Genomic DNA, 288,358 nt, shown 5'->3' on the forward strand with positions numbered 1-288,358 from the left:
AGGAAGAAAGAAAGAAAGAAAGAAAGAAAGGAAGGAAGGAAGGAAGGAAGAAAGAAAGGAAGGAAAGAAGGAAGGAAGGAAGGAAGGAAGGAAGAAAGAAAGAAAGAAAGAAAGAAAGAAAGAAAGAAAGAAAGAAAGAAAGAAAGAAAGAAAGAAAGGAAGGAAGGAAGGAAGGAAGAAAGAAAGAAAGAAAGAAAGGAAGGAAGGAAGAAAGAGAAAGAAAAGGGAGAGAGAGAAGACGGGGCGGGGGTGGAGGGGAGAGCTGGGGGTGGGGATAGAGAGAGAATCTCCCAACTGCTGGCTCTGTTCCCACATGGCCACAATGGCTGGGCTGGGCCAAGCCAATGCCGGGAGCCTGGGACTCTATCAGGGTCTTCCGTAGGGTGGCACGGGCCAATGTCGCCTGCTTGCCCAGGTGCACTAGCAGAGAACTGAAGCAGGGACATGATAGCTGGGACTCCTCTGCACTCAATACAGGATGCCTCACAAATGGAAGTTTAACCGGCTGAGCCACAGCAGCGGCCCCCAGTATTGGAGATTCACAGCAAAATCTTCCCTCTTGAAGTTGCAGAGTCCTGAAGTGCTTGCAGGTAGATAAATGACCCGGCGGCCCTCCCAGGTGCCTGGGATTTTCTTCCAGGTACAGCAGAACTCAGGTAATTGTGGTTGTCTGCACCTGACCCGAGCAAGAACACTGGGAAGTGATTCCAAGGAAAATGACCTCTGCCATTCTTTGATGTTCGCCAGCTGGTCTGTCCACTTGTTCCCGGAGAGCTCGGTTTCTTGTGGAGTGGGCAGCAGGCCAGAGTTTCAGCCTCTGCAAACAGGTCTGCAGCCCGAAATCCTAAATGGACGTGACTCTCCAGGCAAGGGTGGACAAAGGGCAGACTGGCGAGACACATGGGGAAAGAAGACAGACTATTGGAGGTGAGAGAACGGCTCCCTCTCGGAGGCCTGCTTCCTTTCCGTGTGTAAGCAGCAAGGAGTAATTCTCTTTTTCAGATGTGTTTGCCTCTTGTCCTGTTCAGACCCTTGCACGAATTAGCCCTTCCTCTTTTTCTGTGTTTGAGTCTGAGCTCTTCTCATCGAATCCACCATATCTTAGGTGTGCACTTTTCTCCTGGGGAACAGTGCAGGGTTGGGCCCAGGGCCCAGGCCTCATCACTGACCTGGCATGGGCCCTTCACACACCCTCCAGCAGAGAAGTCCCAGCCAGGTCTAATACAGGTGACTTGGAGGGGTTAGCTCAGAGCCAGCACAGGCCACGTAGAGTCAGGAGTCTGTTCTTCCAGAAGGAGAGACGAGGGTAACCCAGAGACTTGCCCAACGTCACACAGCTCAGCCAAGCAAGTCAGTGGTCTGGAACCTTGCCCACCTAGCCTTTTAGCCAGCCTTCCCTGCCTCCGGCCCCCACACTTACTGGAAAGGTGTTCACTGTCCTACGGCGATGGACTTGGGGTGCGGAGCCTATAATAACACGCGGGGACTCCCATGCTGGTGAGAGCTGAAGTTTATTAGTGGCATCAGGCTTTTGCAGACTCCGGCTCACACAGGATAAGGGAGGAGGTATTGAGGAGCTTAGGTAGTTACATAAACCTTTCTACAGCATCAATTGTTTCAACAGCCTTGTTTGAAACTATCTTCTTGTTTTCTATGTCCAATCAATTGTCAGAGAGGAGAGACAGAAAAATCCTCCCTCCAAGGATTCACTCCCCAAGTGACTACAACTGCAGTCAGAGCTGAGCCAGTCCAAAGCCAGGAGCCAGGAGCCTCTTCTGGGTCTTCCATACGGGTGCGGCGTTCCAAGGCCTTGGGCCAACCTCGACTGAGTTCCCAGGCCACAAGCAGGGAGCTGGATGGCAAGTGGGGCCGCTGGGATTAAAACCTGTGCCCGCATGGGATCTTCGTGCATTCAAGGTGAGGACTCCAACCACTAGGCTACCGTGCTAGACCCACCCCACTCTTTCTTTAAAAATAATAAAATCAGAGTGTTCTAAGGGAAAGGTGTTTCCGCAGTGGGTGCACAAGAGGGCCCTGTTCTCCGTGTCACCCGTCTTGTGTCAACCTTGCTTTTAGGGCACTCTATAAACCATACCGATAGTTGAGGATCCAAGGTTGGCCCACTTGGTAAATGGGGGAGGAATTTGCATTGTGCAATTAAAAAAAAAAAGATGAAACTTTATGCATTCAGATGAACAAGCCCCTATCTGTACCACACACCACACCAGGTCAGGTGAGGGCCGGGGTCTGCGTGCGTCCCGGCCTCCTTGGGAGACGCCGTTCTCATCTCTTCCTGGGACTCACTTCTCGGTCTCCTTTCTCTGCTTCCCACGATTGCAAACCCTCGCCATGCGCAAACCACGGTTGAACCGCGCGAGCTCAAGTCCCGCACAGCCAAAGGCCGCAAGGAGCCCTGCGGGGCTCCGGGACGCTCGGCGGCCGGGATTTCGCGTGGCCGCCCAGCTTCTGGCTCCTGCGTCCCCTCCCGCCCCGGGCCTGCCCAGCCAATCGGAGCACCGCGGAGCGCGGGCTGGTGCGCCCCGGGCCCGGGCCCCACCCCTCTTTGTTGCGGCGGCCAATGGACGCCTGCAGAGCCTCGGCCGCTGCCCGGGTGACTCGGTTATATGTCACAGGGTAGCGCTCGAGAATGGGACATGGAATGAGGCGACGGCCGCCCCGGGCCCAGCAGCAGCAGCAGCAGCAGCAGCAGCAGCCCCCGCCGCCCGGGGAGGCCCCGCGGCGATGAGCCCGGCTGACCGCAGGTGGGTCCCGGAGCTGTCCGCTTCCCGCCCGCAGCCCGTGCCCGCAAGCTCCCGGCGCTGGAACTCAGGCACAGCAGGCGCTTTGCAGCCCTTTCCGCGGGAGCGCGGGAGGAGTGTGTGTGCGGGGGGGCGGGACCGGCCTTCCCAGCGCGGGGACCCGAAGGGCTGCCGGGAAGACTCGGGTCGCTTGCAGCCCGGGCTGCCGCAGCGCCCACGCGCCGGCCGGTGCGGGGCTCGGCCACGCCTGGGCAGCTCCGGGCATGTCGGGGAGGGCGCGGGACACGGTCCCCTCCCACCCCCGAGTCTAGGTGCGTCTGCAGCTTCGTGCCCGGTTTTGAGCAGCCTTTCTTAGGGAGTCGCACGGCGGGAAGCTCGGGCTCGGTTCCTGTGGGGTTTGCCGCGCGTGCCGGGCGCGGCGAGGGAGACAGGGCGCCGCGTTGCTTGCTCCCGGAGGTCTACTTAGATCGTGCCATCTGCTAATTTGTACCCACCGATTTCAGGCACTGCCGGTGAACCGGGAGCCCCGCCGCTTCGGCCCCTTCGCGTCCTGCGGCAGCGAGAGGCATGGACAAGGCCGCCCCCGCGGGGCGCTGATCCCCGCCGCGCGCCCGCACACGCCCCTTGCCGCCACGCGCCACCACGCGCCACCCCCAGCCTCGGTCCCGCCATGACCGGCTCCGCCACCGACTCTCACCGCTGCCCTCACCCCAAAGGCGCCAAAGGCACCCGGTCCCGGAGCAGCCACGCGCGGCCGGTGAGCCTCGCCACGAGCGGGGGCTCGGAGGAGGAGGACAAAGACGGCGGGGTGCTGTTTCACGTGAACAAGAGCGGCTTCCCCATCGACAGCCACACCTGGGAGCGCATGTGGATGCACGTGGCCAAGGTGCACCCCAAGGGTGGCGAGATGGTGGGCGCCATCCGGAACGCTGCCTTCTTGGCAAAGGTGAGTGGTTTCCCAGAGGGAGGTGTGTGTGTGTGTGTGTGTGTGTGTTAGCACGCGGGCACCGCACTCTCCCAAACGAGCAAATAGAGGCCATCTCCATTTTACTCCTCTGCCGCAGCTCCCCTTCCCTGCCGCCCACCAGCCCCTTTCCTAGTGGACAAGTTTGCCTTGGAAGCCTTGGGAATGGGTGGGGAAGTGGTCAGCGACAGGCCTTCCTGGCGGGGGCGTGTGTGTGCTGTGGGCTTGTGCCAAGGTTCCTTTGAAGCTCCAGCCAAACTCTTATTTACTCATGCCCTCAACCCACCCCCGTCCTGCGAGCCGCAGGGTCGCTGGGGTCTTGCCAAGGATGCACAGATCCCCAGGGTCCCCCTCTGCGTGTCCTCTTTGGATCTGGTGCTCCTCTGCCTCCCTCTACCTCCCAGGCGAGTGATTTATTAAACTGTGAATGAATTTGCAATCAGCCCGTCAGACTTCTCAGTGTGAATCATTTTTACACTTTCTGCCAATTTTTTTTTTTCCACGACAGTGACTTTCACCTCTAAAACTTGCAAAACCGCATGCGGTCTCACTTCCCAGCTTCTCTGGGCTCCAAGGGATGGGGGTCAGGGAAATTTGAGGAAGTTTTATTGGCTATGGCTTAAAGGGACTTTCCAGCACCGATGATGAATTAGTCCTACTGGATGGAGAAGGGGGTGGGGAACTCTGTTTACCTTGGAGAGAAGCCAGTCAAGTCAACCCACTGGGCTTGGTGGCCCAGGATGTCGCTATGTGCCGAGGCAGATGTCCTGGTGAAAGGCATTTCCTTGGTACGGTTCCCACTGCTAGCAGGGAAGACACACTGCCGAGCCTTGGCCACAGCTGGCTGGATGGTTGCTCCCCTGAGCCCCCGGGGACACTGGCGGGGGACTGAGAAGATTCCTGGGCAGGGCTGGCTATGCTAGACGTGAGAGCTGGAAGGTCATCTGGTGCTGTTGCCAGGCCGGGGACAGTTGAGCATATCAGGCCAGGAGCCCGGGTGTGTGCCCTTGGAGAGGTGACAGGTCTAGGCTTCCTGCTACAGTCAGCTTGCTCCTCGGTCACAGGGTTCTTGTTGGGGACCAGGTAGGCTCTGGGCCCTCTCTTAGCGCCGGCCGCCATCACCATGAGCACAGTGCTGTTTTGCGTTTGCAGCTCTAGTTTCAGAATTTCTTCCTTACTGAAGAGCTGGAAAGAGAGGTTGACCCAGGGGTCCGAGACCAGATCTTTCTGTCTCTTGCTGTCTTTCAAGTCACACCCGCAGCACTGACACTGCCTCTGCGGGGTATGTGGGGACCCCTTTCTCCGCACGGAAATCACGGTGATTCAGGACAGCAGAGCGCCCCCCGCCCCTGTCGTCTAAAGACCTCCAGGAACTGGGGGGCTTGTTGCCTCACTGGGAAGCTGACATGTCAGGCCTGGCTGTGCTGGGTTGTGTGGACACAGTCCTCCCTAATCCCTGTGGTCCCGTGTCCCCACTGGTTCTTGTGCTGCCCTTTGCAGAGTCCATGGTCTGTGTTACTCACTGTCCCCTTGGCTGTTGTGAGACAGCTCTTAGGGTGAAAGAGACTTGGAAGAAAAAAAACAAAAACAAAAGTAAATGAGAGGCCTAAATTCTAAGTTGTTCTCCATCTACCTTGTGGCCTGGGTGTCTCGCTTAAGTTTCGTCACCAGTTAATTGGGAGTGGACCAGAGTTTGTGTCAGGTTCTTTGAAAAGGCAGATTTATGGAGAGAAGGAGACACAGAGAAAGCTCTTCCATCTGCTGATTCACTCCCCAAGTGGCTACAATGGCCAGGGCTGAGTTGATCTGAAGTCAGGAGCCAGGAGCCTCTTCCAAGTCTCCTAAATGGGTGCAGGGTCCTAAGGCTTTGGGCCATCCTCGACTGCTTTCCCAGGCCACAAGCAGGGAGCTGGATGGGAAGTGGAGCAGCAGGGACAGGAAGTGGCAGCCATATTCCCAGCCCATGCAGAGCAAGGATTTAACCACTAGGCCATTATGCAGGGTCCAAATGCTGCATTCTTTAAAAAAAAAAAGTCAAATTTTTTTCTTTAAACACAGCCGCCACATCAGATTTTATTTTTTCTGGGATTCACAGGTTAAGTGACAGCTGTTCCTAAGCCTGGATCCCCCCACCAGTTCAAATGTGGGCATTTGGCTTTGTGAACCTAAACATAGAAGTTAACATCTTTCTGTCTCTTAGGTTGCATATTAATAGTCAATTCTCCCTCCCAGTAAGCTTGCAGACCCCACCCTCCCTGCTCTGACATCTCCCAGTCCTCGTCCTGCCAGGGTTAGTCCTGCTTGGCATGCTCTTTCCTGGGGCCAAGTCCCTTCAGCCAAACCAGGAGTTTGCTGAGGAATCGGCGTGGAAAAGAGGTGGTGGGTGGATGGCGGCCATGGCAGAGGGAGTAGGGCGGTTTCAGGGAGATTAGCTCCTGGTGGCACCTGTGGCCTAAGCTGCGGAGGAAGCAGGCAGCGGAGGGAGACGGGGCTTAGGAGGAGGACCAAGTCATTGTTTCCTTGGAGGATAGGACATTGCGTTGGTTCCCTGGTCATTTCTGCCCTGGGGGTCTCCCCCTTTGGGCTTCCCCTGCTCTGTGTTTTTCCTCCTAATTTGGTCACTGTGGCCCCTTGACTAGCTGCAAGAGGTTTTTAGGCATTGTTGAGGAAGAATTGGAGGATCCTGGAGAGGGAGTAACCAGCCTAGAGGAAGCCAACCAGGCTTCCTGTGCCCTCCTTGGTTGGAGCTGACCTCTTGTTGGAGCAGAAGACCTGGGCAGGTCTTCAGCAGGAAACTTCCATTGGCTTCTTACAGATCTCATGTTTGTGTGGTGTGTGTGTTGTGTGTGTGTGTGTGTGTGTGTGTGCCTGCCTCCATTTCTCCTGTCATTGCAGACTTGGAAAGATGAAGGTACTTTATTTATTTATTTATTTATTTATTTTATTGTTGTTTACCTTGTATTATGTGGTACAGTTTTATGATGAAGGTACTTTAAAAGGTTCTTGGAAAATGTTTGCTGCCAAATCTGTTTGGAATCCAAACATAGTTTCTTAATAACATGTAACTTATGAACTTTGGAAAGTTCCTCTCCTATGCACGGATTGCCAATTTTTTTTATTTGCACCAAAATGAGCATATCTTTTAATTCCACTTTTCCATGAACTTGCTGGTGGTGCCTTGTGTTTCCTTTAGAGGAATGAGCTTTGTGTGAGTTAGGGAGGACCAGCGCTGGCGACCTGAGCCTTGGCTGTGGTCAGTGCCCCGTTCCTGGCCCCTGCTGGCTCCCAACCGGAAGCACTCTCTTCCTGTCCTCGATCAGTCTTCTGGACACACTGTTCAATCCAAGGTTGACCCCAGGACCTCTGCACTAGGCCAGATGCCTGGCTGGCCTTGATCTGGGAGCTGGGGCCCATCCTGAGCCATAGCTACCATGTCTGTTCCAGGTGGCCAGAGCAGAGTTTGTTCTGTGTAATATGTCTTTCCGAGTGGGAATGTCCAGACACTTAACTTTCTCCTTGTTCCTGTTCAAGCACGTCGCCTAGGCCTTTTCCTGTCCTCTCCCTGACCCTGGTCTCTTGTGTGGCCTTCCTACCACGTCCCAGGTGGCAGTGGGACTTGTACACACTGTACCCTTCCTCCCTGCTTTCCCCTGCTGGCTTCGGACTGGCAGGTGACGTTGGGCAGCAATGGAGTGGGAGACTGTGGGCAAGAGTCCTGTTTGTGGTTTGTTTCATGGAACCATCGTCCTGCCACTCCACGCCTCCTCCTTGTTCAGCCGCTCAGGACCTCCACAGCCCCCGCGGGAGTTGTAGGCCCAGTGGTTGTGTGAAGAGGTTGGTCCTGGTCTGTCTCCTCAACTTTGTTTCTTTGTCAGCTGTGTTGCTGTGTGCTGAGCTGAATGTGGGGGGAGGGGCTGGAGGTGAGCGCCTCCAGGGGGAGGGCCAGGGAGTCAGCATGGGAGGTTCAGATAGGCCTTTCTGAAATCCAGTAGGAAAATAGCACGAGGAGAGATGCTCAGGATCCCAGCTGGGTTGAAGAGTGAGGGGGTGCCCTGTGCTGTTTCTGTCGGTGCCTTGGGGCATCCAGGTAGCGCAGGGTACCTACCTGCTTCTCAGAACATCTCTGCTAATTGGACAGTCGGCAGTGACATGGTGTGGTAGCTGTCATCAGCATTTCTTGAACTATTAGTGAGCCTGAGTTTCACCCTCCCTGCAAATATTTGTCTGTGTTTTCATTTCTTTTGTGAATTGTCTTTGCATGGCCTTTTTAGTTTGGGTAAAATCTACATGATATGCGGCTTAGCTCTTGACCCATGCGTAAGTGTACAGTCCTATGGCACGAAGCCCTCCCACATTATTTTGCCATGGTATTCGCCACCCTTCCTGTCTTCCCCAACTGGAACTTCCCACCAGCCCTAGCAAGTCCTCTCATCCTTGCTTCATTTCCATTGCATATAGGACTCCACATCACGTTTGTTTTCATTCATTCAGCCACTGTAGATAATTGGGTTGTTTCCAACCTCTCGCACCATTTTTCCTCCTTGGAGGCATAGAGAGTTTTCTAATCACCCCGTGTGAACTCTTCAGGCATAATGGAGGTTAAGTCATCATTGAGTGTGTCCCCTGGAGCTATCATCCTTTAAGGTGCAAAGGTATTTTCATGACTGGAAGCTCCTGAGTGGAGTGTCCAGGAACCTGGGCCACTAGTGAGTCTGTTTGCCAGTTCCAGAAAAGGGTAGTCAATTCAGGCTCTGCCAGTATAGACCCCCGAGATCCTATTGCTGATGAGTAGTAACAGTGTGTACCTAACGACCGCCCTGGGCCGAGCCCCTCGTGCCTTCTCTACACAGCAGCTAGGTCTCAGCCTGGAAGTGTCAAAGGAGGGGGCTAGCAGGAGGAAACAGCAAGTCGGGGCGACAGCAAGGGTTTCATCCTGATATCTTAATGATGCTCCAGCAGCCTGTCTGTCTGATAGGCCATGTCTGGGGTAGAAGGGGTGGTGGACCTTGGCCACCTGAGGAAGCTGCCCCTGCCTGAGCCCCAGCCAGCCCTCCCAGACATCCAGGCAGGCGAGGTGTAGCCGGTGACATCATTCCCACTGCCGTTTTGGCTCCTCACCGCCTCCCCCTCCCCAGCCTGCTCTACTCGGGGCTGGGACTTGGGGAATGTCTGCATTTGTGCTCTCAGTTCCTGCCTGCTAGCCCTGAGCTCAGCTGGCAGGGGGGCTGAGTAAGTGAGCAGCTGTTGCTGAAAGCCCCAGGGCGCCGCTGGGCTGCTCTCCCCAGGCCCAGCTGCTGACTCGCACTCCCAGTGTGCAGCACTGTGGGCTCAGTGGGGTTGGGGGCAGTTAAAGTAAAGCTGTTGTCAGCCCCATAGCAGACTCCAAGCAAGTTGCTGGCTAGCTTACCAACTTCTCTGGGAAAGAGGCACCAGTGAGCCTCTCTGAGTGGTCATTTTTTTTCAATGTCCTTTTTTAAAAAAAATTTTAAGTTTTATTTATTTTTTATTTGAAAAGCAGAGTTACAGAGACAGGGGAGATGCATCTTCCATCTGCTGGGCACTCCACAAATGGCAATGATGGCCAGGACTGGACCAGGCTGAAGCCAGGAGCCTGGCACTCCACCTGTGTCTCCTACATATGGGTGTCAGGGACCCAAACACTTGGGCCATCCCCCAGTGATTTTCTAGGTGCGTTAGGAAGCTGGATTGGAGGTGGATGAGCCAGGACTCAAACAGGTGCTCATATGGGTTACCGATTGTTGCAGGTGACAGCTTACCCTCTGTGCACAAAATGGGCTCTGGAAAAAAAAAGTCTTAATAACTGCTGTGACCCTCTTTTCCTCTGCTCCTCTGCATCCTCTCCCATTTGCATTTGCCCGAGCAAGGAAATAGGAAATATTTGCCTGTTCTCCCCCTCTCCCCTTGCTCCTCATGGAAATGTCCGGCACATACTCAGCCTGCACTGCAGGCACGGGTCAGCCAGGGAATGCTATTGCCATAGGTAAGGATGAGCTTGACACTTCTGGTGTTTGTTAGGATGCAGACGCCCAGAGCCACCTCATCTTTCGACTGTGTATGGGAGAGAACAAATGCTCAAATTGGAATGTTCTGCTTCCCAAAATGACTCTCCCAGAAAGGAATGTGAATTGTTGGAGTGAAAGTGTGAGAAGCAGAATGTAGCAGGCTGAGCAGTTGTGCCTGTGTGTATATACACAGTCACATTCGCACACACACACACACACCCACACACAGTGCTTTGACTGTGATGGGGGAAGTGTGACAAGATCTCTGCACTGACAGACCAGTTGCTGACAAGTGGGACATCTCTAGGCTGAGAGACCAGAAGCACTGGGAGGAAGGAGATGGCCAGGGGTGCTGGCCATCGGGGTCACTTAGGAGTGGGAGCAGGGGGCAAATCCACTGTTCTCAGCTCCCTGTGGAGCCTGGGGAGGGAGAGGAGCATCCTCAGGTGGCCTGGCTAGGCTGCCCAGGGCCGTCCCCTGGGCACTCCCCGGCAGCTTCACCTTCCATCAGCTACACACCAAGTCCCCAGGGCCTCCCTGACCCTGTTTTCCCTGAGGATGGACCCGCCCTGTCCCTCAGCCCTGTGTGCTTCTCCCTGAATGCCCTGTGCCTGCAGCAGCAGCCTCCTCTCCCCGTCCCCGGATGGACGGCTTCAAGAAGAGGCTGACTGACAGTTCTGGTGGAGGAGAAGGGGGCGCTGCTGGAGGAGGCACCGTGTGCACAGGTGGCCATGCCAAGCAGCAGCTCGCTGGGGCTTGCAGCCCATGTCTGCTTCTCATGGCCCCGGAGCCCCTCTCTAATAACATGATCCTTGTGTTTCTCCACAGCCTTCCATACCCCAAGTCCCAAACTACAGGGTGTCGATGACCATCCCAGACTGGCTCCAGGCGATCCAGAATTACATGAAGACGCTACAGTATCCTTCCAGCCAGGGGCTGAGCCCAGCCAGCCGGGGGCAAGCATGATGATTACAAGCCTGGAGGCATATCTACCCCAGCTGATTAGCAAAAGCTCTGTAAGGTTGGTGAGGTCAGGCATGGAGTCTGCACAGAACAGGTGTGAGTACAGGAACCAGAGCATTCTGCCCCCAAGCAAGGTATGGGCAAGGGTGGCAAGGGTCAGGGGACAGTGAGGGCCACCTTGAGCCACTGTGGCTTCTCCTACCCATTCCTTTCCTTACCTTCCCGGGACCCCTCTTCCTTCCCTCTTCTGTTTATCCACCTTGTTCCCCTCGGTCATCTTTGTTCCCTCCTGCTCTCATCTGCTGCTCTCTCCCACCTTATTCCCACCTGTACTTCCATTCTTTTTCTTTCCTCTTCTACCTACTTGCCTTTCTCTTGAACTACTGGTCTACCAGAGATCTACTTGGTGCTGTCTTTGGTGTCCCAGGCCACCCAAGCTGATGACTTGGTTTGTTCTTGCATGAGTTGATGGCTCCAGGTGATTTAGTTGAGCTTGAGCTGAGGAGCCCTGTGGGTCCAGGCTGAGTTCAGCCTGGCCAGGCTTGAGGTCATTTCTACCCATGTCTTCAGGTTTCTTGCAGTCTGATCAGCTCGAGCAGCCCCTGTGGGCATCATGGCAGAGACCAAGGACCAGGAGTGAGTGGTCCGCTGGCCCCTTCTGGTGTATTTTCAGGAATGGGAATGAGGAGAGGAGCTGCTGGTCACAGAGTGGAGATCAGGATCCTGCAGTCCTCCGTTATTCCTTTGTAAAGGACTCAGTCTCCCAAAGGCCCAAGGCCCCAGGCTTGCTTTCTGTCTGTTTGTACCCAGCCTAGAGGCCCCAGGGATTTCTGGGAACACTGCACACCTCCTGTGTGTCCCAGGAGCCTGCCTTTCTCTGTGCATTGGGGAAGGACCTTGCCAGGGAACTGTGTCTGCCCTTGAAGACTGAGTACCAGCTCCCCACAGGGCTGAGTCTCACCAGGCGGGAATGACACCCAGCTAGTCCGTCCCCAGACAGAGTTAGCACCACTGACCTCTCGGCGCCTGCTGTTTGGAGTTTCAGCTCCCCAATTTGGCGTTTTCCTGGGGCAGTCGGGGTGACAGAGGAGGAAGTGAGGTGCCTGGCTCCCGGGGAGAGGCTGACAGCCCCAGCATGGCCACCTGATGCTGATCTCCAACCTGGAGACCCTACATGGGGAGTTCTGTGTGGTGCATGGTACTAACTGACTATTTTCTGAATGTGACTGGGTCCTCACGGATGGTTCTGGAAGGTGACAGAAAATGGCTCTCCACATCTGTCTAGGACAGGGCCTTCATGAGGTTCATCTGGCCGGAGAGGGAAGAGAGTGGGGCCCTGGCAGGGAGGGTGGCTGTGAGTAGAGTGACATGTGGTGTTGGCTCAGCTGCTGTAAGCTTGCAGCACATACTCAGCCATGAAAGAGCTGCATTCAAAGTTTCTTTTCTCCCACTTTGAAAAGTCCCTGCTTCCTCACACCCCATCCCTCCCCAAGAAATCAGGATGTGTCATTTATTTCCTCTGCTATAGTTTCCGGTCACTTTCCCTTTACATACCGCACAGATACAATCACACAGGGACCCAGTTCTTTGAAATTAGGAAAATGAGACCGCTGAGTGGGTAAGTGTCACTTGTCTATGGGCCAGATGCCTCTCTCCTACCCCTGAGTGGCCAATTCCCTCTTCCAGTCTCCATCCCTGGGTCCTGGTCTGTAAGGAGTCAGGGAGGGGGATACCCCAGAGGCAGTTGGAGGTGGGACTGAGTCATAGGCCAATCTAATGGCTGAGTCCAGTGCTGAAGACCAAGCCTCAGGATGGGGGAGCCTTGGGAAGTTGGCACTAGGAGGCCGACATTGTTTGTTCTGCTGCAACACTGCCTGTGCTGGTGCGTGGGAGGCATGATGGGGTGGGGTACTGGCAGTCCCTGGAATGAAGAATGATGAATTTAGGATTTTAGCACTGCCAAGTGCCATTGTACTTTGGTGCCCTCCTGTGAGATGAGTTCCTCCTTTCCCTTTATATTCCTGCATGATGCCTGGTTGGGAACCTGCATGCTGATGGATTGACAGATGCAACGACTCACCACCTAATTCAAGTCCTCTGCTATGCTCTATCCTATAGGCTAATGGAAACAGCAAAAGAGATGACCCGAGAGTCCTTGCCTATCAAATGCCTGGAGGCTGTCATCCTGGGCATGTATCCTTTAAATTGCACATGCTAGTGTCTCCTGTGTTGATGGTGGCCTCACTGTGGGCTCTTCGTGTCGGTATCATTCTACATTCGTAGAGATGATGTATAATCGAAGGGAAACCTCAAACCACCCTGCTGCCTTCACTTTCCCCATGTGGAGTGGAACCAAACCAATGTTGGGCTCCTTGAATCCGCATTTGTCCAACCTGTTAGCTATGGCTTCTATCAGGGCCAACCCAATCCGGTGACCTTGCAGATTCATGTCACCAGGAGAGTTCTAACTTGGAGGGACAAGAAAGCAAACATGGCATTTTTGTGATAATCTGACATGACAACAGGAAAGGCACTTGGATAAAATCAGGGCCAAGAGAGCCAGGATCCAAACCCATCTCCAGGCAAAATTCCAAGAGCGGATTGTGGAGATTAAGCAATAGTGATGTGTCCTGACTGGCCAGAACACGGCTGACCCAAGGTTCTGGGCTGTCCTCCCTTTTCTGTTCTATTTTCTGTCAGACTCCTTGGCCTGGCAGGAATAAGATCTAGTAAACTGTGAGAAGTTTGTTAGTGGTAATGGCACCTAAACATGGTCAGGTGGAGTTAAAAAGAAACTCCTAAATCTTCTAAGGTAGATGGCTGGAAGGGCTGGCGGCAAAGGAAACCTGGAAGGCTGTGGGCTTAGAGGTGGTCCTGGGGAAGAGCTGTTAGACTCCCGAGTGCTGTGCTGAGGCGTGACCTTCTTCCAGAACGCAATGGAAAATCTAGCTCTGAAGCAGAGGAGTGGCCTGGTCCCCTGTGCTCTCTCAAGAGATCTCTCTGCAAGACAGACTGAAGGAGGCGACTGGAAAAGACTGGGATTGGATCTGCAAAGCCCACTGGGAGCAGCAGCACTGAAGGAGGAAGAAAGGGGCTTGGCTGTATCTGTCCCATCTATTAATTTACCATTATCATCTCTTTCTGTCACCTATTATCCATCATCTATCTTACCCATCTGCCTTCTTTTGCAGAAGGATTTACTCTTACTGGCTTATGTACAACTATCTTCTCTATATCTATGTATTCATCTAACTGTCCAGCTATGGAGGTGGAAGAGAAGGAAAGGACTGCATATCATGTTGGCTTCCATCATAACACACATTGTAAGAGAAAGACTAGGAGAGTGGAGTCAGATTTATGAGTAGATGAACTCATAGATGGACAAATTGGAATTGAGGAGCCTGAAAAACATTGGCATGAGGTTCTCACCAAGAGGCACTACACTGTGAATACAAACTTGGAGCTTGTGTAGGGGGTTGCAGTTGATTAAGCAGTAACAGGAGGGTGGTGCCGTGGTATAGTAGAACAAGCCTTGACCTATAGCAGTAGCATCCCGTATGGGTGCCATTTCATGTCCAGGCTGCTTCGTTTCTGACCCAGCTCTCCTGCTTATGGCCTGGGAAAACAGTAGAGTAGAGGGTTACCCAAAGCTTTGGGTCCCTGCAGCCATGTGGGAAACCAGGAAGAAGCTCCTGGCTCCTAGCTTTAGACCAGTTCAGCTGTGGTCATTGTGGCTGTTTGGGGAGTAAACCAATGGATGGAAGAGTTTTTTCTCTTTCTATGTTTCTCCTCTCTATGCAACTCTTTCAAGTAAAATGTATTTTTTTTTTAAAAAGGCTTATTTATTTTTATTAGAAAAGCAGATATACAGAGAGGAGGAGAGACAGAGAGGAAGATCTTCTGTCCTATGGTTCACTGCCCAAGTGGCTGCAATGGCTGGAGCTGAGCCAATCTGAAGCCAGGAGCCAGGAGCTGTTCTGGGTCTCTCTCACGGGTGCAGGGTTCCAAAGCTTTGGGCTGTCCTTGGCTGCTTTCCCCGGCCACAAGCAGGGAGCTGGATGGGAAACAGGGCTGCCTGGATTAGAACTGGCATCCATATGGGATCCTGGCACGTTCAAGGTGAGAACCTTAACCCCTACACTATTGCACCAGGCCCTAAAATATCTCTTTTTAAAATGGCAGAAATAAGAGGAGAAAAAGATCAAAGATGTGAAATCCCAGTATTTTTGGATGAACTTAGATGTAAAAGACTATGAAGGAGCCTTTGGGAGGAAAGTGAGAGAGGAGGCAGGAAAGCCAGAAGATAAAGGAAACAGAAGAGGAAGCGGGGCAGGTGGTGGCCCAGTGGTTAGGATGTTGCTCAGGATGCCACATCCCAGACTGGAGTACGTAGAGTCTAGCCCCTGCTCTGCTTCCAAAGCTGCTTCCTGCTGACGCACACTTTGGGAGGTAGTGGATCATGGTTATTCAAGTGCTTGTGGTCCTGCTGCCCACAGAGGAGACCCAGATGGAGTGCTGGGCTCTTGACTTTGGCCTGGGAGGAGTGAGCCAGCATTTGGAGAATTTCTGTCTCTCTTTATGTTTCTGTGCTTCTCAAATGAAAACAGATTTTGTTTTTCCAAGAAGGACACATGTTCGTCATGAGGAGTGGTCTGCTGTGTCTCCTTTTACTCCTGAGAAGGATGTTTCTGTGTGTCTGCAGCTGAGGGAGCGCACTCAGGCCTGTTCTGAAAAATGGAAACTTGAGCCTGCCTGAGAGCTCCCTCCCCTTGCCCCCAGCCCCCGGGACACCTGCTTCCCGCACAGGAGGTGAAACATGCCTGGGGGTGGGGTGTCAAGGTAGCAGATGGCTCATGGCTCCTTCTCTTTGGTCTTAGAAGTCAGCCACAGCTGTTCAGTGGAGCCTTTTGCAAGTTTAATGGGGGTGAACAGTTGGTCATGAGCTGCCGGTGGAGGTCAGCGAACTCGAGGTTGGGCTGGTGATCTCACATCGGCTCTCTTGGCTGAGGGATGTCTGAATGCCACTAGATATAGGTCATCTTGCTTTAATCGACCGTCCTTGTCCCTGCATGATTTTATACATCCGGACATGCCGCCACTGGAATTAAACCTAAAGCCTTCTGACTTTGAAACAGCCAATCAGAGATAGCGTGCTCTCGAGTTTGCTTTGTTCCTACCTGGATGGTATTTTCAGCCAAGTTGGGGAATGTGGAGAGGTTTGCACACACTGCTGAACTCAGGGAAATTTGATTCTTGGATACAGACTAGAAGCACTGGCCTAACTTCTGAAAGTTACAGCAGCATCTTTGTCTTGTTTTTGCTCTGTGTCAGCACCCTTGAGTCCTGCTTCCCACATGGGAATGGGGAAGGTCATCGTTTGCGTCTCTCATGAATCCTTCAGCAGGTCCTAGGAAGCAGGAATGTCTGTCTGCCCAGCATCCACAGCGGTCAGTGTGGCTCCCTGGAAGCCTGGGTGCATGGCCCTGTCCTTCCTGGTGTTCTCTCTACACTGTAGCCCAGGGCAGAGGCCTCTTTAGTGAACAGACACACCTCTTGCTTTAAGAGAGACGGGTCGTAGAGCTCCCGTCTGCTGGTTTCCTGCCTTCACAACAGCCAGACTGGGTCAGACCAAAGCCAACATCTGGGAACACAGCCTGGGGTTTCCACATGGGAGGCAGGAAGTTGGAATCAGGTCCTGGAGCTTGGATCTGGACCAGGTACTCCAGTGTGGGAAGCAGGCATCTTTTAATTTGTATTTTGGCTGCCAAGCTAAGTACCTGCTGCAAGCCACTTCTTTTTACCCTGCTTAAACCCATGTGCCCATTTCTATCTGCTTGCTGGATAGATTGATTAGCTTTTGTTTCCAAATTCTCTATTGAATTAAGGGTACCATTCTGGGTGCCCTTACTGACCGGTGGCCCCTGCTCACAGCTCATAGTGCTAAAGTACTGTGAATTAGGAAGTTAGCAGGTTCATTACAAGCGTCAGTTTCAGTGTGTTCCAGGAGGCTGGGGTGCTGCTCCCCCACTCTTCCTGGGGAGACTCAGACTGTCTCCCTTGTTCCTTCATCCATCCCCAGCTGTTCCACATCTCAAGGCCATACTGATGGCTGTGATGGTATAGCAAATCCTGAAGATCTGAACAGTTATCCTGGCAGTTCCTCTGTTCCTCACCTCCACCACTGCTCCTGGATGGCTCCACTTGTCCCCAAGGACTAATTCCAGGGTTGCCGCACCCAGGCCTGCCCTTGTTCACCCAGAAATTTCTGGACTTGCCTCTCCTACAGCACACATCACATGGTGCTGTGGTTTTGTGTCTTTTTGTGGCAAAATATTTATAAGCTACAGTTTGTCTTTTTAACCTTCTTTCAGGGTGTAAGTCAGTAATATGGTCTGTTCCTAGTGCCATGCTTGGGACTGCCACCTTCTCCAGTGGAAAGTACTCACTTACATGGGCCCAGCCTCTCTCCACCACTGTTCTGTGCTCTGGCTCTGAATTTGCTGACTCCACGTGCCTCGGCAGAACTGGAATCCTACAGCGTCTGGCTTATTTCACTTGTCATGCCTCAAGTATCATCTTTGTTGTGGTTTATTGTAGGATTTCTTTTTTTCTTTTTATTGAAAAAGATTTACTGTATTTATTTGAAAGGTAGAGTGATAAAGAGACGAAGAAATTTTCTGTCACCTGGTTCACTCCTGAAATGACCTCAGTGGCTGAGGTTGGATCGGGCCAGGGGTCTGGGTGCTGAAGGCAGCTTTCTGTGGGGGGGTTACCCAAGGCTTCTGGCATGACTATGCAGGGTCAGTGAGAGCAGCAGAAGAGGTCCAAACGTGACCCCTCCTGAGGCCTTTCTTCCCCTCGCCATCTGGATGATTTGGCCAACCGGTCTTCCCTGTGTCCCCTGCCTGGCTTCTGGTTTTCACTTCTCACCTGGATGGGCCTTTGGTTCCTGGTGTGTCCGCACACGTGCCAGTCTGAGCACTTCATGCCAATAGCATTAGAGGAAAAAAACTTGTTAGTTTTGTGTCCCTTGCAGAAAACCAAACATGAAAACAAAATCCCTTATTAATGGTTTGCTTCATATTTATGAAGAAGACAGCAAGTTTTGGGTTGTGCATCAAATAATCAATAGTCAAGGATAGCAAATGAATCCTGTGCAAAAGGATTCATCTGGAAAGTTCAGACATGGGTCTGCTTAGAAGCAGCAAGATGGACTTACCCCTTCCCTTCCCATGAGATTTTGCTTCCTGGGCCCTAACACTGAGGATTTTCCAGACCTCCTTTCTCTTCCTTGACTTGGATCGTCTGAGATACTTAACCAATGGGCAGCCTTCCATTGAGCGATTCCCCATCAGCTTTAAAACCTGCTTCTCAGGAAACTGCTTTCACCATGTCGTGCTGGGGATTTACTGCAATGGCCGGTACGGCTCGCTGGGCATGAGCCGAAGGGCAGAGCTGATGGACAAGCCACTGACCTTTCGGACTCTGAGTGACCTCATCTTTGACTTTGAAGACTCCTATAAGAAATACCTGCACACGGTCAAGAAGGTCAAGATCGGGCTGTATGTCCCCCATGAGCCCCACAGCTTCCAGCCCATTGAGTGGAAGCAGCTGGTCCTCAATGTGTCCAAGATGTTGAGGGCTGACATAAGGAAGGAGCTGGAAAAATTTGCCAGAGACATGAGAATGAAGGTAGGTGCTGGGTGGACAATTGGGTGGTGTGAGAAGACACTTTTTTCTCATTTCCCATTCTCACTCTGCCCCTTATCTGGAGCCCATATTTGTAGGATGGACAAAAGCCATTCTGTTAAAATGAAAAATAGACACCATCTATTATTGGATATTGACAAAGTCTGTTTCTGCACATACCACTTGCAAAACCACAGCTCAAACTGTCTTGGATCTGATGGTGAAAGCAATGTCTTGGCCTGCAGTTCCCCTTATGAGAACAGACCTGTCATGTTAGCCATTTTATATCGATGCTCTAGTTGGTCTTATGCTGTCTTTACACAGTGATCACTCATTTCAATTTGCCTGGAACTGAAGAGTTTTCCAGGACATGAGATTTTCGTACCAAAACTGGGGAAGTCCCAGGAAGAATTGGTCACACTGCTTCGTGTAACCCATTTCAGAATCATATTCTGTGACTGGTTGGCCTGTAAATTGCAAAGCCCTTTAGCCTAAAAATCTAATGTGGTGTCACCATAGCAAAGAAGGCCTGACATAGACTTGGCCTTGCTTAAGCTGTCCTTAGAAGGTTGTCCCTCTGCCTGCTTTACCTGCAAGGTGACCAGAGGCCCACGGGGAGGGCCATTGTTCTGAGCTCAGGCTGGGTTATGTTTAGCACCGGGACCTTGCTGTCTGCCCTCCTTGTGTCTGGTGAGAACAAGCTGGTTTCTGAGGCAGCACAGATGAGGCTTAGCCTGCATGGAGAGAAACTTGCTGAGCTGCCATACTTGGTCCCAGGAGGCAAGGCACTGGGGCTGCTGCATTCTCTTTGCCTTGGAAAAGGGGGCCTCATGTGATGTGCCAGACTGCCCTCTGGGGTGTGACGTCCTTGCCTCCTGTCCACGCTGAATAAGGGGAACACATGGAGGTGTCTGATGTCTGCTCCCCACTCCAAGTTCCTGAGCAGGCCGGGCTGGGGTGCTGTGCAGCAGGAGAACTGAGGGTCCTGCTGGGACTGCTGTGGCTAACTCCTCGTGTTTCCTGCAGATCTTGAAACCTGCAAGTGCCCACTCTCCAACACAAGTGAGAAGCCGGGGGAAATCCTTGTCACCCCGAAGGAGACAAGCCAGCCCCCCGAGGAGGCTCGGCAGGCGAGACAAGTCGTGAGTAGCGTTTGCTTGTCCCCTGTGGGGTGTGTCTGGCCCTTGGGGTCCAGACTGTGTGCTAGGATTGGCCTTTGGGTCAAACAGTGGGCCCAGAAGGACTACCCTTCACTTGGGCTCAGCCGAGGGAGCGGCTGCACGGTGTTTGTTGGCCCCACAGCTCTTTCTCTGCTCCCCACCGGTTGTGCATACAAATAGAGGCATGGGCCCGCATGGCTTGCGAGGAAGAACGCCGGGCTTAGAGTTAGGCAGCCTGGGTCTGCTCCCAGTTCAGCAATGTGGCAGCTGTGGGAGCTTAGGTATGTCTTCAAACCTTCAAACCTTTCTGTGCATGAGTGTTCTCCACCCATATGCAGCATTTTGAAGATTTATGAATTTCCTGGCGTCCTGAGGGCCTGTGCACCAGGCACAGTGAGCGATGGCCTCCAGCTTTGCCCTGTTCCTTGTCTGACTCTGCCTACCCTTGTTTAGCCTCAAAGCTTGCAGATACCACAACAACTTCCTGGGTCAAAATCACCCGCCTAAAATGACAGCATGGAGCTGCCCGGGATGCCCCATGTGGCCAGGGACTACCCATGCACTGAATCTTAATTATTCCAGGAACAGGTTGCAGCAGTTGATCCCATGGACCTCCTGCCTCGTGGGGACCGTCTCAGCCCTGCTGCACATCAGCTGCAGAGCTGGGGGAGTCCTGTGCGCTTAGGGAACCTTAGCTTCCTCAGCCCTAAGTTGGCATAAACCAGTCTCCTGCCCCTCTGGCAAGGGTCTGGCAAAGGTCTGGCAAGGCTGTGGCAAGGACAGAATGAGCCAGTGCCATGACAGTGATCTTGCCGTGGGGGCGTCCTTACACAGGCGCTTCAGTCTTCTCGCTACAACCCAAGCAAGGCTTTCCTTTTCACGTGGAGGAAGCCGGATGTGGAAAGGATTTGTCTAGCTGCTGAGTGAGGGAGCAGGTGCTGGATCCGAGGTCCCTTGCCTTTGGGGAAGTGGTGAGGCACGGGAGTGAGGTCAACTTTTAGAAGGACAGAATAGGTTGGGGTCTCTTCAGCGCTGCCAAGGCTCCCTTACTTGCTGCCATCTCGTCTTCCACGGGCCAGTCCCAGGGCTCAACGTTTGCAGGGAGGAAGCAAGGAGTGAAAGGCTGGGTATTCCTGCAGCGCCCAGATGGAGGGCAGGGTGTTTTAGCTAGGTTGATCTTCAAGGAGCAAGATGGCTTCAGTCCTGTCTAATGTGGCTTCCTGACTCAGGGCTGCCCACCCCTTATCCATCCTGCCATCTGCCTGTGACCTTGGGTCCTGACCCTAGCCCTATCTCCCTCTTTGATTCAGTCTCTTTGAATAAGGTGGCAGTTGTCTCAGAAGACTATGGACAGGAAAAAACTGCCCAGAGCAGGGAGCCGACCCAAGACAAGACTTTATACATAAAGCATAGAGAAGGGCCTGCTGTCTGATTTAACACCCTTTACCTAAGGAACCTGGAATTCATCCCTTGGGAGCTTCTAATTTTTAAAATCTTTTTTAAAAGATTTATTTATTTATTTATTTGAAAGGCAGTTACCAAGAGGAAGAGAGAGAAAAAAAAGATCTTCCTTCCACTCCCCAAGTGGCCACAGTGGCCAGAACTGAACCAGTCCCAAGCCAAGAGTCGAGTTTCTTCTGGGTCTGCCATGTGGGTGCAAGGGGAGCCTTGAGCTATGCTCTGTTACCGTCCCGAGAGTATTAGCAGGGAGGGAGCTTCTGATCTTTAGCCACTGCTGAGCAGAATGTCAGGGCCTCTTCTTCCCCCTGGACCGGAGACTCAGGGCAGAAACCCCAGGAGTCCACGTACAGTGCAATCACTGGACCGAGGGTGGCTGCGCTTGGCTCTGAAGATGATCCCTCTCAAACTCATACTTGGGCCCACAGGGACTTCGCTGTCAGGAGCCTGTGAAGTCTTTAACCAGAAAAGACTCCCAGGATGGCACTGGTTTCAGGAAGTGGTTTTGGAGGCAGGAGGCAGGGGGAAGTTCAAGCACAGGTGGGGGTGAAGTGAAGAGTGTGGGAAATGCTCCCTGACTGACCCAAAGCAATCCCAGCCCCAGTGACAGGTGTCTGAGGACAGTGGTACTCGGTTCCATCACATCAGGAGCTTCCCAAAAGAGGTGAGCAGAGCCTGCGTCCAGCTCCTGTGATCCCTCCCCCAACTTCCCACAGCCCCTTTTCCTGATCCCGAAAATCCCCCTGCTTAACCTGCCAAGGGCTCCAAGTCCTGCATTGGGTTTTTCACAGCAGGTGGCCTTGGGCATGTGGCCCTTCGGGGAGCTCCAGCAGTGGGAACTTAGCTGCCCCCAGTTTCAGGGGAGCAGGTCTGGCAAAGGCCTGGGAGCAGAAGCCCTCACCCCTTCTCTTCTCTTTTCCCAGCCTTTTTGGAGGTTGGGGGCGGGGAGGAGGCGGTGGCCTTAGAGGATACAGAGCTTGCCTGAAAAGGGGAAAATGGACGCGGATGGAGCCTTTCTTCCCAAATCCTTGTCAAACTTGACCTCCAAGCAGCAGGGCTGGGGAAGAGATTGTAGGGCTCCCTGTGGGAAAGGGAGGTGTGGAAGAGAAGGGCTGTCAGAGGCAGGGTGGCTCCAAGAGGACCCAGACACCTGTCCCTTTTCCTCCCTCCCTATTCCTGCCCTCTCTAGATGCCAGCTGCCACCGTTGTTGTGTGCTGGAGCCCAGCACGCCCTGGTCCCCAGAGATCTATCTGGAGACCAGCAGCTGCCCAGCTTCTCCCCATGTTTTTGGCCAAGCAAGCTTCTGTCCAGGTAATCTGGCTTTTGGCAAAGGGATGAGAAGGTGGTGGGAACTCTGCAGACTCTAGAGTTCCTGGGTCGATGGTCAGCTGAGTTCCTCTCTGTCCTGTCACTTCAGCATCACGTAAATATCAGGTCATTGTCAAATGGGCTGGGTACTGCCAGGAGGCTGGGAGAGGCCAAGAGGGGACAGAGCGGCCACCCCAGGCAGGAGGCCACCAGCTGTGGGGTCCCCCCACCACTATCTCTGCATGAACCATTTTTGTGGCTTTATGTCCTGCTGCAGCCCCGAGTTCCTCTCCTTTTTGGCACTTGCCTCAGTCATCCCTTTAGAGAGCTGTGGGAAGGCCACATGGCTGTGAGTGCAAGAGACCTGCTGAGACCATGATGTCAGAAGGCCACAGGGACTGCCCCCCTCGCATGAGCACCCTCTTTCCACTCCCCATGGAGTAATGCAGGTGCCTTATATAAGTGGAGCAGGCAAGCTTGTTTCCATGGTTCATAAGCAGAAGGGGCTGGAAGCTGAGTTCCTTGTGTCTGGAGTCCTCGGGGCCCTTCCTTCCCGATTCTGGGGCTCCACCCCTTGAAGGTCTTCACAGCACTTCTGAGGCTCTGGGACCCCCTTGTCCAAGAAAGAACCACCTTGGGCACCAGCACTGTACCCTGCAGGGGCACATGTGAGGTCTCCACATCTCTGACAAATGGCGACTCCTGGCTAGTTGCCTCGGGACTGGGCCTGGGAGCGCAGGAGGCAGCAGGCGGTGGTTTTCTGGCTTGCTCATTCGTGTTGGCCAGTGGAGTGACCGTATGGAACCTTCTTTTACACTGCAGCCAGAGGACCCTGGATTGTTCATGATTCTCCTTCCTTTTTGTCTTCCTCTTTGTTTTCCTTTCTTGGTCGTCCATCCCTGTGGTGGTTAATGACTACTGATGGCTTTGTTCATCTTAAGGAAATGCTCAGGGTCCCAGAACTGAATAAGTGCTGTCTTAAGATAAGGTCCCCTTCTCAGGCCCGGCATGTGGCCTAGCAGCTAAGATCCTCACCTTGAACGCGCGCCAGGATCCCACATGGACACTGGTTCTAATCCCAGTTGAGGACGGTCTAAAGCCTTGGGACCCTGCACCGACATGGGAGACCCAGAAGAACTTCCTGGCTCCTGGCTTTGGATTGGCTCAGCTCCGGCTGTTGCGGCCACCTGGGCAGTGAACCATCAAGGGGAAGATCTTCCTCTCTTTCTCTCCTCTTCTTTGTATAGCTGCTTTTCCAATAAAAATAAATTTTTTTTTTTTTAAAAGAAAAGGTCCCCTTCTCATGAGGTGAGGACCACAGCTGGCCCCTGAGTTCCTGCTCTGTGCTGCCAGTGGGGCTGCCTCTTCCCGGGCATGTGGCTGAGTCAGGCCGAAGCTGATAAGTGAAGTCAGAGGTGATGGGATCCCATAGTCTGATCACTTGGCAGGTGTTTTGAAAAGGGCCCCAGGACCCCCTTTTCTTTAAGGTTCCCAATGAGAATGTACCCCCAAGGCAGAAAGAAGAAAATGTCCCCAGCATGGAAGGGAGGAATCAGGAACAAGAAAACTGGGAGGGCTATGGGGGGAAGGCAGCAAAACCTCTGTGAGGGTAGGAAGGGGCAGTGTCTGCCCTCATGGCCACCCCAATTAGTTCCCTATGCCCAGATCCCTGGGGACCCTGAAGAAACCAAGATGAAATGGCAGGCATCTGCAACAGCATGGGCGTCCCAGGGTGAGCTGGGGTCAGGGGGTTGTCTGGGTGGAGTGATGAGTTCGGAGCCTGGACACAGTGTCCTGGGAGCTCCAGCAGTGATCTGTGGTCACCCAGCACCTCCCACATGAGGAGGGCCTAAGAGCTGGGCCTGGGGGCTGGAGGCTCTTCTAGCCCCATCTGTGTGGCAGGGACCTCTGCTTAAGAGAGCATCTTGGGTTTTCTGTCCATCAGCTGCCAGCCGTGGCACCTGCTCTCCTGGGAAGTCAGGAATGTGAGGGCAAGGAGCCGGGTGACCTTGAATGAGGGTAGCAGGTGCCGATGAAATGGTGCCCGTTGCCACTTGTTTCTCTAGCTGAGGCTGCGCTTTGCCTCTGTGACCTACACTGCCCTAATTCCTGCCAGGCTTTCTGTCTGGCTAGCCAGTGCTGTGCCCACATCAGACTTCATCTGGTGTAAGCTGTTCCATACAATGGGCAGTGAGGACTAGGGAACCAATGTTACTGTGCATCCCTTCCTATCGCCTTAAAGCTTCACTGGGGCAGGGTCCCTGCCAGCCAAGTTTCTTCCCATGCACCAAGGTGGCCTCAGGGTGTGTAGGAAGGACCCGACGTGCACACGCCAGAGTTTAGGCAGCAATGGCAGGTACCAGGAAAATTATGAGAAGAAACGTGGCAATGTTTTGAGAATTAGCAAGTAAGAAATATATGGATTTACTCCCCACTCATACCTCCTATCAGCCTGCCTTCCCAGCCTGCCCCTGTCACAACCTTTTCCCACTCCAAATGGCGTTAAGGGTGGACTTAACCTGGGCCGCCAAGCTGTCACCTGGGTCGCGAAGAGACCGGGGTTTCCCAAATGCGTGCAGAGACAAGAACCTCCTCCCCTCTTCCTCCCCCTCCCCCTCTTCCTCCTCCTCCTCCTCCCTTGGCAGAGTGAGTCACAGGAACCTTTGCGCCCTCCCCCTCTGCCCTCCACAGGAAAACCCTTTCATTTCTTTGGGATGGGGCAGGGTTTGGAGAAGTGCATTGTTCAGCCTGAAATGCTGACACTGGGTCTGATGAGAGCTTCTGGACAAGTGCTGGCTGAATCATCCTGGAGCTTGTGTTTCTTAAAAATAGGCCCCCTGGCAGTGTCCTAATTATAGCTGGGAGCACTTGGAAGAGGCCTCTGTGCACACAGGAGCTCTCGCCCGGCGCTGGCCCTGAGACAGCTGGCAGGGGCTTGCCGGGCCCCATAGGCAGGTGGAAGCTGTGGTAACCCACGGCTGCCATCCCTCTGCCAGGCCAGCTTCCTTTGTTTTCTGCCAATGTTAGCCGTTTTCTTCCCCCTGGGCTTTGGGCACCCAGAAGAGGTCCTGGGTGGTGGTGTGGGGAGGGGAGGCAGACAGAGATGATAACTTAGTTCTTTGCCCTTGGCAGCATTTGAACTGCTTGCCATGGGAGACCCATATTCAGTTTAATGAGGAGCTTTCAGGGTTAAAGGAAGTCCTGTCCTATATCAAAATATAAGCATATTAGATGTATGTTAATCTCCTAAATATTGTCATGGTAACTTGAATTTCAAGCTTAGACACTTTGTTAAAATATTCTGTGATCAAAGTAACTTAGGACACCCTATCAGCCAATTGGGGCATCAGGCTTGTCCCAGTTTTATGAGAGCTCCACGCTCACTGGTGGGGATTCGGAAGGGAGTTTGCTTGGCTCCTGCTCTCAGATTACTCAGTCTGTAAGGCAGGTGCAAGGGATATAGTTCGGCAGGATTCTTCATCAAATGACCTAGAGGAAATGCCACGGGAGGCAGAGTGAGCTGTAGAGTGTAAGGATTTGGGAGCTAGGATTTTTGAACCAGTGATGAAGACGACGGGTGGGCACTCCGTCAGCACAGTATAACCCACGTGCAGAGGAGGCAGGTGTGGCCATGATGTCCTTCCTGGTTGGCTGCCTGGGAGGAGGAAGGAGCAACTGTGTGCTAGCTAAGGACGCGGACGCCAGAACTGCAGGATGGACTCTGGCACCGCCACGCTGATCATGTGACTGCTCTAAGTTCCCTAACACTCAGTGCCTGCACTTTCTCTTCTGTGGAATGGACACTATGAACCCCACAAAGTCTTATGATAAGGATTCATGAAGTCATGTAAACTTAGACTAATTGGCCCCCATACATCACGAATGCCTGACCACTAAAGCTGTTTCTCCCAGTGACTTCTTAGCCCTGCAATCCTTGGCGGGGGGGACTGCGAGTCCACAGTCCAGGCAGAGTAGGTGGCTTTGGTCCTCTTCCCTGAGCCCCTGCAGCCTTTCCTGGAGGCACGGACAGGCCTGAGGAGTTCCATCCGCCACCTTGTCAACTGTGTTGAGCCTGTGTGCTGCTGGCACCACCTCTGTTCACAGGGGAGCAGTGTGTGTCCAGAGGAGGAGACGTGTGACTTGGCACCAGGCTGGGCCAGGGCCTCTGAGGTTAGCGGGGTGTGGGGAAGACTGACTTGGACATGAGGGACTTATGGCTTCTCCTAAGTGGAATTAGGAACCTGTGCTTCCTCCTGCACACACCATCCTTCCTTGGGCTGCCTCAGTAGGAGTCCTGAGTGAGACAGTGGAGGGACACGGGGACCGTTAGCATCAGGCTTGGCTGTAAGGCTGCAACTGGGGTTTACACAGGATCCATGACTAAAGCCTGATGGGAGGGAACTGGCCTCCCCCTGCTCTGCTGTCTGTAGTGGTCCCCTGGAGGGCCAACGCCTGGACATCACATCTGTGTTCCCACCAGCCAGGAGAGAAAAAGATGGCATGCCTTACCCTGGTTCATCTTTGGAAGAGGGTTCCTGGCATCTGACTGTCTCTGCCATCTCCTGTGGCCACCGTGGCTAGGGGAGGATGGAAGTATAGTTTAGAATATCTGGAGAGGGAGTGTAGGTGCCAAGGGGCAATGGACAGGCAGACTCTACCACACAGACCATGCAAACACAGCAACTAAAAAATAATCTAAGGTGGTTTCTTTTTGGAACAGGGATACAGGCTTGCTAAGTAAAGGAAGGAGCAGTGTAGAGATATTTCTAATTCTCTAGGAAATTGAGAATGTATCCAAGGAAGTAGGTCTCAGGTTAGCTGCTTGGAAAGGGGATCCCATCTTAAGCAAGGAGATGAAGCAGGCTCAGCGGCAATGCAAGACATAAAGAGTCCTTAAAACATGACTTGAATGTGGGGATCCTAGCTTGCTCTCTGCACATGAGCCGGCTGAGGGCTAGGGCAGGGAGCCAAGTTGAAGCATGAATCCTTGAGCAGAAGTTGCCTTTGGCTGTTAAGCCTACGAATGGTCCTATATAGGGTGGCTGCTGGGAGCCACTGCTCAGTGCCTGCGTCACAGGGAATGGCTTATCCCTGGCAGTAGGCGGGGAGATAGCAGGGGTTGTAGACTGCAGGCCACTGTCACTGTGAAGGCCAGAAGCCTGATGCTTAGGTACAACCAGCAGGACAGAGCTGGCAGTTGTAATGACACAGTGTCAGGGGTGTGTTCCCGGGCTCTGTGAGAATAGACACGAAGGAGTAGAGAGGACTGGCTTGGCAGATAGAGCAGGGCACAAGGTCAAGCTGGGGAATAAGGCCCAGGTGACAGAGGCAGACAGGGTCAACAGTTACCTGAGCAGGGCTGAGCAAGGGCCACGAGTCGGAGCAGGTTTCTTGACTATCTGGGTCAAGTTTCCAAAAAGCAGATCATAAACCCGTGATGGCTCTTCCTTCCCATCTAGGACAGAGAGAAGAGGGGAGGAGGGTGCATGAGACAAGTTGTAGAGCTGGCAGGCAGGAGTGGCACTCACAGAGCTGAGCTGCCAGCACTGAATGAGTCTGACCACTTTTATGCCAGGGGCAAACTATTTGCTGTTAGATAATCTTCCATGATAACAATGAAGAAACTTCTTGGCAATTGTCACTTTAAAAAATCCACACACTTAGGAGTTAATATCTAATCTATAATCTATAATATCTTTGACTTTGGTTTTTGAACGTCCTAAATCCTTTCAGGGTTCTCAAAACCGGTTGTCCAATGTCTGGTGTGACCTAATTCAGGCTTAAAGCTGAAAAAGGCCATCCAACACTCCAAAGGCTTGCTTAAGTTCTACCCTAGGAACCTGGCAAAGTGTTCCTTGAAAGCGAGGCGCAGAGCTGGGAGCTGGGGCTGGCAGGCTCTGGGGTGCTGGGGCGGGGGGAGGGGTCAGGAAAAGGATTTGGTTTCCTTTCTCCCACACACCCCCTCCTCACGTCCCCCTTGTCTTTTTCCCCCTAGGCCCGCACTGCCTGAGAAGAAGGTGGCCGACCTCAGCCCTCTGAATGAGGTGGGTTATCAGATCCGCATTTAGCCCAGCCCTGCCGGCCAGTCTGAGCGTCCCGTGGTGCTTCCCTTGCACTCTGCCCAGCGTCTTCAGCTGGGACTGCAACTGTTCATGAAGAATTCACACATTTTCTTTGTAAGGACTGACCTGGAAATCAAACCTGAGTGAGTGGCAACAGTTAACTGTGTGTGAACAGTTCACCAAGAGGCAACTGTGAAAAGACTGCAGTCCTCAACCTGGCTGCTGTTGGAACCGTCCGCCCTCACTCAAGACCTCAAGGATGACAACCATGACTGTAGTCTTCTATTTTTCCATTTCCCTACTTTGTGTAATTTGCTTTGGATGTGACGCCATGCCAGTAGTCTGACATTAGTCTGCCAAGTCTTCTCTCCCATTTTTGGTACAAGTAAGGTCACTCAAATCAGTATTACTGTCTTTTTCAGCAATAACAGAAGTAAAGCTAGGTGGGTTTTTTTTTTTTTTAAAGCAGTTGCTATTACCTCAGTATTTTAACATTGAATATGCAAACCTAATGGTGTTTTTTTTTTAATTATTATTATCTTTGTATTGCTTCCCCAGTACTTCCTATGGGGATCTCCACGAGTTAGGGTTTGTTTGTTTTTTTTTCCTGGTGCACACATATGATGAGACTTAACGGTTATTATATGCAAGTGTTTTACTAAAAAGCACTGAAATTCTTCTGGCAATACGGGAGTCCATTTTCAGGATCTTACAGTTACTTCCTCCTTCATGTTTCTTAAAGTGTTCTCCGACAGTTTTTGAACTTCCCGACCAAAACAAGAGGCACGTTCAGAAGCTCGTCCGTGTTCTGTCACTAACATTTAAACTTTGCAGATGTCACCAAAAAGCCCAAGAGGCCACACACTTGCTCCACATTCAGCATTATCATGATCGCCTCTGACAGTCACCACTCAGAAAGGCGGAGAGGGCGGGTCTGAGAGCCATACAACCTCCCTGCTACCTTCCACCTGACTTTCCAACGCTGAGTCAAGGTTTTGATTCTGATTGCTAATGCTGCGTTCTTGGGTCTTACATTAAGGCCAAACATGACACTGCGTGGTTTTCTTTTCCAGGACCTTGTTTTAAGTGCTATTGCACGACATTTAGGAAGTATTATAAAACTGAATTAGAGAATCAAAGCATTTTTGTTTGAATAGAAGTCTTTGGTACAAAGCCCGTGAAGCAGGCTGGATAGAATCTGACTTCTGCCTGTAGCCCACACAGGTTGGCTCGCTCAGTGTGTGCAGGCTGTTGTGTTGTAAAAGCCTGGAGAACAGCATCTGTGTTCGCTTATTATCTTAGCCATCATGTCAGCTTAGGAGATCCAAATGCATCTGAAAGTGAAGTCTGTCACTGAGTGTTACACAGCAGCCTCGGGGCTTCTCCTCTGGCTTCCTCTGAAGGTGGTGATGGGATGGGAGAGAAAAAAAAATCTAGTCACAAAAATTCCTCCTCAGTAAAATTCCAGGGGTGACAATGAAAAGTTCACTCTGCCCTCAGTACTAATGAAAAGTAGTTTTCTTGTAAAGGCAGTCTAATGTTCTTTAGGGAAGAAAACTGAGTGAGTATGTGTCAAGGAAAATACTGCATTATCCCCGTCAACCTTCATACGGCAAACCTGGTTACAGCCTCTTGTACTTAGAGGCTTATGGTCAAATGTTTGATTCTCATTCTGAAATAACACTGACTTAGTAATATATCTTTGTGTAACCATCTGAAACTTGATGACATCCAATTAAGTACACTACCTGAAACACGCGCCCCATTCTACAAGTAAGAGTTTGACATAGGATTTGCTAAGTATTAAAGTCTATTCCACTTAAAATCCACAATGCCAAATAGCTGCATGGTGTCTGGTATGCAATAAAAATGGAAAAAAAGTAGAAACAGCTCTGTGCTGATGCCTAAACCCTAAAACTGCCAACTGGCTCAATGATGGAATTAGTAACTTAATTTTCTTCCCTGCTCAGTTCTTCAATTGTGGATGAATTTTCCTAAAGTAATGGTTAGTCACAGAAACATAAAAATTCATTTCAAATGGAATTTGTTTTTTTGTTATTCTAGTTTTACTATCCATAGAATATATTTTCTAAAAGATGGAAAAGGCTCAAATTCTAAAAATTACCTCTATCCCAAATGTCAGACCTTCCCCAAATTGATTTTAAAGCTGGTATATTCAAAATATATTAAAAAAAGGAAACCAAGAAATGACTGGAAATCTAGTTTTAAAAGTTATCATGTAACAGAAATTTCACGTTTATGCCATTATGGTTATATATGCAAAGTTTAAATGGATGGCAGAGATCTTGATTTCAGACTATATGTTGTGCTGTTTTGAGTACACTTCATTTCAGAAAGTGACATTTTGTATTTTCTATACACTCAGAAATCATGAGCATTTCACTTTTTCTAAGTCAATTATTTCATAAGGGTTTTATTAATAGATATTGGTAAATAGAACTTTGGAGATCTTAATTCAGAATTCTTACTATACCCAAGGCTTTTGTAATCTATAGTTTTATGTACAACCTTGTACAGTTTTTTTGACATACAATTCAGAATCTTGTTTATTCTCTTGGACTTTGTTCTGGCCAATACATTTTTTTTTTAAATCTTTAAGAAAAAATTATGTGATTGTTTTAGTGGGTATTTTTCTAAGTAAAAGAAAACTTGTATAATGGTATTTTAGAGAATGCCAGCTAAATGCATGTTTCAAGTTCATGTTTTTCTCATCACTTGTATGTTTATACACAGCATGGGTCTTTAATAAAATCATCCTGGAAACTGAAGCCTTGCTTTCCTTCTAAAAATCTAAGATGGTGTTCTTTTCCCGCCTATCCTCTTATTACATATGTGCTCGCAGAACTAATTTCTCACACTTTCATTCTTCTTCTTTCACAACTTTCAGACTCTTAAATACTGATCTATTTTGGCATACCTCAGTGTACTTTTTGGCGTCAGTGTATATCCTGAAGATGGAAGAGGAGGAAGAGTTGAGAGGAGCAACAGGTCAGCATTCCCTGCTGAATCACCCATTACAGAACTTTCAGGCACAGATATCCAAAGACATGGTTTATTACATAATTTACAAGTACAAAATGCAAAGGACTTGGTATGTATGAGAGCTGAATGGGATGTGGGACAGACTGGGTCAGTCTGCTGTACATACTGGCAAGCATGGGAACCAGGGCAGGGAGCAGGACTGGTGGGGGTTATTGTGGGTTGCTCCAACTAGGCTACAACTCCCCCTGGCTTGGATGGGGACCGAGTAAGCAGTGGGCAGGATTAGGCTGGACTGCAACACCCATTGGTTTGTGAGGAAGACAGGGCTGGAGACAAATGACCTAGCAATTACAACAAATAGTGTGTGTGTAGGCTGATTTGGGTGATGGACAGTACCAAACTCTGTATTGGCAGTGCACACACAAGAATCAGGTCTGGGATCACCTCAGATGAAGTTTCTTTGGAAATCCCCCCAACTGAACTGCTGGACTCAGAATTCCAACCATGGAGGAAATTGCAGGTTCAATGATCTGATCATGGAATGCATGTGTAAGAGCTGGGTCTCCTCAGTGGCTTAGAAGGAGCAGTGGACAGCATATCCAGGTGCACATGGAGGATATGGCAGTACACTGGAGCTGGCAGAGGATACCTGGTACCACAACAGAGGATGGAGGGCATAACAAATAGCAGATAAGAATTGGCAGTGAATACCTGGGCAAATGGAGACCCTAAGGTCGACTATGTCAGCCAATGGAGTCTGGAGAGATTTCATTGTGATTGGAAATACAGAACTGCTGAACTATCAAAACCACTTGAGCAGGACGCTTGGAGCTTGCCCCACATTGGGGACCCTGGGATGGTTGGGAGGCTGGGTGTGGCTTTTCCCCTTGTCTCTCCCCTCTGCCCAGATACAGAAAAAGAAGAAAATGTGAAAATAACAGTCTCACCCACTTTCCTCTAGCCTTTGACCCTTCGCACTCTAACCAAATATATAAAAATTATCAAAAATAAAGTCTGTACAATTAAAAAAAGATAAGTGGATGATTATTTTTAGTGGAGTTCTGAAAACGTTATGAGAAAGTCATCACGACCCTTTGCTTTCTAGCGCACAAAATAGCATTTTATTTGATAAGTTAAAATCGAAAGCTAGTTCATAGATTAACTACATTTATACTATGTTAATCAGGATATAAAAAATTTTCAGCAATGTTCAAGTACAATGACCTATATTCATAATGTTACTTGTGAAATTCACATGTCACAGTCACTTTCCTTCCCTAATATTAAAAAGGGATAATTATATTCTAAGATGTTGACCACTATATCTGCTAATTGGGATGTAGCACAATCTACAAATTACTGCTAAAAATCAGAATAAACTAAAAAAAATTTTAAAAAGAAAATCCTAGAAACACTGAAAAGTACTTGCTGCCTACAATTCTGCCAGGCAAGTCCTAATAACTCAAATGCTTTCTTTGAGAATTTCATCGTTTATTTTTTAAAAACAATAGTAAATGCTTGAATATAAAATTCTTAAAATCGGGCCCGGTGGCGTGGTCTAGCACCTAAAGTCCTTGCCTTGAATGCGCCGGGATCCCATATGGGCACTGGTTCTAATCCCAGCTGCTCCACTTCCTATCCAGCTCCCTGCTTGTGAAAGCAGGGAAAGCCGTCGAGGATGGCCCAAAGCTTTGGGATCCTACACCCGTGTGGAAGACCTGGAGGATGTTCCTGGCTCCTGGCTTCGGATAGGTGCAGCACCAGCCACTGTGGTCACTTGGAGAGTGAATCATCAGACGGAAGATCTTTCTCTCTGTCTTTCCTCCTCTCTGTATATCTGACTTTCCAATAAATAAATAAATCTTTAAAAAAAAATTCTTAAAGTCCAAAACTATCACTGTTTTCCAATTTGAGCTGAAGCATTCTATTAACAAAATCCATTATAGAAACACTGATAATTCAGTACAAAATGACTGCTTAGTAGAAAAAAAAATGTAATTCTATGATCCTACTGGTGAAAAAAGATTTCTACTTTGTATGTTTTAAATCTTGGGCCCAGCGTGGTGGCCTAGCATCTAAAGTCCTCGCCTTGAATGCACTGGGATCCTATAGGTTCTAATCCTAGCAGCTCCACTTTCCATCCAGCTCCCTGCCTGTGGCCTGGGAAAGCAGTCGAGGACGGCCCAAAGCCTTGGGACCCTGCACCCGTGTGAGACCTGGAGGAGGTTCCTGGCTCCTGGCTTTCGATAGCAGCAGGCCAGCTGTTGCAGTCACTTGTGGAGTGAATCACTGGACGGAAGATCTTCCTCTCTGTCTCTCCTCCTCTCTGTATATTTTACTTTGTGATAAAAATAAATGTATTTTTAAAAAAAAAATCTTGATTCAAAACCTTATATGGAACCAACTCTAGGATTTATTCGACCTGCTCATAACTACTTGACCAAGAGTTAAGAACACACCTCATGCCTCGGGCATCACAGTGAAATAAGACTATCCACTTTTGAAAGAAAACTACTAAGGCCAACAGTTAAAATGACTATTTCAAAAACAACACTCTCCAAGTTGCTATCTCCTACTAGTTTTACAGGCTTTCTCACTTTTCTGGTGGCTAATAAAAATAGCCTTAGAGCTGCTACTATGTCCCAAAGACAAATTTCTTAACAAAATAATGGGTTTAGTAAAATCTCCTACAACCCAGGGGTCTCTTCTTGAAGCAGAATACAAAAGGGGGAAAAAAAAAAACCACTAAAGAAAAATCTAGTGAAATATGCTTAACCCCTAAAATCTCTGTCTTTCTTTGGCCCACCTGTTTGTTATAGAGAAGGGTGGGCTTACATAAGTACCCTCTTATCAGATGTGTTGAGTGCTAACTCCCAAATATACCGCAACAAAATATACACATGTCACACGGCTCCTGGTGGAAGGAAATCACACATTGTGTACAACTTAAAAAGCACCATCAATTAGTCCTTTCAGTGAGTTCTCAGATGGACTATCACAACTCAATAGGCACAGGGCCCTCCCAACAAAAGCAGGCCTTTGCAAGAACTCAGACATTAGCTACACGGGTAGCCAAACACATGAAAGTTCTTTACCAAGAGGGCTAAAGAAGATGCACTGCATTTAAAAATCACTGTCAACTTTACTGGATATGAAATAAAAAATATTCACATCTTTTTTTTTTTTTTACAATAAAGAACATATCTCAACTTTCAGGAAAATATTTTTCATTAAAAAATTGTTTTTTGTAAACTCATTTCTCCCTATGTGTTTCAAAGCATTTAGTATAACTTCTTTAAAAACACCACAGCACAAAAATGAACATGCAATCACTGAAGAAAAACTTTACATTTTTGGACAAAGACTAGGAACTGGAAGCGTGTGGTCAGAGAGTCCGAGCTGAAGCCTGAACTTGGCCACCAGAGGCAGGTGATCGGAAGAGTTGTTCTCATTGGGAAGTCCGTTCACAGTCCACAAGTCTCGTTCTGTAAGAAGTGACAGTCTGGCAAGAAGTTTCAAGCCACCAACCAGAGTCACTTCAGTGCCTACGTGAAAGAAGCAAGCACACACATACTCAGCAACAACGGCCAACGAGTTCCTGTACTCCATACAGGTCTGTCTTTCTAAACAACCATGACCCAGGGCCTGACGCATTGGCTCAATCGACTGATCCTCCCCTTTTGAGTACCAGTTCATGGGTGCCAGTTCATGGGTACCAGTTCATGTCCCCGCTGCTCCACTTCCAATTCGGCTCCCTGCTCGTGGCCTGGGAAAGCAGTCGAGGATGGCCCAAAGCCTTGAGACCCTGCACCCGCATGGGAGACCCAGAGGAAGCTCCTGGCTCCTAGGCTTGGATTGGCTCAGCTCCAACTTTGGGGAATGAACCAGCAAATGGAAGGTCTTTCTGTCTCTGCTTTTTGTAAGCCTGCCTTTCCAATAAAACTGAAATTTAAAAAATAAAAGAAACCACTATGACACAGAACTAGAGAGCCTTCTGGAAGACCAAGGAGAAACAGATTTTAGAATATAATTTACTGATTTAATTGTTCTATGAACCAAACATAACTCAAACACCTCGTAGTTTCTGATAGCTTTTCTATTATTTTTTAAAAATGTATTTTATTTTTATTAGAAAGGCAGATTTATAGAGAGAAGGAGAGACAGAAAGATCTTCTACCTACTGGTTCATTCCCCAAGTGGTCGCAACAGTCAAAGCTAAGCTGATCAGGAATCAGGAGCCCCTTCCAGATGTCTCACTGAAACTTTGCTGGGCCTAGCTTTTCTATTTCAACTTCTGCAAATAAGCTTTAGGAGAAAATACCAATGTAGTAAGAAGGTTGATGGTAATTTGAGACTGACATCTATGTAAGAAATTCAACCATTAAATACTTTGTACTCATATAAGACAACACAAGCTTAACACAGTATCAGAGATTACAAGATGACTGGAGAATAAATCCACATAATTTTGTCTTACAGAAATCACATTAAAAGATGGCCAACTATGAGATGCTGATCTGCGACCCTCTCCTGACACCTAGTGGATATGTGCTGGTATGACTCCTACTAGATTACAAAGGAAGCAAGAAAGCTTATGCAGCTGATTGATCCAAGCAATAACCTTTTAATAAGGTTATTCTCCAGAAATCAAGTGTGTGTGGCGGGGAAGGACAGCTGGGTCAAGGGAAAAAGTGAATTAGGACACAGTTGCACAAATAAAATGGAAGAAAGAAAACAAGAGGGGATTGAGGTAGACACAAAAAAACTGCTCACATTTTAAACTTTCTAAATTTCTCATGACTATTTTTGGATTTCTAGTTATTGTACTATTTAGTTATTTTATTCTATTATTATTTTATTTTTTAAGAAAATTTATTTTTATTGGAAAGGCAGTTATACAGAGAGGAGAGACAGAGAGGAAGATCTTCCGTCTAGTGATTCACTCCCAAAGCAGCCGCAATGGCTAATGCTGAGCCAATCTGAAGCCAGGAGCCTCTTTAGGGTCTCCTACGCGGGTGCAGGGTCCCAGGACTTTGGGCCGTCCTCTACTGCTTTCCCAGGCCACAAGCAGGGAGCTGGGTGGGAAGTGGGGCCGCCGGGAGTAGAACTGGCGCCCATATGGGATCTAGGCGTATTCAAGGTGAGGACTTAACCCACTATGCTATCGTGCCAGGCCCAATTCTATTACTATTTATTTTTAAATATCTGAGTTACAGAGAGATCTAACATTCACTAGTTAACTCACCAGATGGCTGCCATGACCAGGGCTGGGTCACATAGAAGCCAGGAGCCAGGAGCTTCATTTGGTCTCCCAATTTGGTGGCAGGGGCCCAAACTCTTGGGCCATCTTCCACTGCCTTTTCCAGGTAAGCAGGGAGCCACACTGGAAGAAGAGCAGTGAGCCAAGTGCCACGTGGGATGCTGCCATTATAGGCGGTGGCCTTAACTGCTACACCACAATAGCTCTATCCAGTTATTTTAAACTGTATTTTCTTTTCCACTTTAAATCCTGTGATTAATGTATAATCTTGTTTTCACTGACTCACACAGGGCAAAGTGTCTTAGCACCTTTCCTTTCTGCAAACACTTGTCTTTCTCATACAGATCATATTCCAAGGTCAATGTGACAACACACTGATGCTGGTAACATGAGCATGGTCCTACAAGGAAGACAGCAGCCCTGAGGAAAGGTTCAACCTAAAATCATTAACAATCTATTCTAGTTCTATCAGAGGAAAAATAGTCAATTCACTGCAAGATAAAAGGGGAGTGAACTGGAATGGGGAGCTAGAACTGGGGATATAATTCTTAAGAGAGTCTTCATATTTCCTCCTCAACATATGCTGGCAATTAAGTAATCTATTCAAATAAATTATCAATCTGTCTAAAATTGATTTCTCATTCTCTATCTAGCTCATCTAGCTAACGCTCTCATCTCCAGCCTTACAGTGTAAGGTACTGGCTCTCCGCAGAAGCTAAGATGACCAGCACTCTTTACCTTGGTGTTCAGTGACAGCTTCCTTTTCTGAGGAATAGAAAATATAATCCACAGTTCTGGCACTTCGGGAATGACAGGTGGTCACTTCTGGAATTCCAGTGTCAGGAAAGTAGTGTGAGTAAACAGATGACAAGCTGAAATGGTGTTGTAAGCTTGAAGATAACCTACATGAAACAAGAAAGATGTTCAGCATCCGTTGAGTTGCTCATGAGCTCTATCATTCCTCCTAAGTTAACACACTGGGGGGGGGGGGGCACTGTGGCCCTGGAGCAGCAGTTCCAGTCTTGGTTGCTCTGCTTTGGATCCAGCCTCTTGTGAAGGCAGGAGACCGTGGCCAAGTGCTTGAGAACCTGCGGCCATGTGGAGACCCGCAGGGAGTTGCTGGCTGCTGACTGGCCTGGCCTGCACCCGGCTGTTGAAGCCATCTGGGGGTCGGGGGGGGGGGGGGGTGAAGCAGCAGATGGAGGATTTCTCTCTGTCTGTCTCATTGTGTGTGAAAGTCTGTCCCCTACTTCTCTGTTGCTATCTTTTAAAGATTTAAGTAAATACATCTTAGGAAATAAAGACTGACAGCAACAGATAAAAATGAGATGGTTCTAATTTGATTCCTAAAATTAAATGCCAAGACAAAAACCTATGAAAGAGGCACACTATACAGCAATCAGACACTTGAAGAATTTCCCAAAGAGACAAGACTTTTGCCTCTGCATCAACATACACCAAGCTTTCAACTGCAGCCCCTGATATCAATGTGTCTTTATGGCATCTTCACCCTTTTATCTCCAATGACTTTTTCTTATAGCTCAATAAAATAAATAAAATGTGTTATCTCTTCTGCTGATATCATGTTTTTAGATCAGTTTTCCTAAAGATTATTTTGGGATAAGGAAGGCTAGGGATCCTCTTGAAATGTTTCTCAAGATATTTTCCAAGATGTTTATCTGTGATCTGATCTTTACTTCTATATGTAAAGGCAACACACATATCCTTGAGCTGTGGCGTCCATAAACAAGGCACTTTCCTTCCAAGATATTTCCTGAACCCTCAGACATTGCACCATTCATGCTCTGTCTCAGCCAATCCTTACAACCCAGAGCGATAGGTGAGACTAGTCTAAGTCTAATGCGCATCAGGAAGGGTGCTCAGGAATGGAAGTCAAGTCTACTGAACAGCTGGTAAAGTGCAGCAGCTTGCAATTATCAAAGTGATCTTTAGAAAACAGGAATTACTTATTCAAAAATCCACTTGCTGGACTCACTTTTCAGTTGTCAGCAGAGCTTCTGTTTGTTCTTGCTGTGTCTTGGTCAGGTCACTGTCTGTAAAGAGAGAGAACTAATCATCACTCAGAGCACAATGCCCTGTTCCCGGTGCTGTGGTAGTTTTCTGATGCTAGAAACGACATTTGAGACACACCTAATTCAGACAGATGCTATCGTTATGTTCCATCCTGGAGTTCCTGTTTGGATGGTCTCCAGAATTAGGAAGAATAAAACATAAAGAATTCCAAAGCACCATGCAACTCATGCACACATCAATTTGGGAAATTTGACTTTAAGAAGATAAATTTGGAGCTCTAAAAGAAAAGGAATGTACAAATCACCCTGTGTGTTTATTTATATAAATATGCATCCCCAAGGTGTCAACCTTTGGGAAATGTTTTGTCTCCCAAGGGACACTGTCACCCAGCAGACTGCCACCACGTGTTGTGAACACTCACCTGTCTTTTCTACTTTTGGTACCTGCTGCACCTCATACACACAGTTCTGTGAGATACCTAGGTTTGGGGGCCAAATTGGGATAGATAAAATTCTTTGTCCCCGTGAAGACTGTTCCTGGCCAGATACCTAAACAAAATTTCAACAGGTATCTTAAGTGAATAGATTTTAAGTGGCGTATGTATTGAAAAATCTACAACTCAAAGGTAATCCAAGAATGGTACATATTACTCTTTACTCATTAAGGAATTATTTGTGTTTACAAAACTTGCTCAAATGTAATCCAAACAGCACTTATAATTTACATGACAAGAACCTTTTCCTACACATGTTCTCCTCCAATTTATACATCGATAGCAATAACACTGCCTCTCTTTTCCTGTACCTGCAATGCAGTCCCTATCACATAAAACACTGAATGATCAAATCTTAGGTTAGTCAAATATACCAAAGAGCCAAAGACCGAAAGCCAAGCCCAGGAAAGTACAACAGAAATGGCTACAAGAACCATCGAAACCACTTCAGCAAAACCCTCAGAGCATGCTCCACATCAGGGACCCTGGGATGGCATCGGCTGTTCCCCCCTCCCCAGGTACTGAGACAGCTGGGAGGCTGGGTGCAGCTTGTCCCCTTACTGTCCGCCCCCTTCACAGATACAGGAGGAAAAGGACAATTTGGAAAGAATGGTCTCACCCACTTTCCTCTAATCTTCGGCCCTTCCCACCCTAATCAACTATGTGAACATCATAAAAAAAGAAAATTTTAAAGATTTATAAAAAGAAACAAAAACCAAAACCACATACAACACAAAGAATCAAAAAAAAAAAAAAAGAAAAGAAAAAGGCAACAGGGGTAAACTGTACCAAGATAAAAAGGTCAGACACTTATCATTTTTCAGAAGAAACTTCTAACATAGTTGCACCACTGGTATTGCCCACATCCAGCATTCCACCTCACCACCTTCTGAACAATCCCTTATCTGTGAAGTGCTCATGTCTGCATGTCTGGCAACGCTCTCATTTTTCTCTTTCCCCATTTTTTTCCTTTTTGCTATCTCCTAACTTCTCTAAGCACAATATTGGCACAGGTAGAGAAAAGCTCACCCAAGGTCTCCCAAGAGCTGCCAACAGTCACCCTCCGGTTACGACGAACAGAGCACTCAGCCCTGTCTCCTTGTAACAACGAGGCAGGCACTTACCTTGCCGGTGGCAAGTCCTTCATAATCCAACTTTCCTTCCCTTATGAAACTATAGAGTGGGGAACCAGGAACAGAGTTAAAGTCGCCACACATAACAATGGGATAGCAGCTGCCATCTTTCTGATGGGCCACGCTGAAGATCTCGGCAAGCAGCATGGCCAACTGGGTCAGCTTAATGTCTCCTCGCCTTGGATTGTACAACAGATGTGTGTTAGCTATACAGATGGCAGGGGAGGCACCACATGGAATTTTGGGCTGCAAGAGTAAAACTAATCCGACATTGTGTCTGTCCAGCAGAGGAATACCAGGGCGGTAGAATTCCACTGGGTTCACAGATAAGAGCGAAAATTTGGAATGTTTGAAGCAAATGGCACAACCATCAGGTTTTTTTCCTGTCCTCATCTTATATTCACAGTGATAACCTGTAAGAAAGAGATTAATTTAAATGAGAAGTTTTCTTTTAAAATATAAGTACTTGTCAAAAACACAACTCAACCTAATATTTCTTAAAAATGCTTTTTCTTTTATTTTTTTCAAATTATTTTTAATGGGAAGAAAAAGAAACAGTAGTTCACTCCCTAAATGCTGAGAACAGCCAGGGTTGGGCCAGGCTGAAGGCATGAGCTGGGCACTAGTCTCCCACATGGATGGCAAGGACTCAAGCACCTGCCCCAGGAGCATGAGCAGGAAGCTGGACTGGAACTCAAGGACAGGACTTGAGCTCAGGCACATGGCCCCACTCAACATACTGCGTCTCGCCTAACACTTTGGAATGATGCTTACCAAAGTGCACTTTTTTGTAAAATGTTAGTAATTTTTAATGTTAGTTAAGTGTTAGCATCAAAAGGGTTGGGCACTTGGGCACTGAGGCTTCACTGGCAGATTTTAGTTCTTAATACACTGTTGTGTGGGGTCAGTGCATTGGCTCAACTGGCTAATCTTCCATCTCCAAGATCCACATCCCATATGGGCACCGGTTCTGATCTTGACAGCCCCACTTTCCATCCAGCTCCCTGTTTGTGGCCTGGGAAAGCAGTTGAGGATGGCCCAAAGCCTTGGGACCCTGCACCCATGTGGGAGACCCGGAAGAAGCTTTTGAGTTTGGATCAGCCAGCTCAGGCTGCTATGGCCATTTGGGGAAGGAACCAGCAGATGGAAGATCTTTCTGTCGCTCCTTCTTTCTGTAAACCTGCCTTTTCTATACAAATTTTAAAAACAATTTTAAAAGACTATTTTTAAAATAACCCGAGATATTTAACACACACACACACACACACACACACACACACACACACACACACACACGTGTGCTACTGTGCATGATCACTCTCCCAGGGCCAGCCGGGTGACAGTGAGTCCGGCTCGAACACCTCTGTTCCAGTTTTCTGATTCTTTTTCTACAACTTCTCATACCATTCCAGCCATCCTAGCCTTCCCAGTCACGCCCTCAGGACTGTTCCTACTGCCTGGAATGCTCTGGCTGTGGCTCACTACTTTACCTCCTGTACATTTTTTTGCTCAAACATCACCCCATCTCCTGGCATCTTCCCATCCCACTTGTTTTTTGCTTTTCCACAGAAAACTATCCTTATAATGCTACTTGTTGACTTCTGTTTTGCCAATGCTATCTCTTCACTTACTAGAATATTGCATGGCATACAGAAGGCACTCAAAAAACATTTGCTGAATGAAAACACAAAGTATGCAAATTTCTCAATTTACAAAACCACAAGTGATTTGCTTCCAGAAGTATTTCTTCCTTTACAAGTTTTTAGCTTCTCTACACTGGGCACTGGAAGGTTCTGGCATTGTCATGAACTGGACACACTGGTTCCTCATCTCACCCAGCCCAGAATCTGAAAGGCCTACTGGGCTGCAGAGCAACTGCTGCCAAGGGAGCCATTAAGAATCTCTAACTCACATTTCCAGTTAAGATTATACACCAATACAAAAGTTTCCAATTGAGGTATTTCAATGTTACCCGGTAACAGACCAGGTTTGCACAGATTTTTTAGTCTAAATACACCACAGACTGTGTTGGCAAGTTCGGCTTTAATAACACACCAATGCGCAAAAGCAAACTCAGCTAATAGAACAGCTGCATTGTACCCAGTGATTCCAAACTTGGCCTGATCTCTGTTCCATAATGATCTTCTTGAACTTCTTGCAAACAAAGCACCTTGGAAGGAGGAAAAAAAAAATCTGAATTAAAACACAGAAATGCAAATGAATTTTCTAATGATTTCATTTTGTCAACAAGGGCTTTAAAGTTGAAACAATCCTTTTCTCTTATTATTAATGGCAAAACTGATGTTTCCAATTTGAACTCAGGACTCACACGGAGCTCTCTTTCTATCCAAAACCCACTTACCAAAGGAAACCATTTTTTTTAATAAGATTTATTTATTTTTATTGGAAAGTCAGATACACATAGAGGAGGAGAGAGAGGAGGATCTTCCATCTGATTCATTCCCCAAACGGCCCCAATGGTCAGATTTGAACTGACCCGAAGCCAGGAGCAAGGAGCCTCTGCCAGGTCTCCCATGCAGGTGCAGGGTCCCAAAGCTATGGGCCATCCTCGACTGCTTTCCCAGGCCACAAGCAGGAAGCTGGATGAGAAGCAGGGCTTCTGGGATAAGAACCAGTACCCATATGGGATCCAAGCACGTGCAAGGTTAACACTTCAGCCACCGGGCTACCACGCCAGGTCCGATGATTATTTTTACTAAGCATTGCTAACCCATGGCTGTCTAAGACCATGCCAATAATTTTTCATTATCCTTACACATCTTCCCTTCTCACCACATAAACCACACAGGTAAAACCATTCTGTTTACAAATGAAATGTTTACCATGGCTTTTTCTGTGCAAAGACATTTGATTAAAATTTTGCACTTACATCTGCATCAAAGTGTTTAATTTCTTTCAGAATATTGGGAAACCTGAAGCTCCAATGTAATACTGGCCGCCGGCAGTGTCTATAAAGGTGTGAATTCTCTTCCAGTAAATCTTGTGAAAGTATATTATAGGACATCACTGAAAAGTCAAACTGGTTCTCACTGTCTTCGCACTGGGAGTCAACCTCTTTGCCTCCTGGGATCTTCACGTTTTCTTTATTGTAGTTACATACATATTCCCAATTCCGTGTTATCATCCCTGTTGAAATATATTGGGTAAAACACAAAGAATTAATCATAGACAGTAAACAGTTTCCTATATATAAGTATCTCCTCATCTTTGAAAAAATTTCCTAGGACAACAAATAAAAAACATGATGGCCTGGGAAATGGCAATAGCACTGAATAACTTCAAGTTGTTAACAAATTATTTTTTAAAGGCAGTAGGAAGATATATTGCTCGATCAAAGGGCATACGAAACAGGTTTAAAGGGACCTAGGCTAGCTGCTTTGGAGAATGTGCTAGAAAAGAGATGAGGATACAGAACTGTGTCTCTATGGATAAAAATTGCTCTGTCACAAACATGTTTAGTGAGTTTATAACTGTAATAATACATTGTACATCACAGTTGGCTTTTCAACAAGATGATTTTACAATGGGTTGCATTCCGCATTAGTAAAATAGTAAGTATGATCAAACAAATTCCAGAAATAATCCTTAGTTCAGAATTCTGGCTTACTGTATCCAGGAACAATGTAAAAGGGCACCACGTGGAAATGATATTTTATGTCTAAAACACTCAAGTGAACAACACAACCAACATGAACTAAAGTGATCTTTTTTACGAACATCAAAGCTGAAATTTTTAAATATGACAACTTCAGGATGTTGGTAATTGGTGGTGGTTGGCTAGCAAACCTAGTGGACAACCAAGAATGTGTCACAGTTATGTTCTGAGAAGACATACCCCACAAGTGACAAAAAGTAAAAAGCACACAGCCTTTCAATTACAGGCAGTCCTCAACTTAGAAATGACCACCAGTTGTGGAGCTGTGGGGTGTGTGTGGGTGTATGCACACACGTGTACTCACTTTTCATTTTGCCCCTCTGCCACTAAACAGGATATTGTCATAGCCATAGAAGGCATACAGAAAAATTCAGAACTTAAGAATCTATGAGCTCCAAGGAGGAAATCAAGAACTAGGAGGAGCAGGGGCATTTGGATTCCAAGCACAGTAAGATTTTATGAAAAGCCTCTGCCCCGGAGAGCTCCCTCCTCCCAGTAGGCAGGTTTTCACTTTACTGGGTTTCGCTGCCTAAAATTCCACAAATTAAACAATTGAGTTGAGGAGCTGGTGTTGCGGCACAGCCAGCTAAGATACCACCTTTGATGCCAGCAGCTCATATTTGTGCTGATTCATGTCCGGGCTGCTCCACTTTCAATCCAGCTCCCTAGTAATGCACACAGGAAGGCAACAGAAGATGGCCCAAGTCCTTAGCCTCCTGCACCCAGGAAGGAGACTCACATGGAATTCTTGGTGCCTGGCCTGGTCCAGCCCTAATCATTGCAGTCATTTGGGAAGTGAGTCAGTGGATAGATCTTTTCTTTTCTTCTTCTTTTTTTTTTTTGAAAGTCAGATAATACAGAGAGAAGGAGAGACAGAGAGGAAGATCCTTCATCTGCTGATTCACTCCTCAAGTGGTTGCAACAGCCAGAGCTGAGCCTATCTGACGTCAGGAGCTTCTGGGTCTCCCATGTGGGTACAGGATCCCAAGACTTTGGGCTATCTTCAACTACTTTGCCACGCCACAAGTAGAGAGCTGGATGGGAAGCAGGGCTGTAGGGAAACAAACCAGTGCCCATATGGGATCCTGGTGCGTGCAAGGTGAGGACTTAAGCCACTAGGCAACAGCACTGGGCCCTAGAAGATCACTTTGACTCTCCTTTTCCTCCCTCATTTTCTAACTCTGCCTTTCAAATCAATAAATAAGTGTTAAAATAAAAAAAAATGTTTTGATATGCTTAAAACAGAGTAAAAATGAGGCTAAAAGAAAATAAATGCATCACTGTTTTTTAAGCAAGTTATTTCTGAGTGGTAAGATTATGGAAAAGCCTTGCAAATCTTCTGCAATAAGAATATATTCACAACAAAATCTTGTACTGTGGGCCCAGCGCAATAGCATAGTGGTTGAAGTCCTTGCCTTGCATGTGCCGGGATCCCATATGGGCACTGGTTCTTATCCCAGAGGCCCTGCTTCCCATCCAGCTCCCTGCTTATGGCTTTGGAAAGCAGTCGAGGACGGCCCAAAGCTTTGGGACCCTGCACCCACATGGGAGACCTGGAAGAGCTCCTGCCTCCTGGCTTCGTACTGGCTCAGCTCCAGGTGTTGCAGCCACTTGGGGAGTGAAGCATAGGATGGAAGATTTTCCTCTCTGTCTCTCCTCCTCTATGTGTATCTGACTTTCCAATAAAAATAAATGAATCTTAAAACAAACAAACAAAAAAAAACTTGCACTATAGAAAAGTGCTAATGATGTAGCAATTTCAAAATATATCTGGTAAATTAGGTTCCTTAGCATCTAAGCAGTTTATACCTGTAGTACTGAGGGAACAGAAATTTTGGTCAGGATGGAAAAGGACAAATTTTATGATTGGTAACCAGAGACTCAGGAAATTGTGAAGGTACTAAATGAGTAAAGGAAAAAAGGTGAAAGGAAACAAAATCAAACTAGTCTTTAACTATGATAGAATTTTGCCTATGCTTGTCTGTGTCCAGCAAGGGGAGAAAACGACTCGCTTCACTGAACATGAGGGATCTGACCCTTGAAGACTCGAAACCAGGGCTCCTTACGTTAAGTAGTTCCACAGAACTCCTAAGATTTACAACAATTTCTAAGGGAAAATAACCTATGTGTTTAGAACACTACTCATTCATAAGTTGGGGACTGTCCATGATGGTTTTAGCCACAAATCAGTCTCCATGTGAATGAAGAATGAAAAAGGCTCAGTCATGCAAATAAAACGTAAGCTATTATAAAAAATAGAGCAGCAACCCAGTGTCGCTGTCACATAACAACATAAAGGACAATGATCCAAAAGCTTATTCATATTTCCTAATCAAATATGTGTACATAATAATAACATATACATACATTAAGGATTTTATCGCCCACGTAATAAGAGAACTTGAGAACCAGCTCTTACACAATTGCACTTTTTAAATAAGTAGGATCACTGGATTATCTGATCAATACAATGGCTTTCAAACTTTTGTAGCTTGTAGAACCCTGTGGCATTACTTTTCATGTCACAGAACACCGATCTTGGGCATGTTGGTATGGCAGCTTGGATGGTTAGGTAAACACACATTTTGTCCTGATCACATTCGCTTTTAATGAACTTCCAGAAAGGCATTCAAATGCTAGGATTCCACAGAAGACAAATTTGAAAACCACTGTTAGAGTGGATAGGCTCTGGCCTTCAAATACTTCACAACACAAATTCACTCCAAAAGCTTATATACCTTCCATGTCAGGAGGACCAAGGTGATCAGCAGCAGAGAAGACAGATGAATCAAAGACAGTAAGCACAGGCCTGAGTGGGTCTGAGGGGGCCTAATTAAAATGTCACAGTTCTGACTCACATAAATCCTTCAAACACCACTTTTAAAGTGATAGGCAAGTGGGCAATGCTGTTCTCTTGATTGAAAAGAATTAGTGAAAGATCAGAAGTCACAAACATGGCTTAACGAAGAACATTTTCCTTATTCACAACACCTAGGAAGAAGGGACATATAGAGAGTCAGGTTGTGAGCAAGGTTTTTCAGTCTGTTAAATGCAATGCCCCATCCATTAGAGGGAAAACGCCATCACAATTTTCTGAGTACCTACTAGGAAGCCAACAGTGTGTTAGGCACTTTAACATATCTCACTCTGTACTCAACAGACTTTCAAAGTAGACATTTTGCACATGGTATCCAGGACATAAGAAGGTTAAGCAACCTATGTTCACAGAATCAGTGATGAGACAGAAAGGAGCCGGAGCGCTCCCAGGCTCTTGCCAGTCACCATGTCAAAGCTCCATCTAAGAGATTATCAAGGGGAGTGTGCTGGCCTGATGAACAACAAATACATGAACGGGAAGCAGTATGACGTCACCCTTCAGCCCTAGATCGCCAGACCAGGGACTGTCCGCAGGAACCTTCCCAATATACCTTTCATTCATTCACACACACTCACATTTCTTGTTTATCAACTCATGCTGTGGTTAGCTACTATCAAAAGATTCTCCCTTATGTGAATTTAAGATCTCTACTCATTATATGTTTGCTTTTTGTAGCTAGGCTTTCTCTAACTGAGTAGCAAGAGGATCCTCTTTGGACATTAAGAGCTATCCCTGGGACCCAGCGGAAGCCTATGTACTACTTCTTAACAGAGGCAGAAGAAACCCGAAGAATTCTGACGAACTCGTCTAGAACTGATGTACAGGTGAGAATCCCTCTGAACGGTTTTCTTTGACAAACATGGCTGTCAGTCTCTTACACAGAAACATTCCCATGTCTTATTCTCAAAAATCTTCACAGTAATCTTCCTCACTGAAATCTACATGTCATTAAGAAGACAATTCCAAATTCTACTCATTTATGTTTTAGGGGGGCTGGAAGTGGGAGCAGGGGTAGAGGCACAGAAGGAGTCTAGTGAATTGTTTGAAAAAAAAAAGTAACTGACACTTAAAAAAAATGTTTCTTGAAGCTGAAGATGATGTGGTTCCCTTTCTAAAAGATAATATAAGGGGACTTCAAAAAATTCATGAAAAATGTTTATTATGAAAAACTATACGTGGATTTCAAAAACTGGCACCAAAGTAAATTTTTCAATAATGTTTTTATGATTGCTTTTATTTGAAAGATAGAAAAAGAGACCCTTCTTATCCACTGCCTGCAGTTGTCAGCACCGAGCCAGGCCAAAGCCTGGAGTCTGGAATTCAAATCAGATCTCCCATAGCAGCAATAAGAATCCAAGAATCTGAGTCATCATCTATCTCCTGCCTTCTCTGGGTACAAATCAGCAGAAAGCTGGAATGGAGAGCAAAGCTCAGGATCAAATTTAGGAACCAGGACATATGACATGGGCTTTCCAAGCAGCAGCCCAAATGCTATGCCAGAGTGTCCCAACTCAGATTTTCACTGTTTTCCCTAAGCAAGTTTGTGCAGTGTCCTCAGAAATTCCAACAGGCTCTCAAAATTTTACCCGTAGACCCAGATTTGAGAAATACAGATATAATAATAATTTAAAAAACTTTACTCTGTAATAAGATGTCTTTCTGATTTGTTTCTATTTAGGAGACCTTTTATCAAATGCAAAAACATTAGCCCTAAAATGAAAACGCATTTAGTTCTTTTCAGGTCTGTGGACTTGCAGCAACAGTCACCTGCTTCTAGAATTCCGAGCATCTTGGTCTCCAAAACACCGCAGTTGGAATTTATTCTTAAATAAGGCTTACTAATCCGTGCTTTCGCTCTTCTCCAAATTATTTTACCCATAGTTACTTCAACTTTTACAGCCAGAAATCCACACTTAGTTGAAATCGAAATAAAGATTCCATTAAATTTTTTTTTTTACTGCCATAGAACTACTGTCTAAAAAAGAAAACAAACACCTCTAAAACCGGCAAGAGGGACCAAGGATTAGCTAGACGAAAGCTCCGACCGTCACGCACGTCTATCTCCACCTTTACCTTGGTGTCTTCTCCGCTTGGATGAAGGCTCATCTCCCTCAGAGCCCATGACGTAACTAGAGAGATGAGTCAGAGATGTGTGGCTGAGGCGGTCGGGTCTCCAGCTACAGTACTGAAACTGAGTCCGGGACTCGGACAAATAGCGTGGCCGCCAATGCAGGGAGAAATGCCTACTGCTGAAGTAGGGGTACGGGGCACGAGAATAATGTCCAGGCCACCTCATACAGCTAGAAATATGTCTGTTCCAGCAAGATCTTTGTAGATCCTCCCACGGTGTAGTCCAATCTCTGCCCAGACTCCTCGGGTGATGGGGAAACACAGAGTATCTAAAAGAAATAAATACACTCCTTGAGGTATCACTTTTTGTTGAACGAACCATTTGTTGAATGAATCATAGTACAGCAAATCTATTTCCTCAAGGGATGACAATGTTTAATATTTAAAATCTGACCTCTAAATCTAGAAGATGAAGAGGGAAAAGCACCTGTGATTTGATTTTGCATCAGTATCTCAATATTCTCTCCCTAAAGAACCCTGAATGACATTCTAAATCACACAGAATATTGCCAGGGCACCCAAAACCTTCACAAACTTTGCCGTTCAACCTAGATATATCAGTCACCAACCTAGTCTTTACAGCTTTCTAGCACTCAAAAAAGCTCATTTGGGGGCCCAGCGCAGTAGCCTAGTGGCTAAAGTCCTCACCTTTAATGCACCTGTATCGCATATGGGCGCTGGTTCTAATCCCGGCAGCCTCACTTCCCATCCAGCTCCCTGCTTGTGGCCTGGGAAAGCAGTAGAGGATGGCCCAAAGAGTTGGGATCAGCACCCGTGTGGGAGACCCAGAAAGAAGCTCCAGGTTCCTGGCTTTGGACAGGCTCAGCTCTGGCCATCTGCAGTAACTTGGGAAGTGAATCATCAGATGGAAGATCTTCCTTCCCTGTCTCTCCTCCTCTGTGTACATCTAACTTTGCAATAAAACGATTTTTTAAAAAGCTCAATGGGAAAAATAAAGCATAATACTTGGGAGGAAAAATGTTTTTGAGCAGGTTTTTTTAAATATATACCAAGGATAGATTTTCCCAAATACAGAGCTGAAAAAACAAAAGCCTTTTCCAACTTCACAACACTTTCTCTTGTTAATCAGAATCAGTGGGTGGATAATTTCTCTCTCTCTCTTATTTTGGACTACGCTTCTCCTTGGGGAGACATAGAAGACGGACTATCCACTGGGACTTGCCCGACACTCAAACCCAAGCATCACCTAGCATCCCGAAGTCCTCCAACCTTGTGTGAGGATTACTTCCGGCATGCATGTTGTCCCTTTGCTCTCAGAACTTGGTGGCTTAAATACCCCCTTCTTACTGGAGTACTTCGGCAGCAAAATGTTAGGATTCAGACACGGCCTTCTAACATTTCTTGCAGAGTTCAGTGCAGGTACAATTCTAAGACAGTGTCAACAAGTCCTCTTACATTTCAGCTGCATTCACTGTTGCTTGGCTTTTATGGCACTTTTTGAAAATCAATTTCATTTTAAAAGCATTTAGACATTTTCGTTGTTCAAAATCAACCTGATCATCTTAAAGGCACGACACGGCACTCTATCCTGCTTTCAGACAACTCTAGTAACCCACTAGGCTTGAAGCACTTACTTGGTCCATGCCTTTTCTCTTCTAATCAGCTACTCTGAAATAAAACCTTGGTACTACAATTACAACATTTCTCTCTGGATTTGCAGTTATTTACCCGGACGCCTGGTTCCCTGAAGATGCTGAAAGCCTTAAGGGCCAGCCAGCCTTCGAGTACTTTTAAACTCTGGCTTCTTGGACAAGCGCCTAGCACAGTGCCTGCCCCGTAGCGGGTACTCAGAGACACAGCGGTGCTAAGCTGCCCTCCGGGCCCAGCCTAGGGGGGTAACACCAGCACACAAGCCTTATGTAATCATTTCTTCGGACGCGTGCCACGACGGTCGGTTTCACAGGGCACACAAACATCTCCGCTTGAAATATCAAAGTATTTATGTTGAAGTGGATTAGGAGAAAGATACACAGCAACAGACCCTAAATCCCGCCGGCACTGCCCGAGACCACGCTAATGCAGGCAGCACCTACCGTGGGTTTTTTTTTTTTTTCTTTTTTTGAAGTTAAACAATTTAAAGACCACTACCCAGGAAGCAATATAGGCAGAATCAAAGCTCGGCACAAGCGAATACAGTTTGGAAGACATTCACACAACAGCGAAGCAACCCCGCGAGGGCTGCGACCGCCCGCACCCGCAGCTCCCGGAGCCGGGCAGCGAGGTGCCGACGGGCGGCCGATCCTGGCCCGGGCTTGGGGTTGGGGTTGGGGTTAGGGTTGGGGCAGGCAGGCCGGGGATGCCGGGTCGAGCCGGGCCCGAAAAGCACAGGGCCAGCCGGCAGCCGAAGCGCTCCGGGTCTGGTCCCTGGAGCTCGTGGGCCGAGCGTCCCCGCCGGCTGCGCCCCGGGTTTACCTATCCCTCAGGGTCTCTGCAGGCTCGTCCCGGACGCACCATGGCCCAGACCCTCTTCCTCCTCCTTCCTCCCACCCCCACGCCCGCCCCGCCCCGGGCTAACCTGGGCAGCCCGCCCCCAGGCCCGCCCGCCCCTTCCTCCTCCCTCCCGCCGCCCAACGCTAACTGACCGGCCTCTCCCCGCCATACAGCGGCCGTAGCCCCTCCTCACACAGCGCCACGCTTCCATCTTTTTCTGCCAGAGTCGGATTCCCAAGCCGCAAGCTCCACCTCAGCCTCTACCACAGAACGCGCGGCCTAAAGCGCCACGGCGGCCCCATCACTCCGAGTCCCGGCGCCCGGCCGGGCTGCTAGGCATGCTGGGAGCTGCAGTCCCGCCACGGGCGACGGCTCCATTTTGCACTGACTGGAGTCCCTTAGTTCTTAACCCCGAGTAGCTCAAGGAGCATGCGCAGAGCGCGTGAAGCATGAATAGCCATTTTCGAATAGGGCAGAACGCTCTCTTAAAGAAACAGAAAAACGAAGAGCTGTACATCTTTCAGGGCTCTGGGTGGGTGTGTAGCGAAAGTTATGAAGAAAAAAGTGTGTTTTTTTTGAATATTGTATTTATTTATTTGAAAGGCGGAATCCCAGATAGGAGAGGAGAGGCGAAGAGAGGGAGACCTTCCATCCGCTGGTTCACTCCGCAGATGGTGGCCACCCCTGGGGTTAGGCCTCATGGAAGCCAGGAACCAGAAGCTTCTTCCACGTATCTCACGTGAGTGACAGGTGCCCAACAAGCACTTATACCGTATTCTGATGCTTTCCCAGGTCATTACTAAGGAGTCAGGAAGTGGAGCAGTTGGGACACAAACCGTTGCCCACATGGGATATTGGAGTTGCAAGACAGTGCTTTTTACCCACCAACTCACAATCCTTGCCCCAGAAAAAATATATATATTACTTTAGCCTATTTTTTAAAATAATGCACTTGGGGAGATTTGAAAGATTGAATACCAGGCTGAGGAAGTACCCTTCGGTGGAATTGCAGATTTTGGCCGTTTATCTTGTGGTCACACCAGCATATAATTTGTTTTAAGATTTGTGTGTCTATATCTGTCAATTGTAGTCTAGGACTCGAGATTCTCAGACAATAATGCTTAGGAGGAGAATGAAATGGATAGGGAAGTGGGGGAAGGTACTAGGAGGCATTATCATTGCTTTTATAAGCTCATTGGCAGAGCAGTGTGTAAGTTAATAGGAAGTGTTTTTGGTTCTGTGTGTGTTAATAACAAAATCCGATGCATTAGATGCAGTCTTTATGCTTTTCCTTATTAAACGTTATTTTTTTTTTTTTTGAAAGAGCTACAGAGAGAGGAGAGACAGAGAGAGAGATCTTCCATCTGTGGTTCATCCCTCTGTTAAACCCTGGGGGGGATCTAATGGTTACCGACCCCGAGAGTCGCCGCCCGAGAGCTCAAGAACCAGGTCAGAGGCTGCAAGAAGCAAGAGGATTTTATTGACGGCCCCTACTCCAACAGGGAGAGAAGCCCTGAATTCTGGAGGTACAGATATTTTATAGGCACACACTACAAGCTTAACATACTTTTGTGGCAGGCCTTAAGTTTTATGGCCCATTCTATTGTCTACCCAGACCCCTTTCCCGCAGCCCGGGCCTGTAACAGTTTTATGGCCCTGTTCTGACACCGACCCAGGATTACCTGGGCCCATTTCTCAGGATAAGGAATTCGCTTGTCAGGAAACAGAAACCGAAACCCAGACCGCCTTCCTATAGCCCGGGCCTGGTACTGCCTTCTTCTTGTCTCTTATCTCATTTTGCCAAGCACATATAGAAGCCATGAAAGCATTAACCCTTTGCTTTCTCTCTTTCACCCCAAATGGCCATAACTGGCAGGGCTGGGCCAGGCTGAAGCCAGGAGCTGGAATCTTCTGGATCTTCCATGTGGTGCAGGGACCCAAGCACCTGGGCCATCTTCTGCTACTTTCCCAGGCACAATAGCAGGGAACCGAGTTGGTAGTGGAGAAGCATGCTATATGGTATGCTTCTGTCACAGGCAGAGGCTTAACTTGAATTGTCACAATGCTGGCTCCAGTATTTATGTTTTATAAAGTTGGTGGAAAAACTGAAATTAGTGAATCCTGAACCATTTCTTCTATGGGAAATACAGAGTTTAGATTCCTGTGAATTTCTCATCTTGTTCTCATCAGCCAAGCAATATATAATCTTGTTGTATGTATGCTTGTATTTAAAGATACCTTATTTAGTATATTTATATCGTTTAAAGATTTATTTATTTTTATTAGAAAGGCAGATTTAGAGACAAAGAAAAAGAGCTTCCATCTGCTGGTTCACTGCCCTAATGGCTGTGTGGTCGGAGCTGAGCCAATTCAAAGCCAGGAGCCTGGAGATTCTTCCAGGTCTCCCATGTGGGTGCAGGCTTTGGGCCATTCCTCTCTGCTTTCTCAGGCCACAAGCAGCGAACTGGGTGTGAAATGGAGCTGCCAGGACGTGAACTAGTGTCTGTATGGGATCTTGGTACTTGCAAGGTGAAGATTTAGCCACTGAGCCATTGTGCCAGGTCCAGTATATATTGTTGATTTATTAATATTGAATTTATGCAATTCATGCCTGATCAAAGCTTTTCCAAGATACACACATGATTTCTCTAAGTTATATCACAGCCTTCTGGCACTCAAGAATGCCAGACAGCACCATGCTAAGGGGACCATTTTGAACAACAAAATCAGTAAAAAGCACACAAATGTGAACGGCATGGCAGTAAGCAAGCAGACTGTGAGAAGGACATGTTTTTAAATTATAAGAGCTGAAACAAGAAGGCTGAGTGTGGCTTATTCAGCCTGATTGAGGAATAAGCCTTATTGCATACCAGGCAACTAAAACGCAGTTCTTATGGCACAGCAATTTGGACTTGTTACTGGTTGTGTGATTAAACAAATGGCAGAGTAGGGGAAGCCTTTACTACTGAAGGGCTGGGCACTTATCCAGGGGACCATGATTGAAGATGTACTTGACCCCACAGATAAGCCACCAGATCTTCAAACTCATCCACATTAAGCTTGGTAAAGCTACACTTCTTTGGGATGTGGATCTTCTGGTGACCAGGGAATTTGAATTTGGCCCTGTGTAGAGCCTTAACCCCATGTTCCTTGTTCTGCAGTTTGGAGAGTGTGGACAGGATGACTTGGCCATTATGAACCCTGATCACTGTGCCTATATTCTGCATATCTGTCTGGAACCTGTTAGCACCAGCTCAAGATAGCATATTGTTGATCCAGGTGATATGGAGGCAGTGAAACTGACCTCAAATATCAACAGCATCTTTGCGACAGTTTTTTACTGTGTATTGGTGGCATAAAAACCGATGGCATCCAGAACTTCCAAGGAGACCTGATCCTGTTCATCTGACACCGAATGACCACACAGTGGGAACTCATCCACTTTTGCCTCCTGGCCCGGATTTAATCTGGGACTCTTAGTGGCAGGAGCATCTCAGCACAAGTGAGACTTTGGTTATGGTCTGTTTGCAGTAACTCTGAATGACACCAAGATTCTTGGTTGGTGCCTTGAGTGAAAAGCGCAGGTAAGTCAAAATTTTGTTGCTCTGTGCATGTCAACAATAACTGAAAAACATTCTTCAAATTTTACTCAGTTTTATAGTTCCTTATGTTTGTTGAGTGGTTTTTCTGTATGTCTTGCCTCCATAATGACGTTGTAAGTAATTTGTAAGGAAGGTCCATGACTCATTATTTTCAACATTTACTAGTCCTAGTGCTATGCTAAGCACATAATGAATAGTAAGCAAAATATTTTTGAATGATTAACACTGGGCTGAAATGGAAGACCTTTGACTGTTCAGAATTTTTTTTCCTCCAAATTTTACAGAGAGGGAGAGACAGAAAGAGATCTTCCATTTGCTTGTTCACTCCCTAAATGGTTGCAATGGCCAGACTGAGCTGATCTGAAGCTGGGAGCCAGGAGCCTCTTCCAGGTCAGTTATGTGAGTGACTTTTCCAGGGGATATACAGAAAGCTGGATTGGAAGTGGAGCAACTGTAACATGAACAAGCTCCCATAGGGATGCCAGCATCACTGGGTGAAGGGTTAGCCTGTTAAGCCACCGAGCCAGTCCCTCCAAATCTATGCTTTTTTTTTTCTTTTAGAAGATTCATTTACTTTTATTGGGAAGGCAGATCAGATTTACCGAGAGAAGGAGAGACAGACAGAAAGAGCTTCTACCTATTGGTTCACTCCCCAAATGGCCACAGTGGCCAGAGCTGAGCCAGTTCGAAGCCAGGAGTCAGGAACTTCTTCTAGGTCTCCCAAATGGGTGCAGGGTCCCAAGGCTTTGGGCCGTCCTCGACTGCTTTTCCTGGTCACAAACTGAGAGCTAGATGGGAAGTGGAGCAGCTGGGAGATGAACTGGTACTCATATGGGATCCTAGTGGTTGAAAGGTAAAAATTTTAGCCATTGAGCCATTGCACTGGGCCCTCAAGATTGTTCTTTAAGAATTATGAGGACATTGAAACTCATTGTTAACACAATTGTAAGAGAGAAAAAAATGTCCAGTTTTCCTTTTTAATATTTTAAAATTCATTGACTTTTTTTTAAATTTGAAAAGTAGAGAGGCAGAGGCTAGAACAGATGGATACCCAGATATCTTTCATATGCTGCTTTACCTCTCAAATAGAACTGAATAGGAGTGACACCGTGCATCAGATCCCAGAGGCTAAGGGCTGACTCCAACAAGAATGATCCCAATTCTAGGGCCAGATGCATGTGTACTGTGACCTGTACTTCTGACCAGCTAGCTCTAAGTTGGAGCGGTTCACAGAACACTAGTATTATCCACTTGTTACAGTGGATGTTACAGAGGATACAGAGGAACAAGCAAATGGAAGAGATGGATAGTGTAAAGAGTATGAGAGCAGGTGCTTTGATGGCCTCTCCTGCCTGACACCTTGTGAGATTCTCTATGTGTTCAGCAATCTGGCCACCTTCTAAGCCTTGCCCTTTTGGGTTTCTATGGAGACCTCATTCTGAAGGCATGATTGGTTGCACTACTGGACACTGAAGATGAACTCAACCTTCTGTACTTCTTCATCCCTGGAAGTGGGAGGATGAAGCTTGAAGTTTCAGTCCTCTAATCACCTGGTTGCTTCTCCAAGAAACCAACATCTCATTCTGGGATATGGGAACTTTGTGACAGGAAACAGGGACAAAAACCAAATTATATTTCTTATGTCACAGTACTATAAAGGGGAAGAGGAAAGATTCTTAGGGGCTGAATAGACCTGGGTCATAAGTAAACTGTGATGTTTCCAAGCTAGGCTTGGGACACATATAGCAGGCACCTGTTTATCACAGTTGCCTCATTTGTAATATGGGGATAATTAAAGTGGTACAAGTTCCTTTTTTTTTTGTATTACATAATATCTGATGCTGAGTAACTTTATAAAAAAAAAGAAGTTGAGCCTGGTGCGATGGCTCAGTGGCTGAATCTTCATCTTGCAAATGCTAGGGATCCCAATTTTGTTGCTGATTCATGTCCTGGCTGCTCCACTTTCTATCTAGCTGCCTGCTATGGCCTGGGAAAGCAGTAGAGGACGGCCTTTGGGACCCTGCATTAATGTAGGAGCTCCTGGCACCTGGCTTCAGATTAGCTCAGCTCTGGCTGATACAGCTAGTTGAGGAGTGAACCAGCAGATGGAAGCTCTTTCATTCTCTTTTTCTCTCCAAATCTGATCTGCCTTTCCAATAAAAATAAATCTGCCTTGAAGTTAAATTACATACTGCTAGATATGATAGTCACCATTACACAGTTACTATACATATTATATATACTATTACATATACTATTACACAGTTACATCATGATGTGAATAAGACATCTTAATGTCCAGCCTTTGAAAACAGAAATATAATAATAGCAATTTAGTAGTCAGTATATAAAAAATTTAGGTTAACTCTTTTCTTCCCTTTCCCTCTAAGTGTTTGTTTCTTTTTGTTTGTTTTGGTTTAAAGATTTATATATTTAGTTGAAAAGTAGGCCTACAGTGAGAAGAACCCAAAAGAGAGACATATACATAGATATCTTCTATCCATTCACTGGTGCATTTCCCAAATGGCTGCAACACCTAGGGCTGGCCCAGACCAAACCCAGGAGAGACAGAGTCTTCCTCTGAGTCGTCTAAGTGGGTAACAGGAACCCAAAGTATTTGAGCCATCTTCCACTGCTTTCCCAGGTAGATTAGCAGAGAGCTGAGTCAGAAATGGAGCTTTTGACTCCTATAAGACAACACTGACTCCAACCCTAAACCTTTCTGACTCGCCTCTGTCAGCTGATGAAAGGGGCTTTGCAGATCTGTGTGTGGTGCCGAGGCTCACGTATGTCCTGGGACTGAGCTCATCCCTGGTAGATGAGCTCTTTGAGGAGAGAACCAGCAAATGGAAGATATTTCTCTCTGTCTCTCCTTCTCTCTGTAAATCCTACACCAATAAAAAAAAAATAAATCTTTTTAAAAAAGAGTTCCTCCCAGTTTGGTGGGATGAAATATGTCAGTTTTTATAAAGAGCTTACACAAAATACAACTATTCTGTAATAGGTGCATTAGAGAGATGTGGAATAGAGACATGTACGCAGGGCAAGGAACACTTGATTGGCCTTCATGAGAAGATGGGGTTGGGAAAGAGGCTTCACAGAATTGATTCTTGAATGCTGGGTGAGAACATGAAAAGAATTTGGAACCTTAATGATGGCAGCGTAGAGATATAGGAATATGAAACTCTAAAGGGTTCGACTGATAGCCAGAGAAATGGGACTAACAGGTGAGTGGGTGGCAGACACAATGAGTTCTAAAAACTGACAGAAATCATGGCAGTAAAATCCATTGAAGAGATCTACAGAGAAGTGGCATGAGACATGCAGAAGGATTTTTCATGCACTGGTTCACTCCCCATAACCTCAGGGTCCAGGCTCCTGGCTTTGGCCTGGCCCAGCACTTATATCTCGCTCTCTAAGCCACTAACCCACACTTTCAGAGGTGCTTAAAACATTTTTCAAAACTACACAGATTTTTCTGACTCTCTCCAATTTGTCTTCCATGTTCTCACTGAAAATACCTGTTTTGAAAGCAGATCTTACCTGGTGGCAGGGACCAAAACACTTGAGCCATCATTTACTGTTTCCTAGGATTCATTAGCAGGAAGTTGGATTGGAAATGGAGAGGCTGGGATCTCCCATATGAGACGCCAGTACGACAAGTGGTGGTGGCTTAACCCACAGCGCCACAATGCCAGTCCTTTATATTATTAATAATTTGTGAAACACTGATTTACTTTCATGTATTGAAACAACATTGCAGTTTTGGGCTAAATCTCACTTTGGTCACAGTACAAAAAACATTTTAGTATGTTTCTGCGCTCACTTTACTAGTTTTTAAATTGAGTATTTTTACATATATTCACAAGGAATATTGGTCTGAACTTCTATTTTTATGTAATGCCTTTGTCTGATCTTGAGTGTAGGTAATTCTGGCCTCATAAAATGAGTTAGGGAATGTTCTCCTCTTTTATATTTTTTTTGGGGGGTGGTTTGAGAAAGACTGGTATTAATTCTTTAAATGTTTGATAGAATTCACCAGTGAAACCAGTTGATCCTGGATCTTTTGGTTGCTTTGCATTTTGATTACTGACTAAGTAGCATTACTTTGTTTCTTTCTTTTTAAATTTTTTTTTTCATTGGAAAGTCAGATTTTACATGAAGGACAGACAGAAAGACCTTCTGTTTACTGGCCTACTTCTAAGAACTGCATTGGCCAGTGCTGAGTGATCCAAACCCAGGAGCTTCTTCTGGGTCACCCACATGGGCACAGGGTGCCATGGCTTTGGGTTGTCCTCTACTGCTGTCCCAGTCCACAAGCAGGGAGCTGGATGGGATGGGGAGCAGCCAGGATATTAACCAGCGCCCATATGGGACCCCAGTACATGCAAGTGAGGACTTTAGCCACTAGGCTGCTGTGCCAGGCCCATTTTCTTTATTTTTTCTTTATTTTTTTTTGTTTAGCTTTAATTATTATGCAAGTGTAGTTTTATTAAGGTTAAACTTTTAATAAAGATTAATATATGCTGTTAATAAATCTAGCAAAGAACTTATCTTTTTTTTTATTGTTAGTAACATTGTGTTATGTGATACAGTTTTATGGGTCCGACATGATAACGTGCTTCTTTACTTATTTTAGGAATAAGCTGGAACTTTGCAAGGCCTTCATTCCTCAGCATTTGCCATTTAGCTCCAACTTTTAGGACAACCATTATTTTTCCCTCTCACATTTGCTTTACTGCCTCAGAGAGCAGTGAATTGCTGTTTTTGAAAAATGCTCTCTAGCTAATGGCTTGAGTACTGGCATAATAAGACAAAGAGAAGCTAATTTTCAGCTGGCCTTACAGGAGCCACCAAACAGTTAACATTACCTGCTGTTCTGTAGGATGTGGTTTCCTCTGCTCCCTCTGGTACCAGGAATGTAGACTGTTATCAAGGACACTTCTAAGGAGTAAGAGATCAGATGAGGTTAACTGAGAAAACCCACAAAGTTTGTTTTTAGACACAATCTATCTTCCTGAATAAGTACTCATGAGTTCCTTAAAGCTTTTGATTAATTACCTGGGTTCTGGAAAAAATTTGATTCTGACTCTTTTTGCCAGTTTTTTTATATAAAGAAGTGGAGTTTTGGAGCACCTTATAGTACTGGGTATGCTGAAGTGGGAAACAGAAGTCTCATTTACTAAGCTAAGTATTCACCCTTCCCAGGAAAATTTTATTGTTAACTTCTAGTTTAATTTTCTGAGTCATAAATCACACATAGTTATGGTACTGAATTTGTTGAAATTTATTTTATGTGCCAGGATGCAGGCTGTGTTTTTAAGTGTTATGTAGACTTCAAACAAACATGTTCTACTGCTAGAGTGGTGTTTCCTGGAACTGACAATTAGTTGGAGATGATTGATAGAAGTTTTCAGGTCTTCTACTATATTTTTAATAACTTATTTACTTTGGGCCCGGCAGCATGGCCTAGCGGCTAAAGTCCTCACCTTGAATGTGCTGGGATCCCATATGGGCGCCGGTTCTAATCCTGGCAGCTCCACTTCCCATCCAGCTCCCTGCTTCTGAAAGCAGGGAAAGCAGTCGAGGACGGCCCAAAGCTTTGGGACCCTGCACCCGTGTGGGAGACCCGGAAGAAGTTCCTAGATCCTGGCTTCGGATCGGCATAGCATCAACCATTGCGCTTACTTGGGGAGTGAATCATCGGGTGGAAGATCTTCCTCTCTGTCTCTTCTCCTCTCTGTATAACTGACTTTCCAATAAATAAATAAATCTTAGTAAAATAATTTACTTACTTTTTAAAAATTAATTGCTGAGAGAGGTGTATTAAAAACTATAATTGTGGATTCATCTCTTTTAGTTCTGATGGCTATTGCTCTGTACATTTTTGGAAAAGATTTATTATTATTTTTTATTGGAAAGTTAGATTTACAGAGAAGAGGAGGAAAAACAGAGGGGAAGATCTTTAGTCCTCTGATTCATTCCCCAAGTGGCTTCATTAATTGGAGCTGAGTTGATCTGAAGCCAGGAGCCAGGAGACTCTTCCAGGTCTCCCATGTGGGTGCAAAGTCCAAAGGCTTTGGGCCATTCTTGACTGCTTTCCCAGGCCACAGGCAGTGGGAGCTGGATGGGAAGCAGGGCCGCCACGACACAAGCCAGTGCCCATACTGGATCCTGGAGCGTGCAATGTGAGCACTTTAGCCACTAGGTTACCACGATGGGCCCTATATGCCTTCTTAATGAGTTAAACTTTTTATCATTAAACTTTGTTCTTCATTGCTTTCTTTTTCTAAAATCTTTTTCATTAGTGTTTTTCATCCCTATCTTTCCATTCTTTATTTTTAATTAATAGCACTTAGTGAATCAAAGAAATTTGGAAAACGTGGGAGAGTTAGTTGTCATGGGTGATTTCTAAATAATGAGTTAATTTTGATTAAATGTAGAGTAAGACCAGTTGTGGATATGATTAGATTTATGAGAAAGAATGGAATGGGTTAACTTTTTGTTGTTTTCAGTTCCAAATGGATATTTAAAATGTGACTCACATCTTGGAATTGAGTTATGGCTGAAAGACCATGGTTTTGAATTGATAGGCATAAACAACAAAGAATCAAAGGGAAAATTCCAAGGAACAAGATTATTAAAGATTCGTTAAAGAGGTGAAGGCAGAAGGAGCCTGAAAAGTGTTGGATAGAAAAGAGAGAATTCTGGTTCATATACTAAGGATATATACTAAGCGTATACTAGAAGAGTTTTGAAAAGGTAGAACATGGTCAAGAACTTTTAAAGTTGAAAATATTGGGTGGGATGACGTCATTAGAAACTTCTTACAGAGTGTGGCATGATGGCTCAGCAGCTAAATCCTGGCCTGGCAACGGCTGTGATCCCATATGATTGCTGGCTGGTGTCCTGCCTACGCCACTTCCCATCCAGCTCCCTGCTTGTGGCCTGGGAAAGTAGTAGAGGATGGCCCAAAGCCTTGGGACCCTGCACCCGTGTGAGACCCAGAAGAAGCTCCTGGCTCCTGGCTTCAGATGGACTCAGCTCTGCTGGTTGTGGCACTTGGGGAGTGAGCCAGTGGGCAGAAGGACTTTCTCCCTTTCTCCTCTTTGTAAATCTGACTTTCTGATAAAAATAAATAAATGTCTCCTTTTTTTTTTTTTAACAAGAAGCTTGTTACAGAGTAGTGTGATGGGTGATAAAACATACAGATTACTTAAAAAAAAGTGTGAAGCAACCTTCACAAGGAGAGGAAGGAGAAATAGGAAAAGGCAACACCTTGCTTCTTTTTTTCTTAGCATCTTGCTTCTTTCCCCATCCCTTTCTACTTTTCATCTGTTTATCACAATCTTGCAAGCATAGTTTCTCCTGACTCTGAAAGCCTGAGTCAATCATCTACCGTGAATTTCATATGCTATGCAGTACCACCATCAGTCATGGAACTTTTACTGGAATGTTTCAATCGTTTTTCTTTTGGCACAGTAAATTGAGAGCTCAGACTTATTAATTCCAGTGATGTCTGGCACATAGTAAATGGTGAATCCAGGTTTGGTGAAGCATACATAGGTTCAGAAATAGGCCTTGTTGAGAAACGATTAAACACACAGGAAGGGAGTGGAGATGTCAAGTCTTGATGGAAGCAGCCCTGGGGTATTGCGATTAGTCCAGTAACTGCGAGGCTGTCAGCTGAATGGTAAGCGAAACCCTCTCCATCTCAGCCCAGTGTTCGCAGAGGTCGGTCGGGGTGGCGGTGCGAGCCTCTGACTGGAGTCCCACGCCCGGTCCTCGGAGGTGGGTCTCCCTCTGCCTGGGACCCGGAACCCGGCCTGCCCCGGAATCTTCCCCGCCGCCCCGGAAGCGGAGCCTGTGCGGCGGAAGCGCCGCCGTGGAGCCGCCGCCGCCTCCTCGCCGCCTCGCCCTCTGGGCGTTGGGTATCCAGACCGCGGCGTCACCGAGTCGCCCTGATGATCCCGGACTGGCGGCGGCGGCAGAGGCGGCGAGAGGATGACCTCTCCCTGGGAGCGGGGTGCCGACTCGGCCCGATTCTACACGGTCACCGAGCCCCAGCGTCACCCGCGGGGCTACACTGTGTATAAGGTCACCGCCCGGGTGAGTGCGGGTGAGCGCCCAGTGCAGTGGGGACCGGGACCCGGTGGTCCGCGGTGGGGACCGTGGGGTGGGGAACGATGCCTGACCCTGGAACGATGTCCCGGGCGAGGTGGCCGCCCGTGGGGTGCCTGCCTCTTCGTGGGGGTAGGTTGCTGCAGTCCCCGCTCTGGGGTGGGGCAGGGCTGATGGTTTTAAGTGGGTGACTCAGCCCCCAGCCCGTTTAGACTTTCTCTTCTGAATCACAGATTTGCAGAAGTGGTTTAGGCTACTCCAGATGAAGAATGTGGACTTAAAAAAATGTTACTTTATGCATCATTGGCTTATATAATAGAAGATGCTTCTTTCCTTGATGTTTGATTCAGAATCAGGTTTGCTCTGAGCAGAGCGGCACTTGGGAGGGATGTCAGTGCTGGCCCCTGGTCTCGGGCCCATGTGCAGACACGGAGCATGTTCCTGGGGTCCACACATTTGTCAGGACCCTGTTGCATCAGTTACCTGGTATAATATGTAGCACTCACTTTGTTTTTATTGCTTTTTAAAAAAAGACTTCTTTGGGGCCCGGCGCGGTGGCGCAAGTGGTTAATTAAGGTCCTCGCCTTGCACCCCCGGGATCCCATATGGGCGCCGGTTCTAGTCCCGGCAGCCCCGCTTCCCTTCCAGCTCCCTGCCTGTGGCCTGGGAAAGCAGTCGAGGACGGCCCAAAGCTTTGGGACCCTGCACCCGCGTGGGAGACCCGGAAGAGGCTCCTGGCTTCGGATTGGACAAAGCATCGGCCGTTGCGCTCACTTGGGGAGTGAATCATCGGACAGAAGATCTTCCTCTCTGTGTCTCCTCTCTGTATAACTGCCTTTCCAATAAAAAATAATAATAAAAATAAATCTTTAAAAAAAAAAGAGACTTCTTTACCTACTTGAGTGACGGAGGTGAAGAAATTGGTTTTCCATCTGCTGGTTCATTCCCAATGGCCACTACAGCTGGAGCTAGGCCAGTCCAAAGCCAGGAGCCAGGAGCTGCCTGTGGGTCTCCCACACCCCTGCTGGGGCCTGAGCAGTTGGGCCATTTCCCACTGCCTTCCCAGGTACACCAGCAGCATGCTGGATCAGAAATGGAGCAGTTGGGACTCCAACTGGTATCTATACGGGGTGCTGGTGCCGAGGTTGTGTCTTTACTCTGTAAGCCACATGCTGGTCCTGTTAATTTTCACTTTAATAATGAGGAAACATTAAAACAAAGTTAAGTCACTTGCCAATAAAAAATAAATACATCTTAAAAAAAAAGGAAGAATTTTTGTTTAACTCCAAGATATACAAACCTTTGAGAATTGGCTACATGCGTACTCATTTAAAAGAGGGAGGTACAGATTAAATGGTAATAATACAGTGGTCATTTGGGAAATGTGGTGATCCTGTGATCAGAAGCTCAGAAGTGTGCTCTTGAGAGGCCCTCAAGGTGGACTTAGACGGAGTGTGGGGTATACAGGTGGCATGTGGTTTATGGGAGTGGCACACAATTTAGATGTGAGAAGGTGAGATGGAACAGGTTGAATAAACCTAAAAAGATGGTTATTGGGAGTTGTTGTACTAAAAATAGGGGATTTGCTGTTCCCTGTTTGCAAGTGGTTGCTGTGTAGATGGAGTTTTCATTTCAGATTGAGTAAGAACTTTTGTGAAATTGAGGGGTCCTTGTCATATTATTATACTACTCTTGAAACCTTCCTAGTCATTAAAACCGTTAAAAAAATCTAAACTTACTCTGTTATCATGGGTTTATGAAAGATCAAATCAATTTTCAACCTTTGTAATTTTCCATTCCCAGCCCCTTGTTTGCTACTTGGCAAAATTATACTGTGTTAATCTGCTTACCTGTTAATGTCTCATAGTAGATTTTGAGCAGGTCTGTATCATTAGTATTTGTTTCCTCTTACATCAGCTAGGGTGGTGTGTGGGTCTCAGGGATGAAAAGATATTGTTGAGTGTTTTCTCCCCATGTGAGGTGGCATATCTGACAAATGTTCAGTTTGAGGCACTAAGTGCCAGGAGGGACATATGCCTGAATGAAGGATGGACTTTGTTTTGAAGAATCCTCATAGTAGAAGAGAATTTACTGTACTTAAAAGGTGGAGTTTTAGAAAGTGTTAAAGTCTACATGAGTACAGAAGAGAGCTTTGGGAATTTGGAAAATTGATTGCTTCTGACTCCAGGGATTATCGACTGTGTATCAGCTAAGATAGGTGGTAAGTGAAAGGAAGCATCCCAGTGGGCTGAAAGGAAAGGTCAGTGAGGGCCGGGCGATGTGGAAGTGCCTGCAGTGGACCTTGAGTAGGAAGCGTTCAGTAGATGCTTTTGTTCTTTCTTCATGGAAGAAAACGTTAGCAAAATTCAGATCTTGGATAAAAGAGATCTTCAAAAAGTTTGTGGGAAATTTTTAATTTGAAAATAAGCACAGAGTTCAAAATTTTCATTGTAGCAAAATAAACTTATGTTTTAGTTATATTCCCCCTCTTTTTTTTTTTTTTACTGAACTTTTGTGACATGACAAAGTAGAAGAGAGAATAGCACTAACAAAACCCATATCTTTGCATGCTCCATGTGACTGTGGTTAGTCGAGCCTGAAAATCATTTACACTGCCCTTTGTTCTTTCTGTAGATGTTTGTCTTATTTCTTGATTATGTTACGGGTATTTTTAAATTTAAGGTTTGAGAATCAGTGTAGAGAGATACTTTTCAAAGTAACTGCTTAAAATTGTAAGTCAAGTAAATGTGCATTATTTCTTAAGACTTAAGGAGAAAAACATCTTTTCCCAGGAGGATTAACCAGGTAAATTGTCTCCCCTGGGAGAACTTCATGGGATAAAAATTAAGAATGTCTTTGCATGGTTCCTACTACTAATTCTAACTTCAACAAACAGTTCTATCTTCTGGACTCATGCAGTTATTTCTGTAGGAGTGGAATTAAGTATCACTGCAAGTGCCACTGTTAAATTTTGGATAGCAAAAGGACTATTTTCTTAAGTCTCTTGTATTTCTTTTTGTTCTCTCTCTTTTTTTTCTTTGAAAGGCAGATTTTAACAGAGTGGATGAGAGACAGATCCTTTTTATTTATTTATTTTTAATATTTACATAGATGAGAGGATGACTGCCCATGTGGATTTCTGATTAGGGTGAGGAGGTTCAGGTGGGGAAGAAGGTGGATGGAACAAATGTTTCAGGGGCTGTTCCTTATCGTCAGACTGTATCAGTATTTAGGGATGACGGATGGTCATTTGATGATGCCTTAGAGACCCTGATGTGGGAAAGTGTTCTGAGGGGTGTTGCTTAAGTGCTTTTGATAGTTCTGAGAAGTTGGTTTCATTGCTTCAGGGTTGACAAGATCTTTCCAAGGTCTGTTGGTTGAAAAAGTCCACCTTAGTGCACCCACAGACCAAGGAACATGCTGCCAAGTTTGGCCAAAATAATCCAGCCTGTTCTGTTTTCTGTCTTCTGCTGAGGCGTTCATGCTCCCTGCTTGCCTAGATGAGCTGGCCATCATGTAGCCTGTATGCATCTGGGCATGTTGTGGGCTGCACAGGTGCCAGCAACTGAAGAGGCCACACATGATGTGATTTTTCCTGTGTCCAGTGTGTGAGCCCAGGAGTCTAGTCAGGGATTCCCCAAGAAATCTTGCCTGAAGTGGCTTCATTCTTGACTCTTGTGTTTGCTTACTAGAGCAAGGTCATATTTAATCTGTCACTTGCACCAGTCAGTGCATGTACTGGTAGATGCAGCTGCCTAATCAATTCCCCCCAGTCCCATATCTTATATGGACCGACCAGTGCTGTGGCCCAGCCCAGCCAGCTTGCCACAGACCCGGTTCCTTACACATACCAACCATTGCCTCAGCCAGGCCCAGCACCACCAGCTCCAGTTTTCACATGTGTCAGCTTCTGCTCTGGCCTAGCCTGACTCAACCCATAGCCCATCCGGCTCCTGTGCACACCTGTGGGTGCTGCAGTTTAGCTCAGCCCAGCCCACACCAGACAGTGCTCAGCTATGCTCACAGGTGCCTCCACCTTGTCCAGCCTGGCTGGGTTCCAGCTCTGGTTCTTGTGCTCACCAGTGATAGGTACAACCTCAAAGGAGAGTGCAGAAAGATCTTCTGTTTACTGTTTTACTCCATAAATGACACAATGGCTGGAGCTGAGCTGATCTGAAAGCAGAAGCCAGGTTTGTCTTCTGGGTCTCCCACTTGGGTGCAGCATCCCAAAGTGAGTCATCTTGCATTGCTTTCCTAGGCCATAAGCAGGGAGCTGGATGGGAAGTGGAGCAGCTGGGACATGAACTGGTACCTATATAGGATGCCGGTGCCACAGGGTAGAGGATTTAACTTGCTGTCCCTTCTTTTTTCTCTGCAGTTCTCTGGGACCTGGCAGGCTTAGATAACTTTGTGTTTAGTTCCAGACCTGCTCATGGATTTCCTAGATAAATTGTGTTGCTTCTTAATTTTATCTAAATTAAGTACCTCTTTTTATTTTAGAATTAGAAACTATTTTGTGAATTTCTTTAGATTTTTAAGTTGAATGAAACGGATAAAAAGAACCATCAGTAATGTTTTTATTTCTTTCATCATGCTACGTTTACAGAACTCTCACATGGTGATTCACATTACTAGATGAATGGCAGTTCTGGTATGTATTCTGTTCAGGATATGGAAAGAAGATATAACTTTATTTTTTTTTTAAATGAGATTTTTGTCTTTATTTAAAAGGCAGAGCTACAGAGAGAGAAGGAAAGAGAGAAATCAAGAGAGTGAGAGAATCTTGCGTTCACTGGTTCACTTTCCAGATGGGATTGGTAAAGGTCAAAATCAAGATCCCAGAGCTTTCTCTAGGTCTCCCATATGAATGCAGGAGCCCAAGCCCTTGGCATGTCCTTCAGTGCTTTCCAAGGTGCATTGGCAGAGAGCTGCATTGGAAGTGGAGCAGCCAGGACTCAAGTTGTTACCTATATGGGATTCTGCTGTCACAGGTGGAGGCTTAGTTTACCTCATTGGTGGCCGAGTTCTCTTTTCTTTTCTTTTCTTTTCTTTTCTTTTCTTTTCTTTTCTTTTCTTTTCTTTTCTTTTCTTTTCTTTTCTTTTCTTTTCTTTTCTTTTCTTCTCTTTTCTTTTCTTCTCTTTTCTTCTCTTTTTTCTTTTCTTCTCTTCTCTTTTCTTTTTTTCTCTTTTCTTTTTTCTTTTCTTCCTCCCTTCCTCCCTCTCTCTTTCTTTCTTCCTTCCTCCCTCCCTCCCTCTCTCTTTCTTTCTTTCTTCCTTCCTTCCCTCTTTCTTTTCTTTCTTCCTCTCTCTCTTGTCTCTCCCTACCTCCCTTCCTCCCTTATTTTCTTCCTTTCTGGGAATTTGTTTGTTTGAATGGCAGAGTTACAGTATGTGGGTTGGGTTAGATACAGAAAGATCTTGTATTTGTCACTTCACTCCCAAAATGACTGTAGCTGGGCTAGCGGATAGGAAGTAGGGCTGCAGGGATTAGAACCAGCACCCATATGAGATCCTGACGTGTGCAAGATAAGGACTTTAGCCACTAGGCTACCACGCAGGGCCTTTGTGTTTGTTTTTGATCACAAGTGTAGCATTGAATTGATCATAATCCTGGTATTTTGTTATCAATTATCAAAAACCCTTTTCTTCCTTAGAGGCAGTTACTCTAATGTGTTTGCTGAATCATTTGTTTTTGCAGATATTCTATTTCAGCACCAAATTAATTAATTTCACATTCACATAGTTTATTTTGATATATAATCTAATGTAAGACTTTCCCATCCTACAGTGGTGTCTTTTATCTGTTGGGAGGCTGAGAACAGAGATATCCCCTGTCAGTTCAGTTTCCAAGAATATGTTACAGCTAGGGCTGGTCTTGGTGGGAGCCCGGAGCTGTGAGCTCAGGCCAGCCTTCTCACAGAAGTGGCAGGGACCCAAGAGCCATCAGCTTCTGCTTCCCAGGGTGCACGTTTGCAGGAAGCTGCAGTCAGGAGCAGGCTGGCACTTGAACCAGGACACTCTGCTGTGGGAAGCAGTATCCCAAGTGCTGTTCCACTTTTTCATAAATTTTTCATAAATTTTTCTGTTTTTCCAAGATGGAAGAATCCACCATGGGGGGGGGGGGAGCGGGTTTTGGGGAGGGGAGGGGGGAATCCCAGTGCCTGTAAAACTGTGTCTCATGATGCAATGTAATAAAAAAAATAAATTAAAAAAAAATAAAAAAAAAATAAAATAAACAAAATATTTTAAAAAGTGAAAAAAAAATTTTTTTTTCTGTTTTTCTACTTGGTTGTTAGGCTTGTTGTAGTCTTTGTGATTAGAGAGGTCCTAAAGAATCTTTTCTTGTTTAGAACACATGGTAGAAGGTTTATTGGTCTCTGAATACATGCATATACTTCTTTTGTTGTTGTTGCTTTTGCTTGCTTCTTCACCAACTGCTAAGGTTCCTGGTGATTATTGGCATGTCTGAGCACTCTAGCAGCTTTCTCCTTGATTGGAATTTTCATGGGCTACCTACAGATTCCTGTACAAATGCAGATGTAAGAAGTAACATGGAGCTCCTGGTGCACTGTGCGTAATGTGTAGCTATTCTTGATGCTCTTAACGTCTATGCTGGTTGGGAGGAGAGCGGACAAAGTTGTTAGAATTATGTTAAGACTGCAGGCATGTTCATCTGAATATAATACAGGAACTTTTAGCAGATGGGCTTTAATTGTAGCTGGTTTTTTTGCTTAATGTCTAGTCTGTAATTCAGAGAATGAAGGGTAAGCCGAGTATTGCATAAGTGATGCAGAATTGATTTTCTTGGAAACGAATTGAATTTAAAGCAGATACTCCTGAAAATGCTTATGCAAATGTGGATTCCTAATGTGATAATGATGTGATGTTTCTGTATGTTTTTCTTTTAGGTTGTTTCACGAAGGAATCCAGAGGATGTCCAGGAGGTAACATGTTTATCCTTATGGAAATTTGATTTTGTGTTTGTGGTTACAACTTAGATGATTTATTGAAGAAACTACCTTTGTATGAATCATTTGAATGTCAGTCTGTTTATATTATTGTGGCAACTGTCTGTCCTGAAATAATGGCTACAATGTGAAATAGATGTTTACTTTTAGCAGATTTAGATTTATGTAAATAAGATTTGAAGAATTGACAGTGCTGTTTAATAAGTATTGATTATTTTGATAATTAGTACTCGTAAGATTAATGCACTAGTTAAGGGTCCCTGTTTACCCATTTCAAAACCATGATGCCTGTTTAATAAAAACTAAGAAGTATTTTACAACTGAAGTTAAGTTTTAGGATTGTAATAGAAATGGTAAAAGGCACATAGTAAATATTTAGTAAAAATAGGTGAAATAGTAAAAGTATGACAGTAGAAGTAGTCTCTGTGTACATCACTGTTGAGATGGCATGTTGGCATCTTGGAAAACTACATGAGGTATAGGTATTTCTTTTTCACTTTGTAAGCTAGTCATTCTTTTGGACAGTCTTCGCATTCCTTCCCACTCTGTAAAGTGTTAGCAATCTGATATGCTTTTTCCATACAGCTTTGCAGTCTTTCCATAGGGTTACTCTGAGTCTCCAAAGGGTTACTCTGTGCTTGCGCTTCTTTAGGAATCCTTGTTGAGGACCTTTCTTCTTTTTACTTTCATTTTGGTCCCTACTCATTTTTCACTAAGACTAGAAAGTCATATTTGTATGTTGTTTTTTTATTTTTCCTTTTCCTCATCAGTGTTTAAAACAATCGCTTTTAATTTATATTCCTCATTTGGCAACGGTATTTTTATTTTTCATTTTCCAAATTGAATTTGAATATGTTTTGGTGGAATATGTACTTCTTATAAAGCCATAGATCCATGACTCCTTATCAAACACTACTTGAATTGATTCATGCTTTGTGTGTTTGACTTTGATTAGTTTGCGCCTGTAACACTTGGGTTTAAGTGATAATTAAATTTTATAGATGAGCATCGCTTCTTGAGACTGCTGAGTATATTGTTTTTTTTTGAGTATATTGTTTTTAATCCCATGATTAAAAAGTTCAATAAAATATCTCTAAGATATTTCACATTATTTTCCTCTTGGGTTATAAATATCTTGCTTATCACCCCCCCAAAGTCAGGAAGAATATTATAGTGTTATCTTGGAAGAAAAAGATTTATATGCTGGTGAAGATATTGCACCGTTGATTAATTAAAGTACTCTGGTTAAGTATCAGTTGATTAGTATGAACTGTTCTTTAGAATTTTACTAATTACATTGCATTGATAGCATAAAATACCAGACTATTCTATTTTTGAAAGTTTGCAGCACTGTTAAAGTTGAAGTGGGTCGTGCTTCCTTTGTAGACGTTGTTTGATTGCTGTAGTTTGTAGCTTGATGTTCCCCTTTTCCAGGGAGAATCCTGAACCAACCTATCCATGAACATACTCTGTGCCATTTCCTTAATGCTTTTGGGGGAAAGTATTTTCTAATAACTGCTGTTGGTGAACCATTCATCTGAAAACTCTTGTAAGTGTCCTTTAGTTAGATGATTGCATGGTCCTTTGTTAGAAATGCTTTTATTTTTGGAGCCTTTTATCTACCTGGCTTCCTAAAATGTAGAATAACCTGAAAATTACAATATTTTGTTTGTTTTTAAGATTCCCCTTTATTTCATTTAAATCCTCGGATTCTACTGTAGGAGAGTACGTCACCATTTAGAATTTGTTTCTACTTCCTTTTTTTTTTTTCGCTTTCTCTCTCCATTAACTAACTCATTCAGCTATTGCTTTTGGAATGTAGTCAGGTTTCACATGGTCTGTTGAGGGCCGTTGATGTCCTGTTAGTCCAGCCAAATGCAGGACCAGTATGTGGTCCCTGTAAGACTGAAACAAATATTTCTTGCAAGTTAAAAAAAAAGTTCAAATACACTTTCTGGATATCATTACTTAGGAGTACACCTTTGAGAATGTGTTGTTTAGGTGCACTGTAGAATTATATAATTTTTTTAAAAAAAGAATTTTCCTAGAAAGGCAGATTTATAAAGCAAAGAAGAGATGGAAAGAAAGATCTTCCATCCACTGGTTCACTCTCCAGGTGGCCACGATGGCTGTTGCTGAGTTGATCTGATGCCAGGAGCCTCTTCCAGGTGTCTCACATAGGTACAGGGTCCCAAGGCTTTGGCCCATCCTCTACTGCTTTTTCAGGCGACAAGCAGGGAGCTGGAAGGGAAGTGGAACAGCCGGGACATGAACTGGTGCCCATAAAGAATCCTGGTGCATGCAAGGCTTTAGCCACTAGGCTACTGTGCAGGACCTGCCACTTTTTTGGAAACCATTAGAGTTTAGCTGTCAGAATTTGTCTTATTGATTTCCATTTTAGTGGCCCATCCCTCAGCCCAGCCAGACTTCTCAGCACTTTGCCATTGGTTTTTTCCTCCTTCCTCTGCCTGGTCATTCTGTCTCTTGGAGGTCCCTGTCATTCCCATGTTAGTCTTCATCTAGTGACACATATTGAGAAACTTTTACTGAGTGATGGCTTCCATCTGCTAGGCTTCCCAAACCTCTAGATCCTGCTCAGTTCTTGCTCTTAAAGTCCCAAACTACCTATCCTATTGAACACATCCTATGATGTGTCTCACAAGCACCTAAATAGAATAGTTTTTTTTAAAGTTTTTATTTATTTTTATTGCAAAGTCAGATATACAGAGAGGAGGAGAGACAGAGAAGATCTTCTGTCCAATGATTCACTCCCCAAGTGACTGCAGCTGCTGGTCTGTGCCGATCTGAAGCCAGGAGCCCGGAACTTCCTTCAGGTCTCCAATGTGGGTGCAGGGTCCCAAGGCTTTGGGCCATCCTCTACTGCTTTCCCAGGCCACAAGCAGGGAGCCAGATGGGAAGTGGAGCAGCAGGGACAGGGAGTAGAACCGGAACCCATATGGGATCTTGGTGTGTTTAAGGCGAGGATTTTAGCTGCTAGGTCACTGTGCCGGGCCCATAGAATAGTTTTAAAATTGAACTTTTATAAAATATTTATTGTTTGTAAGGCAGATTTATGGATATACATATGCACACATACAGAAGGAGAGTGGGAAACAAATTTATTTATTGATTGATGAAGTGCTCTTCCATATGCTTGCTTACTCTCCAGATGGCTGTAGTGACTGGGCTGGGTTAAGTTGAAGCCAGAAACATGAAACTCTATGCAGGTCTTCTGTGTGGGTTGCAGGAACTCAAGCATTTGGGCCGCCTGCTGTTACTTTTCCAGGCACTTTAGCAGGGAGCCATATCAGAAGTGGACCAGCCAGGAACCAGTGTTCAAATGGGATGCTGCCATTGCAGGTGGTGGCTTAATCTAGGGTACCACAATGCTCTCTCCCAAATTGAACTTTTTTCTTGCCTCAAAGCTGCTGTTCTTTTTGTGTTCTTCATTATAAAGAATGGCAATCTCATTTATTCAGTGGCAAAAACCAAAATTCTAGTAAAATGCAAGAGTCATCTTTCTCTCCTTTAAGAAACTTCATCCCCATTTCCCTCATGAGTTATTTTTGCCCATCTGATTATGTCTTCCCTCAGATGTCTGTGACATCTGAGATACCCAAGAGCGGTTTAGCTTCTCCTGTAACACTGTTGCGCTGCCTCGCTCAGTATTTATCCAGTTGTGTTGTGATGCATTTCATATGCTAACCCTAACTAGCTCTTTAAGTGGAAGGACACTGTCTTCCTCTGTGGTGTCACTTGTGGCAGTGCAGTGATTAGCACAAAACAGGGCCACGAGAGTACTAGTTTTGGAAATTATTTTTATGGTTGAGCAAATGAATAGTAACAGCAAAGCATCAGGAAGAGGTAGTTTGTTTAAATTAATTCATATTATAGTCCGTCTAGGCTTCTGAGATAATAACTGCATGGAAGACAAAAAACAAAAGCAAATACCCTCACGGTAAAATGTTTGGTAGCATGACAGAGTTTGAGAGAGTTTCAGTATATATGCAGAATAGATTATTATTTTTTTGGCGGGGGGGTAAGTCTCTTAAACCTTAAACTACCTGTTTGGGTTATTATTTACTCATTATACTATGTTGCATATAAATAAACTTAGAATTTATTCGACTTGATGATTAGATTTTTTTAGAAGCAAAGGCCCTAGTAGTTCAAGGAATTATATTAAAACTCAGTTTTACTATATTTTGTAGAGAATGAGGGATTTGACTCAATTATAGCAAGGACATATGTCATATTGTTTTTTGTGCAGTGTTCTTGATTTTAATCTGAATAAAGTTGAGAAGTAATTCATACTAATGAATTATTACTGTCACCTAGGTTGTATGTGTTTATTTATTTATGTGGTGTGTTAGTTTTAATGATATGATCAGTGTTCACCTTGTCCCTCCAGATCACGTTACTGATTTAAATGGAGATTTGTGAAAAAGATGTATTAAATGTAATAGTCCATGAAAAGTACTTAATACATAGTCACATAGTCGTTTCTTCTTACTTGATTTATCTTCTTTTTAGGCAAATACTGAGGATGTCCTTTGTGTTTAACAGTTTCCTGAATTAATAATTTTGTGTTTTTAAGCATGCTATACATGTTTTCACATCTGGCTCATTGCCAGGCAATCAGCAGTTCGTTTTTAAGTGACTGGTGTTTTATGTAACACATACCTGCTTTGTACTGCACTGAATAGTTTTCTAGTATGGATAGTAAAACTGTACTTGTTAAGAAGCTTAAAAACCCCTAACAGAAAATATTTGCTTCTTAATATTTTTAAAGCAATTTTTATTAGTTAAATCTAGACAGTCATCTCTATTTGTTATACTGTTTGCTTTTGACAGTTTTGAATACGTTAGTGAAGATTATTTGATTGTCAGGATAGTTTTTTATGATATATATGCTTAATCTTTTTTTTTTCTTTTCAGATAATTGTTTGGAAGAGATACAGTGATTTTAAGAAACTGCACAAAGAGCTGTTGCAAATTCATAAAAACTTATTTCGACATTCAGAGTTATTTCCTCCATTTGCAAAAGGAATAGTGTTTGGTAAGTGATTATTTTGAAATTGTGATTTTAAAAAGGTGATGATTAGCTAATTGTGTGTGTATCTTCAACTCTTGGCAAACTACCTTCACTATGAAGTAAGTAAATATTACCTAATAAGGTTTATATCATTTAGCAGACACTTGAAGTTGTTTCTTTATGTTCTTGATACAGTTGTTGATCAAGTGCTAATTGTTAGATTGCTGATGTTTCTGAGGCTGACCAAATGCAAAATATATGTGCTTGATAGCATTTAGTTATACATTTGATCTAGAGAAGATAGTGGAAAATATGGGAAAAAGCACAGAAAAATAATTACGACAACTACTCAGAAGTAAGCACAGTTATACGGTTAATCGTTCACATTGTGCTCCACCCGTGTGTTGTGTACGAGAGGTCTTCAGAGTGTTCATAGATTTCAGCAAGATTTTGAGCCAAAAATGAAGTATGTTTATTTTTTTAAAGATTTATTTTTATTTGAAAGGCAGATTTATGGGTCTGTTACAATAACTCAATTGGCTATCCTCTCCTTGCAAGTGTCAGGATTCCATCTAGGGGCCGGTTTGTGTCCTGGCTGTTCCACTTCCCATCCAGCTCCCTGCTTATAGCCTTGGAAAGCATCCTTTCCAAGGATGGCCTAAAACCTTGGGACTGTGTGCTTGCTTGGGTGACCCTGAAGAAGCTCCTGGCTCCTGGCTTCGGATTGGCTCAGCTCCAACCATTGTTGCCATTTTGAGAGTGAACCAGTGGATGGAGGACCTTTATCTTTGTCTCCTTCTCTCAGTAAATCTGCCTTTCCAATTAAAAAAAATTTTTTTTTGGTTTGGTTTTTTAATTTACAGAGAGAAGGAGAGAGAGAGAGAGGGAGAGGTCTTCTCAATTGGGGTTCATTCCCAAAATGATTACAGTGGCTGGTGCTGAGCTGAATTGAACCCAGGATCTAGGAACTTCCACCAGGTCTTCCATATTGGAGAAGGACCCAAGGTCTTGGGCCATCCTCTTCTGTTTTCCCAGGCCATAAACAGAGAGCTGGATCAGAAGTGGAGCAACTGGGACATGAACTGATACCCATGTGGATTGCCTACCTACAGGCAGAGGACTCACTTGTTTGCCACTGTGCTGCTTTACCACCATGCCAGCCCCTAGAATATTATTAAAAAAATTTTTTTTAAAAATTTATTTAAAAAGTGGAGAGACAGAAAGATGAAAAGGAGATCTTCAAGTGGCTGGTTCATGCTGCCTACTTGCAATAGCAAAGGCTGGGCTAGGCTGAAGCCCGAAATCAGTTTTGGTGTCCTTCATGGGTGGTGTGAACCCAATTCCTTGAGCCACTGCCTGCTGCCTCACAGGGTGTGCATTAGCAGGAAGCTAGACTTGGGAGTGGAAGTGTCAGAGCCCAAACCCAGGCTCTGACAGGGGATGTGAACAGTAGGTATGGGTGACTGAGCTAGAGCACCTGCACTGCAATTTTTGGACTTGAGATGCTCAGGGAGTGTGTGAGATAGTATTTGTTATAGGCTTTTCTCTGGTATGAGGGTAATTCGTTGCATAATAACCGGCTAATAGATTTGGTTATCTGAAAGTGGAGTGCTTTCACGTCCAAATCCAGAAAATGGAAAGAAACTTTTGGAACAAGCTGTAGGCTTTGAAAAGAATATTAGTAAATGCCTTAGGACCTTGAAGAACTGAGTAATACAGGGCAGCGTGGTGGTTCAATAAGAATTACCACTATCCTGTGGTGCCAGCATGCTATATGGTACCAGTTTGTGTCCTGGCTACTTCACGTCCAATTTACCTCTCTGCTAATGGCCTGGGAAAGCTGTGTAGATGGCCCCAGTATTTGGACCTGTACTCATGTGGGAGATATAGAAGAAACTCCTGGCTCCTGGCTTCAGATTGGCTATGGTCATTGTTGCCATTTGGGGAGTGAGCCAGTGGTTGGAAGACATTTTCTCTATCTTTGCTTCTTTCTAAATTGGTGTTTCAAATAAAAATAAATAAATCTTTAAAAAGATATTGTTTTAACTTTAAAAAAATTTTGATATTAATGTAGATGACAAGGATGCACATCCATGAGGTACATTGGTTAGAATGGGAAGGGCCAAGGGTTAAGGGGGGAAGGTGAGTAGGACAAATACTTTTAAGTTTCCTTTTTTCCTATGTCTAGGTTGTAGGGTTGGGGAGGGAGGGAGAGAGAAATGAAGGAAGAGGAGACCACTCCCATCTGCCAAACTACATCAGAACCTGGGGATGGTGGTGTGTCCACTTGATGCCATCTTAGGAACTCCAATGTGGAGAAAGAATATTGTGAGAGTGTTGCTTGAGTAGTCTTGATAGTTCTGAGATGGTGTTGGTTTTGTTGCTCCAAGGTTGAGAAAATCCTTCCAAGATCTATTGGCTGACAGAGTCCACTGTAGTGCATCCATTTTCCCAGACATTTGCTGCCAAACTCAGCCAGGAGAGTTGTCCAATCCATTCTGTTATCCATCTTCTGACATGGCATTTGCCATCTTCTGCAGGCCCAAATGAGTTGGCCATTTTGTCTGCCATCTGCACTTGGGCATGTCGTGGTCTGGTGGGTGGAAGTCCCCCAGAAGTCATTCCTTACCTGTAAAATATTCCCTCAGTGGTCCCTCCCTCCCATGACATCTACATATCCCCTTCCCCGAGCAATCCATAGCCCCTAAGCCCACAAGTGAGCGGGATTCCTGAGCCCAGTCTTCTGCCAGGGCAGCGTATTGGCCTGGGATCCTACTCACCTGCCTGGGAGCCAAACATGTGCCCGAGTCTTCAGACCTACCACTGGTGTGGCTTCTACTGGTGTGGTGTTCCACCCCAAATAAATCAATCTAAAAATAAGAAGTGAAGTAATTGGGAGCTTTGTAACATCCCAAGTGAGAATTGGCAAGGAAGTTGAGTAAATGTTACTGGAAATCACAGTAAGAAAGATTCTTACTTAGAGAAGGTTCAACAACAATGCCTACTGTTAAGTGGAAAGAAGGAAGTTAAAAAAATTTATTGTGCTATCCAAGTGAACTGGATATACTAGCTAAGATTTCCAACCTGATGGTTTAATTAGTTATGGTATTATTTTTTCTTGCTTCTTACTAAGTAATAGGAGAGAAACTAGAGGAAGGAATATTTAAGAAAATAATTTAGGATTGAAATGCTCAGTCTTTCCAGATAACCGACACTACCAGATTTAAGACATGACCTTTGGGGCTGGCACTGTGGTGCAGTAGGTGAAGCTGCTGCTTAGTATGCCAACATCCCACATCTGAGTTCTAGTTCAAGTCCCAGATGTTCTGATTCCAATCCAATATCCTGCACCCCAGAAGGCAGTAGAGGATGGCCCTGGAGCTTGGGTCTCTGCCATCTACCTAAGAGATGCAAGGGGAGTTCCTGGTTGCTGACTTTGACCTGACCTGTACCTTGGCCATGTGACTGTTTTGGGGGAATGAATCAGTGGTTGAAAGTTCTCTCTTTGTCTGTGTCTCTCCCACTCTCTATTGCTGTGCGTTTCAAATACACGCATGCAAGCATACATATGTGTATATATAAACAAACTCTGATCAAGATCAAATTCTGGCCTTGAAGGGAAACAGTCTGAAGATAAACCCTTAATATCTTTTTAAGACCTCAGAAACATTTGGTGAGATTGAATGCGCTCTAAAGAGATTAAGGTTGTACTTCACAGGTGTTTTCAAACAAGGTCTTACAGAAGCATCCACCTTAGGCAACTCAGCAGAGCTGAGGTAGAAGAGTTTGTCCTGAAGAAATTTGTAGGCGTGAGTATGGCGTCATGGAGCAAATCCAAAGAAATATCCCAGGAGACCCAAGTTAATAGAAGCAGAAAGATTGCGCCTTGGACTCATAGGCACAAAAGTAGTGAAAAATGAAGAGGCATTTCAAATTGTCTTCAAATTGTATTGGTAGAAAGTGAACTGAAAAACCAACACAGCTACACACGCTGCTGTCTTTGCTCAGGGTATGTGACTGACAGACGGGAGCAGGCACTAGTAACCCAGAAGAGAGAGCCAGAGAGTTGTAGCCTGATGCCCAAGCTATGAGACTTAAGAACTTGCAATGCATGTCCTGGCTTCTACTCGCTTTGTTGTACAGGAATGTCAACCGCAGTTATCCATGCCTGTGCCACTGTTGCACAGTGTGGCTCACACATGGTTCAGTAGGGGTTGAGACCTAGCCTAGTCTGTCCCACATCTATCCTGGTCCTCCAGAACACCAGAAGGTATTGGAGTCTGGCCTGGCTTTATGTGTCCAGTCCCAGTCCACACTTGTGCCAAGGGAGACTACAACTGTATCCTGATCAGAACACAGCACCCATTCCAGCCCATGTGCCCCTTGGTGGGAACCTCAACCCAGTTAGGGTGTTCCCTTAGCTCCCCTACCGGGCCTGTTCCCAGCCATAGATCTCGTGCATGCCAGTGGTTGTTCTGACTCAGCTTGGCAAGCCCCTCACCTGTCCCGACCCCTGCCTTAGACACTGTGGCTTAGTGTCCCTGGCTCACGCAGACCAGTAGGTGCAAGAGCCTAGCTCGGCATTATCTGTGCTCCATCCTGGTTTCTAGTTTCACTTGTGGGTTAAGGTTTGCTCAGTCCTGCCTGGCACATCTCGTTCCATTACCAATTCATACTTTGACCAGACATTGGAGCTACTTTGTCCAGCTTGTCTGATCCCCAGGTCTTGACCATATGTTCACTAGTGGGAGCTATGACTCGCCAGGGGAGTTTCCCAAGTTCCTCCACTTGATCCACTCCCAGACCCAGTTCTCATATGTGCCATTGGGTTTTAGGCCAGTGCCTGGCGTAGTCTGACCTTCCATTTGGCCTTGTATGAGCTAGTGAATGTTGCAGCCTGGCTCACCCCACACCCTATTCAGGACGCACATTCGAATGCTGCTGCCTTGACCAGTCCAGACTGTTGTAGGTTCCTTTACCTGTGATTGATGGCAGGCTCCTTGGTCACACCTACCTTAGTCCATCACCACCCCATCGCTTGAACTAACCAGTGGGGCTAGAATTTCCACAGGGTTTGGCCCACACATCCCTCACAGAATCTACCCCCAGATATGGTTCTCTCAACTGCTGGTTAATGTCGTGACCCTACCTAATGTGACCCATCTCCTGATCCACCATCATGTCAGGTAATAGGATAAGACCCTGCTAGACAAGCCCCAAGTCTTAGATTTTGCATGGACTGGTGTTCAGTGGTCAGCATTGTTCAATGATTACAAGTTCTTCTAAGGAAAAGTTACTCTGTCGTTGGGAATATTTAGGATTGATTCACATCCCAGAAGCACAGTGGGTTCAACATGGAGCTACCTAAGCAGCGATTCGAAGAACCAAAACCCTAGAGATTGCAGCTGGGCAGCCAGTAGGCAGAGCCTGGTGCCAAATGGCGCACTTGCCACTCAGGGACAGCTCACCATGTTTACGTGGTGACAGGAGTCAGGGATCCAAGTATAGAGACAGCCCGGCCTGCCACCCACCAGCAGCCAGCAGGCTGCTGGAAGTTTCAACCCCCAGGTCCAAGGTTGCGCCCCTTCCCAGTCCCATTCCCCACCCAGTGGTGGCAATGAGTGGGCCTCAGGCCTGCCCGGGTCCCCAAGACCTTCCCCCTCTGTGAAAAAGTTTTGATTTGAAAGGCAGATTTTACAGAGAGAAGAAGAGAGAGTTCCATCTGCTGATTTACCCATCCTTCCCCCAAATGGCTACAGTATTCCAAGCTGAGTTAATTCAAAGCCAGGAGCCAGGTGCCTCCTCTGGGTCTCCCTTGTGGGTGCAGGGGCACAAGGACTTGAGGCATCCTCTGCTGCTTTCCCAGGCCATGAGCAGGGAGCCGGTACCATAGTAAATAAACAGCAACATACTAGATATTAGGAATCCTCGTCACTGCCACTTGTCTGCTGCTACCCTTTAGTGGCCTTGGGTCTTTGAAGATGCTAAAAAAAGAAAAAAGCTTCAGTCTCTTTTCTTAGAGACATCTAGGATTTGAACTGACACCCATGTGGGATGGTCCTGTTGCAGGCACAGGATTAGCGGGCTCTGACATTGTGCTGGCCCCAAGACAGTTCTTTCTTTAAGAAAGTTTTTTCCCAAGTTTTCATTATTCACCATCACAGTCCACAGGGCTCGTCAGTGTGCTCTGTAGGTTTGTTTCAATGATAGCACTTGAAGAATCAAAGACATTGTGATAATCTTAAGTACATTATGATATGCCTGGCATGGAAATGGTAGCCTTCAGTAAGGCATCCAATCTTCCATTTCACAAATGAAGAACAAATACTATTCCTGAGATTTTACAGCTACTGAATGATAGGGCTAATATTTGAACCTGTGTCTAACTCCCAAACCTTCTTTATCATGAAATAGATGCTTTGCTATAAGCTTGAGACTCGTTGGGTGGAGTGTATTTAGTGCTTTAGTGCTAAGATTTTACTTTGGATTATAAAACCAGGAGTCTCTTTTCAATTTTCTGTTAATATTTTGCAGAACCACTTAAAATATTTAAGTGTGTGATGATGTTACACTTTTTTGATTTTGCATTTTTAAAACCTTTCTTGCCATCAGTATGATACATGACATGTGACATGCCAACCGGTAATCTAATCGAAGAGTAATTCAGAATGATATTTCAAAATGTCTTAGCAGTGTTCAAATTGTATATATCATTAAAAATTCTATGCAAAGCACCTTTCGATCACCTTACAAAGCAGAACCCACTGGTGGGACATGTGTTCTTTTTTCTCCCAAGCGGGCTGTCACGTACACTGACAGCCTCACGTGTGGAGTGGAGCATAAAAGCCTTTTGCTTCAAGCTGAGGTTTTTGACCCCACTGATAGTACAGATGTTCTCATAATTTCCTCTCTTCAGCCCTTTTCTAAATCAAAGAGTAGAAAAGGGAAAATTGTATGAGTAATTGCAGGATTAAATTACGACAGAAAACTGAGTTCTTAAAAATTCTCTTTTCAACTTTAGTTTCAAACCACCAGCTTCTAAACTGGTACGTTTCTTAAACTCATGGAGTCTGGGTTATGAACAGTATTGATTTATCACTGACACCTCTGCCTCTTCTTTGATAAGATACCTTGTTTTCTGGTGTTGGTGCTGCTGATTCTAGTGGTAAAGATAGAGTGGACTTTGCAGTTTTGCTTGATAAGCCCTGCAAATGGGCAGTGGGCGTGTCTGCTGCGTGCCTTCCAGGCTGGGCTTTCCAATATCTGGATATAACCAGGCCTTGATCATTGTTTCCTCATGTATTCTCATTTAATCCTAGGACGATTTGATAAAACTGTTATTGAAGAGAGAAGACAGTGTGCCGAAGACCTGCTCCAGTTTTCTGCCAATATTCCTGCCCTTTACAACAGTAAACAACTTGAAGATTTTTTCAAGGTTTGAATGTCTTTGTGGAATCTTTTAATTCTTATTGATTACCGTTGTTTCCAAGTTTGTAGCAAAATGAGAAAATGAGAAAATGTTGCTTACTTTTGATTTCATTATTTTCTAAAAAAGAACAGTTACATTCTAATGATGTCTGAGATACAGATTCTGTTTTTAGTGTAACAATTTCTCATTGACATTTTAAAATCGTATCAATTTTTCTTTTTTTTATGTTTATTTTTATTGATTTGCAAGGTATAGCGACAGAGATGAAGAGGGAAAGAGGGACAGAGAGATATCATGTATCAGCTGGTTCACTCCTCAGATGCCTGCACCTGTGCCAGGCTAAAGCAGAGAGGCAGAATTCCATCTAGGTCTCCCACAAGCGTGTTGGAGAACCAAGCACCTGAGCCATCATCTGCTGTTTCCTAGGGTGCACAGTAGTAGGAAGTTGGAAGGGAAGTAAAGGAGTTGGGACTCTTACCAGGCACTCTGATGCGGGCTACAAGTCTCCCAGGTGACAACTGCTGTGCCAAGTGCCTGTCCCGGCTGCTTATTTTTCTTTAGTTTACAAACCAGGTTAAGATGATCAGTGTGGCTTCTGCTCACGCTGCAATGCAGATCTTGGTAATGATGGAATTGCTGCAGCAGTTAGCTCTTTGTTACACTGTTTCTGTACGTCAGGGAGTCTAAGCTTATGGGTAAAGGCATTGTCAAGCAAGAAGAATATTGGCTTTTTAAAGAAACAGTGAAAGGCAGTCATGTAGATTACTGCATGCCACCAAGCTAAAAAAATTAGTCTGGGGTTAGGGAAATGATAAGCTAAACAGTTTAAGTAGAAGTTAGCTGCTTGTCCTCTTTTGGATCTCAGGATTCCTGATTATAAAGTTTGCTGGAAGTCATTTGTTTATGAACTTTGTGACATGAGACACTTATTTTTAGGGTTTGTGAAAGTTTGTGCATCTTCTTTTGAGAAAAACCTATGTTGGTCTGTTATCTGTTGTTTAATTGGGTGGTTTATTTATTTTTTGCCATTGTTTGAGATCTTTTTATGTTCTGGATGTTAACCCTGGTCAAATGAACAATTTCCGTTCCTCCCACTCTCTGGCTGATCTGTTCAGTAATTTGGCTATTTGGAAGCTTTTTAGTTGAATGTAACCTCATTGATCTCTTTTTGCATTTGTTTCCTTTGCTTTTGAAGTCATAACCAAAAAATCTTTGCCTATTCCAGTGTGCTAAAATGTCTTAGATTTTTTTTTCTGGTAGTTTCAAGAGATGGAGAGAAAGAGCACGAGCAAGTGACGCACGTGCATGCTCCTGTCCCATGTTCTTCCCGCAGATACCTGGGGGTAGGATTGGATCAGGCTGGAGCTGCGAGCTGGGAACCCAGGCTTCTCACGGGGGTGACAGGTACCCAGCCATTTGAGCCCTATCCTGTTGCATCCCAGGGTCTCCATTGGCTGGTAGCTGTGACCAGGATTCAGCTCCTAGACATTTCAGTAGGGGTCGTTGGTATCTTAACCAGCATCTCAACTGCTAGGGCAGATGTCCTAAGAACTTTAGTCTGACTGTATCTGTAGATTCTGTTTCCTTTGAATTATGGGATAATTAATATCTCTACCCAGTTTTTATTTTTAGTTTGATTTTTAAGGCTGGGCACTAAGCCTATTGGTCGGCCAGAGTTTGGCCATTACTTGTGCTTAAACGCTGTGTTATTTTAAGCTCACCTTTAATACTGGTGACTCTCTCTGTTTTTATATTTGAGGCAGTTCTTAAGTTTACCCTGGATTTTACTTTCCTTTGAGATTTCTTGCATTTCTCTGTATGTGATTACTATCATTCCAAATCATGTTAGTTTCCTGCGCGAATGATTTTGCTGATTTTCAAAATTTACTCTGCCTTTATATAATTAGTAGGTGGGACAACCCCTGGAGAAAGACCCTGATTCCCGTAGTTCTCACTGTGGTTCTGTGTTTTTTTTGTTGTCAACTGCATTTTAATTTTCATTATTCTTTTGGTCAGTTTCCGGAACCCTCAATGGCAGTTTTAACAAATTCCTGCAGTTTTGTCATTGCCTTATGAGAAAAGCATTTGTTAATTTACTCATCCCACCATTTTTGTAGTCCTTCCCCCAGCAGTAACTTTTAATTAACGTAATTTTTTACAACATTTTCAGGAACTACTAACAAAGTAGCTGTTTTTAAACTAGAGTTAAAATGTCACTGTGTTATATTTTTATGCTATGTCCCTCTTTTCCTTTTATTTTATTTTTGTTCCATTGAAGATTCGGTCTTTATTACTTACTTTGTACAACAGAGTTCTAGGACTATGAGCTAACACATTTTGAATTCTTTATTTTATCTTATTAGCAAAGTTTTGGGAAAAGATTTACTTACTTATTTGGAAAATGTAACTTTATGGAAAGAGAGAAGGATGGAGAGGGGAAGGTGGGAGGGAGGGGTGTATATACACACATGCATATTATACATATATTATATACATATATATATACACACATACTATGTATATGTATAGATACGTACATACATACAGAGAGAATATCTTTTATGTGCTGGTTCATTCATCAAATGGATGGTTGGAACAGCCAGAGCTAGACAAGGCTGAAGTAGGAGCCTGGAGCATCTTCTGAGATGCTGACATGGATGCAGGAGCTCCAGCACTTGAGTCATCTTCTGATTCCCAGGTGCATTAGCAGGGAGTTGGAATGGAAGTGGCGCAGCTGGGACTTGAACTGACACCTATATGGGATGCTGACATGTCAGATGGTGGCTTTACATGCTATGTCAGATGGTGGCTTTACATGCTATGCCACAGCTCTGGCTTCATTATAAACAATTGTTGTATCAGTTACGATAAATAAATATTTATTTGTTTATTTTGCCATGAATTTTGGCATTTTTGAATTTTTTGCTGTGTCTGAATTTTTTGGGTATTTATTTTTAAAATATTTATTCGCCTATTTGAAAGACAGAGTTACAGAGAAAGAGAGGAATAGAAAGATACAGAGAAAGAAAGTGATTATCTTCCATCCACTGGTTCTCTCCCCACACGGACTGGTCAGCCAGGAGCCAGGAGTGTCCTCCTTGTCTCCCACATGGGTGTGGCACTTGCGTTACTTTCCATTGCCATTTCAGTTACATCAGCAGGGAGCTAGCTTGCAAGTGTGGTAACTAGGGAAGGTGGCAGCTTTACCTGCTATGCCACAGTGCTGGCTCCATAAATATTTATTGTTTTAAATGTTTTACATTAATCTTTTATATTGTACTAAAATATCTCTTTGGTTTTTCTGCTCTGGTGGTAGTATTTAGGACACACAGTTGTTGGGATGGCTCACTGTTTCAATCATTTTTAATTATTTAAGTGTTATAAATTCTTAAATCTGATTGCAGCATTGAGTTCACTTTGAGTTCACAAAATCTTATCACCACTGCACTTTTTTGAGGCTTGCATTCTCTGGTTTCAGTCAGAGTAAGAGTAAATATTTTCTGATATTTGAATTTGCAAACCTCACTATGTCTTAGATTAAAGTGGTAGGCACGTGGAGAGATGAATTTTATGCTTTAAAAAATATCTTTCAAAATGTGTTTCTTTACTAATGATATTTTATTTCTTTAATTTTCCTACATTGAATGCAAATGACTCAAATTTGCATGGCCTCCAAGATCACCAGAGGTGTTGTTTATATTATAACACAATTTAGTGACTTCGTAATGAATTCCATAATTTATCATTGATTAAAATGATTAGTCACTAAGGATACTAAACAAATATTCTTTAGCTGGTGAGATTTTTTTTTTCTTTTTGATGCTTTTGATATATTTAAAATAATATATTTTTTTTACTTTTTTTTTTATTACATTGCATCATGAGACACAGTTTTACAGGCACTTGGATTCCCCCCTCCCCTCCCCAAAACCCACTCCCCCCCTCCCCCCATGGTGGATTCTTCCATCTTGTTTCAATACCACAGATCAAATTCAGTTGAGATTTTTTTTCTTGCAAGCATCTACAAAGCATAGAGTCCAGCATCTTATTGTGCAGATAAGTTCATCAGTGTCATGGGGAGACAGTCTCTGGTCTGAAGGTAGAGCCGAAAGAGCATCATCCCAATCAATTGAAAGCCCCGACATTACATCAGTACCAATTTATAACGTACCAGAATTAGTTGAAATGATATTGTATAACCAGCATGTTCAAAGAGAGAGAGAGAAAACTACAACAAAAAAAAGAGTACAAGTTCTGAACCACATCCTATGACTTCTACATTGACATTACAATTATTAGTTTATATACAGCTGGGTTCTATACACCTTAAAATGGCTATAGATTACTATTCAGCTGTCTCATGTCTATTTTAATTTTAGTATTTAGCAGTTCATATGTTGAAGCCTGATTTTGCAGAACCTGGCTGTTTTTCGGGTAGTCTAGCTCTATAACTGTAACAAGACATATGTCAACAGTTTAGGTGAACGGTTATAGGAGGGGTGTGCAGAGAAATCCTCCATACCCTAGTGAGGAGCAACCAATCTTTGTGTCCCACCCAGTGAGTTATAAGTGCTAAAATAATATTTTATGAAGACCAAATATTCCTATTGGCTTTTTAAGTAGTAGGCTTTTTTAGAGCAGGTTAGGTTTATAGAATGATTTTGTAGGAAGTATAGAGTTTTCCATGAGTTTTCTTTCCCCCACTCCTACAAATGCCTCCAGTTAATAACCTGTGAATTGGTGTGCTATGTTTGTTACAACTGTTTAGCATATATTGATACACTTCTTGATGTTTTTCAACTCAGTGGTAATTGAATCGAACCATTTCTGGTTTCTGTAATGCTTATACTCAGTTGAAGTACCACTCACTTACTACTGTTTCTTTAAGTGATTTTAACAACAGTGAAATGCAATTGTACTTTTCTTTTCAGGGTGGAATAATTAATGATGGTTCTGAGTTAATTGGTCCTGCAGAAGTTTGCTCTGATTCCCTCACTGATACCTTTCCTGAGTGCAGCACGGAAGGTGAGAGATTTTAATTTTCTTGCTGTTTCTTGGGTTTCAATTCTAGAAGGCTATCAACCTTTAGCATCACAAAAAAATGTATGCGTGGAATAATTTGAGGTTATTTCACTGAATTTTGGATATTTGCTTTCCTTGATCCTGGGTCTGTCATTAGTGAGTTGATAAAATTTCACATTTGATTTATTGCTTTAGAGATATTATATTGGATAGTTTAGAATTTAGTAAGACATTCATATATTAAATAATGCAAATGCCTTCCTAAAGTTTATTTAGCAGCTCTTTTAGATAATTCCAAGGTAGTCTTTAAACATTCAGTCTTATATCTAAACGAATAAGCCTAGGGCAGTTTTGGTATCTTTTATGTTGTCTAGTAAGTTGTCTAAAGCAATTTTTGTACTTTTAATCACTTACACAAAAATGCTTAATCTCTTGTTTCATTCATCTTTTAAGCCATCCTTGAATTTCTATGAAGATTTAAGTATGTACTTTTAGCCTTTGGATTTCGGTAACTAGTTTTCTTTCATCACAGATTATGGAGTTAAATAAAGAATAGATTTGAAAAGAGAGGGAGAGGGTCTTTAAAATGAAGAATAATTAGATTAGCCCAAGGTGGCTTAGGTTTTATTTGTAAAAGGTCAAATAACAGACCAACTAGTAGTTCTTGAGCTCTTCCGGAGGAGGAGTGTTTGACAGTCAGGACTTCATGGAGGGTGCAGTGAGCTCACCACGGTGCAGCTTTTGTGAGGGGCGCGCTGATGTTGATGTTGGTGTCTGCCGTGACTCGCCTAGGAAGTAAACACCATCTAGATTTGGCAGATTCAGTAGTTCCTATCCGTTGTGTGATGGACTTACAGTTACTATTATTTTGTTTTTTGTGCTCCCACACTGAGAAGTGGTAATTGTTTGCTCTTTCTCACTGTGCCTCCCTTTCCTGAAAAACAAAATCCATTAAGATTTTGTCTGTTCTGCATAGTGTGGGGTTGGGGGGCGTTGCACTGGGCCAGCATCTTGGGCTCCATTCTGATCTGGCAAGGTCCTAGAGGAACACTGTTTATTGTAATTTTACTTGATACTCCATGGGTGGTTTTTTTTGTGTGTGTGGGCGGGGGGAGGGAAGGGAAGTGTGTATCCTCTGTAACCTGTTTTAATCAGAGATCCTTGCTAGGTTTTGGAAAATCCCAGTGCTTGTTTGGTGTCCTGATGTACTTGTGATTCTAGAAGGAGTTTCCTCCAGAGATGACTAGTGTGCGTAACTGATCTGGCTGTTGCCTCAGATTTCTTATTCCCGAGAGAGAGGCACACACGTGTTCCATCTGCAAAGCATACGGATTCTGTGATGCCCCCGGGGGAACCAGTAGGAATGCAGAATGATTTGTAGGAAGATACTCATGAGGAGCTGCCTCTACTTCTCCTTTTTTCTCTTCCTCTTCTCCTTCCTCCTTCGTTCTCGTTCAGTACCAAAATCAAAGATTATTTGGTGTGTGTGAGGTTACATTCTTTGGATGACCATGATGAGCCTCTTGCTAGGTGAGAGTCAGCCACGGTGAGAAGAGGGCATCCCAGGAGCTGCTTTTCATGGCAGGTCATCAGGGATGAGAGCAGTGCAGAGCTCTTCCTGACTTGTGCTATTGCTGAGAGAGAAGGGAGGGCCATCCTTATTAGGAGTGCCTTTTCCAGGGATGCTCTTCTCATATGTCGAAGGCCATGCAAGGTGATCAGGTGGTTATGTTAGTGTTAAAGGAGAGGGTGTATGTAATTTATTCTCCAGACTGGGCTATATTTTTTAAAGACTTATTTTTATTTTTATTGGGAAGGCAGATTTACAGACAGAAGGAAAGACAGGGAAGATCTTACATCTACTGGTTCATTCCCCAAATGTCCACGATGGCTGGAGCTGAGCTGATCCAAAGCCAGGTGCTAGGAGCATCTTTCAGGTTTCCCACATGGGTGCAGGGGCCCAAGGCCTTGAGCCGTCCTCTGCTGCCTTCCCAGGCCACAAGCAGGGAGCTGGAAGGGAAATGGAGCAGCTGGGGGCCATTTCACATCCAAATCATAATAACCCTTGTAAGCATGTTGACCTTTGTCTTGCCAGTGCAGCTTAGGTTTTCAGCAACATTACCATTTCCTTCCTTCCTTCCTTCCTTCCTTCCTTCCTTCCTTCCTTCCTTCCTTCCTTCCTTCCTTCCTTCCTTCCTTCCTTCCTTCCTTCCTCCCTCCCTCCCTCCCTCCCTCCCTCCCTCCCTCCCTTGAAAGACACACTATACAGAGAGAAAGATCTTTTATGTACTGGTTCATTTCCCATGTACCCGCATTCGGCAGAGTTGAGCTGATTTAAAGCAGGAGCCTGCAACTTCTTCCGGGTCTCCCACACAGGTGCAGGGTCCCAGGGCTTTGGGCCATTCTCTGCTGCCTTCCCAGGCCACAAGCAGGGAGCTGGATGGGAAATGGGGCAGTTGGGGGCCATTTCACATCCAACTTATAATAACCCTTTTAAGCATGTTGACCTTTGTCTTGCCAGTGCAGCTTAGGTTTTCAGCAACATTACCATTTCCTTCCTTCCTTCCTTCCTCCCTCCCTCCCTCCCTCCCTCCCTCCCTCCCTCCCTCCCTCCCTTCTTCCCTCCCTCCCTCCCTCCTTCCCTTGAAAGACACACTATACAGAGAGAAAGATCTTCTATCTGCTGGTTCATTTCTCATGTACCCGCATTCGGCAGAGTTGAGCTGATTTAAAGCAGGAGCCTGCAACTTCTTCCGGGTCTCCCACACAGGTGCAGGGTCCCAGGGCTTTGGGCCATTCTCTGCTGCCTTCCCAGGCCACAAGCAGGGAGCTGGATGGGAAATGGGGCAGCTGGGATATGAACTGGCACCCGTATGAGATCCTGGTGCATGCAAGAGAAGGATTTAGCCATTATATTACCATTTCTATGATTCACTGCAATTCAGGAAGAATTAGAAGCAGGGAATAGAAATGCTGTTCCAGTTGATGTTTCTCTTTTTAAAGATGTATTTATTTTTATTGAAAAGTCGGATATACAAAGAGGAAGAGAGACAGAGAGACAGAGAGAAAGGTCTTCCATCCACTAGTTCACTTCCCAAGTGGCTGTAACAGCCAGAGCTGAGCTGTTTCAAAGCCAGAAGCCAGGCACTTCTTCCAGGTCTTTATGCCAGGCTAGTTAACCCTGCTGCAGGATACCTAGTTGACAGAGTAAGAAGGTGTCAGATGGCTTCCCAAATTCATTGTTGTTAGAGAGAGAGAGAGAGAGAGAGAGAGAGAGAGAGAGAGAGAGAGAGAGAGAAAGAAAATGGCTCTTAAATATTCTAAGGATTATTGTGGCAATGTGAAAAATTCCCTTCATCCCAAAAGATCTGCAAACCGCAGACACCCGGATGTGAGGGCATCCAGTAGCAGAAGAGCAGGGGAGCCTGCAGCCACCCTCGCCCCACAGGGAGCTGTGGGATGGATGGAGACTGGGAGAAGGGATTGGGGTGGCACCGTTTGTGGTTTGGACTTAGAGCAGAATGTGATGTGGTCCACTTCGTAACAGCTGCTCCGAGAGTGATACTTCAGCTGGTGATCTGAAGGTGAATTACTGTGTTTCCTGCTTCTAATTTTGTTTGCTGGCACACTGAACCAGAGGGATAAATTGTAATATATTGTTTGCTCATCGAAGTTTCTTCAGTTATAGTGAGAATTACATGATGTCTGTTTTCTGTTGCAATAATAAAAAATACCTGAGGGTGGGTACTTTTATGGAAAAAAGAAAAAGGGCTTTGTTTAGCCATTGTTTTGGAGGCATTGAAAACCCTAGAAGGACCAACTAACAGTTCCATCTGTTTGGCCTCTATTACAAGTCCCTCTGGCTACCTCCCACCATGACTGACCAGCAGACAGTGAACAGGTCCATGCAGTGTGTGTGTGTGTGTGTGTGTGATGTCACATGTGACAAGGAACAGGTCCATGTGTGTGTGTGTTCACATGTGACAGCGAACATGTCTGTGTGTATGTGTGTGTGATTACATGTGACAGTGAACACGTCTGTGTGTATGTGTGTGTGATCACATGTGACAGTGAACAGGCCCATGCAGTGTATGTGTGATCACATGTGACAGTGAACAGGTCCATGCAGTGTATGTGTGGGTGTGTGATCACATGTGACAGTGAATGGGTCCGTGTGTGTGTGTGTGTGATCACATGTGACAGTGAACAGGTCCATGCAGTGTGTGTGTGTGTGTGATCACATGTGACAGTGAACAGGTCCGTGTGTGTGTGTGTGATCACATGTGACAGTGAAACAGGTCCATGCAGTGTATGTGTGGGTGTGTGATCACATGTGACAGTGAACAGGTCCATGCAGTGTATGTGTGGGTGTGTGATCACATGTGACAGTGAACACGTCTGTGTGTATGTGTGTGATCACATGTGACAGTGAACAGGTCTGTGTGTGTGTGTGATCACATGTGACAGTGAACAGGTCCATGCAGTGTATGTGTGGGTATGTGATCACATGTGACAGTGAACACGTCTGTGTGTATGTGTGTGTGATCACATGTGACAGTGAACACGTCCGTGTGTATGTGTGGGGGTGTGATCACATGTGACAGTGAAAAGGGGTGTGTGTGTATGTGTATAATCACATGTGAGGGACCAACCAGCATCCCTGAAGAAGCACATTAATTTCTTCTGAGGCTGACGCCCTCAGAGACCTAACTGCTTTCCACCGGACTCTTCTTGAAGGTTTTGCCTTCAATGAGGAACAATCTTCCAGCACAGGAGCCCTGGGGAGATGCCCCATACCCAGACCACAGCAAGTTTGTCACTTCTCAGGGGACAACAGACGATCAGTATTTTGTTAATAATTAAAAATACAATTGATATTTTTTTAAAAATGAAAGTTTCCTGAGGAAAATACGAAGATCTGAATTTCTGTTTTTTTTTTTTTTTTTTTTTTTTTTTTTTTTTAAAGATTTATTTTTATTATTCTTTCATTGGAAAGGCGGATATACAGAGAGAGGAGAGACAGAGAGGAAGATCTTCCGTCCGATGATTCACTCCCCAAGTGAGCGCCTCGGGCCGATACTATGCCGGTCCGAAGCCAGGAGCCTCTTCCGGGTCTCCCACACGGGTGCAGGTTCCCAAAGCTTTGGGTCGTCCTCGACTGCTTTCCCAGGCCACAGGCAGGGAGCTGGAAGGGAAGCGGGGCTGCCGGGATTAGAACCGGCGCCCATATGGGATCCCGGGCGTGCAAGGCGAGGACCTTTAACCACTTGCGCCACCGCGCCGGGCCCTGAATTTCTGTTTTTCTTTTAAAGTACAGTTATTTTATTTTAAATGGATAGAGAAATCCTTTAAGGTTTCATGAAATCAATATTTTTGTGATGAATTGGTAAATGTATTTCATTTAATATAAAATGGAAAATTATGAAATTATTTGATTTGTTAAAAAAGATTTATTCAGTTGTTTGAAAGATCCAGAGAAAGTGTGAGACAGGGAGGAATCTTTTGTCTGCTGATTCACTCCCTAAGTGGCTGCAATGGCCAGGGATAAGCCGGGCTGACTCCAGGAGCTTCTTCTGGGTCTCCCACATGGGTGGCAAGGGACCAAGCCCTTGGACAATCCTCCAGTGTTTTTCCCCATCTGTAGGAAGGGAACTGGATTGGAAACGAAGGAGTTGGAACACAGGCTCATGCCCATGTGGGATACTGACATCCCGTTAACCAGCTGTACCACAACACTGGCTTCTGTTTTACTATTTTTTAAAATGCTGCTTATAAGATTTAACATCAAGGAAATTAAACCATGTTCTCTCAAAACATTAAAGATCTGATTGTTAACACATTATTTCCATTCTGAGCTTCTGTTTTTTTGTGGCTTGGCATGCGGGACTGGGCTTCTGAGCATGCTTCCCTTTATCTTTGGCCCCAGGACGGATGCAGCTTGCCTTATGGCCTCACTGGCCGCGGCTGCCACGTGCTTTGATGTTGGCATAGTGTCGTCTGGTAACATGCCGTTTCCACTTCCGGAGACTTTACTGGACTTCCTTTGCAGTTTCAGTAGGACTTCTTTCCAGGTTCATTCAGCAGCTAAAAGATATTTAGGGGATTATAACTATAAATACAAACTGAAGGATGAGCTGCTTCTCATGTAGAGCCTAAAAATGAATATTCTTAGATCTTTCCTGGAATAGCAGCGGCTACGTTTGTTTGGCTTCTAACTTGTGAAATAAGAACTCCCCAGAAAGTTATTGTAACACGTTTAGAAACAAGAAAAGGCTGTTTGCCAAACAGGATTGTGTTGGACCTGTAGGGTAAATGAACATTTTATGGTCAGCATGTTTTTCTGGAATTTGTGAGAAATGAGATTTCTGTGCTTATTTCTGTACAGAGATAGTAATTCTTTCTTGTATTGTAATTAAAGAATTGCATAGTATTAGTTATATTTAAAACGATGAGCAGGCTAAATTAGGCAGCTGTGTAGTTTCTTATGTTTGAAACAAGTCTTCTGTATAAAAATATTATCTCTTTATTATTTGTCTTGCTTTCATTTAGCAGATTTGAAGTCAGTATTTTTGAGACAGGGTTATTTTGAACAGGAATATTCTTCAACTTGTTGGCTACTTAATAACCACGTCTGTTTTTCAGAAGAGCTTTGCAATGCTGGTATTGTGTAACCTGACAAAATGCAGCAATTTAAAATCTGAAACAATTTAGTGCAAATGTCCACTAGGTGGCACCATGGTAACTGTAAATCTTGTTGCTGGGCTTATTCTAGGCCCTTCCGTGTTAGTGTTACTCTTGTTGCTTGCTGAGCTTTAAGAAATTCTTCTTTTCTTAAGTGCTTATTTACTCCACATTATTTTATTTACATCTACTTATCAATTCCTTTTACTGTAGTGGAAGGCACTTTAAGTAGAAAAATAACAAGTCGTTTTTTCTTAAAGACAAATGAGAATTTCTCTGCGTATGAAAACATGTACACATGTCAGACCAATGATGTAATGATCAGTTTGGATTTCTAAAAACCCTAGAGCGACTGAAAATAGTAGATTTTAAGAGTTTAAGAGTTGGGTGGGACAAATAAAAACATTCATGACATCATGAAATCAGGGTTTTAGAGTAGAGGGAACAGTGCGAGTGATATATATATATAAATCCCATACCTTAGGAGGGAAAATGGGGCATTTCATGGAGGTGAACTCATGTACGTCCCGGGTCTCAGATGCTGTAGGGGTTTCACAGTGCTCACAGACTAGCCTGGAATCAATATGATGAGAGGCTGGAGAACGCTTATCTGATACGGAGATTGAGCATAGGGGCTGGCATGGTGGCTGACAGGTTAATTCTCTGCCTGCAGTGGTGGCATCCCATGTGGGGTGTGCTCTGCTTCTGATCCAGCTCCCTGCTTTTGGCCTGGGAAGGCAGTGGAGGATGGCCCAACTTTTTGGACCCCTGCGTCCCCATGAGAGACCTGAAAGAAGCTCCTGCCTGCTGCTTTTGGATCAGCCCAACTCTGGCTGTTGTGGTCTTTGGGGAGTGAACCAGCAGATGGAAGGCCTCTTCTGTCATCTTCCCCGTGTAAAATCTGTCTTTCACAAAAAAATAAATATTAAAAAAATTGATTATGGACTTTTCCACACGCTGTTCTGGAACTCAGGGAAGGTTATGGACAGTAGCAGGAAAAAAGCTCACTGGGTAAAAGGGAAAGCACAGAGAGCTCTTGCTCCTGATGAACAGTATTAGGGCAATCAGTGGGATCACGTGTTCTCCGAGTCTACTTTGCTTTTCATCAGATAAACGATGGATTGTTCTGGTGTTCCTTTCAAGCAATTTCCAGAGTAAAGTGTAGACAAGTCCCAAAGGTGTGAGCATGTCTCTTGGATGTTATAAATGTGTGAAACCTCCAAGAAATGGTTCCTTTTAGTAGCAAGCACTGTTAATAAACGGTAGGAAGGGAAAAAGGCCTCCTCACTGACATTGTGCTTTAGATTTAGGCATGCACTTCACATCCCATGTCTGAGGGCTTGGGCCTCAGTGGAGACTGACAAGGGCGTCTTCCACATAAGGTAACCTCTGTTCGCCTGGCCACCCGGATTGCTTTGTGTATGAAGCCCGAGTCATGGCTACTAGCAAAAGTAGAAATTTCCTTTTGTTGACTGTGGTAATATTTGAACCTGCACACTCAGTGAAAGCCACCAGCTAATAATAATGAGGCCACATATTTTATATATAGTCACCCTAGGGAGACCACCTGTTGATCTAAAGGAGCCCGATCTCTTTTTACAGGTGGCGTTCAAATACTGGTTTCTGATAGCATATAGTATAAAGATTTATTCTATGGCAACTCAGCCTCTTCCCCCGGGGCTCGTCTTTCAGAGATGGTGTCCGAGGCAGATTTCAGTGTACTGCCCTACTCGGAACGCTTCAAAGCCCAGAGGTGAGGGTAGGTAGGTGAACTGGGATGCTAACTAAATCCCCCACGTCTGTAGCTGCTTTTTAACAAGTCACCTGGGGCCCTCTAATAGCCCTGAGACTTGAATCTCTGTGATATGAACCTGGAGGCAGAACGCTTTGATAGAACCTTTGACTCTCTCCCCTTGTATCACTTCCAAAAAAGGCTTTGGGTTTTGACTGGATGGTGCTGGAGAAGGATACACCTTTTACTCCCCTCGTGGCCCAGAGAGCCCCTTTAAGTATGGATTGACTTCAGGCTGGCTCCACTTTTCACCAACAGTCTCTAGATTGTATTAGATGTCAGTGGAGGCCCTGCCTTAACCACAGAGTTCTTCCTACCCAGCCACAGTGAGGCTCTGCCCCCTTGCTTGTTGCTCCCCCAGTCTGGCTGGTTGACGTTCTTGCTGGGGTTCAGGGAGCTCTGCTTCCTGTGACATGGACGCATAGTTTTGTGTCAAGCTAGACTCTTACCTCTAAGTGAGGTTCATTGCCATGGTGATAAAGGACATTTTGAAACATTAGCTTTTTTTTTCTTGAGCAGATTGGCGAAACAGATTGAAAAGAAGTGAACGCAGTAATTATTCAGATTTAGAAAAGAAATACGTCAGCGTGTGTTGGAAGGTGATCAGTTGCAGTGTGTGACTGCTGGGGTTGGACAGGGTTAGGCTTTCCAGCCTCACCTGTAAGGGAGTTAGGGGAGTAAAGGTAGGCAGGGAGGAGGTGAGGCTGCTCTGAGCCCATCTGTCTTTATAATCATCTCTAACTTCTCAGGGTGAGGAATGACTGCCGTATGAGCCACATGGATTCATACTTTTTAAGTGATGTCTGCATGACTTTCTTTATTCTCAAATTCTTAATTTTATCCCCTGTAGCATCTTTTTGATACTTCTCAGATACCAAGCTTAAGGGTTCACCACTTACGAGACTATTATTCAACTCTATCTTACAGAACTACATATAACCTCATCAGGAATAAGGGAGGGTATTTATTCCCTGTATTTTTCTTGTTAATAGTTAGCGTATCCTAGTTTTTTCTCCGGTGTATCTGTGTTACAACATATATGCTTTTCATATTTTGTTTTCACATATTATGGCATACATGCTTTAGAAGTAAACAGTATCCTGTGCATGTTTTACGGTGGGAAGTCATACAATCTTCTGTTCATGAGAATTTATGTCACTTTCCTGCTTTCTTGGTGGGTACTCTTATCCATAGATCTTTTTTTTTTCAAACAAATCTTTATTTATTTATTTATTTAAAAAGATTGATTTACTTTTATCACAAAGTCAGATTTACAAAGAAGAGAGAGAGAAAGATCTTCCATTTGCTGGTTCACTCCCTAAGTGGCTGCAATGGCTGGAGCTGAGCTGACCCGAAGCCAGAAGCCAGGAGCCTCTCCCAGGTCTCCCACCTGGGCACAGGGTCCCAAGGCTTTGGGCCGTCCTTTACTGCACACGCACTCCCTACCTCCTTCAGACCACAATCGGGGAGCTGGAAGGGATGTGGGCAGTCCGCATATGAACTGGTGCCCATATGGATCCTGGCATGTGCGAAGTGAGGACTTTAGCCACTAGGCTACTATGCCGGGCCTCATAGATGTTTTTGTATGTGTGATAGTTTTTGGTAGAAATTAGTGAATTTCTGAGTTCAAGATGTGGGGTTTTTGTGTTTTTGATGTGCAATACCAGACTGGCTTCCAAAAAGGTTTAACTAGAATTTTTTTTGTTTCCCTTTAGTTCTTCTGGTTTGGCTGAAAAAATTCCTCTTTGTAACCTGCTTGGGTTTTTTAAAAGGAATTTTTGTTGTTACTATTTGCTTGTTTTTAAAGACTGTTCATTTGGAAATTAGGTAGGAGTTGTAGGAGTTGGAAACATTTTGTGAGGGATATGTGCTTATTTACTTGCTATTATTTTGCTATATAATTTTCTTGCTTTTCTAATATGATTTTATTTCATCATGGTTTTCTTTGCTAATAAAACGAGCTTGGAAGCATAAAAGGAAGTATGACTGTGTCGCTCTGTTTTTGTATTTGAAAGCCAAGAAACTGAATACACATCAGGTTAACCTCTTGCCCTTTGGTATTGTTCTTGCTAGAAAGGAAAATCAGGTGAAGCATGAAACAGAACAGCATGACAGATGATGTGAAGGTCACAGTGACAAGACACTGGGTGACAGAAACAAGTTCTCTAACGCAGCAGCATTTCCTTTCCTTTGGGATTAATTGTATAAACCAGAAGTGTTTTTCTGAACAGCTATCTGTCCATTAGTTTCAATGGACTAGACCATATGAGCAGAATAGCACCATTTAAGGCAATAAGTGTGTATAGAAGTGTATGGGATATTTTTAAAGTATTTAAAAAAATCTCACACAGAGTTATCTGTTTCTCAGAATAGTGGATGAATAACTTCAAAGATTGCTGTAAAAGAGTCAGTATGTCTTAAAGCTCCAAGAACTCAAAAGATTTCCACTAGGTCCAATTCATCTCATTTGAGATTGTGGACTTCATGAAATCTGTTACGTTTTGGGAATAGAATCAGTCCTTTATGGTTATTCTAAGGATTTGAAAAAACAAACAAACAAAAAAAAAAAGAGAGAGAGAGAGATGAAAGCAGGGATATATTGACAGAGTGCCAAAGTAGTGTCAAAAGCTGCTGTGAAAGTTGAGCTTGGCTGCCAGTAATATGTTTTTACTTTAACTTACTTTATTTGATATGAAGTAAACAATTTGAATCCGTAATAGTGGTTGGTTGGCAAACTGTGGCCCATGGGTCATATATGGCACGTGAGCTGTTTTTGAATGGCCAGTAAGCAAAGAATAGTTTTTGCGTTTTCAGATGGTTGATGAAAAATCAAAAGAATATTATTTCGTCACACAAAAATTATATGGAACTCAAATTTCAGTGTCCATGAATAAAGTTTTATTGGAACATAGCCATGGTTATTCATTTATATGTTGTCTGTGGCTGCTTTGTGTGTTATAGCATCAAAATTGAGTGGCTGTGACAGGGACAATGTGGCTTGCAAAACCTAAAATGTTTACTCTGGCCTGTTGGGAAAAAACCTGCTAATGACCATTCTAGAATTGTACGGTTTAATCCACCTTCAATTTTGAGTTAATGTGTAATGTCAAGGAAACCACTTTCTCTTTAATATTGCCCTCCAAACCCCTGGAAAATGGCCATTCCTATTCAGCGGGGAATGAAGATGCTGAACTGGAGCTCTCCTGAGCCTGTTGCCACCTGTTGAACATGCTTAGAGATCAGTGTCTCTCAACGTGTGGTCTTCAGAGCGGGGCATGTTCCTGAGATCTTGGCAGGGATCTAGCAGGCAAGGACTGTTTTCAAGATAGCGCTTGCACACTCTGCTTTTCCACCCGATTGACATTTGCACTGAAGATACAGGAAGTGGTGGTGCCCTGCCTGGGCTGAATCAGACGGTGGCACCACACTAACTCACTGCACATACCTATAGGAAGCCAGTGCTGATGCCTCCCAGGAATGTCATCAAAAAAGCAGTAGTAGCTCTTAATTTTGTTATATTTCAAACTTTGACATACATGTTGATATTCTGCATAATAGTATGGGAATATATGTAACGTACTCTGCACACTAAATTACCTTGGTTTTCTTTAGGACAAACGTGTGCAATTGTCTGGGTCACTAGCTGAATTAGCTACTTTTTTTTTTCCTGGGAGGCTGTTTTTCTTAAAATAATAATTTTCTTGAAATAATTATTAAAAATTATTGTTTTTCAGGCTTAGATATTTGGTAGATTTTGTTGTTGATCTGTACGATTTTTGTTTTCTTGACAAAAAAGTGAGCTGGCACTACAAGGAAAACAGCTGGTAGTATTTGTTGCCAGATTGGGCATTTTTATCTTATTTTAAAAAATACTTTTCATTTCAACAGTGACACATTGGTCATTCAGTAGCATATTATTTAACTTCATGGCACTGTAAATTTCTGTTTTTCTTCCTGTTGATTTTGTCTTGTGGCTTTTATTTAAAGGGATATATAGTAACTGTGCAATTGAGTCCGTCATATTCAGATGTGAAGATACAGTGCAGTGTGCATCTCTGCTTCCAAATAAAAAAATGGACTCCTAATAAAACTGTTAAATATATCTTGACAATAGGATGCTGGACTCCCTGCCACTGTCCATGCCTACAGTGTCAGTTTGCACTTTAATTGCAGAATGATGGACATAGGACTGCTTATAAAGGACTATACTGTCATAATGGTATAGGGGAAATCGTTGGGAGAGTAGGGATTTGGGGAGGGGGTAAGGGAAATCCCAGAGCCTATGGAATGATATTATAGAATAATAGATACATTTAATAGATAATAAATAAAATAATTTTTATTTACTTGAAAGGCACAGTTGCAGAGAGAGTTGAGAGAGAGAGAGAAGGAGAGAATCTTTCATCCACTGGTTTGTTCCTCAAATGGCTGCAATGGCCAGTGTTGGGCCAGGCGGAAACTAGGAGCCTGGGCTTTCTTCTGGGTCTCACATGGATACAAAGGCTCAAGGACTTGGCTGTCTTCTGCGACTTTCCCAGGCGCTTTAATGGGGAAATGGATCAGAAGCAGAGCAACTGTGATTCGAATTAGCACCCATAAAAAATACTGACATTGCAGATTGAAGTTTAATGTGCTATGCCATAATGCTAGCCCCTAGACTGAATTTTTTAAGATAACTTCTATTTGACACTTGAGTACTGTTTTGATAAAATTGTTGGTGATATTAACAAGCATGAGTTTTGGGAAATATAGTAATCAATTGTGTGAATATTAGGAAGAACTGTGTAACCAGTATTTTCAAAATGGCCAATGTGTGATTTTACAAACTCATTCTTGGATCAGAGAGCCCTGCAGGAACCATCATGATGGCTCAACTGCCTAATCTTCTATCTCCAATCACTGTGAACCCATATGGGGCACTGGTTCATGTCCTGGCTGCCCCACTTCCGATCCAGTTCCATGATTATGGCCTGGGGTAGACAGCAGAGAATAGTACAAAGACTTGGGGCCCTGCACTCACATGGGAGATCTGGAAGAAGCTTTTGGCTCCTGGTTCCTGGCTTTAGATTGCCTCAGTTCTGGCCATTGCAGCCATTTGGGAAGTGAACCGGGAGGTGGAAGATTTTTTTCTCTGTCTTTGCTTTTCTCTGTAAATCTGACTTTCCAATAAAAATAGATCTTTTAAAAAAACATCCCTTCCATGTGCAAACAGAATGATAGATTTGAATGTAGCAGAAATAGACTGACTTTGATAGTATTTTTCATTCCATTTAATAGCTAAACTTAACAAAACCACTTTTTAGAAGATTTTGATGTAATATCAAAGAACGGCGTGCACAGTCATCTGAAAACGCTGCCATAAAACTTGTTCTTTTTCCACTTACGTGTCTATATGATATGTTCTTCATGTTTTTCAAACAATGCAGTGCCAGCAGATTGTGTGCAGATGCAAGAGTGTAGACATCTTCTGTAAAGCCGTGTATGAATAGGATTTGTAAAAATGTGAAGCAATGTCATGTTGTCACTAAATCTTGTTTTTCCCTAAGATTTATTTGAAGGGTAGAATTACACAGGGAGAAGGAAAGGCAGAGACAGAGACGTAGAAGGATCTTCCATCTGTTGGTTCACTCCCCGAATGGGCACAGTGGCTGGAGCTGAACCCATTGAAACCAGCCTGGAGCTTCTTCCTGGTCTCCCACATGGGTACAGTGTCCCAAGGACTTGAGCCATCCTCTACTGCTTGCCAAGACCATAAGCTAGATTAGAAATAGAGCAGCCAGGACACTAACCAGTGCCCATGTTGGATGTTAGCACCACAGGTGGAAAGTTGGTGTGTTTCACCACTGTGCTGCCCACCAAATCTTTTTGTGCTGTGGGAATTATTTACACACACACACACACACACACACACACACACACACACACACACAAACTATGTTGCCATTGCTTTAATGCTTTATTCTAAAAAATATTCTGAGTTTTGTTTTCTAAATATCAAAGTAGTATTGGCAAACAGTTGCAGACACAGTCTACATAAAGAAAAGCTTTTTAGAGTTTTAAATCATGTTAGAGTTTGCAAGGGAGATCCTGAGACAGGCAAATCCTCTGTCTGTCGTTGTGGGTCATGCTCTTGTACAGTGTGATCTACTGTATGAAGAGAGAAGTCACGTTTCCTGCTCCCATCGTTGAGTAGCACCCATTCTTAGTTTGTTTTTCTACTTGAAAATTAAGGTGAAAACATAAACTAAAGTTTTCTCTGAAATCTAGTGGAAGAGTCTGAAACAAAAATTTCTTAAAAGTTAAAAAAGAGTTCAAATGCACTTTCCAGATATCAACACCTAGGCACACCTTTGAGGATGTGTTGTTTAATCACTGTGGAGTTATATAATTCTTAAAAAAGATTTATTTATTTTTATTGGAAAGGCACATTTAGTGATGGAAGGAGAGTCAGAGAGAAAGGTGTTCCCAAGTGGCTGTAATGGCCAGAGCTGAGCTGATCCGAAGTCAGGAGCTAGGGGTTTCCTCTGGGTCTTCCATGTAGGAGCAGGGTCCCAAGGCTTTGGGCCATCCTCTACTGCTTTCCCAGGCTACAAGCAGGGACCTGGATGCGAAGTGGAGCAGCCAGGACATGAACTGGTGCCCATATGGGATCCCGGCATGTACAAGGTGAGGATTTAACCACCGAGCCACCATGGCGAGTGCGAGTTATACAATTGTTATTATACTTGTGTAATGATAGTGTTTTATAGTTTGTGTTAACTCTGTTTCTTATTTAAAGCCATACATAATGACAAAGGTATTTGACCTACCCTTTAGGCATTCTTGTTACAGAGTACCTAGGTTTGATCTCAGTTTCAGCTTTGGATTCTAGTTTCCCTCCTTTGTAAATTCTGGAAGGCAGTTTTACTGGCTCTGCCCAGTCCTGACTATTAGGACAAGTTATTGGGAGCTGTCTGTTTTGCTGTTTCTCCATCTCTGTGCACCTCTTGAACAAAATTAAAATACTTTCGAAAGCTTTACACATCAAGTAGTATTACTAAGTGCTTTGCTGTCAGTCGCACGGTAGATGTTAAGGTCTGAGATTCATGCTCTTTATGATCTTTAACCAGTTTGCTCTTTTCCCTTTATCACAATGCTGTTTTCTTTTCTTTCTCTCTTTTTGCTTAACAGTTGTGTGTACACACAAACCATTTTCTGCAAATTGTTTAGAAAATCTGGTGGTCAAAACTTTTTTGGCAGCAAGGCGAGAGAAAGACTTGCCTTCAATTTTAGTTAGATGAGCAAGGCAAGGAGATTGTCTTTCCAAGGCGATGAAGAGATGGTGCAGAAGTGAGTGAACTAAACTGAAACAAATTGCTAGACACTGACTCCCATTAGTAAATTACTGCCTTCCTAATTGACTTCGAATGTATGAAAAAATGAGCAGTTTGCATGATTTGCATTTTTTTGGCTGGTTCTCAAATTAATATGTTCGCCGTTGTGCTCCTATTTCTAGGCTTCTCCAGCGACAGTGACCTGGTGTCTCTTACTGTTGATGTGGATTCTCTTGCTGAGCTAGATGATGGAATGGCTTCCAATCAAAATTCTCCCATTAGAACTTCTGGTCTCCATCTTCCTTCGGATTCTTCAGCACTAGGGGCTGTTGCTTCTGACAGCGAGCAGAGTAAAACTGAAGAAGAACGGGAAAGCCGTAGCCGCTTTCCTGGCAGTTTAAAACCCAGGCTTGGCAAGCGAGATTATTTGGACAAAGCAGGAGAATTAATAAAGCTGGCTTTGAAAAAAGAAGAAGAAGACGACTATGAAGCTGCTTCTGAGTTTTATAGGAAAGGAGTTGATTTACTCCTAGAAGGCGTTCAAGGTACAATCTTACCTTATTTGCTTTGGTGCATTCTTATGTTGAAACCCTGAGAAGAAAATGTATACATAGACATGTGTCTTCTAAATGATGCCGTTTAGAAGCAAGACTGAAAATAGTCTACTGAAGCTTGAATGGATACGTGCATGTACACTTTAATTACATGAGATGTTAGACGTCAGAGGTATTTAGTGTTATGCTTGGATCAGTTCATCTATAAAAACAAGATTGCTTTACAAACCGGCACATCTCCCAGGCTGTGTGTGAATAGTGCTCTCTAGTGCTTGAGTGTTGATCCCCTTTCTCCTCTCCCAGGTGCATTCAGATTCTCCAGTGCATGCCTTCGACAGGCACAAGGAAATGGGCTTCCAAGCCAAAAGCCTAAAGCATTCTTAGATTTGTCAGCTGCCATCTTGGTTAGTTGCAGTATATTCTCATCCAGTTAATGGATGTGAAATGGGATACGTGGTAGCTGAATGTCTATTCATAGAACTTGAAAAATTTTTTTAAATGAAAGAAAGCATCAGGTTTTGTTTTAGTCCTTTGCTTTTCCGCTTAAGAAGCGGGATGAAGGCGCGGGTGTTTGCAGTGCTCTGCAGCCATGTGCGATACCTACCTCACATATTGGAGGGCTTGGGTCAGAGTTCTGACTCCACCCTGTTTCAGTTTCCTGCTAGTGTGTGTTGATGGGCCAGGTAGTTGGGTCCGTGCTGCCCGCATGGGAGATCCAGACTGAGTTTGTGGGTCCAGGCTACAGTTTGGCTCAGCCTTAGCTCTTACGCATATGTGGGGAGTGAATCAGCAGATGATAAGACTCTTTCTATCTGCCTTTCAAATAAATAAACAAGCAGCAATTTAAATAAGATGAAGCATTCTGCTGTTGCTTGCATGAGTTTTTACAAACAAAATAGTGACATGTTACTGTGATCTTTCAGTGGTTGGTTGTCTTTCCCGAAAATGATCTTACTTAACGTTCTGTCGTCTCTGACTTGTTGGTACCAGATTACTGCTGCCTCCTATGTCACTGCTTTCTACAACCTACTGTGGCTTGGGTGAACTGAAAAGTTAGAATGGGGGGAAAAGTTGACGTTGAAATGTGTTCATCTACTCAAACTTGAGACTATAAATCCAGAAACCAAGAGTGAATTCCCTGAGCTGGCTTTTTTATAAACCTCAATTTTCATTATATTTTGTACTTTTCTTATGGATTGAGTACATGCACTATATCAGGTTTGAACAGTGTAACTTGTTAAAAAGGATTGATTTACTTATTTGACAAGCAGAGCTTGAGAGAGAGAGAGAGAGAGAGAGAGAGATTGATTTTCCATTCTCTGGTTCATTCCCCAGATGGTTGCAACAGCTAGGAGCTGGGCCAGGAGCTCTATCCCTCGTGGGTGTGGGGGCCCAAGCACTCTGGTTGCCCTTCAGGGCTTTCCCAGACATATTAGTAGGATTGGAAGCAGAGCAGCTACAACTTAAAGTGGCGATTTGATGTGGGTTGCTGGTGTCACAGGCAGTGGTTTAATTGTCAGTGCCACAATGCTGAACCCCTGAACAATAATTTATGTGTGTTTATAAGTCACATTGAAGATTGGAGAGTACCTCACTGAAAAATAACACCTGATAATCACCACCTCTTTCCCTGCCACAAAGTAAAACAAAGCAAAACAAAACAAAAACCCAAAAAACAAAACCCAAAAAACTATAGCCAGCTGTATAGAAAGGAATAGGGAATTTATAAGCAACTTTGTTTCTTAACAGGAATTTTGACCAGTTTTCTTGTTTTTAGCATTCATTCCCACCTCCTTAGCTACCTAAGTGCTATCAGTCTATGAATTTTGGGAAGTTTTACTGTGTTGTGTGAGTCAGATTCTGACTTGATTACTGCTGCCTATGTCACTGCTTTCTACAACCTACTGTGGCTTGGGTGAACTGAAAAATTAGAATAGGGTGGAAAAGTTGACGTTGAAATGTGTTTATCTACTCAAACTTGAGACTATAAATCCAGAAACCAAGAGTGAATTCCCTGAGCTAGCTGTTTATAAGCCTCAATTTTCCTAAGTTTCCCCAGTCAGTAACTGCTTATTCATCTTCATTCTATCTTCTTCTTCTTTAATATATTTTTATTTTGAATTTTGAATTGTATGGTACAATTTTGTGTAGGCTGGGATTCCCCCCCAAATTTCCACCCCTGTCAGATTTTTCCCATTTTATTACAACAGTGTAGTCTTTCATAAGGAATCATAATTCTATCAGTCTCTTATGTAAGTATACCCCGACATTGTTGGTACAGCATCAGACAGTCCAGTGTCCCATTGTCTACACATGTCCAAGTTTCCCCAGTCAGTAACTGCTTATCCATCTACATTCTATCTTATAAAAATACCAATTTTCTCAATCTCTTTGGTTAGTGGAGTTTTGCCTTAAGCAATTTATTTTTATTAGAAAGAGCTATGGAGAGAGAAGGAGAGACAGTGAGAGATCTTCCCTCTGCTGGTTCACTCCCCGGCTGCCTCAGCCAGAGCTGGACCTGTCTGAACCTGGGAGCCAGGATCTTTTTCCAGGTCTCTTATGTGAGTATAAGGGCTCAGGACTTTGTCCATCCTCTGCTGCTTTCCTAGGCCATTAAACTAGGGATCTGGATTAGAAGTGGAGCGTTAGTGACTTGAACTGATTCTCTTACAGGATGTTGGCCTCACAGGCAACTGCATAGCCTGCTATGTGGTGGTGCTGGCCCCTAAGTAGATTCCTTTTGCTGCCATAATAAGAGTGTTTCAGGAGGGACCTTAAGTAGATGTGTTCTGCTATATTTAACTGGAAAGTCCTATTTCAGAATTGCTACCTATTTTGGAGGGCCTGAGGATTAGCAAGCTATTAATGCTTTGAGTATAGCAATAGCAAAGCTTTGGAATTCTTATGTTTATTTTTCGGTTAGTAATTATTGTCATTCTGAAGTTGCTAATAAAATGCTTTATAACCTGTTCAAATACACAGTTCCAAATACTTGATGGTCAAATTCATTTTCCATTAAAATTTGTCATACTTTGAGCTATCAGTTTCAAGATTTCTAATTGACAGACTAATTTAGATATCATTTGTTCTCATGGGTTGACTGATGGGTCATTTTGATCTAATTTTGTTTTCAAATGGTGCTGTATTTGGCCGGAGAATGTTGTGGTTTGAAATGTTCACTCATTTTTGCGAGTCACCTTTGCTTGTGAGTTTAAAATGGGGATGAGCTGCTGAAGATCTCTTGTGTTTGCCCTTTTTTCTTCCAGATAATTCTGTGCTGAGACCACACAAGTCTAATTGACATGGGTGAAACACAGCTGTGTGACATCTTTCTGTCTTAAACTTATCTGCTTTTGATCTCAGGGCACTTCATAATGCTACCACTTGATGGCACCATAAAAATAAAAATCTTTGCTTCAAAATGAGTTATAGATGACTGTCCGCAAAAAACAAAGAATATATATCCTTTGATCACTTACTTTGCTGATTATAATGGTGGATTATTTCTCCACTAGAACTCTGTACTAAACTCATTAGACCCCTATGTTAAGGAATATTGCTATGGAAACATATTTTTCCTGTTCAGTGTGTATGCCTGTTTTTCTGAAACCACAATGTCCCCTCCTGCTGTGCCTTGGTTTCTGTTGTTAATGTGCCAGCAAAACCAAAATTTAATCATTAGCTTGTTGCTTTTAGTCGTTTCTTCGTAATGTGATCAGTTGTTATTCAGATAAACTGTGGGACTCTCAAACATGGAATTCTAATTTGTAACCAATGTGTGAAATAACTTTTGTTTCAGTTCTTGTGATTCTACATTTGACTGCCTGTCAAATGAAAAGTCAGAGCATGCTTCCACTAATAAGAATGTGATTAATAGTGTACCAGTCAGTACCTAACATGTATGTGGATATTATCCTTTAATTTATGGGAAAATGAAGTGCTGTAGCTTGTGAGTTTGACTTGACATTTATGTTTGGGAGAGATGCTTTCTTTGGGACAGCATGATCTGTTGTGACAAAACTTACTGACCCATGTTAATCCACGGATATGATCCATAAACCCTACAAATCATTGTAATTGAACTCTTTTATGACAGTTATTCCCTTTACCTCTGTTTGGCATGCTTTATAATTCAATAATTATTTTTGGATATGTGATAATCCAGACAAATAATCTCTCAGCACTAATCAGAAGGGCTTTATACAGAGATTCTTATGAATTGGTACAGTTTGTTTCACTACCATGCTATTCATCCTAGAGAAGTTTATCTGGGTAGATCTGGTAGTAGATCTGATTAAAATGGCATGATATTTTCCATACTAACTGTTGTTTGCACAGCTGAGACCAGATGCAAGCCATACAGTAGCAGATCTGTTTGCTAATCCAGCAAAGAAAAAGCATACCCTGATAGTGGTGATTTAAATCCAGTTCACTTATTCTCATAGTCTAGAAATGGTGCTTGAAATGAAGAAGACACCACCCATTCTTCTAAATTCTCAGATCTCTGTGGTTAAAATGAAAAGTCTAAAAGTCAAAGTCAAAGGAATGAAGTCACATCTTTGGAAAGAATATTGCTGTGCATGTCATCCTCTTAAGTCCATCTTGTTTGTTTATTACTTTCAATAGCTGATAGAATTAATTTGTGTTCTCAGTATGGTCTTATTTGAATAGTTTGATGATGTTCAAGGGGCAAATGGATTATGTAAAGGTGTTGAAATGTTTCAGTAATACCAATTTATTATCTGTCCCATGCTTGTCACTATACAAGGTGTTATTCTTAGGTTATTTAAGATTTTCAGAACAATTTCACCAGCTAGACGATAGCTGGTCATACTGGGCTTTGTCTAAGGACACCAAAATGTGGAGGGTGCAGACATTTAGTATGATGATTCTGGAAGCTTGGCACCTAGTTAGTGAGAATAATTATTTAAAACAGGATGCTACCAGATGGTGAGCATTGTTAGTAACACCCATCTGTGGGCTACATTATGAATTACAGAGTTGATTTGAGAACTGGTTTTTATATAGTTTGTTTCAGGTGCCAAAATCGCTGGTTCGCCCTGTTCATAAGGTGGATGCAGTAATCCCCATTTTACAGATGGAGGAAACTAAGATTTATGTAAATTAAGCTCTTTGCTTAAGGACACAAGCCAGTAAAAGTTACGCCAGGATTTTAATCCAGGTCTTTCTGAGTCCAAATTTTGTTAGTATCTTCCCCCATGTTTGTCATGCTATTTCTCACACATTTTCCCTCTAATCAGATTACTGTTGTAAAATGGAAAAGCTTCGGATAGTCTCCACTGTCAAATATTTGAAAACTGTATTTTGAATATTCATTCTTTTCTATCTACCCATTTGTCTGTTTATTCTTTCAACCATTTTATCCATCTAGTTTGGCATTCAGCAAGCATTTATTACTTGTATGTAACAGACATTGTTATAGGGACTGTAGTTTTTTTTTCCATAAAAATGCAAAATAAAATGAACAGTGGTCCTTCAAAACGAGATTTTCCTGTCAACTCTGTAGCATACTATATCTGTGATCATGTTATATATATGTGTGTGTGTGTGTGTTTTTTTTTTTTTTGCAAACATTCTCTGGGATTGGCATTGTGTCACTGCCTTGTGGCAGTGTGACACTGGCATCTCATATGGGAGCACTTGAACAGGTCCTGGCTGTTCTCCTGAGGGTACCAGGAGATGGCCTACATGCTTGGAGCTCAGCTCACTCTTGTGGGAGACCCAGATGGAGTTTCTGGTGCCTGACTTGGTCTTGCTCAGTCTTGACTTCTGTGGGTGTTTGGGTAGGTGACCTGGTGGATGAAAAATCAGTCTCTTTCTCTCTCTCTTATTTACTGTCATTCTGCTTTTTGAATAAATAAACTATTTTTTTTTTTTCTGAAGAATATATTTTCTGGCAGTTTTGCTGCCTTGCCGCTGATACCATACCTTCTTCCTCTCCCTCCCTCTGACTTGTTCTTTTCACTCTTCTTCCTCTTCTGTTTTTTTCTTCTCTCTCTTCTCTCTGTTCATTTCTTCCTACTTCCTATCTTTGTTTCCATGAAACCCTCATGCATGCAATTTTATTGCAAATAAATGTGGTCCTAGGTGTTTGTTGACATCTGATATTTCTTTGAAATTATTGTTGGTATTTTTGATCAGTGAGACTGCTTTTTGTGAGACTGCTTTTTTTTTTTTTTTTAGATTTATTTACTTATTTTGAAAGAGTTGTGGGGTCAGGATAGAGACACAGAGAGAGATCTTCCATCTGCTAGTTCACTCTTCAGGTGGCCTCACTGGCACTGTTCCAGGCTGAAGGTGGGAGCCAGAAGCTTCATCTGGGTTTGCCACCTGGGTGCAGTGGCCCAAGCATGCTGGCTGTCATGTACTGGTTCAGAAGTGGAGCAACTGTGATATAAATTGGCACTCACATTTCAGGTGGTGGTTTTACCTGCTACCACTCTACAGGGGAGGCTGTTTCTAATGTTAATACCCAACTTGGAGATGCAGTCTTGTACAATTTTCATTCAAGCATGATATAATAAGCACTACCAAGCCATTTTTCATACTTTATCCCATTGCTGAGTAGAATGTGCTGGATTGTAAGGGATGTCAAAACATTTTTTAAAGACTTTGTGTGTTCAGGGACTGCATCCTTTGCATCGCTTATCAATTCTTGACCATCTTTAGTGGGAGAAACCACTAACTCACACATACTTCTAGATTTCCTTGAAGTTACCTAAATTACTTGAGCCATATTCCAAAGGGTTGTTTCTAAAACCCTATAAATGTGGCTGGTGTCTGTAGATTTCGAGCGATGTGTACTCAAGTGCTGTAGAAAGTAGCTGTGCATTAATTCCATTGGATGAGAGTCACTCAAATATTTAGAAACCTCTCCTAAGAAAATTCTTGTTTGCTTTGGAATAAAAGAGTATCTGAGAAAGATTTTGAGTCTAGTTATGATAAAGGGAACAAGTCAGATGATTTCTTATTGTTGGCTTTCTGAATTGAAAATATGAAACTTTAGAAACAGATTCTGTCTGAGTCATTTCCTGTTTATTAAGTCAGAAGATACTATGAAAGTGTTTTCAAATCAGCTTTTTATTTAAGTGATTTCCCAGTTTGATAACAAAATGTAGTGTATAAGGCTAACAAAGCCAAAAGCTGTGGTTTTAATGGATAGTGGTAGCGTGAACTTGTCTTGTAAGGCATTAACTTTTAACTGTCAATTTATGAACCCTTTGAATACTTTTTTCTTAAATATTTCAGTACTGTTTTGATTGTTCAGAAACCCTTCCAATGAACTTGTTCATATCTGTAAAAATGATAGCTGGAATTGGGCTAGGGATTGCATTAAATTGGTATATCAAACTTGGGGAACAGGTCTTTCAATTTGTGAATGTAGGGGATCTTTCCACTTTTTGAGGTCTTAATTTCTCTCAACAGTGTTTTATAGTTTTCAGTGTATAAATTTTTTTGCCTCTTTGGTTAAATTTATAGCTATTTTATGCTTTTGAAGATCATTGTAAATGGAATTTGGAGGCAGGAGATAGAAGAATGGATATCTTGTTAGAATTGTATATGAAATCTGTTCTCTTTATATTAATAACAAAAACATTTGGATTCTTCATTGCTAGTGTATATAAGCAACAACCGTACTCTGCAAATTATGGGATTCGTTATTGGTGCTAGCAGAATTTTGTGAATTCTTTAGGATTTCTGTATATAGGATTATTATCAGTGACTGTGGATAATTTTCTTTCCTCATTTTCATTTTTAATACCTTTAATTTCTTTTTCTTGCTTAATCCTGTGACCAGAATGTTCTGTGTAGTGTTCAAGAGCATTAGGAAAACTATCACCCTTGTCTTGTCCCTGAACTTGGGGGCAAAACTTTCAAGGTGTAAAGTTAGCTTTCTCATACATGCCCTTTATCAGACTGAGGAAGGAAGTACCATCTATTCTGAACCTGTTTTTTGTTTGTATTGTTATGTCATGTCGTGAAAGAATGTTAGATTCTGGCATTTTTTTCCTGCATCATTTGGCCTGATTTTATTTTCTTTGTATCCCCTTTGTTTTATTTATGTAGTGTATTACATTGATTTTTCTTACATAGTACTACTCTTGCACTTCTAGGATAAATCTAACTTGCCACAGAGATTTTTATGTTAAATTTGAACCCAATAGGGCCTTTTGGTAGCTCTTGTATTTGTTTATCATTTTATCATTATAATATACTTGCGAAGAAGGAACCTTTTGTGCCTCTTAATCTGCATTTTGAAATTTTTTTTTAAACATTCTTTTACTTTTATAGGAAAGGCAGATTTACAGAATGAAGGACAGAGAAAAAGATTCTCCATATGCTGGTCTACTGCTGAAGTGGCTGCAATAGCCAGAGCTGAGCTGATCTGAAGCAGCAGCCAATATCTTCCTCTGGGTCTCCTACAGGGTTGCAGGGTTCCAAGGCATAGATTTACTGCACTCCCAGGCCACAAACAGGGAGCTGGGTGGGAAGTGGAGCAACCAAGACATGAACCAGCACCCATTTGAGATCCTGGCGGTTTTAAGGTGAGGATTTAGCCACTAGACCATTGCGCCATGTTCCAAATCTTCCTTTTCAAAGAACAGTGCTGTTAAACAAATTCACAACATTTCTATTATGAAAAATTTTCACAGCCTTTATTTTTTTAATAGACATTTATTTGCTTGAAAGGCACAGAGAGAGAAAGAGACAGAGAGACAGAGAGAATGGACTCTTTCATCTGCTGACTCACTCCCATGTGGCCACAGTGTTAGGGGCTTGGTCTAGCGGAAGCCGGGAGCCTGAAGCTCTCTTGGGTTTCCCATATGGATGGGTGCATCGTCTGCTGTCTTCCCAGATGTGTTAGCAGAGCTGAATTACAAATGAAGCAGATGAGGCTCATATGGGATGCCAGCATCGCAGGCATTGGCTTAACTGGCTGTGTCACAATGCAGGCTCTTTAGTGGCCTTTTTTTATTTTAAAATAAAACATATTCTTTAATTAAATAAATTGCCCTACGTGAGAATTTTTCAGATCTAAACTATTTGAGCACTGGCAGAAGAAGGTATTTTAGAGCAATACAATTGAGGTTTTTAAAGAGTAGAGATTTGAAACAACTTAAATATGCCAGTTATATTTCTGTCTTCCCCACTCCATCAGCATTCTTATGGTTTTCCTTTCTTTGGTGGGTGTAGGAAGTGTCTGCCGGCAGGGGAAGGCAGTTGTGAACACAGTGAACTGAGAAGGAACTGGCTCATAGGTTCAGAGAGAACACTGTAGATTCTCTATGTTCACAAATGAAAAGAGAGTTGCTTTTTAAATTACCTTATCCTCAGGTCAGGCCTTCTTTCAGGTTTTATGTTAGCCTGGACTCTTTCAGTTACAGGTAACAAAAACCTAAGCAACTCAAGAGAAGCTGCCATAGAAAAGAGTGGGTTAGCCCACAAAAGTGAGTGGTTCAATGGCTCCGTTCAGCTTGATCCAGGTGTTCAAGAAGTGTCACCGGCTCTTTCTGTTTGCCTGTCTCCGTCCACACCCTATAAATTGCTGTCCCCTTTGTCTGATGTGAGTTCCAGAAGCTCTCAATTACTTAGGTATTTTCCTAAGGACCCTAGAGGAAGTGTCTCCAGTAAAAAGCCCAGAGAGCACTGAACTGTCCTGGTCATGTGCCTTCACCCTGTCTCTCCAAGCTGGTTCAGCAGAGGATGGCGTGGGCAGTAAAGCTATAGGAAGTAAGTGAGGCATGAATGAAACAAAGTGAGGAACAAACACTCAAGAGGAATGCTATCCTTTTCTATCCTTCCTAACCCATTTGTTATTCTTTATCCGCTGGCCTTAAAAAATGATTGTTTTTGTGCCTGGCTCGGTAGCCTAATGGCTAAAGTATTCACCTTTCATGCACCGGGATCCCATACCGGCACTGGTTTGTATCCCTGCTGCTGTACTTCCTTTCCTGCTCCCTGCTTGTGGCCTGGGAAAGCAGTAGAGGACAATCCAAAGACTTGGGACCCTGCACCCACAGGGGAGACCTGGAAGAAGCTCTTGGCTCTTGGTTTCAGATCAGATTAGCTCTGGCTGTTGTGGCTGCTTGGGAAGTGAGCCAGCAGATGGAAGATGTTTCTCCGTCTCTCCTTCTCTGTAAATATGACTTTCCAATAAAAATAAATAAATCTTTTAAAAAAGATGAATGTTTTGATTGTTTCTGTTTTCTCTTATATGTCTTTTAGATTATGATTCACTAGAGAACAGGTATCTTCTTTTCAAACTGTAACTTGCAGTAGGATTACAGATAAGCTCATGTCTCAAGTGTATAGCTCAGGATATGTTCACCTGGAGAACTCCTGCAGAACTGGCAGCCAGGCATCAGGGAACAGAATCTGACTGGCACCCTGGAAGCTTCCTGCTGTCTTCTTCTGGTTGTTACCTCTCCATGGGTAGGTCCTCTGCTGATCTTGGCTAGAGCTGTGTGGATGACATTGGCTTTGTTTCTGCTGCTGTTCCTTTTAATGGTAGTGTGGTTTCTGCTGGTTCTACACTCTCCCAGGGAGTTTCGCTTGTGGATGGTGGTGGGAGGACGGATCAGTGTCTTGTGTCGGTTTGTGACAGTAGGCTCCTTATTTTTCCTTTCATTTCCTTCTGTCTCTTTATTCCTGTCACTTCCACAGACTTCACTGATTTTCAAGGCCTCTACTGTGAATTACATGTCTCAAGTTGTGTCTAATGGTTTGGTTGTACTTTTTCTACCTGGGATAGTTTTTTTCTCCTGTGCTTTAAGTCCAATTATATCTCCTTCCACTACCCCATCATCCACGAACCACCCCCCTCTATCCTTTTTTTTTAAGATTTTTTTTTTGAAAAGCAGAAAGAGACAGACAGACAGACACACACACATACAGAGAGAGAGAAAGAGAGAGAGAAACATTGGTCTTCCATCTGCTGGTTCACTCACCAAATGGCTGCAATGGTGAGGGCAGGGCCAGGCTGACACCAGGAGCTGGAGCCTCACCTGGGTCTCCCACGTGGGTGTAGGCACTTCCTTTTGGGTTGGAAGTGGAGCAGTCTGGATTTTCACCAGTGTTCCTGCAGGATGCCAGCACTGCAGAAGGTGGCTTTACCCTTTGTGCCACAGCACTAGCTGCTTTTCCTCCCTTATCTCTACATCCATAGGCCTGCAATAGGGGGACCTTGGGAGTTCTGTTGGAATTTGGTTTATTTCCCTTTTTACAAATAATGTAAAGGTCACAGTGTTATTTGTTTTCTGGTAATGCCAAAGATATGGGTCCTAGGAGGGTTTGTTTAAGCTCTCCTGATATTTTGAGAGAGTATATGATGAGATTGGAAATTGGGTGACTGCTGTTAACCTTCAGATCTGAGAGGTCACATGCATTGTTTCTTCAATGTTTAACAACTTTTGCATTTCTACAATAAACCTTAATTAGCTGTGATATGTTATCTTTTTATATGCAGTTTGCTGATATTCGTGATACATGTATGTGTATTTTTATTTTTAATATATATTTGCAAATTTAAAATTAAATTAGACATTATTGCGTTTACTTCTATGTGGTTTACATATCTATAAAACAGTATAATTTATCTTCATATCTATAATATAATGATCATTTTTAACAAATTTGATGATAGTTCCATGGGAAGAAATGTGATAGTTGATTCTGTTTATCTAACAAATATTCAAGTGTTAAAAATTGTGCATTTCTTCTTTTGTCAATTTTGGTAAGTTGTAATTTTCAAGGGAGTTTTTCGTTTGACATAGATTTATTAATTGTAGAATTATATATACTATCTCCTGTGGGACCTTTGTTGATGTTGGGAGATGTTTTGTTGATATTAAAAATACTTTTTAAAGATTTATTTATTTATTCAAAAGGTAGAGTTATAGAGGGAGAGACATAGAAAGAAATCACTTATCCAGTGGTTCACTTCTCAAAGGACGGTGCTCTGCCTGTCAAAAGCCAGAAGCCAAGAGCTTTGTCCAGATTTCCCCCATGGGAATCTTGCCGCCTCTGTGGATGACAGGGGCTCTGAGGTTCGGGCCATTTTCTCTTGCTTTTTTATGTACATTATTAGGGAGCCAGGATTTGAATCAACGTGCATGTGAAATACTGGATTACAAGTGGCCGCTTTATCCTTTAAGCCATGATGCCCTGGAAATTTGTTATTTTTTAATTCTTAACCATGTAAGAGATTTGTAAGTTTTATTAATGTTAAGCAGAATCAACTTTCAAAAAGTGTTGTAGGTTTTGCTTGTTTTCTGTCTTACAGATTTCTGTTTATTTTCTGTCTACTTATGTCTGACTCTTGAGTTTTCATTAGAACCTTACTTTTCAGAATTTGTTTTTTGCTCCTGTATGCATTTAGAATTTTAAATATTCCATTAAGTACTTTATCTACATTCCTTAAGTGTTGAATGTTGTATTTTTATTGTTCTCAGTTAAAAATATTTTATAATTTTTTCTTTATTTTATTTTATTGGATTTCTATTGTTGCTGTAGAAAACTTAGTGATTTCCAACCCAAATCCATTATTTCATGGTTTTATTACTTGGAAATCAGACAGAAATCTCATGGGGCTAAAAAAATCAAGGTGTGTGCAGGACTATATTCTTTTTTAGAGACCTCAGGGGAGAATCTGTTCCCTTGCCTTTTCTAGCTGATAGAGACCACCTACAGGCCTTGGCTTTTGTTGGCGGCCGTTCTGCTCCTCCTCTCCATCTTCTTATCTATTTTTTAAAAGAAGATTTATTAGTTTCAAAGACAGAATAACAGAGAAAAGAAGGGGTTGGGGAAGAGAGAAAGAGAGAGAAAAAGGGAGAGAAAAAGAGAGAGAGAAGTCTCCCATCTATTGGTTCATTCTCCAATGGCTGAAGGGACCAGGGATGGGCCAGGAGATTTTTCTGGTTCTCCCATTGGATGTATGGGCCCAAGTACTTAGGCCTTTTTCCTCTGTTTGTCTCAGATGCTTTAGCGGAGAGCTGAGTTGTAAGCAAAGCAATGGGGACACACACTGGCACCGTATGGGTTGTTGGCTTCAGAGGTGATGGCTTTATCTACTATGTCACAATGTAGGCTTTCGTCTTTCTTGCAAGCCAGCACTGTTGTACCTTGTTGACTATTCTTTGGTTACATTCCATTCTGATCTTCAGCCAACAAAGGTTATCTGATTTTAAGCACCTGTATGATTTGGCTGGGTTCATCCAAATAATGTAGAATAATTGCCCTAACTCAAGATCTCCAACCTTACCAGATTTGTAAACTTTCTTTGAACAAGTCAAGTCACATGTTCACAGACTTTCAGCCTAGAGATCTATTTATCATCCCACCTTGTATATCTGTGAATTACTTAGAAGTGTATTATGCTATTTAATCTTTCGGGAAGTTGAAATTTTTCTTTGTTACTGATTTTTAGTTTAATACCATGGTGTTCTAAGAACCCTTAGTCTGAGGTTTTTCCAGTTTTTTGGTTTATTGAGACTTTATGGCTAAACCATTTTCTTTTTAAATTGTTTGAATTCAGGGCCTCAAATTGGTGTTCTTGCTATGCTGGAAAAGTGATATGAGGTTTTATGATGTTTTCTATGGCCTAACTGCTGTTTTCATCTTTGTAGGAAACTTCTTACCTTTTAGTAGTTTCTGCTCTTTTTTGGGTAACTAATCAATCATCAATTAAGAAAGCCATAGATACACAAGGTGTCTTCATAAACTTCATGGAAAATGTGTGTTGAGGAAAAACTGTGTATAGATTAATTTTTTGTTTTGCACAAAAATAAGCATCTTTTATTTCTGTTTTTTCTTAATGAATTTTTAAAGTACTCTCATACAGGATAAAATGGATTCTTGAATTGTATGCGGTTTGATTAAGTGGGTAATTAATCAGATGCATCTATGTTGTTGGGTTATACGAGCAAGTTCCTCAAATACAGTAAAAGTCTTCTTAGGAAAGAATTATCTTGAATGAATCCATGCTAGTGATAGGACTCTTTGCCTAAAAAGAAAAGTGCAATGTTGGGCAATGCAAAACAAAAATTGGATATCCAGGCAGGTAAGAGCCCTAAATTGCAGGGTACTTTTTGTTTTTAGGTATTTCTTTCATTTATTTGAAAGAAAGAGAATGTAACAAAGACAGGGAAAGTGAGAAACAGAAAGTAGAAGGTGATTTCTGGTTTGTTCATTTACTTCAAAAAGCCCAAAATAGTCAGGGTTGGGACAGGCTGAAGCCAGGAACTTGGAGTTCAGTCACGTTGGTATCAAGGGCCCAGCTACTTGAGTTACTTGAGTCTCCCGGGTTGTATGTTAGCAGAGAGCTGGATCAGTGTTTTGTAGATGTCAGTTTAGGTTGGTTGATAATATGAGGTTACTTTTGAAAAGTTTGTGGAAATAGGATTAAAAGTAAAACTTAGGGTAGGTTCATCTACTCCATGGAATACTACTCAGCTATTAAAAAAAACAAAATGCAGTTCTTTGTGGCTAAATGGGCCCAACTGGAAACTATAATGCTAAGGGAAATGAGCAAATCCCAAAAGGTTAGATAACACATGTTTGCCTTGATTTAACCTGTAATTTTTTTTTTTTTGTTTGGTTGTTTGTTATTTTTTGAACCTGTCATTGATACTGTCTCAACCCAGATGTTTCGAAGAATGGAACTTGCATTATTTTTAACATATTGTTTACCCAATACTGTGTCAATCAATTAATTCCATAATGTTGTATATTGACACTGAGGTCTTGTTGGGGCTTTTAACTGACCGGATCTTTACTCTGTTAGACCTATCTTCAGACCAGAGAAGGTCTCCCCAAGAGGCCACTGAACTTATCTGGACAATAAGATGCTGAACTTTATGCTAGGCATGTGTTTGCAAGGAATGAATCTCAACTGAACTTGAACTATGGTTATGCAACAAGGTGGAGGAATCCACCATGGGGGGAGGGGTATTGAAGGGGTGGGGGGAATCCCCAGCGCCTATAAAACTGCACCACATAATACAATGTAAACAACAATAAAATTAAAAAAAAAAAGTAAAACTTAGGGTAGGCATTTATCTTAGCAGTTAAGATACTCACATTCTGTATTGGAACATCTGGGTTCAGTACTTACCTCTGATTCCTGACATCAGCTTTCCACTAAAACAGACCCCGGGAAGCAACAATTGTGTGGCTCAAGTGACTGAGTTGCTGCCACCTATGTAGGAAACAAAAATACAGTTTCCAGCTTCTAGTAGTAGCCTAAAATAGCCTGGCCTTCATAAGCATTTGTGGAGTGAACCAGTGGATGGGTGTGATTCTTTTTCCCTGTCTCTTTCTCCCTCTTTCTGCCTCTGAAATGAAAAGATAAGTTTATTTTGGTATAAACACATTTTTGGTTGTTTTGAAATCTTTGCTTACTAGATACATCTGGATACATTCACAGCTTTTATTCACTGCTTTCCCCTCTTGTATTTACTACAATTTTCTTGTTTTGCATGATTCATTTTGTTATTGTTAGAAACTTGACATTTTAGATAACATTACAATAACTCTAGGTTTTACCCATTCTCAATGAGTGTGGTTGTAGTTGCTGTTTTTGGTTTTGTGGTCAGCCAGTCATTGTTTACAAGCTGTGCTTAAATAGCACGAGCCTGTAGCACCTGCTAATGCAAGCAAGAATCAGGGCTGGGTGCAGTTTGGGTTGAGCTAGGCGGCAGTACCCACCAGCATACATGAGAATAGAGACTGGGGTGGACTGGGGTGGCAGGGGATCTTTGGTGATGCCCTTGCTAGATTGTAGTACCTGCTGGTGTGTGGGAGAGCTGGAGCTGCTTGTGGGCCAAGTTGGGCAAGGCTGCAGCAGCCATTGGCACATTTGAGAGCCAGGGTGGGGGTGGGCTGGGGTGGACCAGGCTATGGCACTCACTGTGTCTAGGGGTATGCTGGGATGCACAAGGTCACAGCAAAAACTAGTGCAATGTGAAAGCCGAGACTAGGGCTGGGTTCCAGGGCTGAGGTAGGTTACAGCACCTGCCAGTGAAAGCTGGATGGGCTTGACTAGGCTGGGTTGCAACACCTGAAGGCACATGGGAAAACCAGGCCTTGGGGTGGGTATGGTAAGAGTTATTTGGGGTCACCCTATTAGGTTGCAGTACCTGCTGGTATGGAGGAGAAATGAGGTTGGGTGAACTGGATTGGGCTAAGCCACAGTACATGGCAGCTCCTGTGAAAGCCAGAATTGGGGGCGGGCTAGGTTGGTTAGGCTGTAGCACCTGCTAATTTGCATGAGAGCTGGGGCTGTTGGTGGGACTGACTAGGCAGCTGCACCCATTGGTGCTTGTGATAGTTGGTGCAGGGGATGGACTAATCCTGACCCTGTACCAACTGGTGCACATGACAGCCAGGTGTAGCACTTCTCAGCCAACAGACATTAGAAAGAATTTCTCACCTCTGCTGTAATGAAGCCTACAGCTTCTCAGAGCAACCACCACCACTCAAGTGACACTCTTGGAACATTCTAACCCACATCAAGGTCTCCAAAGTGGCGTCAGGTGACTGCCTTTGTCCATAAGTGCTGATGTAGTTTGACAACAAGGAGCAGTGTACACCCTTCTCACCTCTCCTTGGACATAGGAGGAAAGACTGAACCATTTGTCTCACCCACCTGCCCTCACATCCCAACCCTCCTGACCTTAAGCAGAGATCAGCATGGGTCTTTACCCATGTAATCAATATTAAAATAATAGTAAAATAGGGGCTGGCACAATGAGTCAGCAGGCTAATCATCTGCTATGTGACACCAACATTCCATTTGGGTGCCAAATCGTGTCCTAGCTACTCTGCTTCTGATCCAATTTTTTGCTTATGGCCTGGGACAGCAGTGGAGTATGGCTCAAGTTCTTGGGACCCTGTCCCCTCATGGGAGGCCCAGAAGAAGCTCCTGACTCCCAGCTTCAGATTAGCTCATCTCACCAACCATTTAGGGCATGAACCAGTGGGTGGAAGGCCTCTCTCCATCACTCCTCTCTCTGTAAAAGTCTGCCTTTTAAATAAGAATAAAAAAGAAAAATTGTGAAACAAACATAACCTGTGAGCCTATGACTTCACACTTTGTGTAGTTTAGGTATCTGTGTATAGTTTAGTGTGAAGATTAGGCATTTTACAGGTCTGCCCTGCTTTTCGTTTCCAATTTGTGCATGACCTCCCATTTCTCTAGGATGAATAGACAGCTGGGACTCCCTGTGGCCTTCTGGTGTGTGTACTAATGTTTCCCAGAAATATGTGGAAGTAAGTCAAAGCACAACGTGCCTTCTCGGTTTCCCTGTTAAATGTTTGCTTGTATGTTGTTGGTTGCCATGATTTCAATATTTCCTCTGCCCTGAAGCTTTTCAGTGGTGTTTCAAGTCAGGTGCAGCCCTTCTAGTAGTTGGAAGGTGGGTGGTGTTCATGTCTGTCACCCTGCTATGTCATGAGGACTGATAGGAATACCTCCAGGTTAAAATCTGGCAGGCCCTTGTTCTGCTATTGCTGATCAACACCACTTCTTCATAAGAATTTCCCAGTTTTCTTTGGTATGTCCTTGGTTGTTTTTGATTATTTTGTATAGTGACCGTGACCTGGTTTCACCTCCTGGAAGGCATCAGTAGTGTCCTCATTTGAATTTTTCATAAGTATGATGTATTTGGAGTGTTTTTGTGTGCTTCTTTGTGCTTTCTTGGTCTTTTTTTTTTTTTTTTTTACTTAAAGCTTATTTAGGAAAGGACAGAGAGAGGGAAATGGGGGGAGGGTAAGTGGGGAGAGAGGGATAGGTAAAAAGGTAGATTGATCCATTGATTCTGTTTGCTGGTTTACTTTGTAAATGACCATGTTTGGGCTAGGTTGAAACCTGAAGCCAGGAACTCCATCAAACTTTCCATATGAGTGGCAGGGTCCCAAGTATTTGGGCCATCTTTCACTACCTTCCAGGTGCATTGTCAGGAAGCTGGATTGGAAGTGGAGGAGTTGGGCCTTGGAGCTGGTGCTCTGCTGTGGAATGCTGGCATTGTGGGCTGTGGCTTACCATGCTGTGTTCCACTGAAAGCTCCCCTTTCCTGATCTTTTGCCCTTCAGTTCCTAAAGGATGCCTTTCCTCACTTGTGTTTGGACCAGGATAGAGTTCCTGAGCTTTGCTTTCATTACATGCTGTTTTTCCTTCAAGTTCTTATCACATTTACTATGAAATTACTCTTTCTGCAGTTATTTATTGAGTGATTAAATCTCCAATTTACTTGTAATGTCCTTGCAGGTAAGGTATTTTTTTTTTAATTCATCATTGTATCCTCTAGCACAGTGCCTGGAGGGATATCAATGTATTTATCCTGAAGAATTGACAATTTGTAGAATTGAGCCAGTTGAAATAGAATTAGCTTTATACATTTTTATTACGTTAGTATTTGTTGCTACACAAGGGTATTTCAAAGAGTATGAGGAAAATGAAATTGACAGGTGTTTATTTTGGTGAAAAAAATGTAAAATGCTCGACACTTTTGAGAAATAAAGTACATTTTCCATAAACTTTTTGAAAACCAGGTGTTTTTATTTGGTGGATCTAGACAGAATGGGTGCCATATAAAAACAGTAATGAACTTTTAAACTTAGGTTAGTACGTCAGAGGCTTGGTATGCTGTAGCCTGTTGGCACAAAATACTGTATTTAAGGGTTATAGCTAAAGAAAGAGAGTGCAGATGAATGGTTAGCTGGTCTATACTTCTTGAATTGTTGTCTATTTTGGTATCAACTTTTATGTTGGGAGTTTCATGTTTTAATGACAAAAATGGAAATTATAGCTTGGAAAACGGAGCCACTTTCCTGCTTCAGCAAAAAGCTAGGTGCAGCATTGATGTGGGGGTAAAGTAGCTTTGGAGTTTTATATTCAGATTGTATGAACAGTAAACACAGCATCTAAAATAACCACTTGCACATTGCAACAAACACATCATCATTTGCTTAAAAAAGAGTTATAATTACAGTTGACGAAGCATGGACACCATAAAAAATGCATTAGTTTGGCTTGACACATTAATTACCTGTTTTTGCAGATGTTTTTATGTATTGTTGTGTGAACAGTTTACAAAATAATTACAGGAAAGTCATATGGAAAATAAACTAAGTGGGTGGTTTCTCGTCTAAATATTTTCATTCATGTGAATCTGTGTGAGGCACAGCTGCTCTGTGGCAAAAGCAGAGAGATAGATGAGGATTCTCGAAGGGGTTTTGATTAGACAGTCTTGTGTCATCAGTATCAGCACATTTTCATGTCGTTAGCAATACAATTTAAAAACATTAAGTTTAGTGGACTGGTTTAATCCCTACGGTTATTGAAAATTCATTGATTCTAATCAGAAGAAGTATAGATAGCTGTGAGTGTTTTTTCTTTTTTTTTTTAAGTAAACCAGATGAAACAAGCAACAATAACCCTAAGTGGAAAACTGTTTTTTTTTTTTTAACACTAACAGAATATTAGGCATTTTGTAAATGACATATTACTTTGTAGTCACTTGAGTTACACAGTAAACATAACTTAAAATTAACTATATCATTATATTAGTCCCATCTTTCAGAATTGTATGGGTCAGGCTTGTGGTGGGATGGGTTAGACCACCACTTCGGGTGCCACACCCTGCGTTGGAGTGCTGGTGTCCCAACTGGTCTGCTTGATTCAGCTTCCTGCTAAGAGGCCCGGGAGGCTGCGGACGATGGCCAAGCAGTCTTTGGGTCCCTGCTACCTATCTTGAAGGACCAGATGGAATTCTGGGTACCTGGCTTGGACTTAGCTTAGCTCTGGATGTTGCAGGCATTTGGGGAGTGAACCTACAGGTAGAAGATTTTTTTTCTTCTCTGTCATTGTAACTTTCAAAAAAACAAAACAAAACAAAAAAAACCCCCAGGGCCCGGCGCGGTGGCGCAAGTGGTTAAAGGTCCACGCCCGGGATCCCATATGGGTGTCGGTTCTAATCCCGGCAGCCCCGCTTCCCTTCCAGCTCCCTGCCTGTGGCCTGGGGAGGACAGCCTAAAGCTTTGGGAACCTGCACCCACGTGGGAGACCCGGAAGAGGCTCCTGGCTTTGGATCGGCATAGTATCGGCCCGTTGCGCTCACTTGGGGAGTGAATCATTGGACGGAAGATCTTCCTCTCTGTCTCTCCTCTCTGTATATCCGCCTTTCCAATAAAAAATAATAAAAATAAATCTTTATTAAAAAAAACCCAAATTTTTATCTGTCAAGTAATAAAAAGATGGGATGTGGGCTTCATTCTACTTATCCAGTTTATAATCGCTTACAACATTCCTGCTGCATTTATCACATAGATATCACTTTCCAAAAAAAGCAAAACCTAGATTTTCTCTTTTAGTCCATTCATGGCACTTTTGGGCTGTTCTTTGTGTGCATTTCAGCTACAGAGATGATGAAGACAGTTTTCATGCATATGTTCCCTGAGATGCATTTTATGTAACTATGGCTTGTTAGAGAAAGGCACTGTCATCAAAAAGAGGTAATTGAGGCAGCCAAAGACTGAAGGAACACTATTCTCCACACTGTGTGTGATCAACCTGTTAGTCACTTGGTGGTTCTCTCAGCTGTCATGATCGACTGTGAGAGTAGCACAGTGCTGTATGTATGCAAAAGGCTTCATACCATCCATGCTTTCAGCCATCTGCTGTCTGTCTGGGAATATCTTTCTTATAGCTCAGGGTTGTCTGCTGGTTAATCGGACCTTGCAGTGGTGGTGGGGCTGAATTCATTTGTTTATTCATTGATTTCTTTAGCAGTATTTTATTGGAGGTCTTCTACACAAAATGTTCTATGATAACACTGAGATAGCATGGAGATGGCTGTGTGTCTTGATAATGCTAGATAGCTCAGTAAACACTGGGTATCTCTGAAGAAGGTGGCAGGGGCAGCAATGAGGGAATGCAGAACTTATTCACTCTTATGGCTTACTTAAAGTTAATCGCTATGGAGCATTTTTTTATTTTTCCCCCTAAAATTGGCTGTAAATCTGATATACTCTGGGGATGTTACTGGGCACATTCTTTTATACTGGTAATTTAAATGTGAAGATAGGTATTTTCATGTTAAAGCAGTCTGCAGAAATATGTAACAGCCTCCATTCTAACTCTGATGCAAGTTTAAGGTAGGGAATGAAGTAGAGAAGTATGTGAATCTTACAGCATTAAGGATAAACCACTTGTGGGCCCGGCATGGTAGCCCAGTGGCTAAAGTCCTCGCCTTAAATGCACTAGGATCCCATACGGGTGCCAGTTCTAGTTCCGGTGGCCCCACTTCCCATCCAGCTCCCTGCTTGTGGCCTGGGAGAGCAGTTGAGGATGGCCCAAAGCCTTGAGACCCTGCACCAGCGTGGGAGACCCGGAAGAGGTTCTGGATTCCTGCCTTCAAATTGGTGCAGCTCTGGTTGTTGCAGTCATTTGGGGAGTGAATCAACGGATGGAAGATCCGTACATCTGACTTTCCAATAAAAATAAAAATAAATCTTAAGTAAAAAGAATAAGCTACTTGTAATCAGTAATTCTCCTGATCATGTTATATCATTTGAAGAAAAGTATGTGAAAACAATATCATGACATTCAGAAAACAATTGTTGGCCTTAGATTGTTCTATATGTTTGCTACTTAATATGTCCCTTACAACCAATGAAAGAATGAGCAAAAGAGCTTTTTGAAGTTTAGAATACTTTCAATATTTACCAATACAACAGATAAATATATTTATATGAGGTTTCATTTCCCAATTTTCCCTTACTTTTTTCTTCTCATAAGGCAAAATTTTAATCCCTGGGTTTTTATTCTTTAATCTCTTTTTCTTCAGTATCTACAATTAGCTGTTTTAATATTCTTAATTTTTTAGAAGTCATTTGACTTTAGAATTTAAAGGAAACATAGGTGAATATTGAAGAATTTATCATTACTAAGAGACTTGCTTGGAAATGTTGTTAGTACAGTTAAAGATTTTTAAGCATATTTATTTGAAAGACAGAATATTAGAGAGAGAGAGAGAGGAAAGGAGAGATTGATCTACTGATCATTAGTACCAAGCATGTCTGGGCCAGCCTAAAGCCAGGAGCTAAGGACTCCATCCATGTCTCCACGTGGGTGGAAGGGTCCCAAGTAATTGAACCATTTTTAACTATTTTCCCAGGCATATTAGCAGAATGCCAGATTGGAAGTGAAATAGGTGGGAATTGAACCAGCACTCACTATATCTGATGCTGCTGTTGCAAACAACCTGTTTTACCCACCATATCGTAGTATCAGTTTCCAGTTTAATTTTTTTTTTAATGTAAGTTTGTTTTACTTGAGAGGAGGAGAGACTCTTAAAGAGATAACTTCCATTTACTGGTTCATTGTTAAATGGCCACAACAGTCAGCGCTGGGTCAGGCCAAAGTCAAAAGCCTGGAACTCAATGTGGGTCTCCCACATAAGTGGCAAGGTGTTCATTAGCAGAATGCTGGATTGGAAGCAGAATTTAAAACAGGGACTTAACCAAGGTACTGTGACATGGGAAGTGCCTTCACCATGGCTCCAGCATCTGGCCCACAGTTATGTTGGAGGGAGTAAGTAAATTAATGTTTTACAATTACGGAACATGGGAAAATAAACAAGGGGGCCAAAAGAAATGATGGTTTCTAAGAAAATGTTGTCTCTAGGCATATGTTTGTTGTCATGAACTAGTTTCTGTCCAGTTTTACTGATAGTAGAAACAATCACTGCTGAATAACTTCGAAGGCAGTCGAAATTGAGGGCGTGCCTGGGCTTAGATAGGTGGTCTTATGACTTTTGATTTTACTATTTTTTAGTACTTCTTTGGACTTAAGACAGTCATGTAAAAATTAGCTTTGACATAACATTAATAAAGGCTAGTAAAATACAGAGGGGAGGCAGATTCCATGACTGACCAGTTCAGGTTAGGTGTGGAAAGGCGGATGGCATCGAGTTGTGTGGTAGACATATAGATTTGTAAATAACTGCACCTCTCAAGGTTGCCTTTTGTTGTTGGAGCACTTAGTGGAAGGCAGAAATGGTAGGCTGTATCTGAAAAGAACAAAACACCATTAAATATAATAAGCTAGCACTTAAAAAAAAAAACTCTAACTACCAAGGACATCTCAAACAGGAGTATTCTTTATGTGACTAAAGTTGTAAAGAAAAAAAAAAAGGGAAAAGAAAAGCAACAACAAACAAAAACTCATTACAGCTGGATTTGCTGAAATTTGATGGGTTTGGTTGTTCTTTCTAATGTGATGAATCTGAATGGGTTCAAGCATGCCTGATGAAGTGCAGTAGTGGCATTGGTCTGTTGCAGAGTGTTGGGGAGAGAAATAAAGAAAAAGTGTATTTTTAAGAAAACGTATATTAAGAAAGACATTGTGGCGTTTATGTCCTATGCATGTGCTAAAAATCTAGTAGAGTCAGAGTCATGACCATCTCTTCAAATTTCTTATGAAACACAGGTAATTAACTTTCTCTCAAGACATGTGGATTGTCCCATTCTTCCTCCACATGTTTTGTTGTTGTTGTTGTTGTTGTTGAACAAGTGGTGAGGGCATTAGGTATAGGCTCCGTCAGGACTGGAGGGTAAAATAGTAGAATCGGAAGAACTGCTTTTCATTCTGGGGTGTGAAATGGATTCTTGTCAGTTCCAAGAGCACAAATGTCTTTTTTTCCGCCCCCTTTTCCCATGAGTAAATGAGAAAAGGCCTTTCCTCCTACAAACATCAATGTTTGAGTGACAAAAATACTTGAGACCAATTTTTCTCAGATATGCCTATTTTACACAGTGTGCAATAGACCTTTCTGTAACTCTGCTTTCTCACACCATATTATTGTCTCCCTGTTTCTCTCTCCTTTCTTCTGATGTCTACTCTCTGTTGCCTACCTTTATCAACATTATCAAAATTTGTTGTTTTTTTTTTTCCCCCACCTTTGTTTCCATGTTCACCTATGCTGGTCTGTTCTCTGTATTTTTCTTATTCTACTCAGAAACAGTAGAACAGTTAAAGTTCCAGTTAGCTTTGCAACATGGCAAGCACTCTAAGACATGACTTAGGTTTTGGCTGTTATGTTGACTGTGTAACTGAGAAAGATATTTTGCATCCTTGAGCTTTAATTTTATGTTATAAAAAAGAAGGGGTAGGGCCCGGCATGGAAACTTAGCAGCTGAAGTCCTTACCTTGCATGCACCAGGTTCACTCCTTCTTTTTTTTTTTAATTTATTTTAGTTTTATTGGAAAGTCAGATGTACAGAGAGGAGGCGAGACAAAGAGGAAGATCCTCCATCCGTTGATTCACTCCTCAAGTGGCTGTAAAGGCCAGAGCTGAGCCAATCTGAAGCCAGGAGTCAGGAGCCAGCAGCCAGGAGTTTCTTCTGGGTCTCCCAAGCAGGTGCAGAATCCCAAGGTCTTGGGCTGTCCTCGACTGCATTCCTAGGCCACGAGCAGGTTGCTGGATGGGAAATGGGGTGGCTGGGACAGGAACCAGTGCCCGTACGGGATCTGTGCACAAACTAGGTGAGGACTTTAGCCACTAGGCTACTGTGCCAGGCCTCAATTGTTTCATTTTATTTCATGGTTAAAAGAATGATTACAACGATAATTGTAAAAAAGATTATAATCATTCCACTTCAAAGAAAATGTTCTCAACAAGCTATTACTCATTCAGACCTGCAGTCCCCAGGCTGAGACCAGAAACTCCATGGTTGGCAGCACATGCAGTTACATAGCGACAGGTGGTTTGCTTATATCCAAAATAAGTTTTGACTAAACTTAAGCTAATATTACTAAAAAATCAAGAATACAAAATTGAAAAGAAAGCTTATAAATGAAAGGGATTTATAAGGCATGTGTCATAGATTCTTACTAAATCTTGCAATCATACAGTTACTACCATCAGCTTCCCTAGTACTGATTCAATTGTTTTCTGATAGTATTTTTGTTATTTTGTTAAAGGACAGTGGGAAGGATCAGGGTGGTTTGGTCTTTCTATGAACAGAGGGCATTTGCAAGAAACTTCTTTTAAGTGCCATTATAAGGTAGAAATTTCAAACCATGTTCCCCTAGGGACTCACAACATTTATGTCCCTATTAGGAAGTACCCCATATATTTTCTGCTTTACATAGCGGGAAGCCCAAATGACTGTGTCATTCCATGTATTGTAGCAATTCCAGGCTGCCCAGTAAATAAACCTTGTACCTCCATAATTGCCATCTTTTTCTAAGATATTATCAAGCCATTTCTTAAGAAGAACATTACACATCTTAGGGTGTGTTCCAGGACAAAGGTGGGCACATAATAAGAAATTTGGTAACAATGTGGGCTCAACTGTACTATTATATGCTTTTACCTGTGTTTGATTGTCTTAAGTTGCCATAAAATGATTGATAAAATCAGTTTCAGGTATTATACCAGTCACAGAAGCCATTCCACACATGTAGACAAACAGTAACATCCTCAAGAAAATTTCAAGAAATATCAAAGAAGTGATTGTGTCCGAACAATGGGATGAGGCAGCAATGAGGTGATTAGAGAGACATTGTGCAGGGTCTTGCTACCAGGGGAGCCATGATCCTTACAGCTTTATGCTGTTTGCCTCAACTGCGTGGCTCCCAGCATAGGCCTTCTATAAAATTGCCTTTCTGAAAGAAAGTGTCTGAAAAATGCAGGTAATTAGTTCAGGGTGTGTGTTACCACCAACCACTTGGGGTTTTCTCTTAGTCTAGTCAGTTAGTCCCTACTGTTGTGTGGATCACATTCTATGTAGTCATCTTCCCTCCTGATTAGAATTGACACGAACGTAAAGAAATGCATGTTGCCATGATCTACCCGAGACGTCTTTTATGATACACTAGAATTTCTAGTTATAAAGCTATTACATAAGGGGAGCAGATAATTCTCTTTTTTGATACCAAAGCCCAGATGAATTCTTGCTATATCTGAGGGGTTAGTAGAAAAGTACAGAAATTTATATTAAATGTATTATTTTATCTTCAGGTAGAATGTGAACTATGCACCCAGTTTAAAAAGGATATATGTGGCTGGCCATGTTATTAAAGAAACAGTTGGTACTTGACCTACTGTGGGAATTGAGGTTGAATTCTAGATACCAGCTTCCTTTGAATGGTTATCATTATTGGCTGTTTCTGCACCCTCTTTTTTTCCTCCCCGCCCTCTGTCTCTGTGTATATAAAAATGAATAGCAAGCAGCAAGAAACCAAGGAGATTAGAATGAATGGAGCATTTAAGAATCGAAGTCTGTTTAATGTTGTATTTATCAGTTTGTTGAACCAGTTAGGATTGTTCTGAAAATCTTAGACTCTTCTTTCTGGCACTCACACATTTAAACATGCCCCCACAGCAGGAGTTTGCAAGATACAGTTTTCATTCTAGGCAGCTGCTGGTCATCAGCTCTCGTTGTGACCTCATTTCAGTGTACTGATGAGAGGACAATCATAGTACCCGTGTATAGGGTAGCATTTCTAACAAGCTTCCAGTCTTCCCATCACTTGGTTGTAGTTTCCATGGAAGCGGGACCGCTGTCAGCAGCAGGAGTCCCTATCAGCTGCTGCCTTCTGGTTCCTGTTTCTCTTGTTACTATGGTGATTACCTAGAAAGCAGCAGAAAAGACACATGCATACACATGCATGTTTACAAAACAGGGTTTTGGTGACAAAGATTACAAGTCCTATCCAACAAAGTGTGCCATATTCATGGCATGTTTGGTTCTCATGTTGTTTTGTGAAGGAGGTTGAATTTGTTTTGAACAAAGCAAACTTTGAAGTTTTTTTTTTTTTACTGCTTAAATCCCAAATTAAAAAAGTGAAATGACACAGTTTCTAGTTAGGATTGAACTGAAGGTGAATCAAAAATTTAAAGGGAGGTTCAAATCAGGGCTTGAAAGAAATAATCTGAGATGAGAAGAGCTAATGATAAAGGAATAAAGGAATCCCAAAACAGTAAACCCGAAACCAAGGGACTCAGCATTGCAGAAAAAGTGAGTAGTTCATGTGTTTGTGACACATTATGTCATCTAAGCTATGCTACAGTTATTTAGGTGTACTCTAATATATCTAAGTTATACCTGTTTTCTAGCTGGCTAAGATAACCTCTAAAAACAGGTTGAGAGAGTAAGTAGGCTTGAAGAACTTTTCAGACTTTAAGAACATATTAGAACTCTGACATTTTAATTGATATTATTTGATGAGTTGGGCAGCAAAAATTGGTGCCTGTCTCATAATTAAAAGGTGAGAAAGATTCTCTTCCCCTATCGAGGCGTGTGGTAACTGTGAATTCCTAGTGAAGCCGAGAAGGGGGAAGTTAGCATAGAAACTGTGAAGGTCTTTGCTGCAGTTTTGCTTTCAGGCCTATCTGCATCCTGTAGTCTGTGTGCATCTGAACCCTTGTTTGAACTGCCTTCGACAGAGAGGAGCAGGAATGTAAGTTCACTTGAAATCAGGGACCCTGGTAACACTAGATATGTGTGTAGGTGTGTGCCTTTGCTCCTGTGTTCCTGCTTAAGCCCACACCATTGACTGCTGCCAGTTCCCACTCCTCAACATGACAGAGAAGATCCAGGCTGTGTTGTGCTGTCCCTGCCTTCTCTAGCCCTGGGCCAGAGATGCTGTGATTGGCTCAGGGTGCTGTGATTGGCTCAGGACCTAATGGGAGGCTCCATGTTAGTAACTAGATCTTGACTACCAGGGAGACAGAGATCCGAACAGCAGCTTTCATTTGAACTAAATGGTTAGCTGCGAGAAAGCACTGAAAGAGGAAAGGAACCTTGTTCTAGAAGCAGGAGACCAAGCTGTTGCAGGCGGAAGCATGAGAAGGAAGAAATTTCCTATGAATAGTCTTTTGAGAAAAGTACTGCTTTACTAAGTATGGCTTTACGTGGTTCAACAAACCAGGAAACATTATTTAGTAGGATTCCGTACTGAGAGAAAAAACAAAGTTGAAAAATTATGTGATTTAATGCTTCCTATATGATTGGTTCTTTGTTATTGTTATGTATGTTCATCTCCATTAACTGCTGTAATCTTTAGAGGGATTTCTTTGCATCTCAGCGAATGGGAAAGCAGTTCAGAGAGCAGAGATGGCCTGTTCCGTGTCATGTGACTAGTGAGAGGCCGAGTTGGAACTCGCAAAATTAGCCATCATTTCTGGAATGCCATCCAGGATATTTTTCACTACATACTTCTTTCTGTTGAACTTCATTCAGGAAAGGCATGGATTCAATGGTAGAAATAGCACAGTGATGTAATACTTTCATAAAAGTGAATATCAGGACATATCCCTGTGTAGTATTGATGAAAGAAATCTTAGTGGTTCATTTAGAATATTGCTTTTCAAATTTTTGTGATTCTTACTGTGGAATATTTTCTTGAGATGAGATGCCGTGTCTCTGTGAAGTTTATAAAAAAGAATAAAACTGACCCATTTTGGAGAAGAGAGAGCCCAGTGTTTCATTTTGAAGTCTGGAGAGCCTTTTGAGTCTACTTGGAGTCTATTTTATTTAGGGAGATTGAGATCCAGGAAGGGAAAAGAGCTTGTTCATTGTCATATAACTCTAAATGATAGGGATTTGAGTAATTTTTTGTTTTCAGTTTTGAGATTGATGACAATTTGTTGCTAATTTAAAAAAGCATTGACAAATGCAAAAATCATTGAGAGTGAATTCAGAGTTACGCTGCATTCTTCAGTTTGGTGGCAGCTTTACCTAGTTTATGTCATGTCATTTCCATGCCAGAACTTTTACTAAACATGTATTACAATTGGTCCTATGGAGCTGGACATCTGGGCACTGTCTGGATTCGGAATAGAGTTTTATGCGCTACAGTTCTTATGTATTTGACTCCTCCTAAAAGAAAATATGTCAAATTCTCAACATAGAGAGCATCATAATTTGGGTGAATACAATTCATGGAGCAGTATTCACACCTCATTAATATGAATAACTTTGATGTCTGGTACAATTTTGAGTATCTCCTCTTTTTAGTCAGAAGTTAAAAACAAAAAAACCCAGAAAACGATGAGTTGAGTGACAGGATGATAATCTTCAGGTTGGATGAAATGTTGCTTTTTCAGAGCTCCAGTCCTTTGGTTTTCTGTTTCCAGGTGAGTCAAGCCCCACGCGCCGGGAAGCCGTGAAGAGAAGAACAGCGGAGTATCTCATGCGCGCAGAAAGCATCGCCAGCCTTTCCCGGAAGCCTCAGCTGGATGAGCTTGCTCAGGTGTGTCTCCTTTTTGGTTTTCCGTTTCTGCTGCTGCTTTTTGCTGTCTTTTTTCTTAGCTTCATTTCCAATTAGAATGTTTGAGGACTTAGGCCTTGGGAGTTGCATCAGTAATTTTCGTAAAAGTTGTTGCAAAAAAGGGTAAGAGCAAACCAGTGAAAGTGAATTAAAATGACATTTACTTCCACCTGTTCTTGGCTCCTAGCTCCTTATGATGCTCTCGTCCCCCCACATGTAATGATACGTGCTCTGCTACCTGACCATCTTGTCACTTCTTAAATTGGGAATTTTCTATACGATTCCTATTCTATCATTGATTTATGCTAACAGTTATCACTTATAAAAGATTTCTTTGCTCTAGGTCTGTTGAAATCGTAAAGATATAATCCTAGCAAGAGCATTCAGGTTGCTTGGAACTGCCCCCTAGACATGGCTAAAAGTCAGACAAATGCTTAAAACCTTAGAAACACCATCGTTATTACTGTTTGAATGACATATTTATCGAAATTCTGGCAAATTTCTAGAAGAAACCATTCTGTTTTATTTTTACCTTAGTTTTTCTGTTGAAATTTATGAATTGTAGCTTCTGATAACAGGAAAAAAAGTATTTAGTTTATCTTCTTAATCTGAGAGTCTTGTTTTCTCTTTCTCTTGGCTCGTTAATATCCCAATCAGTTACTTGATACTCTGGAAGACTGAGAGATATACTTACTTGTGCTTCTTAGCCTCCATTTCCATGGCTGAATAATAACAGTAATTCCTGGCTGGATAGTTATTAGTATTAAATAACGTTAAAAAAAATCTTCGTATGAAGGGCAAATGCATACATCAAAAACCTGCTTAGGGTCTGGTGTGGTAGCCTAGTGGCTAAAGTCCTCCACTTGCATGCACTGGGATCCCATATGAGCGCCGGTTCTAGTCCCGGCGGCTCCGCTTCCCATCCAGCAACCTGTTTGTGGCCTGGGAAGGCAGTCGAGGATGGGACCCTGTACCTGTGTGGGAGACCTGGAAGAGGCTCCAGGCTCCTGGCTTCGGATTGGCTCAACTCCGGCTGCTTAAGCTGCTTGGGGAATGAATCAGCAGATGGAAGACCTTCCTCTCTGTCTGTCCTCCTTTCTGTATATCTGACTTTCCAATAAAATAAAATAGATCCTTAAAAAAAATAAACTACTTAATGAAAACACCTGGTGCAAAAAACAGACTGGGTGAATTAGTTTGAGTCTCATCTGTTATCTCCCTTTATATATTACTTCATATATTTTTGCCCCAAGTATCTTTAATGTATTTATACTTTTGTGAAAATTCTTAGTCTCAGTTTTTTAGTTTGGAAAGGTACAGTTTTTAAGCTTGATTCATGGGACCAATCGAACTTCTTGTTGCCAATTTCTCTGAGATGTTTTAAATTTTGTGCACTTTCAGAAATCCTGTAGTTATTATGGTGGGTTTTTGGTGTAGTAGACGGTGCCACGGGGGACACCTGCATCCCTTATCAGAATACCTGGTTCAGATTCTGGCTACTCTGCTTCCAGTTCACCTTCCTGCCAGCGCTTGCCCTGACGGGGGGCAAGTGGGTACTCATGTACTCGCATCCCTGCCACCCATGTGGGAGACCTAGGTTGAGTTCTGGGCTCCTGCCTGCCTTTGACGTGGCCCACCTTTGGTTGTGGGCATTTGGGGATTGAACGGGGGAATGATGGGTCTTTATTTCTCTGTTTCTGTCTGCCTTTCAAATGAAATGAAAATGAATAGAAGTTTGTAGTTAGCAATACTGTACTTACTAATGTAAGATATGTATTTGGAGAATTTATTTATTTTGCCGAGGCACAGAGATAGTGTCATCCACTGGTTCATTCTAAATTCCGTCATGATCCCAGGTTGAGCTGGGCAGAGTTAGGGAGCATGGCTGGCATGGACCCAACCATCACCTGTTGCCTCCAGGGTTCTGCCTTTGGTATGAAGCTGCAGTCAGGAGCCAGGGCTGAGAACAAACCCACGACACTCTGACCTGGGACATGATTATTTTAACTATTAGGCCAAGTCCCTTTTCAGACTTTGAATTATTGAGATCCTTCTGTTCTACATCCTCTTTGCTAATCATTTCCTTTATTATTGTTTTAATTATAAGCTTATATTCTTCTAGAAAAAGATTTATTTCTTTATATATAGGGCAGAATTAAAGAGAGAGAGAAAGAGATAGAGAATGCGAGGGAGTGGTTGATTGATTAATTAATTGATTGATTGATTTCCCATCCACTAGTTTATTTCCTGAATGGCCACAACTGACAATGCTAGGCCAGGCCGAAGCCAGAAGGCTGGAGCTGCACCTTGGTCTCGCACATGGGTGTTGGGGCCTGATCTACTGCTGCTTTCCCAGCTCTGTTAGCGGGGCGTTAATGGTAGATTGATAGTGGGTCAAATGAGAGTCAAGCAGACCACTTCTGTGGGAGGCTGATGTCACAGATTGTCACTTAACTCACTGTACCACAATACCAGCCCAGTGGTGTGTCTACCTAAACATTGGTTTGAAATCAATTCCTGTCTTCCATGGGGTTGGCCACCCTCCCTGTGTGCAGTCCTGGTGAGTGTTAAGTGACGCGATCCCCTGTGAACTTAGTGTCCTAAACTCTGCTTGTTCATGTGTATTCTAAAGGTTTTAGGGTTTCAAAATCACCAGTGTTCTGCTCATTTCGTTAATGTTCATTTGGAATGTTCTACCTATTCTTGCTCATTCCCATTCCTCTATTTTCGCATTTGTGTTATCATATGCCACAGGCATATAAATGAAGCCTCCTCTGCAGTTTTTTTTTTTTCTTGAGAATAAAATCGTAAAGTATATAAGCAGAGTCTGTCTTTAAGTATAGCTTCTAATGAAAACAAGGCTAAAGAGAGCTAATATAGGGTATCTGATTATAGTAGGTTATGGATTAATTCATTAAGCATCTGCCAAGACTTTATATGTAGCATCAAACTAGGTATACCTTGGGGTCAGTGAAATGACAGTCCCTGTGCTTACAGACCCTGTGCTTAATTAAACACCACTATGTACATGGTTGATGAAACCAGTTGGTGAGACAGATGAGGACCATGTTGGATAATGGGAAGTTATATTAAAGGGGGTTTCTACTAGGTCCAATTTGATCTGTAGCGTTCTTTTCAGTTCTTAGGCAGAAAACCCAAGATGGGATGTTTTGTTTTATGGCAAGCATTTTTTTTTTCCATTTTCCTTTGTATATGTTATTCGTTTAAGCCACACTCTTATTTATTACAAGTATGCTTGATTCTTTTCTTTCATTTTCTTTTGGTGATGGCTTTAAGTTTATTTTGGCCTCATAAAAGGGACATGGCACTTTTTCGAAAAATATAGTTTTTTTGACATATAATGCATATACTATCCAGCTAATTCTTTAACAGCTCACAATAAAACTTTTTTTGGCATATTCTTCATAATTAATATTAGAATATATTCATTACCTAAAACAGAAATCCTGAACACCCATTGGCAGTTCCTCATCATTTCCTCCAAGCCTTAGAAAACAACTTTTCTACTACCTGTGTCTACCAATTTACTTATATTTTAATTTCTTTTTATAACTTACTTATATAAAGTAAAAAATTTCATGATACAGATTTCGTATGGCCTTCCTGCCTGTTTTCCCTACCCACCCTTCTCTTTCTTTTTTATTTTTTTTCTAATTTTTACAATAGTATACTTTCATTTCATTTTGGAATTACAGGCTTACCACTCTTAAAGATTTCAACACATAGCAAATAGGGGAAAAAGAAGCAAAAAAACAAAGCCCTGCTATTTCTCAAGAGTGTAGACAAAAGGCTGTCAACAGTCATCAAATCCCAAGGTGTCAGTCTTGCTCATATAGATTGCATTTTTTTTTTTTTTGGTATTCTTTGTATTAGTTACCACAGACCAGGGAATATATGACATATGTCATTTTGGAACTGGCATAATTCACTATGCACATGGTTTCCATTAACATCCATCTTGTTGCCAAAGACAGCATTTTGTTCTTTTTATGGCTGAGCAGTAATCCTCGGTGTTTGTGGATGTGGATGCGGGGCCCAAGCACTTGGGCCGTCCTCTACTGTCACCCCACGAACATTAGTAGGGAGTTTGAGCGGAAGTGGAGCAGCCAGAACTTGAATTAGCTCCCCCATGGGATGCTGATGCTGCCAGCAGGAGTTATGCCATGTTGCCGGCCCCGTCACATTTTCCTTATCCAGTCAACTGTTGGTGGACTTCTGGGCTGAGCCCATATCTTAGCTGTGAACTGCACAATGGTAAACATGGGTGTACAAATAACTCCCTTGTATGCTGAGTTCATTTTGTAAGGGTAATTTCCCAGACATGGTATAGCTGGATCATATGGTACATCTTGTTTCAGATCTTTGAGGAATCGCCAAACTGTCTTCACAAGTTTAATCCCTCTTTAGCCACTTTGGAATCCTCTGGTTAATTTCCTGAACTATAATTTAAATAGTGGTATGTGGATCCACAGATATGTGGCTTTCTTGGTGAATTTTTTATTTCTTTTCTTTTCTTTTGGGTATTTAAGGTTTGTAAAAGCCAGCCATAAGTGCTTTATTTTTATCTTTTTCCAGTTTGAGTGTTGCCAACTTATTGGACTTTTCCAATCCCATTGAACTGTCTTTGGGTCTGCCTTTCAGCCATTGCAATGAGAGGTCTGGTCTGAATGATTATTGAGGTAAACTCTGCTCAAATTCTGTGCTTAGTTGATAATATTTCTTTCTTGAATCAGTGTGTAAACATTTCTTTCAAGCCTGACTGATGAGAAAATGAAATATTGTTTTGTTTAAAAATTATTACTTTTTTGTTTCCTTTTGCTATACTCTAAGTCAGTGAATTCCCCAAATTTTCTATGGTGGCTTAAACTTTTGCTTTACTGATTCTTACTTGGTAAATATAAAATTTCTAAATTTCCCAATTATTTATATTAATATATATTTGTTTTTTAAAGAAATATTTATTTGAAAGTCAAACTTACAGAGAGAGGGAGAAACAGAGTGAGATGGAGAGAGAGAGAGATGTTTCATCAGCTGGTTCACTCCCTAGATGGTCATAGTGGCCAGGCTAAGCCAGGCCAGGCTGAAGCCAGGGGCCAGGAGCTTTCTTTTCATGCCCCACATGGGGGGTAGGGTCCTAAGCATGCGGGCCATCTTCCCCTGCTTTTCCCAGGTCCTTACCAGGGAACTGGATTGGAGATGTGGAACAGCTGGAACTTGAACCAGTACCCATATGGGGTGGCAGCACTACATGTGGCAATTCTGTGTGCTGCATCACAATACTGGGCCCTCTCTGAGATTATTTGAGGAATAACTAGTCTTACTTCAAATGTGTTGATGAGCCAGGCGCATCAGCCTTGCCTGAGCTTTTAGGAAATGCAGGCTGTCAGACCCCATAGCAGACTTACTTAATCTTCACTTTAGTGAAGTCCTCAAATGATGTGCAGGCATATACATTCAAGTTCTTCACCAGCAGGTTGTAAGAACAGAGGTAGTAATTACTGAGAACCAATAGTAATAGCAAGAGACAATGGTTGTGGAGAACCTAAATAGCAATTATAGAGGAATTGTTTAAACAGAAACAAAGGTAGGCTCCGCCCAGCCTTTTAGAGAACACGGAGCAGGAGTAGTAAAGAGATTTCACTAGCATACTCACTCCATCCCACTGTATTCAAAGGAGTTGTGGAATGTTGTGGAAGTAGCAGCAGTGCTGTGGATTAGATCAGTTGAGTGACATCTACCGGAACACCTCAAAAAGTTTGTGAAAAAATGGAAATAGAAGATGTTTATTTTGGTGCTAGGATTCCCCCCCCCTTAAAATATGTGTGTAGTTTTACATCATATGCATGTCCATGAATTTGTTCAAGACCCTCATACTTGTTATCTCAGTCTTGGAAAAATGTCAGGCCATCACGTGTTCTTACCTTCTCAACCCTGTAGGTGAATACAACCACTTGCTTCTCTAGGATATTTTGCTATAGTAGCTAATAAATGCACGTGAAAATCTTAACTGTATTGTCTAGAAGTTTATTCTCTCCAGTCTCAGTAGAAATTTCCCTAACAATGTTGTATTGTTTTATAAGACTTAGTACCGTCTTAACTATTATTTGTTTTTCATCTTAGATTCTTAGTTGGCTGATTGTGTTTTCTCTTCTGAAGAGAAAAATGTTTAGCCTGTTCTCCAAAGTTTCCTTCTGTTCTTACAACTCAGTAATGTTTCTTCTTACCATTTAAAAAAGAAACAGATCTGTAGAATTCTACCCAATTTAAATGTTTCATATAAGAAATGAAAATTTTTTTTTTTTTTTTTTTTTTTTTTTTACTGATGGTGTATTTCATGATCTTTCTATGTCCAGTTCTCTGAACCTAAACTTCATTGGTGGTTGAAGTAGAGACAGAACTTTATCGATCACTTAGTCTTTGGTTTTTTTTCCTATTATATTTTCCCCATTTTTGTTTTTGTAAGAGTAGCTTTAACTAAGCATTTTCATTGGGCTATTCTTCGTACCAAATCCTGTCGTCTAGACTCTGGAGAATATAGTCTAGATTTGTCTTCTGGGTTTTTAAGGTCTGTAAAACCCAGCTGTGAGTGAGTGGTTTTATTTTCCTCTCTTTTCCAATTTGATTGTTGCTAACTCATTGGACCTCTCCAATCCTACATAGAATATTATCCTCCTCCTAACCTTATTTCCACATAACATTTAGCAACTACTCTTTTTTTTTTAAAGATTTATTTTATTTTTATTGGAAAGGCGGATATACAGAGAGGAGAGACAGAGAGGAAGATCTTCCGATGATTCACTCCCCAGGCAGCCACAACAGCTGGAGCTGAGCCGATCCGAAGCCAGGAGCCTCTTCTGGGTCTCCCATGCGGGTGCAGGGTCCCAAAGCCCTGGGCCATCCTCGACTGCTTTCCCAGGCCACAAGCAGGGAGCTGGATGGGAAGCGGGGCTGCCAGGATTAGAACTGGTGCGCATATGGGATCCTGGGCGTGCAAGGCGAGGACCTTAACCACTGCGCTATCGTGCCAGGCCCAGCAACTACTCTTAGTCCCACTTGTTTCTGAGACCGTAATTTGTCATACACTGATGGGTTATTCCTGTTGTCCTGACTTTTTGGGAGAGTTCTATTTAGTTGTTAGCCTTTTTCGTGTTGTTTGTCTTATCTCCTTGGATGGGTTGTGAATGTCTTGCAGCTGACGAGTATGCGTGTTTCTGAAGTCCTACTTCTTTTTAGTTATTGTATATGATAACATCATCCTCCAGGATCTAGATGACAAAATCTGGTATGAGAAATAACCCAAGGAAAAGAGTGACTTAGTTTTAATTGTTGCACAGTGTTGTGTCCTAGCCTGCAGGTGGTAACTAACGTAAGGAGGTGAGCTCTAGGATCTTCCACTCTTTTTCTCTCTACCTGCAGACATTTTTACCATTCTGAGTCACCCTTTATTTATCTGTGAAGTAGGGCTTTTAGTAATAACTTCTTTTAGCAACCATATAGAGGAGGGTGAAGGACCAATACAACATGGATTAAAATGGAGATTATTTTTGTGTATATCTGCTTACATGTGTAACATGAAAGTACCTCACTGAATGATCTTATAGCCTTAGAAGCTTCCCTTAGATTTTAAGCTCTCAAGAAGGTGAAGATATAACTCATGAAGTGAGATGTTCAGCAGTAGTTTATGAAGCCTGTCCAAGAGGCATACATTAAGTTGGTTTTGAAGGTTATTATCTGGTCTACTTTCTGCTCTCAACAACTTTCTCAAATTGTATAAAAAGTCATTTTTTTTTTTTTTAAGCACAGCTGTTTCAGAATATTGTAGTTAGGATCGATGTGCTAAGCTAAAAAATACCACTGCCACCACCACCACCAAAGCAACATCAAAAACATTGAAAACAAACCGGAATTACTGCTTTTAGAAAATTTTGCAGGTGGTAGTTTTCTGAGTTGCAAATGACATGTAACTTTTTTCAGCTAACTTTCCTCTTCCCACCTCGTTTCTTCTCTCCCTCATTCATTTCAAGGAATGGAGGTTTCTTGAGTAGCATGCTAGCGCTGTGATAGAAAGATGAATAAGGCACAATGTTTGTTCTTAAGAACCTTTTTGTCTTGGTGATATTGAGCTGCACAGGGTATTGGTAATTCTCTTATCATGACGTTTGATGGATCAGGGTGTTTCCTTTTGTACTTATGGATTTTTGATCATGATAAGGTGTACTCTGCTGATGCCAGGAGTCTTTAGGTCTCCTCGCATTCCGTGCAGCATGGCTGTGTTAATGTAAGGATTAATAGAGCAGTGCTTTCTGATTCTAGATGTCAGATGGATGTATCCTTTGAGTTTTTCTAATCTAAATGCTTATTTTACTGGCAGGGAAAAACTAAAGCCAATAGATACAAGTTAGAATTAGTTTCTAATTTTTTATTGTCCTGAAATAGCTCTTTCTAGATTCACTGATTTTTTTTTTTTTTTTTATCTTTTGGGCTAACAATTTGTTTTCTATATTACAGATGTTCACGTATTTGAAAAAAAATTCATGTATATCATCTCTTAGCCTCAAAAATTCTTGATTATATGATGGAGGTTTTAGTATTTTGCCTTAACTGATAATTTTGCTGCTTGAACTTTGATCTGTGGATTCCTCTTAAAACACATAACAACATTTATAAAGTAATGTTAAAGGATCATAGTTTCATGATGAGAAAGAATGACCTGTTACTCTCCCCCTGCTCTTGCCCCAAGTTTATTGATGAATACGCTAGTTTTTAGAACTCCCTTCTAAACTACTCTCGTAAATATAAGGCTGTGATTGTTGTTGTTTCAAGGAACATGTTTGTTGCAAAAGTTTTGTTACAGGTATATAGTCCTGAATTAAATTATTGCAATAGATACTTTGCCAGTTCATTAATTTTTCTTTTTAAAATTTTGTTTTCAGTGTTACAAGTTATTTACTTGCAACTTTTTCCTTACTTTTTCTTTTTGATTTTTTTTTTTCATTCCAAACAGAAACTTTCTCCTTTTATCTTTCCATTCTCTGATTTATGATAAATTTAGTTTCCTTTGGCCTGGCATTTGCTTCAGCAGGCAGTCTTCCTTCAAGTACCACCCTGATTGATGTATAATCTTTGATATCTTCCATTAGCCTCCAGGATCACTAAGTTCAAGGCCCCCTTGGAGCCTAAGGAGCCCTGCCGAGGAGCTGAAGGCCTTCAGAGTCCTTGGGGTGATTGACAAGGTAATTCTTCAGTGTCTCTTCAAGAGTTTAGTCATAAATCGACTGCATGCTGACATTCTGTCTTTGAAGCTTTGGATCTTAAGGATATGAAACAAAAGGAGAAAATGACTCAGATGCATCTGCACTTTAAAATAACAAAAGTAGAGCAGCAAAAGCTTTCATCTAAGCAATTCCTGTAAGGTCATGCAAAATATATTTGAGCTAAAGAAGTGGGTACATACTTGTTGGCATTCAGTCAAGTAAAGGGTTTGGTTTTGTAGAAGTGTTGCAGCAGGGTGAAGATACACCTGTTACACAGGTCAGGTCGAAGCTGTGAGTTAGTAGTTGTTCAGCATTCATTGGTGTAATTTATGGTAAAGAGAATGTGTCCTTTCTTGGAAACTGTCCTTTATTGAGTACCTACTATGTGTCAGATTGACTTTTCCTTCTCATAATTCTGTCTTTTGTCTTTGTGGGAGAGTGATGTTAGAACAGGTTAAGTAACTTGCCCAGAAGGCACACAGCTAACTTAGGCATTCAGACCTTGGACTTCGTGATTTCAACAGCTGGGTTTTTTTTTTTAATGAAGAGGCCCCAATCCCCCCAGAATTTGTTTGTGATACAAATGCTGAGCTAACAAATCTCTGCCACTTCTTGCATGCAAATTTGATGACTTGTCAGGAATAAGAAACAACAGTACCGGGCTTGTTAATAGTTTACAAATGTAATTTTAAAATCTTAGACAATAAACCGTGTTTTTATTTGTGGGAAGGGCAAGGGAAATTAGAGGTGAGGTGGGTGAGATACTGATTGGCAGGTTGATTCTGTTCCCTTTTCCCCCAAATCTCTGTAGTGGTCAAAGGCTGAGGGCGCAGCGTGAGGGCTGGGAACTCAGTCCAGGTATGTGAGCGAATCAGGAGCAGAGCGGGTGTCGCACCTATGCTCCCCCATGGGTATGGATAGCCCAACTGCTCGGCTGCTAGACCAGATGCCTGCCCCTAACTCAAGTACTGCATCAACTGCCACGGAAGCAGTCAACATAGAATAAAAGGTTTATTTGATCTTAAGGTATAAATTAATTGATGTATTTCCCATCATTAGCCATCTTGTTTTGAAGCACCTTAGTGTTTGTTTATGGTATAATAGCTATTCTATGTCCCTTTCCATCCCTGTCTTCCCTCCTCTGTCTGCTCTCAACATTCTAAGATAGCCTCTTAACTGTGTTTTCCCTTCTAGTTTGGGAATCATTCTGTTGGTGGGCAGATAGAAGCAAAACAGTAATTGAGAAGTTCCTAGGTTCTTAGATTTCCGTGTAGAAGAGTGTGTCTTCAGGATGTGCAGTTTCTACCCTGGATCTTGCGTTTATTTCCTTTGATGAAGTGTGACTGGTGTACTGTAGCATGAGTAAGTTACCTTGAAATCCTTGGTGACAGCTTGGGGTTTTAACAGGTTTGTGTAAGCAAGTTTTCACTTTGTTATGTTCAGTGGGTTTCATTTAATTATTTAGAGATAAGAGGATACCTATTTTGGGAATGATTAAGCCTCATAAAATATCTATTTTTGAAAGTTTTATTTATTTTTATTAGAAAGGCAGATTTACAGAGAGGAGAGGCACAGAGATCTATCTGCTGGTTTATTCCCCGGATGGCCATAGTGGCTGGAGCTGAACCTATCTGAAACCAGGAGCCAGGATCTTTATAGATGGTCTTTCACACAGGTGAGGGTCCCAAGAACCTGGGCCAGCCTCTGCTGCTTTCACAGAGTACAAGCAGGGAGCAGGATGGGAGGTGGAGTGGCTGGAACATGAGCCAGCACCCATATGGGATGCTGGCACTTTGTAGGTAGAGGATTAGCCAGTTGAGCCATAGTGCTGGCATTTACAAAAACTCTTAAAATTTGTAGTACAATTTGTACTTTTAAAAATGCATGTCAATAGATTTTTAAAAATTTGAATTGCTTTTTAAAAGCAAGTTTCCCTCTAGTATAAGGAAGAATATCTGAAATTTTGGTTTTAGAAATTTCAGGCTTGGAAGAGAAATGTATAAAATCAGAGGGTGAAAAAATACACAAAATATGTTAATCTTCTCACAGAAAGCATTGTCTTGGATTCTTTCTTGCTTTTTTATTCTTGATGAGCTGTTTCGTATGGAATCTATTAGTTTAGGAAAATAGAGATCTGAGTTGAACTGTTAGGAATGTGATTTTGTAGCCTTTGAATTAAAAAGTGGATAGAGCAGATTTGCTCACTGGTATCTAGACTGTAAGCTACGTGGGACACAGACTCTGTTTTTTGTGTTCATTAGTGTAAGCTCAGCTCCTAGTGTCATGCCTGGCATGTAGTGGGCACTCAGTAAATATTTGTTGAATAAATGATTTAAAATTTAAGTAATTTTAAATTTATCATATTTAGAGCGACACCTACTGGTGCAACTTGAGACTGCTACCTAGTACCATTTTCATTATACACAATTCTGTGAGATACAAGACTTCGAAGTGTGTCCATCCATGGGGACAGTAATTTCGTAACTGTACATCTGTCTGGTATTTAAAATGAAGTAAGTGGATTTCTGTTCTTTAATTGGAATTACACATTCTTTCATTAACATGGTGAAACAACAAGGAATTTAAGCCTCAGAGTTCTTGGAACACCTGTAAATTGGTGTTCATTTAGATGTGAGAATGATCAGGCTACTGAAGGCCTTCAGAATCCTAGGAGAGAAAGAGTATCTAGAAAACAGTGGAACATTTAACTTGATAAATTCATTTTTGGTCTTCAGGTATTTGAGTGCTTTCCTAGATATAATAATTATATACACAGAAAAGCCAAATGAAAACTTTAAAACAGAAATGTAACAGAAGCAAATAAACAAAGCTCAGTGGACTCAATAGCGGAATGAATGGGACAGAGGAAAGAGTCGGTGACCTTGAAGATAGTACAACAGAAACTGTCTGGTTTGCATTGAGGGAAAAGAAACTGGAGAGAAAAAATGAGTAACAGTGGCTGAGGATCCCGTGAAATTAAATCAGAAAAAGTAAAGAATTGTGTCAGTGTGGTGATAAAAAGTTTCCAAAGAAGTAATAGCTGGAGATAAACCTAGAAACTCAAGAACTGAATGAACCTGAGATCAGTTAGCCAAACAGACTCATCCCAAGATTCAACACAGTCAAATTTCTGAAAACTAAACATACAGAATACTGAAGGCAGTGTTAAGAGGAACAACACTTAGTGTATAGGCGAAACCAGTTCAAATGAAAGTGGATTTTTTTCCATTGGAAACCAAGGAGTTCAGAAGAATGTGATGCACGTATTTTAAATTCTGAAACTAATTTTAATCCAGAATTCTGTGTCTTGAAAAATTGTCCTTCAGGAATGAAGTGAAAACCAAGACATTCTCAGATGCCACTGCTAAGCCTACTCTAAAAGAATAGCTAAAGTAAGTTTTCTAAATAGAAGATGATAAAAGCAGGAATCTTGGGGGTCAGAGGACAACTGACAGCCCTCTATTCAGACTGACCAAAAACAGAGAGAGAGAGAGAGAGAGAGAGAGAGAAGATAAATTGGTATCCTTAAGGTTGAAACACGGTCAGATCGTGCAGCCACTAAAAGGATAGTGGATGAGTCATCACCCGCTGTCTGCAGCGGTGTGTGTTAATCACAGGAAGCAGTTTCAGAAGCAGAGTAGCTGGAAGTCAAACTAAGTACTCTGGTGTGGATACTGGGCTGCTAGGCAGCAACCTATGGTCTAGTAGTTTTTATTTTAATTCTTTTTTTGTTTTTTATTATTTTATGACACAGTTCTGTAAGCTCTGGGATTACCCATCCCCTTTCCTAACCTCCCTCTCCCACCCATGATTTCCCCTCTAGTATTACAATGGGTGATCCTTCATGAGAAGTCCTAAGTCCATCCTGCTGCTATTGAAGTATTTCCCAATACTGTAGGCAGGGACAATGTCAGAGAGTCCAGCATCCTACTGTCAGGATATCTTCAACTGTTTCACTGGGGTCCGTCTTTGGTCTGGATGCAGAGACTTTGTCTCCACATGGTCCCGTTGTTTTTGATGTTGCTTGTATGCTTTTCCAATAAGACTTCAGGTTCCTTCAATGACCAAGCATACTTGTTGAAGAATCTTGAAGGGGACAGAAATAGGTAACATGTATGTTTGTTGATTTCAATAATCTGAATCTGCATCTCAAAATATACCACATCTACAATAAAACTGTCAAACTGAAAACTGTCAAAACATCGGTAGGGCTGTTGCTTTCACATCCCTCAGAGCACACTGTTGGTTGCTGGCAAGGTACTTGGTTACAGCCATTGGAATTGTCAATTTGAGATTGACAGTTGTACCTGCCTCTATTTCATGTATGCTTTAAAATACTGTAGAATTTGTTGGAACATGAACTCGTTGTGTTCTTATACTAAATAAATTTCGAGATCATCCTAAGATACCATCACATTTTAAGCAGTATCAGAAGTTCTGCTCCATCTGTTATGAAAGTATAGATTCATTAAAAGCATTTAAAAATAATAGATTGAAAGCATTTAGGCATTCCTTGTCCCTAAGGCAATTTCTTCTGCATTTCAATCAGGCTGTCTTTGACATTGGCAGTCTAGTAGATATGCATTGATTGATTGAGAAAGTCGCCTGTGTGTTCATTATTATGAGAGAACATTTATTAATGTCTCATTACAAAGTACATTGATCCTGAATATTATATTAAGGAGAACTAGTATGTGAATATATCTTTTGTTTTTTTTTTTTTTAGGGACATATTTAAGCTTTCTACACCTTTAAAGTGACTTGAGTATATTTACAGAGAACACCTAGTAGCAGAATGAAAATATTAAAGCAGGCTGTGAATGGACGGTGAAATTGTTTACATCAGCGTTAGAATGTTAGGTTTTGCTAACAAATGCAAATAAGGATCCAAAGCTAAACACAATAGGCTGTAGTTTTAGTTGAATTAATTTTCATCTAAATTTAACAGTGTCAAGTCTTCAAGTGAACTTCAGAATTCAAATCAGAGAAATAGAATAAATGGATTCTTTATGGAATTGAATGGCAGGAGCTGAACTTGGGCCTATAAACCCAGAACTTTAGAGTTTTAACCTCTCTTTAGCATAATCTTCTTATGGCCTTGGGCAGGTTTTTCTCAAAAACAGAAAACCTGACAAAACGAGGATGACAAAGGTATAGAGATCTAGCTTTTAAAGCACCTGGATCTGCCAAGAGGCTCCTAAGTGGTTGTTTTTCCTAGCTTTTTAGCGATTCTGTTTTAAACCCAAGTTGTCTTTTATATTCTGTTTCTGCTGTATTTATATCCAGTTCCCTTACAAAGACACACCATGTCCTTTGGAAGCACGTTTTGTGAAGTAATCGAGGGATAGGCCTAGGAATTGAAAATTTATACAGAGTCAAACTCTTTTTTCATCTGTATAAAAGACATTTCTGTGGTGGGTTTATTGTTCCGTGTATCGTTGACCGCATGTCCTAGTACGAGACATTATTGAGAGATGGCTCACATTCATTGACATTTGGCTCATATGAATGTAAAAGACTTCATATCTGTGTTTGTGGCTGAATAATTACTCCCTAGATTATTTACAGGAGAGTGTACTGTTTTTTGCTTTGCTTTAAGGCAGGACTAGTTTTTGTTATTTTTTCTCAAGATGCACAGTCCAGGGATTTGGGCAAGGGAAGCAGAGATGTAGACAAGAAGTAGACAATTATTTTTGTAGAAAGAATTGATTTAGACCAGTTCTAGGTTCACAGCAAAATTGAGAGGAAGGCATAAATGTTTCCCTTAAGACAGCGACTCCTACACATCTTCATAGCCTCCTGTGTTAATAAACGCCCCCATGGAGTTGTACATTACAACAGGAACTTACAGTACCATGTCACTGTTACTCAGTCCTGTTAAATTGTCTGAAGATACCTGAGTATTTGAGTCCCCAGAAGGAACTGCAACCTGCTTGGTATGTAAAGTAACTGAAAGCCTCACCTGTGTACTTTTGCAACAAAAGCTAAGTCTCCGCCTACTGGTTAGGCCAGTTTTCAGTAAGGCTAGCACTGAGCTGTGACCCTTTGCACTCTGGGCTTTTCATTCTCGGCCGTTCTCGCTGCCTGACAACGCTGCTTGGTGGAGGAGTTTTCTGGACCTGTTCTGGTTCTAAGATGAAAGCGAGCCTATTTGTGAATTTTTACTCTGTTATTCTGCCAAATTCAATATACGTAAAATTTTGATTTTAATTCATAGGTCACATCAGGTCTCATTCTTGCTGTTTGTCCATTCTGCGTGTTTGGATGAGTGGACAGTAATATAGATTCATCTGTATGGGATCATGCAGAGGATTTCCACTGCTCTAAAAAAGCTTCTGTGTTCTGTCCATTCTCCTGTAAAATCTGATGACTGCTGATATTTTCATTATCTCCTTAGCTTTTGCTGTTTCTAGAATGTCCTCTGGTTGTAATCGTATAGTATGTAGCTTTTGCAGATTGGCTTCCTTCTCTTAGTAATGTGCACTTAAGGTTTCTCCACGTCTTTTCTTAACTAGCCGTCTCATTTCCTTTAAAAAGCTTTCAAGCACATTCTATTACTTGGACACATCACAGTTTACTTACCTCTCCATCTACTGAAGAATGTCTTGTTTAAACAAGTTATAAACATCTGCCTGCAGATTTTGTCGCTGACGTATGTCTCCAGTTTCTTGGTGTAGAAACAATGGAGTGTAATTGCTGGATGGTATGTGGTGAGAGTGTGTTCGATAATACAAAAAACTGCCAATCTTTCTTCCAAATTGGCTGTATCATTTTGCATTCCCAACAGCAATGAATGAGAATTCCTGTTACTCTGTATTCTCATCAGCCTTTGGTATTGGCATTGTTTTAGGTTTTGATCATTCTGATAGATTGCTAGGTTATGTCCTTATTTTAATTTGTAATTCTCTGGTGACATGATTTTTTAAAGAGAGAAGAGACAGAGTCTTCCATTCAGTGATTCATTACCCAGGTGGGCATAATGGTGAGAGCTGAGCTGATCACCAAGAAGCTCCAGAGCAGGAGCTGGGAGCTTCTTCCTGGTCTCCCATGTGAATGCAGGATCCCAAGCCTTTGACCACCCTCTGCTGCGTTTCCAGGCCGTTAGCAGGGAGCTGGATGGGAGGTGGAGCAGCCAGGACACAAATTGGTACTCATGGGATGCCTGTGCTTGCGGTTGAGTCTCCAAGCTGGCCGCATTATGTCCCATTTTTAAATTAGTCTTTGCTTTCTTATTGTTGAATTTTGAGAGTTTTGTGTAAATTTGGTACAACAATGTTTTATCTGGTGTGTTTTTGTAATAGGTGTTTTCTGCCTTCGGTGTCTTTGTTTTCTCTTCCCTCTGGCACCTTTGGCAGAGCAGAAGCTTTTAATTTAAATGATGTCATTAGTTGGTTTATTCACAGATGGGTTGTGACTTCGGTGTAGTATCTAAAAAGACATTACCGTACTCAAGTTATCTGAAAGTTTTCTTATGTTTTAGGACTTTTATAGTTTTATGGTTTATATTTAGGTCTGTGATCCATTTTGTGTTAACTTTCGTTAAGGGCTTGAGGTCATGTGAAGATTCACCTTTTTACATGTGGATGTCCAAGTTGTTCCATCATGTTGTTAAAAAGACTGTCTTTGCTCCATTGTATTGCCTTTGCTCTTTGTTAAAGATCAGTTAACCGTATTTGTGTGCGACTCTTTTCTGGGCTCTCTGTTCTGTTCCACTGATCTGTATGTCTGTTTTTTAGCCAATGCCACACTGTCTTGTATTGGCGTCCAGTAACTTTGTTCTCTTTTATTATCCTGTTGACTCTTCGTTGTCATTTATATCTCCATGTAAATGTTTTCTGATCCTAACCTTAATTTGCCAACAAAAAGGTGTACCATATTTTAGTACTCTTTGAAATAACTAAACTGTAATGATAATTAGCTTTTTTGAGTTTTAAGTTAATTATATTTGCAAATCTCTTTTAACATTATGAAAATGTGTCTATTTTTTAACATTGTAATTTATACTTCTAACATATCTTAGAAATTAAGTTTTTGTGGTGGCATTTGCTTTATTTTTAGCTACTATTAAAATGACAAAATATGTTCCTTTAAGAAACCATGAATAATGTTTAGGTTCTTAACAATTCAGATACATAAATTGAGTTCATGTTGGGCGTACATATAACAGTGTTACATTGGATTATATGAACCATAGATAGTTGCACACAACAGGTTAGATTGTGTTAATCAGAGAGTAGGGTAAATGGGTTCTAGGAAGACAGTTCTGTGGTTCAAGATGTTTTAATAATGGCATAGTTTTGAATTAGGTTGCAACATTCTTTGTGGAGGCTTTGAAGAATCTTGAAACATTTGCTATCGGGGGTCCTCCCGTCCCGCGGAAGAAATCACCCGACACTTGAGAGAGTCTTCAAGGCGCCTTTATTCTGATCTTCCGTTCCCTCCGTTAACTCCGTTGTGACCGTTATATCCGTTATGACCGTTACGCTCCAGCCCCTCCCCCGCCAAGCCCCCCGCTTAACTGTCAAACTTGACCAATCAACTTAAAGAGAACCAAGGCACACCAATCAGGGCAAAGGGCCAATCACAGGGCAGGAAATGGTCAGTGCCCCCAACAATTTGCATTAAAAATAAAATTAGCATAAAGTAAATGCATGTGTTACCTTTTTAAAATCAAGTTAGAAGATGCTTTTTGATTTCCTTAAAAAATTGTATATTGATTTTCTTCATTTAAATCCTTAAAAATTAGGAAGCAAAAATGTGGATTTCTTTCTAAACTGTTTATGCCAATTCCTGAGGGTCTGTTTTTAAAAGCCATAGTATTTTGTTTTTATATGAGAAATTGTGGTAAATGTGATGGTTACTTTAACAAATGGTATTTTTGAGTAGACGAATGACAGGTTTTTTTAAAAATTGGTATTTTGTTGAACTTGCTTTTTAGTGTATTTTCCTTGAGTAACATTGGAATTGCTGTGTGGTAGTAGCCAGAAAAACAAACTTTTCAAAAAATGTGTTATTGCATACATAATTATACTTTTGTTATTATTACTCATACATAGTTAATAAAGCACCTTACATTTTGCATTTCATTTTACTCATCCTCTACTTACTTGGAGTGACATTATAGGTGATTTGAAATGGAATTTGACTTTTAAAGGTTTACCCTATTTTTAAAGTGAAGCCATCAGATAGTGACTGTGAATATTAGAGCTGGCATTTGCTCTTGCACTTGTGTTCTACCGTGGGAGTCTTCTTGACCTTGTGTGCCTTTCCATGGGGTGACTCGTGGTTCCTAGTGCTCTGCGTTTTCTGCTTGTTTGCCTGTTGCCTGCCTCTGGGTTCGTCATCCCCCTTATGCTGAGTTAGGCTGGATTTCTTCACTCTCTTACCTTGGGGCTTTGATGCATATGTTCTGAAGGTGGCCACAGTGACTTTGGGTAGCAGCAGATGGCAAACCTTCAGGCTGCCACCGGCTATACTGGTGTTAAGTTGGAAAGTTAACGTTTGATGAAGAATCAGTAGTGCATATGAAAGAGCTTTTGCTGCTGAAATATCGTTTAATTAAAAAATTAGCATACTAAAACCTTAACAAATGTCTGAGCATTCAAAGAAATCCGAAATTAGTTGTTTTCTTATAGATAAGGTAGTTATTTTCCAGCTCAATTCAAATCACTTGTTCTTCCTAACCCGATTCTCTTTTCTCCGTCTCTACCCCAATTTATCGCAGTGAAGACAGAGTGAGTGCCCACTACATTGAAAAGAGGCTGCTTTTTTAAAGTTACAAGTATTTAGATAAACATTTAAAGAATACTTTGAATTATGGCATTTGGGATTTTAATAATTTAAAAGAAATATAGATTTTAAGCGCTACCTCCTTATTGTCTAGTTACATAGGGTTTCTTCTATGTTTGAAGATAAAATTCTCTGTTAAACAGAAGCATTGGGAACTCAGTGAGGTATTTTGTTTTGTCCTAAATTGGTTGGTAGTTCTTGACTTCTTTATCTAACCACAGCTTGGTATCCTTTTGGACTGATTATTCACGTCAAGATAATGTATTACCCTGGAAGTTCTAGAACAAATAGGTGCTGGTAACAGTCCAAAGGCTTTTTCCTGTTTCTTGTTCTTTCCATCCACCCTTCCTTCTTTCTTTCCTTTTTGTCTGTCTTGTTTTTCTTAAACCCTAGGAGTACCATTTATACTTTCTCAACTGAAAGTAGATCCTTGAGAATCTTTTACTGTAAATATCTTTTACTGTTGTAAGTGTCTGTGTCAAATTTCACTTTTTGTACTTCAGTTCCCCTCTGCATAACAACTTTTGTGAACCAAGAACAGATTGGACTCATGGCAGAACACGGGTGAAGTGTCTGTACAGTCTGTTCGTGCTCCAAGTGAGTGCTTCTCATGGCCTAACGCTGTGGTACCACACCATCTTTTGCCTTTGAAGTTGCTGGGCAGCTGTACAGGGATCATCGCTTGCCCTCTGATGCCAAACAGAGAAAAAGCTAGATCCACTTGGGAAGAACTATTGGCACCAAAGATCATTTAATATTCTTTCTTGTTTTCTGGTAGTTGAGATTTGTGACATGTCTGAGGTTTTACATGTCTGTGAGGCTGTGGTATGGGATTAACAGTTAACAGCAGAAACACGTGGTACAGACAGTAAGAATTTAAATGACAATGGAGTAAAGAAAATGTGGATAACATTTAATTATCATCTCATGATATTAGCAAAGGTTTTTCTTGAACATTCTTTTAACCTTGATGAGTTTCTCTGGAGTCCATGTGGAGATGCACTATGTTTCATGTTACTCAGGGAATCTTTTCCTTTTTAAAGAATTAGAGCTGAAGTTATTTTCAGAAACCTCTAGGCTTCCAGTGTCAGCCTTTAGATTAAATATTTAAAAGGATTCAGGAATGGGGTGATGCTTCATGCCCGTTACAGGGAACTCTCCACACTTTCTGGCCACAGATGTGATGTGTTTGAAGTAGCATGTGCTTCCCTTCTTCCACATACATTTTCTCTCTATACTTGAAAAAATCATCACTTGAAGGTCTTGGTGTCCTCTTCCCCCATCTTAGCAAAGGTGATGTTCAGTTAATAGTAAGCTTTCCTTATTAACAAAGAGACCCAGAACTATTTTTAGTTGGAGATGCTCCTGCTTCTGTTAAAAGAGGAGTGTTCAAGTTTCATGGTGCTGGTGGAATTGAACAGATGAAAGTAGTCCTAAAGGGATAAGTTGTCTCCTTTTTTCCCAGTTAGGAGGAGTCATTGTATATATTAGTATGGGCTAAGATGGAGTAATCTCTTCTGTTAGACCATATGCTATTGTACAGATAAAAAAGTGTGAAAAATGGAAAGTAAAGTAAACTAATTGTATTCTTTCAATAAGGCATGGTCTTCAGAATAATTATTTCGTGACAGTTTTAGTTATAGTACTTGTTTTTATCAGGAAATAAAAGATGGGTTTAGGAGCCTTTTATTGGAAAGACAATTGTATCAAATTAGTACAAATTAGATTTTTGTCTTTATAAAGGTGAGCAAACTCATGAGCAATTTTTAAATTGATGGGTTCTAGTCTACAAATGAACAAATTCTGTTTGAGGGTTAAAGAAGCTATTATTTTGTCCTTTATGCTGACAGCTTCATTACAGATTGGCCTACTGTTGGCATTAAAAAAATGTTTGGCTCCTTATGATCTTTGTGCATGCAACTATAATATTAATGCAGCACCATAGCAGTGTTCATTAAGAAATGACTTTAAATGAGGTTGAAGCGTGTAAATTTGGAAAGATACAGATGTTAAATGCAGTCGTTTCTCTTTGTGTACAGCTGTATGGCTAATAATTTCCAAGTGGCTAAAGCTCTTGTTAGCAGGAGTGCTGGTGTGTTAAGAATGACTCTATAAATAACTTGAAGAACTGAAGTTGAAGGTGCTTCTTTTAAAGACTATTGTTAACTAAACATTATTGCCAAACAGATGGAAAGCATTCACCAGCCTGATGTTTTTAGGTCTAATTATATTATCACCAGCCCTGTACGGCTCAGTTGAAGAGGTGTATCCAGAGGCCAATTTATAATCATTTAGCCAACACCTGTTTGGGAGAAATTGACAGTCAAAGGGCACATTTAAAAAAAATCACATATGTTCCTGTGTTTATTGCCTCAATGTGAATGTTTTCTAGTCGCAAACAAACTTGGGAGGAGAAGAAAGTGAATGTAAACAAAGCAGCACTTGCTAGCCGTGTTTATCCATCTTCATTTGGCCTTTTTATCGGATACGCTTCATGCTTCATGGCCGAGTTCAGCAAAGAAATAGCACCACTGATTTATGCACGTAGAGTCTGTTCAGTCAGTTAAGAGGCTTCTGGTAGGAAAAAGGAGCCCCTCACTTTGTACAACTCCCATACCTTCTTATCTAGTGGGATGTTTTCTTTTTCATAGAGAAGCTGGGTTTGCTTTCTAGTGAGCGACTTAAAGGAGTCTCAGGTTGATATCAAAAGAGAATTAAGGAACACTGAATGTGTTCCAATACTCAGCAGATGTTCACAGAGTCCTTTGCAGAAAGGCACCAGGGTGTCTCCTTTTACGGTCATTATATGTTAATTTCACTCTCAAGGTTCAAGTTCTATGAAGCCATGACTTGGAGTGTTAAGATTTGTGGTGACTGTAGCTCAGAGAGAGTAGGTGTATTGTGTGTCTGAAACAAATCACAATCCAAACCTTTGTGGAACTGATGATCCCACTACCTTGGTTGTTCCAGTATTTTCCTTCTGTCTGTCTACTTTGCTATTGAAAGATTTATATGTAGCACCTTCATTTTCTTTTGCTTTTCTTTTTTTTCTCAGGGCAGTGTAATCTCTGTCCTGAGAGGGTCCCTGCACGATGTTGTAGTGACTTCCTCATGGCCTGTGCTGGTGGTCCTTTCCTCATTCGCATTCTTCATGGCTTCTCTTTATTGTTTGGCACAAATGGTTGCTCTCATCTGAAGTGTTCACTTTCTTTGACACCTTATCACTGTATTTTTCTGGTTCTCTATATTTTTTTTTCCCTAGAATTTGTCCATGCTATTCCAGCCATGTGTAAATTTCAGAAATCGAACACTAAAATACTGTTTAGTATTCTACGGTTTCTAAAGGAACCTAGCTGAATAGTTAACAAGCAAGCATGCTGGAGCCAGGCAGCCAGGTTTAAATCTTGCCCTCCATTTCTTAACTTTCTGGTCATAGGTAAGTTAACAATTCTGTTCCTTTCCCATTTGCAAATTGGATTAATAAAAGATATCTACTTCTTTGGATTTTTAAACTCATTACATGATCTAATTCTTTACAGGCCCAGCATGATACCTGGTATAAAGAAAGCATTCCAGTGAGGAGAATGCTTATTTTCATGTATTTAATTTTTATAGAGAATGTCTACATAATCAATTTTTATTTTTAAAATTCTATTTGGAAGAAAGGGAGAGAGAGTGAGTTTTTATCTGCTGCTCACTTTTCATATGCCTGCAACAGCTGGGTCTGGACCAGGCGAAAGCTGGGATCCAGGAACTCACTGGGGGTCTCTAATATAGGTGGGGGGGACCCAACCACTTGAGCAATCATCTGCTGCCTCCTTGGATACATGTTAGCAGGAACCTGCAGTCAGAAGCAGAGCTGGAACCCAGACCCAGGTACTGAGATGTGGCGTGCAGGATTATCTCAAGTGGCATCTTAAATTCTGTCAAATGTTTGACCCCTCAGTCTTCAGTTTTGACTTGTTTTCTATGCTTTATTCCTGTACTGCCATCTTCCTTTTATATTTTTGAATTTGAATTCACTAGCCATGCATTTAATGAACATTTACCATATGAAGACAACACATTATGTGATGGGATTAGTTTAATTTCTGTATATTGCTGTCATAACAAATTATCACAAATTTAGCAACCTAGAACAACCAATCATTATCTTACAGTTCACTAGATCAGAGGACTTACATAGGTCTCATTGGACTAAAATGAAGGCTCGGGCAATGCTGCATTGCTTACTGGAGTCTCTGGGAAAGAACTGGTCCCCCTGAATTATTCACATTTTTGGTTGGATTCTGTTTCCTCCTGGTTGCCAACCAAAGGCAAGTCATTGGTGACTTGTCACTCCTAGAAGTCATCTGTATTTCTTCTCAGGCTTGCTGTGACCTCCTAATGGTCTTTGTTCCTTTCTTTTATGTGGCTGTCTTATGTCTCAGGGCCAGCAACTGAACGTCCCTCTGCTACTCAGATCCCTCCTGATTCTCTTCTTGCTGGACCATTCCATGCATTCTATTCCTTCTTGTAGGAGACAGCTGTTTGCTTTTAGGAGTTCATGTCATTTGGGCATACTCATTCAGATAACCCAGCATAACACATTAGTTACATCTGCCAGCATGCACCCCTACCATCTTTTGCGTGTGTGTGTGTGTGGTCTAGTAGCATAACATATTCAAAGATGCTGGAGATCAAAATATAAACATATTTGGGAGCACTATTCTATTACATGTTCTTGGAGAGTTGATGGCTGGTCAGGTGATAAACAAGTGAGCAAATAAAACTTTAGGTAATTGTTAGAGATGCTGTTGTAGGAGTTAATCCTGTATAAAATGGGATAAAATAGCATTACTGAAAGATACAATGGCATTTGAGGTGAACACACAAAGAGGAGTACTTGTTTGAAAAATGGTTCACTTTTCAGGGGGAACAGTAATAATAGTGATAGAAGTAATAGTAATCATTGGGTACATTTTTTTTTAAAAGATTGCATCCTTAAAATCCTCACAGATTGTGGGTATTACTATGTGTTCTATGAGGAGCCAGTATACATAATAGTTGTGATATGTTTTCAATATGGAGGATAAGAATGGTATAATTACCTTATTAGATTGTCGAGAAGATTGACACTGGTTATCTATGTCTAAAGCACAGCACTCAGTAAACCCTTAAAACATGGCAGGTAAAAGTGGAGGGCGTAGAAGAGAAGTACTTAGAAGCTTGACTTGAGCTGGCTTGGTTTTGAAGTGGGGCGCGGGGTTCCAGGGAGTTCAGGGTAACTTGGAAGAGCTCTTTGGTTTGGGAGCTTTTATTGATGGGTGGTGTTTTTCAGTACTGTAAGGAGGGACAGAATTGTGTTTTGTTTTTTGTAAGGACAGAACTATAGAAGGGAAGGGATTTATGGAACAACATAGGTCAAACACTGAGAGGTTGAAGTTGATGTTGGCACTCCTTCAAATCCATCATGTTTAAATGGAAATTGCCATTTTGTCAAACTGGTTTCCTCTGTTAACTCCCTGTTTTCCCCCACCAATCCTTTTCCCCCGTAAGCTTAACATCTTTCAAATATTTTATTTATTAATTTTCATTTTTAATTATCTAAAAGGCAGACTGTGACAAAGAGGTATCTTTCATTGATGGGTTCATTCCTTAAATGCCCACAATGGCCAGAGGCTGAGCCAGGCCAAACCAGGATCCTGGAATGTCAATCAGGTCTTGCAAGTTGGTGATAGGGACTCAAGTACTTCCCAGGGAACTAGTGGGAAGCTGAATTGAAAGCTGAGGAGCTGGTACACAGACAAGGTACTTTCATAAAGTTGGCAGGCATCTGAAGCAGCATTTTAACCACTCTGCCAGAGTCCTGATAACTATTCATTTTCATTTTATTTGAAAAGTCAACACACACACACACACACACACACACACACACACACACACAGATCTTCTATTCACTTGTTCAATTCCAAAGTGGCCACACAGCTGGGTGTTCCAGCTTGAAGCTAGGGGCTTAGAACTTAATCCAGGCCTCCCACAAAGGTGGCGGTGACCCAAGTACTTGAACCATCTTCTGCTGTGTTCTAGAGTATGCGTTAGCAGGAAGCTGCATAGGAAGTAGAGGAGCTGAACTCGAAGCAGGCACTCTGATATGTGGGATACAAGTGTCTCAGGAGGCACTTTAACTGCTGAGCCAACTCTCTGCCCTTGTAACTTGTATTTTGAAGATTTATTGCTTTCTGTTTGAAAAGCAGGTTTTACAGAGAGAAGAGTCTGAGACAGAGAGGTCTTCCGTTTGCTGGTTTACATCTCAAATGACCATAATAGCTATAGCTGAGTTATCAAAGCCAGGAGCCAGGAGCTTCCCCTTGGTCTCCTACATGGGTGCAGAGGCCCAAGGACTTGAGACATCTTCCACAGCTTTCCCAGGCCATAAGCAGATAACTGGATTGGAAGTGGAGCAGTTGGGACGCCAATGCCACAAGAGGAGAATTAGCATGCTATGCCATTGTGCTGGACCCCTAACTTACATTTTAAAAGGAAAATATAAGCTGCTGATTTGAGAATTGACCATAGAGCAGCACAAATGGAAACATGGAGATGAATGCGAATCCTTTGTTAAAAGCTACATAAGAGTTGATCTTTGCTTGGCTAATTTTGCTTGTAAATGGTGAATTGAATTCTGATTCTTAATGGTTTTTTTTTTTTTTTTTTTTTTTTTTTGGTCTTTTTCTGGTTCATTCCTCCTAGGCCTGAGTTGGGCTAGGACTGGGCCAGGCTGAAGCTGGGAGCACAATCTAGGTCATCCACATGGGTGGTAGGAATCCAGCTCCTTGAGCTGTGACCTGTGGCCTTGGGTTTACATCAGCAGGAAGCTAGATTTAAGAGCCATAGGTAGAATATGAAACAAGGCACTTTACTATGGGTTGTGAGAATCTTAACTGCCAGGCTAAATGTCAGCTCTCAGTTTCTGGCTCCATTTTGAAGATGGAGCTGACATGGTTTGTTGACGGTTAAAAGAGGAGTTAAGGATGACCTGGATGTGCTGACATAGTGGTAGAGTGTGTCAAGCCATTGCTTGTGATTCCAATGTCCCATCTCGCATGGCCATGCAAGTCCTAGCAGCTCTGTTTCCCATCCAGCTCCCTGCTAATGTGCTTGGGAAAGCACTGGAGGATGGCCCAAGTGCCTGGACCCCTGCCACCCACATGGGAAATCTGAATGGAGATACTGGCTACGCACTTTGGACTGACCCAGCACAGACTATTGTGGCCATTTGTGGAGTGAACAAGTGGGTAGAAGATTCTGTCTCTCTGTATCCCTGCCATCCCACCCCCAAATAAATGAGCAGATTTTTTTAAAAAAGGCTGAACTTGTGGTAGACAAACAAGGCTGGAAGAATGCTGGAGGCTGCTAACATCCTAGTTCCTGAGCTCACATTATAGCAGGTTGCCACCGAAGAGGTTCTAGAAAGGAAGTTAGGATTTCAGCACCTTTTTAAAAATTGTTGTTGGTAATGCTTAGTATTAGCCATCAGTGTTCCAAAGGGAAACAAATTCTTGAATTCCTTGTCTAAAATAGTATTTACTTTTCAAAAATTGCATGTAAGACTACATGTGGGAAACATAGTAATGGTTCGAAGATATGGCCTGTAAGAAACAGAAATCGTAATAAAACCTATTTGTGAATGAAGCTTATTTTTGATTCTATGGTTTGTTGACTTAAATCTGTTTGGAAGTCAACCATTTTAGTGAATCAATTCCAGTATCCCTCAACACATGAAGTTTAGTTTGCAGAAGTTAAGAGTGTTGTGTTGTGGATAACTTGCTTGGCTTTTTCATTCATTTATGTAGGTGTTACTTGTAATGGACACGAGGACTGAACAGACCTTCATTTTAAAAGTAAGTAGAATTTGTATATTGAATGAATTTGGATATTTAGTCATTTCTTTTCAAATTATGCTCCTGAAGAAAATACAAAGCTTTTTGACTGAGTGTTTGAAAACTCTGTGGTGCTTTGTATTCTATTTCCTTTCAATTCTTCCATCACGGTTGTTGAGAACTCTGGAGCATACATTCAGTGTGGATTAACTAATGTGGGTACATTGCAGACTGTTTTTATGCTGTTTGAATGTGTAGTGTAGACAGCCAGTACTTATCTTGTGATTTTGATGTGATTTCAGAAGACTGCGTTTGGTCTAGCCTCTGATCATGACCATGATTTTCAAGTGCTAACTGCTACCTTAAATTCTGTGTTAAAAGTGTTTGGGAAAACTATCCACATCAGTGTCCTCTTTTTTGTTTAAACTCAATTTTGATTCCATTTACAGCTCAATCTATAATTAATTAAAAAAGAGAAGAAAAACCCTCAGGTTTTTATAGCTTTGAAATTGAATTTAGAATAGTGATAGTACGTATTCTCAAAAATATATGAATTTAAACATTTCTAAAACATCTGGAAAGTTCAGTTCATTCATCTTCTGCTACTTCATCTGAGACTTTTCTTTTTGCTAACGAGACATGGCAGCAGGTCCTATCACCACTCACTGAAGCCTGTCTTGTTTTATGTGACTGTCCTTTGTCACTGATGTTTCCCTAGATTTGAGAAGCAGGACTTGATGCCGGAAAATATACACAGCCTGTTGTTCCATTGGAGAAGACTGAATCTTCTCTGTCCTTTTTTTGGGATAGAATTTTTAGGTTTGCCTGTTTAATTGCAGGATATGGTTTGTAGCTCAGGAATTTGAATTGATCTCGCAGGGCCTACTGCTTTAAAGATGTACACAAGTAAAACAGAACTTAAAAGGTCATAGCGAAATAACTGTGTGTCATCCTGATGACTTAGTTTGAGAGCGTCTCTAATAAAAACACTGACCCACGTAATTGATTTTAATGGCAGCTTTGTGGCATCTTCCGTTCTCTGGATGCTCGCCAGATGCCATCAGCAGCGCCTCCAGGGACCGGGAGGCGCGGAGCAGCAGCTGAGTGACTTCTCTGAAGCTCAGAGTAACTCGGATAGATTAGTTTGGTTGATAAACACAGAGCACAGCAGGCTCCAAAGGCAGCTGAGGGTACAACTGACCTTTTTGTTCTCTGTCAGGGTCTAAGGAAAAGCAGCGAGTACAGCAGGAACAGAAAGACCATCATCCCCCGCTGCGTGCCCAACATGGTGTGTCTGCACAAGTACATCATCTCGGAGGACTCGGTGTTTCTGCTGCTGCAGCATGCGGAAGGTCTGTGCGTGCGGCGCCTCGCTCACGGCCGAGCACGTCCTCACACCTGGCCTGGCAGGAGCAGAGGATATACACAGAACACACGTGACACCATGTCCTCTTCCTCCCTGTTTTGGGTTCTGAGGGAAAATGAAAAGCAGGGTGAAGAGCACATTCCTTTGAACTACAGTGCCAGCTTTAGGTCTACTTAGCTTCTTTGGCAGAGAATTTATTTAATGGAATGAGAACTTCCATGTGACTGTTGAAAGAGTGGGGTTTTATTTGAGGGATTTTTATTTTGTTCTGCCAAAAAAAAAGGATGCATTTATGTTAGATGACAAAAGCATCCCCTGAAGAATTAGTTAATTACCTCTTTTATTTATTTATTTATTTGTTAGGAAGCGAGGCTGTTTGTTTAACATTTGACGTTCTGTAGTTGTTCTGATGCCAGTTTTGAGGAACACAGCCATTGGCATCACATATGGGTACAGGGCACAGTATAGTACATTACCTTCACATTATTTGTGAAATTTCAGCTCTTAGTAGTGGGAACAGGTGGCAGAAATAAGTGTTATGTTTTGATTTGGTATTGCCCTCTAATACCTGGATTTAAATAAATAGTCTTTTATTTAGAACGATTTAATATAGCAAACACAAATTCACTTCATAAAACATTGCCTTCTGGCTTTTAAACAGGTTTTCTTGAAATCATAAAAAAAAAAGGCAATACTTAATTTCCATAATTCATGAAAGCACTATTGTTTTTACATTACCGAAAATAAAGAACGCTTCTGCTTTACTAACAGGCATACCATCTGAATTTAACACATTTTCCCAGGAAAAGGCATTGTTGCTTTCTGGGATTGAGGCCTCTTATGATAAGAAATGTGAGATTTTTGACGGGGGCAATAAACTATTAATATTGTTTATTATGAAGTACAGCGCAAGATAACTGCAGCTGGAGGGAAGACCTCCATATGCAGTATTTAATAGGAAATTCAGAAGGGGCTCCATGGTCTCTCAGGTATTAAGAGAGTTAATTGCGTGTGTGAATTGGATAACTAATTCACCTTTGTTCAGACATTATAGACAGCTTTTATCTGAGGATACCAGTGCATTACAGACATTATTGAATTAGAGGTCATGTCATCTGATAGCGAAATACAGCCACCTCTGGTGTGGAACAAAATAACTTGCGTAGTAATAATCCATAATAATTTAGAACAAGGTCAGTAGGATGAATGTAATTATAGTCAATATTCTATTACCCAGCATGGATTATTCATGTTGGAGATTATCAGTGGCAAGTTTCAATCCTAGCTTACCTTTATTAATTTGTAGCTTTATCTTCCTTTTCCTCATCTTCCTTCTCCAAATGATACTTTGGATTTTCTTTTGCCATCTTCTGCCTTGCCTTGTATATCTTAAGGCTAATATTTTAACTGATTATACTTTAATACTATAGACAGTTTTTCAGATTTCTTTTGACACACATATAGCTTTCAGATTTTCAGCTGTTTCAGATTTTTTTACCATTGACCACATCTGACTTGAAATGACCACGTGACCATAAGATTTGTCTTTTAAAAATCTATGTGTTTATTTGAAAGAGTCATAGAGAAGCAAGGGGGAGGAAGAGAGAGAGAGAGGAGATTTTCTATCCGCTAGTTCACTCCACAAATGGCTACAGTGGTCAGGGCTGGACCAAACCAAAGCCAGGAGCTTCTTTCAGGTTTTTTTAATGGGTAGCAGGGACCCAAGCACTTGAGCCATCTTTTGCTACTTTACTATGCTAGACAGAGATCTTCCATCCACTGGTTCGTTTCCTGAATGGCTGCAATGGCCAGAGCTGAACTGATCTGATCTGGTCTCCCACATGGATACAGTGACCTAAGAACTTGGGCCATCCTCTGCTGCTTTCTTAGGTCATGAACAGGGCACTAGATCCAAGTGAAGCCGCTGGCCCATGATCTGCTGCCCGTGTGGGAGGCTGGGGCAACAGGTGAAATAGTATGCTATTTGCACCATGCCAGCTCTTGAACATTAAATTTAACTTACTACCCAGCAGAGAATGGGGAAGAGTTTTTCTCCTTGCAAATAAAACTTTTTAGTTTTAACTAATTTATTTTTAATAGTCCTTCCCTTTTTCCTTTTGAAAGACAGAGGTACAGAGAGATAGAGGGAGAGACATTGAGTAAGAGAGATACTGAGATAGTCTGTCTTCTAGTTCTATTCTCAAATGGCCACAACACCCAAGACTAGACCAGGCTGAAACCTGGAGCCAGGAACTCTATCTGTGTCTCTCATATGGGTGGCAGGGTCCCAAGTATTTGGACCATCTTCTGCTGCTTTCCCCAGTGCTTTGGCAGGAAGCTGGCTTATAGGTTGAGCAGCTGAGGCCTTTGGTTGAATATGGGGTGCTTGTACCCAGGCAGTAATTTAATTCACTGTACCATGACCCTGGCCCCTGAAAATGCATTTTTCTACAATTGACATTTGGGCAGTTGTTTGTGCTAGTAACATATTCCATAAAGAAAATGGTGATAGTCATGTTGAAAAATGTTTGTTAACAGTGACATCAAACAATGCTATATTTGATTGATCGAAGAGCTAGACTTGCTAATAGCTGACAAAGGCAAGTGACTGTGCAGGTGGCACTGTTGCATAATCCTTTCAGGAAAGGATTCTGATACATCAATACATCTGATACATCAATACAGCAACGTGTGAGTGTTAAAATGTTCATGCTTCTTAATTTAATACTTTCATTTCTGGATTCTGTCCTAATGAAATATTCAGAGATGTGAAATATTTGTGCGTAAAAGATTGGAAGCAACTTAAATGTCAAATAGAGAAACATTTAAATACATCATACTGTCTATCACAGGGATATGTTCTATAGCCATTCAAGCTTGTATTCTTATGAATGTTAGAAAATGTTTATAATATAAAAATTATGAATCATAAAAGCTAAAATAATGCTATATTAATTTGTGCTTATCATTAGGTGTTAGGATTAAGGTTTATTTTTATGTTTTTAATTTTTTTTTACTATTTTCAGAAAATTTTGTGATCGAATGTATTAGTTATAAGCAAAAGGAATGCTTGTTCTCCCCAATAATACTCTTAGTATTTTTAGACCTTTTACCTTGGAAGATTTTTTAAAAATTTGTAAACGTATTCTATTTTGGTAACACAGTTTAATAAATATCTATTTAATGCCTGTTTTACATGTTAGAATAGAATCTTCTGCCTGTGGTTATTAAAACCTTATGATCTGACAAAGGAGATAATCAAAGCAAAAAATGTTAATATAGAATAGGATATTATAAATGTTTTAGGGTAGAATGAAGTGGCATAGAAGGTTCTGAGAAAAAATAAAATGTATCCAATGATGGAATACAAGAAAATTGAACAAAGAAAAATTATGGAAAAAACATTACAGAATGAAAAAGACTTTTGGCAAGCAGATATTGAGGAAACTAGTGGGTAAAATTTTATGAGATAGGTGCAGCATGAGGAAGTCTAGCGTTGTTTCCATGTGGCGAGTTTAATTTCAGATGAAGTGTGTGACGAGCAGGAGGCAAGGACCAAATCCTGGGCTGATAGTGTATCACGGAGAGGTTCAGATGCTTGTATGTTAGCAGGTGCATAGGATTTGTGTTCTTGAATGACAAAATGTCTTGATGGAGAGCCATGCCAGAATAAAGACTCATCGACAGCAGTTTATGATACAGTGGTACAGGGCAGACTTCAGGTAAGCATCTGTTACCTCAAAAAGCAGAGATCAAGGAAGGGAGAGCAAGGTAGTTCAAAGAAGGTGATTGGCAGAAATATTGTAAGTCCATCAAATGGGATTTGGAAACTTTCAAATGTTGGAAGAGCAATGGAAAGAAAATAAACCAAGACTGACTCAAGGCTCTTATGGCAGGATGACTCAGAAATCAGAGGAACTGATTGGGGGTGAAAATAATTTACACATATTGAATTTTAGGTTTCATAGCTTGGGCAGTGGCCTTGGCTAAGAGGGAATGGAGCTTTTCCTCCAGCCTTATTGGACACTATTTCCTGCTCACTCTGGAATGCTGAAGAGATGATGGTTCCCTTCTTTGTGGCAGCACTTCCCTTTCTGAAGAGTTACTGTCTGATTCACCATTGCTCAGTGCCTGCCATGTTGCACTTTATAGGTATTAGATAAAAACTTAAAAAAAGACTTGAGCTTGTTCTCAAAGTCATCGTCTTTCAGGAGGTTTGGAAACCTTCCCAGGCATTTTATTTGGAGTGTGTGAGATGTCCAGGATCAGAATCAGGCTCAGGCATTTTAGTGAAAGTGCCACGAGAAAGGTATTTGTGGAGAAGGTTGTTACTTTGGTCATCTGGGGATTGAGTTAGTGGGTGGAGGATCTCTTTCCATCTCTCCCTCTTTCTATAAGTAAGAGTCTTTCAAACAGTAAGTTAGAAAATGAAAGATTAAAGAATATAGAACCACCGCACAACTCCTTTTTGGAGGGAGTTTCTAAATCATGTTTGCATGCTTAAACTTTAGTTTGAAAGTTGGGAATTTCGAAACGGTATATTCTGGGGAGGGCAGAAAGCCTTAAGTAATAAGAAATGGAAGGAAAACTTCCAGCACATGATGTCCTGTACCATTAACAACAAAAGGGAGAAGACTTCTGACTAGATCACTGGTAGGGATGTGTCTTTTTATTGAGTAAAGCTTCCTGAAATGGGAATGTTAAAAATGTTAAAAATGAACCTTTCAGTTCATATGAAGAAGGTGAATTTTTCAGTGCTTTTTAAAGATTGATTTATTTGAAAGATATAAGGACAGAGAAAGGGGGCAATACAAAGAGAGGTCATCCATCCCCTGGTGCATTTCCCAAATTGCTGCAGCGGCCAAGCCTGGGCCTGTTGAAGTAAGGAGCCTCGGACTCCATCCTTGACTCCAATGAGAAGAACAAGGACCCACGTGCTTGAGTTATCACCTGCTGTTTCCAGGGTGCATGTGAGCAGGCAGTGGGATAAGAGCGGCCCGGACTAAGACCAGGCCCTCTTGCAAGGGCACATGGGCATCCCTAGACTTAATGGAGATTCTATTTATTATGAAATAGAAGAAAAATGTGTTAAAATAACATTCATGTGACAGTAGTATTGCTAAATGATTTTTATAATTATAGTTTAAGTTTTTAGATATATATCAGAATGCAGGGTCAATTTTACACCAGTTTACTTCATTAAATGGCTTCCCAGTTAATCTTCTTCAGTAGCTTTACTTGGTCTTATGCAGCACATGATAAGTATGGGGGGACATCAAATCAGAAAAAATATTACTGTGTCATTTATAAAGGCATAATTATATGCCAGATGCCAAATTTCCCCTCTAGGCCTGGACTGGGCATTTCAAAATGGAATAATATTGTTGATTTTTTTCCCAACTATAATACACAATTTTAAACAGCACTTATCTATATATTTCCATTTGACTAGTTATTATATAAACAGATCAGAACATAATCAGATGTTTCTAAGACTAAGTAATTAACTTAAAAGCAGAATTTTAGCTGTGAGATTTCATCTTAGTATTTGTTATAACTAATTTCCCTCCAAAGGAAGAAACAGGTTGTCATTTTAGAAATTATTGTTGCTAAGAAATATACTTGAAGCCATCCATATTCATTAGGTAGCAGTAACAACACAGTGACTTTGGTTTGTTAAATGTACTTGTCTTGCAGCATGCTTGCTATTAATGGGTAGCATTGATATCTTGTTTGTGATTTGTTTTTTCTTCTACTTGTTCACAGGTGGCAAACTCTGGTCCTATGTTAGTAAGTTTCTAAACAGAAGCCCTGAAGAGAGCCTTGAGATCAAAGGACTGAAAAAATCTGCACTCACTAAAGTCCACTTGCAGCAGCCAGCTGCTGGTCCGCAGGAGAGCAGCAGCCTTGACTCGAGAGGAAGTGATGGTAGCAGTGTGCTTAAAGCCCTTCCTTTGAAGAGCAGCCTCACTCCAAGTTCTCAGGACGATAGCAACCAGGAGGATGAGGGCCAAGATAGCTCTCCCAAGTGGCCTGACTCCGGTTCCAGTTCCGAAGAGGAATGCACCACGAGCTATTTAACTTTATGCAATGAATATGGGCAAGAGAAGATTGAACCGGGGTCTCTGAGTGAGGAGCCCTTCATGAAGACAGACGGGAGCGGTGTGGACACCAAAGCTGTCAGGAGTTTCCCAGCCCACCGGGAGGCTGGCAGGGACAGCCTCAGCACACAGCTGATGACTCATGAGCTCAAGTCCCACCCTGGGGATGAAGACCCGGAGGCAGGCAGTCCTGCAGGAACGTCTGATTCTCTCAGTAGATCGAAAAATAGCCCCATGGAGTTCTTTAGGATAGATAGCAAGGACAGCGCAAGTGAACTCCTGGGACTCGATTTTGGAGAAAAATTGTATAGTCTAAAATCAGAACCTTTGAAACCATTCTTTGCTCTTCCGGAGGGCAACAGCACTTCCAGGAGTTTTGAGACTAGTGAGAACAAGGTTGGGTTCGAAGCTCAGGACACCGTTAGCAGGGGCTCAGACGACTCGGTGCCTGTGATTTCGTTTCAAGATGTTGCTTTTGATGCCATCAGTGGCCCCGACGAAGGCAGGCCTGATCTTCTCGTGAATCTGCCTGGTGAGCTGGAGGCAACAAAAGCAGCCGCAGCCCTGGGACCTACTCCATTTCCACAGACTGCTCCAGGCATCCTGGAAAGCAAACTGTTGGAAGCCCCCGATGTTTTGTGCCTGAGACTGAGTTCCGAGCAATGCCAAGCACATGAAGGACGAGGCACAGAGGAGTGGAGTGAGCCCCAGAGTAGAACAGAGAGACATTACACACAGGAGGATCTCGGGAGCTTATTTGTCACGACTGTTGATCAGAGCAGTCCGGGAGACCTGGCTTGGTTACAGAGCACAGGGTCGGAGCTTCAAGATCTTGGAGGGCCAGAGCCGGCCACTGCCCCAGACACCACAGAAGAGAACTTATTCCATATTTCTAACTCACTCTCAGGTGCTAATGACTACGATACAAACACAGACACTTTAAAAACAGAAGAAGTGTTGCTATTTTCAGATCAGACTGATGATTTGGCTAAAGAAGAAGCTACTGCTTTATTCCAGAAAGATTCCAAGGTTAAGGGAGAAAGTGGGGTTGCACTAGACGGAGACAAGGAAATACATCAGATTTTTGAGGACCTTGATAAAAAATTAGCACTAAACTCCAGGTTTTATATCCCAGAGGGCTGCATTCAGAGATGGGCAGCTGAAATGGTGGTAGCCCTTGATGCTTTACATAGAGAGGGAATTGTGTGCCGCGATTTGAACCCAAACAACATCTTATTGAATGATAGAGGTCAGGAACTTTTGCAAATGCATTTCTTTTTATTCGCTGTTGCTTCCAATTAACTGAGTAGGCGTTTTATCTTGTAATTAGTATCTTCATTTCCTGTCTAGAGCTTCATTATCAGTGCAGCAAATTCACCCCCAGTAATAGCTTCTAGTACTTAATGATGCCATTATTCTTAATGATACTGTTTTTAGCTACAAAAGGAGTAATTACAGTTCACTTCTGCAGAAAATGGAAGAGAAAAATGTTTTGATTTCTCCTGTCGTTTTGTTTTTAGGACACATTCAGCTAACGTATTTTAGCAGGTGGAGTGAGGTTGAAGATTCCTGTGACAGCGATGCCATAGAGAGAATGTACTGTGCCCCAGGTTAGAGCAATCTCCTCAAATGTTTCACTTGAAAAAGTGGCTCAGCAGCTCTTATTTCTTTGTAGATGTTATATTTTGCACTAACAGTTTACTTATGTGTTGAATGTGTTATCTCTTTAATCCTTCAAAGAAGAAGATTTGGAGATAAAACCATTATTTAGTCCATAGGTACACACACACACACACACACACACACACACACGCGCGCGCGCGCGCGCGCGATTGTTGTTCAGTGGGTCTGTACTTCCCTTCCGGCTGGTGGTGGATTCTTAGCAATGTCTTAACTTTGGGTGTTTTAGAAGGACCTCTAGATAAAGTCAGCTGTGGCTGGCATGCAGTAGTGGGGAAGGCCCAGCACCTACTTTGGACAGGCTGGGTTTGATGCCTGCCTCTGGCTCCTGATCCAGCATTCTGCTGAAGCAGACCCTGGGAGGCAGTAGTGATAGCTTCAGTAACTTGCTATCCACGTGGGGAAACTGGATTGAGTTTGCTGGCTCCTGGGTTCCACCTGGCTTAGCCCAGAGCACTGTGGGGATTTGAGGAGTGAACTAGGAGATGGGCATTTCCTGTTGGTCTCTTTCTCTCTGCTTCTTGGAAAAAAAAGAAAGTAAAACAAAAATGAACAAAACCCCAAGTCTGAACCTCCTTAAATGGATGATATTTACTTAGATGTCAGAGATTTGGCTGACTAAAATGAGTGAAGTTTCTAAAAATGGGTAAAACGCAAATTTTTAATAAATACACAGTGTGACTGCAGTGATGAAACAAGCTAGCATTTTAGAGCACATTATAGAAACAGCTATGTATCTGGGAAAATGTAGGAGGCATTTCTCATTTTTTAGTAAATTTTTTTAACTTAAAAATTTATTTCGTTTTTTTATTGGAAAGTCAGATATACAGAGAGGAGGCGAGACAGAGAGGAAGATCTTCCGTTCGATGATTCACTCCCCAAGTGACTGCAACAGCCGGTACTGCGCCAATCTGAAGCCAGGAGCCAAGAACTTCCTCCAGGTCTCCCACGTGGGTGCCGGGTCCGAAGGCTTTGGGCCATCCTTGACTGCTTTCCCAGGCCACAGGCTGGGAGCTGGATGGGAAGTGGAGCTGCTGGAATTAGAACCGGTGCCTATATGGGATCCTGGCACATTCAAGGCGAGGACTTTAGCTGCTAGGCCACTGCTCCGGGCACACGTTTTTCAGTAACTTGTTTAGCCAGACTTGATCCAACAGACTTCCCTTTTTCTTGTCCTTATTGTGGTGTCATTATTATTATTATTAGTTTTTAATTGAAAGTTAGAGATTTATTTCTGTAGGTGTTCAGTCCTTTGCTGACTGTTCAGGTGGCTTAAGGGAGTGAATTGGGTTTGTGTTCAGTCTGGATGGGGCTCTGTTTGAATCCAGAGTTTGTTCACCCTTTGCCCAACCTGTTGTAGTTTTGGCTGACTGCTGTTGCTGCACTTGTCACCCATTGGCTTTGCACGGACGTGCTTGGTTGATGGCTAATGTGGTGCTTAAAGCTGCCTTGCTAACGTGTGTTTATGCTTGTCTTTCCATGCAGTGAGAAGTGGTTATAGTTAGCACTGAGAGATCTGTTGGTTTTAGGTACAAGCTTCGTTGATAAGAATTATTTTGCACCTCTCCAATGTACGAAGCTGATAGCCTGAAACTTCCTTGGGAACAAGTATTGACGTTTTCTGCCTTATTGTTATTGCCTTTTTCTAGCCTTCTTCCTAGAGACAGGGAGCACACCTACATTTTGTTTTTGTTTTTCTCAAATATGTAATGTCGTGCTTTTTGTGTGTGTGCAATTTTATCAGTGTGATTTAGTTAGTGAGAAAACAAAACAATCTTATCATGGAATCATTTTGTTACAGTTATCTCCTTTTAAAAAATGTCCAGTTTGATAATGTACAACATGTTAGGGCATAAAAGGTATCTAAACGTTTTTATTTCTGATGAATTTGGAGGCTTCAGGATCAGAATTAAATTTGGGAGTTCTTTTGAGAAGAACCTGCTGCACCCTGAAATGGGCAGTAGTGTAAATTACAAGTAACACCAGACACTTGTGGGCCTGATGGAATGCTCACCGCTGACTCCTTGCCTCCTGTTTTTGTTGTTACAACCATCTGTGAGGTGGTTGTAGCAGATTATTTTTCTTTAGTTTCAAGTGTACTCATTTTTACCCTAATATTCATAGCATGTTGGCATCCTGAGAACTTTAATGTATATGAAGCAGAACCATGCTGTATTAATCAACAGATACATACTTTCAGGTTTGTGTACTGCAATACTGAATTTGACACAATTCTAGTTGTCTGTTCCTTGACATCAATTCTCACAGTTCACCAGCAGGTGGCAGTCTGCCATTAATGGATTTTTGCTGTTCAGTTTGTCCTTCACTAACATTTGAAAAAAAAAAAAAAAGCTGTAGTCTGAAGGGATGTTTTGTTTTAATTCTTTGCATAAAATAATTATACTTTCAAGCTTTGTGAACTGCAAAAGTGTTCAAGTATTATGTCATACAGTGAAAGTAGTGGAATATATCTTTATTCCTTGGACCTGTTACTTTTAGCAGCAAGATAAAACCAGTAAAGACTTGAATAGAAAAGTGAAGCTAATGCTCTAATTTAGATGGTCTCAAATGTAGAGAGTTCTAGAACTCAGGGAAGACCATGTGTAACCCTTGCTTATCCTGCAGGGGGAATTAGAACAAAACTTTGTAAATCACTTTTTGTTTCAAAGCTGAACAGCAGCTTTAATCAAAGCTGTTAATCAAAGCAGACTCATTCTCACCCCTTCCCAAAGGGTGCCAACAATGGTAGTATGCTGCTAATTCTATGTGTAAAAATCACCATTAAGTCTGTACATGGGGGCATAGAGTACTTAGCCCCCTTTTGCTACCCTTAGAACATGAAGTATTAAAGTAACTCCCCTCCCACTTCCCAGATCTAGCCTTAGTGTTATCACACAAGTCACTTTGAAGCAGGTTAAGCAGCAGATGTTTGGTTATTAAGTAAAGTTGTCACAAGATTCATTTCTGTTTAAACAGTGTGCAGCCTCCCCCCTCCCTCTGCTCCCTCCTGGGAATCCTTATCACGTATTTGTCCTAAAAACATCGTCCACCTGCCCTGCACTGTATAATATCAGCAGTGTAGCTTTTATCTTGTGGGTGATGTGCCTTTATATTCTGAGAAAAATTTCCAGTAACAGATTCGATTTACATGGGCAGAAACTTGAGCAAATGCCAAGCTAGCAGGGGGGCCATTATTCTGCTCTATAAATAAGTTTCGAAAAGAAAACACACACACACACAAGCCTGTGAATCAACATGTTTTGGTCTAATTGAGGGGAGAAGTAAGAGATAAATTTTGAAATGCAAATGATCACCTTCTGTTATTTAAGGAGGCTTTTTGGCAACTTTGTGATCTTAGATTTTTTTTTGAAAAGTCATGTTCAATTCAACAGCGTTTTCACTCGAGGATGTCCGAGATTCTGAAATTTCTACAACAAAACTGAGAACCCTTAAAAAATTTTTTTTTCTACTTTTTTAGATTAAATAAAACAAATCCAACAACGAAAAGACAAAACCCACGGAGCTTTCCGTGTGTACATCTGTGAGAAAGGCGGCACATAAATGGCTTGCAGCTGCAGACCCATCAAGAGGGTCTTGAGAATACGAATTCAATGATCAAACCCTGCCCCGTTTTCAAAGTAGAAACCAGTCCTTTTACGTTCACTTTGTATCCTTAGATTATCTAGGCTGATTTCTCCAGCAAGGTTTTATGTGAAATAAACGTGCCTCCTGGTAAATGGGTTCCTTTCACATGGCAGAAGCGCAGCATGGAGGTAGGGAGGAGAAAGAGCGAAGCAGTAATCCACCGAGGAGGCACAGGCTGTGCAGAGCGACCGAGTGGGTGTGACACTGTCTCGTGTGTGGGTCAGGAGACTCAGGCAGGTTCTGCTGTTGATTTATTTGGCCATGAGAAATCACACCGTAAACTCACAAGTGCCCTGGCCTTTCTTCTTCGGGGGACTTCCTTGTGGTTACTCGGATTTTAGATCTGTTTACGCACAGCCACACACACGAAGCCAAACCACATCTGTCTCTTGTCGTTTGAAGAAAAACCAAACCAAACCAAAACAAGAAACCAGCTAGGAAATAGAAGCCATAACCTTCAACCATATAAAATCCAAAATGCTATATTTGAAAATTTGGTATGAAATCTGACATGGTGAAGTAAAATGATTTGTATGTTAGCAGCTATGTTAATAGAATCACAAAGTTCCCTCTTCTAGTCTTAGACAAGTTGATAGGGTATCCTGTTGGCATGTGTCATTCACTTTTATTTTCCACCCATTGTAAGCCTTTGAAATGCTTGAAATTTACATCAGTACTTCTCACTGAGCACTTTTCAGACTTGAGAATTCATAGGTGAATATGTGTGTAAATTGAAAAAGTCCAGGATGCTTTTCACTGCAGCCCGATCTCCACGCTCCCAGATGTCAAACGACAGCTTTGCTTCCTCTCAGGCGATTTCACACCTGGAAACAGCTCGCAGCTGACGGCGGAAAGTGAAACAGAAAAATCATGCTGAAAAGTGTCTGCACAATTCTGCTTTGGGAGCATGACATTTATTTTCTCCTTTGCTCCTCTAGCTTGACTTTGTAAGATCACTCATGAACTTAGTGTTGGGCATGGTCTCTCTTGTTCTTCTCTCTGAACATGCTTTGCACCTGATTTGTTTCTGTTTAAACCCGATGCTGTGTGTGATAGTTATGTAGTGATAATTAGAGGTAGAACTCAGGCCATTGGTGGAGGGAAATATCTTGAAGTCATCAGAAATACAAGATTTTAAGTAAAATATTTAGATGGAGTTGAACTTTTCAAACCTGGTTGTTTGTTCCAGGTCAGGTCATAACCTGTTGCATAGCTTTGGACAAGTTGTTTCAGACTTTTCTAGCCCTCAATTTAGTAACAGTAAAACACATTTGTAGAAATAAATAAAAATAAATAAACAAAAATCAAGTAGCAAATGCTGTGAGGCTAAATACTGGCTTCTCATCTGCCATAGTAGGTTTCAAAGAATTGTTTCATTTGAGTTACTTTAAAAATATATGTTCTTATCAATTGAAAGACTTGATGTAAATCACGGGATGTAATGTGGAGATGAGGGATCTGTGGAAATCCTGGAGGAAGAGGCCAAGACATTTGGGATCCAAGTTGAAAGTCCTGGTTCACACTAAGCAAAGTGACTTAAATAAAAAGAATTGATTACTTAGATTTTGCCAAGCCAGAGGGATTAGATTTTAGGTATGTTAAATTAAGAGTTCAGAAAGCAAATAAATATAGGTGTATATCTTGAGATAATAATGGCATGACTTGGCAGAATGACTGTAGCTGTGGCAAGAAAGAGCTGTTAAAATAATTTTAAAAGAGAAAAATATTTGTGGCCAATATTTTGATATTCAAACAAAACCTCTTTGATTTACCCTTAAGTAACTTCAGCGGTAGCTCTCTTGTAATTTGGTGGACATTTTAAGGTTTTTCGTGAATGATTAGCAAGTTTGTTTAATTCTTTGCTTTTCTTACATATTGTCATAAAAGGCAAATCGGTATCTTCTTTTGGAGAACCATTAACTTTTCTTGTTTGCTTTAGGCTATTGAAAAATTTATACCAGGGAGTCTTTCCTAAAGCATTTCAAATTTGCGATGTCTAAAATATAAACCAAAAAAAGTCTTCAGGTCAACGCAAATCTTGCCTTGTCTGGGCAAATCCCTAGTGTTGTGAAGAAGATCTGGAGAGCCTCCGTGGGTGGAGGTAAAGGTCTGGAACCATGGGGTCCTTCCTGGGTTACCATCACTCTGTGCTGACACAGTTCCATTCATAAACCACGTTTGGCCAAGTTGACCAGAATGCAGTTTGTCTCTAGAGGTGAGAGTGAGACAGAGTAATAGTGCAGAGTCTGGTCTGTGTTACTTGGCTTCTTATAGAATGACACATTAGCACATCACAAGAGAAGACATTCTTCAACTGCCAGAACTAGCAGGTTTATAATGAGGAATGATTCGATAAGCTATCCTACGGAAGTGATGAAATGCAGCCTCTCGCTGGACATTTCAAAATGCTCCCTGATAGGTGGGGTTGGGCGGTTTCCTTTGAGCTGTAGAGCACTCAGAGGAAGTTCATTTTAACCTTTTCTTTACTCTAAGGCTTTTTCTTTATGATCCCGAGAGTATTTCCTTTGCAAACAGAACCATGCCATTAGAGTCTAGTAGTTGTAATAGAAATTGTGCCAGTCTTCTTATTTTTGGCATCTGAGTTGGTATTTGGTGACCATTCACTTAATTGGCTGCTTCGTACATTCTTACAAAGAAGTAGCTATGTTGAGTCTTACATACTATTTACCAGTGCGTTTGGCTAGCTACTTTGATCAAATCATCAGTTTCTGTACCCTGTAAAATCTTGTCTATTTCAGTTTCCATGAAGTAAGTAGGTCTTTCTACTTCTAAGCAACCTTTCACAAATATTTCCTTCAAATGCATGTTCTTTAACGGTAAGGTTTTAAGCAGTTAATGATGATAAGGCAAATAGGATTCCAGAAGCTCCTTTTATCACAGCACTTGTGCCAATGTGCTTACCTAACATGGCAACGGAGTGTGGGAGGGAGACGGAGAGAGAGAACGCTGTGCCTGTTACTCCCACAATTTTCAGTTCGTCTTTCCCCCATCAATCAACTTTAATGGCCTGGGTTGGGTAACACAGTGACACTCGATGGCTATTCCAAATGGAGTTGTTGTGATATGATCAATGGAAAATGGAGCATGCTGTTTTTTTTTTTTTTTTTTTTGCCTTACCAGAAATACGGGGAGAGAGTAAGCAAGAGTGTATAGAACTCATAATTACAATCAGTCAACCAGAAGTCCTGTGGTAGTTACCCATTTCTTATTTGCTCTCACAGGGAAATGGTATAGTAATGATACCTATAAACTCCCTTGAGCAAGTGATGCTTGGCCAAGAGGTGCTGAATCAAGCAAAATGAAGGAGTTTTGACCCAAGTTGTGCACATAATTGCAAGAAAGCTCAGAACACAGTTGCCAGGTCACCACAACAGCCAGAAATCCGGAGCTGGGCAGTGGGAGAGAGCAGAGTTAGGGATTTTGCTACACCTCGCCTAAACCAGCTGAGTGTAGCCTGTACTCACTCCCAGTTCCCCACAGCACAGCAGGCTCAGGGTTCAGGTGATTGAATTAACAATGAGGCAATGGCAGGAAGCAAGACTGGAGACTGAGGAGCCAAGAGAGCAAATGTGTGTGAGGTGGGGCAGCCCCACCTCCCTGCCTCACCTCTGTCTAAGGGCTCCAGCTGCAAAGAACCAGGCTCTGTAGCTGGTTTTTTTCCAAGTAATACCCTGACTGAATGGACCCATGTGATCCTGGGAACTTGCAAAGTTCATCTACCCAATTCTACAAACAGGGCTTTGGATAAGCAGTTGAGTATGATATCAGAGGACTTTATGGGATATAGAATGGGTGATTGGGCAGCTAATGATTTTAGAAATAGGATCAAATAAGGAAAAATGAACAAAATGCCCATTTGAAAGGACAGAGTAGGAAATGAAGCTTCCTTGCAGGCTTTGTCATCTGTCACTCTGGGACTGCAGATCTGCCCCTGAGAGATGTTGTGAGACCTTAGGCGAGTGAATTCCTTCTGTCCGAATTAATTTGCATCACACACAGGCTCCCTGTGACTGGTGGTGCGCCTTCAGATTTTGAAACTTGAAGTTGATAGGCTTTGATCATTTATTTAGTTTATAGGCATTAGAGGAACAATCCAAGCCAGAAATTAAAATGAATTTTTCTTAATTGCTGTGGCCTTTGGTCTTGCTTTAGGTTGTAACATGTTTATCTTGTTCATGGAAAGCAACAAATTTGTCCCTCTAGCCAAGATAATTCTGTGGCGAAAGTTACGGTAGTTGACCTATACTGCACTTAAATCAATTTGGTTTTGATAACCTTTAAGCAATATTTTTAACTGATAATAATGGTCTCAACGGAGCAGCAGCCAGGTAGTATAGCCAGCTGACACAGTTGTAACACATTTTCTGTAGTGAAGAGTCTAGATTCCTTACATTGAGAGGGATAGGGCAAAGCATGAAATGATTTTGAATCCTGTCTGCTTTCCCCCATCGCCAGGGCATCTCAACCTTTCCCCCTGGTGCAGCACAGGCCAGCCAGGGCAGCGCACCCCAGAGTCCTCAGCAGCAGATGCTGCGCTCTGCAGAGGGATCACAGGACAGTGTGCAATCTACTACTCAAGTTTACGCTACCTTGAACTCTTCCCTGGAATACCACAGCTCTCGCCCTTTTCTAATGTGCATTTCAACTTGCAGCCAAGTATGCTTGAGATAATGTTTTAGACTTTCTACCTTATACCATGTCAAAGTGCAAAGGTCTTGGTGTAGGTCTCTGCTCAGTGGGATTTGAAGAAAGCAGATGTGATGAGGCCTCCGTAGGTGCTTTGAATGCCTTGAATGAACAGTGCTACAAATACAAGATTGATATATTTATTCAACAAACATTAAGTGCCTTGTCGTCCCAGGCACTGTGCCTAGGAGCCAGAAATAAAAGACATAATTGGTATAATATTGACAGTTACTTTTGGAGATTTATATAAAAGGGAGACTACCCAAACAGAAGACATATACAATTGGTTAACTAGGATGTTAATAGACCTTTATAGGTGAATAGTTGCATTTATAGAATGGTAATTTACTGAGCTAACAAAAGACATGCTTAGCTGTCCCTGTTCCCACAGTTGAGTTCCATATATTGTTGGACACAAAAAATGCCTTCTTCTGTGTTTCTTTCTCTTTGCTCTTTAGTCATCAGCTGTGGTGGAAGACTAATGCTCAGCTCCTGCATAGAAAATCTTTATACACAGCAAGAGCTGGGGAGAGAAATTGACGAGGATTTTGTAATTCTAGTCCCTTTCAATTAGCAACAGATGCTGCAGGGAGAGATTGTGTTGGGACTTGGTGCCGTTTCTGCGCTCTAACTGACACGGAATGCTCATTGCACAAGAAAGATGTGCTTTTCCTTGGTGCAGGAGTGTCACTAATGAGACATCAGACTTTTTTTTTTTCAAACCTTTCTGTACTTGGAAGTCCATGAATGAAATTTACTTCCCTTAGAAGAGAGTTAGCAAATTCTCAACCAATTGTAACAGCAGTTTAAATCTTACAAAACACTTCAAGACACTAGCTTTATTTCTGACACTATAAAAGGGCCCATGGTACTTAATTTTAAGGTTTGCTGTAATTTGCCTGTGTTTTCATCCCATTTTCTTCACCAAAGGCCTCACTGGATCCTAAAAGTTAATCTGTTTTGTTACTCTGTCTGCCATCCTGCCACAGTGTTACTTCCCACTGTTTTTCCTTGTAAACTGTTGCCTGGGTCTGTGCTTTAAAGTTGCTCCATCATTCTGAGATATGGACTAAATATAATAAATGACAGATTCATTCAGCTTCTAAATGTTTATTTGCATATGAGGGGCACCTTTATTTGCAACAATTGCTGTTTTTAGTGATTTTTCTGTGGCCTTCATTGTTTCATAGTTAAAATAATTTTGAGATCACCCTGTGATTTAGCATGTTAGCAGTAATGTCTTTACAGGAGAAATCTGAATTTGAGTTGTTGAGGCACTACAGTTGCTTAAAATGGAAGATGCTTGGCGTTTAGACAGCGTTCTGGAAAGATGGGTTTTCATTTGCAGCTTCAATTCAACTTGGGTGTTCTGCTTTGCTCAGTGTTGTATGCAGTTTCCAGCGTAGCTTCAGCTGTATGTTCAGTGCTTGTTTTTGAGGTGTGTCTTTGACAAGTCCATGCATTTAAAGATGGGTAGTTCTGCCGAGCAGAACTGCAGGCTCTGCACCCATAGGTGGGTCAGTGTCGTCCCACTCTGCTGGGTGCCTGGGGTGCCCAGCATCTCTGGGACCCCCTCCAGGCTGAGGGGTCATGCTTCTTTCCCTTCACTTGCCACGCAGGAGGTTCAGAGAGTTCCCCGAGTCTCAGCTTTCTGTCTTTTCCCCTCTTTACTTTTCAGGAACTGGGTTTCTTATAGTTAGTCTTGAATTCAGTCAGGTTAAATATTATTATTTTTGACTACAAGGGGGGGGGAATTTGAAATCTCCAACTGATGATCGTAAAGGGATCACAAGCAGACCTTTGGCAAAAGGGCTAGCAAGGGTTAGGGTTAGGCTCGCTAAACGTGAGTGTTAAACATGAGTGAAACAGGCAAGCAGAGCACATTTTTTTTATTGTGGTATCTTAATTGTTTGATGTAAACTTGCTTATTCACTGGTGAAATGTAGTTTGAAACCCTAATATGAATCAGTAAGACTCTATATTGTATAGGTAATATCCAAATTGAGAATACTGGCATGAAAGTTTTAGAATTTTACCAATGTATTCATGCATTTGATGTCCTCAGACATTTCCGGGTGTGTTGAAGTCTAATCAAGCTGATTCTGTATCTCCAGTACATTAAGAGATGACACTGATTACATTTAGTGACATTTATGTGTGTGTTTTACTTGCTGCCCGGTACTTGTCTGTATGGCTACATACAGAAAGAGGAAAGGCGAGGCTAACTCAGCAGAAGCCCGTTACTTGGGCATCTTGTGCAAATGGAGGAGGAAGTTCTCCCGTCCAAGTACTAACCAGACCCGACCCTGCTTAGCTTCTGCGATCAGACGAGATCAGGCACATTCAGGGTGGTATGGCCATAGACTAAGAGGAAGAAGTTCTATAACAGGCTCATGAGGATTTTGAAAATACTTTCAGGGTGTGTAAGAGATAGAAAGATTGTCATAGGTCTGACTGTCTTCATTTTCAAGGAACTTGGTGATCCAGAGCCAGGCCCTAACAACAACATAGCTAGAGCTCTGGCAATGCAGCTCTTTAATGCACAAACAACAACCCAGAATTCCTTTGTATCAACAGCGTTTCACGAGTTTTTATGGAAATGACTTGTGAAAGTATTTGCTGAGGGAATAGGTTTACTTGTCCCCCTGCTTCAAATCCTGTAAAACACGCATCTGTGAAGGTGAAGGCAGCTGCTTTACCTGGGATGCTGGGGCAAGGGCTTTGCATCAGAGCTTCATAAGACAGTGATAGAATTTATCCTTTATAATTTTTCCCCTGCTACTTTTTTTTAAGATTTATTTATTTTTATTGGAAAGTCAGATATACAGAGAGGAGAAGAGACAGAGAGGAAGATCCTCCATCCAGTGACTCACTCCCCAAGTGAGCGCAACGGCCAGTGCTATGCTGATCCGAAGCCAGGATCCAGGAATTTCCTCCAGGTCTCCCACAGGGGTGCAGTGTCCCAAGGCTTTGGGCCGTCCTCGACTGCTTTCCCAGGCCACAAGCAGCCCCTGCTACTTTTTAAAGATCTTTCAAATTTGAGTAAAAATTTAAAGGGATTTCTCTGTTTTGTTAGACTTTTATAATAGCTTTACAGATTTATTTCTTTATATCATCTACTTTTAACCATAGACACACGTATCCTGTGCCTGTGCTAAGTATCATGTAGATTTGTATATGAATCCACACTCTTGTGTTTAAGCTTTTTGTGTAAGTTTTGACAAGTAAAAAGCAACAGCTAGCCATACAACCTCAGGCATCTTTTGAGCCATAAACTTTCAGTGTGTATATTAGACCTTTAATCTAAAACGTTTTTGTCCTTAAGGATATTAAAAGGACAACTCATGCTCTTCATTTTTGTAATTAAAAGAAAAAGAAATTCTATGCCTCAAAACTGAAAAGAAATCTTCTAAGTTCTTACTTTCATTTGTTCTAATATTTAAACCTCCCAGCTGGTAGGAAGTTCTTTGTATGTTACCTGGAGAATTCTTTGTTGTAGCTTAGTGTCATCTGTGAAAATCAAGGACAGTTGGTCATGATGTCAATTTCACATAATTAGTGAATCCCTGCTACTAGAAAGTCATTTTGAAGAATTTCGAGGGTGGTTCACTATTTCTTCATTGTTCCCCCCCTCTGTATTTTCATGGGAAAATTTACCATTTTATGTTTATTATCAAACTCAAGGAAAGGCAAAGAGGAAGGCTGTTAGGGAAGAAGAAAGAGGTAAGAGTCAAAGGAAGATGGATGAGAAAAGTGAGGGTGAAAGAAGTGGCTGTGGCCTGCAGTGTGAGTTATCACCAGCAGTGACTTCACACGCTGCATAGGCACTCTGGACCAGCTCTCCAGCCCAACTGCAGGTGGGAAACTGAATTGGCTTTAGGGCTTTCCTTGGTTACTTGTTGCCATCTCTGTGACCTATGCGTTGGGCGCATCAGGCACTGTGGTAAACAGCCTACATTTGCAATGGTCATTATCTGCTTGTGAAGGACCTGGTACCAGGGATTTTGAAGGAGCCCAGAACTTCTTTCCCTGGTTCTTAAACTCTTTCCTGGAACAGGTTCACAGAAACCAGTCAAGGAACGGACAGCCTTATCTGTCTCATGTGTGCCTCCCTAGTATCTCTTCCCAGGTACTTCTGACTGGGAGGGGGGTGATAGCAAATGGACAGCCCTAGGGCACTAGTGAAACAGAGTTTGCTTCAGAGTCTTTGGCAAATGCATGCACATTTCACATTATGCCCTGTAATAGATGCCTGTTTCTGCTAACAGTAAAACAGTATCCCACTGTCTGTCATACAAACCCATTGAGCTTCCACAAGATGTAGTATATGCATTTATCTGGTGGCTTCAGAATGTGCTCCTGCATCCCCACCCACACACTGTGGGGCGTGGGACTGGAGCAGGTTCCCAGGAGTCATGTGAGAGAACAGGCCTTGCATGTAGTTTTTTATGGTTTAGGTTTCACTGGTGATGGCAATGAATTTGAAAGGTGCCTCTCTAAACGATGTTAACCACTCATTACATAAATCCATCTCAGGATGCCCAAACTCATTTCCAACAAGAAACCTTGTGAGCAGAGACTTGGGCCGTGGTTCTAGTCTAGTGCTCCTCATACCACAGGACCATCTGTTCATTTGCACATCTCTTTATGGGGTGACTGGTCTACATGTTTCTCTTCTTCCCGAACACAGAAATAGAATATTCTGTTTCTCTCAGAGTTACCCTGCCATAATACATCCTTTATAAGGTTGCATGGGTAATTGTAAATAATTCATGTAAGGTGTCCTATTTGGCTCCTTCCCTGCAGTAAGCAGTCAGCAAAGGTTAGCTGCCATTTTTCTTGTGGGGAATATCATCTTCACAATGTGTGCACCTACTGTGAGCAGAACGTCATTCATGCATGCAAAGTGAGGCCTGCTGGTGGCAGAGTCAAAACAGATGGCCAAGAGATGGCTTCACGTAGGGAATTGTGAACTAGTTACAAGCCTTCACCAAACTAAGAAATATAAGCATATATTGCTTGCTGTATGGCAACAGCAACCAGAATAAACGAAATTCTTGAGCCAAGTGATATTTAAAAGTAAAACCTAATAATGTGATAGTGGGGATTTTTTTTTTTTTATAGCAGTGTGGTCAAAGTATAAGAATTCAGTTGAGGAATAGTGCCTATTGTATGTTCCCTCTTTAGCTGCTTCATGTGCTCTGTTTGAATAAATCTGATAGGTCCAGACTTTCTTATGAAGGCCTGGTTACATATATGCATGCCTGATTGAGCAAGCTGTTTAAATGCTGCTTATTGGTCAGTGAGAAGCCATTTAAGAATTTGGAACAGGGAAATGATGTAATACATTGTCTGCTTTATACTGGGAGGAAAGGAGCAAAAGGTTATATTTGATGATATAACTGTAATAAATTTTCTGTTTCACTCTTCTAAAGTTTCAAAACACATATCCTTTCCCGTAGCACACACTTCTGGAAGTAATAGCAGCTTTCTGGGGGGGCAGGTGGGCATTGTTGCTGAATCTGGGAGCGGCTTGCATTGATTGAGTTGGAGCACCCAGCAGCTGTTCTTTATGAGGATCGCTATTTTAGGGAAATCCAAGTATCAGAATCATGGACATAGAGCTAAATTTAACCAAGAGACCCTCAGCTCTTTACTTTTACAGACCGGATACGTGAATTCCTGAAGAACCATCCCAGGACCCCTGATTCCTAGCCCACGTTCTCTCTGAAGCAAAGTCTGGAAGTGAACAGACACTCAGGGAGGATTATCATGTATATGGCTGCTGCTTTCTGTTCCAGAGTAATGGGCCTGAATGTTTTCAGCTCTACTTCTAAGACTTACACCGTCGAGGTTGGACAGTTCCTGTGACTTCCTAAGTGTAAATGTTGTAAGGGTAGATGCTTGGTGCAGAGGTTAAGACATCACTTGGGATACTCACACCATATTATCTTGGGATGCGCCTCAGCTCTGCTGCCAATTCCAGCTTCCTGGTAATGCACATGCCAGGGGATGGCAGGTGCTGGCACAAATATCCCAATTCTCAACACCCACCTACATCAGAGACCTGGGTTGAGTTCTGAGCCTCTGGCTTTGACCTTGCCCAGGCTTGACTGTGGATATTTGGGAAATGAATCAGCAGATAGGAGATATCTTCTCTATGTCCTGTATCTTTCAAATAAATAAATTAAAACTTTTTAAAAATTACCACTCCAGAGGCAAATTACTAAAACATTTGAATTTTTAAATCTTTTTTTTCTAAACATACTTTTAAGAATCTGTTTGTTTTCCAGCTTTTTAAAAGTAATGTAGTACATATTTATGTATTTGCCATTTACTTATGTACTTAAATCTTATAGGAAGGCATCATTTAAAATGGTTGTATAGTTGTAACCCATCATAGAGATGTGCAACGTATTTGATTAAACTTGTGTCATTAGACAGGTGATTCTGAATTTCTCAAACCAGCAGCTATTTTACAAGGGCCAGTGGTTCTATAGGAGCAGTCCAACTATTTGTACAGTAGTTTGAACTAGTTAATTTATCACCTCACTGAAGTTAACTAGTATAGAATTGAGACTGTGATTTGTGCTTGAGAGAAGTGGACTAACAAAGTGCTAGCTATGAAATTCATAGTCTTGTGCCTCCTGAAACACAGGAAAAGTGTGCATGTGAGTTGAGTTTCCTGCAGTGGAGTAAATTCAGTACTTTATAAATGAATTGCTGTTTTGTTGTTGTTGCTGTTTTGGCTCACATGACGTTTGCTGCTTCACTTGAAGCTCGTACTGTTTTAGGAACTTTCTGTTAAACAGCTGGTGTACTAAGCATTGTTTAAAAACTATGTAGCTACAGCCTCTTCCATTTATTACCTTCTGCTTCCATTCTAACTGCTTATAAACTGATGTTATTGTGAGCTGTGGGCTACTTATTATCAAATAATAGGGATTTTTCTACAACCAAGTGGAAATGAAAGGGTAGATATTGATAAGGGTTGCTGATGAATTGAATGTCATCATGAAAGGACAAGAACCCATCAAATAATGACATTAAGGTATAAAAGCTTAAAGAATGGTAAAATCAGGAGTGCTTGCTGATGTGTACAGGAGACTGAAAGATGGCACCTACAAACTCACACTTTGTGTAGAGAACTTGTGCTGGTAAGAGTTGGACATTACAGAAAGAATTACAATCTGTAAATTTGTAAAAGCTCTTATTTTAGTTAATAGTTTCAGTGGTGGCTTCAAACACTAGATCTTTTTTCTAAGGAGCACAGTTGGTGGATTGCTCTTTCGTGGTTGAAAACCATTGGTTATATGGAGGAAGGAAGATGACTGTGCTGTATGACATTAGGAAGGGCGTGTCACCTCTCTGGCTTCTAACCTCTAAGTAGAAGAATAATTAATGTTGCTACTGATGATTTTTGAAGTTCCTTCTAAGACACAAAAGATATATTCCTTCTCAAATTTGAAAAACCAGGCAAATGCCGATTGTGTAGGTTCATATAACTTTTAAGCATAGTGTCTTGAAGGTGTCCCTCTATCAACTAAAGAACAAATGCCTCAGTTTAATATATGACCACGTCAAGAAAAAAAAAAAATGCAACCACAGTAGGTGACCAAAGGGATAAGTAACTTTCAGGAATTTTGAAAGCCCAGTAGTATTTAGTATCTGCTCGCTCAGCATTAAAGAGGTCACCTTGCTAATACATGTTAATTTTGAAAGTTTAATTGACCTTTGGAATTTTAATATCAACCTTTTATGGTATGTTCAGAGGTTGGAGCAATCACGGAAGAAACGGAAGCCTGTGATTGGTGGAGTTTGGGTGCTGTCCTCTTTGAACTTCTCACTGGCAAGGTAAGCAGTGACCTGGACATTTAATAAATTTATCCAGATGCTGCCTTGATTTCAAATCGAGAACATTAGCCTTTTCCTTTACTTTTTAGGTCACAGACTAAGTAAGAAAATGTTTGATACCAAAAACAAGTAGAGAATTGGAAGTCTACCAAGAATCTAAATTTTTTTTTAAAGTGAAATTGTATTTTTTGAACAAATTGTTAGTAAAGTTACATCCTAGTGTTAGTGAGGTAGAAGGCTGAATATTCTTTGTTATCTGTAACTCTAATTTAATATAAAGGGTTAGAGCTTTAAGGTTTATGTAAGGATGTATTAGAAGTCTCTGTATGTTTTAAATACCTTTATGGGGCCAGGAATGAATTCTCATTTTAGAAAATTAATATAGGCATCAATGGTAATATTTTTTCCTCAATACTGTAATTTTCCCTACCTATACTGAGGGAAAGAATTTATATACTCTCTGGTAAGTAACTTTTACAGAAAAGCTTTTAAAAAATTATTTCTACTACATTTGGAAGACAGAGAGACGGGGAAATATCTTTATCAGCTAGTCTACTCCCCAGATGTCCACAGCAGATAGGGCTGAGATAGACTGAAGCCAAGAGCCTGGAGTGCTTGAACCATCCTACTGTGTCCTGCAGTGATACACATTAGCAGGTAGAGGAATCGAGAGGGGAGGAGCTGTTTCAAATCAGTCACTTGTGTATGGGATGTGAATATCCCCGATGGTGTCTTATCTATGAGCCCAGTGCCTGCTCTAAGTATGATGCTTTCAATATGATGCTTGAGATTAACAGACTTTAATATAAAGGAAATGAGCAATTGTATTGTAGCAAATAGTACTGTCCCTTAAATATGTAGAATAGTGACTTAACACTGTTGTGAAGTTGACTTTTGTAAATCACCTTTGTATGCACTTAAGGTGCTACACCAGGGTAAAAAGTGTCAATACAGTCTAAAAACTTTGGAGATTTAATTTGATTTTGAAACAGTATTAGGTATTTAAAAGGTATTAATTCTCTGTTTAGAGTATAATATAAACTTTTCTATTATAAATCGTTCATCTTAAAATGAAGAGGGTGGACATGGTAACATGCTAGGCTTATGATGTGACCGTGAGGATTGTCGGCCTTTGTTGCTGTTAGGAGTTCTGTGGACTGTTAGTTCTCAGCCTAAATTGCATGGGTGACACTGTGTTAATTATTATGCTTCAGATTGAGGTTAAATTTGAATTTTCTGTACTACTGTCTGTAAATCCTGTGGCAATAGAATATGATGCTGTTTGGGATAAGAAGTGTATCTGCTTGATTGTTTCAGACTCTGGTAGAGTGCCATCCAGCAGGAATAAACACGCATACTACCTTGAACATGCCAGAATGTGTTTCTGAAGAGGCTCGCTCACTCATTCAACAGGTAATTTAATCGCCCCATTGCCCAAGTATATCAACTATTTAGTTTAGCAAAGTGTGCTACTTCTAAAACTTTAAAGAAATTAGTTTTGGGCAAGAGAGACTCATTTGTAATTGCACATTCAGAGCTAATACTGGATATCTTTAGGCTTCTGCTAATACTGGAGTATTGGTAGGAACAGAGAAAATATTTGGTCTTATTATATTTTTTAATGAAGGCTTTTGTCAGTTCTCTATTTATGTGAGATTTGAGTATTGTTGATACGTTGGGCGGAGCTGCTCTGTTTTTGCTGTTATATTTGCTGCTGTTTTCAGTCATTTCAACTTATAAAAACTAATGGCCTACTCAGGTTGATTAGAACAGTTGTGAAATATTCCCAAGTTAGATCATTTTCATTTCAGTTTTCTCCATTTGTTAGACTTGAGCATTGATGTCAATTTGCTTATTTCTGGTGGCTTTGAAGAAGGAGTCTTGATAATAAAAACTCAGCATCCCAGTATCAAGCTTGAACTCAAGTAGGCTTCTAAAGTGAATAGCCAATATTTGAAATACTCTTCAACGTTCTAAATAATGAGATTGTGGTTTTGTAATAATGGTTTGTAATAATGGTTTTGTGTAATGATAGGCAAATCAACAAGAATAATCAGGCTTGGGGTTCCTCATACATGAAGAAAAACATAAAGGAAGATGTCATTTGAAAAAGAACAAGAACTATAATTGTTTGATACAATATAGTTTTTTTCCCTTTAAATCCGGGAAAGCGCAATACCAGCAAAGAAAAAAGGGGAGGGAAGGATATTCTTAATTAGCATTTTTTGAAAGGTGATTTTGCTTTCATTCAACAGATATTTAACAGAAGGCACAGTGCTATATGCTACAAAAAGTGGAATTTGATGAAGTCTGTCAAAGAGTTAAATGTTCTTTTTGCTAGACCTTGGGACTTCAGCTTGTCAAGGGTGGATGTGGAGATGTGGCTGGGTGGAATGAATAAATTGTGCAAAGACTTGAAAGCAGTCAGACTCAGATTATGAAATCAAAAGTGTGGTTAATCTGAGGTAGAAAGCTGAATGTTAGTATAAATAATAGTAGCAGGTGGTTACAAAAAGATAAGTTTGGTTCTTACAAGCACCAGGGTCCTATAATAATAGTGATGTGTTCATCAGAAATGTGAGATTGGAAGATTTCTCTGCAGAAGGGAAAGATCAGAGATCTACTTCAGAGGATTAGTTTACCCAGAATCTGTAAAATATAGCAAAGTTGGACTGCTAAGATAAAAATGCCCAGGTCACTTTGGATTAAGTATTAAGAGGTAATGAAGAAACACATAAAACATTTCATCTTAATAGGGAAGAGTGAATAATTACTCATTTGATCTAATCTTACTTTTTGGGGCACAAGGTAAATTCAAAGTATTTTGTTTGAACAAGGATATAATTTAGAAGAAAGATAGGAACTACTACTGTGTTTTGTTTCTCTTCTTGAAAGAAGTAGCTATTAATTGAAAGTAGAATTCCTCACAATAATATGTTGCATTCTGTTCCTGTCTTTATTAGAACTGACGAGGCAGCTAGGATTACGGTACATTAAGTCCCTGAATGCAGATATCCATAACATAAAGCAAATTAGCCCCCTGTCATTGGCTGGCCTAAGGAAACTACCACTCATGTTGAGGAAACATCATCAGGAAAGGGAAGAGGGGTCTCTTGGCATGATTAGCAATTTGTCATTTTGACTTTCCTCTTCCACTACCTCACGGGTCAGAGGTCATTTTGAAAAAAATCACACAATGATTTATTTGGAAATAATTATTCTGCTCTGATGGAATTTTCTCCCCTTTGGTCTTTCAGCTCCTTGCTTTGTTCTTAGATTTCATCATCCCCTGCTCTCATGGTTCATTTGTCTGTCCCAGTCAAGTGAGTGGTGCTAAAGTAAATAGAGTTCCATTTGATGTGCAAAAACATCCTTAGAGCATGTGTGTGTGCTCTGCAGTGGTTAATTAATTATGTCACGGCTGCTGTGTCAGTTAGAAGATACTGTGTGAAGAAAAGGCCTCACAACACACTTCTGTGGCTCAGTTCTCTCACCGGTTCTTCAGGAGAGGGCTTGGATTCTCTATCTTGAAACTACTACTAGCTGACACATTCTCTCTTAAGTGATAGAATCTATGTGTGACTCTCTTGATGCCTGCTACAGTGTGTAAAACGGCAAAATAGCTAGATGGTCATGCATGAAACAATTATACCTTTGTGTATTCCAAAACACAAAGTAAATTAACTTTAGTCAAAAGTTGGAATATGAACCTTTGGAATTTGAAGTCATATTTCAAAAAGAGTGGGGCGTAAGGGCTACTTGTAACAAAGCTAAAAGAATTGCTGTTATATATGTGTTTCCTGAAATAGTAAAAAATATAATGCTCTAGTTATAGTTAATTCTTGATATTATATTAAAATATATATGATATGCTTGATATATTAAAATATCTGATACTGCTACATTTTAATTAGTAGATATGATGATCTTTATTGTGAAAATAGATTTGATTTAAGTGATTTCTGTATGTTTTATAAGAAAATCTTTTAACACATTTTAACAGCTTCTGTTGTGAAAATACTTTGAACAATTAACTTCAGTAAACATTGGTAGAAACATTTTGGGTGCGAGATAAAATAATTCCAAAGAAAATGTGTTTTGAGATATACCCTTCATTCCCTTTATGGATTGGATAATGTTGAAGTGAACTAATAGATTATTGGAATTTTTAGATCACACATTCATGAAGTAGTATAATGTTACAATTAAAACTTGGATTTTAGAGTTGGAATACCTAAATCCAAACCATGTCAGTACCTTTTACTACAATTATAGTCTTATAGTCTTATTGGCAGTAAACTAGTAGTAAAGGAGTAAAAAGTTAATTTTCATGAACACCTTCTCATCTATAAAATGCAGATGATAAGAGTGACTCTTTGTAGAGTAGTGGATTACGTGAATTAATCTACATTAATCAATGGGGATAATGCCTGGCATGTAGTATGTCTTATGTCAAAGTATATTGTTATTATTACCATAGAATCATGTTGAAAATTCATGATGATAATTTTTCATTGATATGAGTTACAGGGCTGTTCACATAAGAATCAGTCTACTACTGGTGATACGGGTGAAGAGATTTAAAACAGTTGCAAATGGCACACTAGAGGCAGTCTTTTGATATTTATCATATAAGTAATTGAATTTATGTATGTGAATAATATAAAAACTAGAGGTAGAGTAAAAGAAAAGAAAAGAAAAGGAAAGGAAATTTTGGTTAAACGTGGGTAGTGTAATTTTTTTGTACATATAGGACTATTAGTATTGTGAAAAATAGTTTAAATATTTCAATTGCACTTGGTTGTAATGTTGTGGAAAAAATGCTTGCTTTAGGAATAGTCTGGAATTTGAGTGTCTCGCCCATAAAAATTATAAAATTGGAGATAATCATTAAAACCAGTCATTTTAGTGCTCTATAAGTGGATCCAAAAAGTATGAGAAGTGCTTATGCCTAAAGAACAGCAGAAAGAATAGTGGGATCCTGTGGCATTCTTAGCTGGGTCTCATTTCTCCTTCCTGCTTGATCAGGTGGAAAGTTATGCCAGGTTGAGGAGGCCATGTAGACCACACCCAAGGGGCGGAGGCCATGTAGACCACGCCCAAAGGTGCATCAGTGTGCTGGGACAGAGAAAAGGCCTAGTGAAGGGTAGCAGCCAAGGAAGCATGGTTTCATGGTCTAAAATTTGTTCTTGAGGATAAAAGCTTCAACGAGTGACGTATTTGAGTACAACTTGAAAGTTGAGGAAACCAAGCTTTCCAAAAGCAAATGAACAAACACCAAGGAAATAAAACAAGGATAGGTGTCAGCAACTACAGACTGGGGAGAAGCAAGCTTGGCAGAGTTACAGCTGAAACGAGTATCAAAGAAAAGAACAGACAAATCAATGGCAGTGCTAATCTTCAGGGAAAAAGTTGAGCTCCTGAGTTGCTAAAATGTATTACCTAACATGCCTCATTATTTTTTCAGTAAAAGCTAATACAAGGAACAAAAGAGTATTATATGCAGGATGAAAAGAAATCCATGGAATTAGTCTATCAGTGTTCTCAGATTTTGGATTTAATGACTTCAAAGCAGCCATTATAAGTAATTTCAAAGAATGAAAATAAAATGTGCTTAAAGTCTTAAAGGAAGTATGACAACAATTACTTAATAAATAAAAATTGTCAGATAGAAAAAGAACTATGTAGAAAGGTTAGGTTGATAACTACTGATTCAAATGAAAAATTCACAAGTGAAAAACAATCCGCTGGAGCATCTCCATAACAGATTTGAGATAGAAGAAAAAAGAATCAATGAATTTGAAGATAAATCCATACAAATGATACAGTATAAAAAAAAAAGACAAAAGATTAAGGGGAAATGAACAAAGCCACATAGACCTGCAAAGTACTATCACCAGTATCAATATACATGTAGTGACAATTTCAGGAGAGGAGCAAGGGAGAGAGGCATTATTCAAAATAAGTGGCTGGAAACTTCCAAATTTGACCAAGAAAGCACTAACATATGCATCTTTGAATCTCAAAAGGATACCTGGAAAGATGCCAAGAGAACCACACTTGGTGAAAGGAATTCACCTTTGAATAAAAATGCAGCACAATTATACTTCAGAAATCAAGGTGAAGGAGCATTGGCCTATCAGTTTACATGCTCCTTTGGCATACTGCATCATGTCAGAGTGTGTGGACTCAAGTCCAGCTCTGCCCGGATTCCAGCTTACTGATAATGTGCAACTTGGAGGCAACAGGCAATGCTTCAAGCAGCTTTGGACCTGCCACCATGTGCAAGACCCAGACTGAGTTCCTGTTGCTGGCCTAGCCCCAGTCACAGCAGACACTTGCTGAGTCAACCAGTGTGTGCAAAGGCTCGCATTCTGTTCATTTCTCTCTCTGTCACACACACTCTCCCTACCTTTCAAATAATAAAACAAGCTAAAAAAAATTTTTTTTATGAAAGTAAAATAACGACATTCGCAGGTAATTAAAGCCTGAGAAAATTCATTGGCTCTCTTATAAAAAATACTACAGGAATTCCTTTAGATGGAAAGGCAGTGGTATCAGGTGGGAACTCAAACCTGAGGAGGAAGTTATGAACAATGGAAATGGCAGAAAGAAGCTACTGGAAGTGATTAATGTATTTTTTCCTCATTTATCAGTACATAAAATAGTTATTAAAAATCACATGACAATAATTTTAAAACCATGCTTTTGGGTTTATAACATATATAGGTTAATATATAAGTATATGACAGCGATAGGGAAGGGGAAGGGAATAGAGGCTCAGTAGAATGTAGTTGCCACTGGTTAACGTAGAGTCGTTAGTCTGGGGCTGGCACTGTGGCATAACACGTAAGCTCACCACCTGCAGAGCTGGCATCTTCTGTGAGTCCTGGTTGGGCCTATTTGAAGAGTAAACCAGCAGATGGAAGACCAATTATTTCTTTCCCTCTCTGCTTCCCTCCCTCTCTCCCTTCCTCTCTCACTTCCTTCCTTCTGTCCTTCCTTCCTTTCTCTCTTGTTCTTTCTCTGTAACTCTGCTTTTCAAATAAATAAAAAATTGTTCAGGGGTTAAGTTAGTCTCATTGTGAAGTAAATTGTTGTAAGATGCATGTTGTAATCTAAAATAACCACTAAAAATATCCTAAATGCAAACTGGCAAAAATATCCTAAATGCAAAATTCAGTAGAACTGAAATGGTACAGTAAAAAGCATTTGATACTAAAGAAGCCACTAAATTTGATACTAAAGAAGGCACTAAATGAAGAGCAAAAAAAGACTATGGACACAAGTTGCCAAGTAGCGAATCTAAATCTATCATATGAATAATTAAATTCAAAATGAATGTCTAAACATGCCCAACAAAAGGCAGACACTGTTAAATTGAGTCAAAAACCAAGACCCAGCTCTTCATTAACTTCCAGCTCTCATCTGTGTACAAGTATCAATTTTATGTTTTGGTATAAGGCAAAAAATATGGAGCAAGATAAGCCATAGAAATACTAACTATAAGAGTGGGAGTGGCTATATTAAATATGATAAAGTAAATAGTAAGACAAGTGCCCTAATTGAAACTGACAGGTGTTTTCATGATGATAAAAGAGTGAATACAAAGGACACTTTGAAAATTAGAACCACACAGTGTACTCTAACAAAATTGAATTAGGAATTAGCAATTGAAAGATATTTGCTAATGTGAAAATATTTTAAAATTAATACATTTCTAGGATATATATGTTTTAAAGAAGAAATCCTAAGAAAAGGTGGAAAATGTTTTTAACAATGAAAGGTAACACACAGTACACCAAAATTTTTAGGGTGGAATTATAACAGTTCTTGAGGAAAATGTATGGCTTTAAATACCTATATTAGAGGGGAAAAAAAGGTCTGAAATTAAAATCTAAGTTTATACTTTATGAGACTCTAAAAAGAAGCAAATTAAACCCAGAACAAATAAGAGGAAGCAGAAGTTAAAAAAGCAAGAGAAATCAAGGAAATCACAAGTTGCTTTTTGTAAGACAGCAAAAATGGTGAAGCCTTTAGTTGATTACAAATTGTACATGAAAAGGAAGAGAACCTAGAATGTTCAAGTTTTTGAAAAGAAATCAAATTTAGAGGGCTTATACTAACTGTTTCCTACATTAGGTAGCTACTAAGCAGTGGTAATTAAAACAACAGTGTTACAAATGGTGCTGGGAAGTCAAATTTTCATGTTAAAAACAAAATGGATTAAAGCCCTTGCTTTACATTATATACAAAATTTAATAACTTATGTATGTGTGTGTATTATTTACATACAAAAACTAAAAATAATAGAAGAAAGCAGAAAATTGCATGATGTTGGATGATTCAGAGTTATTAAAAGTGACAGCAGAAGCATGATCTCAGGAAAAGATTAAATTGGGTTTCATTGAAATGAAATACATCACACTTCTAAGGGCATCATTTAGAAAATGAAAAGGCAAGCCATAGACCAGGAGACGACGGCTGCAAATCTTGTATCTGACAAAGGTGTTGTTGTATTCAGATGTAGAAGGAATACTTGTAATGCGGGTTACATAACTGTAGTGGACAAAAGATTGGATATTTCACCAATGAAGCTTAAGGATTGAGAAGAAGCTCAACATTATTAGTCATTTGGAATTGCCACCAATACCCATCTGAAAGACATTTATCAAAAAGGAGAGTGCCAAGGTTGTTGATGATATAAAGAAACCAGAACCCTCATACTTTGCTGTTGGGAATGTAAAATGGTACAGCCACTTTAGAAGAGTAAGGCATTTTAAAGGCAATTTTAAAAAATGTTACACATACACCTAGCATGTGAATCAGCAGTTTTTCTTCTCTAGAAATACTCAAGAGAAATGAAAACCTGTGTATGCATAATGGCCTGTGCATGAATGCAAATTGCTACATTATTCATGATAACCCCAAACTGAAAAGTTCAAATGTCCATCAGTTCCTAAATGGATTAACAAAATGTGGTACAAAAAGTGGAATACTATTCAGGTGTGAATAGGAACAGACTATTTATACCTGTGGAATGTAGATGAGTCTTACAAGCATGCTAAATGATAGAAGGCAGTGGCAAACTACTCTACCTAGTTTATGGTTTTATTTACAAGTAACGCCCAGAAAGGGGATATTTACAGGCACAGAAAATGGATCCGAGAGTACTTACCGCTGGGGATGGAGTGGAGCTTGATTGCAGGTGGCATAGGGAGACTTCTCAAGGTAATCAGACTGTTCTAAAACTGGAGCATGGTAATCGTTACACATCTCCGATTTTAAGTCATTGAATTGTGTAGTTGCAGCAGCTCTCCCAAACTTTCTAATCATGAAGTAACTGGATTTTATGGAGTTTTGTGCAAAATCTAATTAATCTCATTGTGTACCCTTGGAGTAAGTCCAAGTTGTTACTGTCTTGTTATCTGGTAGGACTGTGAGGGAAACAAAGTGAATTTCTCAAGGTCATGTTTCAAAAAGCCATAAACTCAGTTCAGATATTCCCCCCACTCCCCTTCCAACCTACGGCAGTGTTAGGCATAGCTCCCTTGCAAGAAAGTATAGGTTATTAATTAAGTCCAAGTATCACTGGGTTGAATTTGGAAGTTGTGTTCTTTCATATGCCTTTTCATATATTTTGTTTTCCTTTGATTTGCCATTTGGAGTCCTGTCACTCACGGAATTCTTTTTAGCTCTTGCAGTTCAACCCTCTGGAGCGTCTTGGTGCTGGAGTTGCTGGTGTTGAAGACATCAAATCACATCCATTTTTTACCCCTGTGGATTGGGCAGAACTGATGAGATGAACACATAACAAGGTCATTTACACCCATGCTGATCTTCGTGTGACAGGCACAGTCACTATGGAGCACCAAAACCTCTGGATAAAGACCTTGGAGGAAATGGATGGAAGGACTAAGAGAGATTCATTTACAGTTTCCGTCTGGAGAACATATTAGCTAATTTCACCAGAAGCTGTTCTGTACACACCTGCAACGGAGGAGGTGTAATTTCACTGTAATCTGTATTTGGTGTCACAGCTGAGTTGTAAATCCAGCATAAGGACCAGTATCCTTCTAGAAGTTCCTCGGATCGGAAGCTCTGAGTACAGAGTTAAGGTTTACTTGAAAGAAGGACCTCTACATGGCAGCTAACATGGCAGCTGATCAAGTTAATTACGGTAATCAACACACTAAGAGTGCTTCATTAATGAAATAATTTATGGGACTTAAAAAAGTGAGACAAAAGGATGTCCACATAATACCTGGACAGAAACGCGTACCATGAGGCTGTGTAGCTAACGTGGTCTGGATGATTTCTGGGAGAAGACAACACCGTGTGTTCCCAGCTTTTTGCTGTGTTGACTGATGCTTGCTTATTCAGAGAAAGGCTCATATAAACACTGTTGTCTTCCTCTTCCACCTCATCTTTTCTTTTCCTATCTTACTAATTTATGTTCTTCAGACTTCTGCTAACACACATGCAACAAAAAAGGGAAGGCAGTATTTATTTCTCCAAACTGTATCAACTTAATAGGAATAAGAAATCATGATGTAAAATAAACATGGAAAATATATGGCTCTCTCATTCATTAAATAGTATAAGATTTTTATTTTTAGTGTTAATTATTGTTCTTACTTCTTAAAGTTCTCTCTTTTATCTTGCTTTTAGATTGTTGGTCTCAATTGCCTCTTGTGCTTGACTGCATTTTGCTTGTGAGCTTTGTATCCCAAGAACCAAATGATATCAACTAAATGCAGCTGAATGGCAGTACCATTTTTTGATTTACAGGGATGAGATTCCTGGTTTTGAACTCCTGATTTACTTGACATTTTTCTTAGGGGGAATGAGTAGTCATACATCTCCAAACATTTGTATTTGCTATTTCTTTGTTGCTAAAGAAATTACAAGAACTTGTAAAATATTTAAAGTGCCAATGCCTATTTTTTAAACTTAATCTAAAGCAAGTCACTCTTTCAAAGTTAGAAATCAACAGAAAAAATTGAAATTCTCTGTGTGTTTTCATCTTTGTATTTTCAAAATCTGTCCAAGAAAGAACCTACACCTCTCCAAGAGCATCTGCACGGCTTCCATCTGCCACAGAGCAGCTTCTCGCACCAGATGAAATGGAAACAGAACAGCTTTAGTGAAACAAAGGAAATGTGCAAGCATTTTTCCTTTTTCTATTATTCGGTTCCCTGTTTTCCTTTTTGGTCCCCTTGTAACCCGAACCCCAGCTGAAGGGCTGCAACAACACCAGGTTGGGAAGCAGGTCACCACTCAATCAAGATGACATCACTCCCTGGAACTGGATTTCAACTCCTCATCCTCTGGCCTCATAACAGGAACTTGTGCAGGTGAGACCTAAGAATGACTTCCTGTGTAGATCTAGTAGGAAGTCTGCAAGTGCTTAGAATGGGCCATTACAGAACTTCCTTCCAGAAGTGCCCTCTGACATACAGTAGGACTTCACAGCCCAGGTGAACGTCCCTGCCTGACCATGTGATCTGGGTCCCTTGTATTCACAGGACAGTAATGTCAACACACATTTGTGAGGTCAGTCTTTGACCGCAATTCCATTGCTTTGATTTCTCCCTTTTCTCTGTATGTTTGATTGGAGCCTTTGTTTAATATAAACAACACTGTTCACAATCATGATGGATGTGATTTATTTTGGTAATAAACACAGGGTGGATGACTGTGGTGAAGTACAAATCTGATGACCTGTGTGTATGTTAAGTTCTAATGCTGTTAGTGTCTCATATATATGTGTGTGTTATATATATAAACATATTTAAACTATATATGTATATATATGTATATATGTGTGTGTCTCTATATATACATAATATACATACATATATATAAACACACACACACATAGAGAAAGTTGGTTTGTTTAAATAGAGGAATAAGTTTGGCTCAAAATTCATGAGAAAATTCCACTTAGCATTTCTTATTTTTAAATTGTGAAACAACATTTTAAAATTCGGTATTGTAACCTTTTTTCTTCTTCTGGGAAAAAATATTTATTTTAAAGGCAGAAAGAAAGAGGCAGAGAGAGAATTCACTTTTCAAATGGCTACAACAACCAAGGCTGAACCAAGAATAGGTCAGGCCGAAGCCAGGAGCCAGGAACTCTGTCCAGGTGTCCCATATGGCTGACAGGGTTGGACATAGTCCCATTTGGACTATGCTCCACTGCTTTCCCAGACACATTAGCAAGACACTGGTTTGGAAGCCGAGTAGCTAGGACTCAAACAGGCACTTGATACGGAATGCTGCTTTGTAGGTAGCGACTTAGCCCACCTAGCCGTGATGTAACCTATGTTACAGATAACTGTGTCGTTTATTATTATTTAGGAGTGATCTGTGCAGGACAACTTTCCAGACAGGCTGCTGATTCTGTTATGGTGCCGTGCCCCTTGTCTTAGTTCTGTGAAAACTACCATTTCCATTTTACAGATGGAGAAGTTAAACTTCTTAAGAGTAAAAAATAGAGTGCCATCATTTGAGCAACATGATTTAACTGCTGTATAAGTTAATATTAGTTGAGATTTAAATCTTTTTAATGTGTTACAGTAACTGAATTCTTAGGCTTTATTTTTAATTGACAAATAGTAATTTGTATGTGTGTATCTTATACAGTGTTATGTTTCAATTCCTGTATAAATTATAAATGTGCATAACAGGCTAATGTTTAAAATCTATTCTTAGCTATTTTGAAACATATAATATGTTGTTATCATTAGCTGTAATCATCATGCTGTATAATATCTCCAGAACCCATTTCTCCTGCGTAACTGAAGCTTCCTACCTTCTGATGAATGTCTCCCAATGCCCTACCCCGATATCCCCAGCATCTGGTAACAGTTTTCTGGTCTTTCTTGAATTAACTGAACTCTTAATATATTTTAAGTTGTCTTAACAGAGTGAGGGAGTGAGGGAGTGTGCTCCTCCATAGCCTTACTCCTCAATGTCCAAGAACCCGGGGTAAGGAGGGGAGGATGCCAGGGACTAGGCCCAGGCTGAGGGCAGGAGCCAGAAATGCAGTGCCGGTCTTCCCCACGGGAGGCAGGAACCCAGTGACATGAGTCATCTCCTTGCTTCCTAGAGCCAGGATTAGCAAGAGATTGTACTTAGGAGCTGGAATGGAGATTCAAACCCAGATACTTGGTTTTTAGGAATAGGTATCTTAACCACTAGGCTAAGCACCTGCTCCTTAAAATTCCCCTTTCAATAGCTTTTACACACTGTCTAGGCCCTTAAGCTTTTCTTTTCTTATCCTATCTTGTTTTAGGGTCAGTGAGAATCAAGATGCAGTTTACTTTCATGCCATGAAGATCATGAAGAGTATAAAATTTATAGATAATACTCCTATTATGAGCAGTAACATTAGGGTCCCAACCTTGATGAACTCTGTTTCCCGTAAGTCAGGAATTCAAGCACAATGGAATCTACCCATAGCACCAAAAGACTCCTGCTTCCCAAGGGCCACTTTAAGCATCTTTATTGCACTCAGTATAGATTGCTTTACAGCAAAGGTCAAAGTAAAAGACTGACCATCTTTGGATGAGTTGCTTTAACTTACAATATATCTAAATGCTGTGAGTAATGGAACTGGCTATTTCAAGCTCATTCTCGGAGGCTCTGTTCTTTCAATTCACAAACATGGAGGATTTTTTCATTTTATTATGTCTTCTATTATTTAATGTTTTCTAATTTTCATTGTAAAGGTTTTTCATATATTTAAATTTTTTTGTAGCTATTGTAAATTGTACTTATCTTAGAAGTTTTTTCTTAGCCATGGCATTGTTTGTGTTTACAAGAGCTATTGAGTTTTATTATTTTAGTTGATTTCTTATCCTGTAACTTCACTAAACTCTTACAAGTTCCAATAACCTTATTGGGATCTTTTGGTTTCCCTATAGGAACATGCAGTCTTCAGAGAGGGATAAATTGACTTCCTCCTTACCAATTAGTATCCCTTGGATTTCATTTTCTTTCCTAATGGCTCTGGCTAAAACTTCTAGAACTGCATTGAATAGCAGTGGTCAAAGTGGGAATCCTTGTCTGGTTCTGAATGTAGGAGGAAATACAACTTTTCCTCACTCATTATGGCACTGGCTTTGGATTTGTCATATATTGCCTTGGTTATATGGAGGAATGTTCTTTCTATACCCACTTTTTAAAGATGTATTTATTTATCTTTTTTTTTTTTTTTTTTTTTTAAGGAAGGCAAATTTACAGAGAGAAGGTGAGACAAGAGAGATCTGCTGGTTCACTCCCCAGATGGCTGTAATGGCCGCCAGAGCTGAGCCGATCAGATGCTGGGAGCCAGGAGCCTCTTGTGGTCTCCCACATGGGTGCAGGATCTCAAGGCTTGGGTCATCCTCCACTGCTTTCCCAGACCACAAGTAAGGAGGGGAACTAGAAATGGAACAGCTAAGATTAGAACCAGTGCTCATCTGGGATGCTGGTGCTAACCAGACCACGATTAGCCTGTTGAGCCACCATGCCAAACTCTCTACCCAATTTTCTTAAGATTTTTATTCATGAAAAGAAATTGTATATTATGAAATGCTTTCTCTGCATCTGTTGAGAGAATCAAATGTTTTTATTTAATTTCTTATTGTGGTATATCTGATTATATATTCAACCATCCTTGCATATCAGGGATAAATATGATTTGTTTGAGGTGAATGACCTTCCTGATATTGGATTGGATTATACATTATTTTGTTGAAGATTTTTTTTTCATTTGTGTTCATCAAGGATATTGGTTTTCTTATTTGTATATTTTTCTGGTGTTTGGATTAACATGATCTTGATCTCATGGAAGGAGTTTGAGAGGGTACTCTCAATTATTTTGAATAGCTTGAGAGGAATTGGAATAGTTCTTCTTTGAAGATTTGGTAGAATTCAGCAGCGAAGCATGCAGTCCTGGGTTTTCATTACTGGGACAGTCTTTATTATAGATTTTGTCTCCATCTTGCTTATTGGTCTAACTAGGGTTTCTGTGTTCTGATTCAGTTTTGGTAGATTGTACGTGTCCAGACATCTACCCACTTTTTTTCTGTTTTTGGAATATCCAGTTTGTTGGCATATTGCTGTTTGTAATAATTTCTGATGACTGTTTTTGTATCCATTGTAATATCTTCTTCATCTAAGATTTTTATTGATTTGCTTCTGTTTCCTTTGCTTAGTTGGACCATTGATGTATGAACTTTCTTTCTCTAAAATACCAACTAATGTCACTGATATTTTGTGTTTTTGTTTCAATTTTGTTGATTTCTTCTCCAATTTTTAAAAAAGATTTATTTATTTTTATTGGAAAGGCAGATATACAGAAAGGAGGAAAGACAGAGACTAAGATATTTCATCTGACGGTTCACTCCCCAAGTGACTGCAATGGCTGGAGTTGAGCTAGTCCAAAGCCAGGAGCCAGGAGCTTCTTCTGGGTCTTTCTTGCTGGTACAGGGTACCAAGGCCTTGGGCCATCCTTGACTGCTTTCCCAGGTCACAAGCAGGGAGCTGAATGGGAAGCAGGGCTGCTTGGATTAGAACCGGTGAGGACTTTAGCCACTAGGCTACCGTGCCAGGCCCAATTTTCTTCTACAATTTTAATCATTTATTAAAACAGTTAATAAATTTATGAAAATAATTAGTAAATTACAAATTTGAGGTTTGGTTTGTTATTCTTCTAGGACCTTGAAATACATATTCTTTTTGTTTGAGGTCTAATTGCTCAAACAATAAATTTCCCTTTTAACACTTCTTTTGCTGTGTTCTTGTGTTTTGATATGTTGTATTATTAACTTTATTCCTACGAATGTTTTGATTTTTCTTTTTTTCTATGATCTACTATATTTTCTAGAGTTTCTAAAATAAAATGAAAGTTCTAGTTTCATTCTTTTTTAGTCAAAAAAGATACATTCTATGATTTCAATTTTTAAAAATTTGTTGAGACATGTTTCTTGACCTAGCATATGGCCTATCATAGAGAAGTACCGTGCACTGATGAAAAGAATATGTATTTTGCAAGAGTGGGATGAAACTTTCTGTGGATATCATTTAGGTCCGTTTGGCCCATAGCATAGATTATTTTGTTGTTTCTTTGTTGATTTTCTGTCTACTTGATCTGCCCATTGATGAAAGCGTGGTGTTGAAGTCCCGCTTTATTATTGTATTGGAGTCTGCACCTCCATTTACATCTATTAACAGTTGTTTTAAATAGCCAGGTGTCCTGGCATTGGGTGCATATACATTCATTATAGTCATATCTTCCTGTGAATTCATCATTTAATCATTAAACAATGCCTTTCATTGTCTCTTTTGAAAGCTTTTGTGTTAAACTCTATTTTGTCCTCTCTAAGGATGGCTACACCTGCTCATTTTGCTTTCCATTAGCATACAATATCTTTTTCTAACCTTTCACTTTCAGCCTGTGTGTATCTGTTGAGCTGTGTTTCTTGTAGGCAGTAAATAGATGGGTCTTGTTTTTTTTTTTTTTAAACCCATCCAGCCATTCTGCCTCTTTTAATTGGTGAACGTAGAGCTTTAACAGTCAAGGTTATTATTGATAGCTTCGATAGTGACTAGATCCTGCCTTTTCCCCGTAAGTTTGTTTGCTTTGGATTTACTTTGTACTTTTACTAGGAGATTTTTCATCTTAATATTCTTTGACAGTGATGACCATCTCTGTTTCTCTGTGTAACACATGCTTATGTGTCATTTTTAAGCCCAGACAAGTGGTGACATTCTTTCTTTATTTTGTGTGTGTGTGGGGGGTGGGGTATGGTGGGGTGGGGGTGGGAAGATGAAAGGTCTTTATTTCACCATTTATAAATGAGATCTTTGCTGAGTATGGTATCCTCAGTTGACAGTGTCTTTTGGAAACTCCAGCCTGCTGAGTTTCTGATGAAAAATCTCCTGTCTAATTCGAGATCCTCTGAAAGTAATGTGGTGTTTCTCTTGTGTACATTTTAGAATCTTTATGTTTTGTTGGAAGGTTGATTATAGTATGTGGTCAGCATCTTCTGATCATGTATATTGGGAATTCTGTGTGCTTACTGTATTTGGAAGTCCTTATCTTTCCTCCAGATTAGGAAATTTTTTTTTGGTATTATTTCACTGACTAGCCCTTCTAATCCATTCTATCCTTCCACACCTTCAGGAATTCCTAACATAGTTTTGGTTAGTTGGTTGATATTATCCCATAAATGTTGAATGCTATTTTCAGTTTTTCTAATTTTTTTTTTTTTGGTCTGGGGTATTTCTAAAGGATTGTTTTCTAATTCAGCCTAAAAATAAATATAGAAATACAAGAAACATAAACCAGGGAGACAATATGATTTCTTAAAAGGAATGTAATAACACTTGAGTTCTAGGATATAAGACAGCAAATTGATGTAATGCTGAAAAGGAATTCAAAAGAAAGATCATAAAATTACTCAAAACAGAGACATAAGTATTTGAGATAAAGAAATTTATACATAACTTGGATTTTATAAAATGCTAAGAAATAGAGATATTGAAGAGAAATCAAACTGGAATATTAGAAATGAGGAATTCAATACACCAATAGAAAAATAGAAAACAATCTTTTTTAAGTTTCTTCAGCTCCTTATATATTCTGTGAATTAGTACTTTATCATATGCTTACTATCCAAATGTTTTCCTTCCTTCTGTCTGTTGTCTTTTTACTTTCCTAATTGTTTCATTTATTGTGCTTCTTAGTTTTATGTAATCCCCATTTTTATTTTTTCTTGTATTGCCTTTGCTGTGGAGTCTTTCCAAAAAGTCTTTACATAGGCTGCTGTCTTGCAATGTTTCGCTGTGCTTTTCTCTATTAGTTCCATAGATTTGGTCTCTAGTTTAGATCCTTGATCCATTTTGCGTTGATTATTGTGTAATGTATAAAACAGGGATCTTGTTTGAAATTTCTGCATGTAAAAATCAGTCTTCCAGTATCATCTGTTAAATGCTGTCCTTTCTCCCAGGAACAGAGGTAGCAGGTTTATCAAAGATTAGTTGGTATTTATGTGGATTTTTTCCCCAACATTTCTATTCTGTTCCTGTGGTTTACTTATATATAAACTCTCAAGTTGAAAACTATTCGCTTAGTTTAGTTCTAGTTATTGTGTCTGCTTTGTATAATCAGGAATATCCTTTCCCATGGGTGTACTTTGCATTTTAAGGTATTGCCAAAGCTCAGTGTATTTCCTTGGGTTCTGGCTCAGGAAGCATTATGTCAGTAAGTCAAAAGAGAAAATGGTAATGAAGACAAGAAGGTAGAATAAAAGGCAAGCAGAGTAGGCAGTTGGATAAAGAGAAAATCCGAGAGGGACAGAGGATGAACATTTGATTTAGTTCCCCCAAAGAAAACCAGCCTCTTTGATCATGGTTACCTGGAACCCAGTGACTCATGCTATGGACATCTTCTACACTCAGATCCATTTTAGAAATGGGTAACGTAAACATCAAATTACAGGGTTTATTTAATTTTTGTTGTGATTGCTAATATCTTGTTGAGTTTTTTTTGTTGTTGTTGTTGTTCCTTCTTAAGCAGAGCCACAGTCAGAATTTAGTAGTTTCTACATTGTTCAAAATTGGAATGCAAAGACTCAGAACCGAGTTTGGGAATGATAACAAAATGTTCTCTCTGGATTCTGACAGCACAGCAGAGCTTCTCTATTTCCTTTAAAACTGGGAGACTCAGCTGTGGATACTTTCTGGGTAGAGTTGGCTTTTAAATTTTCAAATAAGTGTATTTTGATCAAATATTTACTTAACTTCTGAAGAACCACCTGCACATTACTTAGGTCATTTTGTGTTTTCTATAGGTGGAATTTCGTTATCAGCAGTTCCTTGTTCTAGCTCTGTGCTCTAAGCCTGGACTCCGCTTCTAAGGGAATAGCTGCCTTAAAATGTATATGACACTGTGGCCTAAGATACCATCGATAGGACGTCCTTTACACTTTTTTGTTTTACAATAATAGTTAGAGGTTTCCTTCACCCCCAGCCCTAGACCCACCATACACATGCATTTTTTTTTATGACCAGAGGCACATGCAGCTGGTTCTGGTTAGGGAACATGTATCTGATAGAGTCATTTTGATCCGATCGGAGTCAACTCTCCTGCAGGCAAATGACCTCTGGAGTTGTTTCCCAGTTGTCTGACTATAGAGGCCATTGTTTTTTGCACCACATAGTTTGTCTCTTAGTCTGTTACTCCTATCACCTGTGATTCAAATGTGAGATTCTGAGCACTTCTTAATAACAACCTGTTGTACAGGAAGAAGGGAATGTTGGGGATGAACCTAATATTGAGAAAGAAGAACTGCTGTGCTTTTCTCCCCTCTCCTCTCTTTAGATCCTACACTGAGATTCAGCCCTGACTCCCACCTCCTGCCCCGCCTTCTCGGCCAGGCCTTGATGTAATTAACTAGAGCAGGACCTGAAAGCTTTTGCCAGACCCCTAATACTGTGGCATCAAAAGTCACTGCAAGACACAGGACTTTATTTTTTTTGTCTGTACCCATACCATTCCTGTGATCAGAGCACCCCATTCTTGGAATGAGAACACCCCTGGTCACACCTCTGTTACAAGGATCCCTTCTTTGCTGCAGTCTGGATCCCCATTCGGTTGTCCAGGCTGGCACTGGAAGATCTTGGCACCCAGAAAGCAGAGAGCTACAGCCATCCTGATGTTGCCACTCTCTGTCCCTCTGCTGCAGATTGAAGCTATATCCCATAGCTTATCTCCACTGTGGGCTATCATGAATTGGGGGAGAGGAGGGGTGAGCAGTTGCTGCCTGCTGCAGCTGTCTCCTTTGAATCAGCCACCCCCCATCCCCCAGGTGCCAAAACAGCTCGCTGGGTTGAGAACGCTCCCCATCCCCACCTCTCCCGCCCATTGCAGTGCTGGTCGTGGATTTCCAGCGAGCCTTTTGTTGCAGAAGCTCTAAATCCATGGTAGGGAAATTACCAAGAGACTCTTCTCCAGGCTGCCCTCCCTCCCCTTGCTCGGTCTTTCTTTCCTTCCTTTGTCTCCTTCCATAGCTGGGGTCAGAATCCCTAGCCAGACTGAGAACATGGTTGCTATTCCAGGACCCAGATGCCAATATGTGGCAGCATCTGGCTTATTGGCAAGCGTTGCCGGCAGTTGTGCTGGCTGCGTCTCGGCCTGTCATGTGGTTGAGCCTGCTGAAGGGGGCCCTGTCACAAAACGGAGTTTCTTTGAGAATATGGTTGCAACCAAGGAGCCCACCGGAAAACAATGAATGGCACGGTAAGGACATGAATTATTGGGCAGGGTGACCACAGACGGCAGCTTTGATGCTGTGCCTGGACCTGTTTTGCAAAAATGCCTGTTTCATGTTTTAGAGATGGCTCCTTGTGTAACCTGGCTTTCTTGTGCTGTTAGTGTTTCAGGTGCCTTAAGGCATGGAGCTCCTTGAAAAAGATACACAAATCACTAAAATGTTGAGATAAAATCCTGTTCCTCAGAGGCGCCTGTTTGGCACAGGGAGCGCATGATAACAGCTTGCTTGAGAAAGGTGACATTTCTGCTGAAGGCTGAATAATCAAAAATGCATTTTAAAAACTCAGCTCTTCTGTGTCTTGTGATGGCTGACTTTTGAAAGGAAGGCCATTCCTCCGATGCTGAAGGGGCTTTTTTTGAGGCTGGCCTCCCCAACCCTGAGACACGGGCACATTAACTCTTGCCATCATCACTGGAATGAGGAGCTTTTCAAATTAATTATCACATAATAGAACTTTTGATCCTTTCTTTTAAACTGTGAACACTGAGTACTCGGAATGTCAAGCACCATCCGAGGCATGGAGGAGCCGAGGCTAAGATGAAGAGCACATGGTTTCTGACTTCAAGGACACTGGTCACCAGGGACCAGATGTCAGATTTTTTTTTTTCCTTCCTCTACAACTTATTGCATTGGACAGAGCCCAGATCATTTGACCCAGACCCCTGCCAGTTGATGTAATAAGTTAATAAGAACTATGATTGGAAACAAAGTGCTTATAATTCTTCACTGAGCTAAAGTGTGTTTCATTCTTGGTTGCAAACACTTAAGGGAAAGAATTGTGTCTTTGATTTTTTGCAAGATTTCCCTAAGTTAGCAAGCCCTACTGAACATGACCCCTCCCTCCACACATCTCTCCTCTGTAATATGTATGCACATGCATGCACACACAGAGGGTTCTTTGCAAAACACACGTCTGACATGGACTGAGGAAGTAAGTTAGGAGGAAGCAGTTCTTAGCTTGAATTGGGAACTGATGATGACTGGGAAGATGATGGCATCCTGCCTCTGTCACTCCAGAGACATGTGTGATTGTTCATGATTGTTCTTAAGGAGGAGGGGTGTGAGTTCTAAAATTCAAGCAGTTGGGCCTACAGAACCATAGATGCATTACACTAGTAGTATATGAAAGATGAAAGGAGTCAACAGCAGGAGAAGCCCCACACCCACCAATATTCACTGAGAAGCTCTGTGGGCCCACCCAGGGACGGCAGCTGAACGACAATGGTGTTTTGTCTGCTCTGAACAATTGGTAAGTACAAAGAGCTTCTGGTAAGGGTGCTGAAGGGGCTGACCTTTGAATTCTTGGAGTTAATTTGTCAGAACAGCTGTAGAAGGTAAGGCCTTACACGGATGAAAAGTTGCTGGACAGAACCATAGGCACGCAGGATAGGGACAAGGAAAAGGACCAGACAAAGGGAGGCAAAGCTATTTTGTTTTATGTTAACACTTCACAGAGAATAATAGAGAAGGGACCTCTATAAACTAGAAACTTATATTTAACTTACTTTATTTTTATAATTTTAAGGAAAAACAGCTTCACATAAAAATACATAATGAAAGAGATTCAGCATCAAGTCCTATATGCAACAATGATATAAGAAAAACCAACAAAACATGGAATTAGGAGTAGAATATTGCCCCTACAATGAAAACTTACCAGAAAAATACGTTTTGCAAGAAAGTTAATAAGGATATAAAAAAAATGAATCATAATTAAGAAACGCATAAAGTTGGCCATGCTAGAAAGAATTAGAAGTAACACTCAGAAATGTTAAAAAACAAAACAACAAAGCTAGATACTCTAGGCTTCTAAAAACAGCAGATAGTGTCTTGAGAGAACTGTCACTTGAAACGGACAATTTAAAAAAAGTGGGGTGGGCAGCCTGGCAGAGTAGCCTAGTGGTTAAAGTCCTCTCCTTGCGTGGGCCAAGATCCATATGGGTACTGGTTCTAATCCTGGTGGCCCTGTTTCCCATCCAGTTTCCTGTTTGTGGCCTGGGAAAGCAATTGAGGGCAGCCAAAGCCTTGGGGCACTGTACCACTTGGGAATCCTGGAAGAGTCTCCTGGCTCCCAGCTTTGGATTGGCTCAGCTCTGACCATTGCAGCCACTTGGGGAGTGAATCATCGGATGGAAGATATTCCTCCCTGTCTCTCCTCCTCTCTGTATATCTGACTTTCCAATAAAAATAAAAATAAATCTTAAAAAAAGATTAAAAGCGCCTGAGAAATTGCCGAAAAGACAATGATGGTAGTTATCAGGAAGTTAGAAAGACAAAGGAGACTAGCAAAAACTAATTGAAGAAAACTTTCCTGAGATGAAAGAAAAATCAATGTCAAATATGTAAGTAGCATACTGCTTTATCTGAAAATGTAATAGTATGACTAACACCAAAAAAACCCCCAAAAAACAAAAAACAGACTTTAAACTTCCAGAAGAATAAGAAAACATGATGTGTAAGGAAAAAATGTATTGTTGTACTTCTCAGTAGCTACATTTTATTCAGGAGAAAAATACTCAAGGGAAGTATGAGCAGCTGAGTATACACGCAATAAAACTGGTTTTTAAATGTAAGGACACAAAAGTAATTTGCATACAAAGAATTCTATATTTCTCGCATTCTGGCATTCATGAGAGCTCTCATCTAATCCTACTTACATCTGCAAAGCCCAAACCTTTCTAATACTGTCACATTGGGAAGTAAGGTTTCAATGTGAATTTGGGGAGGATACAACGTTCAGACCATCAGATCACTCACGAGCTCTCTCTTAGGAGCTTGGCAGACAACGTATGATGAGCAAGTTACCAACAGAACTAAAACTTTAAAGGAGGCTTGAGAGGGAGAGAATGTAGTCTAGGGATAGTAGAACTACTTTTTAAAATGGGGATGGTAGCGAGAGCATGTACAGGAAATGTTGAGTCTTGATCAGGTTAGTGGTGATGTTAGGGACTTGCTGTGAAACACAGTGCTGTGTTCTGTGTTTTGATGACCATAGAACACACTCCATGTTGGATTCTGAATTAACCCATTTCTCACAACTGCAATGAAATGCTTGAGAGGGAGTAACTAAGGAAAAGAGGATTATTTAGTTCATAGTTCTGAAGGTTCAAGAACATGGAACTAGCATCAGCTTGACTCTAGTGAAGACACCATATCAGCTGGCGTGATGGTTGCAGGAGCACATGCAGGTGGAAGAAGTCACATTTCCAAAGTCGAGTTTAACAACAACTCATTCTCAGGAGAAAGCATGAAAGCTACTCTAATCGTGTTTAAGAGTGGCACCTCCAGTGACCTAATGACCTCCTAAAGACCCCATTTCATACTGGGAACCAAGACTAGAGCCCTTGGAAGGTGTGTGAGTTAAGTTGAATTTCATAGTAAATATGGTGATATAAAGGAAGAGTAACTAGGTTATGAATTTGCCTAGTGCCATTATGGAAGATATTGAGCAGTATTGCCTTGCCCTTTCCATGCTGTGATGAGGCCGGTAAAGGTCTCTTTTTTGAGTCAATAGATTTTCTCCAGACACTGAATCTGCTAGTGAATTATCTTGAACTTTCCAGCTTCCAGAACTGTTAGAATTAAATTTATGTGGCTTAAAAATTTAGCTAAAGCATACTATTGTTATTGGAAGAGTAGATTAAGACATCTGGTTTAACATGTGTAAGTGATATTAGAAGATTCTGATCATCCTCTCTACTTTTAAAAACCAAGATTCTCAGAAAGAAAGGAGATGCTGATATTAAACAGGAGTGGTTAAGTGAGCATTGTGTAGTGCTGAATTTGAGTAGAAAGTTTCAATGTTATGTATAAGACGGTTCATTGAAAAGCTGCAGAAATAATGTCTAATTTAGTTGAGAGTGTCTCTAGCACCTAGATTGTATTTTTTCATTTCCAAAAATACCATTTCCCTCTAGAAGAAGCTGGGGCGTCCTGGAGAAATAAGTTTGATTCAAAAAGTTTGCTGCATGCAGTTGTATCAGAGAAGGTGGGGTCATGAAAACCTTCTGGGGCCATGTCAAAGGGATTGAACTTTATAAGCCAAAGATGGGACAGTTTTATCTTTAATAATGATAAGAATTGAAACTTTTTGTCTGCTTAATACATATCTTACATAATATTAACTGATCTTTCAATTATAAGGAGCCAATTAATTATCTTAAAAATTAGGAAGGAAAGGGAAAGAATCAAGTATTTATCCCGATTTTTATCTGAACTGTGCCACTGGATAGCCAAAGAATAAGTGAGGGGCAGGATGTCTTTATAAAGCTATTCTGGCAGCAGAAGGAATATAAAAGCTAGCATGTCATCATTTTGCAACCCCAGTGGCTGGATTCAAGGATGACTTCCAGGATGGCAAAGTGACAGTTACACATGTGTCTATTGATAGACATCACTTAATCTCTTCCTAAAAGAATCATTCTTACTAAAAGATCTTGATGTGAATTGAGCTGCTAATTCTGCTAATTTGGGAGAAATGCAGTGGCTTCAGAAACATGTTGAACTGCTCTGTTGGGATGCAGCCAGCAACATCCAGACACTGGATAGTAAGAGAGAAAACGGGCTCTGCACCAGATAAAATGGGAAGAAAGTGTGGGAGAGGATTAACAAAAAGTTTGAGGGGCAGCACTAAGCAATAACATCTGGAGAGGCAGTTTGAGTGGTTAAAATAATTTTTACATGTGAAGAAGTGATCAATATGACAGGATCATTGTTCCTTTTGGGGGAAGGGAGTTATGATTGGGTATAGCATGGGACAAATTTTGGGGATGAAAATATGTTTGGGAGAAAATAAATAATCCTGACTATCTTGTCCTTTGGTCAGATATCATTTTATTGCTATTTTAAAATTTTAGAAAAGTCAGTCCTTCCTGAAAGCACTTACTGCAGTTGGCTAGTTACCATGAACACCTACAGTGCCTGGACTGTGCAAGGGGCTGGCCTTTTGGTGGAGTTCTTGTGCAGTGTACAGCCTGCATGTCTTTCTGAAATGGCTTGGGTTCCTATTGAGTTCAAGCTCATCTCTACTCAGTGTTATTAAGGAAAGGTTTTTGTTTTACAAGCATCATTTCCCTCTTTTTTCCTTGCAGTTTTACAATGTAGTTGGTTAGGCAAAAAGGCCTCATCATTAATCTTTCTCCCTGCTCACTCTAGTATGTAGTATCCCTAAGGTACAGTAAAGTGTTTCCTGAGATGTTGTGTGGTGTTAGAAATGTGGGAGGGGGCTGGGTGATGCCTGAGGCAGGATGTTTCCTGGGATCACAACCCTGCTAGGTGACCAGTTTGGGCTCGAGACTTTATGTTGGATCCGAAACATGAGACACTGGAATTCCTCAGGTTCAGAGGGGAAAGGAATTCACATTTAGTGGAAGTTGCAGATTGTGATATAAATCAGAATGTCAGTTTATTAATTTTTCATGATAATAATAACTGCTAAATGAACCAGAGTGGTACTCATGTTAGCTCTGTTCTCTCCCTACTAGGCAAGTATCTTTGAAGCCAGAAAGGAGGTGGATGATGCTAATGGTTGGTGACATTTTCATCACATTCGGATCCACCCATCTCCACTCCAGGGAGATACCTGCCAGCTGGACCAAAACACTTGTGTCAACCATGTCAGCATTGTACAATACACACACTTAGAAATTCTTGCTAGTTTGTCTTCCCATGTGCCACAAAGAGGGAGGATAGAGTGCATCTTTCCAGTCAGCCTGAGCAGCTGGGTCAGTCCTGGTGATTAGTGCCATGGCAGTTGTAGCAGCCAGCTCACCTGACGTACAAAGAATGGCAGGTAAATTAATCTAGTGAACAGGGAGCATCATTTATGGACCAGACATAAAGAGTCCCCAACAGTCATTCCTGATCTTAAGACATTCCTCATTTAGGGTAAATAGATTTACATGTTACTTCCCATTTCTACTAGGTTTCTGATCTGAGGTAATCTAGAGTCTAGTAGGGCCAGATTGAAATGCTTCATGCCTGCTTCTACTAGTTGATAGATGCAGTATACTAGAATGACCGAGTCAGAAGAAGTGTCAGTGCTTCAGCTAGGCCTGCATTTGGACTATCACATGTTTAAGCTGACAGGGATTCTGTCTAAGCAAAGTGTTCCTGAGTTTCTTTTCTTGGGTGGTAATGTAAAAGAGGACTGAGATGCATCTGAACTGTGGCTAGACATTGTATTAGACTGGATTGCATCTATGAGATCCTGTTGGGTGCAGCCTTATCAGGTAGACACCTGCTGTTCAGTTCTGCATTTAGAGAAAGAACAGAGACTTCCTGCAAGTGTGGCAAAGTACCACGAGGCAGGACTGCATGTCTCCACCCTTCCATTCACAGTGCAGGCTTGTGGGATTGGGTTTGGCTGGCTTATCTGTGCCTTTTTAAAATCTGTCCCAAAGCATGGAACTCACATTGGTGCTACTGGAGGTTCCCAAGGCTCATCTTAGGCTGGCTCAGGTGGTCATGGCTTGTGATCCCCCATGCTGTCCCCATGCCCTTCAGCCATACAGCTCCTGCATTATCTTCTCACATGCTTGGCATCAGGTCTGGAAGCAAAGTATTTAAAATTAAAGAGTTCTTTCCATCCTGGAAATTTGAACTAACCTTTAGAACTCAAATGAAGTTTTGGGTGAGGAGAGTAAGAATTAACCTGGGGAGATAGACGCTCACAAAGAAGACTTAAAGATCCCATATGTTAAATACATATGACCTGGCATGGGATGATTTATGTGTAGTTTGGATTTAGAAGGATTCTGTAAAGAAAAAAAATTTTTTTTCCATGAGTTTTTGGTTTAATTGCCTGGCAGCGAAGGAAATCCCAACACAACAGCGTGGAACTGGGGCATGAAAAGCAGCAAGTGAAACGGATTTATGAAGCCCATAAATAAAAATGAAACTCATTTCATTGTCCAAATTGAGTGGAAAGGCACAATCTATCCCAATTCTGATAAATGGCAGAACGGGACACACATAGGGGAAAGTTCTTTCCATTTTAATAAGGCAAGACAATGGGTGTAACATAACCGAGGAATTTCAGAAAAAGGGACATTTCATTTTGCCAGATTTGACCAAGGAGGCATGCTACCCGTATTTACTCTATGGGGAAAATACACCGCTTGAAAGAGAAGTACAATTGACTGCATATGTAAATCATGCCCAAATGAGCATTTTCCTACAAAAGGTCTAACGCTGGAAGGAACGAAAAACAAAGGCCAAGGTGACAGCCATGTTAGGCAGCAGATCTTCATACTTTTGGGATTTGAAGATGGGAGTGTCAGCCTTTTGATGTTCTAAGATACACATTTGTGCTTACTCTTCTTGAACGGCTGTTTGTTCCTGGGCAAATGGCTCAGATAAGACCAAGGTGAGTGCCAGCAATGAGCAACTATATTGAGGGGAGGGGATGGTACAAATGGAAGTGCTTGCCCCTTGACTTGAAGAATACTGCTGTTCTGAGGCTTCTTGGTGAAGTTAGAGCATTTAACATGAATTTTCATCCCTCTTCACTGCCATGTCGACTTGACCTGCTCCTTTTCCAAAGTAAATTCCTAGGTTTTTTGTTTAGTTTAGTTAGTTTGTTTGTCTTTTGGTTCATTCTCAGCCTCTCTAGGTTTCCTTGTGACTAGAGCAGGTATGAATGTTGGTTGGTCCAAAATAAGAGGACATTCACTAGTCATGAAACTAGCTGTAAGTCCTTGAGGAACACAAACTCAGGCAAGAACTCATTATATTTGACATGACACTGAAACCCACTTGTCATTCATTTAAGAAGCATTTGACCATCTGCCTGTCTTACAGTTGTGCTCAGGATTCAAAGATAAATTAGATCTGGGTCACCCTCACCCCTTCTCAGCAATCCCATAGCAAATCAAAGGCTTTACTTCCTCTTTTACTTCCTCTTTTACTTCCATCAGCGTCCCAGGCCAATCCAAGAAGCATTTAACCTAAGTAAAAATGATATATTTGCTTTGTGAATATGGTTTTCAAACAAGTTTTCTGAGCTCCTTGCAATTAGATTGCTCCCTAGACCTGTGTTAAGTAGAAGTTCTGAACACACATGAATAAACACTGAATATGTACTCCACCAGCTAGAAGGCCACAAGGCCAAATCATCTTTTCATCTGTGTGTATATTAATGCATAAAACAGGGCTTAACCTCAAGTTAAGAACAGCAATCCTTCTCTTGTTCGATTGAGTTTCTAGAAACATCCTTTTGCTTTTTTTTTTTTTTTGCATTCTGAGGAGAAACTGTTTCTCAGGATAACAATGACATCTTTTTTTTGTTGCATCTTGTATTTTGTCTTCAAGAATTGACCTAATAGCTTCTTAGCCAACTTGATTATTTCTGATATTCTAGTGTAGACTCAGGGAATTGATCCTTCTTGTTTTGGCATATTTGTCTTTTTTTTTTTTTTTGACTGTGCCTAAAAATAGATTCACAGCATGAGAACCTGACTGATTAAATAATGACCATGGGAGGAAGTTTTCTGTCAGGTAAGAAAAAAATATGTGTCAGAAAAATTGGGGGAAGAAATCTCTACTGAAAATTAAGCTTCAAAGAGATTTACATTGGTCTTGGGGGTCTTCTGGCCAACAGGCTCCGAGACCACAGAGGGTTAAGGCAGCAGTGATCTTGAGCAGAAACACTGGAGACAAACTGGTGGTGAGGGCTGTCCATCTATTTGAGAAAAGTCACAGGCTTATATAGGATAGGAAAAGCAGACAGGAAGAAGGGTGGTCCTGACGGTACTTCCATTCAACAACGGCACAGTGACTAGCTAATAGATATGTCTATCTCTCTGGACTCTCCAGTGAGGTTAAAGGTCAGGAAGCTGTGTCTCAGGCCAAACTCGTTACCTGCTGAAAAGCTGGATGAATGTAATATTTGACTGGATGAATGTAACATTTGACATCCTAGAGTTATTTACCAACGAAGTCCTAGCACAGTTAGTGAAAGAGGCAGAGAAGAAACTGGGGTGCAGCCTATTGTGCTCACTGCATGCCCAGTGAATAGGCCATGTCGGGGTCTTGATTAGCCAAAATTCCTGTCAGGGGGTTGCTCCAGGGACACGGTGTGCCATATGCCTTTGGCGTCCCACATAGGCTAGGCAGGCAGAGATCCCAGGATGATATTCCACAATTTGGTCTGCTGATATCACTGTCTAAGAATTTGAGATACTGCATATATGTGGAAGTTTGGAGCAATGTTTTTTAAAGACTGACCAACAATTATTAAAGATATCAAATGAAATGATGGGAAAGATGAACAATTTGGATTACTTTATGTGAAAAAATAAGCCACTGATATTACGTCAACACCTTTACGGCTTATTTGATAGAGGTGAAAACATTTCTTTCTGTTGTGTTGAAGTTCTTTCTGGATTATTAATTTTTTTTAAGTTAACAAGGTGAGTTTATAGGTAGTTACTGTGTATAATGTAAAGTTTCAAAGTGCGTATACTACATTATGGGATGACAAAATTCAGCTAATTAAATGAGCCCCCTGGTCTAACTAAAACGTCATTTTGTCAGGTCACAGAGACTCTCACAGGAAGTTCTCCACTCTTCAGAGGGGAATGTCTCTTTGGGCAGAATTTCCACACCATCCTGCTTCTCTGTTGCGATTTTGTGCTTACCAAGATGCCTTCTCATGAATAACCCAGCTTTCTCCCCAAATCTGTAGGTACTGGAAATTTCATACTCTAGAAAGGTAATGTCTGAACTCCTTCAGTGTGTGTCGGTAAATCACCATGATGATTTGTTGGTCAATTGCATGTAAATTTGGTTAAAAAAAAAAAAGCTTATAGGTAAGAAGGATCTGTATCTGGTAGGTGAGGTTGAGAATCAGTCTCTGGAACCGTGGCTTTGAGGAGCCCTTTCCTACCAGCGCCCACCCACCGCCATGGCATCTTCATAGCTGCCACCCCAAATCCCAGGCCATTCCCTTTTATTTTTTTTTCAGGAATGAGAACATCCATCAGACTATCTACTGGTTAAGTTGTGTGTTACAATTTTCCAGAAGGAAGTGGAACACAAGGAGTAGGATTATGCAAATCAACATGATTATGAAAAGACAAAGGAAGAACTAGAGGCCCTCTACAGTCGTGATTGGGCCATCATTCTGATTTGCTGATATGGACTTGAATAACACCTCTCTGACCAATGAGGACTCCTCCACAGTATTCTTTACACAGGAGAGGAAAAAAAACTCAACATTGAAATCAGGTTAACCTCCTCTTTTGAATAACTCTGACATGGAAGAGGGAAAAACCCAGAAGGAACAAATTTGAAAAGTTTACTTCAGGTTGAGAAATTCTAATTCCACCACTTTTGTGTGTGTGTTGTTGTTTGACAGACATGACAGCCATCTCCTCATTATTATGGAAAATATAGGGTTGGTGGTAATTACTATCTGAATATGAATGGGAGCAGAAGTGGGCATAGCCTGCACTGGCCTTTCTTTGACAAGGTATAACTTTCTTCTGAATTTCTGTGTTAATTAATGCTTATTTAAAAACCACTTTAATTGGTAGTAAACACCTCAACTTTTTGTACTCATTAAAATGCAGCCATTGATGTGTGATGGGTTTTTTTAAGGCTTAATTAACTTTCCTTCTGTATATATAACCTATAATAATGACAAACATATTGGGAAAAAATTATCCCTGCCTTTTTTTTTTACCCCATTCTCCCCCCCATTATAAAGACATTTTTAGCTGTGGATGCCTCAATTTGTTAGGATCAGATGCTATTAATTTGGCATTTTGGAAAAGAGTAGGTGGCATGACTTCAAAGCTTTATGAGACGTTGGCCATTTCTAAGGCAAACACTTGCATATCTCCTGGGGAAATAGGATATTTTTTCTTCTTCAAGTAAAGAACAGTGTTTTTTTTTTTTTTTTAAATGGATACTCCAAATAGTTCAAGACTTACCTGGAGTATTTTCTGGGACAATACCAAAATTTTAAGATGTCATTACAAATCTTCTCTTGGGGTGGTTGCAACTATGTAGGAACTGAGTATTAGAAGCTATAATTACTATTCAGATCATATGGCTACATTTAAGAAAATTTAGAAAATAAGAAATAAAAATTTTTAAAAGATTTATTTTTATTGCAAAGTCAGATATGCAGAGAGGAGGAGAGAGAGAGGACAATGTTCTGACTGCTGATTCACTCCCCAAGTGACTGTAATGGCTGGTGCTGTGCTGATCTGAAGCCAGGAGCCAGGAAATTCTTCCAGGTTTTCCACATGGGTGCAGGGTCCCAAGGCCTTGGGCTATTCTCTACTGTTTTTCCAGGCCACAAAACAGGGAGCTGGATGGGAAGTGGGGCTGCTGGGATTAGAACCAGCGCCCATATGGGATCCTGGAACATGCAAGGTGAGGACTTCAGCCGCTAGGCTGCCATGCCAGGGTTGAGCCTGAGATTCTAGTAAGAGATTAGCCTTACCCTCCAGCACAGGGCTTCCCCAACCTTGGAGTGCTCCACTCTTAATGTGAACAGAGGAGAGTCTATAGCATGAAGCATGAATTTCATTATAAGTTTTGCTTAGAAGTAAGGCTTTCTGTCTGCCAATATTTTATAATGTTCAATTGACCAGAAGTTTCCCAATAAGATTTCAGGAACCTAGAAAGTTATTTAGTGTAAAGTCTCATTTGTAATTATATTTCTTCAGCTGAAGCATCACTCACTAAGGTGACTGAATTGTTATTTTCACATTTAGAGCCCAAAGGCTCTGGTGTCGTGGAAGAATGACATGTATTGTGATCTAACCATGATACAACCGCATGTGAACCATAAGTTTGACCATAAACATTGATGTCTGTCTGAATGGCTGCAGTGTCCTTCCTGACACCTGTTGCTAAGATCAAATCAAAGGTAAGAATCTGAGGGGAGAGGAGAACTTGTATTATGCGCTTCTCACATATTCTATCTACTGAACCTCTGAACGTGAAAATATTATCTGTGGACCAGAAGCATCCATATCACTTGGAAACTTGTTAAAAATCTCAAGACAGTGTTCCTGGCCTACTGAAAAGAACTTCATGCCATAATCTTCATGCTCACTAAAGAGCTGAGGAGCACACCTGCCTTTTGCTGCTTTATCTGCCACAGCATTTTACAGTACTTGGCGTATGGGGCTCATGGGTAAGTATTTATTGGTTGTTGCCTTAGGTCTTCAGCAAGCCAGGCTGCATCCTGAATAGAGGAGTTCCACATCAGTCCCATAACGAGAGGTATAAGGAAATACGGAAGTCCTCAAGACGTGGTATTTAATTCAAGAGTCACTGTAGAATTTTCCAGACTGAAACTAGCACTTGGAGTTCTCCCCATTCCTTAGGCAGTCATAGAAACTGGACACCATCCTGTATTTCTTCCAGCTTCAAGGTGACTTGGACGTTAGAGCAAATTTCACTCATGTGTGGACACCTGGTCTCCAAGGCTTGCAGGTCAGCCTGTCCTCTGTGGTGGTAAAAGGGACATCTGCAAGGATAGGATATGGGCATGGCTCCTCCCAAGCATGGCTCATAGCCCGATGTGTTTCTCAGGCAAAGGCAGGTACAGGATATGCTCAAACCTGGGAGAGTCTAGCACTCTTATCTATGCCAAATTATTTTAAGAATCCCATTGTTTTCTTCTAAGGATAGCATATGAGCTAACTTGAGCATAGCTTTATACTACCAAAACATTTTATAAATAATTGAATAATGAGCCTCCGAGTTGTGTTGTGATAATATTTTATTTAATTAATAATATATCAACTGAGGAATATAATAATAAAATATCCTCTCAATAGAGCTGTTATACTCAACACTAATGACCATTGGCTAGGTTTGTGCTGAGGAAGTGTAGATGGTGGAGCCAGATTTTTCCACACCCATAACATGTCTGGAGTAGTTAAAAATACTGAATTCCTGATACAAATTTATTTTACTTAGAATATATTTTTCCTACTTCTAATTATATATAGTTATTAAGGAAAATTTGAGAAATGTAGAATTTTCAAGAATTCACAATGCATCCCTCAAAAAAATCATCAGTATTGTTTTAATGTATTTCCTTCTGATTTTTAAAAATTTATATTGTGTGTTATCATACAAAGTTGAGATTATTCAGAATGAAAATTTTGCTGTTAACTATTCATTTAATATTATATTGTGTCCTTTCTACATTTCTGTAAACATTCTTTGCAAATCGTGTTTAGTTTTACTCATAAGTTTCAATTACATGGATATCCCATGCCATTGCTACCTAGTGATAATCTATTTAGTTGCTATTTAGTGCTACTTAGGATAATTTGTGCCCATTTCTCAGACCATTTCCAACTTTTGCTATCAAGTATGGAACAAATCACCTTTCCAGTAACCTATCCTTGATAAATAGACTATAATTCATGAAAACTTGTTATTAATGGATTGTGTTAGGGCTTAAGTTTGTTTATGATTCTTGCTGTATGTTCTCCTAACCAGTGTTTGGAATTAGGTTCCACTTTGCTTTAGAATTTAGGACCAGTTCTTTGAACATGTAGGTGTAAGAAACCCGAGTTACTCTCAACTGAATGTTCTACTTAGCTCATTTTAACTCAGTGGAAGGCAGTGGGTGCTCCCAGCTGAAGGCAAAAGGCAGTGGGTGCTCCCGGCTGAAGGTGGAAGGCAGTGGGTGCTCCCGGCTGAAGGCGGAAGGCAGTGGGAGCGCAAGGCTGCACAGGAGCTAGGCATCTGAAAGGAAGAGGGGGATTGAGGTGAGTTGCAAGTGAGGCCTGGGGTCATTTAGGTGGTACCCATGTTCCTGCTGTCAGGTCTCACTCACCAGTTTTACTAGTTCCTGGTCATGGATTCCTCTGTCTTTGTCCCTGCCACATCTTCTCTGTGTTCTGCAAGTTTACCTCTTCTCTGTGGTAGCTGATTTGCTCTTCCATGAACTGTTCTGAACCTGTAATTTCTGGGAATCCAAATTCATCCTACAATTGGAAGATTTTCCATCTGTAGATTCACTCTCCAAACAGCCACAGCAGCCGGAGCTACTCCGATCTGAAGCCAGAAACCAGGAACTTCTTCCAGGTCTTCCATGCGGGTGCAGGGTCCCAGGGCTTTGGGCTGTCCTCGACTGCTTTCCCAGACCACAAGCAGGGAGCTGGATGGGAAGTGGAGCTGCCAGGGATTAGAACCCATATGGGATCCCAGTGTGTACAAGGTGAGAACTTTTATCCACTAGGTTTCTGCACTGGGCCCATTATCTTTTAAGTTGCTTCAACCCGAACCTGCTCAACCTGCTTTAGCCTGTGTAACTGACACACAGTTATTGCATTTTTGTCAAAGCCATGCATGTTATCTGAACTACTTAATGTGTGTCAGGAGAATGTGACCTGTGTGTCCAGGGAGAAAAGAGTGGGCATAGTGATGACCATTGCATTTGTCTAAATTTCAAACAAAAAAATTCTCCAAACTTAATAAAGTCTAAAGCTAGGGCCCGGTGTAGCAGCCTAGTGGCTAAACTCCTTACCTTGCATGTGCCAGGATTGCATCTGGGCACTGATTTGTATCCCAGCTGCTCCCTGATTGTGGCCTGGGAAAGCAGTGGAGGATGGCCCAAAGCCTTGGGACCCTGCACCCGTGTGGGAGACCTGGAAGCAGTTCCTGGCTCCTGGCTTTGGATCAGCTTACCTCAACTCCGGCCTTTGTGACCACTTAGGGAGTGAATCTGTGGATGGATGATCTTTCTCTCTGTCTCTCTTTCTGTAAATCTGCCTTTCCAATGAAGATAGATAAATCTTTTAAAAAATAATCTAAACATAATAGAGAAGAATAATTATTACATGAGCATATGTCCCATCAATAAACAGTAAATTATGAGAGCATCCATTAGATAGGCTTTAAGTGTCAGATGGAATTTGTTATTTGCTGTGGGCAGCTGTACCACTCATGGTGAAAAGAGCTATATCACCTGGACATTGGTGTCATGATGGAGCTTTAGATCACCCAGCAGTCCACCTATGTTTTCAGATACAAATTGCTTCACTTAAAGGGAGAATGTTATAATTCAGCTAATTGTGGAGGGATTGCAAGCAGAGTTCAGTTTGTATGCCACCTCTACTCAATTGGTGGTAGACTGCTTGGAACTGTAGTACTGTGTTGACAAGAAATCTGAAATAGAATCTAGACTCAGTGGGGAGGAGTACAGTCATGCATCTCATTGAACAAATACTTACAAAGCACACATAGTACAGTACATACTGTACCATGTGCTGTTGCTTCCAGCTCACATGCAACTTACAGTATCCCTGTCACTTAATGTTATCTCTCATGGACACGTATGTGTTCCTATATGTACTGGGGGAAGGAAGTGAAGGCACATTGTTTAGTTCAGATTTCCATCCCTGGGGTAGTGTGCTATGCACTAAGCAATTGGAGCAATTACTAATCTGCTGCCTTTTGCATGCATGCCTATAAGAAAGATGGAGATTTTTGAAGTGTTGTGTCCTGTTGTCACGAGTCCTGTGGAAGCAGCCATGTGCCTCTGCCCTGTGACAGTTGTTTCAAGGATACTGAAAGTGTAATGAAGCCCTTCCATGCTTTTCCTTCCCAGGATCAGTCCTCTGGATTTATGTTAGACTTCACTGGTTCTTATTTATTAGGCCTTAGATTTTATTCTCTTACCCAGCCTTCTAGTTTCTTGAAAAATTTATGCTAGCACATGGGAACATCTGTTCTCTCTACATATTTGAAAGCTTTTTAAAATTTATTTAAATTTATTTCAAATAAATTTCATTTTATTTGAGAGAAAGAGTGACTCCCATTTGCTAGTTTGCACCTCAAAATGCCCATCACAGACTGAGCGAGGCCAGGTCTACCGGAGACCAGCTCCAGCTGACTCGAGAGCTTGCAAAAGATGCATGGATCGGCGAGGAGATTGGAAGAGGAGGCATGGACCACAGTGGCATGATGCTCATAATGGACAACTCAGAAAAGTTGCCTTGTTTATTTATACACAAAATCATCACATGCTTTTGCACAACATCCATTGTTTTGTTTTTACGTCATTATAAAAGAATGATTACAAAAACAATCCTAAAAAACATTATTATTATTTTACTTCAGAGAAAATATTTTCAGCAAGCTATTACTCATTCAAACCTGCAGTGACCTGGCTGAAGCCAGGAACTCCAAGGTTGGCAGCACATGCAGTTACATAGTGACAAGTGTTTTACTTACATCCAAAATTAATTTTCACTAAACATAAACTAATATTACTTAAATTATCAAGAGTACAGAATTAAAATGAAAGCTTATAAATGAAAGGAATTGTATTTCATAGAATCTTTATTGAATCTTATAATCAATCATGCATTAATTACCATCACCTTCACTTAGCACTGATTCAATTGTTTTTTGTTCTTTTGTTAAAGGGCAATGAAAGGGATCAAGGCAACTCAGCCTTTCTACAAACAGAGGGCCTTTACAATAAACTTCTTTTTATCTTTATAAACAGTTTTCTTTCCCTAAATATAAGTGCCAATATGAAGTAGAAGTTTTTATGAACTGTTTTCTTTCCCTAAATACTAATGCCAACATAAGGTAGAACTTTTAAGCCATTTTGAGGGGGAGGTTCACATTTGTCTCCCTTTAGAAGAAGCCCCATATACTTTCTGCTTTCTGTGGTGAGAAACCAAAATGCGTCATTTCATGTGTTGTAACAGTTCGAGGTGCATGGTAAACAAACTCTTTGTACCTCTATGATTGCCGTCTGTTCCAAGAAATTATCAAGCCATTTCTTAAGGAAAACATTACTTATATTAGGGCAGGCTCCAGAACAAAGGTGGGCACATAACAGGATGTTTGGAGACATTGTGGCCTCAGTTGTGCCATTGTATGCTTTTAGCTGTGTGTCATTGCCTTACGTCGCTAAAGATGCTTTTACCATAACAGGATTGATCAGTTTGAAGTGTTATACCAGTTACAGGAATCAGTTCACATTTGCAGAAAAACAACACACCCCTCAGGAGAATTCTCTGAAACATCAGAGAGGTGATTGAATGTCCATACAATGGGGTGAGGCAGCAATGAGGTGACCAGAGACATTCTGCTGGGCCTTGCCGTGTAGCCTGAAACTCCTCGTAGCCTTGCTGACTGAGGAGCAGTGCTCACCACACACCCATGCCATCCGACCCAGCTGCAGGGCTTCCTGTACAGGTCGAAACCAGTAGCCAGGAATTCAATCCAGGTCTTCAGTGCAAGTGGTGGGAACGCAGATACTTGAGCCTTCATCTACTGCCTTAGCAGGAAGCTGGATGGGTGGTGGAGGAGCTGGGACTCTGCATTTGGATATAAGATATGGAAATTCTGGGGTGAGGGTGGGAAGCTTTGACTGCTGCACAACACACACATCCCCACATCCAAATATTGTCTCAACCCTCCCCAGCACATGAGCCAGGGGAATGCCACTGCTTCCCTTCAGTGTCTTCAGCAGAAGGACTGTAAAAGCCGGTGGCACCTTCACAGGGGCTCGTTGTCAGCCAGGGCTCTGGGTTCACATCTTTATAGAATCTCTGCCACGCAGCCGGTGACCAGGGACCAAGCCTCAGAAGGCAACATCCAAGTCTCTGGTCTTTCCTCATTCATGCAGGCATGATTGCCTGTTCCCTGGAGTTGAGACACATGTGTTCCAGAGTTCAGTCCTTGTCTGGGACCTTCCCAAGGCCTGCAGTTTGCAGGATGGCAGCACCTGGGCCAGCCTGGAGTGCTAACACCATTGCATTATGAGCTTGGACTATTGCCAAAATTAAAAAGAAAGAAGAAACATGGATTTATTTCCAAAAAAAAAAAAAGTAGGAAAGACACTTCAGCTCATTTTGTTCATCTTATCTATGTCTACAGAGTACCGATGATAAATCTAGGTTGTTCTATTGGGGTATACTGAATACTTAGTGTTCATACTACTAAGAATTATGAATTATAGTAATATATGCATATATATTACAACATTGTGCCTGACTGCAATCTTTTAGACCCATGATAGGAAGCTTGTTGAAGCTGATTGTTTCTTTGGGTTAAGAATTATGTTGTGGGGCTGACCATGTGGTATAGCAGGTTTAGCTGCTTCTGCGATGCCAAAAAGTTTATATGAGCACCAGTTTGAAATCCCACTGCTCTGTTTCCAATCAAGCTCCCTGCTAATGCACCTGGATAGGCAGGGTTAAATGACACAAGTGTTTTGATCCCCTGTCATCTATGTGGGAGACTAGGATGGTGTCCCTGGCTCTGATCTTTGCCCTGCCCCAGCCCCACCTGTTGTGATGATTTGGGGGAGTGAACTGGCAGATTAGCGGATTTCTTTCCTTCTCTTCTTTTTCTTTTCCTTTTCCTTGCTTTCTTTCCTTCTCGTCCCTTCCATTCTCTTCCCTTCCTTCCCTCCTTTCTTCTTTCCTTCCTTCCATTCTAAGATTTAGTCTGTTTTTACTTGAAGGGTAGAGTTGCAGAATCACTGGTTCATTCCTCAAATGGCCGCAATGGGAGGAGCTGAGCCGATTTTTAGTTGGGAGCCAGGAGTTTCTTCTGGGACTCCGACATGGGTGGAGGGGACCAAGGACTTGAACCGTTCTCTGCTGCTTTCCCAGACCATAGGCAGGGTCCGGACTGGAAGTGGAGCAGCTTAGGGAAAAACCAAGCCCATGTGAGATGCAAGTACTCCAGGCAGGGACTCAACCTACTGTGACAGGGACCTGGCCCCGACTCTTCCTTAGTCTGTCACTCTGCCTTTCAAATAAATAAATAAACTTTACAAAAATAAGCAGTTTGATCTATGAGTATTTGTTATTTGAGTTTCCAATTGCATATGGGAGGGACAGTCATTCCAATAAGACAATTCTTGGTAGTAAAATAATAAAATTGCTCATTGAGTTAGTCTCTATTCACAATACCTCCCTGATTAATTTTAACCCTACACTTTTGGGTTGATATCTTGGACTATTGCAGCTATCAGTTCATCTTTTAGGTAGCTTTAGGCTGTGGGCAACATTTGGCAACACACACACACACACACACACACAAAAGCAAATTGTGTGCAAAATAAAGCTACTAATCTTGCAGAAGACAGATGTTGTAGTTATAATTTGTTGATGGGATAATTGCTTCAGTTAGGGTCAAAAACATTGATAACTGGAGTTTGACAGGTGTATGAAAAATGGGAGAAGACAAAATGGAAACAGATAACAGAATGGGTATTTCTTTTTTTTTTTGAATCTCTGTACCATTTTATTTTATTTAAAAAATTTTTTAGTGTTTTTACATTTTATTATTATTATTATCATTTTATGATACAGTTCCATATTCCCTAATCCCCTTCCCAACTCCCTACCCCTACCCCACCTAGTTCCTCTATATCATTACTAACATATAGATCGTCATACTCAGTCATATGTCCATCATTGCGGGCATGGACAATGGCAGAGAGTCTGGAATCCTATTGTCAAGATATAGTAAACAGTTTCATTGTAAGTTCAGCTTTGTCTGGAAGCAGAAATGCATACTACACTGCATCCTCACATCTGGATGTTAGTCTCCATTTCACAGCTACTGTACATCCCCTTAAATGAAAAGTCATGATACAAAATCAACAATAGAAGGAAAAATCAAAATTAACAACACCAAGAAGTTAAATAACATGCTATTAAATGACTAACGTGTAGCTGAAGAAATGAAAATCAAGAACCTTCTTGAAGAAAATGATTTCACTGCATGATCTGAGTCACTGAATGGTTTAATCAGAAGTGTTTTGAAGAGATGAAACCAACAGAAAACAACAAAACCCATGTTTCCACAGATCTTTGTTGAAGTGTGTCTCCTCCAGACAATAAACAGATGGGTTTTGTTTTTTTAATCCAGTCTATTAACCTATGATGTTGATTGAGCTTAAGCCATTTACATTCAGAGTTTAATATGTATGCGTGGTACTTTGGTCCTGTGATTTTAGGAATGGGTTGTTCATTGGTTTAGTCTTCTGTTGTCATTTTACTGGGATGTTCTTCCTGTTTGCCTTTGGTTTTGGTAGGTGCTATTCCTCTTCTCTGTCAAGAGAACATCTTGAAGTATCATTTGTAGGGCAGGTTTGAAAGAGGCAAATTCTTTTAACTTTTCTTTACTCTGGAAGAATTTTATTGCATTTTCAAAGACGAAAGAAAGCTTTGCTGGATATGTTATCCTAGGCCGACATTTTTTTCTTTTAGAATCTGGAATATGTCACTCCATTCTCTTCTGGCCTGTAGAGTTTCCTGTGGGAGATCTCCTGTGAGTTTAATTGGCATTCCTTTATATGTCAATTGATTTTTTTCACAGGCACATTTAAGGATCTTTTCCTTATGTTCAATTGAAGAGAGCTTGATGATCATGTGTCTTGGTAAAAATCGCTTTTGATCAAGCTTGTTGGGAGTTCTGTGCCCCTCCTGGATGTTGTTTCCAATACTTTCTCTAGATTAGGGAAATTTTCCTTTATTATTTCATTAAATACATTTGCAAACTCACCTTCTCTTTCTGCACCTTCTGGGACTCCCATAACTCTTATATTAGGCCTCTTAATAGTGTCTTTCAATTCTTGAATACTTTTTTTGGCCTGATCCAGTTCTGCTTCCAGCTTATTGTTTGCTTCCCCCTGGTGACAGGAGATATCTGCCAATTCTGAGATTTTTTTCTTCTGCTTGCTTCATTCTGTTTTGGAGACTCTCCACTGTACTTGTAATTTGCTCTACTGTGTTCTTAATTTCTGATATATCAGCCTTGATTTGCTTTATTGCTTCCTTAAATTCTTTGAACTCTTGCATGAACTTCTCATTTTTGATCAGAGTCTTTAAGATGAGTCTTATGGATTCTATATTCCCCATTTTCTCGATGTTTTCCTCAGTTAACTCTGAGGTTGGCATAGGGCTTTGCTCCTTTGCAGGGGAGTTTTTGGTAATATTCATTGTGCCTTTGTCTCTTCTTTTGCTCTTGATCATTGTACTTCTGGTTAGCAGAGTCTTCTCCTTCGGGTAGGTTTCTAAGCTGTGTCACCCACAGGTCTACAATGCGATTTTACTTATTGCTGTTGGTACACAACTTTTTGCTTGTAGCCACTTGTGCCACAACCTCCAGCGAGCTCCAGGTCTGGGTTCTTATGTCAGATTTCCACTGTGGTCTCCACAGCCCCAGCTCTTGACTCACCACTCTCCACCTCCTGTGATACCGTGCTGAGGCTGCACTGTTGTCTGTGCAACCTTTCTCCGTTGAAGCAGGTCCCAGGTGTCCTATCTAGTTAGGTTGTTGGTGGCACTGATCTTGTTGGAATTTGTTGGACGTTAGGTCTGGGTGCCACACAGACCTATTTTACCAGTACGATGCCACAGTTGGTATTGTTTTCCTGCGGACCAGTGCAATCCATGGAAGTCAGTGAGTTCTCGCAAGCTCAGCACATGTGCAGTTCACTGTTGTCCCCTGCCGTCCCAAAGCTATTGCCACAGTGCACAAAATGGCACCTGTCGTACCACCACTACAGTTCTTGATCTGCTGGCCATCAGGTCTGAGGGCTACCCAGACCTGCCCCGGGTGGAACCTGTAGAATGCCACTTTGTTGCAGTTCACCGAGTCAGAAATGAGCTCACTCTCAGCTTAGCACATGCTCAGTCCTTTCCCTTGCCCTTTCCTCCTTATGCAAAATGGTGCCCAATTCAGCTCTAGGGGGCTGATGGGGGTATAGAATCCACCCTGTTCTCACCCTGCCCATCTGAGATCTGCTGCTCTGTCTCTGCTCCTGGCCAAATCAAACGGACCAACAGGACAGACAGTTCTTTGTCTGGATTCACTTCCCAAGCTCCCAGTGAAAGTCTCTTCCCACCTGTTTGCTGGTGGAGTTCAGATCGCTGTGAGCTGAATGCTGCTGGAGTATCAGTCACTACAACCTCTCACTGCTGTGCCCACTGCTTTCCTGTGTCTGTCAGTCTCCAGGTACCCCTCTGCTGTTGTTCTGTCCTTTCCCTTTTTCTGAAATATGTCCTCTCTGCTTCATCCTGATTAAATGTTTTTCAGTCCGTTTAAACATGTCCTTACCCTAGTCCCCCATCTTGATTCTCTCCAGAATGGGTGTTTCTAAAGAGAAGCATTTTGAGTCCAAAGAGTGATATTGTAATTCCAAGAACAATTGTCCTCCATTGTCAGGATCCTCTGTGGATATCAAAATCTTTTGATGTTTAAGCCCCTATATAAAATTCCATAGCATTTGCATAGAACCTGCACACACCCTCCAGTCTGTTTTCAGTCATAGTTCTCCCATCCAAGTACTAGCCAGGCCCGACCCTGCTTAGCTTCTGAGATCAGATGAGATCAGGTGCGTTCAGGGTGGTATGGCCGTCCAGTCTGTTTTCAGTCATATTTCTAATACCTCATGCAATGTCAATGCTGTGTAAATGGCTGTAATGTTGTATTGTTTAGGAGATAGTTGACAAGAATAGAATCTGTATATTGGTTAAGTAAAGGTGCAACTCTTTTTTGGAATGTTTTGGATCCACGATTGGTTGAAGCAGGAGACATGGATCCTGGAACTAAGGTAGGCCAACTGCGTTTAAAAACTTCCCTGCTCTCTGATCTCACTTCATGTCAGAAATAAAGTGGGAAACATCAGAGTTCATAGGAACTTGAGAAACCTTCTAGTTCCATTATCTCCCTTTTGAAATGAAAACTCAGTATGAAAATTTTGTACAATGTTGTGCTGCTAGCTGTCACAAGACAGGACACTGGGTCAGTTTGCTTGGTCATTTCATGTTATTTTTATGGCCAGGGTTGTCAATGAGTCCTCTCTTCCCACACACCATATTCCACCCACCAGTAAGTCCTGGTGACCCCTCCTTAAAGCACCACTGGAATCTGACCACTGGTCCCCACTTGCACTTACTTGAGTCCAGCCTCCTGTGGCCTGATGTCAGAATATTGTAATGGGTTTCCAACTGGACACCCATTCCCCTCCTTGTTCCTGTCATTTAGCCATTGTGATCCTCTCTCTTCCTCTGCTTAGCCTTCCAGTGGCTTCTCATGTCTCTCAGGAGAAAAGAGGCTGCCCGGAGGTTCTAATTCCCATCCAGTCTTGCTCATATTTTCCTGTTTGATGTCACCTGTACCACCCCCCCCCTTACCCTGCCACCTCTCCTTTCCCCAGGCTATGTCCATGGGCATTTTATTTGGCATACTTGCTGTGCATTTCCCTAAACTTGCTGCTTGGCTCATAGCCTGTGAATGCCTTTGCCCTCTGTCTAGAAGGCTCTTCCTGGCCATCTCCTTTCCTCCTGGCTCTTTGCACAGCTTCCCTGGTGCTACTTACAAGAGTGCCCCTTCCCTATAACCCTTTCACATTTACGTTTTCTTTGTAAGAAAAATGATCCAGACCCGACAGTGTATTATATTTGCATGTTTGTTATCACCTTCCTGTATCAGAGTGGAAGTCCTGTATTCATTGTATGTTTTCAGTGTATTCATCAGGCATCTGTATCTCTTTTGTTTGCAGGCGCTATTCAAACACACAGCGAGTCAGCACTCAATAAATAATTCTTGAATAAACAAAGAAATAAATAACATTAATAAAGAAATGAATAAATTATATGATCTATGTTGGGCTTTCAAGTAAGAGTTTGTTTTAAAGTCGGAGTGTTTTGCCAAATGGGCTAATTGCCAGTGTGTGGGTCCCTCCCCCCAGCGGCGATTCCTCCACCCTGTGTGGGTCTATCTTGCCTTCAGCTCCTGCTACTGCCGGGGCCAGGCACAACCCTACGCAGGCAAGCAGGACCTTTCCTGGCCTTGTCTCTGTGTCCTGGTGACTTCGGTGGGGGGGGGGGGCAACACTCCTCCAGAGTCTCAGGGACTCAACTCCCGCAAGGTGCTCGAAGTCTCCCCCAAAGCCACAGGGTTGAAAGAAATGTCTTTTGTGGGTGAAGAACTAGAATTTCATTTCAAGTTCAGAATTAAGGGAGTACTCTCTCTCTGTTTCTCATTTTGGTAAGAGCTGACCTTGGGGGAGCTGATTCTTAAGGTATATGTGCTATTTGGTGACATTTGTTTTGAAGGTTAGGAGACATTTAAATACTGAAGACCCAAAAGTGCTTCTCAATTGGCCTTGGAGAAAGGGAGTGGGGTGTGGGGTGGGGTGTGGAGACAGGATCTCAGTGTACAGGAAGAACATGGAGTGTATGGGAAGGAGGCTCAACCACACCTCATCAGACAGAGCTATGGATTTTGCACACAAGCAGGGCTGGAGGCAGCTCCCAAGCAGGAAGCAATTGTGTCCTAGGGGGCAGTCTGAGAGGCTCTCTTCTCCATGGGACTTGGGCATCTGGGCACAAAGGACAACTTGATGTGCCCAGATTGACTTTGGAACACTTCGATTCTGAGTTATTCCCTTTGATTTCAAGGTCAGCAGACTTGACTCTTTTCTTTCTTTCTTTCTTTCTTTCTTTCTTTCTTTCTTTCTTTCTTTCTTTCTTTCTTTCTTTCTTTCTTTCTTTCTTTCTTTCTTCCTTCCTTCCTTCCTTCCTTCCTTCCTTCCTTCCTTCCTTCCTTCCTTCCTTCCTTTCTTTCTTTCTTTCTCTTATTTTGTGAGGTTGGGGGGCAGCTGGTGTGAGAAATTGGCACCTGGAGGGAGATTTTTCAGGTAGGGCAATTCTACCCTAGCTGTGTCCTCCCTGCCATAGTGGGATGGACTTGGGAAGTCTGAAGAATGCTGCTGAAATTCCATCTCCTTCCCTTGGTGTGGTTGTGTGAGCACATGCCTATAATGCTGGGCGATGTGCAACTTTGCGGGTGCTGGAGAATGGAAGTGAGCCTGACTCTTTCTTTATGTTTCTATCCTGATTGAAAGAGCAGTGAGCCTACCAACTGCCATCTCGTGCAGCACCCCAGTCCCACCATGCGAGGACAGGGTAATGATGTCCAATTTTGCACACTTCAGATCCATTAGTAGCAATTACCTTTCTCGAGGTGTTTTGAGTTAGTTTTAACATAGCATTCTTACAGTTGGTGGATAATGACAGTAATAATGTACACAACATTTTCAAGTCGCTGGTTTTAGCTACAATAACACCATTAGTAGGTCTATTTAGCAGATGCATTTCATGCTAAAAGTTAAGGTTTCCATGATTCCTCTCCCTTCCCCCACATGAACTTTTAACTGCTGTTTTATTCAGCAGGGATTTTTTTGCTCCAAAGTTTCAGATATTTTTCCTATCTTGGGTCTTCTTATTGAGCCAGGTGGGTTGTATATTTGGTTTGATTTGATTTGGAGTTAGTAATTGGCTGTTTTTTGTCCTTTAAAAAAGATTTGTCTATTTGTTTATTAATTTGGAAGGCAGAGCAACTGAGAGAGAGAGAGGGAGAAAGAGAGATATCTTTCATCCCCTAGTTCACTCCCTATATATTCCCAACGGCAAGGTCTGGGTCAGGCCAAACCCAGCAGCCAGGAACTTCAGCCTGGTCTCCCGCATTGGTGATTGGGCCCATATACTTAGGCCATCATCTGCTCCTTTCCTGGGCATGTTAGCAGGGGGCTGAATTGGAAGTACAGCATCTGGGACTCAAACTGGCACTCTGATGTGGGATTCGGTGTCACGAGTGGCAGCTGAATACGTTGCTCCACAACATCTGCTTCTGGCTGTTCTTATTTAGCTGTACTTTTAATAATGTGCATTTAAAAAAAAGGTGACCTAGAAACCTAAAGTTCACAAAAAAAAATGGAAAAGAAGTGTATTTTCCAAATTTTATTTGTAGCATCTACTAGTGATCCCTGAACTTGTTCTACATGATGGCTTCAGGAGAGGACAGATGATCACTGAGATGCCTGGGGAGGAAGTTCTTCTGTCACTACCCCTAGTAATTGTGTATTTACTTCTTTCCATCTCAGCTGCTTCCCCCTGGAAGGCATCTTTGACCATTCCGAGGACCAGACAGCTCCTCTCTCAATTCTGTACTCCTCTTTTGACACTTTGCTTATCTTCTACCTCCTTCCATCTTTGTCTCTTGCTAGTGTTGTTTTGTGCACAATTGTGTCATGCTGTGTCTGCTTTACAGCAAGTGATTCATGTGTCTTATGCCCCTGTATTAGTTTGCTGTTGCTGGAGTAGTAACAGAAGACCACAAGGTGCTGGCAGGGCTGCTTGCCCAGTGAGATCCCAGGAAGGACTCCTCATGGCCTCTTTGTGCTTCTGGTGGCTGCTATTGAATTTGGCCTTCCTTGGCCATGCTCTGCCTCTGGTGTCTCTCATCACATTATGTCTTTGTCTTTTTTGAATTGGTATAGGGCCTACCCTGATGACTTCATCTTAGTGTGACTACATCTGTCAAGACCCCATTTGTAACTCAGGTTGCATTTGCAGATACTATAAGGGCTAACCCAAAGTACTTGCACATATCTTTGAAGAGGGCACAGGTAACCACACCCACTTCCCAATGAAACTGTAATCTTCAGTGCTGCTTCCTAAACACTTGGCTATGAGAAAAAAGAATCCTTCAGTTCTTTCTTTTTAAAAAATTCTACAGTCAAGTACGTTAGAGAAACACTTCCATATATATGGAGTGCCTTGCATTTGGGGCTTGAGATGTCTACTACCATATCAAAAACTTGAAAATCCTGCAACAAAAATGCTTCATGAAGTTAAACTTATTTTTTATCAGATTTTTTTTTAACACAATGTTATTTCCTCTCCTCTCTCTCTCTCTCTCTCTCTCTCTCTAGGATTTGTGTATTGACAGCAATGAAAATTTCTTTAGGGGATATAGGCCCATTGAGTGCTACTTTTGCCATGTGAATTGCCCCAACTGAGGCAAGCAGAGAAATGTGACATTCAATGGAATGATTTAAAATTATTGTTATTATTAGTTTGTATAATATGAAATGGACACTGGAGGATAGAAGGCATTTTTGGAAGACTCAGTGCTGAGTGATTCTCAGATTCAGTCAGGAGCTAGATAGAGTGGCTCCAGGTTGCTCACGCTCATCTGAACCTCCTGACCCATGGATAGTGTGTTTCCTCACCTGAAAATGGGGACAAGCGTGCTTTAAAAATGTACAGCACATAATTGCTATTTGAGTCCAGTAATTCAAGCAGGAAAATCACTGAAGTCAATGAGTCCTTATGCTATTCTGTGTTTTCAATCACAATGATTGGGATAGAATGCGAGCTGCCTGCGAAAAACTTGAATTCATGCTTATAGTTAAAGGAACATAATGATGATAATTTTCCGACAAGAAAAGAGACTCTTTTTGGTCCTTTCAATATCATATGAGTCTTTTGGTTAAAAAAAATTCTCTTTTAGTTCCTTTTTTCATTGACTTAAAACATTTACTCATTTATTTGATGGGCAGAGAAATACACACACACACACACACACACACACACACACACACACACACAATGCTCCTAATAACAGGTCACTCCCCCAAAGTCCATAATAGCAACAGCTGGAACTGGGCCAGGCTAAGACCCGAGTCCAGTGTCTTGCATAGGTGGCATGCACCCAACTGCTTGAGCTATCTCTCCTGACTCCCCGGGTGCATGTTAGCAGGAAGCAAGAGTCTGAAGCAGAGCCGGGTTTGAGCCCAGGGGCTTTGGGATGGGACAGGAGCCTTTTAACTGATGTCTTAACAGTGGGGCTGAACTCTTGTGCAATCTATGTTTTTAATGTCTTTTTGGAAAAAGTTCCCTCCCAGATGAGTTTCTTGGCAAACATGTGATAGCTATTCTCCATCCCTCTGTGTCCTTGGGTACAATTTGTGGCAATAAATTCATTGTTGTACATGTCTGGAAAACTCCTAGTTAGGAAGGTCAATCTGCTGGTGAAAATGTCATATCTGAAATCATGAAGCCAAATGAGAGTGGATTTTGACTCAGGAATATCATGCTTTAAGACAAAGTTGGTGTATTTAGCACAAATAGATTCATTTGAGGACTAGTAATGAAAGCATTATTTTGTTTTTTAAAGCTTGCAGCACAACTTGAAATTCATTGCAAGCTTCCTGGAAGTAGTTAATACTTGTGGCACATTTCCATTGGAGTTTAATTTCCTTGTATTTTATTTCCATACTAATTTTCAGCATACATTAAGATTGGTTGAAAGAACAGGGGATCTTAAGTCAGGCAGGTCTCAATCCTGACAGGCTTCACCCTTGCTCTCCCAGTAGGCTTGGGCAGATAATGTTATGATCCTTAAGTTTCTTGTGGAATGGGAACAATAGTGTCTCCCGAAAAGGCGATCGAGAGGAACCAATGAGAAAGTGTATCTTAAAGCTCTGGCTCCACGTCTTTTTTTTTTCATATCATAACTGGGTTACTTTATTGCAGTATTTAACATGTACTAGAAAATTACACTAATCATCACTAAACAGTTCTACAAAATTTTGCGCACTAATTTGTACAATGAATACCCACTGAAGAAACAGAATATTACTCATACCTTAGAGTCTCTGCATTCTTTCCTGGTCACTAGTTCCCACAAATGCTATCAATATATTTTTAAAATTTTAATAGATGTGTACTTATACTTTAAAAGAATTTAATTTTTTTTCATTTTATTTGAAAGGGACAGAAAGAAGCAGAAAAAGAGATCAAGTGTTGGCTGATGCACTCCCCAAATTCCTGCCACATTCAGGATGGACCAGAACACACCTAAGAGCCAAGAGCTCAATCCAGGATGTTCGTTTTGGGTAGCACGAACCCAAACACCTCAGTCATCATTTGATGTTACCCATGTTTGTATTAACAGAATGTGTCAGAAGCAGAATTAGGACTCAAACTTGGGAACTCCAACACACAATTTGGACATCACAAGTGACATCATAATTACTGTAAAAAATAACCACCCAAGCTTATGTTTTATTTAAAAAAATTTTTTAAAAGTTTTATTCTATTTTTAAAGATTTATTTTTATTATTTTTTCATTGGAAAGGCGGATATACAGAGAGGAGAGACAGAGAGGAAGATCTTCCATCCGATGATTCACTCCCCAAGTGAGCGCAACGGTTGACGCCATGCCGATCCGAAGCCAGGAGCCTCTTCCGGGTCTCCCACACAGGTGCAGGTTCCCAAAGCTTTGGGCCGTCCTCGACTGTTTTCCCAGGCCACAGGCAGGGAGCTGGAAGGGAAGTGGGGCTGCCGGGATTAGAACCGGCGCCCATATGGGATCCCGGGCGTGCAAGGCGAGGACCTTAACCACTTGCGCCACCGCGCCGGGCCCGAAGTTTTATTCTATTTTTAATGGAAAGGCGGATATACTGAGAGGAGAGACAGAGAGGAAGATCTTCCATCCAATGATTCACTCCCCAAGTGAGTGCAACGGCCAATGCTATGCCGATCCGAAGCCAGGAGCCTCTTCCGGGTCTCCCACACGGGTGCAGGGTCCCAAAGCTTTGGGCCATCCTCTACTGCTTTCCCAGGCCACAAGCAGGGAGCTGGATGGGAAGCGGGGCTGCTGGGATTAGAATCGGTGCCCATATGGGATCCCGGGGCGTGCAAGGCGAGGACCTTAACCAGTGTACCATCGCGCTGGGCCCCAAGCTTATACTTTAAATGTATGGTGCTTATTTTATATAAATTGTACCTTAATAAATTAGTAGTCAAAAGTATGTCTCCAAGATAATTTCTAATATTCGTTAGTCAAGTAAAGTACTCTAAAAGAAGGAAATGGAATTATATAAGGTTTTCTTTGTGGAAAAGGCATTTCTACATGAGAAATCTGCATAGTAGAATATGTTAACCATGGAAAGATCATTGGAATGATGGCAAATGGAGAGTACAGTCTCTGAATAAAAAATATGAGTAGGCCTCACAAATAGAATCGTAAGTTTAAAAGGCTGCATTCAATAAGAAGATAGCATTCAATAAGAAGTCTTTGTTTATAAGGTATGATAAGAACTGAAATTAACCTCCTCTAATGGTAGGAAAGTAATTACCCATAAACACTTGGTATGTGGGATGAATATTGATAAGCATAAAGAAAAGACTTCTTGGGGTCTAATGATACTAGGGTGGCTCCACATCTTTTAAGCTCTGAGTTTAAAGTCCACCCTGCACTATGGGGGAATGTGTGTAAGTAACGTAGTTCATTGCCCAGTCAGTGTCCTCACTGACATCTGCTGCCCTACCTGCATTTTCCATCCATTTAAGGAACATTGAGAGACACTAAAGCATAACCTGGGAGTAAAGTTGTGTTGTCTACACTGGCCTTGGCTGGGGGAGTCCGGGCTGGAAACCAGAATCACCTCCCCAGCATCTCCAGAGGGATGATTTTTTATTCGTAACACATTTTGTGAGAGGTTTCAGGAGGATGCATTTGCTTGCACTCCTCAGTAAGGCCACCCCAGCTTGCTATCCAGAGTATCTGCCTTGTGCTGTGAAGGTCAGCCCAGGTTTCTCGTGCCCAGCTCTGTGCCTACCTTATGGGGGCTGCAGCAGTCTGGAGAAGGCATCCTTGTTCCTATTTCACATAGAGGAACCCATGGGCCAGCAGCTATTTCCTTACTGTGTGCGCGTGGTTGAACTTGACACCGTATCTTCTCTGTCCTATGAAGGAATTTCTCTCTGGCATGCACACGAGAAAGCAGGTTGCTCCCTTACACAAACCCCTGTTTTTGTTGTCTCCTGATAGTTGACAGCCGCACTGTCCTCGTATCCTGGAATGCCAGAGAGTTTAGAATCAGCCTGAGGTCTCCCTTGTCCAAGTAGATAGGATTTCATAGCAGACATGTCCCGAACTGAACGGCTCCTGCTTGCAGTGTGCTGGGTCTCTGGGTATGGGCTGTAGGATCCTTAGTTCATGTCCACTAAGTCATTTCCCAAGTGGCTGCAATGGCTAGAGTTGAGCCGATCTGAAGCCAGGAGCCATGAGCTTCTTCTGGGCTCCCACATGTATGAAGGGATCCCAGGCTTTGGGCCATTCTCTACTGCTTTCCCAGGCCACAAACAGGGAGCTGGATGGGAAGCAGAGCTGCCAGGACAAGAACCGGTGCCCAAATGAGATCCTGGCACTTGCAAGGCAAGGACTTTAGCCGCTAGGCTACCGTGCCAGTCCCTGAGGATTTTTAATTTATTATGTGAAACGCAATTACAGAGAAAGAGAGAAAGTGAGTGATCTTCTGTTCACCGGCTCACTCCCCAGATGGTCACACCTTAAGGGTGAGCCAGATTGAAGTCAGGAGTCAGGAGCTTCATCCAGGCTTCTATTGTGGCAGACAGGGGTCCAAGTACTTGAGGAATCTTCTTATGCTTTTTCCCAGGACATCGTCAGGAAGCTGTATTGGAAGTAGAGCAGTCAAGACTCAAACTGGCACCCATATGGGATGCTGGCATTGCAGGCTGACTTCACCCATTATGCCTAACACTGGCCCCCGTCTGCAGGAGGATCTTCAGACATGGTAAGCAGGGCCAAGAACCCAAAAAGAGACTTCAGTTACATAATGTGGATCCCTAGCTTGGTGCCTGATGTGTGATAAACTCTCTATTTACAATAACCACTATTGCTATTATTATTATTACTGTTACCTTTCCCTAATTATGTGATTCTCAACATGTGAAGGCAAAAGAGGAAAACCTTAGGAGGAACTGGAGAGATGACAAAGCTGTAGATGTCCTAGTTCTCACACCCCTCTTTCAGCTTGCCAGGCAGGCCTTCCTTGTTAGGGGACTCTGACATGCCACAGAGTGGAATTGGAATTTGATTTTCATCTCCAACTCTTCACCCCCAAGCATTCATCTGCTACAACTGCCTAAGATCTTGAAAGCTGGACTTTCCTGATTATTACTGTTGTGCCAGTTTCAATTCTTGAAAATTCACGCAGGGGACATGAGGAGCAAAAGCCTTTCCTTGCAGGGATAATACTCAGTGTTATTACGTGGATTGAAATGGAGCTCCACAACTTGATGTCTGTGGATGTTCTCTGAGCTTGTAGTAACAGAGCAGGGAGGTGATGAAAGCCTGAAACTGGGACTTTTGAGAATGTGACAGGTGCACATCACTGAGTTCTGAGGAGTCCCTGAACTATCCTGAAGAACTTGCGAAAGCAGAGAGTCTCCATCTTACCCACAACTCCCGTGCCTTCCCTTGGTTACCTAAGGGAATCCACTTACAACTCTATTACCCGGTAAATTAGGAGAGTGATTCAGTCAGGTATATTTATCATGAAGAGAACTAAAGATAATTAATACAGTGCATTGAATGCAAATTGCACCCACAGCACTTATCTCATTTTCAATTAGCACAAATGTTACAGCACTGCGGGCTTGTTATGGCTTTACCATGGGCTTGGTAATTAATTTCTGTGAGCCACATATCAGGCACCTGGTAATGCCGTTTATTAATAAATGTCACCCCAGGTATCGGTTTGTTAGAAGAGGTAAATAAATGGAATGTACAGTTGTCTGCCCTGTGCGAATCTGTGTTTACACCTCACTGAGTCTTTTCACTTGTTTGTTTAGTGACTGGAGTAACCACTGGGGTTACAATTGCAAACAAAGGAAATACCCTCACAGATAATGTGGGCTCAAGGGGGATTCCCTTTCTTCCCCCCAGGAATCAGTCAGCCTGTGGGTGAAACTCTATGGGGAGGAGTGAAAAAGGGCAGACTTCTGGAGATCCAATCCATCTGACCTGCTGGGCTGCTGCTGTCTGTGTAACTTTGGGGTTCAAAGGATGAAACCTTTCACCTGTGCTCCATCTTATCTCCTTTGCTTTGCTCCCTAATCCATGTCATTTGTGTCTAGCATGAGAAGGTGGGTGGGACATGGCAGCTTTTGACCAGGATGGGTTGTTGCGCAGGTGTTGTATTTTTTTGTGATGTTTTCCACATTGTTGAGCTTTATCCTTCCAATATTAGATTTCTTTCTCTCTCTTTTTTAATAACTGGCAGATTCTTTTTGTTCAAATTTTGATTTTTTATCTCTTTTACCGGAAGAGCAAGAGAGGAAGAGGAAGAAAGAGCCATCTTCTCTCCGCTGATTCACGCCCCAAATGCCCCAAACAGCCAGGCATCGGCCAGGCCAAAGCTGGGATCCAGGACTCCAATCTGGGTCTCCTACATGAATAGTAAGGCCTCAATACTTGAATCATCATCTGCTGCCTCTCAGGGTATACGTTTGAAACAAGCTGGAATCAGGCATTTGAAGCCAGGGAATCTGAAATGGGATGTGGCTATCCCAAGTAGCATCTTGACAATTGGGTCAAATGCCCACCCCTAGTTGGCAGTTTGTGCTGGATGCCTATGATGGGTCCGATGCTTTTCAGAGTCTTTCAGAGGGTGAAAAGCTCCAACTGCATATGTCAAAACTGTCGTGATGACATCACACTTGCTAGTCAACAGGTTCTCTTCTTTGGCCTAATCTAGCTGGGACCTTAATCAGAACTCAGCAAAGCTACCCTATGTTTTGAGTTTTCTTGCTCCTTCAGGGATTACTTGGAGAACCCTATGGGAAAAGCTACTGTGACCTGATTAGCTGACTTAATACATGCAATGTATTTGTGCTGTGCCTGGCACTACTGACTATTACTTGTTGTTATCAGCATTGGTTACTGTGATCTCCTATGATGTAGAAGCAGCACTGATGGTGTTTCCATAGGGAGAGGCTGGCAGAGAGTGATCATCTATTTAGCAGATAATTATTGAGCCTCTGCTTAGTGCCAGACACTGTTTTGGTGGTCCAGATAAATAGACAACAATATTGGACCCAATGAAGTATACATTGTGTTGGAAGCACGAAAGAAAGAAGCAGATAGAAATGTATAGTATGCCAGAGAGCTTGAGTGCAATGGAGACATGTGATAAGGAGGGGGAAGTAGAAGAGGGGCTTCATGATGAATAGGACATTCCAAGGAAGCCCCATTGAGAAGAAGCCTCTAAGCAAGAAGATGAAGGAGGCAAGGAAGCTGGCTCTTAGATGTTCAGGGGTGGGGCCTTCTAGACATTGAGTGCTGCCAGTGTTAAGAGACAGGAGGACACCCAGAGGCACAAGGAGGACATTAAGGCCGGAGTGGAAACCTCAGAAGTCAGCAGGTCATACAAAATTTTGTGGGTGATTTTCAGAACTTGGTAGTTTACACTGAGACAGGGTGCTGTAGAAATATTTTGGCACAGGAGGGGCATGATCTGATTCGGGTTTTATTTATTTAATATATATTTATTTTTATTGCTAAGTCAGATATGTACAGAGAGGAGGAGAGACAGAGGAAGGTCTTCCATCCACTGGTTCACTGCCCAAGAGACTGTATTGGCCGGGGCTGAGCTGATTTGAAGCCAGGAGCCCAGAGCCTCTTCCAGCTCTCCCATGCAGGTGCAGGGTCCCAAGGCTTTGGGCCATCTTCAACTGCTTTCCCAGGCCACAAGCAGGGAGCTGGATGGGAAGTGGGGCTGTGGGGATTAGAACCGGCGCCCATATGGGATCTCGGCATGTGTAAGGTGAGGACTTTAGCTGCTAGGTCAACATGCCAGGCTCTGATTTGGGTTTTCAAAGGATCACCCTGGTCATTGTTTCAAAAATAGTTGGAGGAAGATGAAGACAGAAGTAGGGAGATCAGCAAGAACAGAGGATGTGTTAGTTACTTACTGCTGTTGCAACAAATTCCCACTAACTTAGTGGCTTGAAACAGCACAGATCCATTTTTTCACAGATCTGGAGCTGAACTGTGCTCCTTCTGGAGGTTTAGGAGAACTCATTTCCTCAGCTCTTCTAACTTTTAAAGACCACTCAAAGCCAAAAGCATATCATCTTCAAACTGCTCTTTCTTTGACCCCTCTGTCTCCATCTTCACATTGCTTTCTTTGACATTGAACCTCTTCTTTTCCATATAAGGACCTCGTGATTACATTGGCCTTCCCACCCCCACAAAATCCAGGATCATTTTCCTCCCTGGAGGAAAAATATCTGCAAGGTCCCTTTTGACACATAGGGTAGCATATTCACAACTTTTGGGGTTGAAGTTGTGTACACCTTTGAAAAACAATTGTTGAACTATTCTTAGCTGAAGATCAGGGTGGTGTGAACCAAGGCGGCAAGAAGCAGTTAAATCCTGGTGATGTTTCCCGCTGCCTCATAATTTGAACCAATTCAGTTTATTGGCTTTCTTGATTCTCTGGGCTATAGGCAGCCCCCTTTCCATTACTCCTTCAACTCCTGGAAGGTCTGCTTCTCACGGCAAGTTGGTGTACAAATTAGGGAACTACAGTTGGAATGGGAAGTGGCCTCAAAAGCTATTAAAAAAATCCATATTATTCTAGAACTTTCTAGTTTTTCCTAGGCCTATTAAAAAGCTTGCTGAGCAGGCTTTTAAAACGACCATTTTAAAGAGCAAGCTCAGATTCGAAGCAAACTTGAGAGAAAGGCAGAGATTTTTCATATGCTCTTACCCCTGCCTAAACATAACCTCTTCTGTTATTAACACCCACCAGCGGAACGGTCCATCTGTTATAGCTGATAAACCTTTACTGCTGCATCACACCCAAAGTTCATGGTTTACACTGGGCTCATTCTTGACTTTGTATTCTGTGAGCTTGGGAAATGTACCCATCGTTGTAGCCTCTCCTGGAATATTTTCACTGCCTTTAAAATTACCTGTTTGGTTTTACCCAACTTTGTTTATCCGTTTACTCATTCGGTCAGAATTAACGGGGCATCTGTTGGGTGCACTGCTCTTGCTACTTAAAAGTAGAAACAGAAGATGCAGGTGTCATGGACCTTATCCCTGGGAGCTTGTAATCTATTTGGAAAGTATCAGAGGACCATTACAGAACTAAATGTAAGTGAGTGAAAAATCAAATGTAAGATTTATGCATCAGCACTGAGGGGGAAAGGAATGTGGAGAGGCTTCTTAGGAGAAGTAACAGGTCATGGATTTCTGTGTTTTAATTGGGGCCAGTCAGAGGATTAGTGGCTTTCAATTTTGCTAAGAACGGACATTAGAAAAATTCTTGCCATCTCTTAGTGCCATCATTTCATTATAGGTAGAGCATTTGCACATCCAAGATATAAAGAGGACATGATCTCAGAATGAAGGGGAGTCCTTGATCTTAGACTTCTAGCTTCCAGCCTGTAAGCAAATAAATGTCTGTTGTTTAAGCCATCCTGTCGTTAGCATTTCATTATGGCAACCCAGCAAACACGACTCACCCAAGGGTAATGTCAGTGTTTTTAAAAAGCTTAGGCAATCTACTGTGTGATAGAGGGGTTCTAAGATGGTATTCCTGGGTCTTTTGTTTTGTTTTGCTCTGTATCTGTTCCTGTTTGTCTTACCATATCTGGGATGGGAGCTGTCTCCTAGGCTGCTGTAATACGGTGACTTGGGTAGACACTCTGCCTAGGTGAGTTATGGATTCTTCCATGGAGAGTTCTCTCTAGCCCCAGGCTTAGCAGACTCTTGTCCACATCTGGGCAGGTATGTAAGCAGAAGGCTGGGGCAGGGGGCAGGAAACAAGGTCTCACAATCCCATTTTTCCTGCTCCTTGCCTTATTATTGCTTTCCAAAGACCTTAGGCTCACCCAAGCCAGCCCTGTCCCCTTTCTGCACCCAGTAAACATTGTTGGCCTGTTTTCTCATGAATATGGATTTCCATCATCCCTCACGGTAGGGATGGATGTTGGGGGCAGAGCTGTTGATTACATTTCCAGCCAATCATTGCCCATTAGCAGGGAAGAGCGGTGGGCATTATGCCTCTTCAGTCAGGAGCCATTTGCATTTGGTTGGGCCTCTTGCTTTCTTTCTGAGGATGTATGGACCCTCAGCACACTCAATTACTTCTGCATCCGCCTCTTCCTCTGCGATGCTCTCTCCCTTTCTAAGTGTCTTGATTGGATTCGCCAAATAGCTTTGTGCTAAATGCAGCTGTTTAGCATACCCCTGGGTAGAGGGTGGTAAGGAGACCTGAAGCCTGGCTTGGCTGTGACCAATAGGAAAACAAGTCTTTCCGTTCTGCTCACACCTATTCCCTCTTTCATCTCGCTCATCCAAGGACCCTTGGAAGTTGAATGAGATCAGACCCAGCAGGCAGTGAGTGGGGCGGGCGCCCTATGTTTTCCCCCTTTGTAGGAGGCCCTTCCATCCAGAAGGGAGGGTCTCCTGGCAGGCCTGAAAGAGGGTCTGCGGGGAAACACAGATGGTGATTCCCTCAAAACTTCTGCTTCTGAGAGAGAAAACTTCTGGCTCTAAGGTGATCATAATGAGAAAGCAACTTAGCCTCCTTACTTGGCTTCCATATGTGAGTGAGGACCGCAGGCTTGACCGAGGAGACAGGCGCGTGCGTGCCCTGTACCCACAGCCGCAGAACCTGTAATGTGTGAAGACAACTGGGAAGACAGAAGCTCTCCCGTTCACAGGATCGCGCTATTTTTAACCCCCTTCTGCCGCCGGTGCTCTCCTGGAAAGCTCTCCTCAGGAGTGGCAGACATTTGCTCTCCTCCTGGCTGGGGCTGCTTCCCCACGCTCCTCTGGGCACCGCCTGTGCGTCACTGCCCCGTTCCGCTCTCTGCTCTGCGGTGTTTCCAGGGATGCTGTTTTGTTTTCTCTTCATCTTTTTGTTTTGCCTCTTCAAGAAAAAGCAAGTGAGCACCTGAGAAAGAGGGAGAGGGAGGCAGAGAGGGAAGAGACCCTGAGAGCCGGCATGAACTGAGTGTGATAAAGAGAGGTTACCTGTGTGTTTGTCAACAAGATGAAATAAATAAGAGTAAAAAAAAAGGGGGGGGAGGACAGCAGGCAAAGGCAATCAAATATGTATTTAATTAAAGCAAACATAAAAATAAAAGTTACATGTTGAATCAATAAACAGCACTTTTTTCTACATGCATTTTGAACAAGACAGATCAGAATCTTGCATGATGAAGACATAATGTGTCATAATAATTAGGAACACAGACAAAAGAACAGCTAATCAGCATGCAAATGTATGCAGTTCTGGTGATTCAGATGAGGCAGATTTCTACCTCTTTTTTGCTTGATTCATCTTCATTGCTAATCATCTGAAGGCTGCCAAATGTTCACTGACACTAATGTATTATAGGTCAAGAGAGGCAGGTCTTCACCTATTACCCCCCCAAACAATATGCTTCCCTTCCCTGTTTCCTCTTCAGGATTTTCAGCAATCACTGCCAGATGCAATCAGACTCCTTGAATAGGAGCAACTGAGGCTTGTTTGTGGCTGGGATTCATTAGAATCAGGAGGCTGAAGAAAGGAATAAATTACTTAATTGCACAAAAAAGTTGCAGCCAAAGTGATGGTGAGAGAAACTGATTGTGTAGATACGCATTAGGCCACTCTTGGAATGGGGCGTCTTAGAATAGCTGGTAGTTTGGCCTCACAGATTCAGACAGATTTGGGTGTCCTCCAAAGCAGATGGCTCCACATACCATCTATTCTTCTCTTTGTCAGGTTTTACCATTTATTTGATCTTGGTCCCTCTCTGATGCTGGTTGTATTAGTTGTAACACAAATATGCATTCAGATCATATTCATTTAGTCTGGCCTCTCCCAACTTTTGTTCTTCCTTTTTATTCTTTCTCTCTCTTCTTTTTTTGTGATTTTTTTTCCCTTTAGATAAGTTGATCAAGTTGAATTAAACCCTTGTTGTGCAGTTCTTGAATGCTCTTCCACATGAAATGCAGGAAAGAGCGTATAGGCCTGCAGTGCAGGGATGCAAGTTAGGCTGGATGGAAAAGGTGGGAATTGTTGCTCAAATGGGGGAAAAAATGAAAGAAGTTCTTTTATTTTTCAAACACTGGTGTGGGGTGTCTTTCTAGCTATAGACTCTTAATTACATATGTGTGTATATACATATATATATATTTATGCAGAGTATTAGCCAGTGCTGTTCAAATATAGACTTAAAGAAGAAAAAGAAAAACCATGCAGAATAGCTGCACAAATGCTTCCTTCTCTTTGCTGTGACACCATGCCCTACTCCTGCAGTGATGGGTCTCTGGAAAGTGCATTCTGCTCAGTGTTTTGGTCATGTGCCTGACATGTGGGTGGTCTTAATGTCTCAAAGAAGGAGTCTCATTTTCTCTCTGATGTCCCTACATTGCTGGTAGTTGTGTGCTCACGTGTGGGGAGAGCTGGGTGGGAATAGGAACTGGTATATGATAAGAGGCCCTGGCAGGAAAGAATTTGGGAAGGAAATTATGATTAATTTCTGTCTGAAAATATAAAAGCAGTCCAAGAGAGAAGGAACGTTTCTGGTACTGTTATAAAGTAATTGGCTTTGGGGCCAGTGCCATGGGATAGTGGATTGCACTACTGCTGGCAATGCTGGCATCTTACATAAATACCTGCTTGAGTCCCAACTGCCCCACTTCCAATCCAGCTTCCTGTTAATACTCCTGGGAAAGCATTGGAGGATGGTCTGAGTCTCAGAGTCCCTGCATGCACATGGCGAAGCTGGATGGAGTTCTGGTCCTGGCTTTGGCCTGGCCCAGCACTGGCTATTGTGACCATTTGGAGATTGGAAGATCTCACCATCTATTTTTCCCTCTGTCTGTAATTGCCTTTCAAACAAATAAATAAAAACTTAAAACAAGAAAAAATTTGCTAAACTGATTGACCCACTTTTTTTTAAGACTTCTCTTTCATTCCACCTTTGGGTTTGCCGTTATTTCTGCCCAACTATGCCTTCTTCAGAGCCTTCCAAGCTTTGATCACCTCATCAGTTGGGGTTCAGGATCAAAGTGATGGCCTAAAAGGGGCCAGCTCCTACCTCCAAGGTCTGGCTACTCACTGTCCTGCTCCATCGATTTTTACCTAGTTTTTATTTCTTTTAGCTCTTACTGACATCTGATTTTATTCTCATGTGGCTGTTTGGTGTTTTGCTTAAGTGTATGTTGGTTACCATCTCTCTGAGAAGATAGGTTTCATGAAGGTAGGGCAGAAGTCATATCTGTCAGTTTTATCCCTGTGTTGTCCACGTCTAGACCTGATTCTGCCTTCAGTAGGCATGCAGCAACTTTACACCCAAGTAGTACTGAAAAGGAATGCCTAGCAATTAAATCACGTTAATCATGTACTTTACAAAGTTATTCAAGATTATTGTATTTTGCTGTGCCATGAAGCAATAATAAAATTTGCTGGAAGCAAAAATGTAGGCATTTGCTACCCTAAGGTACAAAGATATTTGGCCCTATGCACTTGTGAAGATCTGCACTCATTGGGTGAGTGGGCGAGGTAGTAACTGAGAAAGCAAAGACGTTACTTATCCTGACATCATCTGTGTGTGTCACCTTAACAGGAGTTGAGAGTCAGCCATCTTCTCAGTTTTGTGTAGCCCTCTGAGTGTGGGTGGGACCTTGGGTAGGTTACAGCATGTGGGAAAACCTGGAAAGAGGGAAGAGGAGGAATTAGCGAGAGCAGAAAGGAGAGACATGCTGAATAGTGAGGGTTAGTTGGATATCTTCTGGGTGGATACACTCTCATTTGTCCTTCACTGCCCTGTGCAAACATTAGAGATGCTGTGGCCGGGTCCCATGAGGTGCAGCAATGGAGCAAAGTGCCACTTTGGTTCCTATTAAGTGAAAGGATGTGGGTTAACCATTTATTTCTAGGAGCTCCATGAAGTAACAGGAGCCTAGAGAAAAAGCCTTTTAAAGAGACATACTGTGTAGATCAGAATTTGCTGGTGCAAATTTTCTTGTCCCAGCTCTTAGCTTCTTAACCAGGGCAGGTGCTCTGGGAAGTGTTGTTTCCTACACTTGCACCACTAGGCACAAACTTTTTCAGAACTTCTTTTTCCCAACTTTTCATGACAGAGATAGGATGGAAGTTCATTTTGTCCTGGGATGCTGCTTCTTATTTCTCTCCATTTTATTGTTGGACTGACTTCTTTCTCCCTAGAAGTGTTGGAGAGGCATTGTTGTCACAGATCTGTAGGGAGTAGGGAGTGTAATAGGGCCTGGGTGAGCAGCTTGCCTTTGGGCATTTTAATTCCATGCAGATCTGGCGGAGACAACCAAAGCAGGCCCCAGACCATCTAATCCCTTATCATGAGGGCCCTAGCTCCGTGCCAAGAACCGACTCATGGAGCATGGCAGTAGTCTTGGGGAAGGCTCTCATCACCACTGGAAGCCGGCAGGCAGAATAGATGCCACCAGATAGAGCCTTGTGTAGCCAGGCCAGGGGCATCTGATTATTCAGTTGATTTTTTTTTCTGGTCCAAATAAGCCTCGTATCCCTTCATCAGAACAAAGCTGAACTTGCCCACTCCCCAGCTGGCAGAGATAGCTGTCTTGGGCTCCTTGGAGCAAGCTCCATGGTTACCTTTCTTTCCGGTTTCCTTAGATCTTTTTGTTTGTTTGTTTGTTTTCTTTCTCCTAAAGTAAGAAAGACATTTTTCTGTGCCTTGGCAGACAGCTGTCCGAGGTCCTTCCTCTATTGGGGGTCTCACCGTTGGACCCCCCCCTCAGCCCCTCCCAGTCACAGGGCGACAAAAGCTCCTCCTGCCTCATCTTTCACATAGGAAGGAGCTGCTCTCTGAGCCAGCAAGTGGAACCTTGGCACCCTCTCAAAGAAACCTGAAGTGAGAAGGGTTCAAGAGGGAGGTCGCTTTGTGCGGAAAAGCTCCCGCCGCAGACTGCTCTGCCAGTCTGGCTGAAGGCCTCCCATGGAGCCCCGAAGTATTGTGTCCAGCATGGCTCCTTAGCTATTACTTTGACTTGAAACAGCCCACAGAAAGAGATTCCCATGGGATACAGGACAGACCTGTTCCCGCCTCCCCCTTCATGGCTCTCTGCTGCCATGGATTGGGAATGTTTTAGTCTCAAAATACTTCATTTCACATCACCCTCCCCAAGTTAACTCACTGGCTCTCTACTTGGAATTGCCAATAGCCAACTGAGTTTTTTTGTGTCTCAGCTCAGTGTTTTTTTGAGATAAACATATGTTTGGGCCTGAAAGTGGAATAAACCAGGTAAGTAAGTCACTATTCTGTTGGACTCCAGGAGAAAACATGGACCTCTAAGCATTAAACTTACAGTGTATGAGAGAGACAGTTGCAGTTTGCAGACGGGGGCTGCCCTATGGAGCAACAAAGGTAGAGTCATGAGCCACTGAGCTTGTCAGTCTTTCTGGTCCAGGTGCCTAATGACAAGTGATGAACCCACTCTTGGGTTGAGGGGTAGGGATGCCGATAGTATCAATAATAAGTTGGTACCCTATTGGAGCAACAGGGAACTGTCCCAAGCCTCTTTCCATTGCACTTGTACAGGATGATAACCAACTTGGAGGGTTGAAAAGGACATTTCCACCAGCTTGTGGGAATGGACCACCATCTATTTTGCTCTACACTATTCCTTCTTTTCTTGAAAAGATGAATAGTGAAGGCTCCATGATTTCAATGTCTAGTTTAGGTTCAAATGCTTTCATTTTGATGTTGGTGGATTTTTCATGGCACATCAGTGGCTTCTTGCAGAGGAGGTGATTACTCCAGCCAGGGATCAGATTTTTGCTGAACAGTTCACCACCCAGGGAAGCTGCTGGAAAAACAGAATAAGAAGGTGGCATTCTATCCTGATGCAAGGAAGAAGGAAGAGAGAGGGATGTGGGTGATGCTAGTAATTGTTATTGTGTTGTTCAAGGAAGGAGATGAACATAAGTCCCTTTTGGCAGCAAATGTCTTGGCAATGGAGGCATGATCTTTCTAACACTAAATGATATGTAGCAGGTTCATGTACAAGAAGAAGGCTGAACAAGATGAAGTCTAAGTCCCCATTCAACTCTTAAAAGTTCTATGTGTCTGTGAATGGAGTAACAACCCTGTTTGGACATGCACTCTGTGCAGGTGAGGCCTCCCCACACTGGCCCTGTTGGCTGTGGGTGGGTAGTTTTCTCCAGGTGGAACAGAAAACTGGACTAGGAAATCGGAGTGATGTGGTGAGGGTCTATTCAGACTGGTTAATAATTAATGGTGTCTATATAGAGTGGCCCTGGCCCTACATCTGGGCAGGAAGAAAGGGGCTAGGGACATGAAAGAATACACACAGAGGCCTCCGATGAAGCTAGGCATGGATGGAACAAGGCCTTTTAACCTGTGTCCTCATGCTGCTATTTGTTGTCCCATGTCTGGTAGGTTCAGACGGGCAAAGTTAGGGAAGCAGATAGTGCTGCTATGATTTTACTTACAAAAAACTACAACTTTCTGTGCATAGCAGAGGTGAAAAGGCTGTGGTCCTTTTGTGTGGGCATGGGACAATGTCACCCAGCCATCTGAAGACTCCTGAGGTACTCATGTGGTTGCTGAACTCGTGGCCTCTCTGACGGCCCCTTCCCTTGCTGCCCGCCCAGGCTGCCTTTGTTTTGACATCTTTTTACCCTCCCCATCCATGTTTCCTGTTTTCATGGTTCTTCCCCTTCTGCTGTAATTTTCCTGTGTCTGTCTGGGCTCCCAGATGTTGTAGCCACTGGTTATTTTGGTAACTATCTAGGCATCACAAGATCTTAAAAAAAAAAAAAAAAAGACAGTGGAAAAATCCTATATTGGAAAAAAAAAAAAAACCCATACATGCACTCCAGAATGGAAAATGGGCTATCCCAGCGTTTTAGAGACTGAGTCAAACAAATGAAGTTGGGTGAATTCAGTTGCAATACTCAAAATTCCTTCATGTCATGCAGCCCCTCTAAGGCACATGGTGATAGCTAAGTATTTTTGCCTTTCCCTACATGTAGTTGAGTTAAATGTATAAAGCCCTGGACCCTTCCTGGAGATCTGTTTTTAGATGTGAGAGTTCACAGTCCTTCCAAATACATGGTTTCTCCACTAGCTGTCATTTTGAAAACACTCTCCATATAGAGATCCAATCAAATGGCAGCGGAGGCCATGCCTGTGAGTATATGAAAACAAATGCTGGAGAAGACATATGTTGCTCCGATGGGGACTCTAATAGATCCCTGGCACCAGGACGGCCAGCAGTGCCCGGGAATTTGGCCTGAGTAAAGCCTATAGGAAGAGTCTCATTAGCTAATCCTGTCTGGGCCAGATCCTGCAGGTAGATAAACTGTTTCTTCGACACCATTTAGCTGGCTCCTCTGCTGGTGCCTATGGCGGTGGCTCTTCCCCACATGGAGGGGGTGTCTTCTCTGCCCTGACTACAGGCCCCACTTGTATCCAGAAGGCCAACCTCAGCTGGTGCTGGCAGGATAACATGTTGTTTTTATACCACTTTTTCATTTCCATCATAGAAACTATTGATGCATCACAGTTGACAAAAAAGATACAAGCCCCTGATGGATTTCCCACCATTTCATGGACTGGGTAGAGGAAATATCACTTGGTTGAAAAGAACCTTGAGGAATCTAAGGGACCAAGTGACACATGTGGGAGAGCTGGAGGTAAAAGTCAGAGTACAACAGTTTCATCTGGGTCCTTTCGTGTTCTTTGCTCCTTGTCCAGTCACGGGACAGTCTCACTGAGTCAGCCTTCCAAACTGCTTCTCAAATCTATTTCTTTCGTTTGCACAACTGCAGGAGGTGCTTAGGCTGACAGTTACATATTTCAAGAGAAATAGCCGTTCCAACATTTCTCTTGTGAATTGGTATAGATAGCCTATTAGGTGTCCACAATTGGCACATGGGTCTGGCACATCTATTGTTATATGTTTGAACATAGTTCCTGGTATTTTTCCACTATAGGATAGGAAAGCTGTACTTGGTAGGATGTATGTTGTGAATTAAGGGAGACTTCAGATCACCTGTATGAGGGTACATGACTTATGTGGTGATTGTTGCAGGTGTTTGGGAAGTATCCCTTGTCTATTATTAAGCAAATACACATGAGCACAAGATGATCCATAGGATAACCAGTTGAATTGTTTTGTGAACTACTCAGAGGCAGCTTTTCAGGCTTGTATTTGTTTTGCTTGCTTTGTTTTTTGCAGTTTCAGGTATGATGTAGTTGTGGGAATGTCACTGAGCTCCTTTGCCCATGTAATGCTGCATGCTGCCAGTCAGACATTTTGACAAGAAGGATTGGCTTTTTAAAAAAATGCAATTATTCGGATGACAAAGTACTCTCCTCCTTTGATTCACTTTCCAAATAAGTGCAATTTCCAGAGCTGGGCCTGACTGAGGCAAAGGGCTGGGAGCATCCTCCCAAGTACTTGGGCCATGTTCTGCAGCTTTCCCAGGTGCATTAGCAGGCAGCTGGATTGGAAGTGCAGCAGCCAAGTCAATCAGTGCCATATGTGATGTGAAAATTGCAGGCAGTGGCTTTATCCATTTTGCTATATATCAGCCTCATGGATCCTTAAAACAACCAAGCAAAACAAAAATCTCTGCAGCTGTTCTAGATAGGAATGATTATCCTGTGTGAAAGTGAGACTCCATGGAGCACACAAGAGGAAACCAACTTTGACAGTCATTTAGTGTTTAACTAAGAGGGAGGGAGGGAGAGAGGGAGAGAGAGAGGGAGAAATTCCTGCTATCTGTTGATTCACACTTCAAATGCCTGTAGGTCCAAGACTTGGGTCTGACCAAAGGCAGGAGCAAGAACACAATTCAGGGCTTTCACATGGATGGCGGGAGCTCAGTTATTTGAGCCACCAAAGCTGCTTAGCAGGAAACTGGATTAAGGAGCTGAGTATCCAATCAACAACTGGAGTTCAAGATATATGTGCTGAACAGGTATCTTAAATTGTCACTGACAGTCTTATTTTGTTCTTATGAAATAAAATGGCCTTGATGGAAAGTCTGTATTCTACCCAGCAGGAAGATGAATAGGGCAGAAAGTAAATAAACCTTCTTAAGTGCACTTACTGAGACCTTTCCGCATATGTAGCTGCATATACGAACGCATGGCATAGTTTCCAACCTTATCTGCAATTCCATTGGCCAGAATCTGGTAATGTGGCTACATCGAGGTACAAGGGAGATTGGGAATTGTAGGTTTCAATTCTGGGTAAACATGTGGAAAAGGACAGAAATCATATCAAGTGGCAACCATTGTTGCCAAATGTCTTATGCTCTATTTTGTCATATTTTATTTTTTTCTTCCCAAGAATACTGCATTTCCTCTGAAGGCAGGAATCTTGTTCAATATTCTTCTACAGAATTAGAGATATGACTAAAGGATCACAGAGATAATCAATTGGTGTGTTTTTTTCCAGCTTTTTAAAATCAGTGTATTTTTTACAGGATGTTTTTTTTTTTATGGAACTTTAGTATGTAAGACATAAAAGCAATACATTATTAAAACTAGTAAGTTCCAAAGTTATAATCATTTATTATTTTAAATTTATTTGAAAGGCAATAAAAATCAACCAAAGTTAAAGTTTAAACATCAATAATATCTATTGTGCTAGTATTTGATACATGATACATTGAGAATCTTTTTTTCCCCAGTGGATTACAAATAGCTTAAAGTTTGCTTTTAGTAATGAAATCCAACACAATATTCTCAGAATCTCTTCAAACCTGAATTTGAAAATGATTGATCTAACCCAAACTTCTTGCTGTCAGTCACGTATTGTGAGGCTCAAAATGGCTAATAGATTTGATCAACATTCAAGAGATAAGTAAAGGTAAAATAGACTAAAATGAAATTTATGAGTCAGCAAGTATAAACCAAATTTCCAACACTGTTCCAGGTGCCAGGACTAATTAAATACCTCGGTCTTGCATAAGACACTGCTGAGCCCAGGAAGCACTCAATGCATTTCTTGTGATAGAAGAAGAAAGACATCATCTTAATGATGGAATTAGAGATGTCCAATTAGGGAGAACACAAATCCTAAAGGTTAGAGTCTTTATGTGATGTGGTGGGAATAGCAACATCTAGCATGTGTCTGGCTCTTCTCATACTTACTTTCATACTTCCACATCCTTCCCCAAATTGCTTTTAATCATAGCAGCAGCTTTTATTCATGCTTCTATTTTATAGATGAGTAAGTTAAAGCACCAAGAGATGAGTGATTTACACAAGAACATAGGCTTTCAATTCATGTTTTTTTGTTTCCAAATCCAAATGTCTATTACTTGTTGAGTTTTCCATATACCTATTTGACTTTATCTTGCATTGCACAGCTCTGAGAAGTGATGCCCTTCTAATTTAGCTTATGAAATTAAGTTTTGGTCTTCATAGATTCAGTGTGACTGCTATCCTTGGTGTCATGTAAAAGTGTGGTGTTGTCTTTCTCTACTTTGGAAGTTCTTTGAGAGAATGCATTATGGTTTATGTACCTCCATATCCCAGAAACATGGCAAAGAAAGTCAATGGATCATTGAGTAAGTTGCATTTCAAGACTACAGAACACATAGATTATTCCAGTAATTTAATTTGTGTCCTTCTTTTCTCTAAAACCAAACCACTGGCTTGTAGATAACAGGGGGTAAAGCTTAATACAAGATAGGGCTCAATGATGAGTCAAAATCTGAAATAAGGTCATAGGACTAGTTTGAGTCTCACTTTTATAATTAGCTGGCTATGGGATATGTCCCTTTGTGTCTTTGGGCCCGAATTTTGTTCTCAGTATGTAAAATAAAGAGATATTGTAGTACTGCTTATGGCTGTGTTAAGAGATGTATATGTCCAACTCTGTGTGTCTAGACAGCATTTATTACATGAAGTGCTATATACCCCTCATTCTGTCAGCTTCCCAGGGAAATAGGTGGTAATGGCAATAGGCTGTGATGGTGGCTGATTTGGTTTCCATATTAATGCACTTAAGGAGTGATTATTAAATACCATGGCATTTCTTCCATTATCTCATGAACATTCTGTTTATTAATTTTGATGCTCTTCTTGGTGACACTGGATCAAGCTGATTGGTTCTTAGTGTATGGCATACACATTAAACAGATATTTCTTGAGGGTCTTCTGTGTTCCAGGTATATTCAAAGATTGGAGGATAATAATGTAACTTTATACAGAACGGATCAAATATTATCTTCATGAAACTTAACAATCCTATAAGCGAAAGAAGGACAAATAGACAAGAGTCAAATAAAAATATGTGATACAAATTAGATGGTGTCAATTTCTCTGTAAACAATGAAACAGGGTAAGGGGTTTGTTTATGTGTGCATGTGAGTGGTACACAGGCTTCCATGAGAGTATGCAGAACTCACGTGAGAGACTGCCTGAAACCGGCCTGAACGAGGAGGGTTGAACCGTAAGGTTTATCTGGGAGACGAGTTTCTAGGGTCTTGAGGAATGTTTTCCTAATTTTGAATAAATAATCAGTACTGGATCTTGTTCCTACTCTGTTGAGACTTCACTTTATCTTCCCATGGACTCTCATCTTGAGTCTAGATAGTTCCATGTAACTTTCCAGCATGAAGTTCATTTTCCTCTCTGTCTAATGATCTCACTTCTCCCTACACGCTGTGGTTGTTCTCACCATCCTGTAGTTCCTGGCCTACAATAGCTTCTTCTTCCCACCTTTCCAATCCTACCTGCTGCAGGAAGTTTCTCCCATGACTCCATTGCTCTCTGCTTGTGGACATTTGCTTTGTATTGCTGGCCTAAATGTCAGTTTCCATGTCTTGCCTTCACCTTTCGATGTCTTATCAACTGAAACTTCATAGTTTTGGAATAAATTATGTTTCAGACATTTTCTGGATTCCCTGTAGGATTGACTACAAATGCTAAGTCCATATCAAGTGTTCAAGAAATCCTTGAGTATTGGCTAATTAAGGAATTATTTTCTTCTTCAGAGCTCTGTAGTGGAGATAATGCTAGTCTGGTAAATTAGAGCAGCAAGATACAGTGTCTAGTGTTTCAATTAACTAGTTCTAAGACACTAGTGATGTCTAGTGTCTAGTTGACAGTCATTAAATCTAGGCTGTTGTTGTGAGATCTTTTAACCAGTACTATGTGGTGGAGTGATCTTGCGTAAATTCTGAGTTATAAGCCTTGATGCTTTTGATTGTGGCATCAAATGCTCCCATCAGTGGACATACTAAGGCTGCTGTGGTAGGGGATGAGTGGCCATAAGGAGAGGGATTTTGCTATGCCGGTTGTGATCTCAGGCTTGGGGTTGAGCCTTAGCAAGAAGAGCTGAGTCTGGTTCAGACCAGAAGGATCACCTGGCTTAGTCTGACATTTGTCCATTTACTGTGGTATGAGCTAACTCATTGTTGAAGCTATTGAGTTTGGGATAGTTTTCTTGGCAGCTCTGGGAGACTACTGTGCAAGGTAAACTAATTCTTAAGTAATCCCTTGCATTCACAGCACATTTGTTATATACTTTGGATGTCTTTTATGTTCATCACCTCATTGAATGCTTGCAGAAGGTTTTAAGGACACAGAGAATTGACACTGTGTCTAGTTTGAGGGTTAGGAAATCAAGGCTCAGACAGGGTGCCTCAGACCTGCTAGCTGGAGAATGACTGAGCTCCCTAGCACATGGGGATTCCAGGGTACATGGTGAGCTTTCCCAGTGGGGGCTGCTTACCTCTGAGGACAACGGTCTGCATTTGATGAAGAAAGCTGAGACCAAACACCTCCCTGCAAGGCTGCTTGTTCTAATGAGCCATGGAGTTCTGGGCTCCTCTCGCCTCCAGGTAGGGAGATTATGTAACGAGAAACTCATAATGAGGCTTAGCAAGGCCTAGGTTTTTTTTTTTTTTCTGAGTAGCTATGAGCCTCTGCTTTGCTGTAGGATTGGGCTGCTTGTGAAGGTTTCTAATTCAGGGTCTTAATTTTTGTAAAGCGTGAATTACAAGAAGTCAGAAGAATGATGCAAAGAGCATTTAATAATGCACATTCACAAAAGAAGTGGTGTAACTACATTAATTAGGCAAGTCTTGCGTAAAGATGCAATGTAATTATATATTTGAGACAGTTAATTAGAGAGCTACTTGGAAATTTCAGTGAATATTAAGGTAATTATACATAAATACTATAACCATTAAGACTGCACCCATAATGAAAGCAATAACTAATTACATAAATAACAGCATACTTATGTTTTTACATTACCAACACCTAACAATGCTTCCTCTCCCCCGCCTCTGTTCACCATGCAAATGACAAATCTTCCATTTTTAACTCAGATATTCTTGCAAATGGTTGGGAACAATGACCTTTCTTCCTCTTCCCTCTATTTTAACAAATCTGGGCCTGCCATAGTCACTTACATTGAATGGAGAGAAATGTGGATGTGAGGAGCATTTGGCCCAGCCTGACTCCATTTGTGTGGTTGTAGGGAACAATACACTAGGACCAAAATGTGCAATGATGTGAGAAGTGTAAGGTAGGACCATGGGCAGAATCAAGGGGATGATTGGAGAGACCTGGGCTCCAGGCCTGGCCCTGCTCATTATCACTTAGTTCAACTATCTCAGGGGGTCACCAGCACTATATAGCCTCAGTTTTTCCATTATGTGAAAAGAGGATGACAGAGCTATGATGGAGAAAAAACATAATGCTGTGAGATACCATCTTATGTAACTCGCTGAAATGTATCTTTGAAGCTCTTGACCATAGTCTTCTTCCTTTTGCTTCTCTCAGCACATCTCTTTTAACCTCACCGTCCTCAGGTACCCATCAAGCCACCTACACCACCTCTCCAATTAAGACTATTTCTATGAAAGAATCAGAAGTTCATTCATACTCGAGTGATTGCCTGATGACTCCAGTGTTGAGAGTAAAGTAAGACGAGGGAGTGTGTTTTTACTTTAGTAGGAAACAAAGTCTTCAGGTTATTGCCTTACTTATTGAACGCCCAGTAAACTGGTGATTAGTGAAATGTTTGGGCTTCAGAAGCACTTCTGATCACTTTTGATATTTTACCTTCTAGGCACTTGTTATTCCACATGGGGAGGCCATATAGAGTGTTGGGTAAGAGGATGGGGTAGGCATCTGAGACAACTGAGATATACTTCTTGCTTAACACTGGCAAGCTACTTAGCCCTTTTATCGATAATACAAGTGCTAGTGTTTGTTGGCCAGTTAGTTACTGTGCTATTTTTTTTAAAGATTTTTTTAAAATTGGAAAGTCAGATTTATAGAGAGGAGAGACAGAGAGAAAGCTCTTCCATCTGCTGGTTCATTCCTCAAGTGGCTACAATGGCCAAAGCTGAGCCGATCTGAAGCTAGGAGCCAGGAGCTTCTTTTGAATCTCCCACATGTGTGCAGGGCCCCAAGGCTTTGGACCATTTTCTACTGCTTTCTCAGGCTACAAGCAGGGAGCTGGATGGGAAGTGGAGCAGATGGGGTCGAACTAGCACTCATATGGGATCCTGGGCAGGCAAGGCAAGGACTTTAGTCACTAGGCTACCATGCCAGGCCCATTACAGGTACTATTTTAAAGACAGTGCTTAATTGTTGAAAGAGGCATACTATTATTGACCTTGTTTTGTGGATGAACAAATTGAGGTTCATGGGTGTTTTATTTGTCATAGGTCTCATGGCTCATAATGGGAATGCTTGTATTTGAACTTTTATGCTTGGTTCCACAGCCCAGTGCATCCACATATTCATCCCTCTGATTCTTCTGTTAGCCAGGTAATCTTTTCAATGTTGCTCATTGATCACTCTCTTTCACTATTTGAAGCATAATCCACTTTTCAGTTGGCATTTTCTGTTTACATGAGATGTGAATGTAATATATGAATCTTCGTCTAGCTAATAATCTAGGTAAATGTTATATTTTCAAAGAAGTTGAAAAGGAAAGCCAATTGCTTGATTAGACAGGGCCACCAATACCCAGTCTTGCCATCTCCTCTTGTCCAATTTGGCTGATTTGTTGGCATCCAGATGAGTTTTCTATTGGTGAAATGTTATGTCATGCATTGACCAATATGAGTCACTTTTGATTCTTCTAAGAATGTAAAATATATTATGTTCATGGTGATAAGCAATAGTAACATTTGTGCAACATGCTTCTTCACTCTTCAGAGATGTGAATGATTTGTGTGGAAACAGAAAAGGCTCTTACGTGTTTCTTAGTTCTTCAGGGTGAAGCTTTTATTAAGTTGGATGGGTTGTAGACTACTTTGTTTCTATGCTCTTACATATATACCCTAAAGTGAATCCATTTTTGAGTATATGTCATGCCTACCTTTACTCAGTCAGCTTGGGGCTATCTTGAAACTCCACCCATCTGGGATTCTATGAAGCAGCCAAGCAGTTATTCCTAGTAGCGCTACCTGTTCAACCCATTAAACCAGTCAGGAGGCTCCATCCACATATTACCAATGCCTTTACCAATGCCTTTAGCTGCCCTGAGTAATTTGCTTCACAGAGGCCAGGAAGGGAAATAACCAAGGGATCTCACACATTCACTCATGCCCCAAGAAGCAGCTAATCAGTCTTTTTTGCATGACAAGGTGTCTCTGGACACATTGTTGTGGTTCCAAGAAGCATTTGAGCAGAAGTATGGCCCCCTGAGGCTCTGAGAGACAAATACTCAGACCTTAACTACCTACTTACTCTAAGTCCTGGAATAGGTGGGAAGACTTTCCTGAGCAGGTCAGCCCCAGAAACCTTGTAAATCTACCTGTGTAACTCTTAAACTCTGATGGTTGCCCCTCTGGGCCCACTGATGTGGCTAGGCTCTCACATGACCTGGAAGACTGGTGGTTATCTCATAGCCTTAGCCAGATGCACTGTGATCAGCAATGTAAGCAAACATGACCCACGTAAGAGAGGTGCATTACAGCTGATGGCATAATCCCACAACCCTGGTTATCTAGACCACTTGGATGCCTACAGACATTGCCAACCGTAATTACAGCTAAGGAACCTACATGGACAGTATACTGAAGCACTCACCTAGAAACAAAGCTAGCAAAGCATATCCAGCCAACATCCTAAATAATAACATTGTGAGTAGAAAGTCTTTTACCATTAAGACTGTCTTATGAAGTTTGTATGGGAAACTAACACACAAATGTCCAATACAGGGACACAAGAAGCATGTAGAAATTCTACAAAGGAGCTACATTGGACATCTTGGAGCTGAACATTTGATAAATGATTTTAAAAATACAGCTAAGAGTCTCACTACCACAACTGATTAGGCAAAAAGAAATAATTTCTGACTTCAAGACAGGTCTTTTGACCAGTTAGATTAAAAAAAATATATATATATGAAAAATAGTAGAAAGAAGGGAAGAAAGGATGGAAGGAAGGGCGGGAATAAGGAAGAAAGGAAGGATGGATGGAAGGGACAAAGAAAGTAGAAAGAAAGAAAAATGAGAGAGAATGAAGAGAGTGTTTAAGATTTGTGGTTACCATTAAGCAAGCAAGCTTTCACTTTATGGATATCTAGGAGAGAAAGGAAAAGCCCTAGGAAATCCATCCAAGTGAGATCATGGCTGAAAACTTTGCAGATTTTGGGAGAGATGTATATGTGAGTCCTGGAAATTTGAAGGGTTCTAGATAGATTAAACCAAAATAATCTATTCTAAGGCATATTAAAATGACTGTTTAAAATACAAAATAGAGAATTCTAAAAATAGTAAGAGAAGAGAATCAAGCCACTTACTCCAATGAGGCTAATGGCAGACTTCTGAACAGAAATCTTACAGGGTAGGAGAAAATGGGATATCTAAGTATAAAACTCAATAGTAGAGCAGGTATGTTAATTCACAAAACCACCAAACTACAAAGATGAATAACAAGAGAGGAAGAAAATAACAAAGGATATATAAAATAACCAAAAAAAAAAGAAGTGAACTGGATGACAGGAGTATGTCTTTACTTATTAATAATAGCTTTGATTTAAATTTTGTAATTGAAAGATATAGATTAGCTCAATGGAAGAAAAACCAAAAGCCAATGCTGCCTATAAGAAACTTCACCAGTAGAGGCACAAATACTGAGTGAAGAGCTGGAAAAATATATGCCATGCAAATAGAAACCAAAAAATAAGCAGAACTAACTATACTTTACAACACATAATAGGCTTTAACTGAAAATTCTATAAAGAGATAAGGAAGGTCATTTTGTAATGATAAAGAAATCAATTCAACAAGAGCAAATGACAATTGTAAATATATATATTCATTCAGAGCTGGAGCACTCACTTATATAAAGCAAATATTATTAGCTCTTAAAGGAGAGATAAGTTCTAGTACAATAAAAGTGAACATTTCAACACTCCACTTTCATTAATGGACAGATCATTCAGACAAAAAAAAAAAAAAAAGCAGTCAATACTGAACTTAAACTCTACTGTACCAAATAAATGCAGACACTTGCAGAACTTTGATCCAAAAGCTTTAGGGATACACATTCTTTTCATTGGCTCATAGAACATTCTTCAGGACTAACTATATGCTAGGTCACAAAATAAGTCAGAGGAATCCATATGATGATATATATCTTCTCTGGTCACAATGAAGCAGAACTAAAATCAACAACAAGAACTATTTTTGTCTTTTTGTGAAAAATATTTCAAAATATCTGGGAAAAAAACAAAGAAGACTTCAATAAGCACTTACAGATTTAGCATTAGTAATATTCTCTTGGGTGAGCAATGGTCAGTGAAGAAATTAAAAGAGAACTTTTAAAATTTCTTGAAACAAATGAAAACGGAGCATTTCAAATGCCAGAGACTAGCTCCAGCCGATCTCAGAGCGGGCAAAGGCTGCGTGGAATTGGCGAGAATGAAGATGGGGACCACACGATTTGATGCTCATGATAGACAACTCAAAAAGCTGCCTGATTGTGTATACAGAAATCATCACAAGCTTTTGCACAAACATCCAATTGTTTCATTTTCACTTCATGGTTAAAAGAATGAATACAAAGACAATTCTAAAAAAAAAAACAAACAACCACTATTATTGTTTTACTTCAAAGAAAACATTCTCAGCAAGCCATTACTCATTCAAACCTGCAGTCACCTGTCTGAAGCCAGGAACTCCATGGTTGGCAAGACATGTGGTTACATAGTGACAGGTGGTTTGCCTACATCCAAAACTAATTTTCACTGAACTTAAACTAATATTACTCAAAAAATCAAGAATATGAAATTAAAAAGAAAGCTTATAAATGAAAGGAATTTATAACGGCATATGTCCTAGGTTTTTTAGTAAATCTTATAATCAGTTACACACCAGCTACCATCACCTTCACCTAGTACTAATTTAACTGTTTTTTGTTCTTTTGTTAAAGGGCAATGAGAAGGATTAAGGAGGCTCAGCCTTTCTATGAATGAAGGGCCTTCACAAGAAACTTCTTTTTATCTTTTCAGACTATTTTATGTCCCTAATTTTAAGTGTCAATATAAGGTAGAAGTTTCAAACCATTTTCCCCTAGGGACTCACAACACTTATCTCCCTATTAAGAAGTGCCCCATACACTTTCTGCTTTACATGGTGGGAAGCCCAAATGACTGCACCATTGCATTACTGCAGCAGTTTGAGGCTGCCCAGTAAATAGACTCTTTGTATCTCCACAATTGCCATCTGTTTCTAAGATATTATCAAGCCATTTCTTAAGAAGAACATTACACATCTTAGGGTGTGTTCCAGGACAAAGGTGGACACATAATAAGACACTTGGAAGCAATGTGGGCTCAACTGTACTATTATATGCCTTTACCTGTGTTTCATTGTCTTAAGTTGTTAAAGACCCTTTTACCATAACACGATTGATAAAATTAGTTTCAGGTATTATACCAGTCACAGAAATCATTTCACATTTGCAGATAAACAATAACATCCTCAAGAGAATTAAAATATATATATATATGTATATATATATATATATCAAAGAGGTGATTGAGTGTCCATACAGTGGGGCGAGGCAGCAGGGAGGTGATTAGAGAGACATCCTGCAGGGCCTTGTCACCCAACCGGAAACCCCTTGTAGCCTTGCTAACAGGGGGACCGTCCTCCTTACTCCTTTGCACCGTTTGCTCCAACTGTATGGCTCCCCGCATTAAAAACCTATTGGATATGGCAAAAGTAGTACCAATGGGGCAGTTTATAGCAATAAATGCCTGAATTGAGAGAATCGGAATTCAAATAATGTAGTTGGGGTTGATATACACATATATATTTTTACCTTGTGGCTGAAACATTCCTAATGACATAGTAAGCAAAGGCTATAGTGTCTCCAAGCTGATCCACATTTTGGGTAAAATGGAAAAGCTTTCACCTTTTCCCTACATTGTGACAAGCCCTATGGTGGCAGATTGAGAAGGCAGAGAGACAATAGCTGTAATACACATATCCCTGTGTCCAGACAGAGTAAATGCTTTTAAGTGATTTTCAATAGCATGAATGAGAGAGTGGGAGATTGAATTTGTGGAAGGTTTTCTAGCCAAGTTGTACTAGCTTAGAAAATTATATTTATCATCCAGATTTAGGTGTTGTGGGTGTTATATCCTTTCTACAAAGAGGGAAAATCAGTTATTTTATGCTGGTGGAAAACCACACAGAGGAGCGTGCTGTGGTGTGAGGCAGACGAAGGCACTGTTTTTGTAATGCCAACATGCTTTGTGACAACTGGTTTGTGTCCCGGCTGCTCTGCTTCTGATCCATCTGCCTGCTAATGGCCAGGGAAAAATGACAGAGGGCTGGCCCACGGTGCTGTGTCCCACACTCGCATGGCAGATTCAGAAGAAGCTTCTGGCTCCTGGCTTTGACCTAGGTCTGCCCTGGCTGTTGCAGCCACATGGGGAGTGAATCAGTGCACACAAGATTTTCTGTTTCCCCCTCTTTCTCTCTAACTCCACCTTTCTAATAAGTAAATAAATATATATTTTTAAAAAGCTGTACAAACACACTTTGAAAATAACCCCAAGCAATATACTTGACAGAGCTTTTTTTTTTTTTAAAGATTTATTTATTTATTAGAAAGGGAGGGAGTGAGAAATAGAGAAGCTTTCTATCAATTTCCAAATCTCTAAAATAGCTGGGACTGAAGTCACAAATCAGGAGTGTCTCTTTTATAGAAATTTAAGGAAATATTCAAGTCAAAAATAAAATAAAATACATTTTGTCACTCAGAGGTGATAGACAATTAACATTTTTAGTATTTTTGTCTTTTTGCCAAGCACTAAACAGATATGTCTATATAAAAATTAAAATAGTAGAATTGTATGTAGATCATATATACATATATTAATATGGACATATACAATATGTAATATTGTATATTATATGTACACATACATAACATTTTGTATCTTATTTGATACATGTTTTGCATCTCATTTGATAGATGTTTTGTGTCATAAATGTGAAACATTTTAATGGTTATGATATAGCAATTGATGGGTCAACAAAGATGTGTTGAGCTTCTCATGTATTATTTATTTTTACATTATATTTAATTAAGTACACATGTTTACAAGAATAAACACTTTAATATTTTTGTGATATGTTTTCTACAATCTTCCTTTTGGGCATCTCTGATAATTTTCTTTTCTTTTTTTTTAAATTTTATTTTTATTGGAAAGGCGGATATACAGAGAGGAGAGACAGAGAGGAAGATCTTCCGTCCGATGATTCACTCCCCAAGTGAGCCGCAATGGTCGATGCTATGCCGATCCGAAGCCAGGAGCCTCTTCCGGGCCTCCCACGCGGGTGCAGGGTCCCAAAGCTTTGGGCCGTCCTTGACTGCTCTCCCGGGCCACAGGCAGGGAGCTGGATGGGAAGCAGGGCTGCTGGGATTAGAACCGGCGTCCATATGGGATCCCGGGCATGCAAGCCGAGGACCTTAACCACTGTGCCATCGCGCCGGGCCCTATAATTTTCTTAAATTAGTTCTTAGAGGTAGACTTCCAGGGCCAGATTCTGAACATTTTTAAAGTTCTTGCCAGAGTGTAGTTGAGACATGTGGGATGAATTTAAAAATTGAAGGTTTTATCAACATAAAAATTAGATCGTGAATGGAGCTATGAATGAAGTCTATCAAAGCCAAACAAATGCTGAAATATTGACAGGGATAACACATTTTGGAGCCTAATGAGGCTTGCTTTGGAGCCAGTGCAAAGAAGGTATGATTCATCTGGTAGAGAAGATTTGTGTAATTCCCTGTCTTGAAAAGTGACAACTGGTTTAAAATATGGAGGGTCTGCAAGGTTTTAGATGATGGAGTTTTCTGGATGGTTTTGTCATGTGGAAGTAGTGTCACCAAGGACCCAGAATTGAATGGTGCGCAGCAGCCACATCTGAGTGTGCGTTAGATTGTGTGCTGCTGGGCAAAGAGGCCACAGCATGGTGGGAGTCCTCATGCCTAGCGAGAGTGACAGGGGCCCTGCTGGTGAGAGGTTCCAGAAGTCTGAGTAGAAGCAGGCAGTGAGCTGCACTTGATCAGTGAGCTACACTGCAAGAGGCATCTGAGTCCTTTTATACATGCAGATGTGACTTAAGTATGTACCCCATCTTCTTAAGGAGAAGCTGACTGAATGTGGAGACTGGTGTGTGAAGTGATCTGTTTATTAATATGAAATGCTATAAGGAGAAAGACATGACAGGACACTTTAGGATTTTTTCTTTTCTTTTTGAGGAGAATGGTGGTTGTCCCTCTTGGTCTGGGGGATGAGAGATAAGCTTCTGAGAGAGGGATATGGAATAAAGAAGAAGGTCAATTATCTTCATGGGTGGACATTTGATACAGCAGTTAGGACACAGCTTGAGATGCCCACATCTTTTTTTCTTTTTCTTTTTCTTTTTCTTTTTCTTTTTCTTTTTCTTTTTCTAAGTCCTTCCATCTGCTGATTCACTCCCCAAGTAGCCGCAGCAGCCAAACTGAGCTGATCTGAAGCCAGGAGCCAGGAGCCTCCTCTGGGTCTCCCATACAGGTACAGGGGCCAAAAGCTTTGGACCATCATCTATTGCTTTCCCAAGCCACAGGCAGGAACCTGGATTGGAAGCAGGGCAACTAGGATTAGGACCAGTGTCCATATGGGATCACGGCACATTCAAAGTGAGGACATTTAGCTGCTAGGCTGCTGTGCCAGGCCCAAGACTCCTACATCTTGTATGGGAGTGCTTGGATTTTTTTTCCCCATTGGGAAGGCTGATTTACAGAGAGAAGGCGAGACAGAGAGGAAGATCTTCCATCTGCTGGCTCACTTCCCAAGTGGCCACAATGGCCAGAGTCAAAGTCAGGAGCCAGGAGCTTCTTTCAGATCTCCCACACAGGTGCAAGATCTCAAGGACTTGGACCATTGTCTGCTGCTTTCCCAGGCCATAAGCAGGGAACTGGTTGGGAAGTGGAGCAGCCAGGACACAAATGACATCCATATGGGATGCTGTGCTTGGGAGTGGAGGATTAGCCAGTCGAACTACTATGCCAGCCTTGAGTGCTTGGGTTTGAACCCTAGCTGCACTCTTCATTCCGGCTTCCTGCTGGTGTTTACCCTGAGAGATGGCAGGTGACAGCTCAAGTCCTTGGATCCTTGTCATCCAAAGGGAGACCAAGATTAAATTCTTAGCTCCCAGCTTCAGCCTGGCTGAAAGTCCTGGTCATTGCAAATGTGTGGGGAGTAAACCATCAGATGGGGAGATCCTTGTCTTTCTGCCTTTCAGATAAAACAAAATAAGTGAAAAATGTTAAAATGATTAGCACAAAATTTGTTAAGATTATTGTAGTATTTAATATTGATTTCTCACCTTCCGTGTCTTCCTTATGTTCACCATAACATTTATCTTCCAAACTTCATGTATCGTGGGAAGAGGTGCTAGTGATGAGACTGGGGCTCTAATAATCTCTCAGGGTTCCAAACATTATAGGAGGCAGAGGGAGAGAAGGTCTTGTTTTCTTAGGAAATTAGATGAAGCATCATAGAAGCTACAGGAAACAGCCTGTAAAGAGGCTCTTTGAAGTTACTCTGTGCAAGAAGACAGATCACAGAGGTGACTGTTGAGTTTAGTCCAGCTGAGATGGATACTCAGGCTTCTCAATGATTAATATTGATTCTGTATTGCTCAGAGCCACATTAGGCATACTACTCATCCTCTGCACCATTCTTTGTGCCCCTGTCAGAAACAAACAGCTCCTGGGCAAGTAAAGACACATGGATGACACCATCCCCACTGATAAACAGCAGGCTAACCCTGGGCTGATCTTAGGGCTCCAATGGGCATTGGCAAATGCAGTTCTGGGCCTCTGAGTGCTTGCATTTCAGGTTAACACCATGGCACTGACAAGGTGGGCAAGGTGTGTACTCTTATGAGCTCATGTTATCTATTTAAAGAACAGTCATCCCACTTACATTTCCTGAGTACCCTTCAAGGATCCAAGTGAGAACAAAGGGTGGGGCGCTGAGGGTTCAAAACCAAGTGAGGGGGAGGGCTATCTTCAAGCACTTAGAAGATGAAGTGTTGGAGTTTCTGTAGTAAAGAGCATGCTCTGTTGTTCTGTAGAATTTACTGATTTATTGTGTTTCTACCTGCTAAAATGAAACTCAGGAGGATGATCTTTATCTTGTCATTCCCAACAAAGTTGATGATCAGTATTCCTTCTCTGCTCTTTTTTTTTTTTAAGAAAGCTTTAATTACCTAAATTCTAATTAAATTGTCTCTTACAGAAAATACACGGAATGAGTTTGTTTTTGTTCCTGGTTCCATTTGTTTGTTTTCATATATAGGGTGATCTTCTAGAGAGTTCCTGGTTCGACTGTATGGCAATACCTTGAAGAAGTTCTCAATATACAGATATTCCGTGGAGCACCTACCATGGGCCAGCGTGGCTTGGTATTTAAGAGCAGAGGCTGGAGAGTCAGGCTGCCTGAGCATAATCCTAATTCTGCCACTTATTAGCTGTGTACACAACTGTGTAGCTTCCTTCTGCCTCAGTTTCCTCATATAAAAGAGAGGTATTATATGGTGCTTATCAACCTTATTATGAAAATTAAATGGGATAATAGGAGTAAAGTATTTGGAACTGTTGCTATGTGAATGATTTGGAACTATTCAAGAAAGGTTACTCCTTATTGTACACTGGACACTAGGCTACAAAGAAGATAGACAAGCTCCCAAATTCTTAGAGTTTATTATCCAGTGGGAGAACCAGAGAGCTTGCAATTAGTAGTAATGGGACAAGGTGATCTGAGAGTGAGAGCAGGTGTCTGTAGCTATTGAGGCTGGATAGCTTCTGTTTCCTATCTTATTAACAGAGATTGATTTAGTTGTATTTTTTTTCTCATGACTTTGGAGTTGCCTGGGGTTTTCATATCTCCAGCTGTGCAATGGGTCTAGGCATGTTTGCTGTACGCTTTGTATCATCCGCAGTGCTTTATTTAATTGATTCTTTATAACAATTCCACAAAATAGGTACTATTGTGTTCTCCCTTGTATAGAAGTAAAAACAGAGGCACAGAGAATTAAGTTACCCTTAACTACCTAGCTAGATATGATAGCTAGCTAGCTACCCTGGGCCAAGTCTGCACTCTTTCCTACTATACTCAAGTGCTATGTCATGGGTAGACAAGTGGTCAGGTTCAGTAAGAACACAAATGTGGTTCTGTCTTGGTGGGCACAACTGACTTGTGATGGCCAATATCGTTTGCCAACTTGGCTGAGCCATGGTAACTATAGGTTGTCAGACATTATTTCTAGATGTTTCTAGGAGGACATTTGTGGATGAGGTTAACACTGAAAGCTGTGGACTGTGCATCAAGTGATTGCTCTCTTTAAAGTGGGTGGGCCTCACCCAATCAGTTAAAGGCCTAAATAAGAACTGAGCTCCCTGGGCATGGGTGAATTCTGTAGCTCGCTGGACTTGAGTTACAAAAAAGTCTCCTCTGGAGTCTGTAGCTGCCAGCTAACCTTGCATATTTTGGACTTGCCACCTTCCTCAGTCATGTGAGTGGTTTCCTTTGGTGCCCTTCCCTTTCCCTCGCTGGCTTTTGGTTCCTCTCTGGAAGGCCTGGGCTAATACTTGGGGCTTCATCACTTGGTGCTTAAGCCCTCACAGCACGGGGCTGCATCTACCAGTCTCTCCACCTCAGAGCTCAACAATTCATTCCTTGATCTTGTAGGCAACAGGGCTCCAGGTCTGTTTGCTCTGTTAGTTCATCTTTGTCGTACTCTGCGTCTGCATTGTCATCCAGTGTGCAAGGTTCTATATTCTTTTTTAAAAAATGGGTAAGGATTTAGTCCTGCCTTGAGAAGCCAAAAGCCCTGTCAGGGTTTCTTGATGAGGTGAGGATGATTGTTCTCACATGGCAAGAAGTCTGGGGGTGCTTAGAACAAAGTTTAATGCTAGACACCTGCTCAGGGCTTTTGTCTTCATGGTAGAACTTGTGGCTGCTGTGTCTCCAGGTGTCACATGTGTGTTACAGACAGAAGGGGCTGGATGGAGAAGGAAGGAACAAAGTGGAAGAGCAAGATTGCTGCATTTTTTTTTGGTTATTGTTTTGCTCTTTTTGTTTTACTTTTCAGGGTGGGAGGAATGAGGTTGAAGGAAAGGAAATCTTTCCAGGAACTTCTATCTATGTATCATGGACCAAAATGGTGTCATGTTTGCTTCTTATTGCCACAAAGGAGGTTGCAGTTAAATATTTGCTTTCTGGATCCTATCACAGAAGAAATGAAAGCATCAGTGGGCCAAAAATCGGGTATTCCTTGGAACACTCTTTCCCACTTTGGGGTTTCTAAGCTGTCATCAAATGACTATCGCCCATCCCCGGGTGCTGATGTAGTAAGACAGCAAGGAGTGGCTCCATCCCTCCTTCCCTGTGGACACTGGAAAAAGAAAACACACACAAAAACCTGAAACATCTGTCCCGCTCACTTTCCTCCATACCTGCATCTCCCCACCTTGAACAGAGCCCCACGTGGATGTGCATCCCTCTCAACTATGTGAACAATATTAAAAATGAAACTTAAAAACATTTTTAAAATGTGCATTTATCGTAAGACTTGGCAAAAATTTTTTAATCACAGGCCACAGAGTAAATATTTGAGGCTTTGTGAGTGTAGATGTGTTTCAATAAAACTTTATTTATAAAACTAGGCAGTAGGCTAGATTTGGCCAGTAGGCCATAATTTGCTAATCCCTGGATTAGTAATTTAGCTTACAATATCTGGCATTGGACCTAAATATTTTAGCTCAAATATTTCAGTCTCATAAATTGGGTTGCAGTCAGTTCTGAAAGATACTAGTAGAGAATGGATGTGACAGATGATTTGGTGGCCCCAGGGTTGACTCTTGTGGCTGACACTCTTCTGTGTTGCTCATTGTATGTCTCTGTCTAAACCACACATCTGGACAAAGAGATGACCAAGGAGCATTTCCCTGGGAAAGAAGGGATTGCAAAGGCTGTAACTAAAACCTACTTGCAGACTGGAAACACTCATGGAACTCTTAAGTTTTCATAGAATTGAGTCCAGAGAATAAATTAATAGTAGCTATTTGGGCTGGGAGTTAGAGAAAGCTTCTCTAATATTCTCAGAATCACCAAATTTCAAGCTTTTATCTGAGCTCATCTTGATTAGAGTAGAATCAACATCAAGGTGGTGTGTGTTATATAATGCCACATTAAGCCTTTCTATTTATCATTAAAAATATAGCAACATCATTGTCATTATAAACATGTTTCCAAGGAAACCAGTTTATCATAATTAGCTACTTCTTACCTTTTTCTTTTCACACTCTCTCCCATCTACCTGAGCTTTCTTTGGACTAAAAGATATGATAAGCTGTTATCAGCTTTGGCTGAGTGACTAATCAGGTTCTAATATTGATTCATATATTTGCACTGCTTTTTTTTCATAAATGTGTGTGTTAAGAATAGACATAGTGGTGGAACAATTATGACCAAAGATAAACATCTGTGTAACTTTGTGTTGCATTAGGAAACTATTGTGAAAGAAATTTTGTTTCCCAGTCTTGTAGGTTTTTCTTTTTAAAATTTCTTTATCCATTACAGTAGAGGGCTTGAGCTAGCATCCTTACTCTGCACTGAGTAGAAGTCTGTACCCTGGAGCAGAAGTCTGTACCTTTTTTTTTTTGTAAATAGTAATTACTTTTGGCTTTGCTGGTCATATGCCCTCTGTTGCAGTCACTGAGCTCTGCCTTTATAGCAGGAAAACAACCGTAGACAATATGTAATGAATGGATGGGGCTGAGTTCCAATAAAACTTTATTTATGTAAACAGGTGGCAGGCCAGATTTGGCTCATGAGTTGTAGTTTGCTGACATCTGTCTAGAGCTTTGGTCCCTAACATAGGGAATAAACTGGTGGTTGAGTCTTTTAGAACGGGAGCAACACATGGAGAAAGGCCAGATGTACCACCAGGAACCAATGAGCGCCTGTTCAGTTGTCCTCTTGTCAGCCTGTCCTTGGAGGGGAGTTTTTCATGGGTAATCCCCTCATGGAGGGGTAACGTAGGGATGGCATTCTTGACTTGGTTTAACTGCCATGACATTTACTTATGTGTGATTCACTTTGCCTACCCAAAGTTGCTGTATGACTTTATGGAGACAATGAATGAGAAATGCTCTTGTGAACTGGAAACTACCAAGCCATATATCCATGTAAGGTGCGGCTCTGAACCTTCTTGTTTTACTGCAATTGTCTCCTGGGCCTTCAGCCTCCCTATCGTACTCTTCCAGAAAGTTACCCAGCCTGATTTTCAGTCCCTTCAGTGGCTGGATTAATACCCTGTCAAGACAGCCTTCTCTATTTGCATTCCATTTCTGGTTGTCAGAAATTCCTTACTGATATGGATTCAAAGTAGGTTGTTCTAAATCTTTTACTTGTTGGTTCTGGTTCTATGCCTTAACACTTTCCACACAATATTCATCTTTTTTTCACATGACAGCTCTCTGAATAATTGAAGATGGTGGTCACAGACTTCAAGTCTTCCCCTCACGACATAATAAATAGCAACAGCTGCTCTATTTCCACACAGCATTAGTTTTGAATCTTTCCACTATTCAGGTTGCTTTGCTGTATGTAAGCTCTAGTTCCTCAACATCTCTTCTAAATGGTGTATGTACAATAGGACGTAAACTTTCATATGCGCTGTGGTTAATCCAGAGTGCAGTGGCATCATCACCTCTCCTGTTTTAGAGTCAATGCTTCCGTGAGTGCAGTCCAAGGTCACATGTGCTCCTTGGGTGATCACACCACAAGAAGGTCTGTGAACTGACATATACTAAGTCCTGGATGTCTTTTCTCTTTGTATACCACAAACTCTTCCCTACTGTATACTGATTAGTGGCGTAGGATCAATAAAAATATTTTGAATGAATTTGACTCCTTTCCATGTAGTGCCATTGTCTTTTTGAAACATGATGATACGTTTTCCAATCTTTGTGTAGCCTTTGTTTTAAGAATGCTATGGTGATGTCAAAGTCAACTACATGTCTTCCCCTGTAAGTTCTGCTGCAGTTGAAGGCAAATCTTCTAAACAAGTGTTGCTTGATTTTTACTGGTCTAATCAAAGCTTACTTCGGAACGCAAGTGAAAGCTTTGCTTTCTTCATTGAGAATATATTGCTAGGAACAAAATGCCCACTGAACTAAACATTGTGCTTAGCAACATCATGGACTTGCTGTTTGCAGATTGGCATTAGTTCTTAGCCCATACGTGAACTAACATGTTTCTAAATGACATCGTAAGATCTTGATTGGAATGCTGGCTGATTCAAGGAGATTCAGTCGTTTCTATTTCTAAAATTAGGTTTGGATGGATTTTAATGACTTTCAATGCACATTTGTTGATCTCTTAATCCAAGAGAAGCATTGTGCTAGGCCCTGTTGGGTTGGAAGTTTAAATAACATCTAAGTAGAGCCTCAGGTTGAGATTTTGAAATGCAAATGAATAAATTGTTTCAGAGGCCTCTGATGGCCTCTTCCAACATAATTCTCTCCTTTCTCCTTGGTAAGAGAATACTGAATGTATTCATAGCTGTAATGTCCTCTGGTAGAAGACCACAGATCCTAGTATCCCTTCCAGCCAGACTTGACCACGTGATTTCCAAGACTTACCGTATCATTAAGGGGCTTAATACTGGAGGTTTTGTGCTGTAAGACATGCTATTGGAGCAGAAAGATAGAAGGTTTTACATCTTTGTTGACTTTGTGGAGCCTCCAGTTCTGTTCAATCTTGAGCTTTTTTGTATGAGTATAAATACTTGTATGTTTTAATTTCTCATACACCTAGATGAACTTCATCCTAAGGAACAGAACATGTGATACTAGGAAGGGGATTGGTGTGAGAAACATAGTTTAAAATGTCATAATGACTGAGAGGAGGAAATGTAAGGCAGATAGTTACAATTGCGATCTGGCACACTGGTAAGTTGATGGTCCTTGTCATATATTGTTAGCACATTCATTTATTGGAAAGGCAGAGACACAGAGCTAGCGAGACTGATTAACCATTGATTCATTCCTAAATGTTCAAAGCAACTAGAGCTGGGCCAGGCCAAAGCAAGGAGGTAGGAACTTAATCTGAAGCTCTCACTGAGTGGCAAGGTTACAACTATCTAAAGCATCACACAGCTGTCTCCTAAGGTGCACATTTGCAGGAAGCTAAAATTGGGAGTGGAGCTAAACCTTGAGATACTGAATGGTGGTGTGCTGGTAACCCAGTGCTGTGCTGTGTCTTAACTGCTGTGCCAAACACACACTTTCTGTAGTTTTTTTTTTGGGAAACGTTTATTAGGCACACAGGTAGATATATTTTATTATTTAGGTTCAAAGTAGATCCAAGGATCCAAGTTGGGGGGAAACTCCTAGCCTCCAGTGAGCAGCCACGACCAAACAAGGACATGCCAATGAAAGGAGTCGTTAGGGGTCTCAGGTGTTTGAATGTCCTCTCTGGGCCCCCGCAGGTGTCTGTCCTCTGGGGGTCCCGGTGACGTCGGGCTGAGTGGCACGTGGTTCCTCCACAAAGACTGAGGTGCATCTGGGGGCAAGGCAGGGCCTGCCGGATTTCTCCTGCTGTTTGCCCCGAAAGGTGTGGCTTTATACGGGGTTCGGCAATTGTCTCCACCACCTCCCACTGCTGTTGGCCAGATCCTCTCCTCCTCCCCGCCAAGTGGGCCGCTGTCCCTGGGGGCGCGCCCTGGGCCTCACCTCTGGCCTCCTTTCTCCACCCTGTGCTGGACCTCTCCGAGGGACCCTTCAGTACCTTGGGTCTCCTTCCCCACAGCCAGGCTCTTTGAGAGCATCCACCTTGCCATCCTGCACGCTCTAAGTTACCTGGAGTTGAGGACCTTTGACCTGGCGACTCCTAGTACCCCTTGGGCTTTTCCAGTTCGGCCTGGGCTCTGTAATGTTCTTGACAACATTTTTGTCTGTTGTAACTGGGAGTGTGAATCACAAATTGACTGAAACTATAGCGAGGGGAAATGGCAAGAAATGTTCAAAGTGTTGGCTTAATGTCTCTTTCTTGCCACTTCTGGATAGGTGCTGTAGAAGGGAGCTGGCCAAACTGAATAGAGATATAGAAATAAGTGTGTGGAGGTTGGTGCTGTGGCATAGCAGGTAAAGCCACTACCAGTAGCATTGGTATTTCATACCGGTGCTGTTTCAAAACCTGGCTACTTTACTTCTGAGCCAGCTCCTTACTAATTGCCTGGGAAAGCGACAGAGGGTGTCTCAAGTCTTTGGGCCCTAGCACCCACATGGGAGGCTTAGAAGAAAATCATGGCTCCTGGTATCATATCAGTATAGCCTTGGCCATTGGGACCATTTGAGGAGTGAAACAACTCACCCTTTGCTTAGGATATCTTTTGTGTCTGAGGCCTGAAATCTAATTTTATCAACACGGCAACTTAAAACTTTGTTGATACCCATGCCATAAGATGAAGTAGAATACTAGTGGCTTCAAACCTGATGTCACAGAAGAGAATAAAGCAGGTGCTTTGCATGGCAAGGTAACAGTAAGGATGTTACCTTACACAGTTGTGGACTGTCTCTGAACTTGCTTTGTGTTAGAGACTAACCATTGAGATATTTAGTTTTCATCCAGTAGAACTTGGTCATAGATGATACATGTGGTCTGAGAATGGATTGTCAGATTTTCCTCCCATCCTGCTGAGGAGTGGGTTCATTATCCTTTTAGATGGAGTGATCTAAGAAGGCCTGATAAGAGTGGGTTTTGGTGATAGGTGCAGTATGCCATCGAAGGCGGTATAACATAAGGCTGTGAGGAGGACCTCTTTTTCTGTTCATTTCTGTTCTTGATTTGTTGGCTGCTATCATTCTATCATTGCTCATATTCTTTTTGAAGGCATTTCAAATGCTAAAAGTCTCTTCTTAATGGATTTTCACATTTCAATCAGAGACTGGGATGATGCAAAAAATACAGCAGCCCCTGACAACTACCCAAGGCTAGCCCTATGAGGCTAACCTTCTAGTAGGTATGGGAGGGGCACAGAAGGGGAGTACAGGAAATGTCCAGAGAGATCCAGCCAGGCTGTAACACTGCTGCAGTCTGGTGCACCCTGGGATGCTGGGGTACTGGGACAAGTTTCTTGGTGTAACTCATTCTTTAGGGCTGAACCTGCATGGTGTCAATGAAGTAGAATTTGATTTATATACACAGCTGACTCAGACATTTTTGGCCTGAATCCATTTTTTTTGGTTATCTGTACTGATAAAAGTAACTGGATAATTGCCAAATCTCTTCTCAGTTGTGTTCTGTTAGTTAGCTAGCTGGTGAGGCCAACAGAATAGGGTAGGCAATCACTAAGGCCAAGATTTAGGACCTGTTTATAGCCATGTATATTCTGGGAGCTGTATGAGTAATCAAGGGATAAGAATTGAAGGTCTGGGTTTGGGGGATGTGGGTGACACCTGAGCCTTTGCCCTCCTGGCTGCAGAAGCAGGAAGATGCAACAATGTCAGCTGATGTCTCTCTTGCTTTTTTTGGTGACCCTGTCTAACCCTGGTTACCTCCTAGTGGCTCTACCCCTAAAAACTGTCAACATATGAATTTGAGACTTAAGTTTCAACATGGTTTCAGAGAGGACATTCAAACTAATGCAAAGGTCAAGGAAAGCTTAAAGAGGCTGTGAAAAGGAGATGGGCCATCTCTCTGTTACTGTCTTCTTAAGCGTAGTTGAGATCCTAGGCTGCTGCTTGACCTTCCCTGTTGCTCTGATTGTTTTGTATGTGTCTTGATAACTTTTGGTCTCCTGGTTCCTCATAGAGTGTCTGAGGCCTACACACACCTCAGCTAGCTGGCAGGCCAATTGCTTGATTCAATAAGATTTATTGAGCACTTATTTTTTTTTAAAGATTTATTTTTATTATTTTTTTTATTGGAAAGGCGGTTATACAGAGAGGAAACACAGAGAGGAAGATCTTCTGTCCGATGATTCACTCCCCAAGTGAGCGCAACGGGCTGATACTATGCCGATCCGAAGCCAGGAGCCTCTTCTGGGTCTCCCACGCGGGTGCAGGGTTCCAAAGCTTTGGGCCATCCTGGACTGCTTTCCCAGGCCACAAGCAGGGAGCTGGAAGGGAAGCGGGGCTGCTGGGATAGAACCGGCGCCCATATGGGATCCCAGGCATGCAAGGCAAGGACCTTAACTACTGCGCCACTGCGCCAGGCCCCGAGCACTTATTATGTGCTTATATGCTCTAGGGAGTTCAAAGACAGCCAAGCCTACTATTTGAGGAATGCCCCCTAAAATAATGGGGCAGTAAATGATCACAGTACACACTTGGAAGAAAGAGAGAGAATAGTTTTGATTGAAAGAGTTGGGGGTTGAATGAGTTATAGAAAGGCTTTGACAGCCAATTCACTGTCCCTGAGCCAGAGCCCTGAGAGGCTTGAGGAAACGAGGAATGTATTAGCCCAACTGTTGGATGTAAAAACTGAAGTTCGGGGAAATAAAATGATTTACTCACTGTCATACCACCAGCAAGAGTCAGAGTCAGCAATCTGATTCAGGGGTGCTACCTCCCTTTGTAACTTCAATTTAGTCTGCTTTTAATGCATTACATCTTGGTCTTGGGTGGTGTCAGGAGCACAATCATTGGGTGCCTGGATAGGTTCAAGATTTCAAACTTGTGCTCTGTAGCCTGCAGCAGTCTGTAGAGTGTTTGTTAGATTCCTGCATTGATACTATTGTACCAATCTTTATCTTCTCACATGAAATTAGGATGGACACACACACACACACAGCTTTCATCCTACTCATTCACCCCTGAAATACCCACGATAGCTGGGGCTGGGGACAGGCTGATGCCAGAAGCCTTGGACCTCCATTTGAGTCTCTGATGTGGATGGCAGTGATCCAAGTACTTGGACCATGGTTTGCTGCTTTCCTAGCGCATCAACAGGGAGCTGGATTGGAAGTGGAGCATCTGGGACATGAACAAGCACTTTGATATGTGAGACTGCGTTCAAATGTGTAATGCCAGTCCCTAGAGGGGAGGTTTGCTCTCAAGCACTCCAGTGTAGAATGTGAGTGTCTAACTCCATCTTAACAGACTGGCTGTGTTTTTATTTTCATTGTAGTAAAACACATGTAACAAATATTGTATTGTCTTAACCAGTGTTAAATGCACAGTTTGTTAAAGTTGAACATGGTTGTGTAGACAATCTACAGAACTTTCTCTTGCAAAACTGAAACTATATCCATTCCACAATGGTTTCCCATTCTCCTCTACCCCTAGTCACTGGAAACCATCTTTCTAGTTTGTCTCTATGAATTTGACTACTTCAGGAACCGCAGACAAAGAAAAACATAAAATATTTGTGTTTGTGTGGCTATCTTATTTTACTTAATGTCTTCAGATTTTGCTAATGTTGGAGCATAGGTCAGAATTTCCTTCTGTTTTCAGGCTAAGTTAAATATTCCATTGTCTAAAGTTACCACTATATGTGTTCACTGATCAGTGTATACTTGGGTTGTTACCACTTTGGGGCTTTTGTAAAAAGGCTATTATGAACCTGGACATGCAACTACCTATTCAATCCATTGCTTTCTCCTGAGTGCACATACAGAAGTAAAGTTGATAGATCATTTGGTAATTCTGTTGAATGTTTTGAGGAATGGCCATACTATTTTCCATGGAACACATGAGGGTTCCAATTTCTCCCCAGCTTTTCCTTGTTTTCCTGGTTTGTTTAACAGTACCCACTTGGTATTTAACCACCAAACAGGTATTTAAAAAATCAGGATCACTTGCCTAAAGATTTGGATCTTGGCTCTATTTGGCTCTTCTGTAGGACAGCAATGCACTGGTACCAAGAGTCAGGTGCCTGCCCTTAAGTGTGGCCTGGACTTACACATTTACATGATCATCTGCCTGGCCCCTTTAGGTGTTTGCCCCTGTGAACCTAGGGTAGGGACCAGAGCTCCCATCCTTTTCTGGCTCTCACTCCCGGATGACCTTAATGAGTGTATTTTAGTAGATACACTAAGGACAAAGAGTTGGAACTATTGCATTATTCCAACTCTTTGGTCTGGATCACAAGGGCCCAGCATTCAGTGATAATGAGAGTGGAGAAAGAGGCAGTGATGTGCAAGCTCTTCCTAAACTATTAACTAAGAATAAAGGACAAAAGGCTTGCATAGGGGCACAGTGGGTGAAAACTGCCTGCAATGCTGGCATCCCATATCGGAGCATTGTTTCAAGTCCTGATGGCCCTGCTTCTGAACCAGCTCGCTGCTAATGTGCCTGGGAAAGAAATGGAAAATGGCCCATGTTCTTGGGTCCCTGAAACACAATGTGGGAGACTTGGATGGATTTCTTGGCTCCGGCTTTTACCTGGCTTAGCCCCAGTCATTGAAGCCATTTGGAGAGTGAACTAGCTGATATTCTCTCTCTGTCTCTCTCTCTCTCTCTTATTTCCATCTCCCATAACTCTGCCTTTCAAATAAATCTTAAACAGAAATTAATAAAAGAGAGCCAAGTTGTTGTGATGAGTGTATGTTTGGAGTTGATGAGGGCGGGCACTGTTGAGAAAGGGGTATCTGTCTGCACAACTGGGCCAAGGTCTCCAGCCAGCATTCACACAGGGCACCTGACCTTGCCTGTTAACAATCACAAGCCCTGATTCTGGCCAAATGTCCAAATGGTTGCCTTCAGCCCCATTGAGAAACCACTGACCAAGCAGGTGACCCCATAGGCCTTCACCACAGGCTCCCTGGTCTCAGAGGGCTGGGTGCTTCTGCCGGTAGCCCATGGGAGTGTGCAGAGCAGGCTGGGTGCCTACCTGATTATGTGAGCTCTTTGCTGTATGAGTTTGGCAGCAATTGCCCTCTAGCCATTTCTGTTGGACTCTTTCTCTTGGGAACTTCTGCTTTGTCATTTAAAATAGTTTGGGAGCTTCAGATTTAGCTGAGTGTCAGAGCAGTTTATTTGGTCTGTAGGCGTTTTTGTTTTTAAAATTCATGACGAGTTCCTTGCAACATGTTTTATTATATTTCACCACCTGTTCTACCTTGGGGGTGGTATTAAAATCTGGGACCATCTATCTGTCTTTTTTTTTTTAAGTTTTCTTATTTGTCATTTATATATGTCTCGCAAACATACACACACAAATGTGAATTTAAATACGCATGTGTATATATATTCTTCTCTCCTTCTGTGACTTGATTTACTTTAAGATATGGTGCTCATATCAAAAGTGTATGTTTTGCCAGGCTAATTATGGAGTTTTAAATGATAAATTTGTAAAACAAATAGATACTTGGAAAACTCTGCAAAACAATATGCTATCTCTGTGAACATTAATTGCCAAAAAATATATAGCAATATTAATCTTCTAAGGAAAAACCCTTAAACATTTTACATCTTCTTCCAGCTTCCACTGCAGGGGAAAAGGAAGAGCAGTCTGCCCATTTTGACATGTGGACAAACCAGGTCTCTACACAAATATCCAGCAAGGGTAGCTGTAGGGCCAGTATTGAACATTGGGATCCATCCAGATCACCTGATATCCAGAAAACTGCATATTTTTATCTATGTAATCACATCTTCCTATGTCAACCAGGTCTAGAGACCAAGACGTTTTACGGCAGTATATTCCATTTTCTTGTTATAAAAAACAAATACCATGCATTGATCCTCTCCTTATAGCCCCTCGATCCAGCTGTGCCTGAAGCCTGTTGTTTCATTTATGTGAATCAATAAATTGCTATTGGGTTTCTGTCAGTTGAAATAAAAAAAGATCAGAATCTAGAAACCAAAACACAACCTATGGTATCAGAGTGAAGTTTATAAACATATTATCTCCTTAAGTTTGATATTAAAATCATGTGAGGAGGGTATTTTTTTAAACACTATCTGTGTACAGTGTCCTACTCTACTGCTTTTAAAACCAGGCTGACCTGTAAGTAAGACTCAACAAACCTAAATTTCTCTTTAAAGAAATAAAAAAGCACTGCATTTTCCATCATATCTTTGGCAAGTATCTACTGGGTCCCAGATGTACTACCCGTTGTGTCCCCTTGGGTGGGGATTTCAAGAATGATTTGTTTTGGGGTTGAGTCATCAACTCTATCACCAGCCAAACCAGAAGCTTTCCAAGGACAGTGAGTATACCCTCTGTATGCTCCATGGGTCCCTGCTGTTCCTGTTCAGAAAGGAGACCTATAGTATTGTGTGGCTGGTCCTACTGGTGTTGGAGAGAATAGGAGGAGTGGCATTTATACATGAAGGTTACAGAGTAACTTCTGGAACAAACATAAGGCTATGCTCTTGTAATGGTCAACTCTTATAAACTGAGGTGTCATAGAAACCTACTAGTAAGGTATTTGTCCTCTGTAAGCATCCATTTCCCTGTGTATAAACAGATGTGCTATATTGGTAGCACACTACCCATAAGTGGTAACCAAATGAATACCATTTTGATAAGGTAACAGTTGGTTTAAAACTTCCTAGAAGTTTGACAAATAAGCCTGGAACCCATTGCATGCCTTCCCTTGGCGATTCACAATATTCATTACCACACTAAGGTCTTAGAGGTCTTAAAGTAGTGGTCCCATAAAGTTATCTTATTAGTTTTTTTTAAATCCCAATGTTTTTGAATCTGACTTAAGCATCAAATACTTTTCTCCTCTATCCTACCTCGCCACTCCCTGCCTCCCCTGCCAGGCAGAACTGGGGTCCAACGGAACACACTTTGAGAAACGCCCCAGGGTTGTACCTATGGTAATTGAGGGGATTCATTAGGCATCCACTAGGGGGTGTGCCAGCCAAGTTTTCTGATTTTATGTGACAAAAGAGCATTTGCTCGGGGGTTTCCAAAGACTAGATCTTGGGAAAGCTTTGCTGGGGAGGAAGACCAGGAGAGGTGAATCCACCTTATGGAAGCTGAGAGTCCTGCCATTCCTCTTAGAATGTGCAAATGGCTGAGCTTCCCATCAGGAATCAGTAGAGACATCAGAGTCCCTGGAATGAGAGGTGTGGTCTGAAGGCCAGGCTGAGTGAGAAAGGGCTGGGATCAGCAAGGGCAGTGCTCACAGCAGAACCTCAGAGGTCTTGAGGAGTAAGGCCTTGGTCCTGGACCTGGCATAGACCCTGCATAGACCTTACCGGATTTTTGTTTCTGTGTCTAAGATGAACATTTGTTACTATTATGACTACTGGTACTTCTCATATGCACATATATCACATATGGACCAGATATATATTTTCAGCTAACTGAAGCTTTTCCTTTAGTCTTGTGCCAAGTCTACATTCTGTGTGTCAGTGAATTAAGGTAGTGAATTTGGAGATAGATTCTGAACACCAGGTGATACTATGTTACTAAGAGAACATTAAGGAAACCCCAAAATGTGAGAGCAATCACATGTATTTATATACTCTTGCCCTAATAACATTTTGGGGTAATGATGGAGGATGTAAAAGTAATTGGGCATTTGAGGGAGCCCCTGTTTGTGGGTATTCTTTTGGTTACAGGTGACACAAATCCAACTCCAAGAGCTTAGGTAAGGGAGGCTTTGCTGTAAGAACCTGGGCCTGTCTGTCTCATGGACTTCAGGAACAGAGATGCAGCCAGCCCTCAGACAGCTAGAAGGGGAGCTTTGCATGCTCTCTGGATATTCTTTGTGCTCCAACTTTCAGGTTTTTTTTCTCCCCTCTTGGCATTTTTCTCTCCATCTTTTTTTCTGTGGATCAGCTGCTGGGGTCTCTGGCCCAGGGCAGGACACATGGGCCTGCATCTGCAACTACTAGGCATTCTATTCTGCTGTGTCTGCTGCTGGAAAGAGAAAGAGTGCTTCAGTTCCAATTCCAGAATTACTGGGGAAGGAGAGAATTACCCTGGCTTGGGTCAGATGTCTACCCTGGACTATGAGCAGTGGCCAGGGGCCAGCCATATTGTGTATTGTGGCTCATCTTGTGATAATTGTGTGTGAGGGAAGATTCTAGAAAAGTTGGAAGGGGTCTGATAGACAATACAAAGCCTAATAGTGTGTATATTTACCACATTTATATAGCCAAGATTAAGCTCTATAATGCATCCTGTTTTAAACCAACTGTTACATTATCAACATTTCTTCATTTTTTTGTGGAAAATATTGCCATTTAAAATCATTGCATTGTGTTCATTTATTTGGATTTACTTAGCAAATTTTCCAGTTGTTAGATTTTTTTAGGTTGTTTTAAATATGTAAAACAATTTTTGATGCTATCACTAGTGTGTGATGAAGAGAAATTTATTTCCCTGATGCCATGCAAAGAGTAGATGCTTTATTACCAATGAAAAAAATAGGATGTGGTGGTAAAGTACCCCATCACATTTCAAATCAGTGCCAACTGTTTTGAATTTTACTCTGTTCTGCTTTACTTCTCTTCTCTCTTTCCTCAAACCAACTGCTGTTGGTGGGGGCAGTATTGTGGTTGGTATCTTGGGTTAAGCCACTGCCTGCAAAGTCAGTATCCCATCTGAATGCTAGTTCAAGTTCTGGTAGCACTGCTTCCTTTCCAACTCTCTGCTAATGCTTCTAGGAAAGCGGCAGAATGTAGCTCAAGTGCATGGGCCCCTACCACTCATATGGGACACCCAATAGATTTCTTAGCTTTTCATTTCAGTCTGACTCAACCGCTTTCATTGCAGCCATCTAGGCAGATGGCAAGTTTCTTCCTTTGTGTGTCTCTCTCTCCCTCTGTCGCTCTGCCTGTCCAATAAATGAGGTAATTCTTTTAAAAAATGGTTGTGGGAGATGGTGGTTGAACAGTGTGGAGGAAGACCTGTGTGGTGGTCCACTGGGGTCTCAGGTCTGCCTTGTCCCAGTCAATGTTCCTCTATGAATTAGAGTTGTAAATGGAATTATCTGAGAGTCAACCTTCCCAGTTTGCAGAATAAGAAGTTAATATTTGCAAAAATTAATCATCTCAGGAATGAGAGGGGGCTGCAGGAGTCAGTGCAGGTTAATGCAGGGATGGAGGTGGGAGAAGAGGACTGAGGAGAGGGGCTTATGATCAGGCACCTCCGCAAAGGCCAGCTCCTCCACCTGTGTGATGCTTAAGCACCCCGTGCTGGGGACTGAGTGGGAGTCACCTGACCACCAAGTTGCCTTTGTTCTCTGAGAAGACTGATTGGGAAAGATCATTGTGAGAGTATTGGTGGTTTTCCATATCTTTGTGTATTTTTCCCAAGCTGGAATTCAACATTTGCTAAGGTTGACATGTCGCTCTTAGGGTCTTTATGGAACAGTGAAATTTCTGGAATGGAAAGGTTGTTAGATGCTTCCCAGTGGATAGCAAGGAATTCCTGAATGTGAGCACAGTTTCTTCTGACTTAGCTGGATTGAATTCAGGTGACTTGAAGGAAGCCTCTCTGACTACGACCAGAGGGGTTAGGGTTAGGAAAATCGGAGTCAAGCCCGACTCTGCTTAGAGTTTTACCTGGATTTCATCTCTCTCACAGTCCATTTTCCTGGATGTTTAGAACCTGCTCTATTATTTCAGGTGATCTGTGCTTGGGTGGGGGAGGTGCACAATGTTCTCTGCTCTTGTTTTCCTGCATTTTCTAATGCTTTCTATTTGTGGAATACTGTGGTTTTTATTAGATATTCCAGTTGCTTCTGTCCTGGAGTGGCTCCAACTGATGTTTTATCATTCTTATTTGTTTTCAGTAATAATAAGTGAATAATAACACTAAATGTCATGACTCCAGGAGGTGGAACACTTCTCAAGCTGGGCCATATTTAATTTTGTTTTGGAAACTGCTGAAATCATCTAGCCCGTTAGGGCTTGGAGGAGCTAAATTTCCAATTGGGGGTTAGGTAACAGTTCACACACACATGTTTGCTTGCCTTAGGAGGCTAGGAGTCTGGTCCCCGAGTGTGACACTTACCTCCATGGTAAGGCTACATCAGTAAGCTTGGGACCATCTTGGCAAATCTTGAATGTTTGGCATTTCCAGAAAGTGCAAGAATAGTAAGAATAGTCTTTAGTTCTGAAGTCTGGCCTTGGGGACATTGACCTCTTCTCTTCTGTCCAGGGTAGAAGTGTTTGGGAGTAAGGACAGAGCAGTCACATAGTGTGACTTATGTAAGGATTTATCCCCGTTAGAAGTATTACTTTCTTGGCTCCTGTTGGGTCAGAGCCTCTGTCAGGTACCTAAGATATTGCCATTGCAGCTGAATTGGGGTCCGCTGTTCCAGGCTAATGAAATTGCAGATTCTATAAGACAGCTATAACTATATTTTTATCTGAATTCTGATCTCCCTCTGTGCAAGTAAAACTGAAGTTAGGAAAATAGAAGATAAGCAGGGAGCTGGATTGGAAATGGAGGAGCCAGGACTTGAACTGGTTCCCATCTGAGATACTGGCATCACGGGCAAAGACTTAGCCTACTAAACTGTGATAGAGGCTTAGAGAAGTTGATGTTTATTGAGCCCTAATTATGAATATGTTCTGTCTTATGTTCTCTCTTTGTGTGTAATAAATAGAAAATAAGTACTAAATTAACATGATAATAAAATGCATGAATGCCATCTCCTTTAGCACTCTGGAGAAGTGAAGCATCTTGCCAAGCAAGGGCAGCAAGTGCACAAAATAGCCAGGCTCCAACGCACATCCCTGTTCTCCCATGTCCATCTTAGTCTTTCCACCTGTCAGGCTCTGGCAGGTTCACTTGGGAGAAGGCATGCTGGGAACTGGTGGAACACACTGATCGTAACGCAGATCAGAAAGAGAAGACTGGGGGGAAGCTAATGCCCTGTATGGAGTCCTGTTGGAGAAATGTGGCAGTGGTCAACTCCCGGGTTCTTAGCAAAAGTTGTCACCTTCAGATTATCCTGTTATTGACTGATTTCAGGCATGACTCTTTCTGTGGGGATTTTGACATTCCTGAAAGAGCTTAGCACTCACCTTTCAGGAATGTCAAAAGGTTAGGAATAGTACTTGAAAGCAGGCAACCCAGTGCCTGGTACACAGCAGGTACCCAGCAGGTTAGGTGAAATTGTGTCCTTTATCAAATGAATCCTATGATGTCAGGATGCAACTCTATATGGACGTAAAGCCTTCGCTTTGCTAAGATGAAGTCTTAGTGATATAGAATGAATGGGTCTCTAGTACCATATGACTTGCATCTTTATAAAAAAGGGACATTTGGAGACAGACAAACACACAGGGAGATGGCCATGTGAAGATGAAAACAAAATGGAGTGATCTGTTTACAAGGCATGGAAGGCTAGGGATTGCCTGGAAACACCGGAAGAATGCTAAGGGAGAGGTTAGGAGCAGCTTTTAGAAGGAACCCATTCTGCTGATACCTTGATCCTGGGCTTCTAGCCTGTGGAACAGTGAGGCAGTGCATGTCTCTTGTTTAAGTCACATGAATTACAAGAACAAATGGAAATATCACCACATGGTCTTGGATGAATTCCAAAGGGTACTTCTTTGTGCGTCCTCCTGGTGGCACATGCCACAGGCTGCCAGAGCTACCACTTGGAGGAACCCACATAGGAAAGACCGGTAGCAAAACTCAGAGATCAGTGATCCATATAGGGTTGTCTGGGGCAGTGACAGTTCTGCCTGGCAGGATATGGATCCAGCCTCTTGCCTCTCCTGTCCTGGCTCTCATCTTCTGCTCCTCCTCCACCCACATGTTCTCTTCATGCCTGTCTGTGCCAGGGGGTCCATGAGACGACTGTTTCCAGCCCCAGCAAGGCTCCTGGATCCACCAAACACAGTTGCCTGGCTTGGCAGCATGATCATAGGAAATTGTCATGACAACTCCCCAGGCTTCTGCGACTGCTTTCACAGTTAGTGAGGGGCGCTTGGAAGTCACAACTAGGCGGGGAGATCCCTGGAGCAAGCTGGGTTCCTATGGGACCTGGAATGGGAGTACATGGCCAGGCAGTGAATAACTTGAAAGAGGGAAGAACAGGAAGCAAGATGGTGGCATTGTGATTTATTCAGAATTCTGTAAGCGTAGGCGGTGGGAAGCAGGGACTGAGTTTCCTGCTGAGGCTGGGGATGAGCTCTGGAGCATACAGTCTATTTTTCTTTCCTCCTGTCCCCTATTTTCTTTGCTCCCATCTTCTGTTCGTTGCTTTTCCATCCTCCTTAGCTGGGTGCTTATGGGGCCAACCTTATGTTGCACCTGCTGAGTTCCTTCCCCCTCCCCCATTAATCTGATTTGATTTCCAATGTGTGATTTAGAGATGTTGTGTGCCCCGAATATGAACAGGCATGGGTAACAGGAGGGGTAGGGAGAGAGAGAGAGAAAGGTGGAGGGTGGGGGAAGCCTCCCATTTGATCTGCTAAAAACACACCTTAAGAGCAAACCCATCCACATTACTGAAGGTATCAGCTGGGTCCTGCCTACAGTTATGTCAAACAAAGTGTGCTGCGAAGTGCCAACTCTCCCTTTGTGCTGTGACACTGGGAGCTGCCAAAAGATATTAAAAAGCTTGCATGAACTAGGTGATGGCAGCTGTAACTATCTAAGTTATTGCCTGGCAGCTGCAGCGCTGCCTCACTGCTGCTGGCTGCCTTTCGGGTTGGTTCTCCATTTGTTTGCCCTTTCTCCAGCAACTGATAGCACCAAGCCTACAGCAGGCGAGTGGCTGCCCCAGCCCCCTTGTGCCTGCAGGCGGGGAGACTTGTGGTGTAAGCCACGTGTTTGGAGAGGCACCTTGCACAGCTTCTGGGACAAGTTGTATTTCTCTTGGCCAGGCCCCAAGCCCGGTTTTGCATTGGTCAGCTCCACTCCCAAGGACCCTTGGATGAGGGGATGGCACAGAGGTGAGCATGCACACCCAGGCACACACTCTAAATGCAGTCTTTTTTGTGCTTGTGTGTGTGGCTTTCTTTCCCCCCCTCTGCCCTGTTGGCTCTGAGTGAGCTAGAACAATATCGCCAGCTCCAAGCTCTGCCAGTCCTACATCTGCTCCCTAAAACCTCCAACAAATAAGAATACGGTGGGGTTGTTTAACCAACACTTACAATATACACACTTTTCAGCTTTTGTCCCCCTGGGCTGCCCAGGCTCAGAGATCTGGCTGCTGGTGGCAAAGGGTTGAGAGATAAGGGGCTAATGATCCCTGTGGGCATCTGTCTCAGAAGCCTCCTTCTCTGGCATGTTGATCCGTGGCATAAAATACATTTCATTGTCCCGGGCATCAGGAAGGTGTCTGTACCATGAGCTGTTTTTTTTTTTTTTTTTATTCTTCTGTTGAGTTTGGTCTTTTCAGCTGTCTGTTAAATAATTCATACAGCTCATGGAAGTAATATTTCTGGGATGTAGGGGTTCCATTTTTCCAATTCCCTTTCACTCCATCTTTGTTTTTTTTTAAGCGGTTGTGGTGAGAGTTTGGCAGACATGGCTTGGATGGTATAATAAAACCTGCTGTCTTTTCCGTTCACCTCTCCAGCTCAGGCTGGGAGGTCAGGAAGGGTTGCTAGCCCAGTCAGGGTCAAGCCATAGGTTTGAGTTTGGTGTCACCTCAGAGTTTGGCCTCAGAGGGATCCAGAAGCAAAGTCCTTTGTCATTGCTGTGCTGCTGATTGTCAGGATCATCTTCCTGTCAGGAAGGTCTTGCTTTTGAGTCTCCCTAACTGCCTGCCCGGTGCCGAACAGGGGTTCTACCCCTGGTGATGATCAATGAAAGTGTAACAACATGGACCAAATTCCGGCCATTCAAGAGCAAAGTGGAACACAGTCTTTTTAAACCTTTATTGTAATAATGATCCTATAGCTGCACCGGCCATGTTCGTCTTCCTGGGTTGGACTGGGATTTAGGCCTTTTTTGGTGCAAAACTGGAGCTTTTGCTCATGTAGTGAGCAGTCTCCAGTGCTAACCCTGCTGAGTGCTATCATTGGCCTATGGTCTGGCCTCTTGGAAGCTCCTGTTGAGGTTTGATGGCCATTGTAGTGGTATTGGAACATGGGGTCTGTAGGAGACTTTTAGGGCTCCCAGGACTGGTTTAATTCTCTTGGGACTGGAGTAGTTCCCATGAAGGCAGGTTGTCTGGAAGCAATGCTGTCTTTCACCTTGTGGCTTTTTCACAGACTCCTGCCAGCCCTTCTGCTCCCCTCCATGGGTTGAAGCAGTCTGAGGCCCTTCCCAGGAGCTGGGTAGATGCCAGTGCCAACCTCTTGGGCTTCCCAACATCCAGAGTCATGAATTAGGAGGCACTTCTCTTTTACATCAACCAGCCATGCCCAGTATTCTGTGACAGTTGTGGTGTGCCATTGAACACTGTCTTCCACCCACCCCCCTGCCCCAGTTCCTGCCTGTTGATCTCAGTATCCTGCAGGTCCCCTGAAAATAAGGACCAGTTCCATCATGTTCACTACCAATGTCATTTAACAGGTGTTCACTGAGTGAGTATTGAACAATAGCATGAGAAGGTTATTTTCATAATTAATGCTGTTGTTAATAGCTTCCGGTACAACTTCCTTATGGTCTAAAGTAGGAGGGTAGTTACTTGGAACCCTCCTTATCCATTAGCACACTGAGCACCACTTCATGGATCATCCGACCTCTGAGGGTTTCTTGGGGATTCTAGGTCCAGGCATTGTGGGTACCTGAGGCTCTTCTTTGCAAAGTAAACCTTGGGATGGTGGGCATGTGCCATCTGGGAGACTCAGGGCCAGGATTCTGTCTCCTTATCATAAACTCTAGAACCATCTCCAAAAATTATAGTTTGAATGTTTGCATACAGAAATGGGGCCTCCAAGGAGGTACTTAAGGCTAAGTGAGGTTCTAAGGCTGGGGCTCTGATTTGATGGGATGAGAGACCTCACCAACAGAGAAGCTGGAAGGTTTGCTCCTCATTTCCAGCCCACCCCGCGCACACTGAGGATAGAATGAGAAGGTGACCGTCTGTCTGCCCTCACGGGACACTGAATTAGCTGTCACTTTGATCTTAGGCTTCCCAATCTCCAAGACTGCATGAAATCAGTATCTGTTGTGGGAATCATCCCTGTTGGGGCAGCCTGAGCTCAAATGGGGAAATTACGTGCTATGAAAATGTAAACATTAGCATCATGTTTGGGATGTGGTAGAGAAAATCACGACAACTCCAAGTTGTTCTCAAGTGCTTGTGGTCTAGGAGGTTGAGGCTACACGACTGGTGGAACACCACATGAAGCTCTTTCAAGGACGTAAGAGGTTGTTGCATCCAATACTGTGAATAGACTATTGTTTGGGGGGTATCCAGGGTACTTTGTGACTTAGTAATAATAA

General features: G+C 42.1%; 3 protein-coding genes across 18 annotated transcripts; 2 read left to right on the plus strand and 1 right to left on the minus strand.

Annotated features, from left to right (window-relative positions):
- The first annotated feature begins 3,429 nt into the window (after nt 1–3,429).
- Nucleotides 3,430–28,890, plus strand: VASH2 (vasohibin 2). Of its 2 annotated transcripts, XM_040985303.1 has the most exons (7): nt 3,430–3,705; nt 10,575–10,663; nt 12,271–12,327; nt 12,828–12,902; nt 18,020–18,401; nt 19,425–19,540; nt 28,321–28,890. In XM_040985303.1, exons 1-7 carry the CDS (start codon nt 3,430–3,432, stop codon nt 28,391–28,393), a joined length of 1,068 nt encoding a protein of 355 aa, XP_040841237.1. In that variant the 3' UTR covers nt 28,394–28,890. The 2 variants fall into 2 exon arrangements, with proteins under 2 accessions (XP_040841237.1, XP_040841238.1); XM_040985304.1 differs by lacking the exons at nt 12,271–12,327; nt 12,828–12,902.
- A 4,895-nt stretch (nt 28,891–33,785) lies between these two features.
- Nucleotides 33,786–51,804, minus strand: ANGEL2 (angel homolog 2). 7 transcript variants are annotated; one of them, XM_040985667.1, is made up of 10 exons: nt 51,598–51,804; nt 48,938–49,263; nt 43,201–43,457; nt 42,411–42,480; nt 40,469–40,723; nt 40,302–40,429; nt 39,106–39,232; nt 38,647–38,704; nt 37,389–37,552; nt 33,786–34,935 (listed from the first exon to the last, which is right to left on the minus strand). In XM_040985667.1, exons 1-10 carry the CDS (start codon nt 51,654–51,656, stop codon nt 34,736–34,738), a joined length of 1,644 nt encoding a protein of 547 aa, XP_040841601.1. In that variant the 5' UTR covers nt 51,657–51,804; the 3' UTR covers nt 33,786–34,735. The 7 variants fall into 7 exon arrangements, with proteins under 7 accessions (XP_040841601.1, XP_040841604.1, XP_040841600.1 ...); XM_040985670.1 differs by lacking the exon at nt 51,598–51,804 and adding exons at nt 46,406–46,622; nt 46,725–46,977 and having other exon boundaries at nt 40,302–40,723; nt 48,938–49,024; XM_040985666.1 differs by having other exon boundaries at nt 40,302–40,723; nt 51,598–51,803.
- Nucleotides 51,805–62,897: 11,093 nt separating this feature from the next.
- RPS6KC1 (ribosomal protein S6 kinase C1) lies at nt 62,898–196,464 on the plus strand. Of its 9 annotated transcripts, none has more exons than XM_040985656.1 (15): nt 62,898–63,156; nt 70,077–70,112; nt 75,075–75,195; nt 82,491–82,606; nt 87,532–87,625; nt 103,591–103,953; nt 133,128–133,243; nt 142,423–142,515; nt 160,161–160,208; nt 161,407–161,539; nt 167,320–168,903; nt 169,175–169,264; nt 185,458–185,540; nt 186,858–186,953; nt 195,236–196,464. In XM_040985656.1, exons 1-15 carry the CDS (start codon nt 63,052–63,054, stop codon nt 195,344–195,346), a joined length of 3,189 nt encoding a protein of 1,062 aa, XP_040841590.1. In that variant the 5' UTR covers nt 62,898–63,051; the 3' UTR covers nt 195,347–196,464. The 9 variants fall into 9 exon arrangements, with proteins under 9 accessions (XP_040841590.1, XP_040841594.1, XP_040841596.1 ...); XM_040985661.1 differs by having other exon boundaries at nt 62,984–63,156; nt 167,320–168,561; XM_040985659.1 differs by lacking the exon at nt 62,898–63,156 and adding an exon at nt 67,773–67,819.
- The last annotated feature ends 91,894 nt before the right edge of the window (nt 196,465–288,358 follow it).

Source organism: Ochotona curzoniae, unplaced genomic scaffold, assembly GCF_017591425.1.
Source record: "Ochotona curzoniae isolate NIBS_2020 unplaced genomic scaffold, NIBS_Ocur_1.0 contig_430, whole genome shotgun sequence".
Taxonomy (NCBI): domain Eukaryota; kingdom Metazoa; phylum Chordata; class Mammalia; order Lagomorpha; family Ochotonidae; genus Ochotona; species Ochotona curzoniae.

What these genes read in the sequence shown, in the direction of transcription:
- VASH2 (XM_040985303.1), top strand. Translation starts at nt 3,430, where the DNA reads ATGACCGGCTCCGCCACCGACTCTCACCGCTGCCCTCACCCCAAAGGC. An exon ending in CCAGAGACATGAGAATGAAG is followed by an intron (nt 18,402 to 19,424) that starts GTAGGTGCTGGG and finishes TGTTTCCTGCAG; the next exon opens with ATCTTGAAACCTGCAAGTGC. An exon ending in CTCGGCAGGCGAGACAAGTC is followed by an intron (nt 19,541 to 28,320) that starts GTGAGTAGCGTT and finishes TTTTCCCCCTAG; the next exon opens with GCCCGCACTGCCTGAGAAGA.
- ANGEL2 (XM_040985666.1), bottom strand. Translation starts at nt 51,656, where the DNA reads ATGGAAGCGTGGCGCTGTGTGAGGAGGGGCTACGGCCGCTGTATGGCG. An exon ending in CAAGCGGAGAAGACACCAAG is followed by an intron (nt 43,458 to 48,937) that starts GTAAAGGTGGAG and finishes ATATTTCAACAG; the next exon opens with GGATGATAACACGGAATTGG. An exon ending in AGCTGTCACTGAACACCAAG is followed by an intron (nt 34,936 to 37,388) that starts GTAAAGAGTGCT and finishes TCTTTCACGTAG; the next exon opens with GCACTGAAGTGACTCTGGTT.
- RPS6KC1 (XM_040985656.1), top strand. Translation starts at nt 63,052, where the DNA reads ATGACCTCTCCCTGGGAGCGGGGTGCCGACTCGGCCCGATTCTACACG. An exon ending in GCTGCTGCAGCATGCGGAAG is followed by an intron (nt 161,540 to 167,319) that starts GTCTGTGCGTGC and finishes ACTTGTTCACAG; the next exon opens with GTGGCAAACTCTGGTCCTAT. An exon ending in TTGAACTTCTCACTGGCAAG is followed by an intron (nt 185,541 to 186,857) that starts GTAAGCAGTGAC and finishes TGATTGTTTCAG; the next exon opens with ACTCTGGTAGAGTGCCATCC.